A 284,873-nucleotide genomic window follows, 5' to 3' on the forward strand; every position below is an offset into this window, starting at 1 on the left:
TTGGGTGTAGGCCATTGCCGCAGCTCGCCAATGGGCCTTGATCCCATAGTTCCACTCAACCAGGACTTTATCACCCTCAATTTCAATTCAAATCACATCACCCTGCCTAGGCTACTCCAAAATCAAACTTGTTCGGAATTATTTTAACCCATTTTATATCTAAATAATTAAATTAATTTAAAATCAAACTGATTTTTAAAAATTAATTCTATTCTGAATTAGTTTATAATTAATTTTAAATTAATTGTAAGAATCGAATCAATTTTAAACTGATGTTTAAATTAATCTTTAAATTATTTTTTTCAAATAAAAAATATTTAAATAAAAATTAATTCGGTTAATCAAACTGTTTTTATAGAAACAAATAGAATTGGTTTTATAAAATAATATACTTATTTTTGTAAAACTAATTTGAAAAAAAAAATCAATCCAATTTAGATTTGATTACAATTCAATCAAAACTTAATTTTTTTTAACACTCCTGTGGAGATCCATTCTCGCTTACCACTCAAGAAAGAAAAATAAAATTAAAGTCCTTAATTAAGCTACTCATGTTTGAGGCCCCACGATAAGATCCCATTATGTCATTTAGTTTGTATCGCTTTTTCGTTGGCAACAATGGAAAAACAAAACAAGAGATTCTTTGGGTCTGTTTGGTTGGCAGTAAAATCAATGCCCCCCCTAGCTATGATGAGATATATGGCTTGCTTTATGAACATACCACCAGCACCCACATTGTTTCTTGACGTGGACAAATGTTTTGAATTGTGAGGTATACAAATAGTTGCAAAACAATTGGAAACCCCCGAGTAATAACACAGTAGGAGGATTTCTCATGAAAATGCATATAAGGAAATGATCACGAGTGTGTTAGTTTCACTAAAACTTTCTTTAAAGGTTTAAACTAGTTTTTTACCCTAAGTTTTTAATACGTGCTATATATTCATGGTATTTTTTTTGTTAAATTATAAATTTGTGATAGTAATAAACTAATATTGACATGTTCAAATCCAAAAATAATCTTAATTAAGCATGTGAGAAGCAATAAAAAATATCAATAATGAGGTGAATCCAAATGCGAACTAACTATTTTATTTCGTTTCTCAGCTTAAACTATACGTACAATCCAATATATATTAGATTATACAAGGTGTGAAATAACATGAAAGTGATGTTAATTTACAAATATATTAGTCGTGTTCGTTAATACTATCAAGTTTAATTACCTTTATCAATTAAATCATATGAGCCATGATCCATGAATTTTACAAGTTTGGGTTTTTAAATTATTATCTTCGAGCTTATATAACAACTTAAATATAACTAAAATTTTAATAAAAATATGTTGATAGCGTAAAGTTGTATTTTTTTTAATTGTTTTAAAAGTTACATATATTTAGAATAATTTTTAATTAGTTGATAAAAATATTTATATTAACAATATGTGAAAATTAAATTCTATCACTAAACCTTGTAAATCAAGCATATACAATTATTAGAGTGTCCATCGTTTAGTGTAAAATTTTATTAAAAAATAATCTCTATATTAAACTTCACCAAACCCAGCTTTGTTGAATTGTTGTTAGGACAACCTTCTTCGAGGCCTATATTTTATACTCTTTGATGATGCAAACTATTGCTCTATTTCTAATTTTCTTTTTTATAAGCAAAAATAAAATAATTAAAGTATTAGGAACATTTTAACTCCTAGAACAAATTACAATAACGCCATGAAGTTTTTTTCTAATTACACATAATATCTCTCAGTGTTAATTCTTACAACAACTTCTCTTTTTGTGCCATCAACCAATTAATTAAATGATAGCATGGTTTTTTTTTACCACCATAAATGGTTTCTAATTAAAAATTATTTTTTATATAATAAATAATTTAAAAATCATATTTAGGATATTTTTAATTAGTTAATATTATAAAAATATTTATATTAAAATTTTATTTAAATTAGAAGAAAACTTTAAGTACATAATCTTTATTTTTCAATTGAAACAGTATTATTAAAAACAATAAAACATATTTATTTATAAATTTAGTTTTGGTATATTGTCGATGTACACATTTTTATGTTATCAACTAATTAAAAACTACTATAAATATATTTTAAAAATAATTATTAAAAAAACTAATAATCTAATCATATATAACAATTCCTTATTAAGTAATAACGTATCCTTTCTTCTACTTTTCATATACTCCAATTAAATTCTTAATTTATTTTCATATACTAAAACCACTTAGATTCCTTTACATTAGTGAGAAGTTTAGTTAATTTATATTAGTTTATAGTTACAGACTATATTATATAGTTGTAGTGGTCTAAAACTATATTATGTTTTTTGTAAGTAAACAAAATATTATTACATATATTTGTAAATAAATGATCATAGTCAGTTAATTCAAGCGATAAAACAATTTTTTTAAGAAAAGTGTGAAATTAGAGTGGGCTCAAATAAATAAACATCATTTTAGAGTTGCACTAATTAATTTTTGTCATATTGCATGTATAGCTTTTATTAGATGTGTTGTTCTGATTTGTCACTCACATAATTATTACTGCACACTGTATTTTTTGCCCTTTGTTTCCCTCTGTTTCTCTTCTCCCTTTATTCTCTGCCTGCCATTTTTATTTTTTAATCATTTATTTATTTAATTAGTGCTTCCCTCTTCTCCCCTCCATTCTCATTCTCTTTCGCTCCCTCTCTGCATCACATCACATACATCATCTCTCTCCTTTTGACCTAAATCACCTTCTGCTCATTCCGCGCATTTTCTGTGACGAATTACACCCAAATTGTACTTACCTTTCTAAACTCAATGGTGCTTTGGAATTCGTTGATTTTCAGGCGGTGAATTGTCGATCAAGAGGTTTCGATTGACATTGCTCGTAATTTTGGTATTGCAATTAGGAGTGCGGTGTTGATTGCAAAGGTGCACTGCATGTTCGATTGTTGAGGAGAGGGGGTCCTCTGTTCCGAGGATTCCCGTCGTTGGTTGTTCAGATTCGTGGCTCTGTTGTTCGAAGTTTAAGAGTTGCTCTGAATTTTAGGTGTTGAATTTTGTTGGGGAAATGTTTGCTTCTGTTGTGGATGGGGCTTGTGAGGGGAGTGGAGTTTCAGGACCCATTTTGATTCCACGGCGCTTTGTTTGGCCTTATGGGGGAACAACGGTGTTTCTAACTGGTTCTTTCACGAGGTATCTATCTTATTACCTATTGTCACAACACTAGTTTCTGATATGATTTGTTATTTAACGTCATAGATGTAATTGTTTTCTGTGGTTTCTCATTTTTTTTTTTTTGAGATGTTAGGAATGGGAGTTAATTTACTAATGTTGACTTGTATTATGTACACAGATGGTCGAACCATATAGCTATGTCTCCGATGGAGGGATGCCCTGCTGTGTTTCAAGTTGTTTGCAACTTAATGCCGGGGTTTCATCAGGTTGTTTCGCCTCTCTGAATTTGGTTGGCAAACATGAGGATATTATCCATAGTATAATTGACACTTTTACATTGTTTACTTGTATGTATGTACATATGTATGTGCCGGATGGTTTATTAGGTTCGAGAGCGTGTGCTTCTCTTTGAAAGATCAGTGTAAGGGGATGAGCTTGTCATATTGGGTTTATCAGTGTTGCCAGAAAAAAATGAAAACCAAAAAAGAGGAGTGAACTTGTAAATTAATTATGAATTAATTACTTTAAACATCAACTTGTGTGGTTGTGATTTTTAATTTAGATTTTGCGGAAAAGGATAGGAACTTCATGATGATTTTCAACTTTCATTAGGAGTTGGTATCAGTAATTTATGGGTAAAAGTTGGCATGGCCTTCATGGAAGGCATGAGAGTTGGCATGGCCCCTGCTGGAGTTGTTGGAAAGAGTGGACAAGTAAAATTGATGGTTGGATTTGAAGTGACAAAACATTTGGGTAATTTCCATCATTTTGACTATGGAGGAAGTCATGCGAGCTTGCTTTCTCAGAAGCAGGATGGTCAACTAGGTGGTAGATTAGACTAATGATCTATTTGAGCGTACCATGTAATGCTTTAAGCTTATTATAACCTAGATTGCCAATCAGACTATCCTCTATCAAGAACTTTAACACATGAATTTGAAGCATGTTATATTTGCAGGAGCTGCCACCCTATCAATTTTAGAATATCTCATTTTGACTTGCAGCTTTTTCCTATTTGTAGAATTGAAATCCTGTATGGTTTTTCTTCCTGTTTTAATTTATACATCAGAACAACTGAGTACATGTATAATCAAGCCTTGTATATTTTGAAGAAGCAATTTCTGTCATTGATTTTTCTGAAACTCTGTTTCTCCTCCTCTAATTTATGTAATGACATGAGAAAAAAGATTATTAAGCGGCTGTTTGGTTTGAGAAATCATTTTTTGTTTTCACTTTTAAATACAAAAATGTCTCATTGTTTTCACTTTTTTTTCCTGTTTTCAAAAATTTATATTGGAAGCAGGGAAAACAGAAAACAATAAAAAGTTTTTATTGTTTCTTGTACAAGATTTTGAAAATAGGAAATAAAGTGAAAACAATGTGGCATTGTTGTAATTAAAAGTAAAAACAGACAATGTTTTCTCAAACCAAATGGTCCCTAATTTTCTTGTATTAGTTACCACTTGAATGGAGGTAGGGTGGGATTTGGGTACAGGTATAGAACATTCCTTATATAAAAAGAATGGAAAAAAGAGGGAGAGTGTTATTTTAATTTTTATCATGATTCAAACTCATGAATAAACATGCAATGTGATACTTTTAGTGATATAGAAATTATTTGTCATCTGTCTGGTTGTTTTCCATCTTTTCTTGGGAATTAATTTTCTTATTGTGGGAGATATAAAAATTTTGATAACTAGATTGAAGAAATTTGGGCGGTAGGTTGGGTTCATATTTTGTTTTTTGATGGAACAAGTATTTTTAAATGTTCCATTATGACATATGTTAATATGCAGATATTAATTTAATATTCCATTTATCTAAGTAGTATTTTACTTTCTTTCCTTTCACATTCACTTATAGTGCTAGTATGTTTAATATAATCCACCTTGTTGATATAATATCTGATCTGATTTAGGAAATATTAAAATACTGCTAAACACAATATGGTGAAGGTTACTGATTCATACTGACAGGGATAATATTGTTTCCAATCATGTGCAGTACAAATTTAATGTAGATGGTGAGTGGCGGCACGATGATCAGCAGCCATTTGTAAATGGGAGCTGTGGAGTAGTGAATACTATTTATATAGTGAGAGAACCAGATATCTTACCTTCCATTTTAAATACTGAAACACCTGGTCGATCACACATGGAGGTTGACAATATGGTAAGTTTCTTTTCCCTTCTCACTTTTTTCCCCTTTGGCTGCTACATTTTAGTGTTTGGATAGTATTCTAATGACACAGGAGCTTGACTCCTCCTGTGTGGATGAACTGCTCTTTCCAATACAACAGGAATAGCAGAGTTTACTGTAATGGATGGACAGCCATTATTGTTGTCTTCAATGTGGGGTTCATTTCATGCAAAAAAACATGCATGCATTTGTAGTCCTCTATACATGTGACTGTAAAATCCCAGTTTAATAAATTACTGAAGTCAGAGTTTACTGTAAGGTGAAAGTTATCAGCTATTTAGAAGAAATAATGATGGTCTGTTTATTTTAAAGTGACTTCATTGCCTTTTTTGTCATACAGTAGTTAGCAAAATAAAATCACCAGAAGAGGCAAATGTGATTCTTGCCGGATTATTTGACCTGCTTGCAAGACCAACTATGTTTGCCTTTTTCCCTGAAGGATTTGATCATATTGAATTTGAATCTTCTAGTCTTCTTTTTGCTTTGAAAAATTAGATATCTTAGTTTTTCTTGTATATAATCTCATTTCAAATGGTGTCAGATTGCATTCTATAATCCTGGATTCCCTGTAGTCTTAGACTATATGCAACATAAAAAAGCTACTTGACATGACCTGGAAATTTTACCAGGAAGCTAATCCCAGGATGCCTGTGTCTGATCTGGAGGTCTCTCGCCACCGTATATCTGTATTCCTGTCCACGCATACTGCATATAATTTGCTTCCCGAGTCAGGAAAGGTTTGAATATTTGTACCTTCTCAATTTCCATCCTCATTCAATAAGAATTTGAAAGTTGAAACTTATTTTGCTTTAGCTCATTTTTCTTGATTGGTTTATTATAATTGCAGGTCATTGCCTTGGATATAAATTTACCAGTTAAGCAAGCATTCCATGTTCTTTATGAACAGGTTTTCCCTGCCTCTTTACTCCATTTTTATCATGCCTTCCCCCCCCCCTTTTAATTTACATGAGGGCACACACACCCATGTCCATGGAAGGTATGTCCATCTGCACGTTAGAGTTTTACCTTGTATATGAATTGTAATGCAAGCTGCTTTCAGGGTGTATCTATGGCTCCTCTATGGGATTTTTTCAAGAGCCAGTTCGTTGGAGTTCTTAGTGCAATGGACTTCATTCTAATATTGAAAGAGGTTTGTGGCGAATAAACACTTGTACAATTCTTACACTAAATCATTTAAACTGTTACAAGATAATTTGGGATTATGAAAAATATTTGAAGAGACATTTTAGCATTGAAAGTATTTACATTCTAGAATCTCTTTCATACCTTTGTTTTTAGGAAGTTATCTTCTGGTCCTTCAAATGTTAGATTTGCATGGTTTAAGAGCCTTCATGCTGTCATCATGATTGTTCATTGTTACTTCTTCAGTATCTAATATATGATTCATAGCTTACTCTTATAATGGAATGCATGGTGTATTGGTGCATATTTCTGTGAATTCAATAATGATGTAACTAGCATGATTTCAGCTGGGGAATCATGGTTCAAATTTGACTCAAGAACAACTTGAGACTCATACTATAGCCGCCTGGAAAGAGGGAAAATTTCAACAATTCAGAACACTTGATAGTAATGGGGGATCATATCCTTGGCGATTTGTTCATGTAAGTGCTCATGAGCTGTTGTGATCATTTTTTTTCTGTTTTCTACATTATTCTTTCATATTGTGTAAGATTGTCAACTTTTTATATGTTCAGGGTTGTAAGCTGACATATTCAGGAATGCATTTGCAACATAATTGATGAGTATTAAGTCCTAGACAATATGAATATCTTGTAAGACATTTAGATATAGGTATATACCACTGGTTCAATTTTCATTTTTTAATGTATGAGTTTCATTTGGTTTGTTTTTGAGAAAAATTATACAATTTAGTTCTTGTTGTGGGCTTCTGAGCGAAACAATGTTTACTGAACCTAAAGTATAGAGTATATAAATGCATACATGATATGTGAACAAAAAGCAGCGAGACATTATCTTATTTTAGAAATCATAGTAGAGTTTGGATCTGAAAGTTTGTTTTTGTCACGTGTCTAAATTGTATGTAATAGTCATATATAGAGGGAGTAGGATTAGGCCACGCTTCTGCTCCATTGCTTGATTTGCTTCTCCCAATTATCTGTTATTCCTTTTGCTCTATACTCTTTATCATTTTGTTTAATGTAAATCTTTATGTATTCTTTTGCATTTATTAGAGTATAATATGATAAATGTTAGCAGTTAGTCAGTTAGAGCTGTTAGCAGTTAGTTTGTTAGAGCTGTTAGCTTCTGTTAACCACTTTTGTACAGCTGTACCAATAAAGTCAGCCTCTATATATTCTCCCATTGTAATCTGTTTTCAGTTGAGTTAAGAAATACAAAGCTCCTTTTTCTATTTGATATTCTTTCTCAGTTTGTCTAAGAGCATTCAGATGCTTGATGATGATTTAACATTGTATGTTGAAGAAAATGCATTTTTTAGTCCAACACTTCATTCTGATTATGCTTATGATTGGACTTTTTGCTCCCCCCTCATCTTCAGGCCGGACCCCATGAATGTCTAAAAGATGTGGCTTTGAAGGTTTTGCAAAACAAGGTGTCAACTGTCCCTATCATACATTCTTCTTCAGAGGATGGTTCATATCCTCAACTGCTACATCTTGCTTCCCTATCCGGAATACTAAAAGGTAAGCTACTGAATCAATTGGCTATAGATAAATTGGTTCGGAATTTGGAACTGATGTATGGATTTAATTTTCAGGTATATGCAGGCATTTTAAGCACTCCTTGAGTTCTTTGCCCATTCTTCAACTTCCAGTGGCTTCAATACCTTTGGGTACATGGATGCCTAGAGTTGGGGAACCAAATGGTCGGCCACTAGCAATGTTGATGCCAAGTGCTTCTCTCGGTGCTGCTTTGTCTATGTTTGTTCAAGGTGATCATTCTTTTGTATGAACTTAACAAGGTGTTTGTTCTGTTTAGTTGCTGAGTTATGGTTTCTCCCCCTACTATTTTTTCATGAAGGGTTCCAACTTCAAATTCACTCCAAGGCTATTCTTTCAATGGCCTTCTTTAATTAAAAAAATTATTATCAATTAAGAAAGGGAACACAAAATTGAAGGGGTGTTTCGTGCACACATGGTGCAACCTTTCATTTTTGCACTAACCAATAGGAACACTCAATTTGTTTGACAAATATTAAACGTTGAGACTCATCTGAAAATGTCAAAAAAAAAAATAAAATAGTTTCAACAGTCCAGTGTATGGAGTGGTACACCATGTTTCACTTAGAATACATTTATGATTGTTTTTGTTTTTTGTTTTTGGCAAGAGGGTAATATTTGGTGACTAGCTTTCACCGCTCCCATGGGAACTGAATTAATCAAAGTGCATTTCATGAATACATTTGTGATTGTTTTTTTTGGCAAGATGGTAATATTTGGTGAATAGCTTTCACCGCTCTCATGGGAACTGAATTTTCTTTTCGTAGTGTTGCAAAAGTTAGAATACTTGCAAGAGAGATGTGTATTGGAATCTGCGTCAACTATACAGAAAATATTTATACTGAAAGCAATGAATACAAAGGATTTATTTTTACACAGTATACCAAATAATTGCCTTATTTCCATTCTTTTTAGCAAAAATGCTTTCTCTTTGCAGCCAAAGTTAGCTCAATACCGATTGTGGATGCTAATGATTCGTTGCTTGACATTTATTCAAGAAGGTAGTATTTCTTTTCTCCCCCTTTTGTACCATGTGTATGATGATTTTTCTATGTATACTTTGAAAGGTTTCCTCTAGCATATATGAAACGTGCCTATTATTTTCTTTTCAGCGATATTACTGCATTGGCTAAAGATAAAGCTTATGCTAGGATATCTCTCGATGAAATTAGTATTCACCAGGTGATTACTATGTGATGAATAGCACATTGGTTTTGTTTGTTAGCAGAAACTGGATCTAAATATTTGCACTTGTGATTGTAGGCATTGCTTTTGGGACAAGATGCAACCTCTCCTTCTGGGATTTACAATGGTCAGAGATGTCACATGTGTTTGAGATCTGAATCGTTGTACAAAGTGATGGAGCGGTTGGCTAATCCTGGTATTGTTTTCTTTACTAAAACGCTCGTTCTACTTTCTTGGAAGAAAAGGAAAAGGTAAAAAATGACATCAGTTTCTTGTTTGCCGATTTCCTCCTTCACTTTACAGGGGTTAGGAGACTTGTGGTTGTGGAGGCTGGCAGCAAGCGTGTGGAAGGGATTATTTCTTTAAGCGATGTGTTCAGATTCTTGTTAGGCTAGTTGGGATATATTGGCCGGCTTATATGAAGGAAATAGCTGTGGTTGTAGCATTGGAAGGGACTCGTTTGTTCTATTTGCACTGCTTTTCTGAGCCCCGGCCTTCCTTGGTGCTGTTGCCATCGTATATTGTTTTAGGATAGAAATTGGAGAGAAAATTCTGTAAATTGAGGATCGTTTTTCTCTGTTAAACATCTTAACGAAATCATTTTCTCCTTGTGTGCCGGCACATCAGCAATACGTGTGTCCAGTGCTAATAGAAATCAAGGAGAAGCTGTGGGAAGAAAAAAAAATAAAGACTATAAAAAGACGAAATATATAGCCGTATGCAGCGCCATGCTGTTGGTTGTATCGATGTATTTTAAGGGTCTTCTTTTTCCGGATCATTATGACTTAATATTTCAGCTAAAAAGTTCATCAGAGCGTTTCCAATTGAGAAGAGTTCTTAATTTTTTTTGGTGGGTTTTATATGGTTACATAGAATTTTAAAACTTAAAGCATATGTTCCAGTGGTGTAATTCTTAAAGAGGTTAAAAAGTATTTCATAGACCTTACAAATAAGATAAAATGTCAACTACAGTTTACAAGAAAGTAATTACCTATCACTATTTCCTAAGATAGATTGAACCTATTCTGCTTGTTATAGTAAAAGAATCTTGACTACTGGGGAAGGGGAAGATTAATGTGATTTTATTTCCAACACTCTCCCTCGAGTTGAAGAACAAATTCTTTCCATTCCCAACTTGCTACAAGTCTAAACTGGGCTGATAAAAATATATGCAAGTTGACCTCGTGAAGGTAGTACATATGGGGTACAAATCAAAGCATAATCAAGCTTTTCCTTGATAAAATGTCTACCACCTCAATGTGTTTCATTCGATCATGCTAAACAGGATGTAGCTATACTGATTGCTGATTTAGTATTGCAGTAAAGCTTCATAGGTCCTTCTCTTTTGATCTGCAAGTCTTCTAAAACAATAGAGCCAAAGTTGTTCACAAATACCGTGTGTCATAGCTCAAAACTCAGTTTCAGCACTAGAATGAGCCACCACATTATGTTTTTTACTCCTTCAAGTTACTCCAAGTACAATATATCCAGTAGTGTTTTTGAATGTGCTCGAATGAATAGACACCCAACCGAGTGCTTTGATTTATATACGTGAAGTTTACAAATATAATAAATGTACAGTATAACTTGCAAGAAAGTAATTAAGCTATCACTATTTCCTAAGATGCATTGAACCAATTCTACTTGTTATGCAAAGAATCTAGACTACTTGGGAAGTAGAACATTAATGTGATTCTATTTCCAACAATTCATAATGATCCCAAAAGCAAAGGTGGCAAGGATCTGTGGGCCGTCCTTATCTGAAATGCAGCATCCACCATAGCATGTGCTGTAAGTTTGAAATCCCTTAATAATTTCAACAGCTGACCCAACTCTTGCACCAGAGAACCATCCATTGTATTGGGAAGGTTACCATGAATGCCAAAACTTGCTTTGGGATTCATCTGTGGTGGCAGAGTTTCTCATGTGCTCTGTATTATGTTTCCTCGAATGAAACAGAGCACAAGAAACCTGAAAATGAAATAATCAACCGTAAGTTGCTTCAATGTCAGGACAGACTGTTGCAATCATAGATTTCTGAGAGAAAATGTAACCATATATGTAACTGAAAAACTGAAACTGAATTCATAAATTTACACTTACATCAATGAGGGCTTAGCTATTTATAGCTGCCCCAGATTCATGTGATCAGAAAATACAAAAACAGAAAGACTTAACCAACTGTTGCTAGTTACAGAAGCTAATTTTTTTTCTTTTCTATATTGTTACATGACACACTATACTTTGTAGTAACAAAATAATAATCCATAGAAGCAACATGCTTGTCCCCTGGCTTCCTAAAGCTGCATAATGTATGGCGTAATGCTTCTTGAAAGCCTCCAATCATTAAAGCAGTCTGCATCATTTTGGTTTTCCACTATCTCACTATCTGCATTTTTAAGTTCCAATTACAATTTCCCCTGTGACAGTGCCTGGAGAAAAAAAAGAGTCAAGAATATCACCAATAACCAAGCTACTTCTGAATATATAGGCAGATGAATCCAACTAGACTAACAAAGCACCTAAATAAACAATGCAAATGAGAGGGTACAATAGTGTCCATAATAAATGCACAATATCAACTAATAATTTGTGCTTTTTATCTAGAGCATGCTAGCATGGAAAGGGCATGCATGCCTGCTTCCTTCATTTGGTCATTTATCACCGTACATGATTGAGCATACACTGCTTGTTGTGCAGAGTTGATCAATAATAGCAGACTTATGAAAAAAAAAGGAGAGGGAGACCAAGGACATTGGAGGAAATTGTTAGGAAGGATCTCATAGTAAATAATATCCCAGGCGATTTGCTCTTTAACTGAGTCTAATGTTGTTGTGTGATTCATGTAACTGATCTCATCACACCTAGTGGGATAAGGCTTTTGTTGCTTATTATAGCAGTCGAAACAATTGGATTATGTGGAGGTTTGTCCATTTATCAATCATTCTAAGTAAAGAATAATAATTGGTTTGCCACGACAATAATAATCTATTGTAATCCTATCCTGCCAAGCTAGGTAAGAGAAAATAACAGGAGATTAGGTAAAAATGGAACATAAAAAACCAAAGTATAAGCACCAAATACTAATATTTATTTGGGGGGAAGGGTGATGGATAGAGGAGCAAAAAGGAACAGTCATTACATCATGGACACGGTATTCAGAGACTAAATAATTGCACATCGATAGTTGTTGATAAGCAATCCAACCGTTTTGTGCTTAGCTAATGCTAAAGTACTTGAAGAGGTGGGTGCCTTTTCCACAGGTCCACTTGAAATATATGTCATGTTCCCCCCAAAACTTGAGTTTCCTTTCATGTGTGGTTTTTTACTCATACGAGGAACATTACTAGCACTAATCTGCTGCCTCAGAATTTCAGGCATATTATCCAATGGATTCAAAGGCATGCAATCAATGTCCTACACCCAAATTTCTACTAATTAAAAGCGCATAGTAAATATAAAAACCAATTTCTCATTTTACAAATATTATGCCAATTTTTTTTCAATTCAATAGGGAGAAAAAGAGTATTGAGTTTTGAAGGATCAGTTCTGGAATTTGCTAATATCCATTGCAATCGGAAGCTACAATATATATAGGCTTTGTTTGGGTGCTAAATCTAGTGCCCAAAAGACAGGATAGTATCTTACTATACTACACACATCACAGAAATTAAAAAGTGAAGCTAAATAAGGAAAGAATTACAATCCTAAACACTATCTATTGCAATAATTCCTATGCTCCCGTTTGAATAAGTTTTTCTATAAGCACTTTAGGAGAAGAAAATAAGAAAAAAAATTAAATATTTTTTTCCTTAAGTTAAAATTATAAGCATTCATCCAAATAGTGGATTTTAACATGTATAAGCTAATTTTAACTTATAGGAGAAACTTATTTCATTTTTTCTTATTATTTTCTTCTCCAATAAATGCGTATGGAGAGACTAATCCAAACTGGACCTAAATCAGAAATACATATAAATCCTAGTTGAATCTGACGACTTGAATTGGCAATATCTTCACACTCTCTCAATCTGGGAGCAGAAATTGATAATGTTTTGAAAACTGGACCAATGGGCACTAGTTCACGGTACTGTTGTTGAGCCATAGTCAAACAAATGATAATTAAATATATACTTTTATATTATATAATATACTAAGCAATAAGTTAAAAATCAGCAATAATCTTCAACCTTTTTCAGGAAAATATCAGGTGGCATAGAAAGATTTCTTTACATATAATGAGGAAGAAAATATTGGTCTTATTTGAAACTACCTCTTCAAGAAGGGACGCAATATTTTAAAAAATCAGTATGTGCTAATAAGAGACCGTATTACCATGACAAATTCAACACCCAATTCAGGACGGTCAAACTGAACTTTGTAATTGTCATGGTCAACTGTAAGCACACTACCATCATGAATCTCTCTTGTTTTTGAGTGAAGAGCAATTACTCGTTGTCCAACACATAACTGTTTAGCCAAATCTGTTGGAAGTCCATCCCTGATACCAGTCCGCAGTTCATTGTAATATTTCCGAACAGATTCACGATACTGTTCAAGTTTTTGTCTTTCTCCATGAAGAAAGCGTTCTGAAAACCTGCGAGGTTTGCCAAGGGAACTGCAAGAAACTATTAAATATAATGTCAAATATGAACTTTCCGATTTGTACTTAACTGTTCAGCAGTAGATCATGCTAATATGCACAACTGGATTTCATACCTTAAACCAATTGGCATTATCAGAAGTTGTCCAACAGGTATATAAGCATCACCCCAATAATTGAGGTAGACAATATAGGACTTTCTAGCAGCCCAACACAGATGGCTGTCATGTTGGACTGGTGATACATGAAAGAAACTATGGAAACAATACAGATCCCCTCCACAAACAACAGAAGCAACAGAAATGGGCTATAGGCTCAGATACCAACTTGAAGTGGGACTAAAATTGGTAGTGAATTGCTTGATATTAACTCTAAGTTTGTATATTTATGTTAACAAATCTGTACGATGGAATCCCTTGATTATAGGAATCGAATCTATCCTAATTACATCAAAAGTATATAGGAAATAGAATTTACACAGGAAGAAAACATCTCAATCATATCTCAACAGAAAAGAACAATAGAGCAAACATTTAAAGGAAACTGTTAGACAACCACAATCATAACAAAGCAGCAAATTTTTATCTTTGACCATACCACCATATTATAGTAATCTGTCATCATTGCAATTAGGCCAACAGCAGAAGCTGATTCCTTTGGCATAGATAGGTATGCCTGTAAATTACAACTTGTAGTTTAAATGACACTTAAAACAAAAGAACTACACAAAATTAGTTAGTTCATGATACAGAAGAAAGAAAGCTGCAGGTAAAATGGACTTAAATATTCAAACTAATTCAAGCTGATTGTCCAAATGAGGGGCTTTACGGGGGTGTATGATCATTAGTCATTACAAGTTGGTCAACAGAACCATTTTTGTTGCTCTTCAATATTCTATTGCTAACTGCTATGAGGACAGAAATCATCTTCAGTCTCAACAAAAGTTTGAGAACCCAAAGGAATAATCCAAACATCAATTAATCAGTTTCAATAAAAGAAAATCTAAATTTCAGACAAATCAGCCAAGGTTAAAAAAATGAATACATACAAAAATAGGACTGAAATTCTGAAATAAAGACAGTACATATTGATAAGTTTCATACCATATAGCTACAGACTATGCTACTGTAGTATTAATGTACCTGACTGATACTGTGAAGAGCCTTCACCATTTCAACAGATCTGCTAGATACATTTTCAGCCACCTGGAATTCAAAATAAATCAATAAGAATGCAGGATGATAACAAAACTTCTAATGACTAAGGTGAATAGGTGATGATAACAAATAGGAAGCCAAAACAAGTACAACTGGCCTCAAATTTCCAATAATAAAAAAAAATGCCAGGAGAAAATAACAGCAAAACAGAAGCACGCCTTCGTCTAGTCTTTCCAGTGCTTCCTGTACGCTTCATAAAACTGCTCTAGTTCTTCGCCTATCCATTTTGGTCCTAATTTATCAAACATATTTTTCTTCTGCACACAGGACACAGCAAATAGTAGTCGAAAAGTCAAAGTTTAACCAAGAGAAAAATAATGTTTGGAACAAGCAGGAAAATGGACCAGAATCAGCAAAAGTTACAAATATAAGACAAATTCTTGTCAAGTGAAATCTTTGAAAAACACCTATTAATAACACAAATACTACACATTGAACAAAGCCCAATAACTATCATTTTATCTAATTTAAAAGCTATTCTAGAATATAATCCTTTCCAATTTCAACTACCAAACCAAAACACTTACCCGTTGCTTATTTTTACTTGAGCCGACTTCATCTTTCTTGGGAGAGACCTCACTTAAACTTGAAAACCGCTTATTCGTCGTAGTTCTAGGTTTCTTCGTTGGTGCCATGAATCCTTTAGCTACCATCAGCACGAAAAATATAAAATAAACCATGCAATAACAAAAGCTCAGTTACAACTCAGCTCCTGAGCTGATCAATAATGCATAATAGAAACATGAACACGTAAATTTTTTCTCGAATTAAAGATCAAGAAGAAGCAAGATTGCTTTATCAAGAACAAAACAAAAAAAAACGAAGAAATAGTTTCTTGGAAAAAAAAAAACAACATTATCAGCCAGAACCCGCCAAGGGCCAAAATTCTGAAAATTAACGGAAGATCGATTAATCGAAATTGTTTCTTACACTGAAATTCAAGTCCTAAATCACAAATCGAACAGTGAAATTGGCTTACCACTGGTAGCCTTTATTGGATTCGCGCGAAAGAGGAGAGAGAAGTGGAAGAGTTTAGAGAGAGAAGGAAATAAAATTTGCCGCGAAATGGTTTATATTTTGTTTTCCCAGTTTGGCTAATGCACCATCATATCACGCCATTGTTTGTTTACACGTGTCTTGTATGTCACATCGACGGTCCTGGTTAGCGCCTAATTGAAGATCTCAACACGATTATATTTGAATTTATGGAACATCATTTCGGAAAAGTTTCTTTCCGAGATTTTTAGTTATTGCAATTTAAACTCTGATAAATTTGAAATATTTTACTTGCGTCATCCTGTTTTTTCCTTTTTAATTTTAAAATTTAGATGTCTGTAATATGGAGTTCGCAGTCACAGATATCAAACTACCACAAGAGATTTTGCTTGAGCCTCCCTCACGTTGCGTTAATATATATGTTCAAATTTAATACCCGAATCATTGTCATCAAATTTATAATTTTAAAATTCGAATCAAATTGATGATCCAAATTGAAAGGAGAGGTATAAAAGATAAAGTAATAAGAAAAACATGTGTTTAGATCCTTTCATTAACATTAAATATTAATTATTAATACTTGTCAAAAAAAAATTGATGATCCAAATGAATCTGAACTTTTCTCTTTGATCTAAGTTAGATTAATTGGTTGGATTGAACTAATCCAGTTTTCATCTTCTCACTAACATTAAATATTAATTATTAATACTCGTTGATAAAAAAATTGTTGATTCAAATCAATCTAAACTTTTATCTTTGATTTAAATTAGGTTAATTGGTTTGACTTATTCGGTTTCATGGTAGCATTTTCAAGTGATATGCAATTTAACTTTTATAATCATCATTAAAATAGCTCAAGTCTGATTAGCGTATATTCTTTAAAATCATTTATCATAGCATTTCAAGTGATGTGCAATTTAACTTTTATGATCATCGTTAACATAGCTCAAGCCTGGTCAACATATATTCTTTGAAACCATTTATCATACATTCAACATCGTCATCATCACATACAACAAGACTTGAATATGTGGATAGATATTTCAAATTTGATTTCTATATTTATTTTATTAATTTTAAGTTCCTATAAATTTTGCATTTTTTTACTTTTAGTCCCTTTTAAATTTCCATTTTAATTCTTGTAACTTCACACTGTAGGGATCAAGATTGAGAAAACAAACTTTAGAAAGATTAAAAATGGAAAAAAAAAAAAACTCATCTCCATCCAGACCAGATTCTTAGGTGTAAAAGATAACCTACATTTGATAAATATATTATTTTCTACATTATTTTTTTATTATATTGGTAAAAAGGCTTATGTTTTGCATCATGGTACAATTTTCTTTATTAACTGCGGAAGGTCCATTTGTAATAAACATGCACGAGTACGTACATCTCTTCCTGTTATGCTTAGGAAGAGTTCGAGAAGTGTATCAAAGGGATGCTGAATTTTTAAGGAAAAAAAATTACACACTATAAATTTTTTTACATAACAACTATTATATACGATGAATTTATTAATTTTTAAAATAATTATCTTAAAATAATTTAAATAATAATTTATAATTAAATGATAATATAAAATTATATTTTACTCTATCAGTATATTTAATAAATAATAAGTTTAAAAATATTCATTATTAATTTAATAGATAAAATTAGAAATATGATCTACCACTATTTTTTTTAAACAAATATCAACTTAAAAATCTATTTTCCTTATTCCCTGCTTGCCCCCCTTATTCTTTTGAGAAATTTATTCAAATTAATTCTTATTGTTACCATTTTTTTTCATTTTTCTATCAACTTGGTTTTCTAATCAATGCTTGTCTATGATGCATGGATATTCATAAAAAGTTTATTATATGATATCTTGTCCACATAAATGAGGTTGGAATTAAGATCCTCAATCCCAATCACAAACTACTTGACTACAGGATGCATTTTCATGTGCTAGATACGAGCAAATACATCTATCTCTTTTTTTCTTAAAAAAATATATTTTTCTGTAGAATACATTTTTATTTATGGAAAAAAATAATAGCAATAAATTGATGCGACTTAATTATTTTCACTTTTAACTTGCTATTTCACGAAACAAACTACTACCTCCACCCATTTAAAATTTATGTTCTCTTTTTAAGTTTCTTTTTTCATTTTCTTGCTTGATGTACCCTGGGTAATTTTGTTGAGAACTAGGATGTTATGAAAAATAAATTCATCACAGGGAAGAGTGAAAAATGAGAATATTAAGCTGCAATAACAAAAGTGCAACCTATTAAGCTCTTAAGTAATATTGCCTTCACAATTTTCATATTCAAAATCCCAGAGTGTGATTACTAAGTGCATTGCTTACTTTGCAACAGTATTGTTCCAGAGAAGTCACTAAGAAGACACTGGAATCGGCGGGTCAGATATGGCGGTTATTCACGAACCTTATATTGGATGATCACATTATGGCAGGGCACGGCCGCTCATATGGCAGGTTAACTTTGCTGAAAAATAACATCAAGGCATAACTTGATCGTCCAACCAGACATTCGTAACCAATTCACTGATCTGCTATTTATTGGAAGGGGAAAATTTTCCAAGGTTTAAGATTTCCAGATCAATTGATCTTATGAATACTGACTGACCTTTAGAGGCTTGTATTGTATCACATTTGAGTTTGGCAATCAGCAATATTTATGTGCAACACCAAACTGAGCAACAAAAATTTGTTCATGGAGCCATGGCGGTGGCGCTATCTTTCAATTACACGCCTACTGTTTTTAAATTCACCACCAGAATCTTTCTCATCCATTCTATATTTATTTAACCGTCCCGTTCCATTTTCCCTGTCTTTAAATCTCTGCCAATTTCGGTCATTTCCTCGAGATCCTCTACCATTCCCATAAGATTGCCGGGATGATCCTTTGCGCTTGTTTCCACGGGACCCTCTACCATCACTATATGATCGTTGAGACAGTCCATCAAAATCTTCAAATCTCGGACGATAACGGTCATTTCCTCGAGACCCCCTACCATTCCCGTAAGACTGCCGGGATGATCCATTACCGTTGTTTCCTCGGGACCCTCTACCATCACCATATGATTGCCGAGACGGTCCATCAAAATCTTCAAAACTCTTCCGATTATGGTCATTTTCCCGAGACCCCCTACTGTTCCTATAAGACTGCTGGGATGATCCATCAAAATCATCACTGAACATATTTGTTTGGCGACCGCCAATAGATCCTGACTTTCTGTCTTTGGTGAAGTTCCTTCTTCCAGAATCGTGTCTATTCCCCTTATTTTGTCTGGATAGATCACGTTTGTTCCCTTTATTTTTCCTGAATGAATATTCTTCATTTAAGTCATCATCCTCATCAGAGTATAAACCAGCACCAATCTCTTCCTCAGATTCAGAACCAAAGCTTAATTTCTTGGAAGGACCTCTGCCTTTTCTTTTTCTGTCAGCAGCAGAAACATGCCCAGATTTGAAATTGGAGACAACGGACAGTTGTTCATCTGTACCAAATTTAAGTTCATCATCATCGGATCCAGAGAAAGATGTATTCTTGCGAATTGATCGGGATTGTGCACTTCTTCCAGAAGCTGTTTTGCGTCGTGCATGCATCTTATCATCAGTGGCTTCAATATCTTCAGATTCAGAAAAGTTTTCACCTTCTGAGAAATTATATTTAGATTCTTCCATTCTACTACTATTTTGAGCAGTTTCTAGCTCATAACTATCTATATCATCCTCATCCTCAAAATCATCAAACCCTGTTCTAGGTCTATAAAGACCAGGATTAGCATATTCTCCATCAGGGGACCCTTGCACTTTGTTTTTTTCAAAATCATCTTCCCATCCCGTATGATTTGCATGTTGAGCATGATTATCTGAATTCTCATCTATAGCATGAGTATCTGCATACTCAAAAGCAGCTACATCTGCACCATCTGATTCATTGTCATCAAAGTCAAAATTCCAGGCATTGGAAACCTCTTGTCGGCTGCCCATCTTATCCAACTTAGGTTTGGAACTCTGTATTCTATCTTGCATTTTATTCTCAAGAAATTCATCAGGTGGGCGTTTACACTCACAATGGAAGCATACCATATTCCTCCTGTAATTCAAGAAGTTGCACCTGCCAGATAAGAAATAAACAATTCAAGCCAAAAACATTTTAGCAATAAAAGCTTCAGGGGCCACATAACCCTTGCGAACTTCGGTGAACATAATTCTGCATGCTATTAGTCTTAATTATATCAATACATGCTTCACACTGATGTCCTAAACTTCAGAGATGATTATTATAGTTGCCCTGTGTGTGTGTGTGTGTGTGTGATGTGTGTGTGAGAGAGAGAGAGAGGAAGAGGAGGGAGAAGTGCAGGAACAGTGCAAAGTAATCGAAAAAATGAAGGACTTTAACTTTAAACTTACTCGGGGCACTCCCATTCTCCTGGCAACAACTGTCTTTTAGGACGCTTGGCATCACACTGTAAACAAACAGTATTCTTTGCAAAATTCATGAATTCACACCTAAGAAGTGTGCAGCAGCATGTTCAGTCAAAAGCAGGAAAAATCAAATACTATATGCTGATGTCATCCAATAACAGCTTATTCATAAACAATTGATTTCCTAATCTAATCCATATATAATTTACCAAAAGAAGGGAAAAAAATCAATTAGTGACAGCTATCAGGGGTAAGCCCAAAAATCAAATTCACTAGGTTCAAAAGGAGCACTGAGCATAATAAGTTGGTTAAAATAATAAGGTTTTCAAATGGAAATTCACTTGAAACTGACAGTGGCCAGGTGATAAAACTGTGATTATTATAGCAAGTAAATCAGAGAGATTCAAGGACATACTTCGGACATAGCCAGTCCCCTTTTTTCATCTCGACATCATCCCGTCCAACACGTCTCTTTGGAGGAGGAGGAGGTTGTTTCACTTTTGGTGGTGGTTTTTTAATCACCGGAGGAGGAAGATTTGGATCAATGGGAACTGAACTCAGCTTGACAACCTCATGAAGTAATTTACGAACCACTGTTTTCACAGACTTCTGCTTTAGAAGTGACTTATTGATGACTGATCCATCAACAGGATCAAAACCAAAAGTCAGCAGGAGCCTCATGACATCAAGAGTCTGTGCCTCATCCTCTTTGTTTGTTAGCAGATACCCCCTTTCACAAGTGTTTCTCAAGCTGCAGGAACTACAGACCTGATATCAATGAATTTTTCATCAAAAATATACAAAATATGTATTCAAATATTGAGTAACACAAGCTATAGATTAAAGAATGGGATCAACTAAGAGAGATCAGAGATGTTAGGGGGATCTAAGAAAGAAAAGGTGACATCCGTGACTAAGAAAGGGATAAAAAGGATGCGAGCAGAGCAAAAGTGATCTGAGTTTCCTTTCCACCAACCACAAAAATAGACACACAGATACTAATTCACATTAGTAGTGTAGGTTGAATGGCCTCCCATCTCCAACATCACATCCCTTCACATACACATGTACCCATGAAAATGGATAATAAGATAAAAACTCAGACAAACTTTGAGCACTCACAAATCACAATTCACGCAACCATTAAAAACAACAAAGAAATTAACGGTTTATATTTGACACCGAACAAAACGGGCTACACTTACATCTCCTTCATCAAGGTGAACATGCTTCCTTAAAAGTTTTGCAGAGAAAACCACCTTTCTGTCCACAGTAGGGCATCCATAACCAACCAAAACTTGAATATCCTTCCTTGACAAGGACCTGAAATCAATCATCTTGGGCTTCATCAATTGTAACGCATAACATCCAGACCCATAGACATATTCCTCAACAAAACAAAGCCATAGCAGCTACAATATCATCATGCAAAAATAGTCTAATAGCGTAAAGAGTTTTATAACTAACATGATTTCTGATTGGTTGACTTGATCTTTTAAACTTCAGTTTAAAAATCTTTAAAACTTACGATTGGTTGACTTGGCGAATTCAATTAACATAGCTGCACAAACCTCAATATATCAAAACGGTCTCTCCCGAAATAGAGACACGCCATGTGAACGCTCTTGAAATCCTTGGTGAAATCGAATCCTTCGGCAACCTCGGGCGAATTGAACCCTAAGTCGTGGACCATTTTATCCTCGTCCCTCCTTTTGTGGTCGAAGTAATTCTGGTGCACCAGCATCTCCATCAATTGGATCCACTCCGGCCACGGATGCACCAACTCCACCGCCTTGTTCGGCGGCGGCTCCGGAGGGCTTTCGTCGTCTGCGGAGACGGATAGTGCCGGCTCCGGTGGGGCATCGTTCTGAGAGGGCGAAGGGGGAGCGTTCTTGGATTCACGCCAGGCTCGAATGCGCTGAAGCGTTTCGTGCTTCTGAGAGCGCTCTTTTTCGATGGCGTCGATTTGGTCGAAGACGAAGCTGAGACGGGCGGAGAGGGAAGAGGGTTTAGGGTTAGGGTCTGGAGGGGCGGTGGAGAAGGGTTTGGTGAGAAGGTGAAAGAGTGGGAAAGAGGGTTTAGGGTTTAGGGAAGAATAGAGATGGAGGCGTCTGGTTAGTAGAAGAGAGAAAGGACCGTAACCATAACCCATTTTACTTACTTAGAGCGCAATAGTGTGAACTGCGAAGTGAAGGATTCTGCAAATGCAAACTTTAGATTAGTTTAAACCTCCCACACTCTAGCAGAAGCAGAAAGCTTAAACCCTACTACATCAACAGGCATTGCGCCAACGCCAAGCCTCAACTCTCACGTCAGGGTAATGTGAGATTACTAACTCCACTGCAAATGCCAACTTTAAACCTCCCTCTGACACACTCTTGAAACTAAAGCTTAAACCCTACTACATACATTGCGCCAACGCCAAACCTCAACTCTCACGATAGATTATTTTTAAAACTAACATCATATTGTTTCTCACAGTTCGTTTTGTTTCTTAGGGTCTATTTAGTGTTGTGATATTCACTTATAATTTTTTAAAGAGTGTATCAAAATCAAGTGATATTTAATTAAGATTTTTAATAACTTCAAAAATACTTTTGATATTTAAAAATACAAATCTTTTTTTTCTCTCATTACTCATAATTTTTACTTATCAACATCCAGCATAAGAATCCCCGGGTATTGAGATACACATTAATCGATTTTAAAACTTGCAGGAACGAAAAAGTTTAACTAGCTTCCATGGTCAATAGAATCTTTTTATTGCTGGACCACAGTAAAACCCTATGCATATGTTTATTTGTTTCATTCCCTTGTTGGTAATCAGTCTGTAGCACATTCCTTAAGTATAATATATATTACTTTTGTCTTCTGTGTGTACATGTGTATTCCTCTTTTCAAGTAGTTTTTTCTTTTCTTTTCTGATGTGCGTGTGTTCAGTGGAAGTAGATGCAATTTGTTTTCTTGTTCTATAACTGCATGTCACTAACAAATGGATCATGGTGGTCTACCTAATCAGCATTTAATCAAAACAATGAAGAGTGAGAAGTCAATATATGAAAGGATATCTGCTATAAACTTTTCTTAAATGGTTGGACCTCCAGGCATAGAGCAATATAAAAGCTTCAGTTTCCTTTGTAAGAGTTGTATACCGTCATCCCATAGAATGCTAAGTTACATGTATTGATGGAATATCTTTGTAATTACTCTGCAAATATTTTCTAGGCTACGGTATCTTAAGATGAGTTGTCTCCTTGATATACTTTCCTATATTAGTTTATTTTGTTTCCTTGATTAGCCCTGCAATTTATGAAAATATTCTTGGTTTACAAGGATATCTTTGTATATATACACACACGGCTTTGTCCAAATTCAATAACAGATAATCATTCCAAAAAACTCTAACATGCCACAAAAAAATATTAGAAAAGGATGACTGACTGTTAATACATAACCTAGCATGAGAGAGGCTGTATGGTTTAACAAGGCATCCCATGAGACTGCATCACAGATTCACCAAAATTCCTTTGGGGAAACACCGACCCAAATCCAATTCAATGCATACAGCAAAAATAGAGACAAATGCAAATAAGGAAATAAAAACGAGGAAATTGGGTTAAAGAGGGTAAAGTTAAAACCTGGCATTTCATCAGAGCTATCCTCATTAGAGGTTGCTGGCAAGGTCAAGTACCTTCGAGATTCTTATCAGCCATGGGGTTCTTGCTTGTGGTTATTTCAGTTAATTTCATAGTCTCGTGCAACAAAGTTTCCCCCAGCTTTTGACTATCCACTTTTTCACTTAGCAATACTTGCACATCACTTGCAGCATTTTTCTCCACAGAATTCTCACAAAACGTCATCTGATCATGTTGCACAAAAGATCTGCTTCCATGAGAACTTTGATCCATGAAACTATATTTGCCAGACACTTTATCATCAATGAAGGAGCTCTGCACACTACTTGAAGCAGAAGTATCAGTTTGTGGAGTCCTCTCAGGAGCTGTTCTCATCCGAGGGTCTAAAAAGGGATTTTGGGTACAGGCATCAGAAGCTACAGGTTTTGTAAAAGTTGTGCGAACCTTAAGGTTTTCTCCCCTGCAAGCCACAGATTGGTCTATGGAATCCATTAAATATAATTTTTAAGGCTTGTGGAGGTATGGTCCCCTATGCATTAAAGCAAACTCTCCATTTGTACAGTTCCTCAACACTGTACTTGCTTCCAAACCTTCCATTTCATGTTGACCAAAACATTCATCTTTTGGCCGACTAGTAACTTGTAAAAGACTGTCACTGCCAGCTGGAAGGGGCAGTTTCCCATGCACTATATTAGCATGATTGCTAACTTCAGATTCATAATTCTTCTGGTGTTCCTTTTCTTCTTCATCAGCTAGCATTGTTTTTAAATCCAGCTTGTTCAACTCGATAGGATCGCTTTCGCCTCATCAAGTCCCGCAAAGAGCAGTTAACCATAAAAAGAGAATCAACTTCTAAAACATTGGAGTACTCGTACGGAGGAAGGGGATGCAAGAGGGAGAGGGAGGCGAAATTTTTTAAAAGAGGGACTAGGGGAAAGAGTGAGAGTTTTAGAAATTAAAAAAATGTGTGAAATTAGCAAAGCCCAACTTACGTATCTAAGGGCAATTGCTTCCTGCAATAGAACACTCAAATGAACAAAAATATCCTTTCTTTCTAAAAATTGACTACTTTCAGATTGTACATTCTAGAATTGTGCATACATAATTCCATAATGGACAATAAAAAAGCATTCTTTTTTTTTTGTGTGTGTCTATTATAGATTCTCCAATTTGAAATTATAACCAGATCTAGAAAAAAAAAAACCTTGGAATTTACTTCTTCGACGCATAGCAATGATTCATGGAGGGAAATTATGGTTTTGGAGGTTTTCAGACAGAGGAAAAGGGAGCAATTATGGTACGATGGAGCAAAAGGGAGGAAACGGTGGTAGCATAGAGGGGAACCTTGGGATATTTGAAAATAAGGAGGTGCAGGTAGCAAAACAATAGGGTGGAAGAAGCAACTGTTGTATCAATCTAGATGGTATTGATGTGGGTGGCCGAAATGATAAAATACCACTGAAAAATTAATTAATTAATTAATTAATCAATTAAATTATTAATTTTAATTCTTTTTTAGTTTTTTTCTTTTATAATAACCAATGTACAATTTTTTGTCCTTCATTTTTCACTCGAGTTTAGTCCAATTTCTCGTATTATTTGTAATCAAGTACTTCTGATTGTACCTAAAAAAAATAATTCTGATTGTTTTACATAAAATCTTCATAAATTCGAAAATTTGAGGGTTTGTGGCATATCTGAGATAGAAAATAATTTAAAAGGTTTCAAAGTTAGAAATTTTGATGATTCAATTAGGGTTTAAAAAAGGTAAACATTTGAAATTTTCAAATTTTAGAAGAAATATATCATTTTGAATTAGTAAGATTTGAGTAGAAGAGCCTAGAGATAAAAATGATACATTAGTCATAATAAATAGATCAAAGGTGTAATTAAAGATTAAATATTATATATATATATATATATATATATATATATATATATATAAGAAAATTTTAAAATTTAGGGGGGAAGGAGGGGAAATGCCCCCCTTCAAAATATATGTAGCTCCTGTTTCCTATCCCACCTAAGTTCCTCTAAAAATTCAGAAAGAACATCACTTTTACCATCAACTTGCATGATTCTCTTTAACGAATCAGTTGCCCTTTTTCAGCCCTTTTCTGACGACATTCTAGTTACTCAGCGTCTAGCATATTATATGGATACAGTGTTGCTACTTTCTTTTTGCGTTTAGTATAAGATATGGATCCAGCTCAATAAAGCTATTACATGAATTAATAACCTTTCCCTAAAGTTTATACTTTATACTATGATCACTCATTATATCGTTCAGATGATTTATGTCCATTACCTGTCAAAGCATCAAAAAACAAGATCAAACTCATAAATCATTATACGGGTGGAGATCAGATCCCTGCACTTTAAAAACAAACTGGAGAGGATCATGATCCAAGGGCCATTTCAGTTTTATTTCAATTATTTTCCATATTATTAACCAATACCAAAAGCATAAAAAAACACAAGAAAGATGGCATCACGCATTAAACATAGTACACTCAACGACCAATAGAGAATGCCCCCTTTTCAAAACCAATTGACAGTAGTTCAACTGGTACTAACTGATTCACACCAGTTCATACACTTAACCAGGATAAATAAGTTTCCCAGACCTAAGCTGGCCTGATTATCCAGTCAGGTTCAGTTTTAGAAACACTGGTTTTAACCAAGAAATTTCAATATCTCAATAAAGGAAAAGGAAAATCCTTTAAAAAGTATATGGAAGAGTTTATTAGACTGTAACCTTTAGTTTTTCTACAAGGAGAGTTTGAATTAATATAACAAATATAGCACAATCATCTATCTAAATTACTAAAATATCTCAAGTACATTGGTTAAAAATTCTTCTTACCAAACACTTTAAAAAAATAATTCCAAAATCCAAACACAAAAAGTAGCTCCAAACTAGAGCATACAAGAGCAATCAGCTCAAAAATGTCAAGGTTTTTTTTTTTCCCTTACAAGTATCTTCTCATGCATAGTTGCTCCTTAGTGTATCATCTCACACCCTTCAGCAATTTTGAAAATGTAAAACAGCAAAAATAAATAACATACAACATGTGGGCTTTAGCTGGCGAGAACTACATATGGTACGAGCTTCAGCTTCTTGACTAATACAATGTGTGAGCAATATGAAGTAGAGATACTATCTGCAAGCGTGAATGTTGGCCAGTAAAATCCAGTGATCACTTTCACCAACCATGATGTCCATGACCAAGTCCATATGCATCCATATAATTAGCTCCATGGATGTGTGCATCACCATAGTGATCATGTCCGTGACCATGATCATGACTGTGATGGTGATGGTGATCATGACCACTGCTTTTTGCTTCATCAAGCATCTTCTGTATGTGCTCTGGGATGGACTCTTGCTCAACTTTCCTAACAGACTTTGGTAATGACAAGACAAATTGAGAAATTTTTTCAGCTATCTCAACTGCTGCATCCTCCTGAGATCACAACAATTGGATTAGTTTCAACAACAAATGAATAACATTGACATCAGATGTTAAGTTACATGAATAAACAGTGAGTGAACAGAATATGAAAATAATCAGGAGGTGGAGGCAAGATTTCTCGGCTTTCATTTATTGCATCTTCAAGCAAAGCCAAAAACAAAGTTCATTAGCTCAACAATATATTTCTCCCCATCCCTCAGATATCCTACTCGAACATTCTCTTCCCAAAGGAACCAGAGCATCATTCCTCCTTGAAATGAGAATGAATTATGAATCTATTGAGGAGAAAGAATTGCTAGATCTGGCCATATTCAATTCCACAAGATAAGAAACAGTTATATTCAAGATAAAAATTTGAGGGAGAAAAGGTTATGTTGTCATTATGAATTTGATGTTACGATTAGTTATCTACCATAGGAGGAACTTGAAAAATGAAGGTCTTCCCAATAATTACTTCATTAGTAAAGAATGTCTGTTGGTATAAGAGGGTTTTTTTTTTTTTTTTGGTAGAGTATGTATAAGAGGTTTGCATTGGCAGACTAGTTTAAGTTGAAGCATATGGTTCACGCTTCACACAAGATTAGGAAAGACCCACAAAAACAAATAATTTATGCATAGGGTAACACAAAATACACTAAATTGTTTATTAACTAATCATGGTAGTTGACTCTCTATGTTCATCACTCTTTCTCTGCCTTCACTAACAAACCTTATCAAAGGGGGACTACTTTACAACTGAGTTTGACTGACTAGGGACCATAACCTCATGCTTTGCACCAGATCAGAAAAACCCACATAAACTGAAACCAAGGTGTATAGACACATTGAAAAGTTAGCATCTATATTCGATGGCAGCTTGGATACTTGAAAAAATTCAATCAAAGTACAGCAAGCAAGAGTTTTCAAGAAAGTTTAGATCAACATAACATACCATAGTCACAACTCACAACATCACAAAATCTAATACTACCAAAATTAGTTAGCCTCCGATAGCAGTAAGAAACCAGCTCATTCAGCAAGGCTAAATTATTAGTCTAATGTAAAGTGTAAAACACCCAATTTGAATTTCATTCCACCATCCATTTCAATCTGATCAAACAATCTCTCCATGACAACAAAAATACAAAAAAGCAAGCAATAACAAATCTTGATCTCACCTGAGCCCACCGGCCTCCAGTATGTGTAACAAAACTAGCCTGTGGAAGTGCATCCGCAACCCGGTGACCCTCCTGGCTCCATTCCTCGGACCACCCAGCAGACCACATCACCTGCATTGGCATCCCTTTCAACCCCTCACCCCACTCTTCCAAGCCAAAGCTAGAATTCACCCTCTTCCCAACATTCACAACCGCCCTCCTCCCATCTCTTCCCTTCAACAAGGCCCTCGACGCCTCTGAATCGGCGACACCAACCCTCTTGGAACAGCACAAAGCCACCACCTTAGCAAAAACAAAAGAAACCCCCAACACCACCTCCCTCACCACAGGCACCTCCAGAGCCCAAACGGGAAAAGCCCCCTTAGTAGACGACGCCGTATCGATAAGCGTCACGCTCCTCACCAACTCAGGCCTCTCAGAAACAAAATTAGCACTCAACCCCAATGCGGAATCGTGCAGAACCAAGTGAACAGGTGCAAGCCCCATGGAATCAATAACTTCCCCCAACACCTTCCCCATCTCTTGTGGACCCAAATCAATAGGCTTTCTTGTTTTTCTCTTCGACATACGAGCTTGAATTTCCTCGTACGGAATTTGACCCGTTTCCACCATCTGATCAAACGCCCAGAAAAGACCCCTCTCTTGAATCTCGCTGTAAACGTACCAAAACCTCCCAAAAACCCCGTTTACGCCCTCGACGGAAGCCTCGACGGACTTGTCGGAGAAGCCGTGTCCGGGGAGGTCGAGGGAGGTGACGTGGAGTCCGTTGGCGGCGAGGGATTGGGCAAGGTGGCGGTAGGAGTATGAGCTGAGACCCTGGCCGTGGAGAATGATTATGTTTTCGGACGATGTGGGACCCTCTTGGAGGGTGAAGACTTGGATGGGGGCTTCGTTGGAATGTGTTTGGACCTTGATGGTGCGGCCGTTGGAGTAGTGGTGGCGGAGGGGGGGAGGGAGGGTGAGGAACCAGGTCTTGGGGTCTTGGGGGGAGAGGCTGGAGGTCAAGACAAAGAAGAGAGTGAGGAGGGAGACGGAGAGGGTGAAGTAGAACCAGAAGGAGAAGGGGTTGTTGTTGCTGTTGGGGGGTGGAGAAGAAGGGGTTTTGAGTTTGGGTTTGCGGGGTTTTGGGATCTGTGAGTGTGAGTCTGCTTCTGCTTCTGGTTCTTCTGTGATGATAGCCATGCCAACTAGTCACTGCTCCCAGCTTCGCTGTGGCTCAAAGACTAAAAACCAGCTTTTTTACGCTGTGACAGCATCATTGCGTGAGTAATGGGGCGGTAGTGTTAGTCTGTGTTATGGTTCTTTTTTTTATTTATAATTTTTTCTATTCTTTTAAAAAGAAAAAAATGAAAATTAATATATTAACATAAGCAATACTCATTATATGAAAAAGTAGGAAGTAATAAAATGTTAAATATATTTTATATTTTCAATAAATTAAATATACTTATTTTGTTTGAGTATTATTCTTTACAAAATAATTAGAATATGTGTAAGATTATTTTTTTTATAAAAAAAACTTATGATTCTCTCTAGATTTTTTCTATAAGGAGGAATTTCATTTCTCTGATTTTTTTGTTTTTATCTTTGGTGTTTGTAAATTCAAGTGGCTAAAATGTTAGTATTAACAACTATTAACAAGCTAAAAAAAATATAAGAAAATTTATATACATGATCATTTTTTGAGGATTTAGTGTGTGTTTGTTCTATAGGTGAATTTGTTGTCACAATAAATGTAATGTGATTTCATTGTAAAAATATGTTTTTTTTTTGTTACTTATGAGAACATAAGTTGAATCACCGTAATAACAATTCAAACACGCTCTTAATCGTATATAAGTATATTACTTTTGAGAGAAAAAATACTGAAGATGTTAATTTAGATTTTTGCAACATGAAATCATATCAAATATTTTGATTCAAGTAGTAACAAGTTTCATTTTTCTTAAGTAATGAGTCAAATTCATGTTTTTTAAATAAAAGAAAACATGTACTAAAATTCCTAATTGATTCGCCAAACTTGTTCCTAGGTCAAAATTTCAAGTGTTTTTGAAAACCAAAAATCTTAAGAAAAACACAAGGTAAATCCTTAAATAAATCTACTAAAATTACATGCATATTAATTATTATTTTTAACTCTTTTTCACAAAATTAGTTTATTAAATATTTTTGTTACATTATTAATTTTTGAATGAAATTATAATCTCAAATGTTTAATTTATTACAAAAATATTTATAGGAAATTTAAAAAATTCTTCATACATATTTTTATAAAGGATTAAAACAATGACAACAAAAAATTTTAAATTTTTTTTAACAAATTCAATGATAAATTAATTTTTAAAAATAAAATTTTTGTTGATAAATAATAGATTAAATTAATTTTTTATTCCTTTAATTTATTTTTTAAAATTAAATTTAATTCTTTAATTTTTTAAATTAATTTAATTTGATTATTCAATCTAAATTGTAAGAATCACATTTTATGATAGTTCAAAATAGTCACAAAATATACATTTTTCAAAAAAAGAATCAATTTAAAAAAAATAAAGAATTGAATTAAAAAAATAAAAATCAAATTGAATTAATTTTAAAAGTTAAAAATTCAAATTAAAAAAAACTAAAAAATCAAATTAAACCCAAATAATAAATTAAAAGAAAAAAAAAACTAATTTAACCCAAATATTAGTAAAGATTGAAAGTTTGAGATGGGAGCAGATGGCATAGGCACGCACGGATGAGCACATATAAAAACGAAGGAGAAGGTTATCGCGTGAGTGAGATTCGAAAAGCAATTGCCAACTACAATGCAGCGTGGCCTCCTTGCTTCCTCTCTTCCACTCTCAACCCGCTCTCTCTTCCTTCCTCTCCCTCTATGCCTCTCAAGCCCAAACCCATTCTTCTACAAACTCAATTCCCATAGTAAGCCTTTCTTCACCATTCGCAATTGCAGCAGCTCCTTCAAAGTGAAACCCTCTTCCCAAATCAAAAAAATCCGCGCCGAAGCCGAGCTTGACCCCAAGCTCACCGCGCTCCGAAACCTCTTCTCCAAACCCGGAGTAAACATTGACGCTTACGTCATCCCTTCCCAAGACGCTCACCAGGTTTAGTTTTCTTCAACATCTCTATCAATCTAAGTGTTTATAGTTTATACATACTAATTTGAATTTGAATTTGGTGTTAGAGCGAGTTCATTGCCGAGTGTTACTCTAGGAGAGCCTACATATCGGGTTTTACTGGCAGTGCTGGAACTGCTGTGGTTACTAAGGACAAAGCTGCTCTCTGGACAGATGGCAGATATTTTCTCCAGGTTTGCTTTGATCTTCATCCAGCACGAATCGTATCGTATCTATTTCATGATTTATTTTCTACTATCGCTGGTTGTAGGCGGAGAAGCAGCTGAGCTCTAATTGGATTCTGATGCGGGCGGGAAATCCAGGAGTCCCTACCGCTAGCGAATGGCTCAACGATGTTTTGGCTCCAGGTGGCAGAGTTGGTATTGATCCCGTGAGTTTTCATCGCCCATTTATTATTGCGTGTTTAGAAACATATAGTAGAGTCACATACTAGGTGAAAACTCTAACTACCGTATTAGCTTCTAGTTAAACATGAAAAATCACGTCAGCTGCGTGCAACCAAACACGCCATTAATTTATGTTGCAAGCTGATTCCCTAACTTCCTATTTTTTGATTCCTTGGCCAGTCAGGGCACTAGTTAGGATGACCCAAAGATAAATGATTGCAATAGACTCTCCAATACACTCTTTTGAATCCACTCTTTTCAATTGATTGAAATTTATGGGAAATCACAAGATTTTGTGGGTCCCCCCATCTTAATTAATGAACCTACCTTATAATCTGGTAGTTTCCAATAAATTTTAACCAATAATAAAGAATTCCCTGAAATATTATTTTCTATTTTTATTACAAGAGAAGTGTTAGCAACTCATTCTTTTGAACACACTTTCTACTGTTAACTAAATTTATTGGAAATAACAATTTTGTTGGGTCTCACTTTTCATTTAATGTCTCTCTCTCTTGATTTTTTAGTTTTCAACAAATTACAAATTGTTCTTTTTTTGAGTCTGCCTACCTTTTTTGGTCTCTGTGCCTGATACAATGTTCTCTTCCATATTGTTAAGGAGGCAGTTTCTTTTTACTTCGGATGCTGCAGAGGAACTTAAGGGGGTTATCTCTAAGAACAACCATGAGCTCGTATATTTGTACAATTCAAATCTTGTGGATGAAATATGGAAAGAATCTAGGCCAAAACCTCCAAATAATCCAGTAAGAGTGCACAACTTAAAGTACGCTGGTTTGGACGTGGCATCAAAATTATCATCTTTGAGGTCAGAACTTGTCAATGCTGGCTCATCTGCAATTGTCATCTCCATGCTTGATGAAATTGCATGGTTGTTGAACTTGGTAATCTATCTTTAGTTCTTTACACCTTTTCTTTGATATACTGATGGTTTTGTATATACTATCACATGTCCGTGTAAGTTGTAAACCTTCTTTCAAAATCTTATTTAAGTTGCTTGGGTCTAACATAAGTAAATTATTGGTTCCTTTTTCCCACTGTTCTTTGCTAATGTTTCTTTCAGTGTGTGAGTAACTTTTGGCTTTTTCTTTTGAAGAGAGGCAGTGATATTCCACATTCACCGGTTGTGTATGCATACTTGATTGTGGAGGTTAGTGGAGCAAAATTATTTATAGATGATTCCAAAGTTACCGAAGAGGTGAGTGATCACTTGAAGAAAGCAGATACAGAGATCAGGCCGTACAATTCAGTTATATCTGAAATCGAAAGGTAATAATGGAAATCCATTTTTTTATGCCACTCCCATTTTTTGCCTAGTTTTACTAGAAATGTCTAATAATATTATAGTAGACAGGCCAAGGTGACTTTCTAAAGTAGTAGCTTACATTCTGCCATTGTTTATGCTTACTTTGTAAAAGCAGCATGGTTTTGGGAAACTGAGCTTGATTTTCTTTTTCAGGTTGGCAGCACGAGGTGCTTCCCTTTGGTTGGATACTTCATCAGTTAATGCTGCTATTGTGAATGCCTACAGAGCTGCCTGTGACAGATATTATCAGAACTGTGAAAATAAACACAAAACCAGGACAAATGGTTTTGATGGATCCTCAGACGTACCCTTTTCTGTTCACAAAGTCTCTCCTGTTTCTCAAGCGAAGGCCATAAAAAATGAATCAGAGTTAGAAGGAATGCGAAATTGTCATTTAAGGTTACCATATTTTACCTTTGTGATGATTATTGTTGATGGTTTTTGTATGTTTTGATTTTTGTATTTTAATGATCTTTTTCAAATTGGAGTTCTACAGTCTACATATATGGAGACAATAGAATGTCCTAGACAGGCTATGTACTGTTTCAGTTATTAAAAAAATGGTCTGTAGTTTTGAAAAAGAGTTTCAGTAGTTCTACATATATTTAACAGTAGAATGTTAAATATGTATAAGAGTCACACAGAAGCTTGCTTTCAGCACATTTATATATACATTGTGCTATCTTATTGTTTCCAGGGATGCAGCTGCACTTGCTCAGTTCTGGGATTGGCTAGAGACAGAAATTACTAAGGATAGGATATTAACAGAAGTAGAAGTTTCAGATAAACTTCTTGAGTTTCGCTCAAAACAAGCTGGTTTCCTAGATACTAGCTTTGACACAATAAGTGGTACTGTGGTAGACTGACAATTTATTTTAATATTTTCCATTGAATTATGGTTAAATAAACATGGAAAGATACTGCCATAATTTTTCCACAGAATTGTTTTAACTGCCAATTATTTTAGGGAAAATTACCAAAAACACTTCCTGATTCCTACTATAAATATGGAGTATGAAGGATCACCCTTTAGTATTCCTATGTAACAGAATATGGTAATTCTATGAAAATATGTTGCTATTATTCCTCCATCACTCCATGGTACTTATGTTTACCATTAGTTCCATTTAGTATTTTTATTTCTCTTCTTAGGCTTCAATTCAATTCCTCTTTGTTTTTGGCTATAATTTGTTCATTTCATTGGTTCAGGTTCTGGTCCAAATGGCGCTATCATACACTACAAACCAGAACCAGAGAGTTGTAGTTCTGTGGATGCCAATAAACTGTTCTTATTGGATAGTGGTGCTCAATATGTTGATGGCACAACTGACATAACACGCACAGTTCATTTTGGCAAGCCTACAGCAAGAGAGAAGGAATGCTTTACCCGAGTTTTGCAGGTACCTTGCTTTTATACTTTTTTCCTGGGTCGATTTCTGCATTTGATTCATGGGAGTGTCCTTCACAATTCTTCAATCTAGGTTAATATGTCAATTATACAAATTCATGTGTTTATTTTCAAGTATATGTATAATGGCTGTGTTATTAATGTTTAACATCCCAGTCCTGCTAATTTGACCTTCTTAAATAATTGTTTGTCTAAACCCATATATTTAATTGCAGGGCCATATAGCTCTTGATCAGTCAGTCTTTCCAGAAAATACCCCTGGTTTTGTGCTGGATGCGTTTGCCCGATCCTTTCTTTGGAAAGTTGGACTTGACTACAGGCATGGTATATTCCTACTTCAAATGGAGGGCTGTTATATATTTTCTTAAAACCAAATGGATTTATTGATTGATTGAACAATTGTGCTTAATTGCTATCTGTTCAGGGACTGGACACGGTGTAGGAGCTGCATTAAATGTTCATGAAGGCCCGCAAAGTATTAGTCATCGTTATGGAAATTTGACCCCTCTAGTGAAGGGCATGATTGTTAGCAACGAGCCTGGCTATTATGAAGACCATGCCTTCGGTATTCGGATTGAGGTGATATTCTCTTCAGCTATCTTATGCTCTGAAATGATAACTTTAGCTCCTAGTGTTGCTGTATGGATTGGATCATCATTCAATTAATTTTATTAGGTGTTGTTAATACTCGTATTAATTTTATCTCCTTTACAAAGCTCATCCTTTACACCTAATGTAAGTTGAAATATGTGAGAGTAATTCAAGAAGTATTCTGAATTTGTAATGAGAGAGGCTGCCTTTTGAGATCTTTTGAAGCTTGATTGCTATTTTCCAGATTTCCTTACTGGTTAATAAGTTGCAGTTTCAATTTCATGGATGGATTGCAAAACCTTCCATCAATCATGAGTGTCTTAAGAGGCTTGCTGTGGATTACTTGATTCATGATTTTTCTATATTTAAATATTCTTGCCATCTCTTATTAATGAACAGAAATGCCAGGGTACCATCCTACACTATGCCATTTCCCCTTTTTCTCTCTGCTTAACTGTTAAAATAACATTTTCTCAGTCTTATCTTCTGGCTTGCATGATGATGACACTCTTTTAGCTTGCAGAATCTCCTGTATGTAAGAAATGCTGAGACACCAAATCGTTTTGGGGGTATCGAATACCTAGGATTTGAAAAACTTACATATGTACCCATTCAGGTATGTTGTTGCCTGTTGGTCGTTCTTACCATTTGTTGCTGAAGTTGATAGTTTTCTTTTCTTTCTTTTTTTAGTTGATATTGATGAAAGATAAAACACCTGTTGTAGACTTGTAGTTCAACATCAGGAGATTGAGGATTTTTTAATTGCAAGAGACAGTTAAATAGCTTATTCTCCCATAAATTTGGATCTAATTATATTTCTCTACTGATGTAGTAGTGGCAAGTCCTTTCTTTTAAGAGTTGATATGCGACCGACAGAGGTCCTTGAGGCCTATTTGATAGTGGACAATCCAGTGTTTTTAGTCAATCAATTATGAAACTTTATAGAATATTAATCCTATTCCTATAAAACTCAAGCATTAAGCATAGGTAAAATACTAGTCAGATTTTTTCTTTTTTTCTTTCTGGATCAGCACTAATCAGAAATTATAAATAATCTATTTTCTCCATACCTGCATTGCTGAAAGTATCCTTGGGAAATTTATCATTAATTAGAATTGGTTGTTCATTCCGTTCTGAATGCTTGTTTATATTTTAAATCAGTGTTGTTAAATAGCAGCTATAGTGCTATTGCATTGCGGAATTTCTTGGATCCGCAATTGCGACTCCGTCTTCTATTGCAGTCATGGTTGCGACATACATTTGGCATCCTCTTGTCATCTCCAACAACTCTCCATCCAATTGAACCGAGTTAATATTATGTTTATTTTTATTTGCATACAACTTAATTTTTTACGTGCGTGCGGGCGCGCACACACACGTACATATATATATCAACTGCTATGCGACTTTCGCTATTTGCCCGCAATGCTATCTGCTTATGTTTTAGCAGATTATTGGCTATCTTCCATTTTCCATGATCTGCAATTGGTGACACTTTTAAATTTTAAATATATTTTTCGAGGACTTGAAATGATGCTTTCGTTTTTCATTAGGTCTATCTCATTTTCACCTGAACTTTAAAGCATTCTATTCTGAGCCAAGTACCCTTTTGAGCACTTGCTTACTAACCTGGGAATATCTTGCAGATTAAATTGGTTGATTTGTCTCTGCTATCGGCTGCAGAGATTGATTGGCTGAACAACTATCACTCACTAGTCTGGGAAAAGGTATTTTGCTTTGGCTCTTTTAGGTACATTGGATTTTCCTTCTGGTGTGTTCAATGGCTTTCTTTTTCTTCTTGTTTTGTTCTTCTTTGGATTCTCCTCAGTTCCTTTTTCCCTGTCTATTATGCAAATGCATGCTCTCTGCAAGGCCATATGTACCATGGCTTTGCTTTTGTAATTGCCGTTCTGATCCTTAGTCTTGGGTTTCTTTAAATATACATTTTGATGCCACTGCAACTCAGCAATTTAAGAATGCTAAAAAGTCATGGAGCATCCTTGTGTTTATGTCTATCTTATCAGATCACCCTCTCTCTTTGGCATGTCCACGGAATGGAACCACCCCTTCCCCCTTCTATAAGAATCTAAAGTCCTGCATTGTGCAATCTATTTTGTAGTCTTGTATAGTTGATTGTCTTGTAACTACTATGATACCTCACAGGTTTCACCGTTGATGGATGGCTCTGCTCGCCAATGGCTTTGGAACAACACTCGGCCTATCATCCATGAGAAAATTTAATATTTTTCATGTTAATGTGCTATGGTACTCGAGGTTCACATTTTGGCGTGCTGCCTCCTCGTCTATTTTGTCTATACTCTAGCTTATCTCCATAATTTATATAGGAGACGCTGTGAAATGTGAATAAAATAGTGAGTTGGGATTACATGAATTTGATCATAGGATCTTTGGCTGGGCAAATGAACATTTAGCCATTAGCACCCTTTTAAGTATGCTTACTTGTGATATTCAATATAATTTTTTTAACTGTTGTCAAAGTTTACACTCTCAACTGTGAATCATAGAAGTTATATAAAAAATAATGATAAAGCCTCCAATTTCTTGCTTTCCATGGTATCAATTATATATGATATATATAATAGAAATAAAATGAAGACTCTCCAGACACCAGCACACTCGCGCACACTGAATTGATGCTTATTTATTATGGACCCTAATGATGTCAAAGAAACTTTTGACGTTCAAACTCAATTACTGCTCTGCCAAAAACATGTGCGGGAATCTATACCAAAAATATTGTAATGTGGTTTCTCTTGGTGGCATGCACCGGCCCGGCATTTGGGCCTTTTCAATATAAAAATTTGTTACTATGATACTATCATTAGATTTGTAACTTAACTTTTGGTGTCACGTACCTTATGGTTATCAGATTATGATTCTTTTCGGACTAAAGTTAAACTTTATGTTTACGGACCCTATTACCAACGAAAAAATTATGACCCAACTTGTATCAAAATTGCTACTCTAAAAAATCATACATTTTAGACCTGAGTTTTTAAGAAATACTCTAACCATAAATTCCTATTTGTGTGAATGGGGATGATGACAACAATCAGTTTAAAAATAAAAAGAAAAATGATTTTATCATTTAATGGCTGCAATGTAGTATAGACTCTAGTGAAGGATATTTGTGTTCTTAAAAAAAAATCTTATCATACTTTGAAATTTTTGCTAATTGTTAATTAAAGAAAGTAAATTTAATTATGGCATGCATTTTCATGGGCCATAAAAAAGAACACACTAGTTACTGAACAATGTAATATTTCAAAATCAAAGAAATGAAGCAATGACTCTCCTAAAGAAAGTATTCCGTAATAATAACTTAAATATTTACTGACCTCAAGTATGGAATCATTGGACATTTCGGCAGAAGAAATAAATTATAGAAATTAAAAATTGAAATGATAGATTATCTGCATTTATCTTTGTGTACTACCGTTGTCCTTGCTTATTTCATTAATTGTACACATAACAATGATAGACCATTACAGTACTTTTCAAAGTTGTCCTTCTTTATTCCATTAATTGTAAACATAACAATGATAAAACATTATAATATATTTTAGGGATAAAAGTCTCTCAAAAAGAATCTGAGTTTCATATCATTGTGGCTAGATGTAGAGCCTTTCTTCCTAATCCTACAAATTCCATGGTGAGTTTTGAGAGGAGACAAACTAATAATATTGCTCATACACTAACAAAGACATCATTATTTAACGCTTGTAACAAGTCTTCTGACAATATTCATACTTGTATCAAAACTTTGATTTGGAATGAAAAGTCCTAATTATATTTCCTATAAAAAAAATGATCAAAATGTCTCTTACATTTTGGAAATCTATTACATGCGTTAGAAGAAAAAACTTAGAGGGAATTTTTTGTTCTAACGAAACTAAATATATACAAAGTTTAAAATAGAACAATAAGTTTATAAATTTCGTGATAACTATCTTTAAAGTGTTACCAATAATTATTTTGATTAGTTGACGGTGAACAAAAACTTTACTATAACCGTAGTTGAGAATTAAATTCAAATTAAAAGACTAAATTCTATTTTTTATTAAAAAAATACCCGTATACATTTTTTTAATTGATAAATTTTGGACCAACCACAACTTGTACCTTTGTTTTGTTTATATATAAAGATGACTAATTCTATATAAGTGAGATTAATTAATATTAAATATTATAATAAATTATCAAAATTAAATATAAAAGTAATAATTTTGAAATAAATTATATAATTTTAACAAATCTTTAATCTTAATAATTCATCGTGTGTGTTGTTATATAATTAATTTTTTGTGATTCTCTATCCTCTTTTCATTGTGCACACTATTTTTGATTATTTTCTGAAAATAAAACTGACATTTTGTTAGAGAATTGCTTCATAGTATTTCTCAATTATTATATGAATTCCAAAGAAGAAAAAACTCGAAGAATTAGAGAGAGGTCAAGTCAATAATAATAATGATGAGTTGAACAAAGGGTGAAAACTGAAAAGGAAATTGAAGTATAACACCAAATTAACCAACGAGTCCAAAAAACCAAACAATTAACAAAACGGCCCCAAAAATAACTTTTATTATATTCGCAAGTCACCCAAAATTTGAAAAGTGATGTTCGCGACCCCTTTTCCCTTTTCCCTCTATTCTCTCCCTTTTGTTGTATTTGTATAGTTCAGTTCTTTCTGTGGTTGCCGACGCAACGTCTCTCGCACTCGCATCGCTCTCACAGAATCACTACCAATGCAAGACATTTTCGGATCAGTTCGCCGATCACTGGTATTCCGCGGTTCGCCGGAGAACGAAGAATCCTCTCTTGGAGTCGGAGGAAGCCTCGTCGATAGGATCAGTTATTGTATCCGAAGTTCCAGAGTCTTCTCCAAACCCTCGACGCCGTCGCCGCCCTCCTTTCCTAAGGACGCTGCTCCTCCGATCCGATGGCGGAAAGGCGAGTTGATCGGTTGCGGCGCCTTTGGCCAAGTCTACGTTGGAATGAATCTCGATTCTGGAGAGCTTCTGGCGGTTAAACAGGTCAATTACTTTCTGAGTTCTTTCTTCGCTTCATCGTTAATTTCCACTTTCTAATTTTATCGTCATTTCGATTTTTTTTTTTAATTTCCTTTTGGAGTTCGGTTTTTAGCTTTTGTTTGTTTCTCCTTTTCGCTTGATTCTTCGGAATTGATTTCGCTGTAGCATGTTTTCTTTTATTTGAACTAATTGTGATTTTAGCTTTATTGCTTAAATTGATTTCGTTTTCTTGTCTGTGTTTTTAGGTCTTGATTGCGGCAAGTAATGCTACGAAGGAGAAGGCACAGGTTCGTTGTTTGATTAAGTTCTATTTGCAACTACTGCTGATTGCATCTACTAAAGCAATTCGATGCCAGTCAATTGTTGTGACTTATAGGTGTTTGATTGTGCCTTTTGCTGTTAGTTGTTTCAATTTATTTTTAACTAAAGGCATCGCACTTGCTTTGTTATATATAGTTTTTTCATCTGAAATATCAAGGTTACTGCAAAACTTGAAGGTGGGGGAAGTAAATCCGTAATTTATGCTTTAAACTAGGGATTGTCTTTGAGTGATGAGAAAACAGTTCCTTTTCACATAATTATGTAAATGCTTTGTTTATTTGTTCTTAAACATGGCATGATTCAGATTTTGGGCTGTTATTATGAGATTTTCATTGAATTAGCGTAGTTCTTATGTGGCTGTTTGATTAATGTTGTCATACCACCAACAGGCTCACATAAAAGAGCTTGAGGAAGAAGTTAAATTACTGAAAGACCTTTCACATCCGAACATTGTTGTGAGTATGATATTTTATTGGTCTAAGATACTCCAAGTCAATTAGTTCACCCGGACTATCTCTTGACTGAATAGTTTTTTATGCTGTAGAGATATTTGGGTACGGTCAGAGAAGAGGACACCCTAAATATTCTCCTGGAGTTTGTTCCTGGTGGATCCATATCATCACTATTGGGGAAGTTTGGGGCTTTCCCTGAGGCTGTAAGTTTTAGTTACCGAGCCACTATACTTTTGTAATTTTATATGCCAAATCAGTTTCACTAATTCATTCAACAGGTAATAAGAACTTACACAAAGCAGCTACTACTTGGACTTGAGTACTTGCACAAAAATGGAATCATGCACAGAGACATTAAGGTGAATTTTATTTCATTGATATGCATGCTATCTTGGTTCTTTACTGGCAGCTGATGTTCAAGTTTTTATTAATTTCAGGGGGCCAATATTCTTGTAGATAATAAAGGATGCATAAAACTTGCAGACTTTGGGGCATCCAAACAAGTTGTTGAGCTGGTAATCTCAGTCTTATCTATAGCTCTACTACTGTGTATGTTGCTTGACCTTTGTGAGGGCTTTTCTGTTTGCAAATTTGTTTAAGCAGTGTTTTTTTTTTTTTTTATAAATAATCCAGGCAACCATTTCTGGTGCCAAGTCCATGAAAGGTACTCCATATTGGATGGCTCCAGAAGTTATTCTCCAGACTGGGCATTGCTTGTAAGGACATTAACCATCTACTCTATAGACATATTTTACTTACAATGTGCTGCTCTATTTTTAATATTCTTTGACATGATTAAAAAACTGGATGTTTCTTCTGGTCAGATATCACTTGGTATTGTAGTTGTGATTGACTGTTTATGATTCTACGTGTTGACCATTCTGTGCAAAAGTTTTGTATATCTAGAGTTGTGTTAGAACTGCCTGCCTTAATTATACAATGATGGTTTCTGTTAGAAATTAGAAATATTTGCTTGGGATATCGAAAGTTAGTTGCAGGAATTTTCAGCAAGACACATGGGCTAACTATGCTTTTTAAAGTTTCTGGTCCCAAGCAATTTGAATCGGAGTATCATTGCTTGCATGTTAGTTTCATTCTCTAGCAGAGATAGTTATATGTTTTATATGAATGACATGTACAAATTCAAGGTCAAGGGTTCTACCTTTCAAATTTTATTAGGAGATTCTTATATACTGTTCTTGTGGCATTGCTTGAGTTTTATTTTGTTTATTTTTTTGTGCTTGTGTATAATATCTTTTGGTAATGATGTTTCATTTGAAGCCAAATAAAGATGTTTTCATATATTGACGCCTTTTCAGCTCTGCTGACATATGGAGTGTGGGTTGTACTGTGATTGAGATGGCCACTGGAAAGCCTCCCTGGAGTCAGCAATACCAACAAGAGGTATCTCTTATTCTGACTCCTTAAATTCTGTTAGAGGTTCTCTCTGGACATCTACTAAAAAAGTGAACTTTCAGGTTGCTGCTCTCTTCCATATAGGGACAACTAAGTCTCATCCGCCAATCCCTGATCATCTATCAGCTGCAGCAAAAGATTTTCTGCTAAAATGTTTGCAGAAGTATGTTACTTTTAATTTTCTCCTGCTTTGCTTGTATCACAATTCACAAATTCCTAATTTTAGTGTGTTTCATTGTGTCAATTATGTTTTGAAGTATATGATGGAAGATTGATCATGCTAAACATTATTGAGTTTTTCTTTTTGGTGGTTGGAGTGGGGGCAGGAAGGGGGTTGGGGGAGAAAGATTCCTCAGCACATTTCTATACTGTCAACTATTTGTCAAAAAAGAGGAGTTTAATGTTCAAGTTGTGTCACTTGTGTGTGTGTGTGTGCGTGTGCGAGTGTGTGTGTGTGTGTGTGAGAGAGAGAGAGAGATAATGTATGCCTTGTATGCTTTCTTTTCAAATGTTCATTATCAGATCACAAAAGTCACATATAAAAATATAATCCTTTTGTAGGGAACCAATTTTGAGGTCATCGGCATCCAAACTGCTGCAGGTGATTCTATGAGCTTTTTCTCTCTAGACTGCGCATATGAAATATATAACATTTTGAGTGGCCATTACTAGTAGTAGTATTTTTCATGAAATATTTCAGTTCTCCCTAAGATTTTAATTTTTTACTGCAGCATCCCTTTGTTACTGGTGAACATATGAATTCTCTTCCTCTGTCATCTAATGTCATGGTATGTAAAATTGAAGTGATATTTAAAATTCTGTTCTATGTATCTTTTATAAACCAATTTTTAAGAAAAAAAATCACTTTCACTTCTGACAGGAAAATTTGGAAGCTTCTTCACCATCATGTGCCCCAAATGCGGAATCCTTGTAAGTGTTAAACATTGGCAGTTATTTCGGTGGAACACTTAAAGAGCTATATTTTTTATGCTAGTGAATGGTAATATGATATTGTTTAACAAACTTTTGTGATTTATGTAGCCTTTGCTGTTCAACGGTAAATCCTCTGGACTTGGGAATTAAACAGTCATGGGGAATGAGCAACGATGATGATATGTGTGTGATTGATGACAAAGAAGAGTTCTCACAGAGTGATGCCAAATACAAATCATTTATGTCAACTAATATCGAGGTGATTGCATTCAAGCCCTTATTGTTTTATTTAATATTAAATTAATGAGTTCTCAGAAACATTTTTTTTAATGTAGAGTTTCAACCCAATGTCTGATCCCTCTGATGATTGGGGGGGGTGTAAATTTGATGCAAGTCCAGAACTGGAAAATAGAGGGGTTAATTTTGGCACTGATGAAAGTTACGTGCCACCTGATCAGTCAGGGGATGATGATAAGGGGCAGAAAGATTTTTCCTTTCCAGGTGTGCCATCTCTGTCAGAGGAAGATGATGAACTCACAGAGTCAAAAATTAAAGCATTTTTGGATGAGAAGGTATTGGCTTCTAGTTGAAATTGAGTTAGTCGTTTTGCTGTAACTTGACCAATATTTTTGTCTCCTAACTGCCGTGTTATAATGATGATTATGCATTTATGACAGGCTCTTGAACTGAAAAAATTGCAGACACCTTTATATGAAGAGTTTTACAATAGTTTAAATACATCTTGTTCTCCCAATGTGATTGAGAGCACCAGTGATGATACTGCTTGTCGAAAATATTTGAAATTACCTCCTAAAAGCAGGTCACCAAGTCGGGTACCAATTAGTACTCCGTCTAAAGCCGTTGATAATTCTGGAAGTCCTGGAAGTAATGGCCGGTCATCATCAACTGTTGGCCATGTAAATAACCATAGTCCACAGGATATTCCAGCATCTTCCCTTAATGAATGGAAAGGACTGATAGCTGACTCTCAGCAGCAGCCCAGTAGCCCAAGGTTGGTTTGTTTTTGCCTTGCTTTGCTTTTCTAAGCATCGATTATTTTCAGAAATATAAAGTAATTGAAGAACTATATGTTGTACTTGCAGTCTAAGCTTTTCTGAGAGACAGAGGAAGTGGAAAGAAGAGCTCGATCAGGAGCTTGAGAGAAAGCGAGGTTAGAAGTCTCTTCTAAGTAAAATGTCTAAGAAGTTCCTGTAATTCCTAATTTTGCAACTGTCATTAATTTTGGTCCTTAGCTTTGGCATGCATTAGTTAATTTGATCCTTGACCTGGTACGTGTCAGTCAATTTAATCGCTATTATCAGGTACTAAATCAATTGATGATCGTTAAATTTAAGTATCAAATTGACTGTTTAGTGTCAATTTCAAGAATTTCATAAACCAGGGATCAAATTGACCGATGATTCTCATTTTAAGGATCAAATCACTTTCTTTTAACTTGTTTTTTTGCTTATCTAGAGTAGCACTAAATTTGACTATTTAATGTAAGCGAGAGGCATGAGGAGAGACTCCAAAGTGGTCACTTTGGTGCATAATTGAAAAATACTTTAGATGATCGAAACATAATATGCTAGCTGAATTTGTATAATTAATTTATTTACTAGTTGCTTGGGCACAAACGTTGCAGAAATGATGCGGCAGGCTGGCATGGGCGGAAAGACATCTTCACCGAAGGATCGAGCTTTAAATCGGCAGAGGGAGAAAACAAGATTTGCTTCTCCCAGTAAATAAGAGAGACTCGTTAGAGCATTCATCCTGCGTTAACTACTGGGATTGCAAACACGTGTTACTGCAGTTTTGTTGGGGTCGTTAATGTTATATATTCATCCAATTTGGCCGTTTTGCCATATGAAAAATCTCATGCTTATCTTGTCCGTGTTGTTGTGCCATGTAAAGCTTTTTATACATGCATTGCTTGAAATTTTTTTTACTTTCCTTTGGGGTTTTGAGAGATGCATGGCGTCAACTTTATGCCCTTTCTGTATTATGAAAATACAAATAATCAGAACTATGTGGCGCAAGATTGCCTATGAATCTGTTGCCACTTGTTTCTCTTTTCCCCCTGCTAATTGTTTCTCAATGGTAATTTGTGGTCTGATTTGTTACTCCTACAGTATGGAATTAATCTCTTGAATATAGCAAACTTAAAATATGATAGCATTAGAACTATAATCTAGAATTGTTAATTTCAACTTTTTTTTTTTATATAGAAACAAAGTTGATTAAGTCATTTTTCTATGAGCGGCACAAAAGAAAATTAAAATTTTATTGGAGGACATTAGCTATGATGTGATTAGATATGACAGAGAACTATGGTGGTGAAAGACATCGGGACATTTGCAATGGGAGTTTCTTAACTATCAGTTTAATTCAAATAAGAATTTTGTACTACTGGAGAACAACTATGTGAGAGTGAGACTCATTTATGGGTTTGCCAACAGAAACAATTAGTTCTCTCTCAAATGTGGGGTTATCTTCTTTCATGCAATAGTTTCACGTTGCTTTCACATTATATTGCAATTTGACATTTTATACAAGAAAGTTTCAATTTGACATCTTTTTGAAGGAGTTTTTAACGTACATACAGTGAAAAACAATATAATTAACGATTAAAATTTTAATTTATAAAATAATTTACATTTCGATAACCCTTTCAATTTTTCTTGTTGTGTTTCGTTTATTTGTTTTCTTAATTTATAAACAAAAATAATTCATTATTAAACTGTCGCAAGGAGAGAATAAAATTATACACTCAACGTGAAGCAGTAAAAAAGATGTAGACCATAGAAAAGGATCTATTTTGGGAGAACAAGACTTGGATCCTCTCTAGCCCAACTCTCTTCAATCTCGATATCTTTATTTAGGTCAAATGTTTTAATTTCGATTAAACTTACTTTTAATATCCAAACTTCAACTTTGATCAATTTAATTTTAAACTTAACTTTAAAAACAGTGGTTATTGTCCCTTCTCAAGAAGAAAATCGTCTGTAAGAAAAGACAAAAATGACTATTTTCTAAAATCCTTAGACTAAATTAATCCAAATTAAAGTAGAAGAATTAACACAAATTTTTATCAAAAGTACAAAGACTAAAAATATGTTTAATTCTTTTTATTTTTTTCATCATCTGTCCTCATTTCTCCATTCACTCTCTCCTTGCTTTTGTTTTTTTAGCTGTAGAGACAAGACATGGGAGTCGGGAGAGGATCTATTTTGAGAAAACAAGACTTTGGATAATTTCTGATACAATTCTCTCTAGTCTCTCTATCTCCCTATTTTTTTCTCCATCATCTACCTTCATTTGTCCACTCTCTCTCTAATTTTTGGCTACATAAAGGATCTATTTTGAGAGAATAGGTTTTCGATCCTCCCCATAACACAACTCTCTCTATGGGTTAGGGGAGTTACACGATTGGAATAAGATGTGAAAGTTGCCTATTGATAGTTAACCAATCCATTACCTTTTTTTGGTAAACCAATCCATTAACTGCATAATTAAAAAAAAGTATTTTTTATCCATTGTAAAGTAAAAAAAAAAAAATCATTTTTACTGGCCTATATACCATTTGGGTAAAAAATCATATTTTCTACTAGTAAAAAAAAATGCAAGTTAAACCATGAGTTTAGGGGCGAAATTAAGCTTATTTAAACATGAGTTTATGTTTATTCAACATGTATGTTTATAAAATAAGTAAAAAAACCAACACGTATAAAAAAAAGGATATTCACACAAACACTCTCTAGGAGCTAGCATTATTTTTTAAGTTAGAAGCTTATTTACTACTCTAAAAAGATAATAAAAACCCTTCAAACTCTTGAGAATTAAGATATTATTGACCTCATCAAAGCTTAAAAAAAAAAAGAGAGTAGCATGTCACTTTGCTGGGCGTTGTTTCAATCCACTTACTAACCCATCGCTTTGCTGTGCCCTTTTCCTGCTCTTCAATGGTGAAACAAATCTTGTTGCCAGCCTTGAAGGAGAGAAAGATCGACATAGTTTTGATGCAACTGATCTCTTTGGAGAACACTTCCTCAAATTTACTACCCCATCACTTTTTTGCACAGTTTTCTTGCTCTTTATTGGTGAAGCTAATAATCTTGTTGCCACTCTAGGAGAGAAAGTTCGAACCCATCTCTTTGTTGGAGAACTCTTCTTGCTCAAACTCAAACTTGTATTTGTAGGTCTTGTGGGTGAAGAAGAAATAAACATAATTGATGGGTTTTTTACTTTGACTTGAACTTTGGAAGCTGCTGAAGGTGGGGACATGATCAAACACTTTTGTTGTGTTCCTATGTTTCTTGATATGACATGAGATTTTGTCTTGCAAAATAGTTGTTGCCTTGAAGAATGTGTAGACAAGAATAAAGGTTTGGGGACAAGCACTGTCTTGTTAGTACTACTGCTAGCACATGCCCTATTTGGCAAACACTTGTTATTATTCTCTTTGTCAAACTCTACTGTTCTTTTTGGAGGAGAAACCTTGAAGTTAATCCTTGAACGAGCCCATTGAGATGGTGGGGTATCAGAAAGTGGTTTAATTTGCTTCTCTTTCCTCCTTCTAGCATTGAGTTGTGTGTTTTCAGTGTCAACTTTCTGGTTTGACCGTTGGGACTGTGGAGTTTTTGGTTCCTTGGTGGCAGTTTTCCTACTAACTGCTGAGACTATTTCGCTGGCAAATTGACTTGCCTTTAAAATTTCTCCAACAGTTTCGCCAACAAGCATTGAAGGCAGTGACATTTGCCTCCATTCTTTACCTGAATAAAGATTACATTTGCAAGTGAAGGGGTAAAATAGATGAATTGCCCTTTTGTTTTTACAGATAAAATAATGAATCATTGTACATTATGGTCGATTCTAAAGTGAAGTAACTAATTTTGGGGTATACCGGTGCGACAATAAAAATAACCGTAGGATATATTAAAAAAATATTGAATGACTGAGATTTAAGAAAGGACACTGGATGAGCAAGCTATTTTGATACATTATTTTTTTTATAAAATATTATTTTTTTTCTTTTTCTTTTTCTATCTTCCAGCTTTACCCTAACCATTCTTCTGCTGCTAGCAATGGCACAAGACCCAACATCAAATTTCATTCAGATTTCCAAACCAAATTCTAAAACTTAATTCATTCTAAATTTTATATTTTAAACAAATTACACATTATCAATCTCACAACAAAAACATTACGCCCCTATGTTGTTGAAAGAACCCAACGTTAACGAAGACATGGCTGCCACCGATTGAAGCCCTTCAAGAGATCAAAGAAGATAGAAAAAAACAAAAAAAAATAATTATTTTTATTTTTTAATGATTTAATATAATTCTTTTTTTCTTACGGTTTTAAATCCACTACTGGTCGTTTCAGGGGTACACGGGTGAGGGAGGGAGAGAATTTTGGACTTCACCCTAGAAGCCACCGTACATTATATTAACTAATGTAGTCCATGAAAAGTAAACTGACTTTATTTTTGACAAAAAGACTACTTCATGGCTAAGAGTATAACTGTATAAAAAAGAGAGAGAGGTAACAAGACCTTCTGAATTTGTTGGCTTAGGAAACTTCCCCGGTGGAGATCTTCTTGGTGCATCATGCTTGATCCTTCAAAACATGTTTATGTTTATGAACAATAGTATAGTTACAAGTAGTAAGATATTTATACTCTTAATCAATAAAAAAACATTCATCATGTGATTTTTAAAATAATTATTATGAAAGTTTAATACCATACTTAATAATACTCAACGAAAAATTATTGGATAATTTGAGACCGTCGTAGTTTCAACTCATCTTTGTATCACACATGTTATTAATTTTTTTTATTGAAAAACTTAAATACATGTTACATAAAAATTGACAGAGACAATAATAATTTCTCATATCTAACACCATACTTAACAATGTTTAATTGGGTGACAATTTCATCTATTCTAATCAAATTTCATTTTTTATAAACTAATCTTAAAATTCAAATAGAATGTAACCAAAACCAAAATTTACCTGACTGATTCTTGCTTGCACCTTAGACTGGTTCGCAGATAACCTCTGGTGCTGCGAGGGCTGAGACTTACCCCTGAGACAACCTTATTTCCACCGGCCACCGTGTACTGAAGTTCTTGTAATCGAACCATGCACTGATCCACCTTCAAGGGCCCACAACAATTCACTGTCAGGGAAACTCGGATTAAAAATATAAGGTTTAATTACTTATTAGTTCTTTATATTTACACTATCTTTACATATAGTTATACTTAAAAACTACTCATTTTACTTCTACACATATTTTTTTTAATCTGTTTAAGTCCTTGCCATTTAAAATTGTCATATAAAATTATATAAATTAAAATGGATTAAAAAGTGTATATATAAGAAATAAAACAAGACAAAAAATACATGCATGTATAGAGATTAAAACGAGTGGTTTTTAAAGATAAGAAGTAAATCGTAAAAATTGAGTAATTAAACCTTAAAATAAACAAAAAGCAAACAAAGAAAGGAGTGGTGCAGGGTGGGGATCTAATTCTAATTTATGAAGTGTCATTAGAGAAAATTAGTAATGTATTTTAGTTACCTTGTTGAGTGTTTCTCTGATTAGAGAACGATTGAGAACAGCTAACATTTTGTTATGCTTTGGTGGGCTTCTAGCAACCATCTTTGGGAAGTGGGTCTCAAAATTTGAAACTCACTCGGATAACTCAGAATCTGAATTTCAGACCTCAAAACTTGTTCTTCCAGATTCCATAGTTTGGCTCCGAAGTGTGAGAATTCAAACTAAACGGTCCCCTCCTTTGCAACGTGTTAGACTATCCACAGGAAACGGTAACGATTATTATTGAACCGTTCTGTTTTCTTTTTAAAAATAACAAATCGCGTTACTGTTTTCAACTCAACGCTTTTATTTGGAAAAACAAAAAAAATCCAAAAACTTAAAAAAATCGTTATAATCTACTTATTCATTGAATACATTTCTTTTTAAAGTCGTTAAATTACAATAATTGATCATTCAAATTATAAAAATTACAACAGCAAAAAATAGTTTTAAAAACTGGCACCATGGATCATTTCAATTCTTAACGTTAGAGATTCTTAAGCTTTTACATGTTTTCAGAAATCAAATTAATTAATAATTATTATTATAAAAATAATTAATAATTATCAAATTTAGAAATTAATAATCATTATAAATTCCAGGAACAAAATCAATTGATTTGACAATGTTACAAATTAAATTTACCAATGAGACTAATTTCAAGAACCATTTTTTTTTTTATGATTGTCAAAGTTAAAGACTAACTTTTTCTTTTCTTTTAATATCACAGATCAAATTGATTGGTGATACTAATTAAAATGACTAAACCCACTAAAGTAATGTTTTACTCTTAAAATTTTGCGTGTATACAAGTAATCCATTGTTTTAATAATAAATGAAATATTGAGAGGTTTTATGATAAAATGGCTAATAGAAACCAAGTCCTGGATTCATATTTCCTTAAAAAATGTCTCATATTTAAACTTTTTCAATGGAAAAAAATATGATTAAAAAATTATTAAGTAATCAATCAAGCTTTTTCGACAAAAATTAATTATTAATAAAACTAATAGGCATGCACACCTATATCATGGTAAAATTGATCAATTAAATTTTGAAGTTGTCTCTTTGACGCTAGTCCGTGAACAGCCGACCGTCCTATTGTAAAAATTGGAGCCTCTTAAAAAATCTACTAAATTCATCAAATTGTTTTAAAGGATCAAAACGGCCCGTTTTGGCTCTCTGTAAAATATTCGTTTGGGCGGGGGCAAATAACCAACCAATTGGTGGAAACGTTGTTATGGAGGGTGCCAAAATGGAAAAATTGAATGGAGTACCTGTGCTAGTTTTATTTTACGGGTTCAAGAGATGCTTGGCATTTAAATCTGCACGAATGAAAAAAAAAAAGCTTGAACTTGTGACACAACAGAAATTTGATTGAACAAGTATTAGAAGTATAATGAACAATGGATATTAAACGAAAATAATTTCAATTTATAAAACCAACAGTAGTAAGACAGACTATCAAAATTGAACTTTTTTTTTCCACTTCTAAGGAATTAATTTATTAGTTCCTTGCATTTGGGTGGATGGCCGAGATGGCAAGAGTGATGAAATCTGCTATTTTTTCAGCCATTTTTCCTATGTTTTAGAAAACAAAGATCATAGCATTTCAGTAGAAAGGCCGAGATGGTATAACCAATGACTTTCTGCTGCTATTTTTCAAGCCCTTCAGCTTGAGAGGAGTCCACACTAAGGGTTTGCGTCTTTGATGCCTAGGGCTGCCGGCAAACTTACTGCTGCTCCTCATCAAAGTTGGTGATGCTGTCTCGACTGAGGTTATAGCTTCTGGCAATGGGGCAAACAACCTTGAATACTGAGTTTCCCTTTGGTTCCTTTTCGGTGATTGCTGAGTGGGGAAACCGAGTGGAGTTCTGACAGGACAAAGTGTAGCTACAGAAACACGCCTCCTTCTAGGCTGAAGGGCCTGTGATGCTGATGGTGGGGGTGGGGGTCTTACAGCTATGGATACCCTCCTTCTTGGTTTCATAAGGTCTTGTGTGTTAATTGAAGTTGTTCTGGCAATGTTTTCCTGTCCATCCATGGAAGAGCTGCATGAGGGCCTTCTCGGTGATTGCTGAGTGGGGGAACGGAGTGGAGTTCTGACAGGACATAGTGTAGCTACAGAAACACGCCTCCTTCTAGGCTGAAGGGTCCGTGATGTTGATGGTGTGGTTGGGGGTCTTACAGCTATGGATACCCCCCTTCTTGGTTTCACAAGGTCTTGTGTGTTAATTGAAGTTGTTCTAGCAATGTTTTCCTGTTCATCCATGGAAGAGCTGCATGAGGGCTTTCTCTCTGGTGGTGGAGGTAAAATGTTAGTAATTCTTCTAAGTGGCAGTCTTGGATCGAGCGGTGGCTTCTTCATGATTTTCCGAGCAGCTATTGACTCCGACATTGTTGAAGGTTGAGCTGAAACTGCTGCAAGTGATTTACTTTCTTGTTTCAGTCTCATTTTTCTCTCCTCTGTCACCTGGTTCTCAAGATCCCGAACCTTTGAAAATTCAACGATACCTTCGGTGAGTTATATTTCCAAAATGAATGCATTAATAATAGCATCTAAATAAAAAGAGACAAGTGTAAAGGTTTGTGCCTTCTCTTGAAGATTTCGGCACATGAGTTCTCTTGTAGTAAGTCTCATTTGCATTGCCTGCAAGTTATCTTGTAATTTTCTAGTTTCCTTCTCATCATGTTTGACCTTCTCTACCTATTTGTGATCAAATTCCCAGATTTAAGAATTAAAAATCAGATTTATTAAACAAAGCTTCTCTTGTTCTTAATAATAGCACAATTAGACTCTAGCATACCATTTGCTTGTACTTATTCAGTTCAGTAAGGTCCGTTTGCTTGCGGGCTGGGCCACTCTCAATTCCTCGTACACGTGTGGCAAAATTCAGAGAACAAAGTGTCTCTGTTAAGTCTGCTGCACCTGGACTTATCTGGACAAACATTAATGTTTTGCAATCACCTCCTGCATTTCAAATTTTCAATCCCAGATCAACATCATAAATAATGAAAAAAAAAGAAGAGAAAATGCACTCACCAACAGACCTTTTAAATAATAAAATAGCTACGAAGTTGCAATCTAATGAATGCTTTTTAATCCAAGACATAACAACATCACTTATAAAGAGCGCTTGAATTAAAATGTAAATAAAACAATTGAGGAGCATCAGGCTGTGAAATGAATCCTCACCTAAAGAGCTCTGGAGTATATGGGTGAGCTTTGAGTTCCTATTTGAAAAAGAAAAAGAAAAAGAAAAAGAAAACTAGTGAGAAAAAGAATGATTATGTAGAGGATATTATATGTTGAGAGATGAGAGAATTACCTGTAAGGTATGTGGGCTGATTTGGATGCAAGAGCTGAAATAACATCACCAAGTGCTGATAGAGACTTGTTTATGAATTGAGATTCCTTCAGTCTTTCTCCTTCAGCTTCAGTTTTCCCCACACGTTCACTGCCAGCTAAATCTACTAGCCAAAGGTGACTCCTTGTTTTCTGGCCATTGATTAAATTCTCCCCTAAAACAGTCACTCGCAACAAACTGCATGTTAAACAAAACCACATCTTTGTCATCATCAATGGTGAACGATTAATATCCATTTGCCAGCTTGTCCAATAATTTCACTCAAATTATTCAACACATTTACTGATGCATAGAATTATGCCTCATCCAACTTTAGAATAGTATACACACAAATATAGTTTATCTAAAATAAGCAAGACATACCAATGAGAACGACTGCTAAGCTCATTAGCACTAGTGGATCCAACAGATCGGGCTTGGTTTCCAGACTTCAGCTTTTCCCACACATCCACTGTTCCATAAACACGAGCTTCAATAAGTCCTGGGACTTCTTGGGTTCCATCTACAGCTTGCTTTATCTCCAACCTACATTTTATCAGATAAAGCTTACAATTTGTTCTTCACATCAGTAATAACACTTGAGAAACATTTAAAACGTCAAAGTTTCATGCTTAATTGGATTGAAAAGGAGGGGGAAGAAAGGTTTGAGATTATGACAAAATGTTAATGGGTTTTACTGTATATGCATTTTCAACTATGCTACCATAGAAGACAGGTGCAGAGATAATCAATTAAAGTCATAAGGTCTTTTAGTAAAGTTATTAGGTTCCACCAAAAGTCATGGTTAATTTTATCAGCATCTCTACCTTGCAAAGCAATATGCGTTTGGCACTCAGATTTTATTACATTAGCATCATGTGCAACAGTGTAAAAGTGAAAGCATTATTTCATTATAAAGCTTATCAAAGTATAGCTGAAGTTGAATGAAAACTCACTTCTTAGTAGGTTCAACTGAATTTTCCACCAAAAGATCTCTTATCTTCTCATTGTAAACCTCTAACATGCTAACAAACAATTCATATTTTATTACATCATTTCTCTCTTCAGATATTCGAAATAATTCCTCCAGGGTTCTATAGTTAACTCCCCTATGCTGAGGTGTTCCCTCCATAGTAAAGGTCTTGCCAGTTCCAGTTTGACCATATGCAAAAATGCAAACATTATACCCATCTAACACAGATGTGACGATAGGTATTGTTTGTTCGAAAACAGTCTCTGCACAATAAAATAATCGACACACTATTAATCATTAACCAACAAAAGAAAGAAAATTTCTCAACTGAAACTTAACCACCAAAAAGTTTTAATTTCTTATGTACCTTGGTTATCTTCAGGTCTGAATACATAATCAAATTTGAAGTGCTTTTTTGAAGAATCAGAGCAAATGACTTGGAGCTCATCAGAAGATGACTCAAAATTGACAACAGATACTGCTGATCCATTTGCAATTTCACTTTCATTTAGTGGTCTGCATCTACAGAAAACTCTGATATTTCCCTTTAGTTCAATCACTTCATTGTAAAGCCGCCTACGCTCAGAGGACTCCTCTACGTACTTTCTTTTCAACACTTCATATTCAGCACCTAGTGACAGATAAAAAAGATGAAAATCTAGTATAAAGTAATCACATGGAACCAGATATTATTATTCAATTTTAGGTTAGAGCCTTACCAAGAAGCTGAACAGACTTTAAAACATCTAGGCCTGGAAATGACTCAGTTGTGAGTTTCACTTGATTAGATAGGGCTACATGTTGTTTCTTCAAATTCTGATACATGAACCATATAAACCAACATCAACAAAAGCAATGATACAGAAGGAATTTGATTAGAAGTGATACTCCGAAGGATTTTGATTCTTTTGTTTGACCAAGCCATCAACCAACATTTAAAATTTACCTGAATTTTAGTACTCAAGTCAAGGATTTTCTTCAATATTGGGAGTGTATGATCCTCACGAGGAGAACATTCATGGATTCCATTGGGTATACTACTCTCATCCATATTGTCAGAGGTCTCATTGTTCAGTTGTGCTAATACATTATCTGCTGATATACCAAAATCCAAATAATCAGAGGGCAGAGGCAACATCGTAACCAGCTTTGTAAGATAAGAATCTTTTACTTCCTTAATTTTTTGGATAAATCAAATCTAAACCCCAAATCACATTCTCTATTTAAAGTATATTAGGTTTGAAATTTTGTTTGCACAAAATGAATGCCTATTTAAAACAGAAACTAATTTGGAAAATTAGAACAAGAAGATTCAATAATTCACATTTGCATTCCAGAATCGATTATAATAACAGTAATAATAATAAAATAGAAATTTATAAGGAGAAGATAGAGAACTGTTGCAGAGAAATAATCTCGTAGAATCAGTGTCTGTATACAAGATCTTACAAAAGCATTAAGTGGATATGAAGAAGGAGAAAAACCTGTTTCATCACAAGCTTCAGTTGATACGCTTGGCTGTGACTCTGAAATTAAACAAATAATCCAATAATTATGATTTTCCCAAACTTAAAAAAAAAAAAAAAAAACCTATATAACAAATAAAAGAATGGAAACCTGATGACGGCTTCAAATTGCAATTAATACCGAATCGATTGAACTTTTCTGTAAGCATCTTAATGATTTGATCTACAAGAATATTTACAGCAATTGTTAAATTTCCTCGAAGACAAAGCGAAATAAGAAGAAAGAAGGAAATGAAGGAAAGAGCGAGTACCGTCCATGACAACGTAGATTTTGAAGAAGAAGAAGAAGAGATGAGATTTCGCTGACGAATTCAGAGAGAGTGGGAGAGATTTTGCTTACGAAGGAACACCGTTTTAGCGAGAGGTATTTAGCTGTTGAATGGTTAAAGCAAAAATGAGAGTTTGAATTTTGGGATCGGACACTGAAAGCAGCTATCATGCAACGGCTACTCATACATACTAACAAATAATATGGGCCGGGCCGGGCCAGGCCTCTTATTGAATGCTAATGGACAACATCCCACACCCCCTACGGCAATTTAATGACTGTTGCTTTCTGCAGTCCTACTATTGGCTTCTTACACTTCTATTATGGAAAATTCATTCTGAAATATAATTTGTATTTCAGAATGGGTTTTTCCATAATGCAATGATAATTGCAAGAAGCAATAGTGGAAGTGTAAGAAGTTCTATCCCAATTTAATTTGCAATTTTTCTTTCCCCTCTTTGCATCTCTGTATTTTTCTTTATTTTTTTTATCAAAAATATTTTTGCCGAAAAATAACTTTTAGAACTTATATTTAACAATATATAAATGTCCAGAATTTATTTTTCATAATTTAGCTTTATAACCTTTCGAAAACAAAATTCTAAAATGCCTATAAAATTAATTCCATTCTAGAATTTAGTTTCCAAAATAATGTTGTAAAAATATAACAATTTTGGAAATTAAATTCCAGATTTGGTTTTATTTTAACTTTTGTTGCTGGATATTATACAAATAATTTTTTTTTTAGTTACTATAATTACTTGAGACATAAAAATTTATTGGAACACTATTTTCTATCTCCATTAAAGTGATTTTATAAAGATAAATTTATTGAGATATATAACATATCATTAGGTGTGGTCTATATATAATTTGTAGATATCATAAGTTTTATTTATTTCTATTCTTATGATGTCAAAATAGAAATAAGTAAGTCGTAACTTTTGTGAATGAGTATAATTGTGAATAGATATAAGGTTTAAAAGATATAACTCTTCATGAAAGAGTACTTGCTTGTTGTAAAAATAGTTATGGTCCTCAAATCATATGCATCAATTTTCTTTCCTAACTACCATCAATAAAGAAGATCAACACAATTATTTCTTCCTCAAACAATCATCCATGGATATGGATATGGATATGCTTCCACGTCAATCGCAATTTTATATTATTGATGATTTAACATAAAAGTTCAAGTGATGTTTATCATAATTCTAGTTTCTCATCTCACATGGTCTAACATTACATACTTATGAATTATGATAAACTTGAACGTCATTTTAATTATTTCTCTTGCCTTTTGCTTTTTTTGAGCTGGCTGAGACTTTATTTTGTATCCCATGTATCTCCCGGAGAGTCAGAGACTAATTCCAACTAGTCTAAAGGATATAGGAAAGACAGGTCGTGCCTCCTCTCTCATTCTCTTAACAGCAAAAAAGAAAATAAATATCAATTGACACTACATATGGTTTTGCCAGACATTTGTTTCCAAAGTCCAAATGCATGCATTTAAAAAGAGAACAAAAAAAGGAAGCAGTCAAGCAGAAATGATACGAAGACATCTAATTTGTCATCGGTTAGATTAACTTGTTTATACATGAAAAACAGGCATGTTGCATAGCAATTCTGCATGATATGTTGCATTACACAAACTTGCCACCTTGTCATGAAATGACACCCCTAGCAGCTCCCCTATCCTTACTAAAATCATAAAAGAAAGATACAATAAATGAGATATAAAATGAAAAATATATATATACATAGACATGGCAATGGGGCGGGACGGGTACGAGTATTGTCTCCCCAATCCCTTACTCCGACTTCCCAACATATCCCCATACCCGTATCCGATACCCGACGGGTATAAGTTTATTGTCCCATCCCGATACCCGTCGGGTACCCGTCGGGTATTGGATATCCCCGACCCCATCCCATACACCATTCAAATTAGAAAAATATTTTTTTTTGTAAAAAAAATATTAAAAATTTGATTTTAGAAAAAATAAATTGATTGTTAAACATTTATTTTTAACTACTTATATATCAATAAATTTATTATAGTGCGTATGTCTACAAAAATAGTTAAGAAAATAATATTAAATTATGTAAAAATTCTAAAATAAAATTAATTAGTAATAAAAATTCTATGCCTTTTGATTAAATTATGCAAAAATTCTAAAGATTTTAAGTGGCGGGGCGGGTTCGGGACGGGTCTAATAATCTCATACCTGTACCCGTACCCGACTTTTGTTTATCGGGGAAAACCCGAACCCATACCCGATTAACTCGGATATTACCCGTCAAAGTCGGGACGAATTCGGGCGGGTACCCATGAATACGGGTTTTCTTGCCATGTCTATATATGCATATCCGAAACTGTATGTAGCTTATATTCTTGGCGTATGTTTCAGAGAAATTAGGTATAAGGCTTCTATGAGCATCTGATATCTAGCAACTGGTAGTGTATTGTAAACCATGTCCCACCAATTTCAGTGCTATTGACTAGGGACAGTATATGGGCAGGGTTGCTATCCAAATGTTAAAAACAATCCACATGTTTGCTTGAAGATTTGGGTTGCTGCTTCTTTGTTTTTTGATATCGGTTATTCTCAAACTTAGCGTTAGTTATAAGTGAATAGAGGCATAGAGCAAGTCGGCCTCAGCTGATGTATCATAGGGTACTTCCAGTATACTGCAACATCAACCAAATGGAAACAAGAAATAAAAAGAATGTATATAATAAACTCCAGATTCTATATAGCATTTCAACGAAATTACCACAGGAATTGAGGCATTTTATATGCTATAGAAGATTAATGGGAAACCAGGCTAGCTTGTATCCTTTTAGTTTTATACGAGAAATAATACATCAACAGCCGGAATTGCTAATCTGATAAATTATCCTGCATCAGAAAATGATGTTGTATTAGCATCTCTGTTAAGGACCTGAATGAATGAAGTAATAATAACAATAATAGTTGATATCGGCGGCGGAGCAGTGAGGGTCCAGAGGACCATCTCTCAGACTGCAACTCGCTCTTGCCTTCTTCTTCTTAGCAAACACCGCAAAACTGCGACTTCCAAATTAATTAAGCTCATCATTGCTACTCTTTTCTGTGCTTCTTCGTATTGCACTTACTCTTTTTATTTTCTTACTGTTATAAATTAATTAAGTAATTAAACTTTGACTTGACCCCTTTATTCATTATATTTCTGCAGTTGCTCACATTTTATATTTAATTATAAGCTCCACGTTTTAGTCTAATACAAATGAAGTTAGTTTATTGTAATGATAATTTTTTAACACCTCTAAAAAATGAATATTTCTCTAAGACTAATTATTTCTGTACCCCTCTGATCCCTCGGTTGGTCGCTTTATCTTTTTATGTTGTTAATCTTCCATCCATGCCCGTATAATCAAACAGGCTGTTCGCAGACCGAGAGAAGAGAGCTCAAATCTGCATGGTTGAGGGCAGATTTTGAGGTTGCAGGAAATGGGTTTTGAGAAGTTGGTGGGTTCTTCATGATGGAAGGTATATTGAGAGAATCCATCCATGAAGGAAGATGAGCATTGAATTTCCATCTGGATTTCATCCATGAAAGGGAAAACAGGGAGGCTGATGGGGCGGGGAGGACCCTATTTCACAGACTAATTCTAAACCTAAGGATAAGTAAAAGGTTTATGCTCCGGTGCCTTTGCCTTTTGGTATTTTTTTAAATTATTATATTTGTTAAACAATAGATATTTATTTTCCAATAAAGAAGAGGAAGGATGTAAAAGAGTAATGAATATCATGGATTGTTAGGTCACAAAGGAGTGGTGGATCAACTTGACCTAATTCACCCTAACAATAGGTTAGGTTGGATTTGTTTGGGTTAAAAATCTCAATTCAACCCAACTTTGATGAGTTGTGAGTTGAGTTTGATTGGCCTCCTGAATAAAGAAATATTTAATTAAACAATCCATCAAATAAAATTAAAAACTTAACTTGATGAGTCTGTTCAATCGGATTATGCAGGTTGAAAAATTAAATCACACAATCCAAAGAAAGTTGTTTTGGCAAGTTAAATGAGTTCACTTGTCAAATTTAATTTGTTTTGACATCTATAACCAACATGAGACTATAACTTTATTGTGTGCCTTATAATCCACACAAAACACCCATCTTTCGTATATATTTTTTCTTAATAAAAATAATAGGACTTGAGTAAGGGCTGATACTAGGTTGTATGACGCTAACAGCTACCAAGTCATTAATTATTTATTCCATCTCACACCTTTTCGATAATAGGGATAGTTGTACTGTCACATAGGTATTTTAGCCACTTCCTTTAGTATAATAGCATGGTCATGTTTTTGAAGGGGAGGTAGACCTTCCACTCTTAAAACATATCTTGGAATTCCACTAAAATGTCTTTAATGGCTAGGAAAATACCTCCTACATTGTTTTGTTCTTTTGGATAAAATATGCACAAGTCATTGTTAGTGAACGTATAATACTAGTGGAGTAAGTCTGTGTAGCTGCAATACCCGTGCATCATTCTCTCTTATTTTGTATTGCACAGATTTACCATTAGATAAACAATTGCAAAGATTAATCTTCAAACATTGCAACGATATATTAGCCTTTTGAGGTATAGTAAACCAACAAATAAAATTGAAATCATTAAGGTCTCTCTTTGTGATGCATTTTTAATAACACACACAAGACTTTATCATTTCACAAGGTTTCAGGAGATTACTATACAACTTCGCAAATGATTTCACCTCCATCGTAATTCCAGCCATGCAGAATAACTCGAGGAGTGACACCCAGAGGAACCTCAAAAGATATATTTATAGGCATGGTCTCTCCTGGGACTAGTGAGAAATAGTTATCTGAGTAATGAACCGGAAGAATTCTTGTGTCTTTCCCTTCATTGTGGTCCATCTTTGAAGTATGAACAGAAAAATGAAGAAAGAAAGCAACGCCTACATCAGGCCCACTTATTTCAGTAACTTTCAAACCATCACTTTTCCCAGCAAAACATCTATGTATCCTCTTAAACCAACTAGATTTTTGTTCTATTCCAACCCCACAAGCCAGAGTTTCCAGTGAGTGTGTGCCATAAAAACCATCACTTAGCCTAGCTGTTGAACTTGTAGAGGCTGGTCTTTTAGATGTGTTTGCCACAAGCATTTGAATATTATAAGTGCATTCTTCAATTGAAACCTTCGATGTTATCTTGAGAGGTATTTTCTTCTCCCTATATGGCTCCAATAACTTGTAATCTCCACCAGAAAGATGCAACCAATAAAAGTTTCTGGATATAACTCTATTATCTGACATGTTATAGAGTTTGAGAAGAAGAAAGTAGACTGGCTTTGGATCTTTTGACTCTGGATACTTCATCTTAAAAATAGGTGCTACTTTTTTTGGCAGCAAAGAGAAATTTTCATGAACTCTGTAGTAAGGGCATGTCCCGTCAAGATCCCACACTGAAGCTTCAATGGCAACATTAGACATTTCTTCTGCTGTAGTATTAACAACCTGTTGTGGGAAGAAAGATAAAAAGATACAGAACCTTTAATGACCCACTCTTTCATAAGTGGACCATGCATAAATTGCAATGAAAATTGTGAATCATACAATTTTCACAATTTCTTACACTAATAATCTTTTTAACTTGCCACATTTGACTTCCTATCTCAATTTTAACTTAATGAATGGGGGAAAATATTTATCATATTGGTAAAATTGAGACACTCATAAAACTAGAAATTCATTTAGACACTTACCTCTATCAAATATGTAGCCAGATTAAGCTGTACATGAACTGGTTCTGCAGCACACCGACAACCATAGAAACCTGCTGTTTGATCAAGTAGATGATCATAAAATTGACCTCTCAGACCAGTCCAGGGATTCTGTGTCTTCCATATTAATACACCTGTATATTTACTCCACATGCGAGAAGTCCATCCCTCCAGAAGAGCTCTATATTGTATGTAGTTGACAAGTTGAGCCTGAAAAGATTATAGCATCTAAATTATACATCAACTTCAGCAAAAGATCATGAAAAATAGGACGATAAAAAATGCATTGCTAATGGCCAACAGGATGAAGGTTTCTACTTTCTCTTACCTTCAAACAAAAATCATCGAGATCTTTAGCATCACCATAAAGTTGAATCTGATCATGAACCTTGGTTGGTTTTGAATAAGGAATATATTTATGGTATTCCCATATGGGATTTGGAACTTCTTCAACATAACCATTGGGAAGTTTCTTAAACACTGGTATCTGCCATCCTTCTGAGGGCATTGTTGCTCTTATGGTAGCTGCAACTGGCATTCCCACAGAGCCAACCTCTGGATTGAATCCATAATTATAAAAGTGATTCTTGAAGAAATCTTCAGGATTTTGAATTTCATAAGGACCATCAGTGAAGTTCCCCTTCCCATCAGCAAACCCATCCCACATTGAACCTTGTATGTAAATGCGTGTGCCATCAAGATACTGACTAAAATCTGTCGACATTGGGGACCAGTCTCCTACAGGTTTGCTATTTTCCTCCACACTTTCAAAATAAGGATGAAGCCTCAGATCATTTTTAAGAGCAGCATTTATATCATCCGGTGGAACCTGTTCATTTCCCCCCACCCATAGTGCAAGGCTAGGATGATTTCTTAGAAGCTTAACTGTGTCTCTTGCAGAAAACAAGAAAAGGTCATGGTCCAGTGGACCATTTGGATTGGACACTGGGTCACCACGTCCATCAACATCCCCAGTAATCCAAAACTCTTGCCATACCTACAAAATTAAGCCAGCAACTAGATCAATTTTTAAAACCAATACTGCCACCAACGAATATAAACATAAAGAGCCTAAGATATAACAGGAAAAATACTGTGATAAAAACCTTGGGAGAACCACACAACAAGAGCTAGCTGTTGTACATGGAAAGCCCAAGGCTTTATAAATCCCACACTAAATTTCCATACTTTAAAGTGGGACTCAAGTCCCACCATACCTTGCAATTGGATCCTAACATGTTGACATTAAATTATAAGAAAAAGTAAGGGTCTGGTAGCAAGTGCAGCTTACCAGAAGGCCATAATAATCACAGTAATGATAAAACTCCGGTCTTTCAGCCAGCCCACCACCCCAGCATCGAATCATGTTGAAATTCATATCTGCATGAAATTTGATATCTGTATTATACCGCTTCTTTGAAAGCCGCAGTAGTCCATCTGACAATATCCAGTTACCCCCTCGAATAAAAATTGGTTTTCCATTGACTTTAAATAACCTACAAAATAAGAAGTATGCAACAAATCACATACAAAAACAGTTTAAAAATTGAATTATTTCTACTAAGTAAAAGGTAGAAATTATAACATTGAAGAAATCCGAGAAATCACCATACCTTCCACCAGTAGCATCATCAATATGACTCTCAATTTTGCGGAATCCAAAGTGATGGCTCCATGAATCAGATTCACCAAATCCTTTAACATCAATGACAATAACAACATTGTACAAAGATTGTTTTCCCATTCCATTTGGCCACCATAAATTGGGCTTGGAGAAGAAAAGCTGTTAATTCAGACCATTAGCACTTGAAAACAAGCATTGAAACTTAAACCCCCAATATATGCAAGATAACAGGATCAGTAGTAAAAGGATGATAGAAAATACTATCTAATCGGGATTGCATTGTGCAATGTAAAAAAAAGAAAAAGAAAAAGTGCTGTCCCTATTATCACTTGGGTTGCTTTAATTTTTTTTTATATGCTTCATTGCTTTATCAATCCAGAATTGCATATGTTCAATGCAAAAAAGAGGGCGAGGGTGTCCCTATGATAACTTGACTTCTTTAAATGCTTGGCTGTAAGATTTGTTTCTTTGGATCATACATATCAGCATAAACAGCAAAGAAAGATATTAAGTAATTAAGTAATAATTTACAAATTAAGGATGTCAACGTCTTGACAATTTCTAATATATATTCATCATCTCCAATCATATCCTAACATTTGCTCCTTTGATAAGTAAGGAAATATAAGAGATCCATTTTTATTTATTATTTAGGATATTTTGAACCTAAAACAATTGGCAGTATATTAAACATTGTCTAGCTACAGCACAAGCTCCAACACATGATGTAAGCCATATAGACAAACATGCACAAAAGCTGTCCAAGAACATTAACCAAGAGAATAGGGTGTGAAATCGAACAAATTTCTTAAAATTGCCAAATTTGTTGATCGAGATGTCTTGAATTAATAATTACGTTCTTAAAATGTGTTAACAGTCTAAGAACAATGGAACAAACTTTGTCATAAGCATAATGAATGCAGTAACTGACCTCAGGAAATGTATATTGCACCGCTGAGTTTGCAGGAATTGAGAGATCTTGAGTTTGAAGATGCTCTACTAAGCAAATGCTATCCTCAAGTTCTGTTGTCACTTGGACACTCAAAGAACACTCAGCAGTCAAGGAGCTCCTGTTTTCCAACTCAGTTGTTGTATGTAGATATGCCTTCTTATAATCATCAGAAAATGTTGAAACCAAGTGTGGATCAATTATTTTTACTGGCTGCACCAAACACAGACACTGAAGTCATCCCACCAAGGAACAGCTGGAAGCACAATCGTCTATAAAACAAAGAAAATTGACACTACGGGATGTTTGATCTGGTTTGTTGATTGTATGGACTGCATTAAAAGCCAAAATTAACATGGCAATTCTGATGTCTAGCTCATGCCTCAACAATATCCTGGTTTTGATTTCCAGACATCTCAATGACTACCCAAACTATATTTCATAAAGCCAGCATATGATTGGATTTGAAGTTCAACAATATTTACTATGAAATACAAATGGATTAGTTAGGACCAACAATGCAATAAACACAGAACGATTGCAAAGGGAAATGGAAGGCCTCCATAATTTGTCTCAGTGAAAAATCCAATGAGTGACTATAAAAAAAATAGTGAAGACTTTTGGACGAACTAAAACAATTAATGCAACTCACCCCAGTAACAGAAATAGAAACCTCATCCCATATTCCAGTATTCCTATCCCTGCAATCATATTTAAACTTGCATTAGTCATAGATACGTTTTACTTTAGTTGGCTTTTCCATTGTTCCTATTCTCTTTAAATTTCAAACAGTCAATAGGTAATGCCCAAAATGCTCTAGAAAAAGAATGGCAGGTTTTTAGATCAAAGAATAAGGAAAAAATAAATATATTATTTTTGGAACAATTACCACGCATCAATACAAGTATTAGCAATGTCACCTTATAGGAGCCATCCAATCCCAACCTTCAACATACTGTGTAGTCACATCCTTTCCTATCTACAAAATAACAAGAGAAAATGAATTACATATCCTGCACACAACTGCAAGTATTGTTCCTCTTCCTCTTTCACTGTAAGCCTAACTGATTCCATAAGTTATGAAACACTTGCAATTCATATTTAAAGCTTTCATGTAACATTAATGGATCATATGTATGAAGTTAATTCCCAACCTCATGATCACCGCCTTGTCCCCCCTCGGGAGGAATTCTCCCGGGATGATCCGGAGGATGAACAAGAACAGCAAGCAGGTTTGTGCCATCCGAATGAAGAATATCGGTGACATCAAGGGAGTGCCTTCGAAACATCCCTTTCGGTAGGATGATTTCGTGGCCGTTCAAATACACATCAGCAGAGTAATTGATTCCACGGAAGTTCAGATCACAATGCTCATTGCTTGACTGCAAATGCAAAAAGGCCAAGTAATTAGTGGTGTCCCTTCCATCAAAGTAACAAACCGCCACCGTATATTCATAAGCAGATTATTATTTAGATACCGGCAAGGTTTTAAAAAATGGTCCACAGTCGTGGTTGCAGCCACAATGTCAAAGTTTTTGGACTCTCTGCCACCACAATTTTTCGTAATATCAAAGATCAAGACAAAACTACAACTGCGACCACGATTTAAAACCTTGGATACTCGATAGCAGTCAGTCCCTATCTATGGAATACTAATTCACGGACTTGAAAGCACAAAATATCAGCAGAAGCAAAAAAGGGGAATATGAAATTAAAATCAAAGGGCACCACTTGAAAATCTAATCTAAACTTATATCATACAATGCGTGAAAGAACAATTCCAAAGACGTACAAGCTTGCAATTAAAGGTTGTAAAGAACCAAAAGGTGTAATAGTCTCTTCCAGAATCAGCAATGTCAATGATGTGCTCATTTTGCAGTCCATAGAAAGGATCGGGAACGGCTTTGTTCTTCACCAAGGTCGCTAGAACACTGTTAAGTGATTGTGCGGAATGAAGTCAATAAATTAAAGAGGAAGTAAAATAATAAAATTGTGAAATGGAAAATGTGATTGTGATTACGTTCCAGGAACGAGAGCTTGCATCCATGGGGAAGTGGGGCGTGTTGGAGGGTGAGTAGTGGTGAGCTGGATTCCGGTGAATTGGACCTCAGTGGACCTCGCTGCGACCCAGCCCGAATCCAGCGTGGTCTTGCGGTGTTGCTCCGCCATCGGAAACCTCAGATCGCCGGAGAGGCTTCTTCCTCACTGCTCTCGCCAAACGCACACAATAAAAAAATAAAAGGGGGACACTCACAGTTACTTTATCTTACGTAACGTAGCATTTTGTTCATGCCACGTGGAATTCGCTGCCAGAGGAATGCACAAGTGACAGAACGTATTACCTGAAATAATGCCCAAAGTCTAACGAAATTTTAAGTTTTGTAATTTCATATGAATAAACTAGCAATTTAATTCTACAAACACCCAATAATTCATAACCTTCTTTCTTTCACAAACTATCCTGAACTTGTTGCATCGTCACTCACTGGTATGGGTATCATGTTAAAGCAAAATTAAAACTGACTCTTGTCGATAATGATTGCCTAACTCAGCATGCATCATGTCCGCATCATTTGTGACTGCAAAACAAACCTTTTCCTAGGCGTCAGCATAGTGTATACAATCAGAAATAGACAGTTTTTTTTTTTTTATATCTTTTTTAAGAGGGATAAAATAACTTCTTAACTTCAGTGGTGTGATGTTTCATACATAATTACACAAATTTTCAGTGGTGTGGTGTTTAAATTTTCACAAGATTTTGACGAACCAAATTATTTAGAATAATTCTTAAATAAACACAAATTTAACACATTACATTGATATATTCGGACGCATTCAAAACATTACACAACAATAAAAATTTTAAAAAATTAAACATACATTTATTTATGAACATGGTGTTGACTATTGAGAGATCTTTGTTGATTGCAACGATATGTACTTGTGTGAGAGAGACGAAATCTGTTTAAATCTGATGGGTGATTACTATGTTATTTTTATTTTTTAAACATTGTGCTTTTTTTTATTAAATGTGCATCATCTAACTATATTATATTATCGGTGTGAAATATCAAATTTATCTAACTTATTTTCATGTTAAGAAAGTCTAATTCATTTGATTGAATATGATGAGTAGTTGTAAATTGTCTTACACTATATTTAATATAAAAAAATGACTTATTTCCATGGGATAATTGTGGTTTGGTGATGTCTGATCGATCCATAAGAGTAAGTCATGGCAACAGCTAATACGGGTAGCAATTATATTTGAATATTTAATCTGTAACACATTGAAGATTGCATCTTCTGATATATAGAGTATATATGTAGCAACGAGGAGACCCCAGGCTCATACGGCTAGCTAGCACCGTATTCTTCTAATCTGAATAATAATTCCCCCTTCTAGGATCCTGGACCTTAATCTTCCAATGGCCATCGGAAAAACTAGCATTTCTTGCTATCCTTCTCCACTTCACAATCCTTTCATTCATCTTCTCCGTGAGTCCACAATAAGCTTGCAACTCTTTCGGCATGGCATCATAAACCTGCCACCACCTCCTGTGAGCCGAGTCACTCGCGAAAACATGGCGATCCTGCATGTCCCAGTTACAATCATAATCCCTATAACACATCCACGGCTTCAGACCCAGGTAGTGTACGGCGTACACGTCATCAGGGAGCTCGTGCATCCCATGGCCACTACTAGGAAAAGTCTTGAGCTGATTCACCTTGGCCGGCAAACGGTGCCACCACGTGAAGATTTCGTTGAGAAAGCCTTGGTCGCCGCCGTTGTAAGAACGCACCTTGGAAGTCACGTTCATCATTTTCCGGAACATGCATTGCGACGGCTCGATTACCATCAAGCCCGAGTTGAACAGCGTTTTCTCGTTAGGTGCGGCTGATAACTGAGGGAGCACGAATAAATGGTGGATGCTTCTGAGGACTAAGAGGTCGGAGTCTATGAAGATGATTTTGTCGTAGGTTGTGAGTTGCCACATTCGTAGCTTGCTGTAGTTCCACTGGTTGTATGCACCCTTTTTGGCGAAGGGGCTTAGGATGCGTTGGATGCGTTTGATCTTCCACCCTGCGGCTTTTAGACCCGTCGTGGATTGGGGACCGATGGAGTTATCCGCTAGTAGGACTAGGTCAGTTTCTATAAACATGGTTTGGGTTCCAAGGATGCTTTGAGCAAGTGCTATTGCACCACAAACATAAGCTTCTGAAGAGTGAAGAACAGTTACGTAGGCCAGCTTTGGAACGCGCGTAAGTGCAACGTCTATCCTCCATGCCTCTTTACCTTCAAATTAACCATTATAAGACAACATGTCATCACCAAAATATAATAAAGTGACTTGGATGATTAAAAAATAAATAAGAAAATGAGAAAAAATGTAGATTTAATTTCTCTTTTAATAATATAACTAACATTCTAATAAATAATATAAAATTAATATTTTTTGATAAAAAAATTAATTAACTTGAATAAATATTGTAATTTTTCGATTGAACTATATAAAAATAATTAAGTTTAAACAAGATATTAATTTCTCTAAATATATACTCCATATAGAAGCATTTACTATTAGTCTTCCAAACAGGGTTTTTTTGGGTTCTAATCATGACTTTAAAACATTAAACATAGTCAATAATATCACTACTGTTATGAGATAACATGCATCTAGTCATGTTATATTAACGATCATTTTGATGCATGTCACGTTAATATATAAATAATCATAGAGATCATTGTTAATAAAAAAAATTATAAATTAAAGACAAAAAAAATGAAAGATGAAAATTAAATTTGACCATACTACTAATAATTTACAATAACTAAAATCATGTTTGTCTTAAAAATAATATTTACCATATACAGATAAATAATTTAATATAAATCTCTAATCTAATGTTTCCTATATTGTAGTTGCATATATCTTATTCTTACCTAATTCAAAACAATAAATAATGTTAGAATCAAGTAATCCTGAGACACATCTATTTGTGTTCTATCTCTTACGAAATCAATTAGAGATCTGAAAATATTCAATGTATACTTACTGCATTTCTTTTTGTCTCTTTAAGATCGAAGATATTCAAATTCAAAATAGTTATTATTACCTTAAATGTCTATTTTCTAAATATTTAGACACTCTAGTGTCTTTATTCTATGAATAATAAATATAGGATAGTGTTGAAAGCTAGACCAGCAGCACAATCTGAAGAAGAGATTGAGTCTCCGAAGGAATGTGTGTGAATTTGGAAATTAATTAAGATTAAGGAAGTTTATAATTTATAACATTCCTTAACTGCCAAGAAATTTCTTTTATTTTTTTTCTAGGGTAAGGAAAATGAGTGTTATTCAACTCATTGGACTAAATTTTTTTTGCACACATACAAATTCAAATATGAATCTTCTTATCAAATAAATCGCTTCTTAGGTATGAATGCAAGAGTACCTTTTGAGTTTGTCAAAAAATTTCTATTATAGTTAGCATTATTTTTATCACAAATTAATGAGTATACTTAATTTTTATGTACTCCATTAGAGTATTTACAAATAATTACTTAAAAGAGTTGTTTATCATTAATTTATGAGTCTTATAATGTCACATAAATTTAAAAACTCTATATAAACATATATTCCAATGTTAAAGTTGTTAGAGTGTTTAATTTGAATTACATTAAATTTTGTAATTGAAAAATAGTGTTTAGTTGTTAAGAATATTGCTTATATAAACAATTCATTTAAAAGACGCACTTTCAATGATAAAAATTTATTGAATAACTTATGAAACATTAGGATTGAGATACTCTTAATTTAATAATATCCATTAATTAATTAATTATTATTATAAAAGCTTTAGTAATTTGTAATTAGATGATAATGTAATATTAGTATATTTATTAAATATAAAGAATATATTAAATATGAATAATTAATTAATTAAGTGTACCTGTTTCAGCATAACCCGGAGCAATTTGGCATGAACCAAGCGGCATAAGCGTTTGGTGCTTGAGTCTCCTTAAATCGGGCCTGTACACCCAATATTCAGGTCGATGCATCAAAAGGTCGTCACATCTGAAAATCTCTACCATGGGACCACAAGACCCCACAAACACAACATGAACTTTCCTATGATCACTCTCCATCTTGGTCACCCACCCACTCTCCACAGCCAAATTAGCCACCACCAAGTTAACTTGCAACCTAAACACATCCCTAATCCCACATGGAACTTTTGCTACCACAACATTGAGATCCCCATAATTTTGCAACGCCGGCATTGGCAAATTTGGGCACTTGGGTTGACCCCATTTCCCGTTTTCATCGATCCATTCGGGAAAAATATCCTCCCATTTCAAATTCTTATCAACATGATCAAAATCTATAGATATAGTATCTACTTGAGAGTCAAGTGTATCTAATTGTTCAAATATGCTACCATCCACTCTAGCATCGATATTAACGAGGCCTACCTTAATTTTCTTTTTGTTATTGATTATACCTTTTGCTATGACATCAAACCAAGCGGGTCTTGGTCTTGGCTTCGGGTCCACCTCAAGCATTTTGGTGACTCTTTTCTGCTTCTCAGAAAGTACAAAGAACAATAAGGGTAGGGACATTAGTACGAGACAAATAAGAAAACGCTTTATTCTTGAATGAGATCGAGAAGGAGAGGACTTGTTAGAAGCCATTTTTCTTTTTCTTTCTTTTTGAATTTGGTGATTATGGTTTGGGTCGATGACTATTTGATAAGAAGGCTCGCTGAGGAAAGGCATAATTATAGGCAGCAAGTTTTAAATGATAGTGTTGCATTTAATGATTTTACTATAGAGTTTAATTTCTAAACACTTATTACACTCTCAATCAATTAAAAATTATAACATAAAAATTAATAAATTTATCTTAATGATAACTTATGATTAAAAATGATAATGTAAATGCAGAAAAAATGATAATGTAAAAATACTTTATATTAATAATATATAAATTATTTATTATTTTATATTATCATTCAATCACAAATCATCATTTATGATAAATTTGTCAAAATTTATAAACTTATCTTAAAAGTCATACAAATAATAATTTGTGATTGAAGGAAGTATATAACTATTTTATAATATTAATGTATCACCATTGAATTCTCATTCTAATTCATTTTGAATTTCTATGATATGTACTTTGTAGGGATATGAATGAGCATTGTTATCAAGAAATTTTTGAATAACACATTTTCTAATACACTCTTTTAAATACAACATTTTCATTGATTGAAATTTACTAGAAATAAAAAAAAAATAAGTGACTTCACATGTTATTTAATGAACATCTATCTTAATTTTATAGTTTTCAATAAATTTTAACCAATAAATAGTATATCAAAGAGAGAATGTTAAAAGGTGATTACTACTTATTATCACTTTTTTTATCAGGATTAATTAAGTAAATATGTTCTTTTGACTATTCTTAATCAATTAAAAGTAAACATTTTATATTTTCATATAATGTTTTTTTCAAATATTTGTTTTTTTTATAATAAATGTCATTAAATACTAAATAAAAGTTATCATGATTTTTATAATCAAATTTATTCAAAGTATTCAATGTTATTAAATTCTCTTGAATAAGAACGTTACTTGCCGATCGAAAAAAAAAAAAGGAACGTTACTAGCTTGCCCCCAACTAGATGAATATTCTCTCCTTCCTTTTTAATTGTCATATTTTTTAAAAAAATATTTCTATTTATCTATCATTTTAAAAAATTTAAGATAACATTATTTTTTGTCAGTTATATACTTCGTTTCCACCTAATCTTTACTTAATTTACATATATGTATTTATTGTGAAGTATAAATGAAAATGATATAGTGTTCGGAGAATTCTTGATGTCGTCAATGCAGGCCAAGTGCATCATTCAGAAAAGGTTGTTGAGGTTAGAAAACAGAAATGCGCAGATCGGTGTTCCCATGCATTCATTTGTACGATTGTAGATCTACAACATAATATGACTTATCATGGATGAAAAAAAATCCCTTGTTTTTAGAGGCTGGAGTACAGTTGTGCAGCTTAGGAGCTTACATCAAGGCAACGTTGTTGGTTTTGCTATATAATGGATACGATTACTTTTTCATGTTCTTAAGTTTAAAAGACCAAATAATGCATTCTTTCATGTATATAGGTTGATGAATGCTTAAAAACGGCTTTTGTTTCGGTGTTGGTGAATGGCATCTTAACTACGGATTGGATCGCGGTCTCAAAAAGTTGAGGCCTATTCTATAAATGGAGACGGAAGAAATTAAAGAGTGATCTACTGGAATATATACAATTAGATCAACTTGGTAAGACAGAAATTAATGAAGGAATATGTTGGGGGAAGGTGTGATCCCATTAAAAGTGACTATATGTTTGCATGGAAACTGATACAAGATTGAATGCGTGGTGTGTACGGTGTAAAGGAGATGTAGAATTTGCTAATCATATGCTTCATGAATGTTGGTGGTCTTCGTAGTTACGTTTAAAAAATATTTGATAAATAATTTATATTGGGATATAATGCTATTTTTAATTATCGATAAGTTTTCTAAAAAAATATTGAAATTCAAGTTAGAACTAAATATATTGAGAGAGATAAGAGATTAATTTTTTTTTTTATGAAGTGTCACAATCTAATAAAAATAACTAAAACCACTCTCATTAAAAAGTGGCAGCTAGCCAAAAATGTCCTGGTTATATAAAAAGAGTAATTAACTTGTTTTTTTATTCTCACCTTTTATTTTCTTTTAATTTAATGTCAAATGTGAAGTTGTTATTAGAATATATACTTATAATAAAAAGATATAAGGTGAGTAAGAAAAAAAAGGAAAATAACATTTTAAAAATTATATAAAAAAATACTTAGAATAAAAAAATATAACAGTTCAAAAATTAAATATAATAGGTGAATTATTATAAATTCTTAATTTCTATTTTTATTCATACAGATAAAAAAATCCTTTTAAAATTAGTTGTCTTGATTCGTTCCGTAGAAGTTGATACACAGTGCATTTTATACATGTTAGTTGTATCTACAAGTCCTTTTCATCATTCCCATTGCATGAAGCATTTTTCACCCAATACCTAGCAGAATTTAGGATGTTTATGCGAATGAACCACTTAACAATCAAATGAAACTTTCACATATTGATCATAGCGTGCGACATGTTAAAAGAAATTGAATTCCTAACAACCATTCTCCTATCAATTACCTCAATGTTTCAGTGTTTCCCTCCATTCCCGCAGTTCCTAATCTCTCCTGGGGTTGAGACTCGTGGTCGTGGCACCAGACATTATCGTCACAAGCATCTTAGTTGGTTTATTCTCCTCGGGAGGCACAATTCCCACTTGGAATTTATTGTGCTTGAAGAAAATGAAAGCTTTACTAATTAAGTATCGAACAACAGTGTTGTGCCCAAATTGGCCCAACCAGATGGAATTGCTTCCTTTTTTCATCAAAACATATATGCACAATATTCTTTTGGGTGTCCTATCTCCGACCCAAAGGAAGGAATACACTTTTTCCTTAATATTCTGCGAGAAAGAAACAAAAGCAAAACACCTCGAATGTTCTCTACCATTCTAGAACAAACCTCATCAATATACTAATTAAATTGCTAATACTATGATTAAAGCATGCACAATTATGGTGTAGCACTTAAATAGAGACGATCGACAACAACAACATCATCCAAAGGCATGGCTATCAAATCAGAGACCTATAAATCATTAGAATTGGGTGCACCATCTAAGAGTCATGCCTCAGGGACTCCACTAGTTCTGCTCAACTTGTCTTCCAATTGGGAGAGATCCATTTTGAAGAATGAGAAATTGTTGCTCACAACCAGAAAGAAGAATGATCCCGTTACCATCTTTCATGGGTCCAAAGCACCTAACTTGAGCGTTACACATTACATGGAGCGCATTCTAAAGTACTCTCACTGCAGCCCTTCATGTTTTGTGATTGCTCAAATATACATGGACAGGTTCTTTCAGAAAAAAGGTGGATATCTTACTTCCTTCAATGCACATCGCCTCCTCATCACAAGCGTTATGGTAGCTGTCAAATTTCTTGATGATAAGTAAGTACTTATTGGCAAAAATGACACTATTAACTAGCATTATGCTTGTGACATGAATTGAATATAATTATAAGAATCCACTATCTTCCAATCATTAGTTACTATATATTTAATTACAAAATATTAAATTTTGTAATAACTATTTTAAAATGTTTTTTAATTTATTGAATGTAGCAAAGTTAAATTCTTGCAAATTTTACAGGTACTATAGCAATGCCTACTATGCTAAAGTGGGAGGGGTTAGCACAGAGGAGATGAATAGGATGGAATTGGAGTTTTTGTTTAATTTGGAATTTAGACTCTTCGTGACAACAGAGCTGTTCCTCAAATATTGTGAGAAGCTTGGATAGGGCGGTTGAGTTTTCGGAGAATATTAGATTCGTTGCTCTCATTAGTCTTCAAGCAAAGTGAAAAATGACCAAGAGAGATGATAAATCAATGAACGAAGCGAGGTTGAGAGGTGTGAAATATGCTTAAAGATGGTGATAGAACTTGAAAGACTTTAGTTTTGATGTTGACTTCAGACTTGTTCGGATGGGTTGTGTTTTCTTGTTTTTGTGTTTATGACATGAAACATTTATGATGAAATTGAAGTCATGATTACTCATGCACATAATATTGAATTGAAGAGTATCGATTAATTAAAATAATGAATGCAAAAAGCTTAATGCTGGAAATTAGAAATCCAATTGCTTTAAGGGTATATTTGGAAAAGATAAAATAGATGAAAATAGAAAAGGTGACTGAAAAAATAAAATATAAATAAAAATAGTTTGATTACAGAGAAATAAAAAAAATATACAAATATAAATGAAAATATGTAAAAAAAATAAAGTAAAAAAAGTACCGATAAAATCCTCTCACTTATTAATTTCATTTTCCTATTTCTATTTCTATCATAACATACAAATATCCATCTAAACTATTTTCACTCTCTCTCGGAGTCTCGCTCAAGCAAACACACCCTAAAATAATTCAAGAATCTCAATAATAAAACTTAAGTTGGTTTGACCAAAAATTTATGAATTATTATAAATCTTTAATATTTGAATTCGATTAATAAAAAAAATAAGTCATTAAAACTCAGCACACAATTAACCACCATTCAATTACTTCAACAAAACTAATCAACGCACCATATTTTGTCTTTAAATTATCAATTCTACCCTTATTTTGGGCAATAAAATGTTTTCATTTCTGCTAGGGCACTGGTTACGTGGTTTTTTTTACAGGTATTTAAAAAATATTTAATGTAATATTGGAAAAAAAAATGTCCAAGGGATGTTTTTTGGCCACGCGGGAGGCACCAACTTTAAAACAAACTCTTGGTGATGTTTTTGTAACCTAGTGGGAGATGCCAACTTCATCAGTGCCTGACTTTGTCTGAGCCAAGTACTCATTTGACTAACAGGTATGCTCCTTAGGAGTTGCTAAACAACTTGATATGTGCCTCCAAAATTTCCTCAAACATATTATATATGTGAAATATCTAACAATCTCACCCATAATTAATATATGTCGAAGAAACTATTTCACAAATATCTTTTTCAAAATTTTCTTATATATATATATAATATAATTGATGCTATATATGATTTAGATTGTGGCAAAAATTTATTTTTCTTTAGAAGGATTTTTTTTTTTGTTTGTCAAAACTGAATATAAAGTATAAAGTATTTAAAGTTGTGTTTGAATTCAACATTTTATCCTTTGTCTTACTTTGAAAATATAATCTATATAACAGTTTCGTTGTCAATTTGATAAGAATCTTATACGTGAATATCTAATTTTATTTAAAAAAAATCGTTTTTATCATCAAAAAGAAAAAAGAAAATCTTTAAAAATGATAATTATTTTACATTTATTTAGTTTCGGCCCAACTCAATTCTTAAATTCGAGAGCACCCAAATATGAACTAGGATCCACCACACTACCCGATCCATAACACATCGACCCGTGCATGGTCTCAGTAATCAAACCCTTACCGCGTTCCCCACTCTGCCATCGCAAACCCTTCCCCTCACAGAGTTCGTCAATTCTTTCGGTGCCTTATTTGTTCTTTGTTGCTGTTATTGTGTTGTACAAGTACAAGTTCAATTTCAATGTATTCTCTATGTTCCTTGAATACTCTTTGCTAGCATTTGGAGGTCTCGTTTTTCCATGATAAACTGCAAACCCATTTATGTTGAATTTTAGGTTTATCATTAGTGTTTGCTTGGTTGTGAATGATTTATGTGAGTTCTCTTTTGGTTCTGCTTGTGAGGTCTTAATTTGAAATTTGAACCAAGTTATGGCATCTTCCCACTGTGTTGAGCGTGACTTGATATTTGAACTGAGCTATTTTTCTCTTAAAGTCATTGATGCAATGAAATTGATTTGAGTGGCTAGCTATTAGCTGGTTTGGGAATGACATTTTGTTTCCACTCTTTTAATGACTAATGTCACATTCCTTGCGTAGTACCTGTGCTGCACCCTTTATTTTTGGGTAGATGCTGAATGCTGCAGTTTGTTAATATTACCTGTTTTTACTCATGACATATTCAGGTTGAAGTTTATTAGTTGAATAATAGAACAGTCCATGGCTGAAGAAATGACAATGGTAGAACCTGGAAGAGGTAAGAGGAAATTTTTTAAAAAGCAAGGCCATAAAAAGTCAAGTAATAAAGCAAAAGTGATGCCACCACAACATGGACAGAAGAAAGTTAAAATAGACAAAAAAATGAAGAAACTTTTCCGCAAGCGTGCACGAGAGTATAATTCTGATGATGAAGATGAGGAGGCCACTGTACCTGCTACCTCAGAGCCTAAAGGTCTGGCATCTATCACCAATAAAAGAAATGACGAGGATGACACAGAAAGTGAGGATGGGTCTGAGGATGAAGGAGCTGCAGGACCACAAAAAACATGGAATAAGAATGCTACTGATATGAATAACCACAGCTCTGATGATGAAGGAGAAGATGATAATGAAATTCAGCCAGGAATTACAAAATTCACTGAAGGATGTAGAGCATTCAAGATGGCCTTTAAGAATATTATGCAGAAGAGTGTTCCTGATGACATGTTGGTAAGTTAGGTGATCATACAACAAGATTATGTTTATACGGAACATTGGGAAACTGGTTTTTTTAAGACTTGGATAATTTGTAGGGTCCAATACTGTCAGGGCAAAGGAAACTTGTTGTAGACAAACTTGCAGAAGAGGAAGCAGAAAGCAAGGTCAAGGGAGAGGCCAAAAAAGAAAAGAAGATGGTAATTTTAAATTTCTAGTTGGCTGATTTTAATTTTATCCAATGTAGTACTGTCAATTTATTTGTATTCTAAGTTATTGTCACCCTAAAGTCTTGTATAGTAATCTTATTGCTTGTTACAGTTGGCAGAAAAGGGGCATGTCAAACCTGCTACATACTTGGATTCACATGAAAAGTTTTTAATAAGTGTTGCTACAAAAGGAGGTAAATGAGTTGGATTTTCTTTTAAAGAAAAATCTATGGCCTTTTATTCTTTTTGATGACTCGCATTTTCCGTTTACTGATTTGGACTATTGTTGTGACCATGGATCAAATTGGACTACTTTCAGTGGTCAAGCTGTTCAATGCTGTAAGTTTTCACTTACATTTAACCAAATTTGGTTTTCTTCCTATATTTTCTACCCTTATTGTTTCTTTGTATCTCTATCATTATTGAACGAGAGATTTTGTTCACACCTGTTACAGGTAAATAAGGCACAAACTGCTCAGAAAGGACTGAACCCCTCAAGGACTAAGGATGCAAAAGGTTAGTTGTTTAATGCTGTATTTCCTAGAAAATATTCAGAATAGTTTTTTTTTATTATTGTTACTAGAGGGAAAAAATATATTTTTAAATAAAGAAGGAAAAAAAAGTTGGGAGGTTAAATTTAAAAAGTAAACATGATTGGAAAGAAAGAAACTAACAATATAAGAGTAGTGGTAGTTACTGTAGTTTAAAAGAGAATAGTGGAAGTTTAAGAAGAGGGGTGCAGGGATAAAATTGTCTAATGAAGCATGTACCCCAAAGTTAGTATTCCCTTTATTAGTATATAGATAGATAGATATAGATTATGAGGAGGAATCAAGTTATTCCAAGAGTAACTCTAGAAAACATACTTCACACTCTTTTGAAGTTACTCTTGGAGTAATTTGATTCCTCCTCTATCATTGTTATTGTTTGTAGTTTGTACTACAATACATATATTATTGACTCGCTGTTCACTTTATTGTTTTGTTCATTCCTATCTGTTCTATTTTCTTGATCGTAACATATTCAATCTTGGTAGTGTGTGCATAATTCTAATTATCAAATATGTGTATGCTGCCAGAGATACGAAAACGAACCAAACAGGCCTTCTTTTCAGAGTTAGGGAAACCATCATTGCCTGCAATTGGCACCACTACAAAGGTGATTTGCAACTGCTCATTCTCTTTTGGTGTCAGTATTTGGCTGGGTCGTAGCTAACAACTGAATAATTTCAAGCAGTTATTTAAAAATGGTCATACTAGTTTGATCTTCAGTTTGACCAGTTCACCCTTTCATATTTTATTATTGCTAGCTGCAAAATCCTGAATTTGGAAAAATTCTAGTCATACTGTTGTTGGAGTGGATTTAACCAGTAATGTTAAATATACTATTATTTGGCTTTCCATTTTGAACTTTTATATTTTATCTGGTCTCTTAAAATTGTCAAACTGGTTGAATTTGGTTTGATGTTTTTGAAACAGTGCCTTCACGTTTTTTATTAGAAGAACTTATATATATTTTAGATCCATAATACCTTGTTTCTCAATAAATTATAACAAATGTATCTTAATGAGGTAGCTTCCATTTGTGTTTAAATTATCAAAAGGTTTGGGTTTTATATAAGCAGGCCAAGGAAAGCACTGACAGGGTAGAAGATGAACAACCTGCTTGGGCTCCATTACGAGATAATTATATGCTGACAAGTTCAAGGCTAAAGGATTGGGACAAAATGCCTGTAAGTATCCTTTGAAGTTGTATTACTTTTATGCTACACATGTACCTTGCACTCATCATTTTTCATTCCTACAGGATAAAAATGTATCAGATGACATGGGAAAAACTTCTGAAGATAGTAGTTCAGATGAAGATTAGTATTTTAGAACTCGAGCAAGCAGAATTGAGATATTCATGGTGGGACAATCTGTCAGTTTTTGAATATTGGTACTGTTCTAGTTGTTACTGGCATAGGAATATCTTATCCATACATTTTGTTGCCATTGGTGTACCAATACGAGCAATGAATCACCTCCAGTAAAATTCCTCCTCATTCTGTTACTCTACACCATTCTCCTCATTGTTTCCAAATGATCCAATTGATTAATGAATATTATTAAATTTAACTAGTTTTTAACTTAGACTCAACATTGCAATTCACAACTCTTTTTTATTTTAGAAATGATACTTGTACAACAACGCATATAAAGAGAAAAAATTGAATTAAAAGTGTAATAAATGATAAGATTAAAAAGAAAGATATGCATAAAATATGTTGTATAAATTATTATGCAACTTATTATATATATATATATATATATATATATATATATATATATATATATATATATATATATATATATATATATCATATATATTTTATATATAATTGAAGTGATGGTTAAAAGCACCGACAATGTCTAAATTAATTAAAGTCAACATTTCATATATAGGTTTATTATTTTAGTTATAACTAAAATAATTAATTTAAACATTGTGGCCATTTTTAATGGCCAATGTGTTAAAATTAGTTAGTTTGGAATGCAAACGTTAACATGGTTAGTTTTTTAAAAAAATCACTTTTAAATATTCAATAAAAAAGATTATGACAGAAAAAATTATCACTTTATTTAAATTAATTTTTTAAAATTGAAAACACTAATAACGTGTTGGTGTTAATCTGAAGGAGGAAATATCTTGGCTAGCATAGGATAAAACAGAAATTTTAAATCATAAAAGAACAAAGGATTATTGAAAACACAATGGATGAAAGTGATATTTTAGTCATAAAATGAATTGAATTGCGATCGTTAAACATGGAAACCACTTTATAATTGGATGGAAATTATCCTTAGCAGATAATTTTTTAATTTTGAATTTGTAAAAAAAGAAAAAAAATGGAAAAGTATAAAAGGTGACAGACGCAGAAGAGAGATCTGGGAGAAGCAGAAGTGAAGATGATGTCCGGAAAATATACGTCGATTGACGCGCAGCAGCTTCAGGGATCTGTTCCTGTGAGTCTTCAGAATCCAAATCTATTATTGTTCCTTACTCTTCTTTTCTCTTCCACATTTCGCTCACTCTCCTTCCTTCTTTTCAGGCCGTTCCAGATTCACGACCCGCCACCGTCAATTTCGCAGGTTTTATTCCCCCTTTTTTCTCCTTCAACGACCCTCACTTTCATTTAGTAATGCCCGATCTAATAATAGATTTTGTTTTCTTTTTAGATTCAAATCTTCAGACATTTCCTCCATCTGGTCCTCTGGGCAAGATTACTGCTGCTTCCGGGCCTCCTCGTGACGCTGATGGTCTGTGAATGTCAATATCTTCTAAGATAGCATAATTTTAAGCTTTTACTGCAATGAATATTCTAGATGCCCAATTGTCTAATATATGCTGTGCCTGAGGACTTTAGATGAATGATTAAGATAACCTAACAAAGTGGTTTACTGATTGTTGTGATGCTTGAAAGGTTTTTAAATCTTGCTGTATTAATATTCCCCTGATCTAGCTTTGAATTTCATTAACTTGTTTATCCTTATAATTTTTATCGTATTTATCTGATTCTGATATGTGTCTTGGGGGGTGGGGGTGGGGGGTTTTGATTTCCCTTCCCCTATTCAGAACTTAAAAACCATACTTGGATTTGGATGTAGTCCCATGCCACAGTTGTCAAAATCACTATTCAGATTGTGAAATCGCACAATCCCACATGCTAAGCAGCCTCCTCCGTGCTGAATCGTTGCCTGGATTGTTCCAGAGTGTTATCGTGATCTTCCACTTGAAATCTTGGGAGCATCGATCCCCAATGAGTCAAGCCGGTTTTGTAAAAACACTTAATTCCAGTTGTGTTTCACATCCATTCCCTTTCACGATCTGCTCTTCTTGTTCGCAGGCTTCTTCTCCTTCATTTGCAACTGCTGGACCTCTGTCCTACACCACCACTGCTGCCCAGGGATGCCACCGATTGCGCCTCTGTTTGCAAACTCTGTTTTGCGAACTAAAGTAATGTGAAATGTGATTGAACCAATCACCCGGGCTTCTTCTCTGATTTGCAACCTAAACCTTTTCTGTTCATGTTAGGGTGTCTCTTTTCTGATTCAGCAAGATTTTTATTGAATGGGCCTAACGCTGCCTAAGTGTATTTTTTAGTGACCAATGGGGCCTTAGTGTATAATATATAATTATAACTATAACTATTTAGAGAATGAGACTATAACTTTTAAAATGATTATAATGTATAATGATTCTCTTTTGAATGGGCCTAAGTGTTTCTCTTTTCTCTTAATTATTAACAATCATAATAATATATTATAATTATTCTGTTAATTATAATATATTATTATGGTTACGAATTTTCAATATAAGTTTGTTTAATGTTGTAATTTAGAAGTCATTTTCTTTATCTATGTTAGTTTTTTATGTGTATATATTATATTATTTATATAGTATAATTTTGTGTTTTAGGTAAGAATATAGGATTTACGTTCCTAGTTACAATCCCAAGTTACAAGTTTTCATCCCCTCCCAATCCCAAGTAGAATCTCTAGTTTAGCAACCTTGCTCCATGCTTCTCTTTTCTGTGCGACCAACACCCTCCCACCTTCAGTCCAGTGGTATTTCTGGCAGACACCCGCCCCTGTTCTTTCTCTGTTCTGAACTCTGATGCACACGCTCAACCTCCTCTGTTCTTTTCTCCATGCAACAGCCATGATATTGGCTCAAGGATTGCCTCAGAGTGCTGCTTCCTCAACCTCCCATTGTGCTCTGCTGAAAAGCCTATGGGTGAAAACGTTGACATTGCATGGCAATAGAATAGCTTTAAAAATATCAATGATAATTTAGTGTGACGTATGGATTTTTAGATTTATTTTTTCTTTCTAGTTTGAATTCTGTTCCATCTTTATTGTCTCTTAACCGAATTCAATTTTGTTCTATTTTCTTGTTATTTGCTATTTGTATCTTTCATTTAAGGCCTATGATCTTTTTTCCCCTCATGTTTCTTTTGATTTGAATTTTGCACTTATTTCTTTTATTCTAGGGGATGATTGATGCTTATTTCTTATGACATTGCCTTCTGTTGTCCTTCTGGCAATTTTATGGCTAGAGTTATTATGTTTAACTATTTTTCTTGGATATCTGTTTTACATGTTTGTGTTGAATTGTCTCGTTCATTTTATGCAGATTCATTTTCAAAACCTGTATCTGGTTCTGATGAACCCCAGCAGGGTGGTTGGTTTCAGACTTTTACAATTGCTGCTTACAAACCATACTTTGATGTTGACACTTCAGATGTTCTGGAGAGGATTATCGACTCACTATTTCCATTTAGAGGATCTTTCAATGAAAAAACTGCTACCAACCCTGATTTGTGAGTAACTTTGTCTTTTGCTCATTTCATTGACTGAGGATACTACCAACATTTGGTTCTGATTTCTTACATTTTCAAATTATGAAATGCATGTTTATAATTTTTATGAAGAAAAGGTGTATTTAAATTGCTGTGACCAGTTTTAATATGTCAATATCTTCTAAACTAAAGTCATGTATTTAGTTATCTGTTTGTTTTGTTTCATTTCTTATGTAAGTTTATGGAAATATCTTCTGTTACTAGTTAAATACTAGTGTCTGGATAAGATGATGCTCACCATTATTTATTCTTGGAGAACAAATACTTTTATAATTTTTCCATAAAAAGGAGTGAATTTTATGCATGTAATTTTGAGTTCATATAAATATATGTAGGTATGGTCCATTCTGGATTTGCACTACCTTAATATTTGTTGCGGCATCTATTGGCACCTTTGTGACATATGTAGCACACAAGCTGAAGAGCAAGGAATGGGATTATGACATTAATCTGGTGACTTGGTCTGCTGGTTTGTTTTATGGATATGTTACCATTGTTCCCCTTTGCCTGTATGTAATCCTCAAATACTTCTCTGCACCGGCTGGCCTTGTGCAACTATTCTGTCTGTATGGGTATTCCCTGTTTGTCTTTATTCCGGCCCTGGTAAGTTAATGGTCTTCATCGTACTACCTTTTATTTTAAGGAAGTATGAAATTTGACATTTGCTTTGTATTGTATTCTCAAAAGTCAAACCCTTTATTTGATGCAGTGTATGTCCGTTGTGCCACTGGATATATTTAGATGGGTGGTTGCAGGTGTGGCAGGGTTCATGTCAGCAACATTTGTGGCACTGAACCTCCGGGCACATATCAAATCAGCAGGTGAAAGGTGGTTCTTGATTGTTGCTGGCATTTTTCTGTTGCAGCTGGCTCTAGCTGTTGTACTAAAGATTTACCTCTTCACAGTATCAGTTTAAGAGGAAACTGGACAGTATGAATGAAATATATACAGAACGAAAGTATAGCTTTTTGGCATTGTAGATTTTCATGGATACAATTTGTAGCTGAAGCATGATTCACAGATTTGACCATCGTATATTCATTCTTTTGTTGCAATATAGAGGTGAATAACTTGTGATCATCATAAAAGCACTTGTCTTCGATGTTGTTAATGCAAGTTATAATGCAGGCTTCCGTGATTCTTTTGTTACATTTGTAAATTAAAGCTTTTATGATTAATTATTGGGGCTGAGTTTTGAATGTGTTTTTACTACTCGAAGTTCGGACTCCCTGTATGGCCATTGCTAACGTTGAATTGCATGTTTGGGTACTGCAAATACATGTTCGTTTTAGATAAGGAATTACGTGAGAACTGTGTTGCTCACGCTAGAATGAATGAAGTTGGGTTTCAAGGAGCTAATGTACTACTTTTAGGACGGATTGGGTTAAGTTGGGCTGAGCTGAATACGAACATAACTGTGAAAAATAATAGGGGAACTGCTTGGGGCACCCAGCATTTTTGCTGGTACATCCAATAGGGGAACTGCTTGGGGCACCCAGCATTTTTGCTGGTACATCCAGTAGTTTTCCAAAATACCGAAAATGTTCTTATGGGTATTTTTGGTTACAAATAGCATGTTAGTTTTTTTTTGTAGCATCTTTTTTTTCCCGTAAAATCACACTCCCTCAGTGTAACTTGTTTCCGTTAGCGTCCTTTTATGAGTGTTTGTTGTCGTGACGTTCGTTGTTTATAGATATACGATGAAGTTCAATGGTTTTTCGTCGTCGAAGAAAAAATGTGTATTAAAAAAATTCAAAACATACGGATTGACAATCCGTATGTTTTGAATTTTTTTTTAATTATAATTTTTATACATTATTTTATTTACAAAATTTGATAAATAAAAAAATTTGATATTTAACTGGATGTTGTATTTAGATGTTTATTATAATAATTAATAATTAAATAAATTTGATATTTAATTGAATGATGTATTTGAATGTTTATTATTATGATTGAAAATTAAATAAATATGATATTTAATTGAATGATGTATTTAGATGTTTATTACAACAATTGATAATTAAATAAATTTAGTATTTTTTTACATATGTAAATTTGTATTAAATCTATGATTTTTATTTACAATTTATATATGTAAACAAATTAATTATTAGATAAAAATTTATTATCATAAAATTTATTATGTAAATTGGTCTATTAGCTCAGTTGATTAGAGCGTTGTGATAATAATGTGAAAGTCAAAGGTTTGATTTCTACTTGGACCAATTTGATTCCTGTTTGGACCATTAATTTCAAAATTATATTTTTGAAAAAAAAAATCCTATGAGCCCCTTACGGATTAACAATCCGTAAGCCCAATACAGGATGTTAAAGCCTCATCCGTATTGGACTTACAAAAGGGCAAAACCGACATTTTGCATGTTATGCTGGTATACCGATAAAAATGTTGGGTGCCCTTAGCATTTCTCAAATAATAGTTGTAGATTGTGACCTCAACCAAAATGTAATTGAACGAGGCTTCTCCCGTTTGATGTGGAAATGCATTTGTTGAAAAATATTAATTTGTTAGAAATAAGTTCTATAAATAGAGTCCTTACACATTACTATTGTATATTTTATTCAATCAATTACACTTGCATTTTTTTCTCAAAGTTCTGATAGTAATGCCTTCACTGCATATTTGCAAATAACCATTCAGTTTTTGGATTTTTGAATAATCCACCGACATTAGTGCAAAAAGTTTAAAATGAAAGTTGATTAAATTTGAACTATGTAATTATGCTTGACAAATTGTCAACTTTACAACTGCTTGGACAAGATGTGGCCCTGAAGAAAATCAAACCGGAATCTACCAACACACGAGTGTAAATGACTTAACATGAAAGTAGATTAAATTAACACTATAATTATGCTTGGCTCATTGTCAACTTTGGCACTGCTTGGCATGATTTCGCGCTGAAAATAGTCTAAATACAGGGAATAAGATATTAGGCAGAAAATAGACAACGGAAATGCTCCGCGTCAATACGAACCACGCGATGACTTTTTTTGTTTGCGTCAATAATTTTCTGAGGCAATAATCATAGTTAAAAATGCAAAATTTGACCTCAATAGCACACCATAACCTTGCCAACAGAATTTGACCCCAATACTATAGCACTAAGGCGACCATTAGGTTTTACCCCAATAGCAATTGGTAATAAAAGTCAACACGATATCATACAAGTCTTTGCTTAGTGTTTACACCAAACTTTTGGTAATTACTATGACCTAATTTTATTTTCGGCCGGTGCCAACTAAAGTTAGAGACGAGAAACAGTGCTTTTCCCTTGAGAACTTTGATGACTAATAGAAAACGACCAAAACACACAGGTTTTGAAGTGATAAATTAATTGGAATGAAGCTCGTGTGCACAACTTACAAGTCACTTGATCAACTTAAAAAATGACAAATTTTTGACACAACTACAAGTGCTAAGGTTGAAAAAGACGAATCCCAAAAGTTTAAAGAAAAGAGGTTACAGAATATAAAAGCTGCCACAAACGAGTCCAAAGAAAAAAAAAAAACATTATTCAATACATTACTCTAGAAACATTAAGCCAAAGAAGACACGATCTAAAGGATGCCTTTTACAGTTTACTGAAATCCCTTATACCTTAACTGGCAAATAACTCAGTTTTATGAGACATTTGTAGTGTGAAATATATGAAGACAACCATAGGAAAAAGAAACAAGAAGTCACTCTAATCCTAGAAAAAAGCATATTGACCGGCCATGAAGACATTGATGAAGCACATTTTGGACTTTAAAGGTGAATAAATGACAAAATAAAATAAACTAATCGAAGAGTCAAGTCCTGATCCTTAAATTGGGGTTGTATGATTGACAAAGGTTAGAGTGATTTTGGAAGTATAAGGGGTTCATTAATTGACTTGAAACGAATATCCTTGGCCATAAATGTTTGATAATTGATAAAGGAATGGTTGGTTGGTATCCATTCCAGTAGACAACAGTGTACATATTTCACCATCAATGCACAAACTCTCCAAGTTCTGATTTCTGAAACGTCCTTATATTATATGTCGGGTCAGGTTTAATTGCATGGACACTGCACTATGTAGTACAACACATCAAAAGATGGTCAAAAATTATTATTAATATGACTTGATCGATAGTGGAACTAATATTACTAATTAACTGAAACACGAGCTTGACCATTTGTTCCCTACAGTTCCCTGGTCCCTTTCTTTACTATTGAATAATGCTATGTTTTACACATGGGGGGTAATAACTATATCTCGATTTCAAACTCTGCATACTAAATGAGTCACAAGCCATAACGCATAAGCCATATCTCCTTTTCCCTTCTCTTTGATTATCTTTCTTTTAAATTCCTGTTTGGTTCAAATATAGAAACCAGAAGAGGATTAGTAATAATCATTGACAATTGTAGTGAAGTGATGTCAATTTCAAGGTCTCAAGTGGGGTGTCTATTGCTGATACTACTAAGTATTTCGGTTTTGAACCATCAAGTATTGGGTGCTCGGTATGTAAAAGAAGAAGTGGAACATTTGCTCAACAAGTCTGCAGTATGGAGGAAAAGCTTTACCAATGAAACAAAGGGAGACTTTTATGGTACGGTTAATAGAGTAGTGCCTTCCTCTCCTGACCCCTTGCACAACAGGTAGGTGGCTCTTCTAGCCCGTGTAACCTTCTGTCGTTACAAGGATAAATTATTGTATGGTGTGAGATTATATATGTTTTCTGCTAATCAAATTTTTCAATTTACAAAAAAAATAAAAAAAAAAGAGTTAACGACATGTTATATGGAGATTCACGGACACCACATGAGACCACTTACAAGATTAGCTGCTTCTTGTGGGGCGGGTAACAATTTTGTTTTTGACAAATAGGTATTATTGTCTTTTCATATTATTTCAAGTGTTAAAGCATACACATAATCTGTTTGTCATTAGTATTTTTTCAATAATCAATCACTACTAAAGGATTGTATTTGTATCCTTTTATTTATTTTTGTCGAGTGTTAAAGAGGTGTATCCTTTATGCAGCAAAGATATAGTCCTATAGAGAAGGTTGTTCAGGTTATCTGGTCCAGAGGTTGAAGCTTGGGTTATATTTATATTTTGCAGCGTTTAAAAGGTTAATTATGATGATGACTTGCGTGTTTTTCTCGACAAACTACATGGATTGGGTGTTAAGGACTGATCACTAATTAGGCCGTGTAATGCGCAAGAATAAAACTCGTTTGCAGATTGCAATAAAGATCTGGCTTCCCAGCTTTAATTTAAGGGTAATGGACTAAATTTTACTCATATTCAGCTTGGAGAAGGAAATAATGGACTAAATTTTCATCAGAAACACTTTCATGCAGTCAAAATTAAAGGATATACTTTAAATAATAAAAATATAAAAAGAACAAACAAATATATACACTCTTCAGCTCTATTAAAATAAGTATAAAGAAAATTTGTTACTAAAAGTGTGCGAGAATTTATTCCCTTAAATATCAACTAGTGCGACATAATTTTCATTCTTAACCATTCTTTCTAAAACATGCTTCTCACTTATGATGATCTAAGTCAAGTAAGTTTGTAGCTTACTATTTAGATAATTGGACAGCCGGAATGGACTACAGTACCTGTTCTTGTCACATAAGATCTAAGTCATCACGAATTTTTATCTCTTCCTTTTTTATAAAAAAATTCCTTTAACCTGACATTGGCCTAAAATAAGATGTACACTGATCATTTGAGAAATTAGAGAAGAGTGAGATAAATAACAAATTTAATAGCACACAGATTAACTCCTAATTAAGTTCACTTCGCACTACATTTATACAAGAGAAGGAATGAAACGAAAGTGTCCGCACTCCACACAATGAAGCTATTAGAAGAAAGACATAAGCACTCAATCAAGGTAGTTGATGAGCACAAGCAGCAAAACAAAGAGCAAGAACTCCACAGAAGCAGCATTAGCACGAACAGAAGTTGCAGCAGCAGAGAAACTTCCAGTGGTAGTGTTGGTGGTCAGAACAAGAACCATCCAATCATCCTCAGAACCAAGCCCTGCCCCTGTGTACTTGGAATTGTTGAGAAACTGTGCGTAGCTACCAGAATGAGTGTAATTGGAGAGCACAATGGTTGGTTCCAATTTGGAGACACAAACGGGAAGAATGACTCCATCTGTAGTGCTGTTGAAGTTAATGTCACATTTATCTATATGCTTCTGCAAGTTTGGGATTTTGAGGTTCCCACTTCCAGGAACAGATGAAGGGTAGTATTGATTCACGTTTTCACAGGGCATGTTATCTATTTCTTCTGCAACCTCATCAGCCAAACATGTTGCCTTTGAAACTTGGTTCAGGGGTGCCAGGTTCCGTGTCTGCCTGTAGCTGTTGATTCCCTTGAATACACTGTCCTCCTTATCTAATCAAAACAACCCGTGTATATATAAGATCCTTACATTATATAATAAGGGTTAATGATGTTTTTGTTCCATAAATTTGACAATTTTTGGTTTTTTGTTCCATGTCCATGGTTTTTGGTTAGAAAGTGCAGAACAAAAAGTGAAGAGTTTTAAAAGTTAAAAGGCAAAAACCAACAATTAACAATTTTAAAAGAACCAAAAACACCATTAATTTCCTCTATGCTCCTAATTCTCTTAATTATAAGATTATTTACAGAAATTTATTTATCCTTTTTATAAGATTATTTTTTAATTTTTAAATATATTTTTTCTCTGTCCTTACTTAATTATTCTTTCTCCAAATATTCATAATAAATAACTAAGTGGATAGAGAAATAAGAAAAAAAATGTAATTTTGAAATAAGCCCATTTTTATGTGATTAACTAAATTAACTGTTTTTCTTTAAAAAAAAGTGAATTAATTTAAGGAGTCTTATAATTAGTAAGGTGAAAAAGTGAATTAGTTTAAAGAGTGTTATAATTAGTAAGGTGGAAAGAATAATTTAGGAAAACTAGTACGGACCCCAAAGCAAATTAATTGCATTTGTTATACAATGAACCGACAATGTCAATGGACTATATATGTAATATGAGATCCACGGAAGAGTTTCATCAAGCGCAAATCACAAGTTTATAAGTATGAAGGGATTACAACAAAGAAAACATACTATATATATAATGGAAATAGATTGAATGGTCATTGTTCATGCGTGCGTAAATTTGTAGAGTGCATGGGGTCTAGATTGGGTGTAAATTTAAGACCAACATGAACCTAGCCTAGTTGAAATAGATGATATTGCACGAAATATGCATGGAAATCAAATCCCTTAAGCTATGTATTCATGCAGTTTGATTAAATTTTTCACTAATATACTTCAAAAGAGATACAGAATATGGAAAGAAATCAAAGAATTAAACAGATGAGATGAGAGTACATATGTGAGGGAAGGAGATGTGCAGATAGAGAAAGTACCACTACACAGCACTGGATTAGAAAAGACTAGGAAAGCACAGAAGAGTGCAAGAAGGAAGATGCAAAGTTTGAAAACGTCCACCATGGTGAGATTGAATCTCAAAGGAAAACACCCATTGATGAATTAAACTCTGAATTAAGAGATGGAAGAGTAGCAAGAATTGGTGCCTAAAGTAGTAACAGGTTTCAAGTGCTTGATCTTCCACGTGGCGGACATGCAAGGTCACAACTTAATCCGTGATCTGGTTCGCTCTCATTAAACTAATCAACTGCTTATCAGTTAATTAGTTCTGATAATATTAATCAAATGCATACAGCTGTACCGAGCAAAATCCAGAGTCCAAACCACCTATTTCTTTGTTCTTGTTCTTCATACTTAGATCAAACACAAGTTAATGAATTTAATTATAATGTATTATAGTGTAACGATATTTTACTTTTTCATCCAATTATAAGTTGATATATGATAAGATGATTTTTTAAAAATAATTATTTTAAAAGTGATATCCATTAGATAGATTTAAATTAGTTATATGATTATAAAAATTTTATTATTATTATGCAAAATTTAGGTGGATTTAATTTTAAAACTTTTTTATTATTATTATGTAAATACTTATAAATATATTTATATATTATCTATCAATAATTTTTTTTTATATTGATAATGAAAATCAAACACATTTATATATTCTCATCAACTAAATCAATGTTTGTCCACGTAATATTAACTCTAAATTGATTAATTAATTCATATACAATAATATACCAAACTTAATTAATTCCCTTATTTTCAATTTCATCTCTGTGATGGATGGAGCCTTCTACTTTTCTGTATGAATCTTACGGTTTGTGACACGATGACACGTCAATTATAACGAGTTCGATTCAGTTTGTGACTTTGATCCAAAGGAGATTTCTAAAATTCTCTCCGGTGCAAGAAATCGACACAACACGTCAAGACATCCTTCTGCCAATTCTCGCCGGCTGCGTCACCCGCGCTATAATCAATTATTGGAACAACATTATTATCCGTCCGTTTTCCATCTCCATCAACACCACATGTACTCTTATCATGCTATGTTTGTTTGAAGAACAAAAAGTATATATATATATATATATATATATATATATATATATATATATATATATATATATATATATATATATATATATATATATATATATATATACATATATGAAATTTGTTAACATACATACCATTATTTTTTTATGAGTGTGTTAAACATTCATACTAAAAAATAATGATGTGTAGGTTAGTAAATATTAATAAAATTTTTTGTTAATGTATATATATTTTTTTTTATTATGAGTGTATTAATAAATTATAACTAGAAAATATTTTAAAAATTAAAATATATAAATAATGTAATTTGTGAATGGACTCATATTAAAAACATCAGTATATACGCTAATAAATCTATAGTGAAAGAGAAAGTAAAAAAAAAATCATTTATAACGTAAATATGTTATATAAAAAAATTGATATAGTTGATCCTATTAATCCAAGTCTAGTTTGGTCTTTTAGGTTGCGCCTGGACCCATCTGGACTCCGTTAATAGTAGCAACAATGTACGAGGAAACAATTGTTCGATTTGGTTCAGATGTGCCAACGAAGAGAGCTGGCCAAACTATTGAAGTTGCTCCCTCTTACGTGTTTCTTGCTAGCAACATATGCTCCTCTTACATAACGGGCCAAGTCCTCCACCCCAACGGCAATTTACATACATATACTATATTACACCACAATCACACGTTTGTTCCTTGTTGGGGTTTTCTTTTCATTTTTTTTTTCTTTTCTTTCAGGTGGAATCATTGTAAACACTTGATGAATGATAAATGATACTCGAGATTGGTGTGAATAAATATATATATATATATATATATATATATATATATATATATATATATATATATGTGTGTGTGTGTGTGTGTGTAATGAAACAATTGAAACCATCACATAAGTTTCAATTGCCACAAATTACAGTGGCTAGAAATTACTTAAGAACCATAATCATTATCTGACTACTATTTGTTCTTGACTATCGTTTCATTAAGCACCTAATACTTGAATTTCTTTATGTTTTGTTTTGGAATTAAAAGTCAGATTCCTTACAATGTGTAAGGCCACTTTATATTCTCCAATTTCTTTCAGGATTGAATAAGAAAATGCTTAAATTGATTCAAAAATAGAAAAGGAAAACTAACAGATTGATACACAAGATGTAAAAAGGGAAGCATATGTTTTTATGCTGATTATTTGAGGATCTGATGCTGCGATTATTGATGTTAGTCCTTGGAAAAATAATAGTAAAAGAAAATCAAGATGACACCCCAAAGTTAATTTCAACACCTCCCCCGCCAATTCCGGCAATGAAACATTGGAACCCGCATGACTCCAGTTCAGCAACTACTTTGTCAACAACGGTGCCTGATAGCACTGATTAAAGCTAGTCAAGGAAGGGATACAAGAAACTGAGATTAAACAGTGTATTAAAGATACTTAAAAGCTATAAAATCATGATGGGAGGAGTAGGGAAAAAGTTTTGGTTTCTATTATTATAAAGACAATAAGTTATCCATCACCAGAAAATTGTCTTTTAATTACATAGAGTATCTAGAGAAAGAAAATTTGTGATATTTGAAGTAGATTGACATTGCGGGGAGCAAAAGTGAGTCAGATTGATAAAACAGAAGAATGCGTAGAGTGTCCTCCAAAAAATAAGTGTCCAAAAAATAGATGAATGCGTAGTGTTCCTATATCTTAACAAACACTTACAAGATATAAAAATAAAACAAATCAAGAAGTTTCCTCGTTTAACTTTCAACTAGCACTTATGCACCTCATGCACTTATTGATAGATTTCTGAATAAATAGTTACGATCCTTAACTTTTTTAGAAGCCTCCCCATTTAACCTCTCCATAAGTTCTCTCATCACCTAATTCAAATTTATGAGCTCCCTCTTTCAATTGAAAAACTCCTATTATAAGCTAAAAGTTAATCCAAATTAGGCCTATTTAGGGTTTTATTTTGCCTTGTGTATAGATACACAAACTGCATGCATATTTAACCAGGTAGCACATAAATATCATAACATCCAGGAAAACCCTTTTAGCAGAAAGTATCATGGTGTTTTTTTTTTTTGGAGGGGAATGAAATTGAGGGCAGGGGAAATAAGGAGGTAAAAACCCCTACCCTAATATTTTTATCTCACCTCAATATTTAGAGGATTTGAAGGAGAGGGAAAATGCTTGAAGTTTGTAAAATGTACTGATTAAGTTATCATTAGTCTGAATACTTAAACTTAATGGTTTTTATTTGTAGATGGTAAGACTATGATAGTATAGAACTTTATTTTCCCTCACCTCCCATGCAAACCAAACAAAAAAGAAGAAAACCAGAGATGTAATGGAACATTAGAAGCACAAGGAAGAGAACAATAAGTGAAGAGGATACATGTTGGAAGCAGTGTCAGAACACAACCCCCACCACCAGCTCCTGTCAATTTGGAGGCTAACTTATACTTCAATGTTGTTTGAAGAACAGTTTGTATTGTAGCATGACTGACCCCCATAGACTGGAGCAGACCTTCATTCATCTCCATTAGTTCTTCTATCTTCTGTTCTTTCTCAGTTACAGAGAGCTCATCTGGTGTAGGTGACTTGAGAATGGAAGTCAATTCATTGCTAAGAGAATCAACAGCACTAAACACAAAAGCCATTATATCTGGATGCCTTAGCATCCTCTCTCCAACACCAGCCACCAATGCTTTTGTGTTCCTCCCTACTTTGGTGTTAGTAATGAGCATTTTAAGTGGCACACTTGACTTCATATGCGTCAAGCTACCCAACTTGAAGCTGATAATGTTACCTGATAACGGTGGTAACTATAGAGTGAGTTGCAGATTCAATGACAGTAACTTACATATGTAAACAAAGTACACGATGATTAAACATTCAAAACAAATCACAATTTTAACATGATATATCTCCCACCAAACACTATTGTATATTTCTCAATTAACTTGCACAAACCAGTAGGTCATGACATTAAATTATTCCTCCAAGGGCCACATTGATTATAATTAATACTGGGTGAGACTATTAACAGACCAAGTAAAAGAGAAATACAGCTTGTTTCGATAGCTTTCCTTAACAACCAATAAAAAAAAAAAATATATCCATCCTCTCCAAACCCTCCTATTACACAAAGAGACAAGAACCCACCAATTATATTCCATTTGAATCTAGCCATATAAAAAGATTAAAATTGTAATCATCAGTAACAAGAAAAAAGCAGAAAGACATGTTCCATATAATATAAAACGGCAGTGGCGTACCGTATGCGCTTACTGTGTTGTCAATCCCAGAGGGCTTTCCATGAATGATCTTCTCTCCTTCAAAAGCCCATTGATTTACCAACTCAAGATCTTTCTCCCCAAATGAGAGCCATCCTTGATGGTTGACATGGAAAGAGACAGAGTCAGTATAAGCCAACAAGGCTGCCGCCAGCGCCACGCAAAACGACGCCGACGAACCCAATCCTGAACCCAGAGGAAGTTCAGAAGTGACAAGCACAGTAGCAGGCTTAAAGCTACACAAAGAGCCAAACAGAATACATGAATAAAACACAGAGAGAGAAAAGGATTTGAATTCTGAAATAGAAGAAAAAATGGATAGAGATTTGGGACCCTTGAATGGAAGAGTACAGCCAGAGAAAGGCGGAAACACCAGAGGCGAGTCCAAAATTGGCCTCTGGAATATTAAGGTCTTGAACGAGTGCGGCAATTGCCTTGGCATTCTCGACAGAGCATGAGGTTGGCGTGGAAGATAGCTGAGGAAAGGATGCTCTTATTCTGGTGATTGGCCACGAGAACTCCAAAGCCGTCTCCTTCAGCTGCAGTTTCAACGAATCTTGGTCGTCTATTACACAAATGAATCCTAATCGAATCAGAATATGAACCTCACGCAATTCATGAAAATGCATTTGGCATACCTGAAGGAGTGGAGAAGCGGAGAGAAACGTAGGTGTATAAGTCAATGGAAGAGGCAACAGCGGTGGATCCATGAACCACAGCATGTTCGCCGCTCAAGATAATTTTCCCCGGAGCTCTGGATTTAACCTCCATTCTATTATCTCAATTCATTGCTTCTTTCTTCTTTCTCCGCACACTTTTCAGCATTCAACCAATTCTTGCCCTCATGGTTGGAGAACTCCAGGGAATGAGGCAATGGGCTCAGTAATCATTTTACAAAACGGCTATATTAGTCATTTTATATTTGAAATTTATTTTCAATTAAAAAAATTAACTACGGTACCCACTTTTTATTTGCACATGGAAAAATAAATGTACAAAACAAATCTAACATCATTATAATTTATATAAATAATAAAGATCAATTTATAAACTTTTTTCACAAAAACATTGAGTTTTTCTACGCGAAGGGATGCGAGGATAAGACTTCGTATATCTATCCTACTCAAATGCCACTGTGAACATCAAAATAGTACAACAAATTAATGTTGATGTTATCCCTTTAATTTTTGGAGTGTGTTTTTTAGATGAGTGCATACCATAAAAACATAAAAATTAAGACAAAAAATAGTTATATATAATGTCCTATGCACTGTCAATCTATTTGTGTTTAAATAATGAAACTGATATTAGTAACATCGTCCTCGTGGATATAATAGAGAGATGATAGCAAGCAATAAAATATAAGGCCTAGGTAAATGAGATTGTCATTAACCAAATAATTGAGGATGATACATCAAAACACCATTCTCTCTCTGTTAGCAAGATGCAAAAGTATGAGGGAATTGAAAAAAATTGCGTGGGCTAATAGTCACAACCCCAACTATTAAAAGCATATTAGTATGAGGGAATTGAAAAAAAATGCATGGGCTACCCTTGAGCAAGCTTATTGACTTCTGTGTAGATTCATAATTTGGGGACATCAATAATGCAGACTTAGTATTTCGCCAAATTGATGCCCCTAGCGTTTACATTTGGAACTCCATGATACGAGGTTTTGTTAACAATCACAATCCAAGAATGTCTATGCTTCTGTATAGACAATTGATAGAAAATGGGTATTCCCCAGATCATTTTACTTTCCCATTTGTACTCAAAGCATGTTTGTGCAATTGCTGATCAAGATTGTGGAAAATGCATTCATTGCTGCATAGTGAAATCTGGGTTTGAAGCTGATGCCTATACTGCTACTGGGTTACTGCATATGTATGTGTCATGTGCAGATATGAAGTCAGGACTCAAAGTGTTTGATAATATTCCCATTTGGAATGTGGTTGCTTGGACTTGCTTGATTGCTGGGTATGTGAACAATAATCAACCATATGAAGCTTTGAAGGTGTTTAAAGACATGAGCCATTGTGGTGTAGAACCCAATGAAATCACCATGGTGAATGCTTTAATACCTGCGCTCGTAGTAGAGACTTTGATACTGGACAATGGGTGCACCAGCACATTCGTAAGGCTGGTTATGATCCCTTCATGTCCACATCTAATAGTAACATCATTCTTGCAACTGCAATTCTTGAAATGTATGCCAAATGTGGCAGCTTCAAGATAGCAAGAGACCTGTTCAACAAAATGCCTCAGAGAAACATTGTTTCTTGGAACAGTATGATTAATGCATACAATCAATATGAGAGACATAAGGAGGCACTAGATCTCTTTTTTGATATGTGGACTAGTGGCATTTATCCTGATAAGGCTACCTTTCTGAGTGTGTTGAGTGTTTGTGCCCATTTGTGTGCTCTGGCATTGGGACAAACTGTTCATGCTTATCTGTAGAAAACCGGCATTGGGACAGACATTTCCCTTGCAACTGCTCTTCTTGACATGTATGCCAAGACAGGTGGGTTAGGAAGTGCACAGAAGATTTTTAGCAGTTTGCAAAAAAGGGATGTGGTGATGTGGACTAGCATGATCAATGGTTTAGCCATGCATGGTGATGGAAATGAAGCATTGGGTATGTTTCAAACCATGCACGAGGATAGTTCTCTAGTCCCTGATCATATTACCTACATTGGAGTTTTATTCGCATGTAGTCATGTTGGACTGGTTGAAGAGGCTAAAAAACATTTTAGGCTAATGACAGAGATGTACAGTATAGTGCCAGGAAGAGAGCATTATGGTTGCATGGTTGATCTTTTGAGTCGATCTGGTCATTTCGGAGAAGCAGAAAGATTAATGGAGACAATGGCCATACAACCAAATATTTCCATCTAAGGTATATATCAGTCAATTAGTATAAATGTCATACCATAATGCGTGTCTTTATTTATGTTATGTATCTATATAGATATATATTAATTTGTCTTCTATTTATCACATGTTTATATGATAAATAGAAGATAAATTTAGATTAATGTATTTTCACTCACCAATACATCTGTATTCTTACTATACTCAAATAGTTTCCATTATGAGTATTAAACCAATATCAATTTATACAAGCTAAATCTTTTAATCGATATTTTGGTCCAAGAAAATTTTTGAAATTCATTAGTTTTTTTATCTTTCTCAAAATATTTTCATCTTTTAGTCAAAAGTGGAAAACAATTTTGAACTTTATTTTGATTATAAAATATTGTGCTCTTTTATATGGCTGCCAGATTCATGAAAACTTGTGTTGCTAATCAAGTGAAAGAACGACTAACAGAACTGGAATCTTGTCAAAGTGGAGCCCACGTTCTTCTATCTAATATATATGCAAAGGCTGGCAGGTGGGAAGATGTAAATGGGACTAGAAAAGTTATGAAGCATAAGAGGATTACAAAGATAATCGGTCATAGTTCAGTTGAAATGATGCTGTTAAGCTAATGGTCACAACAACATTGGTTTGTTGTCTCAAATGATGTAAGTATTGATTCTTGGATTAACTGCAATTGGAAAGGAGTCCGAAAGGCAAACAAAGAACTTATGCTTTGTCCACGGGGGCATTTCTCCAAATCCTTTCAGCTGCCTTCTCAGTTGGTACCCCGTCTATTTTCTGGTGATTTTGGCACTGATAAAGAATAGTCATGAAAGGGAGACATACACGATGGCAAAGTTTTTTCTGATTAGGATCCTTCCTTTTCTTCCACCAGTGAAGTTTATATAAATTGATCCAAATTTATGCAATGTCAAATAGATGAGATTCAGAATTAAGAGCGGTAAAATTTTGTTTAGTGTCTATTTCTTTTTTCACTCAATGATATACTACTAACATACACGCTCTGTACCATGGTGTGATTATTGACCAAGATTAACCTGGCTTGAGCTAACTGAACCAGCTACTACAACTTTTTCCATTTTTGGTGGTGACCTAACCTTGGTTGTCTATTTCCAGCTAACCATGCGTGGTTCACCATCATGTTGGGAGCACCACATACTTGCAATTATCATTATTTCCTCGATTGAGTGGCCCCTTTCCGCTTTTTCAGTGCCGTTATCTTTACGTGATTTTCCATTTTCATGATCACCCGTGATTTTCCAATGGCAAATTATTAGCTTCTTTAAAAATATTTTGGGTAACCTTGACTTGTGAAGCAAAAAAGACCATGAAGCAAAACATGCTTTAACTGTTAATTGAAAAAGTGTTGATTTAACTCAGAAAAATACTAACAACACATTCTTCCTATATCACTCTTAAAACCATTCTTTATTATCTATTAAAACTTATTAAAAATCACAATTTTGTAAGTGCTACACTAAAAAGTGTGTTTGGTAATATACATTTGTAGTGAAAATGCTCAACCTCCATACACACTTCTTTCTCCCCTTTTATTCTAATGGGTGATGGTGTAGAAAACGATGTAGTTTGTCGGCGGAATTATTAATATGGTGCATATCATAAAAAAACTGTGCAAATGTGTTCTTGCACAACTTGTACGCAAATCATGTGACAACTCAATTTTCCATCAAAGCGAACCACAGATAGGTATGGGTAGGTATAACAAGGAACTGAAGGAAGCCCATAATGTGAATGAAAAAGATGGGATATATTTTGGGCGCATGACAAGTTTAAACTCAAGTAAAAATCCTGCTATGCACCAGTAAATAAATATTATCATCTGATGACCTGTAAATTTAAACATGAAAAATACCATTTTATCCAGCTAAATCAAAGATAAGGTTAAGTTTTCCCTAGCACATTATCTACATATGTTTATAGTCTGCATTGCATGTAAACTATCAGCTACAGCTTCTGCTCGCAATGTAGTATGGATCTTCCCAACCATTCAGTTTGACATTCACAACTGATTCCGGTGCCTGGTTATCTGCAAGCCAGGAAATGTAGGCAATATCAGACTGAAAGAACTGTGATCCATAACAGTACAGGTAAAAATATAAAGATCACTTAAGCTGATCAAGTAAATAAAAAAGGGTAGTACAAAAGGCTAGAGATATGATACATGTACAACAATTATTACAATAATTTATAAACATCATTTTATGTCTATCTCTTCCTATCATCATTTATTACATTTAAAAATTTTCTCTCTCCTCTCACTTTTCTCCCTTTCTCTTTGTTGTAAGATTTGTTGTACAAGTATCATTTCTCAAGGCTATATGTATGTTTTTTTAACTATGAATAGTCTACAACAGAATAACATTTAGAATCCATTAAGAAAAAAGAAGAAAAGTGGAATTGAAGGCCTCCAGAATCAAATTTTACTGCAATGTACTGAAATATGCATTTCAACATAAAATTTAATTCAAACCTTAGACAGATAATTAAAAGGAGTAAGAGAGCCTAAAGTTCACCTTAATTTCCACGACACATCAGCTAATGTTCTGGGGACGACTGTCGTTGGTCTGGTGGCTGTGGCCACATTTGTGGTGCCATGTAGGGGTGAGACTGCTGAGCATACATGTTTGGGTCCATCACAGGCTTACCCATTATAACACCAGCAGCTCCAACTTGGGACGCATGCTGAGGCGGCATGTAGCAATATGGAAGGGCATCAGCAGGCCCTGCAACAGGCATTGTTCCTCTTGGGATTGATGCAAGCACTTCATCTTTCAAGTCCTCACGAGGCACAATGTCAACCAAGAAATCAAAGATGTCAGTCCTTGTGATTGCAGCAGCAATATCATTTTTTTGAAGTGTTCGCCTTTTGTTCTCTTCAGTGTGATTCCAAGAACGCAGGGTTAACTCTAATATGAACATTTCACATGCCCTTGCAAAGATGACTGGTGCTTCGGCTGATATCATCCTAACATCCTCGTCAGCCTTCATAATCTTCTTGATCCTTGCCAGGGGAAGACTGTGGTTCTTGAAATCAGTAACCTTCTCAATTTCTTGGTACTGGTTTGACCAAAATTGTTGGAGCTGTTGCTGAAGCTGGTGTTGTTGTTGCTGATGAATATGCTGATAAGCAAGTTGATGCTGTCCTAGCTGAGCTCCAGCAGGTGTGGATTGAATGGTACCAACTGATGTCACAACAGACCCCGGTGGCCCAGTTATTTGGCCTGGCTGATATGGGTTAGAACCATATGCTAATTGAGCTCCACTACCAACCACCCCCATAGATGGGTTCTGGCTATGCCCTTGATGATCCATTCTGTTTCAGATAAAATCAAACATGCAATGACATGAGTGCCTACACTTTACACAACCAAAATAACAAACCATGCAATCATCAAAGTAAATTTTCAATATATTAGTGAGTATACCATGATAAAATATTCAATGTAAACGTGGAAGGAATGAAAATATGTGCCTCTAATGCGGTGCTCTCAATCATGTGATGGAAGATGACATGAGCTCCATGCAAGAAAGAAACAGGCATATCTTTTTCTTGATTTGCACAAAGCATTAAAGCATGAGACTATTTGCACAAAGCACTAAAGCAGGCAGCTATTTGCACAAAGCATTAAAGCAGGCAACTTTGGTGCCTAGAAACACCCATGTGAAAGCAACACAGGTGGCAAAACCAACAGTTTAGAAAGCATACTAAATAAAATTTTATCAACAAATCTCTCCCCCACCCAAAGACCAAAATGCTTTCCATTTAAGAAGAGCATCATATGCCTCCAAAAATACAGGACAACCACCCAATTCAACTAAAGAATCTCATGGTTCACATAAGAAAATATATCTGTTAAGAAATTTATGGCACAACAAAACATCCATCATCAAGATTTCCGGGGATTTTAACAACATGCTTGATTTTAACAAGGATTCACAAAAAAAAAAGGAGCAGCTTTTAATTTCTCTGTTTTCTAACAATTAAGATCAAAGAGAATTCTTCAGCTCCAAGACATGTCAGTTTCACATATGCGAAATTTCGCCCAATAAAATCAGTCAAAGGAACCACAAAAAGATAGAAAGAAAAAAAAAAGCAACAGCAAATGGAATTATGGGTGGCAATAAAAATTATCCCCCCAAAAAATAAAATATAATAACGGATGAACAAAAGCATGGAGACCACGTTACAGTAAACCTAAACAAATGCAGATGCATGAACAAAATCACAAATACATATACACGGGTAGAGCAAGAGTTGTTACTTGTTACCTTCCCCAAAGGATGATGCAGCGCTTCGCAAACACTGAGAATCCAGAACCTGAGAAGGGATCAAAAGGGGAAAAAAGAGAAACAAAAAAATTATCAGAAATTATATTTGATTCAAAGATCTATAGCATGAGAATTGTGCTGGGTCGGGCACAAGAAGCAGTTTTTTCAAGTGTGAAAGATTCCAAAGTTTAGAGCAGACAAAAATTTAGGGTTTCAGAAGAAAAGTAAGAAAACAAAAGAAGCAGAGCAGAGCAGAGCTGAGGATTGACGATGTTTTTCTTTGGAACGAACCTCAGACAGCGAAGTGCGAGAACAAAAGCTGTGTGATCGATTCTGACTAACATTGTCGGACCTAACTCTTATATTGGCAAGTTTTTTCAATTTTTTCTCAATGACGAATTTACCCTACTCATATTCCTCAAACCCAGTGTGACATTCCTTTCTCTTGAGATTATATAAATTTAGATCTTCCAAGTTACTTATTAAAGTCATATGCGTCATCACAAAAATCTTTCTTATATTATGTTAGTTTTTAATTCTAAAAATTTTATATTATTTTTTCAAGATTTAAACCATTATTATAGTTTTATTCAAAATTGAATTGAATGATTGATAAAAAAAAATAATTTATGAACAACTTATATAACTATCAAATCTTTATAATATTAATTTTAATTACAATATAGAGATAGTATAAAATTTGTTCCATTGTCATCTTTTTGTGTGTGAATTTTGTAATTCTTAATCAAAAGTGAAACAGTGTATTTTGCAAATCATTTTAAGAGCAGTAGGTTATAAGTTATTTTGACTAGTTTAAAAATTAGTTAAATTAAAACTAGAGCATCTTGTGTTTTACAAGATAAAATAGAAAACAAAAAAGAGAAAAAGAAAGTAAAAGGGAGTAAGCAAAAAAAAAATGTGAAAAAAAAGGCTAACAATACACTGGATAGCAACAAGTGACTGTGTGTGGACACATTTTATATTACTGCACACAAGCTTGTTTGATATACAATTTTATGTTATTATAAGACGTGGAAGAACAATTTAAATTTCAAAATAAATGAAACTGATGAAGATTCAAAGAGTTTTTTTAGAAATTTATTATGTTTTAAATCTTTAGAATTTTATTTAGATTTAAATATATTATTAATTTGTTTTAACTTATTTCAGGAATTTATTTTGTTTTAAAGATTATGATATGATAATATTTGGATTTTTTATTGCTATTTAATTCTTTATATATAGAGCCAAAAAAATAAAAAATTATATATTATGTTTCATTTAAGATTTCTTGGAACTGTGAGTAATTATGTTGTGTATAGGAGTTTTTCCAACAATAATATTAAAGTTATGACAAGGAACAAACAAAAGTTTGAAATCTCATTGTTTAATGGAAAAACAATTTTTATGATTTGACAATCTATCATTCAAGACCTTTTAGTACAAAAAGGTCTTGATCTGGCTTTAAAAGATGAAAAGTCAGTTGTTATAGGTGAAAGGGAATGGACTTAAATACAAAGGAAGGTTATGACTGAAAGTCTTGTGGGAGAAGCTTGAGAGCATTTATGCATCCAACTTGTTGAGTAATTGTTTATGTTTTAAGATAGAGTTGTATCAACTCAAAATAGAGATGAGAGGAAATCTTCATGATCACATTAACAATTTTAATAAACTAATATGTCAATCGTTGAATGTAGATGAAAACATATTTGATGAGTAGCAAACAATGTTACTATTGGCTTCACTACCAAGATCCTACAAACCTTTGGTTCATACAATGCTTGTAGGGAGGACAACATTGAAGTTGGATGGTGTGACCGCGACTTTAAGAGAAAATGAGAGAATGATGAAAGATGAAAGTATTGACAATAAAAGTCATGTACTAGTCATGTAACGGTTTTAGTAAGGGAGAAATCATTATGAAGACAACAAGATGGGAAAAAAGGAATATCAAAGTCACAATGTCATCCAGAACAAGATAAGAGTAACGTGGAGTGTTATTACTGTAGAGAGAAAGGTCATATGCAAACAATGTGCCCTTAAACCCAAGAGGACTTGAAGAATGGAGAGCTATGAAGACAGATGATGACTAGTCTGAGGCTAATGTGATCCAAAATTTTGAAGATGAAGACCTATATTTGACAACTACTAAGGAGGTTGTTAAATCAAAATGGATAATAAATTATGCTATTTTACAACACATTTTAGAGATGGAATGATGTTCAATACTTTAAATGAAAAGTTGGATTATTTCAACTTAGAAAATGGTGAGAAAAAACATAATTCTCAATTTAAATAAACAACTTAGGTATGTTGATTTAAATTGGGAATGCAAGATGTACAAGGGGATATACTTGAAATTGTGAGGATAGAAAATTTAGAGAAACCTTTGCTACTTGGAAGGACAAACTTTGAAAAGATGAAATTTTCTAATGAGGTGGTTATTTAGAAATTTTAATTGAGGAAGGAATTGTTAGACAACAATTGAAATTTCAAAATAAATGTAACAAACTCTAAAATTGATTAGAATCTCAATAAGTTAATCTTCTAATTAATAATTTAGATTTTGTTAAAATGTGCATGCGTGTATATGTTAAAGATGTCATCCTTTAAAAAAAAGATATTATCAAACTAATTAAATTGTTTGTTTTATTATTTTATCTTCATAATTGAAACTAACTTTATGTATTTCTTTTATCAAATGTGAGAATTCTAAATTTCAAAGGGAGACTCGGGCATCTCGTGACCGCTTGGAGAAAATAAGACATTTTACAGCATAACATATGGAAGAGAGCGTCTTTTAGTGAGATCTGATGCCCTATTTTTTTTCTATTCTCTGGAATCGTTTCTCTTTCAATTTCACTTCATTGTCTCTTCTTCTATCATGAATGTGAAGTGTCTCACGTTTAGAATGCGTTTGAATTTGCATTACGTTTAGTAGGCACACGTTTCGATGCATGTATTGTGAGAAGCTACAGTTTGAAGCTTTTGCTTGAACATCCGTTTGGGAATTCTCAAAGAAACAAAAAACAAACACACTAAGTAAATGTTTAAATATATAGATTAAAAAAATTGAGAATTTTAGATGAAAAGTTAAAAAAAATATATTGAGTCCTTTTATTTTAGATGAAAAGTAATGAATGAGTTAAAAGTAAAACTATAAATCCTTTTTATTTTGAGTGAGTCCTTTTATTTTGGATGGAAGATAGTGTTAGGCAATCCAACGAACAATTGATAGCTCCCACATTCTTTAATTTATTTAAAGATTAACTAAATTATTTTCTAAAAATTACTAGTTGATTTTTTTTTAAAAAAAAGAAAGAATACCAATAAAATAAGTATTATTTAATCTTGTACATTTTTTCCCCTTTTACGAAAACCCGTTTAATTTTTTTATTGTTTGTCAACTTCAATAGATGGATGGTAATCTTTTTAATGTGAAATTTGTGCGAGTGGCATCATTCTAAGGGCAATATATTGCCCTTTCGCTGAAACAGAACCGTTGAACAAGTCAGTGAAGATATGATTATAGGCAGTGTTTTTCAACTCCCAAAGGTCAAGAGACCAAAAACAGATGAAGCCCTTTCCAAGATAGAAAACAAGATACGAAGCTAGTGGCATAGGTCTCTCCCCTCCCACCCCAAAAACCCTTTTCCCCTACTTTTTACCCCATTCAGTGCGGACTTTTTTATACCTATCATGAACTTTTATTGGCAAACAATTATTCGAACCTCACTTGCAATGGCTAGGGTGCCACGTTTCCAACATTCATCTAGCAGCCACTTTGGTGGAAAGATTTGGAGTTCTTTTCCAATAAATAAATATATAATGAGTATGAAGAAATACTTTCCATTTAGACGTTAGAATAAATTACGAAGAAATTACAAGAAAGGTTATGAGTCTTCTCTTATAAGGAAAGATTAAACTCTATTGAATAAAAAAATATGTTTTACAAGAGAGGTCAAGATTAAACCTGATTTCAAAGTAGTTTTTAAAGAAACTTTACGCGAATTGAACCACATGTATAGGTTAAAACGGCCTTTTAAGTAGTGGCTTAATAGAAGTCTTGACTAGCATTTAATTGAGGGCTCTAAGGTTATTCTAAAGAATTAGTTTTCTTTCTATATATAAAAAAAAGTATTTTCTCGCTTAACTTACTTTTCTTTAGAATAGAAGCTGGAGAAGAATAGAGAAGATAGAAAACAAACATTTTAATATTTTATATATCCTCAAATTTTTCTCTCCAGGATGAGAAACAATGTGAAAATTGATGTAAGGTTTGCAAATTTATAATCACACCTCTCAATTTATTTTTAATTTTCTTAAGTTGAGGCGAGGTCAAAGAGTACCAACAGATTTTGATTTAATTATCAATCATGTCTAATTGGAAAAATAGGCTGAAGAACTGAGCCTAACATCGGTGTAGGTGTGCGTGTACATGTGACTGATGCGAGAGTTGTGAAAGTAAATCGCACGAGAATCTTTATTCCTAAATTGTTGGTCATATTCTTTTTTTAGATCTTGAAGAAGCTATATTTTATCTCAAAACTAATGTCCGGTTTGATTTGGTAGAGGAGAGACAAATGAGGAACTATTATTTCAGTTTGCAGGGGATTTTTACTTGTCATGGAGAGAGACAAATAAGGAACTAGTATTTAAAAAAAAGTATTTTCTAAATTTTAAACAAACATTTTTATTCTTATTTTCTGTTTTCTTTTAAAATGAAAATAAAAAACACTTCCATCAAGGGCCACCCAAAAGTACAATTAAGCTAATCATACTTTAGCCCATTTAGAACTACTCATCCTAGCTTCTTATTTATGAAATGGAAAAAATCTAACCCATATATGACATGCCAAAACATTTTTTTATAACTGATTAAAAGTACGTTCAATATAACTAACAGTCAATCTCAGCTTAGGTACCAAACCAAAAAACCAATGAAGTTACAGTAGTAGGAGTAAAAGAATTGTGAACAAAATATGTAAGCACTGCATTGGGACATTCTGGACTGCTTTGGATTGTAAAACAATATAATAAATTCCTGTGATCAGGACCCAACTAAAAATTTGTGTCTAGCCAAACCCAATGGAGATACCGAAAAACTCTTCATGATCATACGCTATGTCGTCAATTTTTTACTACACGTGTTGAATTCTTCCTTCAATAATGCCATCTATGTGGATTTTTAGTGTTAGGTTTGATTATTAATATCTACCCTGAAAACATGGCTATTACTAAACTCACTGCCGTAAAAGCAACATAGATGCCTACCAGACAGAAGCCCCAAAACCTAGGCACTCTGAATCTGCACCAAGTGATCACCAAGAGAGACCCCATAAGGCTTAAAAGGAGGAATACAAATGCCATCACTCTAGGATATATATAGCAGTTCCAAGGCCAACAAGCATGTTAAACATTGGTCCCGGCCATTGCCACATCAGCATCAAGATCTCCCACTGAATTTCCCCATGCCAGCACCGTGAGACCCTATAGGATGATTAAATGGCATGAATGAGTTGCAGGCATACAAGAGGGCTAGCGGACAAAGTGCAATATTGGCCCATGCATAAAATCTGCTCCATTGTGATGGTGCTGGTTGAGGGATTGTCAATCTCATGAGAGTTTTGACAGGAAGCTCCCACGTTTTAGAAATCTCTGTATGCAGAGCAAGAGATAAAAAAAGTCAGGACAATCTCAAAGTACAGAAATTCAACTATATTGTAAAGAACTAGAAACCTACCCAAGCAATGCATAAAATTGCCCATATTGTTTTTTACACAAGAATGATTAGCTACATTGTGCTGAATCATTTTTTAAAGAGTTATGTGAAATATTATGTGTCAAAATTAAGTAGTTATCATCAAATCAAATTAAAGGAATGATCATATCTTTCACAACAATTGTTAATCTAAGTAATTCAACATGTCTTTCAAAAGTAAAATAAAAAAAATCAGAAATAATTTTGATTTTATATCAAAATCTTGAAATGTTACCTGCTAGACTTGACTCAACGTTTACCAACATAGGGGATCAATTGCCTCCCCCCAACCCCCTCCCCTCAACGTCAATGTTTAATGACAAAAGGTTCAATCTGGTTAACTCCACCATATTAGATCACTTTCATTCTTTTCTGTGATGTACACTCTCAAGAAACCATTTCATCATCCCCAGTGCATTTTGAAAGCAGTTAGTCACCGTCTGAAGGTGTCTGGTGTCCTTTTATTAAATTTTGACCATCTTGCTTAATGTCGTATCAACTACTTAGTTATCAAGACAAAATCATATCACTCAGTAAAAAATATCACCCTGAATGGACAAAATCTTTTGTCTATACATAGCTATAGGTTTCCCTATCTTGTATTTAAATAATCTGGCACACAAGCTTCCAATTGTATCTCGTTCCCTTCCAAATTCAAACACACTTTCCTATCTAAAACTTCTGAAACATGTCATATTACCAAAAACTGAATACAACAAAGATTACATGTAGAAAAATAATAACAAGCAAAAGGATTTAACGTGATTCAACACCTCTTGCTTACGTCAACGGAACCGTCTCAAAAAGTATTTCACTATCACAATAATGATTACAAAATTGTAACTCACTTCAAATAGTGTATCACTCTACAAACTCGAGTACCTCACTCAATGGTTACAAGAAATTATAACACTCTCATACAAAAAAAATTTCTCTCGACAAAGTGACTTTGTTTCACAATCTATTTTCTCACACACTCTCTCTTTATATGTTGTTGTTTTTCCAGTAAATCTTTTTTTTTTATTTATAGTGAAAATTGTCGCCATCTATAATAAATAAGTTCTCTTAAAAGTTGAAATATGCATCCATCAACTAAGATTCATCTAGTAAAATGCAATCTTACACTTTGTATTTAAGTCACATAAACCTTTGTGACAAAAATCAATTCCTAATATACATACATCTTATTTTTTGGTTTGGAAGTCTACAATTCAAACAATGAATTCTGAGGATGAAAAAACATTAAGTTAGAGCATCTGTGATATGAATAGTGTAAAAAAACAACAAATTATGGTGTCGAGAATTTTTTTAGTAGTCACTCACTCCTAGTTAAACCCATTATCCCTAAGAACTACGTGAATTCATCTTTTTTTATAATCAGGACTGCATGGTTTTTAGGATCCTTGAATAGGTTTGAGTTTACTGCTACTTAATATGAACTATGGCGATTGACTTGATTTCATTTTGCGAAAAATTCGTGTCAATTACTATTAATTTCAAATTACTTGTGATTCTTCTTAAACATGATCATTTTCTTTTTTCGAATATAATTAATTATCTAACTCAAACAATAGATTATGGTGTCGAGAATTTTTTTAGTAGTCACTCACTCCTAGTTAAACCCATTATCCCTAAGAACTACGTGAATTCATTTTTTTTTTATACATTCACGCAATCTGCAAATCGAAATCATTTAATAAAATTCCGACAAAACCAGATTTTATCTCAACTTAAAATATACATTTAAATTTGAATTACTCAATTTTAATCTAACAATTCTAAGGTTAATATGTGAATTTGGTAACTGCTCCAAATCCATTTCCGTGCCTGATACTGGTGTTTGGTAGAAAAACATGTGGACTTTGTTCTAAGTTTAAAGTTTAATAATATATTAAGGAAAAATAAAATATCGGCACATAACATTAAAGAGCATTACATTTCAATACTAAAAAAACGAAAGCAAAGTACAAAATTGCAAAATGCGGGAGAAAGCTGTTATTTACTTTTTCCAGGTGCAGAGAGGCATCTTTTATTCTTTGTTTTCGGTACTAGAGATGTCGCTTTTAATTACTAGAAAACTGAGAAATTATTTCAAACTTTTCCAGGCAAACACTACCCAAGTATTTTTAACAGCTAAAGGAGGGTTCATTATAGCATAAATATATTTTCTCCGGAGGAATTAAAAAAGTTCAGACCAACGCTTGAAAACCACTAGCAAATTTTGAATGTTCAAGTATTCATTCATGCGATATTGATTTCACTTTCCAAAACACAAATTCCCTTCCTCTTTCTAGTTCTTTGAACCAACCTTCTATATTCGTTATAGGAAAGGTTAAAGTTACAGCAAAAAGCTTAACATGAAGGGCATCATCTATATTCCTGAGGCAATCGATAACCTGGCATGACTATTTTATCAGCAAACATTTTGCCAGTCTTCGGCATAACATGCCAATGCATAGTCAGGTTATATTCTTTGCCACGCAAATTGCTCCCCTGAACATGAAAAAATAGAAAATTTGAGCCCTAAAGAAATCTGAAGCAAATCATATTGGTCACAAAGTCCTCCGAGAGTTGTATACCTGGTCGATGAAGCGGTATTTATTTGATGTATGAATCCAAAACTTTGCATGCTCTTTAGAGGGAATGATACCATCCCATAGGGATATCTGTAAAATGGCATTTCAAGCACCTAAGCAACATACATGCATACACAACATATACCAAAGATGGAATAGATGCATCATTATATGCAATGGCACAGCTATCTGAGTGATATGAATAGTATAAAAAAACTCAGAACTCGGGAGCCACTGCCTCACCCATGAAAATTCAAGTTCCACTAGCACACTATTACTATGGCTTCCTTTTATTCTTTCCTTTATAAAAACAAGCTGGCAAGCTTACAATTTAAATGTTCATATTTCAAAAGTAAATGCAAACAAACTAATCAATTCATACCTGATTCAAGGAATTCTTAGGAGTTTCATACTCAGCAGCTAGAAAAACAAAAACCTGCAACCATACAAAATGACACAAAACTAAGTCCAAGGACAGCACTGAAATTTCTAGCTACCAAACAGTTTAGAATAATTGACTAGAAATAAGGAGTTCATGGGTATGCTATATTAAGCAGCCCCAACATTTCCATAGTAATAAAAATATATATTTCATGAAATGAAACAAGATATAACAATAGGTAAGGAAATTTAAACATTAAGGAACGTATTATGATAGGAGACATAGAGCAAACAAGCACACATTTGCTTTGGATTATTTTCAAGAAATAATATTTTTTTTCTCCAAAAGCTCTCTCCAAGAGTTTGGGGGGAAAAAAAAGCAATTATTTCATTCTTCCCTGTCCTACAAAGAGCATCCATACTTTTCAGAGGCAAAGGGAGAGAAGACAAAAAAGATTATAATGAAAAATCCAAATTAAAGTCAAGAACCTGTTTTGTGTTCCATGTGAAAAGGGACTGCAAGTCTGCGGAAATATTCATCGTCATGCTGACCTGCAAGAAAAGAAAGACTTCCACTTCAGACTTAATAATGAATAAAGATGACATTACGATAGGAGAGAAAAGGATTACAACAAGCTGGTTTTTGACAAAATATGATATTCACAACATAATATCTTATGCAGTTTTCAGAGCACGAAACATGAATACAGTACATAATTTGGTAAAACTAGGTGTTCTTCTAAGCAAATAGCACAATACAATTATAAATTTTACCATGCAATAATAATTATATTGAAAAATCTATAAAATAATAATTATATTGAAAAATTGCTAACTAGAACCATCACGATGCTTCCGATTATTTCTCTCTAAGTTCTTGACTAGTTTCAACCACGTGAATATCACTTGTATATGAAATAATAATTATATTGAAAAATCTATAAAATCGGCATAGATTTGGAAACTTCATAATTAGGTCTTCACCAAATACACATTTATTAGTCAGAAACATAGGTTAAACAGAAGAAGAATTTGTCAGCTAAACCATCAATCTCAATTTTGGTTTGGACAAGGCATTGATAATATTTATATTGAAGATGTGCCACAGATCTGTTCTGCTCCTTAAATTCCTTAAATAATCCTGGAAGAATCTGTAAAATTATTGTTTGCATATACAGTTGATAGTCTTGTAAGTTGGAACACGAGAATGGTATCCTAAAGAACGTAAATGGGTTGAGCTATTCCTCAACTATTCAAGCTCAACCCGTTAAATATAATCAAACTTGTTTGTTTTACTAAAACCAAGCTCAAGCTTAGCTTTAAATTCAATCATATAAAGGATCTAAACACAAGCTACGTGACTCAGGCTATTACTCAGTAAATTGTAATTCTGTCTAGAGAACAAAGAACTACAATTAGTTCATATATTCTTTCACTCTCTTTCACTTAAAATATTTGCTGTATCTTCTAACATGAAAATGTCTACTAAAAACTAAATTACTAAATTTTAAAATACTTTGAGAAGAGATTTGATAAAGGGAAAGAAGCTATTCAAGCTATAGGCAAACTACAAAATTTCAAACAAGTCAAGCTTTTGCCTCGATTACAAAATTGAGATAAGCTTGAGCATTTATCTTCTTTTTTTTTTTTTATGCAAGTAAAGACAGAGCTTCAAGTGGTCAACTCTACTCATTTTCAAATACTAAGCAGCTTTGATTCGTGCAATTCATTTACAAGTACTCCTCCATGTCATTTGTGTTTGCTTGTTCAAACTCTAGCCTATGTGACATAACAATATATTTGATAGGAAGTATCCTGTATGTCATGTTTTAAATGTATTTACTTGCAAGCAGCAACTAAGGATCATTCAATGATAACTTTGTCATGTTTAAGCATTGAAGGCAGAGTTAATACGATGTTTCCTACATCAAAAACCTATACCAACTGCAATGCAAAAACTTCAGTTGTTTGTTACATGAGATGATAACCATAAACCTAAAATTGCAGAATAAACTGCCCAAGCATCAACATCGATACTAGGTTAGTAACCACTCAAAGATAAAACAGAAACAAATACCATCTGTGATATAATTGAGTTTAATTTTGATACAATGTCAACTGTTAAGATTTTTAGGGTTTTACTAGCCAGCCAATTAAGAATCACCCAAAGTATTAACAGAAGTCAACAAAATTCAATTTGACGGCAGTCCATGATATAACGAAAACCAACAAAAATTCCAAGGTTTAGGTTTAAACACGATCCTAAATCTGAAGGAGATTGCAGACTGAAATAAGAAAAAGTCCTGCAAGACCCATCAACGAACCAGGATGTTGTGTTTGACTAGGAAAACAAACAAACAGGAATTACCTCGTCGTTGCCATTGGGTTGTTTCTGAAACCAGTTGATGTTCAGAACCTGCGTCCGGAGACACAAAGAACAGCGAGTAAAAAAAGGGGGCAGGGGAATGAAAGATTGATCAAATTGCAGATCCGTAAAAGTGAACTTAAAAAGAGAAAAGAGGGACCTGGACTTGTGCAGAGGGAGTGGGGGTGTTGAAGTTGTCGGATACAGAAGCCATAGCGCACATAAGCGCCAGAATGGTTACGGCAAAGGTTAGCAACGCGTTGGCTCTGTAGCCGAATGAATGCATTTTGAGGGTTGGACTGCGCTCTCTGTGTTTGATCAAAAGAAAGAGAAAGAGAGCGACACTGCTACTAAACTAAGCAGACAAGGAAAGGAAACGCTCTCTCATTCGATGGAACCACGTATGAAATCTTCTGTCCTCACCAATTATATAGTGCCACGTCAATTAAAAAATCCACGTCACCGTTTTATCGAAGGAGTAACGCCGTTTACAGCGCACGGTGCTGCCTCGCCTGATTTCAATCAAACCGTACGACGTTGGAGCCATACTGGACTGTGTCGTGTTGGGGAGGTTGCAAGCCGTTACTTCTCTGTTTGGTAAAATAAAAAAGCTGCCGTGGAATGCCACTCTCTAATTTTGGGAACAAAAGATTTTGCCGTACAATAAAAATGTTTCTTATAAAAAGAGCAGCTTCTCTTTTGACATTCTCATTTTCTTAAGCTATCCCACACCTATATATAAGCCAATTAAAGTTTTGTATCTTTTTTAAAAAAAATCAAAATAAGGGTGCCAAAGTAGCATAATACGATCGTTGCTGTCGTTGTTGAAGTGTATATATTTCGTTTCACATTGTATAAATCAGAAGCTTAATTATATTATCAATTTCCGGACCTAAAAATCAATGTACTATGATTGAAAAGTGTTACATCCCATTTTTTAAAATAAATTTTAAAAAATTATTTAAAAGTAAATAGAATTTTAAAAAAATTATAAAATTTTTATAATTAAATAAATAAGGAGAAATAATTTTATTAATTAAAATAATGATTTGAAGGGAAATAAAATAAATATTTTATTTATTCATTTGATAAGAAATAAAATAGAATTTATTTTTATAAAATAAATAAAAATAGAGTAAATAAAAGTTCTAGAGTACCCTAGCTATGTAATAGGTCATTCTTTATCTGTGCCTCCCTTCCTCTCAACTCCATTTTTTTCTTGTTCCTTTTCAAAATCTTCTCTTTTTCTCGCATACACTCAAACTTATCTCATTAAAACAATAATCTCGGACTCGTTGTTAACCATTGGATCGTCTTTAGATTTGAACATGTGGTTTAGAACTTATTTTCACACATCCACCATTGATATTTTCGAGATAATGTTTGTGGTGTAAGAAATGTTCCCCTTATTGAATTTTCTCTTTTCTCGCATACATCCAAAATTTGTTCCAATAAAACTATGATCTCATACTCGTCAATCGTTGGATCATCGTGAAATTTGGAGACCCCCTTTGAAATCCATTTTTGCACATTCTCACTGTTGGGATTTGTGAAATCATGTTTTTCTCGAGAGAAATTAGTATCGCACATTGACAGTAAAATGGAAACTACAATCTCTTTTTCTTCTCTCTAACCCTTAGAAACCCTAACAACGCAAATAGAGGGAAAGTTTGAGAAATCTTATGAAATTGCTAGAGATGTCGTTATCACTGTTGTACTACACACGTGAATTCGCTTAGAGGTAAGTGATGAGCATATCACAATTGGGGTTAGAATGAACATGTGTAGGGATTCTTAGGGGATTAAATTGAGATTTATCTTGGGATGTTTATTGAATTATAATTTTTCCTTTATGATTATAAATATGATATTATTGTGTTTGACGGACTAATTGATGTCCTAATGCAAATTGGTTGATAAAATTGAGTGCTCTTAGTATTTTCGTGTTTTTAACCTAGGATCTTGATTCATTGATTTTGATATGACTGTGTAAAATTGTTTGAAGGGTTTTACTCCCCATGTTGTGAGAAATATTTTTGTATAAATTGTTTGTACTTTGGACAAGATTTTCTAGATTGGCATGATCAATTGTTATATTGAGATTATGGAATTGTGATTAAAATTGTGCCAAAGCGATAAATTGAATATGTGATCAATTGTGAGATAACATGCTGCTTTGAGATCATAACATTGTTATTGGGATTGAGTATAAGTGCAAAGTTGAACGTGCATTATTTTGTGAGATACACATAAACATGTGATTGAAAATTGTGACGTTGTGATATGTTAAAATTGTGGACATGAAATTTGGTTGTGAATAAGTGTGTGATTAACACTTGATGTGACAATACTTGTGTTGTGAATTTTGAATTATACAATAACCCGAATGGTGTTTACCTTGAGAAAAATATTTATGCGCAGTGTCAAAGTGAAAACTTAAGATTCCTAGTTAGGAACCAAAAATGTCAAATTGTAGCATAATGTGTTAAACGTGTTTAAAATACGAGTGTGAGGTCGTGTGTACACCCATCGGATCGGACAGAAGCAAAATATGGCTCTGATATCATATTAAATTTTATAGTGCAGCAAAGGCATCCGAAAGGTCCCTTTAAAAATCGGTTCATAAGGGGGTGGTCTACCCAGCTATATAAGCACTTATCATGTTCATGAATTACCCGATATGGGACTATTCTTAATCGTGTTTGCGTGCAAAAATTATTTTAGGGGTTGGACCTGAATCAGGAAGGTGAGACCCTAATGAATTTTTCGGAGTCTAGGCCTTGGGGACAAAGATGCTCGCTTTGAGTGCTTATTTAAGTCTTTGTTGATCTCATATAGTTAAAACATTCTCGCAAAACAATTCTCATGATTTTACTTAGTGAGAGTGACCTGACATACCCATTGTGTGGTGTGTCTTGTTATGTACTCCTAAGCGCTCCAGTGTGATTTTTCATTGACATGATACCATATTGCATATAAGCTTGAATTTTAGTATAATTGTTGCATAACGTTTGTTAATTGTTTATTATAAAATTGATTAGTGTTATTACGTCTTGACCCGAGTGTATGATTCATGTGTAATATGATTGATGATTGAAAAATAAATTTTAAATGATAAAATGATAAAGTGACGTGAATTGTATTAAGTTAAGGTGTGTTATAAAACTTTCATAATTTATTTTGATTACATTTTTGTTTATTGTATTTTTTTATAAATGTGATAACTCATTCCTTGTATGCTATTTGTGTTTGGATCATGTGATGATCTCGAACTTTGTGTTCATGGCAGCAGATAACTAGGTGTATGACTTTAAAAATCTCGTGTTAGAGGACGTTGGGAAGCAATCCTCTGATAGGATGTGACATTGGAGATGAGTTTTTATTTTAATTGAATGATATTGATTATTTTATTTTATTTTACTTCACTGATTTAACAATTTTTTTTTTGTAAATTTTGAGAGTCTTATTTTGAGTCGGATATACTTTTAATAAATTTTATTTTATAATATTAGAGTGAATGTAACTCTTTTATTTACATGAGTTTCTTTTTTTTATTGAATAAAATCATTTTAGTTAATTATTTTTATATATTTTTTTATTTATATGTATTTCATAATAGAAAGTAACACATGCAAAAAGGATCGTTGAAAGCGAAAATAGAATAAAAAGTCGATGTTCAATAAGCATATATACAGGGCAGGGGACTAACAGCAACATTAATTTCTCATTGAACAACGCCAGAGAAGCCTTCATATTATTATATTGTTCAAAGTCTTTATTCTTACATTACTTTACCATAACAAGTAGTAGATGCTTGCTTAATTATAAATAAGCAAATATATAAAAACTCTCTCGATCATGGCTCATGCATTGGCAAAGTTGAAGAGGTCACCACATTTGACTCCATGCGAGTGCAGTGATGACGTGCTAAACCCGACCCTTGACCTTGCAAGATCGAATACCATCAGCTTCTCTTCCAACTGGCGTGTCCCTAAGGTAACTTCAGCTCTAGGTTGCATTCCTCCATTCATAACACCCAAACACGTGACCCCAGGTTGTGCCTGCACCATCAAGTCCTCACCAGAGATTCTCCAAACAGGACCATTAGGCTTGTCCATCACAAGGTCCACGCTAGGATATGCATTGATCTTGTTGGAGTTGAAGCATAGCCCAAACGGTGCCACAGATTTCACCTGTGCTTGCTTTTCCAGCTGCTGAGCAAACACCTGAGTGAAAGCCTGATACAAAGATTGCTGGAGAACCATGTGAGGAGTTGAGGTGCTAATCATTGTTCCTCCAGAAGACCCTACGATGGTTGATGATATCTTGTTCGGTGGGAACACACTGTGCTGGTTGATTCTTATGGAGCTGACTCTCACGTTGTATTCTCCTTGTGGTGTGACGGTTAATGGGGTGAAAGCCAAATCGTGGAAAATATCTTGGTTGTGAAATTGTTGCATGTTGTTTGGTGCATCCCCGAAGATTAGAGCACCCTTTGAGGTAGGGTAGCGAGAGAGGCAAGTGGTGAATTGGTGTTGTAGGCCAAAGTGGGAGGCAAGTTGGTTTGGAAGAGAAATTGGTGCATGGCCTAACCCAGCCACTCCTTGAATGTTTCTAGGGAGACCCTTTTGAAGAAGGAAGGAAGGTGCACAAGAAAAGAGGAACTGAGGGACTGTGACCAATGGACCAAGTTGTTGGGTGGAGCCTTGAGTGGCGTGGATTGCAAGCACATCTTGGCCTAGTTCACCCAAACCGGTTTGTTGGGTGATGGGGTTGGTGGACATGAGGCCACACGTGTTTTTGTGGCACCCTGGCCTTGATGCCGCTGGGCAACTGAGGCATTGGTGAGTGTTGGCTCTGGAGCATTGGGTGGAGTGGCAGAAGGGTGCTTGGTATGTTTTGGATGAGTAGTGTTGCTCACAGTTAACCCACAAGTGGTTTCCATTGAGGTCCACCAGGACTGGTACTTGCATTAGAGGGGTCCTTTTTTGGAGGTTGGCCCAATGGAGCCCTGTGGAAGCATCATTTTGAACGGGTAGAACCAGAAGGTTTATAGGTTTTGTAGGGTTAGTGTGGTGTTGGGGAATGGGGACGGAGTCGGATAAGAAGAAAAGGAAAGAGAAAGAAAGAGAGAGGGCTAAAAAGTAGTGGAGGATAGAAGCCATTATTCTTAGTGTGTGTGTGTGTGTGTATAGAGAAAGGTTTGAATGAATAATGGTAGTGTTAGTGAGCTACTATATATAGAGAAGATCACCGTTCGGCTAGCTTTGATTAGGGGCTAAGGGTGGTAACACTGTGGCAGGGAGATTCTCTTTTTTTTTGGCCGTACGTGTTGGTAAAAGAGCCAATTCCAGAAGCAAAGGCAGGATAAACTTGAGTTAACATGCACCGGGGAGAAAAACAAGGGGTTGGTGAGTGTTAGGGGTACTTGGCAGCTGAGAACAATGCTTTAGTTGCATGGCATGCAGACTTCATCCCTTTGTAATTCTGTAAAGGAGCCGTGTGGAGTTCGTGAGTAGCTGTTGGTGACTAGCTAGCTTGGCTTGGATTTTTTGTCTTGATATCCCTGTACTACATTAATTTCCCTACATGCTACGGTTTGGTGAGATTTTGATGTATTAACTAAGGAAAATTCAAATCATGGGCTTTCATATTTTATTTTATTTGTCCCCTCAACATTACCCAACGTGCGATTGCTCTCAAACCACAAAGTGGCGTTCTAAACACTATATTAGTCTATTTTGTTATATAATAACACAATTTTTCAACAAACTATTCACTAAAAATTAGAAATTCATGAATATGAATGAAGTACTATGGTATCAGAAAAGTGAAATCTACAAACTTTTGTAATTTTTAATAAGTTTCAACTAAGTATAGTGTGTGTTTAGAATCCTTTCACGTACGCATGTTGAATATCAAAACCACCTCTAACAAAAGAAGCAAAAGCAAGACCAAAGAAGTGACTGGAGTGATGCACATGAAATATAGCATATGTTGACGGTCATCTATATATAATAAATAATCAAAATTATTAATTTACAATAATAAAAAATAATAATACTTAATTATATATCAGTCAATCAAGTGTATTGCTAAGATTTTGCTTTTATGGATGAAAATCTCCTGTGTCTCCTCCCTTGTGCCACGAATAAAATAGCGCCACATCATTTAAAATTAACATGTCAGCTCAATTCACGTTTTATCCAATTAACGCCCTCTCCATGGCAGACTCGCATTGAGCAGGCAATAACGGTACGGTGGTGTGATTTGGATGATGACGATCGACAATTTTGGAGCTTGGTTGTAATCTGAAGAAAGAAAGGCAAACCACGTTAGACGAACAAAAAAGAGAGACGGAAAATGGTAATGATCTTGTCAATAGCTGGTCGGCTTCCGGTCATTGTTAGCCATTAAACTAATTAAGTATTTAAGCCTAGGGCGATCTTATGTACGAGTAGAAAACATAATCAGTGATAACTTGTATCTATATATTGATGTAATTTAACCAGCTGCTCTAAACACCTACTTGACCCAAATTTGAGAAGGATGATAATTAATTAATTTCTCCAACTTTTGCAAGCTCAAGCCTCTCATTCATTTACTGAAACGTCTCTGTCCTCCCCAGTAGTATAGTGCCAAACGGTTCGATCGGTTCTGCACTTCTGGCGCGACATTCCTCACGGACCACCTTATGTTGATTAGGGTCATGCAGAACCAACCGACACCGTTAAACAATTCATTGCATTATTGCATAAACTCCAATATAGATCAATATATCAATATCTTTCAATTCTCTTCAAGAAAAAGAAACCTACTCACTACTCAGACATATATCCTTACTATTGCAATCAATAAGTTAAGTGTCCAAATGATAATAGGCTTCAATTCGTCTCCTTAAATAAATTAATTTTGTAAATAAAAATAATATGATTCAAAGCAAAAATCTCACTAATCAATCAAATTTTCAATAAAAAAATAATTATTGACAAAAACAATGGATACTTCATACTAAATTGGTAAAAATATGTTTAAATGTTAAAGAACATTTGAAATTTCAATAATAACATTCACCCGTTTGGAATAAATTTTTAGTTCAAATTATTATTTTTCTTTATTTATTCAATTAAAGAAGGTTTTTATATTTTAAATTAACTTATTTGATTATGTTCAAATTTCCTGAATTAAAAATATATAAAATTTGAATATAAAAATATATTAAAAATAAAATAAAATTTATGAGAATACATTTTTATGAAGTACGAAATTTTATAAAAAAAAACACAAACTTCATGCATGTATATGAAAATATAATATACATCATAAAAAATTTTGGTGTGTTTTTATAACGTTTAATATTTTATTGTATATTGATATTGTTAACTATATACTAATATATATTTTTATTAATATATTTTATATATTAAAATAAAATAGATAAATACATTAAAAAAATTTAATATATAATTTTTTATAAAATTAATCAATTAAGCTAGTTTTTAATTATTTTTTGGTGTAATGTGAAACAAATAAAAATTGTTCCAACCTCAAATCTTCTTACATCATTAAGGTTATCTCATAATCTCATTCGAAATTTTGTCTATTTTGATACTGAGTGATCCGACACAATTTTATCTTTAAAAAGTATTTTGGTGGATTAAGGGGTGAGATTGTTTATAAACTCTCCTTAGTCTTGACTTTTAAGTAATATGTGATTTTTTGACATACCAAAATAAACATCCAATCGAGGTTAAGAGAGAAGAGTAATGACCTTACATCCTACCGTAGGTATCAATGTTTTAATCTCAAATAATTAAACATTGCTAGGATCACCTCATTCGAATGTACCACTACGAAACACACCTACCGGAGCTATAATCCAAGTCTGAAAATTTAATGAGACTAATTAAGTATTAAAAAGTGAGCTACTAGTTTAATTAATTCGTCAAGGACACGTAAATATATAGCCGAACCCGAACCACATTAGTTTTTTATTTGTTTGTCTGCTTGGCTCTGATTACCCAACTTTAGGTTTTTTTTTTTATTTCAAAAAATCTAAAGTATCCTTGGATAGAATGAAATTGATATGAAAAATTTGAATTAAAGTACGTATAATATAAAAGAGTGGAACTTATACCAAATTTTGAAATTTTCCACTCATTTTTGTGTTACTTTCCGCACAATCACACTAGCTAAGTTGTATTCTGGATATAACTTTCTGGAATAATGATTACCCAGTGGTCTAGAAATAAAAAAGATAAGAGTGTGGAAGAGAGATTGGTGAGCCACTGTATGGACTCTGTGGTACAACAGGAATAAAACTATTTTCCAGCAACAGCGCTTTGATGTAGACTCTGTCATGGAAGCTATAAAGTTTAAAACCTGGACATGGCTTGAAGCTAAAGTACCTGAGTTTCAATTTTCTTTTTTCGAATGCTACTCTAATCCTCTAATGTGCTTGCAATGCTTACAGACTTGACTAGTAGTAAGTGTTTTATTTGATGTGGGACTTAAATTTGGGAGGGTTGATATACATGATGATGCCACGGGGTGGGAGATTGAGGAATCTTTCTCAATGTCTTAACTGTGGTCATAAGTAGAATATCTATGTGTAAGGGGTTGAAAATCAATATAATGAAACGATATTAAGGTAAAATCTTAATACCTTTGATTGGCAAAAGATGGAAGGAGAGAAAAACAGATGCAAAGAGTTTAGAGAACAATGGAGATCTGTAAAATATTATACTTACACTAAATCCTAACCATTAATTTCTATTAAGCTCACTGTTTAGATTATTTCAATTACTTTAGTTAGTCACGTGTTTTTCACTTCTTCCTACAAGTTCTAATATTGGAAATTCTTACACGATTAATTCCATTTAACACTGTATACATTGCACAGTATATCCCAACTTAAAACAGTATTACTATTTATACCCCATATCATAAAAGATGCCCTCTGTGCTTATCGAATCCTTTAAAAGAGAACTTTTCAATATCCGGAACTTTGAAAATAAGCTCATTCTTTATATGCCCTCTATGCAGTACTGTTCCATGGAGACTGAGAAGGCCGCAGCTGAGTGCGGAGGGCGGTGAGAGGTAATCATCTTTTAGGAAGTAGAGCACGTGATTAACTTAAGTTCATTTTACATTTTATAATTAAAATGATCTAAACTATCATATTAAATGAAATTAAAGGTTAGGATTTGGTGTAAGTATAATGTTTTACATCTTCTAAACAGATCCTAATTCTTTTTATAATATATGTGTATAATGTATATAAGGGTACTTTGGGTATTGGGAGTATTTATGATAATGAAAAAAATTAAGAAAAAAAAACAAAAGAGGGGTGTTCTTAGGTATAAATAAATAAATAAGAGAGGGGGAGAGAGAATAGTTATAGCAAAAGCCATTTGTATATAATTGAGCAGAAATCCTTGCCCACTGAGTGGCAGGATGTAAAAGGCCCAAACTGTTCTAACATATACGTGATACAAGTTTCTTGGTTGTTTATATAAAGGAGACGAATCTTTGAATCAGTTGTATTGATTATGTCCGTGCAAAGTAGTAGCTTTTCGTGATCAATTAAACAATTATTTAAGATTGACTAAAGTTTAAGATATATATTAAAAAACTTAATGGCGGTGTTGTTGAATGAATGAACGTGTGTATCCCTTTTGCTCTGATTTTATAATTTTGTTGTTTCTTCCCTTTGCTTTTCCATCTTCTTTTTTTCATTTCATTTTCGTGCTTTAACCAGAAGGCAATACTTTATGCCTGCGCTCCATTGCTATCCCCCATTAGGATATGCTTTGTGATCAATCATGTCCAAAATCATTAGTATATCTAAGATCAAATTTCAATTAAATTTTTAGGCGGTGTTCACTTTTTTTTTTCATTTCCAGTAAATTTATATACTTCTAATTGTATTTATTAAAATAACACATCTGTATAAAAAAAATGGTCAAAACAGTAAATGTTATTTCACATATAGTTATTTTTACAACACATTAGAAAATAAAATAATGATGTACCAATTTTCAAAAATTAGTTGGTAAACTATTTTAAAATTAAATTTGAAATTAATTTAAGGAAAAATAAATGTATCTATACATTATGTTTCAAATAAAATTTTATTTTATGGTCAATGTTAATAATTAACTTATATTTGCATATTAATTTACCCAGAAAAAATTCTAACAAAAAATAAAAAAAATAATCTAATTCAAATCAACACGTACAATTCGATTCTATTATAAAGATATTTATTTTTAAATTCATTAAATCTTTTCCCTTCAAAACCATCCGATCTCAACACAGCCTCGACATTACCCACATATATCATCTGAAACTTTTATATTCATTCCAGGACAAGCTTTTCGACGAAGTCAAATGTAACTCAAATAATAATATATAATAGTTGTATTGTTATACTAATTATCAGTGGGTTTGTACTTTTTAATTTTTTTTTTTTAGTATAATCAAGTGTATTTGGATTGACGAAAAAAACTAAAAAAACATGATTTTCCACCAGAGACTAGCTTTAAGGTTACTATGATTTTCCACTGCGGTTACAAACACGCTGTAAGTCTGACTAATTCCTTTCCCACCACGGAATTCATTAGAGTAAAAATATTTTCAAATACTGTAACCTCATATTTGAGAAAAATATTCAATGCTACGACCTTAATTAAAGGATAAAAATAGAAAGTGCCGAACCACTCACTCGATACTAAACATTTGCTCAGTAGGGTGTACTTCGTAGTTAGGTATTCAATGCTATGTTTTGATATTGCTCCACTTTTTGGTAATATTAGCACAAACTTAGAGCATTGGATTTTTCCTCCAGTAAAGAAAATACAACTCCAGTATTCAATACTGTGGCATACTGTCACTCCATGTACGTACCATTAATAGTGACAACTGTCTAGTTTTTGCCATTTAAAAATCATCGCATTAAATTATTATTTTAGTAATCTAAAATCTATAAAATTAAATATTTTATTAATTAATATTATTAGAACATTAATTTAAAAAAATTTAAAAAAATTATTGTATAAATAATAGAAGTAATTTTCTGTCTTACAATAAAAATAATTCTCTTGTAAGTTTCTTTAATGAATATTCTTATAACACTGGTTAAAATATGCTAAAATTAAATGTGTAACTAAATAAAATGAACAAACATTGTATTATTATAATATATTATATAATATAACCCTAAACATCACACATTTTCCGTCCTACACAAAATTTAATGATTTTCCTAAAAAGACCAAAACATATAGCAGAAAAGCAAGTTGTCACTAGTAATTAATTACATGATACTGCAGCTCTCAACATTCTCATCACTGAAGGTATGAGTAATAGGATCGGCCATTGGGTGAGATGGCATAGGAGGTGGTGGCATGTAGTTCATAGATGGATGTGACCTACCATACATCATGGATGTTGGGTACATGTTGTTATTCAGATTTGCTTGCTGATGTTGATGCTGCTGCTGGTTCATCATCATACCCATGTAGTGCTGCTGCTGAAGGTTATTATATGGAGCATGCTGCATTTGCACCCCTTGATAATACCCACCATCATCGTTCATCGCAGGAAGTCCTTGCACTGATGGAATATTCTTCATCTGATGACCCATTATTGGGCCTGGGCCCATCTGGCCTTCTTTGACGTTGTTTTTGGGATGAGTAAGGGTGTGACCATAATCATGAAAGTCAAAGTCATTGTTAGCATGGTCCTCCAATTTACCTTCACCTTTTTTCCCTTCCTTTCCTTTCTTATTTTCGCCTCCATTCTTGCTATTATTGGTATTAGTTGCTTCTTCTAACTCTCCCTTCTTGCTCTTTTTTTTCCCAAAGCCTAGAAACCGACCTAGTAATCCATTCTTTTTCTTATGATCATCTCCCTTCTTCTTTTCAACTTTTTGGTTACTACTACCTTTCTTTCCTCCATAGGCCTCGTTGAAATTTCCACCTTTGCCCTTGAACATCATTGCCTGATCAATGACGTCAGCTTTCTTGACACTACTCCCACCAGAATTGCCTTTATGGTTGTGATTTATGGCAGGCCCATTCATCATAGCAGGAGGCCCATGAGGCCCACGGCCATCCCCCATCATTGGCATCATCTTCTTCTGATTCAATGGATGCCCATGGCTTAATCCTTCCTCATCATATTCATCAAAATTGTCGTCATATTCATCAAAACCATCATCAGAGGCATCAAATTCATCCTCTGGCAAGTTGAACTTGACAGATTTTTGTTCCTTGGCAGGTACCTTGAGATCCTGAATCCCTTTAATGTTTGGGAAGTGTGCTAGTTGACCAACACCTCCAGCACCTTTCTCTTTCTGACCCTTTTGATTTTGAGACTTATTATTGTCCTTTCCCCCAAGTTGCATCATGTTCTGGTTGATGGGATACTTGTGATTGTACATCATTTCTCCTTTCTGGTTCTGCCATATCTCAGCATGCTTCCCTCCCCTCTTTAGCTTTTTTACCAGTTTCGCTGGATCCACATCTCCTGCCACTACCACTTTCCCTTCATCTGCATCTATTCTCACAGAATAAACCCCTTCACAACAACAACAAAATAAGCAACTAAATCTAATCCGGCTAGCGCACCAAAATTGCAACCATATATACAACAAAGTAAGGTTAAAGACTCGAAATAATACACTATACATCATATGTTTATTAAGTCATATAGAACATATCTAATTCAGGAGAGTTACCAGAACAGAAAAGGGCATGTCAAAGTTAAAAGATGAAGCATATATATAATAACATCAAAAGAAATTCTGAAAAAAATAAAATAAGGGAGGTTTGATGATGACTAATAAGAATGTACCATCGATTTTCTGCAGCAGTTTCTTGACTTTTTGCTCACAACCATCGCAGTGGATATTAACCTTGAGAACACAGCTCTGCAATTAAGGAGAGCAGGACCAACAAAAATCAGTTAACTTACTCAGAATTGACATTCATTGCATGACAGAAAGAAAGAAAACACACACACACACAAGAGGGAAACATGCATAACTGTAACTATATATATATATTTACTTAATAATTCAATTAACTAACACCCATGCCATGAGATATGGTAACTAGTATGAAGTGTGTAGTATACCTGAACTTTCAAGAAGTCTTGTTTACTCATCCTTTAGTAATTGTTTCCAGAAGAGAAAGAAAGGAGAAAGTAGGTTTGAGTGAGAGAGATATGAGAAGAGTGTTTAAGATAAGATATTGTAAAGGGCGGTTGTAACAATTTACTTATTATCTGTGTTGAGTAGTATATAGCACAAGTTTATTTATATAGAAAAAGCACCAAGGCGGTTGCGGAGGCTGGAACCTGGAACTGAAATAAACAACTAAGAATAGCTTCTTATGAATTGGCTTTAACATACTAATACAAGGCGGTCATCGAAGCTGCATTAAACAATCAAATACTTAATGCCCCTCACTACTACTATGCTTTATTATTAAATAAAGCCTTTCAATGTCATTTTATTCTTTTGGTTTTGCTTATCCCTTCAGTACTTACTACTAAGATAACTAAAAGTGATAGAAGGTTAGAGGCATTATTGATTTCACACGGTTCCATGTTTGGGAAACTTTGGCTCTGAAACCAACACTTTGTTATTATTAATGAATAGTCTTAAATATAAAAAAAAACCACACTAATTAGAAAATTAATTAATTATATTTAATTGTATCAATTTTAATTTTTCATTAGAATTTGATATTAAAAATAATGAATAATCAATCAAACTAACATTTCAATTAAATAAAACATATTTGAGATATTAATATTAAATAAAATAAAGTTAGTTGAATTTTTTTTTATATTTGAAATTGATAATAAAGTGTTTTTTCTTATTTATTTGAGACCGGATGAACAATGTGAAAAAAATGAGTATTACTACTATTTAATATTTTTTTAAAATAAAATTAATGAATACATATAAATTCTCTTGTCTTATTAGTGATATTTTGTTGCTTACTAGTAAGAATTGCATTAAATACTTTTGTGTTTATTTAATATTTTTATATAATATTAAGAAAAATAATAAACATTATAAGAAAAGATAGCATTTTTAATTCTTATTTCATATACTTGATTATTAAAAGAATGATAATTTTAAAATTATATGCTACAAGTGATTTGATAATAAAAATAAATCTCATAAGAGCACATTCGTATAATATATAATTTTTAACTTTTATATCATATAATTAAAGAAGTATAAAATTAAAATAAAGTTATATATATATATATATATATATATATATATATATATATATATATCACTAAAAGAGAATTGAATAATGTGTTAGTCAAAGATAATAAATTTTTTAAAATAGTTATTTTTATCACCAATTTAAAGGAATAGAAACAAAGTTATCCATTGAGTTGAAAAGAAGTTAGGATGAAAAGCATAATTTAATCGTTCACCAATAAGAAAATAGGATTTTCACTAAATATTTTTTAGATAAACATTTGGTGAGCAAATGTGTCAATACAAGCTTAAAAGAATACTTAATCAAGCGGTTTAAGAGAGAAATAGAAATATTTTACTTATATTGGTTCGCTCAAACAGAGTTATGTCTCGTTCTGTCTTACACAATTATAAATAATCTCACTAATTAAAACTTTGATTACAATCAAGTATTTTATCTTGTCTCTCCTGACTATACAAGTATTCTTTATATCACTTCTGGTACACTCATAGATTTCCTATAAATTTAAAAACACTCAAGTATTGTTTAACACTAAGTCACTCACTCTTAACTCTTTCATAAATAAAAGTTTGAATAAATACAATGATTCAATAACACTCAAAGAGTGGACAAATAGTTCAGCTCAAATACAAGTAACTTTGTTTGGCAAATGATAAAAAGATTAAGTGCTAAGTATGTCGTCCACTAATTTAGCAAAGTTACGCTTCAAATTGTGCTCGTATTTCACTTGATATTTTTTCTTCTTCATTTCTTGAGCAAGAATTGCCTTTTATATATTTAAGTGAAAAATTTGTTACAAGATCAGTGTTAAGTCTTGATATGATCGTTGTCTCATAGCTAAAGGTGAAACCACATGCTTTGAATGACAAGAATATGAATAAATGTACAAAGAATTGTATGTGTTCCTCTTTTGTAATGAAAACACTCTTGAAGAATATTCTACAAATTCCTTTTATTTCCTTTTATTTTGTCATTTTCTTAAATTCAAATGTCATCAATTCAAATATAGAGAGACAAAGCTGAAATTCGAGAAGTGAGAACATGCACTTTCCTTTCTAATTAACATTGTCCTTTAAGACCTTGTTGGACGTGAATTATAAGGATGTAGAATAAGTGTATGAGTGGTTTAAGTCCAATAGACGCATATAAAAAAAACTCAATGTGAAAATACTAATTTTCTCAATAAGTGGACGTGGCTAATTTAATAGCTCGTTGGATGCTAAGTATATTTTGACAAAATTGTTTTCCATTTAAGAGTGAATGCATGCTTACTAGAGTTGTAGATGTTGGTTTAATTATAAGTGAACTCTCTTATGAAATAGATCTTATTCACTTGACAATAACTCATTAGTCCATTTATAATTTATATTCTTATAATCATCAAAATCTAAGATATGATAGGTCATCTAGTGATCAATAGACAATCTAAAACCTAATATATATTTGAATGGTTAAAGTAAAAAAATATATATATAATTTTTTAAGTAGTCATCTGACTACTAATTGACTTATTAATTATCTTGGCTGTCCGTTAAGATTGTATGACCAAGTTTATAATTTTCATATGTCTCACAATAAAAAAAAATGATAGATTTATCTATGTTCCTGCTGTTAAAAATGATAATTTTAAATATAGACTATTAAATTATTTTACAAACAAGTGTGTATTTTTCTTTTATCAGTTAGAAATTATCAACAACAAAAACTACTCTCTAGCTAACATGAAGAACACCCCATATGAATCCAAGCCAACATACGACGGGCACTCTTCAATTAAGAATGACTAAAGGATCACTCGAAAAAGAGTCAGTTTTAGTAACCAAATCAGCACCCATGTTACCTTCTCTGAGGACATGAATCATGATGTATACAGATGTTCCACTTAAGCAAGTGAAAACAACTACTTTTTTTTAAAGGCGCAAGTGAAACAACTGCGTGTATGAGAGTGAGAGAAAATGAGATGAAAGCATGAGATAAGCAAATTATAATCATATAATTTAAATGGATGACTTAAATTAAAATTTAATTAAAACAGTCTTAATCATGCATCTATCTTCTATATACGGCCATGATCAAGTTCTCCTTTAATTTGATATGGCCAATATTAAGTCATAACTGATTCACTAAAAAAAAAGAAGTCATAACTGATTCTTATCAGTTCAACGTCGAGTTGACTATTCTTATCAGTTTGACTACAAAAACGATTTAGTTTTGATAACAGTGATACCTGTTTTTTTTTTTTTTTATAAACACTTGTATTTCTTCTGAACACATGATTTCTAGTTTATACTGACATGTCATATATATGCAACGAAGTTTAGGTTCCGGTTCTTTTATTAGTGAGCAACTTTAATTTAAAGGCGGATAAATAAATAATTTTAATTAATGACAAGAAATTCAAATTTAATATTATATATATGCATAAGAATCAAGAAATTATAAATATATTAAATTTTTTTTTCAATTATTATTAATTCTCTTATTGACAAGTAAAATTACTTTTTTTTTTACTTATTTTAAAAAACTAATTTTCATATTGGGTTAATAAAATAAAATAGGTCAAACAATGCATGCATGGAGCCACCACTTGGGAAGAATTATAATATAAATATAATAATATTTATTAATTAAAAAATAATTATTGAAATTATAATTAATTTTATTTTTTACTATATTTATATTTAATTTTATGCTCACAATTATCACTCATTAATTCTATAATTGATAATATAATTTTTTTATTATATATCCTCTAAAGTACATTCTTTTTATTATTTTTTAAAAATTGAGGTATTCGTTCGTAAACCGTCAAAGTCTAATATCTCGAAGTATGAAATCAATTAAATAACTGTCCTTTTCCATCAGATATTTTTTCAAATACACAAATTATATTTAAAATAAAATTTTAGGTCACATATTAAAAGTATAAAGTTATTTATACGCATATTGCATCACCATGTTGCAACATGTTAATAGAAGAGGGAATGAAAAATGGGAAATATGTAATTCTTCTCTGGTTTGGTGAGGGCCTACAGGCTACAGTTGAAAGAAAGTGGTATACTTCCTGTGGCAGCTGTGCCTTATCTTTGTAAATCTTTTGCCTTCATCCTAATATATTATCATTGTCTTTTGCCAAGTTAAAAAAAAAAGAAAAAAGAAAAGGAGTGATATGCAATTGAGTCCCACATGATTTTTACAACTTGTTCATATATGTACGAAAAATAAGAGAAGGAATACTATTTACATAACGCCAAAAGTAGCCATTTTTTATATTATATTATTATTTACGTAAGATATTGATGTTATTTGGCATACATGTTTTTTTTTCTCTGCTTTCACTTGCTCTGATATTTTTCTTTTTGAAGGCCACTTTCTCTTCTATTTTACACACTTAAAAATCATTTTACTTTTTGGTTTCTACTCTCTATTTCTTCATTCTCTTATATTTTTTTCCAGTTTATTTTCAAAACCAAATATACCATAAAGTAACTAAATTCAACTTTTAAATTAGTACAAGAGCAAGGAAAAAGACCTTTCAATATCCATCGCGATGGTTCTGAGTTCTGACGTACCTTCATTCATGTGCTGAACAGTGACCTTTGTTAGGAGTTTGAGCCAGCTTTCGCAACCGCGTGATACAATTGCAATTGCTGCCCCATATCATTCTTTTTTATGGACCAAAAGTTTATATAATTATTTTCAAAATTAAAGATAGTTGTAAAAGAAGGTGACCAAAAAAAGAACACCAACGGAAAAATACTAAAATTCTTTTTCTCTGTAGGATGCACGTTGTCCTCAATCATATTCTTTTTGTGCTTAAAAAAATGTAGAGTATTCAAATAGTGTTGCGAATGAATATGCACTTGCAATGGGTACATATGTCCATATGATTATTTGTACTTTCGTGGCAGTACAGCTAATTAATGTAGGCATCTTTACTTTAGTTCTCAGTCGTTGAACTTGAACATGTCGCGGAAACTACTAATGCATGGGAATTTATGGTTCATAGATGGTCATGGACTCACCCATCCATTCCATAGCTCTGCTTCTACATAAATATTCACTCCGTTACAAAATAACGAGGTTTAAGATTTCTTTACCCAGAACAACAAAGTAGGAATATTTTAAGAGAATTAACATTTATTAGGGGACAATTTTACTAAAATATTTTTTTTTCTCTTAATTTCAATAAATGTATTATTAAGTCTTCTAAGATAAGACTATTTGTTACATGATAAAATTAAAATAAATGTTTAAATATCTCATTAAAAAGTGAGAAGACAGTGAATTTGAAATTTTTTCAAAGGCTAAAACTGTAATTATATTGATACGAAGGGAGTATTTGTGTGTTTTTGTATAGTGATCACTTTTTAGTTGTCACTCAAGCCAACTCTTACGTAATTTACTAGTATTTTATATGTCATGATAAAGAGGAATAGTTGAGCTTCGGAGAGAAGGTAAAAGCAGAATGGGCCAAGCCCATCATGACATGGACCCAAAAAAAGGAGGGAAGAGACAGCTGGTGCGGGCCAAGCTCCGCAATGTGCCCAAGAACCATGGCCCGAACCGAGTGAAGATACGTGTGGAAGATCAATCATTAACTGTAATAACTGGGCCGCAAACAAAAAGAAAACTGGGGTATGCAAGAAACACTATTAAGACTATTGCATCTTGCATCTTTCATTGTATTTGTATTTTAGAAAGTCTATCTCAAAATGTAAAATTTATTTTAGAATGCAATGAAAAATATAAGATGCAATAGTGGGAGTGCAGGAAACAAATGCCACACTATTATTGTCTCCATGCGCAACACTAAAGATCAAACACACACACAGAAAGACAAATAACATAAAAGTGAAACAACTAAAAGGAAAATGTTTAATGTTCATCCAAATTTTTTGATGAAATGGTGTAGAAAAGAGGAGGATGAAAACAATAGAGAAAAAGTGAAAATATGATAAATATTATAATGAAAAAAATAGAGATGAAAGAAAAATGTGAAAATTAAGTATCCTACCTAACAACAAATACTAGAGAAAGAGAGAGAATTCTCCTTTCAAATGCTATAATCACTTGTGATAAAAATGAGAGTTGCATCAAGAGTGGAGTTGAGTATATGAGGCACGATTCATGGGTTGGCCCGTTTAACTAGTAACATGCAGGGCCTTAACCTAGTGATTCTTAGCCCATTTGAATGTAATTTTATGTGAGCTAACCCATTTAATCCACAACTTCGGTATATGAGTTTATGGATCAAACTATTTGAAAATTTTGAAATTTTAACTTTTGGATTTTTTTTTTTCAATTTTTACTCTTTCTCTCATTCGTTATTTTTCATCACCTAACCTCGCTATTATTGATACTTTTTTTTTTTATCACAAGTTCACAACATTCACTGATCTTCATTTTGTCGGTGACACTCATTGCAACCACAAGACCAAACCAACCCATTGACCTATCATCCTCTCTTATGTTGTGTTTGGTTTAGAGGATAAAATTAGAAAGAATAAAAAATAGAATAGAAATGTTTAAATTAGAGTCTAGGAGATGTGAAACACAAATAAAACCCACACAATTTTTTATTTTTTTTATTTCTCTCCCCTTCCCTTAACCAAACTTAGCCTTAGTTAACAACAAGGAAAAGTAAAGAAATAAAGAAAGAAAGCCCATAGCATCATTCATACATGAACCACAAGTTTGAGATGTTGCTACAACTTCCACGAATAACATATATATTGTGATCCTAAGCAATGTCTGATTCGTTTTTTTTTTTTTTTTTTTGGTAGGAATCAATGCTGCCCGATTCTATCAAGAACCCAATACTTAGCCCCCAATTTAAATTGGTCTCTTTATATGTGTGATTAAAATAAGAAAAAGGAAATTCATGATTCCAGAATTTAGTTTCGCAAGTGTTGAAAGTTTAATGAGGTCATGTGCTATTTCAATTATACGATTTAAACATTTTTTAATCTTTCTATGATAAATAATTATAACCATAAAATTTATATAATTATTTAATATGATTCAATAATAATTAATATATTGGAAAGTATTTTAATATTAAAACTGTACATGTCAACTATTAGTTCTCTTTTTTTTTATGCACCTCAAGCTAGAACTACGAATGTTGAGATAAAAGGTAGTTTAATTAGAGGGGGGGAGTAATCAAAGGCAACATCATTTATGTTGGCGGCTGAATTAAAAAATTGGAATGCATTTCCAAATTAATTAAACCTAAAATGAATTGAAACTAACCTTTGGTGTGAAGTTTGAACTGGTCCAAAGGGGAAGTGTTGCGTAACATTATTGGTCCAAAAGGAAGCTTCTCATCGCCAACTATGACTGATAATATATTTAGGGAGCATTACAAAGCAAATAATTTAAGAATTTTATATTCAGCTGAAATTACAAAACTAACGACCGTCAACTAAAGCCATCAGGTTTTTAATTTTAATTCTATTTTTTTGCGTTTTGTGCAAGCGATAAGGTGATAAAAAGCGAAAAGTTAGTTTACAGAATGGGAAAAAAAAAGTTGAATTGACACTAAAGTCAAACGAATATACTACCTATATTGCGTGTGCACTAGCTTTAATTGAAAAACCAATAACCATATAGCATATTTAAAGGAAGTTAATTTTCTTTTCCCTTTTTTTTCAAATGACCAGGCAATAGGGAAGGAAAGTGGCCTGGCAAATGCCATAGTTCAATTTAGATCACAAAACAGAAGGAATTTGATTCTTGTAGGCAAATAATGCTTTCACTAAAAAATGGCACCGATCCATAAACTTGTAATTCAATTTTCAGTACGTCTCTTGTTTGTCTTTCTCGCAAAACGCGTTAATCAAAGCGCCACTGGTTCTCTTACGTACAAACGCACCAAACATGCGGGGAAACATAAAAAAGACTGATCAAGACAAACAGAATATTTATTGTTCTCCCTGAACCAGTTAAGAGAGAGAAATAAGGGCTTTTTCTTATCAAAATAGATTAAAAATTAAAACTAAGTATTATAATAGGTTGTTGAATAAAATATTTATTAAAATGAGTGATTTTTATCATGTAAAAATATAAGAGACACAGCTCATTTTATGCTTTCATTTAGTGTCAGTCAAGCACTAAATACATGTTTAATAACTATTTTGATAAATATTTTGTTAACCAACCCATTATAATAATTTATTTTGATTTTTAATAAAGAAAGCCGAGAAATAAGCCTGGAAAAGAGAAAAAGAAAATTTACGATTTTGTTCAATTATAGATCTTTCGAAAATTCCAATGATTTCACGGATTCTAGGGTGAAGCGGGGCAAGTATATGGTTCACCCTGGAGAAGCATATAAAAGATGTTTTGAAGTTTGTAGAATGTGGTTCATGAGTAGAATATTTACTAAACAACCGTTAGGTATATATTATTTTAAAACGAATGGTGATAGTTTTATTTTAAATAAAATAATAAAATAAACAGAATGACATTATTGACCTTTGGGAATACACGTATTTATCCCTAGAGTTCCCCACGCCGTGGACGATTTTATATATATATATAAGGGTAAATAGTTATTTTTGTCAATGTCTTGACAAATTATCCTTGAAAAATAAAAATTTAAATTTGTCTCTGAAAGTGAAAAAAGTGAGATAAATTTATTTATCTATTATCATCAATGAAAACCTACGTGACGCATTCAGTGATGAATTTGTCGGCATTTTGTATATTTAAGGACAAAAAAAATTATTTATCCAAAATATAATTTAATTTTTATCTTCTCCCCCTTTTTAATCGTTAAAGGCATAATATTACAATAAACACTTAAAAAAATAGAAAAATAAACATAAGTTAAACAAACATAATAATAAACAAAATATTGGTTAATAAGCACAATCTATCTCATGCTCTAGAATTTTTATTCAAAATATGAGACTCAAATAAAGATGAGCCGTAATTAAGTAATCTTTACAAAAAAAATGAAACCCAACTTAATATTGTCACCACCTAATGTTATTACAATAAAAATTCCAAAGCAATAGATATAATATACTTATTAATAAATATTATGTTTATTATTATGTTTGTTATAAGTTATGTTTGCTTTCTTATTTTTTAAATTCTTATTGTTACGCTTGAAACAATTAAAAAATGAAAGAGAGGAACGAAGATTAAATTATATTTTGGATAAATAGTCCTTCTTGTCATTAAGATGTGTAGAGTGTTGACAAATTCATATTTAAATGTATCAGATAGATTCTTTAATTAATGTTAATGGACGAAAATTAATAGAAAAATAAAATTATCGCATTTTTTTTCTTTTGAAAATTAAAATTAAAATTTTTATATTTCAAAAATAAATTTATTATTTCTTTACCATTCAAAAATAAAAATAATTATTTATCCGATATATAATCTAGAAAAGGAAAGGCCATTTCCTTTGAAGATCAGTTCAACGTATATATGTTTCACAACACAATACACTTTACATTGTGTACACAAGATCAATAAAGACTGACAAACAGCTACTCCTAGAACATAAAAGAAGCACAAAACAAGCTAGTTCATGTTCATCGATTACAAAAGCAACCACAGCTTTCCCTTTCGCTAACTCCAGCCACTGCTTCTAACTATGCAACCACTGTTAGATATTGTTGGTTTCAAACTCATTGGTTCAATTATTTTTTTTCTTTTTTCTTATTCTCTTCTCAGTATCTTTCCCAAGTTATCCCTTTGACATCGTCCTTTCTCTCTCAAGTGATCTTCCTCCACGGTATGAACACTGAACAGGAACGATCAGCTTCTGTACCAGATTTACGACTTCGCCACCGTCGCCGCCTGTTTTCCCCGCTGCGCTGAGGGAAACCGACGGTTAATGGCTGCAACGTCCTCCGATTTGTACGTCTTGGGTTTCTTCACCATAGACCATTTGCGAACAAGTTCACTATAGAAGTGATCTTATTATGTATTCTATTGATAAACAAATTAAATTTTCTTGATGTGAGTGAGGCAGAATCGAGAAATTCTATATGTTGTCTTGAATGCCAAGACACAAAATGGAAAAAGTCTAACTGATATAATTTTTTTTAGGTAAATTAAGTTTTTAGTTTCTCAAATTGTTTACCTTTTACTTTTTAATTCCTTAATTTTTTTAGTCTTTCATTAATTTTTTGTTATTATTTTTACTCTTTTTATATTTTTTTGTCATTCTTAATTTCTTATTTATTTTTATAGTTGAAAATTAGTCTCAAATATAAAATAAATGAGAGATTAACAATAAATAAAACATGAACTATTTTTTAGTAATAAAAATAGCAAAAAATTAATAAAAAAACTAAAAAATTTCAAAAAAAATTAAAGGACTAAAAATTAGAAACTAAAAATTTTGAGACACTAAAAACTTAATCAATATTATTTTTTATTTTGGGGGAAGAGTAAGTTGTGCAAAATTCAGTTTAACATGAAATGCATGTTTATTTTTTGTTTAAAAATTCAAAATATATTTAAACAAAAATTGCAGGAAATAAATTTATTTAAAACACGATTTGAAGTTTTTAAAATTAAATTAAACAGCCTAAATTAAGTTAATATTCTAACATGTAATTTTTTTAATAATTGGAGGCTTATGAACGCAACCCAAAAAGAGATAAAAATAAAAGACGTCGATGTGAAAATATACTACATATATAATATAAGGACTCCATGTTATCATCCCCGATCAAGAGAGCAAAAGCATCAAGAAGTTGAGGGAGCATTTCTAAGTTATGGCCTTTGGCAGAAACTTTGGTTTAATTTTATAAGCTAGTGAGCAGTACTATAAGCTCTCAGCTTTTCGATCACTGATATTTTATGGTATGCCTGATGCTGAAATGGGTTAATATCCTTTCTTCTTGAAAATTTTCCTACCTATATATTTTATTATTTATTAATTGCATTAAAAACTTAAAGGCTAGTGATTAATTGATTCTGTTTGCTTTAAGAATTTGATGTTTTCTGTGGAGTGGTATGCAATAATGCAACGAATAAGGATCCGATCGAGGTGGTCCGGCAGCAATTAATAATGGAGATAATTCAACTCATCAAAAAGTTGTGATTTAGTCAAATGATTTTTTAAAATTATCAGCTATTTAAAAAATATAAAAAAAACAAGCAGACATTTTTCTTTTTTATCTCGCGCTCTCCTTGTTTCTATGATTTTTGTGCAGTAAACATATATTGACCCCAATGCCTACCCTATTTACTTATAACATTCTTAGAAGAATAACCTTTTTGGAGAACTTAATACTGTAAACATTTCTTAAAGCAAAATGTGATTAATTTCTAATACTTTCTTTTATATTTATTTTCTTGCGCGGGTTGAAATTCATATAAATCTTACTAATTTGGAAATAAAATCTACTAAATAAGAAACGCTGTAAGATCTACACATTTAATGAGACTTGTATAGATTTCATATAATAAAAGAAAAAGTGTTGTCAAAATATGCTGCTAGCATTTTTCAACACACAATTAACACTCATTGCTATTCTCCTATTCTTGTCACATTATTATATTACTCGTTACATCTAGGTTTATATTTATCTCTTTAGATTTATACACCTAATGATATCCCTACAGTGGTACATTTTCCTTTGCTGAATTGCTGTTGTATCTTTTTCATTTTCTTTTTTGCTGGTATTTCAGAATCTATAAACAAGATAATTTTGCATTTTTTTTCGCTTGCTGTTTTGTTAAAATCTGAAGTTAACTAACTAACCAGCTTAACAACCTCAAGAGTATGAAATTTAGTACATGACCCAGTTCTTCTAAAACATATAAACATGCTACCTTATTAATTATACACATTTTACAAATTTTGCACCAAAAACAAAATCGTGCCTTGTAAGAAAAGAAAAAACAAAAAATAAAAACAACGACACGTGGAGGTTGGAGAAACTCAGGTTAGACCAGAGGCCTCGCCGAGTCAACGGCCGTCGGCGGCAAGATAGGCGCGGTGGAAGACGACGACGACGACGCCGTTCCTTCAACATCATTGTTTCGAACCCTAGGCGATCTAATAGACAACGCCCTTGCAAAAAAGGGCGCAGCCATCGAGAAAATCCACCGGTCCGATTTCAAACTCCGGTCCAACCGCCTCGAAATCTTCCCCCTACTACTCCCTTCTCCTCCGGTTCGGTAACCCTGCCGCAAACTACCTTCCCTGGGTAACACGATCAAGCTACTCGCACGTTGCAATTGGCGGTTTATTAATTGCTTCCTCACCTCCAAAGGCAACCTCAAAGTGAACCGGTCAGTGTTTTCTCCCGGTTGGACCAGCGAGTGCCCGGTCGAGTGCGACCTTGGAAACCTCCGAGGCCGGTTCGACCGAGACCCTCGCGTGCGGTTCCGGTTCAGTGTTTTGTCCAGGGAAACTACTTCCGGTTCAGGTAAGACTGGGTCAGCCTCCGCGTTCTGCTGCTCTGGCGCCGCTTCCACGGCGTCGTTTTGGGCTTCAATGTCTCGCGTAAACGTCTCCGGAACTGGAACAACGCCGTTAGCGTTACCGTTAGCAATAGCATCCTCGGAGTCGGTGGGAACGAGGTTGGCGCGGCACACGGGACACGTGGTGTGGGAGCCCAACCACTCGTCGATGCACTCGGGGTGGAAAACGTGATCGCACTTGGGGATCAAACGCAGCGTTTCGGTGTCCTCGAACTCGCACAAACACACCGCGCATTCCAACGCTTCTTTTCCGATTTTGTGGATCTTAACCTCGGAGTATTCGAGGATTGGGAATGTTTGGATCACAGCTGGGTCAAGCCCACGCGCGGCCCTCCGGGAGCGTGCGGTAGTGAGAGGGCTAACGGTGGTGGAAGGGGAATCGGCGCAGTGGCGTACGTAGATGGAGAAAAAAGCCATGAGGAAAAGCGCGGCGACAAGTATGACTATGATTATGGCTATGGAGGGGCTGAACTGGTTGAGGTTTGCGTCGGAGAAGTCATTGGGCTGGGATTGGGCCTGCGCGACGGCGATGGGGATTAACGGTGACACCAGAAGGAGGAATAGGGCTATGTGAATGTGCTTCTTCATTGTGAAAAGTGAGGAGAAGACGAAAAGAGAGACAAGAGGGGTTTTATTTTAAACGAGAGTGATGTGAGAGAATGGTCATAGACGGTGTGCATTATTCAAACGTGCCCCAACTTACAGCTAGCATGGGAAGCTTCCGCGGAAACTCATCATTATATGACTTTCACAATTCACACTTCACTCACCGCCTGTGTTTCCATCTTATAAATTTCTGTTTAAGGTCAAATAAGTATTTTGTTATGAAATTAAATTTAGTTTATTTTAATCTAAAATCAATTTTAAACTCATAATTAATTCTAATTTTTTAAACATAAAAATATATACAAAATTAATTCTTAACATCAAATCAAACATTCATACCAATTGCATCAATTTAACTACTTGGCTTGTTTTTTTACGCAATTCTAAATTATAATCATCTAAGTTTAATATATCAAATAATTTAAATTAATAAAATAAAACAGATTATACCTCCAGAATATTTTATATATAAGTTGATGATTTGTCTCATATTTAATCAACTACCAAAACATAATAAGTGAAAATGGGTAAATTGAGTTGTTATGTATTATGTTATTTTAAATAAATCAATATTAGCCTTATCGAGATCCCTACATTAAAAAAAAAAACATTTTAACAAATTAACTGACGATTTCAAACATTAGAGTTGTGAATTTACATTATCTGGGCAATTACTTTCTGGCACGAAATTATTACATAAATTTACATTCCATCTACAGTTGTACACCCTGTGATGTGAGTAAAAGGAAATCCCTCTCCGCTGGTTAGAAAGTAAATTCCTTCTAGAAGTCACGTGTTTTATTTGAGTGATGTTAATATGTTATAACCATCTTATCATATCTATATTTTTGCTAATTTTTAATATTTTATAAAATAAATGTTAAATAAAAATATAAATACATATAACATCATAAAAACATAATATGATAATAATACTATTTTGTGCTAGATTCAAGACATGGCAATAAAAAAGATAAGATTGTCATCCACCTAGTCTATTTATTAATAAAATTAGTTTTAATAAATTACGATCAACCAAATGTTGTTGATAAATTACTTTTACGGTTATTAAAATTAGTTCTGATATATGCATAAAGAATAGTTTTGATATGAGTTAGATTTAATACATAGTTCTAAAAATTATTGAAAAGTAATACTGAAAATTGTTTTTAAAACAAGCTTAGAGTTAGGAGAACTAATAAATGCAGTCAAAAAAGGAAAACTAATGAAAATTGATTCAAGTACACAGTTGATTTTCATTGAGGAAGATATTAGATTCGATCGCTAGTATTATGGATAGAATAATTAATATATCTACTATATGTAGTCTAAAATACTATACTTTAATTCTGAAGGCATGTTAGTTAAAAATCAAAAGTTATTTTCTTTAATAATATTGTTACACAACACAATACACTTTTTTTTTGTAACATATAATGTTTATATACTTCAATTACAAGCAAAGATATTGTTAAAAAATAGTTTAGTAATTATTATCAATTATCGTGCAACAAAATTTCACGTATGACAAACCTCCTATAAGAAAGAGTTTTTAAATCACATACTATCACAATTAAAAGTTTGTGACAATGCTACATAACGCTCATAAAAAAACAATACTAGATAGTAGATAAAGCTTAACATTAATTACATAAAATTGATATAAGTATAGTGCGACGTTTAATCTGGCTTGATTCGATTTTAACTAGAACTAAAATCAAACCAAACCATATAAAGAGTGTACAATTTTTGCAATTTTTATTGAATCACCTTTTTAAAGTCTTTCTGGACCTTATGGTAATTTAAACTAATATGGTTTAGTTTTAAACGCCCTTAATAATCCCCTTAAGATACTTGTTAATAAGACCCATATATATATATATATATATATATATATATATATATATATATATATATATATATATATATATATAATATGTAAATATTTTAAAATTTAAAATTAATTTCATGCACAACTTCATCTAAATAGAAGTATTATATTGGCATAATCATAAATCTTAAATGAACAAGATATATAAGTTCTTATTGTTGAAAGAATAATACTATGAGTCCATTTGTTTAAACTTTAAAAAAGATAATTGTGAAAAAACATCTTTATAAAAAAAAATTCTTCTAAGAAACCACTTATTAAAAAAGGTAAAGAATTAGTTTTAAAGCAAAAATAGTTTAAATAAACACAACAAAAAATATAAAAAAAAACACTTTATTTTATTTTAGAAGAACATTTTTTAAAATAAATAAAATTACATTATATGTAAATTTTTTTAAAAAAGGTAATTATTATTGTTAAAAAATGTGTGAAAAATACTCTAAAGCCTAAACAAGAATTTATAAGAAGGTTTAAAATCATTTTTAATTAAAAGGACTTCGGGTAGCACTTAAGAGTCCTGCTATCATGAAGAAGAATAAAAAAACTCCAATAAACCCAAAGAAGTAAAAAAAAAAAAAAAAAAACTTACCGCAAAGTTTGACCAAATCTCGTACAAGTTTTGTAACCATGGAATCGAGTATCAATTTGCATTCATTAGTAGTAGTATGGTGAAGGTTGGATGCTTTCTTTATTTTTTCGTTGAGAGAAATGAAGGTTGATTATTTCCTCCTTTCCGTATTACATTAAAAAATTAAAATAAGAATTATTTTGAGACTTATTTTTACACTATAGTTATTATGAATCAGAGATACTTATTAGTGATTATAATTTTTTTATTGCAGTTATATGATATCAGAATCATCAGTAGACATTTAACTTAATTAATTGATTTATTGACTTAATCAAAATGTACCGGTCCATTAACTATTGAGCTTGGACAATCACACAAGTTTTGTTTGCATTGCTGATGTTTTGTTTTGTTTTTTTCTTGTAAAGTATATATTGGCCAGTAATTAATAATAGATAGTTTTTTTATTATTAAAAAGCAAGTAAAACATGCTTAAAATTTGTAATGGAACATACTAATAAGACCTTTAATATTTTTTAATTTTAACTCGCTAACCAATATTTTAAAGATAATGACAAAAACATTTGTTGTTGTTGTTTTTTTTTCATTTTTTAATCAATGAGATGGTTTAAAGCCCAAACAAACTAAACTTTGACTGGTTCTTGCAGTTGACAGTCGATCATACCCGAATAGAACAGAAACAAAGCAGAATGAAAGTCAACGTTCTTGAGGCTCATAGTCAAGAGATGAAACATCTTTAGTCAACTTGTTCATGAATAATTTTTTTCTAAATGACAGGTGTGCTGCCACAACTTTTGTTACATCTCCAGTATCGTTGACTAATATTGGTTATACTCAATGTAATTTTTTTTTTGCTCTTTCGGGATGTTATACTAAATTTATCTTTAATTCTTTATACAAAAATATTGGTCCCTCATAGTTAAAAGTTTTAAGTGTATAAGAAGTTCACAAACTTTGTCCGTAGTAGAGGTTTTTATCTAGCTTTCAGTATTGGAGAGGGAAGAGTCTGAGTCAGTGATGTTTACATTACATTTTGCTAAGGACGTCATGGGGGAGACAAACTCTGATGGCTTAGACTTTGGAGTTTGAATAAAAAGATTTAAATGGTAAAAAACATCAAAAGTTTGAAGAAACAGATGTAGGTGATGGCAATCGGCGGAAGACTAAAGGGAAGGATATGTTTGAATAAGCTTTTCTCAAAATAAGAAGAAACAAAGTTTTTTTCTAAGATAAAATTAATTATTTATTAATTAATTATTAGTTAATTTATAGATGAATTTTATATTTTAGAGAAGTTATATAAGATAAATTTTATAAATTAATTAATAGAAAGTTTATTTTAACTTATAATTTTTTTTTCCTAGAAGTAGTTTTAAAAAGACTTGGCCAAATAGGCTCAAAATAACTACACTTAGTTACATGACTTCTAGAATCACGAATTAATACAAATTAAAATTTAGATTGGATTTTAAAAGTCTTTGGCTCTTTGCTAAATATATGTTCGGTACAGCTTCATCTGACCTAAAAAAATAATTAGCATGGAATAAACAATCTACTTTTTTTTTAAAAGAGACATGTATTTTCTATTGAAAACATTATTACTTGAGTGAGTGGTTTCAACTTGGGTTTATAGTCAATATTTTTTTATAAAGTTTTAAATTATTAAAATTAAAATGCTGGTAAAATATTTTGATATATTAATTTTTTATATTTATTATTATTAAATAAAATACACATAAAACCTATTGATAAAGTAGTATTTTGATATATTATTCAATTACTGTATATTAATTTTACCAAATAAAAAAATAAAAAAATATGTAGTTTTGAACAAATATCAACTAATAGGAGATTGTGTATCAGAAATAATGTGTTATGAAACGAGATGCTAGCACTTTTCTTGGTAAAAAGATAAAATGAAGAACCACTGAACAATAGAAAAGAAGAAAACAATCCATTTTTCTTCAATTTGAAAATGAGTACTATAGGAAGGAAAGAAAAAATCAGTCTGTTATTTTTTAAAATCCGAAAAATAGTCTGATAATTTGACCCATCTCTAAAAATTAACTACTCAATGTGGATCAGCTGTTTGGCCCAACTGAATATGCTTTAGGGCTAACTTGTGACTCAGCCCAAACTATTCAGGTTTGCCCAACTTTATGTCTAAAACATACACTTTACGCTGGAAGCTTAAATATTTTATCGAATAAATTCTATGCCTAAGCCCCGTATTTCACGGGAGAGAGGTTAAATCATACTTTCTTCCCAATTTAATGAATATAAAATACTTAAAAATTTAGGTATATATGTTTTCTCTACTTCTATTGTTACCCTGTTAGAACAAACCTTGATTTAAATATCGAAATTTATTTTCGGATAACTACACTTTAATTTCTACCGATTAAGTGCGAACGTACTTGCTCTACAATGATTGAAGGTTGGTATTACAATTTGAATGTGTTGTATGGATTAATATGCACTTTTAGATAAGTTTTTTCTTAATTAGTTCACATATATACTCCATCCCGAAATTATTTTTCTATTGTACAACAATGATACAAAAGAATTGAAGGTCTTAATATGCATGTCTAACACCCTGACCACCGTGTCATCATATGCGCAAGCCACGACCAAATTAACTGTAGATAATTTACTATGTGCCAAATTAATGTCTTATAGTATCGATAAAGATTCATTTATTTTGAGTTTGAATCTTAAATTAAATAACCTAGCTTCGGTTACGTTGCTGCGTGAGGACTGGTTATATATATATATATATATATATGTGAAGTATGAACCAATTAAAGCATGCATAATGGTTTAACTATATGCAGTCACATCTGCCTTTTCACTTACACGAACAATCTGCAATTGCAGCTAGATATACAGAACCATTCAGAAATATGCAACATATAGGAGTTGGTTCCCTAACTTCCCTTAATTAGTTGATCTTCTTGTCATGACAATCACCAGAGTTTGGTTGGAAATTAATAATATTGTTAATATACCTAGGCCAATATATAATCTAACTGTATATATATTTTATTTAAATTGAAGTTAATGTTTTCAACGTCAACTTTATTATGGGACCCTAAAAAACAAACATGCAAGATAAACGAATGGACATGAATGTCGAAAAAGTGTCCTCTAGGCCACTTTTATTTAGCTCCTATGCAATTTGGAATTTTGTTTAGGCACAAAGCAATAATTATCATCATAATCATGATAAGAAATTAAGAAATAGAAATTACTGAACCCTATCCGTTTTACTCCTTTTATTTGAGATCATCCATAAGATTCCCAAACAAAACTTCTTGCTCTTAGGACCGATAGCGTGATAGAGAGTAAGACAGCCTTTAAAAGTTCGTAATTAGCACAAAGTACGTGTAATGTATACCACCACGCAAATCTAAGTTTAAGGTTCATGAACTCTTCCGTATTGATAGTATTATTTTGGTTAATTAAAAGGGCAAATGATTTCTTAGGTTTCGTTAGTGCTTTTCTTTTTGCTAAAAATTCGTATTCTACCTATTGTTAATAGAGTTTTGAATATGAAATGGACAAGTACAATAAAACATCACTCTTTGAAAAACACTCCATTATATTTAAAAAGGTTTAAATATATTTTTGGTTCACATAAAATAGTATTTTTTATTTTGGAGGTATTGTAAGTTAATTATTTTAAATTTAGTCCTTATAAGTTTATATCTTTTAAATTTTGGTCTTCATAAGATAGTTTGCTCATTTTTAGTCCATGTAAATTTATATTTTTTTAATCTTGATCTTTATAAACATGAATTTATGAGGATTATAAATGAAAAAAATTAAAATCTTAAAAAAATTAAAATTTAAGAAGAAAAAAAACTTACAAGAATTAAGAATGAATAAAAAAATTTACAAAAACCAAAATTAAAAAAGTGTTAACTTAGAAGAACTAAAATTGAAAAAGTGAACTTAGAGGACTAAAAACAGAAAAGGACTAACTTACATGGATAAAGACATATTTAAACAATTTGCAAACGTAATTTTGTTGCTTGTGAGCATTTTGAGGGAGGAGACGGTTGTCTTATACTTTTTTTGAAAAAAATCCAAGCAAGAGTCTCATGCATGTTAAGCTAGAATCATTTTTTTAAAATTATTTTATTGGTGTGAAATATAAACCGATTTTATTAACGACTAATTTCTCTAAAAAAAAATTCAGTTGATCAATTATAATAGAATCTCATTTCCAACCACATTTGTTTTATCTCATATTGAACTATTGATCAATTATAGTAGAATCTCATTTTCAACCACATTTGTTTTATATGAGATTGAACTATTTTCATTAAGACCAATGATTTGTTGACAAATAAAAATTATATTTCTTTTTAGTTTATATCTTAGTTTCCATGGCCAAGTTAAACATTGATTTGATTACACTAAAATACGAGTTAAAAAATTAAGTTATCCATTTATATATTTAATATAACTACATATATATATATATATATATATATATATATATATATATATATATATATATATATATATATATATATATATATATAAGTGAACTCGATACATTTAGTTAAGTTGAAACTATTTAATGTTAATTGATTCACATGCTAGATAATAATATATTTATATTAAAAGAGTGTAACCTTATTTTTAGATATTATTTAAAATGTTTTAATTTTTAACTTCCAACTTGTAATAATTTGTTCTTTTTTCACCCTAAAAATATTTATCAAATTTTCTTTTGACTCTTTTTACTTTCACCTTTTTTGGTTTACTTAAGTGTAGGAAATTTTATTTTATTTTAAACTTGATTGAAAATATTTAAGATATTACATAAGTTTAATATTGTACACACACATTTTAAGATGTTATATAAGATTAATAATAGCATGCACACACACAACAACAGTCACACTCAAACTCACACTATGAGAAACATATTATATAAGAACCACCTTCATAAATAAGAATAACACGTAACTAATCATAAAATGGTACGTTTAATTAGAATAAAATACTTAAGAATTGAAATTCAAATCTCGTGCAACCATTAAATCTCTAAAAGATTTACCCAAAAAAAAACAAATGTTTAAAAGCTCAATTATCACATCCTAATAAATCTTAATTATCTTATCAATCTTTTCAATATTTTCATTAACTTATTACTATCACCAATATGATCGTTGTCACCACCATTGTCATAATTGTCGTCACCATCACTACTATCATTACCATCGCGACTATTGCTACATCCATATTGTCATGATTGACCTCGCAACCATCATTATGGTTGTCATGACCATCGCTGACATTGTTGTTTACGCTATTGTCAATGGTCATGGTGGTGATTACAACGGGTGTCATGGCGCTTGTGGTGATATGTTAGCATTATGACATTGTTGTCATCGTTATCATTATCATTGGTTATGGTGATGTTAGCAGGGATAATTGACATGGTGGTGAAAGTGATAACGATCATCATAATCATGGTGAGGAGGATCATGGCATTGGTAGTGATTGGTAACAATAATCTTAAAGAAGAATGACATGATAAATGAGATCTTTTAGAGATTTGATTTTTATTGGGTAAATCTTTTGAATAATTGATAGTTGTAAAATTTAAATTTAAATTCTTAAGTATTTTAATATATACTTTTTATTTTAATGTAACAATCAAAATTAATCATTTTCATTTTCACGTAAAAAGATTATTTCATGTGATATGTCCCATATATGTGTATTGTTTTTTTGTCTCAACTTCACTTCGATCTGAACCAAATAAAGTCTACATGAGAATTAATAAATTCTAATTTTTAAATTTTATACATATATAAGTCATGTGGATTTTTTAAATTATATGACGACTCTTTCAATCTATGTTATGATTTCAAAAAACTTATAATTAATTTTTATGATCTATATATCGTTGTTTAACCTAAATACACGCACTAAAAATGGTATCTACTAAGTGAACTCTTAATTTAATAAATGAATTAATGAAATTGAATATCTACTATAATTTATTAAGTGAAATTAAGTCTATATATATAATATTGTTTTATATTAAATAGCTAAATATCTATTATTTGTAATTAATATTTCATTAGTTAGAGTTGAACTGAATTTAAATATTTTAAACAAATTTTTGGTTTGAATTTTATGAATAAAGAAAACCTAATTAATTAAGAAAGGAAACTTAATTAAATTAAAAATGATTAACTATATTTTTCTCTTTAAGTTATCATAATATTAATGCATAATATTTATCAAATTTAATGATAATTTTTTTAAGAACACATCTGGTTATCTTTAAAAGAATCTTTCTTTTTAATTATCTATTTTTTATCTATAAAACTCAATTCTAATATTATTGTTCATAACATCGAGTTGATGGTAACTATATGTTCTACTCTAAAGATCGGTAATCGTGGACAGTGGTTTTTTCACTAAAAAAAAAATGTATAAGTTCCGCATGGTATGGTTCTCATATTATTATTATTTTCTGAAACGTGCATGTCAATGGTCAATCTCATTGTCAAGTTCAGGGAAAGTGTGAACGTGTTTGTTTGTCTTGTTTGTTAGAAATCGGACGTGGAAACCACTTTCAACTTTGGGAAAGTGGTTTCTTCATTGGGAGCCGTTGTTTTGATTGCTACTATACCCTCGCTGGGAGGGTACTGTGCAATACTGTAGTGTGATGTATGGGCGCAGTTGCGTCACAGGGGAGACACGTGTATGACCCAGATGAATCCACATTTGGGTGCCATTCCAAATGCATCATGACAAACGTCCTTTATGTCCAATCCAACAGCCTAGAGGAATTGCAAATCAGCTAAAGATATCTTTTTCCTCAATAAAAAGCTCAAACACTATACCACTACCACCCCGTGTATATATACACACACGCGTATGCATGTAAGTTGTAACCTTTGTTTAAATCATGCTTGCATATTCTAGGGTTTTGGGTCTTGCATTTCGCATGGATGTTTATCAATATTGTATTATCATATATATATATATGGGAAAGTTTTACTTCTAAAAAAACACGACGGCACGTATATAATATGGCACACACGGCTATAAAGATATATTCATTCGCAGAAATATAATTAAGATGGACAAGAGAAACAGTCGCCCTTGCTCACGTGGGTGAGTTCAATAAAAAATTATCTTAGTTTTTATTTTTTTCATTTGTGGTTTAAATTTGTTGTCTTCCCTCTGTCAAATTTGGTCGACTTGTCGAACACACACATTTATATAGTTCCGTATGTTTAGGTGAGGTAAGTGAAAACCAACAAAAACCTACCTACCAACAAGCTGTTTTTCTGTTTATGTGGCAACGTGTGCTCACAGAGTGATCGGTATGGATCTTCATATAATGAAAGAACTTAATTATAGTCTGAACACGAATTGACGATTTCATTTACGAATAATTACGCTTTAGAAAACTGGAGAAAGGTTCCTTTCACCTGGAGATCACCAAAACGGGCCTTGAGAAGAATTTGATTGGAGGCGAATGAATGAACTTTCACTGTGAGAATCATAATAATTATGCAAAGGTATTTTGGATGGTGACGTAAAGAAGGGTAGGTGAAGATTGTGGGCAGTCCAAGAAATTGAAATGGAATTTGCCTCTACATTAGGTTATACATTTGTGGAAGAAGATTTTCACTTTTGCTATTGATTTCCTCTCTGAATTGGCTTTTAAAATAGACTCTTGTGCCTCTGGTTAATTGGCAGCTGAACTCATGATTTATTTATTTATTATTATTTGTTTGTGAAACTGTGGGTTGAATACAAACACAAACACACTCACATATATACGAGGGAATAAAGCATTGATTAAAAAGACCCACAGCACGCAAGGTGTGTTTTCACATGTTGAAAGGATCAAAAGTGACAATAATTAAGTTTTTGTTGCTGAAAACTGTGTCAAATGTTTTTTTGCTTCCACAGTTCGGGGGAGCCAGCAAGTGATGAAAGAACAAGGCGATGATTTCCTTGGTAAACTAATATTATTATGAGGCTTTGTGCTTTATATTATATTTTATTCTATGCATAATGCATTAATATTGACAGCCAGCTATAAGACAAATGGAAGTTCGCTTTAATACTCCACTGATTAACTAATTTAGGAAACGACAAAGATATTCAATTATGATAACAATACAATGCATGCCCGTGCTTCATTTGCATGTGTGTTGATTATTTGTTTTTTTAATTCGTTATACCAGAGGCTATCGACGTTTATACAGGGGAGAATCACACCACAAAAAATGACAGTTTATTTTAGCAACTAAGTATTAAATTTGTTTATATTAGAAACTAATTAGGTTCAGAGTAAGTGTTAAGAAATAGAAAAATCATACGATCAGGGCTGAAAAAATTGGAGAAGAGGAAGGTCATAGCCACTTAACTTTTCAAAACTTAGAAATTCTTTAATTATTTAATTTTTAGTAAAATATAATTTTAATAATCATGAAGTAGTTCCGCCCCTAGATAGAATAATACTATATACTAGTTACACGATTCATGTACATTAATATTGCTTATGGTCTTCGTAATTGATTAGAAAAAAGAACTTGGACAATACAATTCAATTTGTCAATGACTAACTTTCTGAAAATTTTAAGGTAAAGACTGAACTTATTATTATTTAGTTATAAAGACCTTTTGATATTATATATGCGAAAGATTGATTAATAACTTAAACGGTTATTACTTACCCAATATAATATGTCTGTTTAGTCATACGGGTTTAATCCTACAAGCAAAGTTTTCCGTTATGATAAATATTAGCTAATATAATTAATCTCACATGAAACATGCATGGAGATTCATATGAGAGTGAGCTGCAATACACTCGGGTAAACTTATATATAGACCATTCATGATTCATGAACATGCATGTTAATCATTGGGATAAATATAATTTTTCTTGTTTTGTTATCAAAAGACAAATCTTATCACTACCACAATCAAATGTCATTACTAGATATTTATCTTTACCAATGACATAATTATCGCTGAAAAAAGTCCTTGTAAATTTGATTATTTCTTATAGAATAAATTGTGAGATTGATTACATTTTATTGCTTAGTGTTGCTAATTGGCAGATTGGTTCGACTTCCAAACACATCAATCGTATCATGAATCTTTCAAATGGATCATCCTTCAAGTTGGTGATGAGTGGCAGTGCACGGAAAGTTGCCCTTTTCACGTTACATTATATTTCTCCCAGTCCCAGGGTTTAGCTCTTTTGTTACACTCACGCTAGTTGTTTTCCACCATATATACGTTGGAGAGTACTTGCAGCTGCAGGGTGCAAAGAATTGGGTTATATTGTTGGAAGATACTTGGTTTGCATTGCAGGGAATTTGGTTTTATATATATTTTTGCCCATTTGGTATAAATTGTATTTTTGTGTTTCAATTTATGTGATTTTATCATCAAACTTATTGTGTATGTTAGTTTGTAATTAAATTACAGTGTAATTTTTTATAAATATATATATATATATATATATATATATATATTATATTGTTGATCTTATTTTTTAACCAAAAATAATGGTTAGATAATGTTATAATTTGTTAGAAATGATAATATCATGACCAACAATTTGTTGGTTAGATTGATTTGAGATAATTTTTTTAAGTATAATCTTAAATTCAAGTAAATAAAAAAATATAATTAAAATTTAAAAGAAGAAAAATTTAATAAAAATGATCCATCATAATTTTTTTTAAATGTGTAAATCTTCGCTTCATTATTGCAGGTTGACTTGTGTAATTTAGTGTTTTGCCTCTGACATGAACCAGCCGGCCTAATGCCTAAGCAATGTCGTAGCCCTAACCACGTCCACTCCTAATTAATTATAATTGTAATTTGTGTGGCTTCACCAACTCAATATCTCTCAGGTCTTTGAACGTCGCTGTGGATTAGGCTTCACAGATCACAGCATTTGGACACTGTCCCTTCGGCGTCAAAATTCAAAGATAAGCTTTTATTCTTATGTCCTATTTCGTAGAGCTGGAGAGAAAAATAAGGTGGTTGATTTATTTTTTTTTTAAAAAAGTGAAAAGGGTAAAATAAACATATAAAACTATAACATCATATCTAACAGTGACAACTCACAAATTAGGAATTGAGGCGAAAGATTATCAAGGAAAACATTTGCAAAGGGTGGAATTTTGAAGAATTTAAACCCGTTACTTCATAATTTATACATAAATAGACTGTCCGACTAAGTGGTAAATTATAGTAAGTGCTTGCATCCTTTTAGACCATATAAGTTACTAAACTATATATACAAACGTAATTTTGTATGGCGAATCTACTAATGTTACCATGTATGATCAATCTATCCATGAATCAACGTATCACCATTTTGTTCTTCACGTTATTGCGTACTATCTCCCAAGTGCTAGAGCACATAGAATCACACCATAAACATACTCAAAGTTTGATTTTTTATTCTGCCCCTTGGAATTTTAAGGTGTGTTTTTCAGAGGCTATGACGAAGAGCAAGTTGGTGTCTTTGAATGAGAAGCTAATGTGTCAAAGCGTAGGTTGGAATTGCTTCAACTTCAAGCGGGCAACGCTTCGACCAACCCTAGCCTTCTCTATTCGCAACTTTGGAATAATAAAATCCTATGACTCTTAAGCTCAAGTTGTTGCAATTCTCTGAGTTTTACAATGTTTGACATATGTACATGTCGTCGACCCTGCTGCCCCTTTGATCATCTCTCTAAAATTCTGGAAGCTGATGTAGAATCTCTCTAAAACGGATATGGAAACTACAACCTGGGATCTAGATATTGAAAGCTAGTATCCTGCATCGGTTCTAACTAAAACTGATGTTAGACCTATTCCAAATAGAACTGATGTAGAAAAAAAACTTTTGCAGTCACTTGAATAAGTAATATCAATTATAGTTTTTAACTGATGCAATAAATGTGTTACATATAGTAGTACTGTATGTAAGTATTAAAGTTAGCATGGAATAGGGTAATGTTAAGTGCACCGATATTAAATTAATTAATTACCTGCTAACATCAAATGTCACCGAACACAAGTTTTCTTATTAATATATTTTTCTTGCCGATTAAAACGACCAGTTATCTTATGTATTGTTATCGTCTAAACCTTTAAATTAGCATAAAACCTAATTAACATTAACCTAAAATTAACATTGGTATGCACTTAACTTATGCAAAACACTGCTCTAAAACCTTTTAGCTAGCGTTCACATTTCGGTGTTGAACTGTTGACTTGATCGACTTAAAAAAATTATCTGAAGTATGACAATAATTTAACCGATTCATTATGTTAACACAAATAGTGACGACGACATACTGATGTTAAATTTTACAATATATTAATACTACTTTTTTGTGATATATATTACTCCCTTCATCTCATTTTGTTTGACATTTAAAGTTTTGACACTGAAATTTAAAAATAAAATCAATGTTTTAGATTAATTTTATAAAAAATATTAAGCTAGCAAATTCGAAATATATTTCTTATCTTTCATATTAATCAGCTAGGTTAATTATCTCTCATTTATGTTTTCTTTTTATTTTCTTACTCCACAATAAATGGTTAGTAATATAATCACTAAGAAAAAACATGTTTCATTGATATTTTAACTTGACAATCAAATAAAACTTTTTTTTAAAATGACAAAAAAAGGAAATATAGCAACTAATTGCTTAGATAGTATATTCTTCTCACATAAGCACCAGCTCTGACATGTAAATATACACAAATACATGTATTTGCTATTTATGTATTTTTTAAGATTATAAATATTTTTCATTGGTCAATTTTATTTGTGTTAAGTAGAATTATTATGAGTAATAAAAATTTTCCTCTGAATAACATAACTCTAACTATTTCTAGGGTTAGAACTCTTGTACGCGTGTATATATATATATATGAAGTCCACATGGGTCGCGTAATTTCTTGTTCGCTAAAGCACCAATTGTTAATTAGAAGCATCTCGACTACATTATCAATATATAATTATGATGATCGACATCTGACAAGATGCTTAAACATATAATGTTAAATTATTGATGCAATAGTAACTACAATCGTCACTGTATGGGACAATTCCTTTAGTTTATCCAATGAAATTGGTTGATAAACAGAAAGGCTTCTGTACAATGTATCTATTATATGTAACAGTAATTGTGAATCATTCAAATGGTTACCTGCCAGTTGGGTCTAACAATTTTCTTATTGGTTCTATATGATGACTAATTATTAGGCTAATTAATTAACTCTCTCTATTCCATTTTGAAAGACGTGTTTTAGTAAAAAAAAAAAAAAAGCATTGTTATTATTTTGATTGTTACTGTATTTTATAATGTGAAATATTAGATTTTTTTTATTTCCTTAATCATTTACTGTAAAGTAAGAAATTAATTAAAAAAAGAGTATTGATAAGAAAATAACCAAATAAATCAAAAAGAGTAATATTGTTGTGCTGAGAAAATAGAGCAAGGTGTCATTTTTGTTAATAAAAACTTTTTTTCCTGAAAATATATAAATGTATGAGTCTATTTCGATAAGCTTCTATAAAAATATTTCTAGAAGAAAGAAATAATAAGAAAAATATCAAATGAGTTTTTTTATAAACTAAAATAAATTATTCATTAGTTAATTTATAAATATCACTTGATTTTTTAAGGAAAATATGAGAAATTTTTTATAAATTAGTTGATAAAAAATCATTTTAACTCATAAAAGATTTTATCTTATTTTTTTAATTAAAAGTATTTTTAAAGAAACTTATCAAAACAACCACTATAAAACAGTCTTAAGACATAAACTATGAACAACAAAGGTTATAGAGTCTAGTGAGTTGGAGAATTGAAGATGCATATGCAGATGGAAGTGTGCTCCAATCGCTCTTTTCTCAGCTTTGCAAGAATCTCTCTCTGACTGCGTCAGCCTTTGTGCTGGTCGTACTTCCGACCGTCTTATTACCAAATGACGAACCCCTTTCTCTTTTTGTCTTTCAAATTCCCTCTCATTCTTCTCAAAACGCTCTTTTACCAACACATTTTCTATTGTTATTATAGTCAAGGATACCCGATAAAATTAAAACCTATATTTTTCCTTCCAAGGGAGGCATTAGAACCTAGTTAGCTACTACTTGGTGATTCACGAGCCATTGCCATTTTCTTTCATTTATTTTAATTATTAGTTTAATCAATGTATCAATTGTTAACTATTAAAGAATTCGAACGTTTTCATAAAAAAAAAAAATAAACCAAAAGATAAAATAGTAAATAAAAGCAAAATTTTAATTACTTGAAAGACAAAATATTAAAATCATAACGAAGTATTGCAGAAATTTTATTTTTAACGACTACTTTCAATGTATTTCTTCCAATCCAAAATAATAGTTTTCTTAAGTTATTCTATACATATAATATAATAATAAATAAATAAAAATTAATTTTATAAAATTAATCTTATATAATCATTAATCTATTTATATATTTTATTATCTACTGTTAGTATTATGAAATATATAAGTAGAAAATATAATTAATGTTACATTTTGAAAAGTTAAAATAATAATTATTTTATGAGAATTTTTTTACACGATAATTATATTTGGACGAAAGAAATAATTCATACTAAAACACTAAAAAGAATTATAAATGTGTCCCTTTTGACATATTTATAAATATCATATAAAGTGTTATATACTGATAATATAGCACAGTATTATACATAGAACATGCTGATAATTCCATTTCTTTCTCAACAAAAAAAGAATAAAGTGTATAACAGTAGGGACAAACCAAATGACTAATCACTACTATATAAATTTTTAAGTAAATTTTATATTTATATGCATAATTATTTTTGGATTTAATTAATATGCATAATAGGGTAAAATAATTCCACACTAATAGTCATTAATAATTTAAGAAAATATTTATTTATTTATTATAACATATTGATCATATTTATAACAAATTTGAAAACTCTTTCAGAAGAATAATAAGTTTTTATATAAAACAAAAAAAACAACAAAATAATTTTACTCAAACAAATGATAAGTTCATTCATTTTTTTAAATAGGCACACACGTATAAACACGTGCTAATCCGATAAATGTAACTCAATTAATAATATACATTGAGTTTATAAAAATTGATATATTTTAATTCCCACATAATATACTCTTTAAGTGTGATTAAACTCTAAGGAGTTTTGAGTGGGTGAAAAGTCTTAAATATAATTAGATTTTAAATAATTTTAACTTTTACTAAATTCTGAACAAACTGAATGATTGTTGTTATTAATAAAAAATATAAACACTTGTCGAATTCATGAATTTCTTTTTCTTTTTTTCTGTATAATATAATGATACTTCACTCCTATCAATCAATTTCTAAATGGACTTAATAAGGCCACTTATTATTATTTAACTAGATTCCCTCTTTAATTTGTTTTTTGTTTAGTGAAATTATAATCTTTGCATAAAATAACTATCTGTCTGTCTCTGTACTGTTGGAGAGTCAGCGCCCTGAATAGTAATTAGTAAGTATGCGGCGTTCTTGTGAACATTTTTCTATATTGGATTCTTGGATTCTAAATGCTAATTAAGACACGTGAGTGTGTTCTAAATTCTAATTTAGCTGTTTATTTGAACATAAAAAAATCGGCATCTACATAATTATCTCTATTTTTTTTTTTTTACTTACAGATAGAGAATTAGTTTTATATTATTTGTCTGTCTCATTTATTTTGATGTTTTGACATTTTGTTTTCCATTCCATTTTGATTGTCATTTTATAATCTTAATTAAATGTTTAATATTTTTTCCTATTATATCTTTATTCATTTATTATTGAGTGAGAAAAAAAAGAGATATATATGTTAAATCCAATTAATATAAATAATAAAAAAGAAAAGAAAAAAAGACTCAAGACGTAAAAAAGACTTAATTATACATTTTGTCTTTTATTTTTCATAATTTCACAAATTTGTCACCCAACTATTTAGCATATTTTGTGACCTAATTTTAAAAAAATTGCACATTTTTCCATGTCATTAGTTGATCGGGTGGTGTTATTGGGTTACTGCTAATGTAGATTGGTGATGTGATAATATACATGACTGTTAATGTGGCATTGGCATGATAATTAATGTGGTGCTGAGGTGACAAGAGAGTTAAACTATTCATTTTGTCTCTCCCCATATGTAATTTTTTTTTCATATTTTATCACCTAATTATGTTTGTTCATTTTTTCACTGGCTTTCAAAATTCAACAAATGGTGTTACGTGTGTGCCTGTGTAAATGGTTAGAGAATCCACAAGTGCTAATTTGAGTCTTTTGATGTGTTTTTTTCATTCATAAAAATTAAAAATAATATAAAAATTTATATTAATGTATACATCTTATTTAATGAAATGAGTTAAAATTACATGATAGTCTTTTGTCATGAAGGCTAAATTAGCATTGATAGGGCATTGCCCTTCCGGTCCCTCTCCAAGGTACCATGCAATACTTTCATGATTTAAATTATTTTACTATTGAGTCTAACACCCTAAAGGAGGCCAGAAGCAATTGTTTTATGATACCGTGCGACTTGCCAGGACCATAATTTTCGTCCCTGTAATTTGGTCCATCCTTTTGGATGGAGAATTTAATTCATCAACTTTTTGTCTTCCTGGAAGAAAACTTATAACTTAACTAATTGTCTTGCCAAAATGTGTTCTAATTGCATTGAGAAAATAAACAAAGGATAAATAATTTAGTATGTATTTATAAATAATAGGTGCTTTGACCGTTTTTTTTTTATATTTTTAAATACGATTAAAAAGAATTGAATCTAAAATCTTATAAAAATTATTCATGACTCTCTCACGGCTTTGACAACCCATTAATTAGTGTGTGGTTTGTTGCATGCCAAAAGTTTTTTCAACATATAGTGTGTGATCCGTTGTCTGACCAATAACCGGTATACATTTTAATGTCGAAAGAATCTTTTATGTATATATCTTAATCTTATAATCGCAGAGCAAAGTTTCTGATATAATATCAGAATTTTTGTACTCAAGTTATCTAAACTTTAATCCTTATTGTTCTTATTCATCTTCAAATTTGTTTGTTCCTACTTCCTAGATATATATAAGGTAGATGAACATCGATCTTTATTGTTTATACTTCAAAGCTAAAGGTCAACAAGGCTGATTCATTTCGTAAAAATATGACTGTGAGTCCAAATCCTGTTATCAACGTGAGAATTTCGTTTACAGTTTTTGAGCTGTGAAGTTATCGTAACCTTGGTAAATTCTGAAAAACTTCAAAGAAAAACTTCAAATTACCTAAATTTTTTTATAAAACAAAAAGAAAAACTTCAAAGCCAAAGAATTATTTATGCGTTCTCTTATTTTGTTTTTTGCCTGCAATAAAATAAAATCCTAATACATACGTTCCACTCTATTTCACGTGCAAAGCATTGTCCATCTTGTATCTTCCTTCTCCTCAAACTAGAAGGGCCTTTAAAAGCTCAAAAGCACTCATCAATAGCACGCAACTTGGCATTTTTCATCTTCACCTTCTTTTTTTCAGGGTAGCCACATAAAAGTATTGTGCATGTGTTTGCCAGAGGGAGAAAGAGGCATGGCACTAGAAGCAGTAGTATATCCCCAACCTCAAGACCCGTTTGGCTACGGAATCAAAGACCCTTCTTACAACTACAACAACTTGTTAGAAGGTGGTGGAGGCAACTGGGGCTTTGAAAAAGAAGAGCAAGGTTTTGTCACTTTTCTGGAGAACCAAACAGAGAATTATCCTTATGGAGAATGGAACTGTTCTCCTTCTCCACCATCCATGTTGCCTCACTTGAATGCATCAAATCCTCAGTCTTCAGAAACCAGCAACATACATAACAACTTAGATAGTTCAATTTCCACCCCTGCTCGTCCCAAAAGGCGCAGAACCAAAAGCAGGAAGAATAAGGAAGAGATTGAGAACCAGAGAATGACTCACATTGCTGTAGAGCGCAACAGAAGGAAGCAAATGAACGAGTATCTCTCTGTTCTTCGCTCTCTAATGCCTGAATCTTACGTCCAAAGGGTACTTCAATTTAACATTTCCTCCACCAAAACATGCTTCTACTTTTCACTTTCTTCAAAGGGAAACCTGCAATTTATTCTAGTTGTGTAAAAATGCATATTTCACTCTCTAATGTTTCTTAAAACAAATAAAATAACCTTCCCATGATTAATTTGCAGCTAATTAGTTAAGAATTAGCCAAAAAAAATTAGGATCCGGATACACCCTTTTAAACATCATTGCTAAATTACATATGGCACAAACTTGAAGCTACTAATTTGCATTTTTCTTTTACATCTTGAAACGGGTATAATTGATTATGTTCTAATTTAATTCTTTGAGGAATGCAGGGTGATCAAGCATCTATAATTGGGGGTGCTATCAACTTTGTTAAGGAGCTGGAGCAGAGGCTGCAATTTCTTGGTGGTCAGAAAGAGAAAGAGGAGAAATCTGATGTGCCCTTTTCTGAGTTCTTCTCCTTTCCACAGTACTCAACAAGTGCCGGTGGGGGCTGCGACAATTCTACAGCCATGAGTGAGCAAAAGTGTGAGGCTCAGTCTGGCATTGCTGACATAGAAGTGACAATGGTAGAGAGCCATGCAAATCTCAAAATAAGATCCAAGAAACGGCCAAAGCAGCTCTTGAAAATAGTCTCTAGTTTGCATGGCATGCGTCTCACAATCTTGCACCTAAATGTTACCACCACAGGGGAAATTGTCCTCTATTCTCTTAGTGTTAAGGTTTGTGTTACCTTTCTCTTTGGTGTTCTTTTCTTCTCCGAGGTTTTAAATTGTGGCCGTAATCACAGTTACAATTTTAACATGATTCTTGATATTGTGAGAAATTACAAACAAGAGGGCAACAATCCTAAAAACGTTGATGTCACAATCAAAATCACAGTCATGGACTGTTTTTTAAACCTTATGATACATGTCTTTGTGAGCATTGAAAAGTGTATATAAATAATTGAAAATTTTCTTGTAGGTGGAAGAAGATTGCAAGCTGGGATCAGTGGATGAGATAGCTGCAGCAGTGTACCAAATGCTGGATAGGATTCAACAAGAGTCAATCTTGAATTAAGATTCTGAAGTTGAGCTAATTTGGCCCAATTTTTTTAACCTGATCAAGAAGACCTTATTATATTTGTTTCTCTTTTTTCAAGTTGTACGTAATTATTGCAACGGCTGTGGATCCTGTTGTTAATCTACTGAAGCACCTTGATCGATGTGGGGTCCTTGGAGGAAGTTTTTGGTTGATTCCTTCTTATTGTCTATCTAGCTACCTCTATTTTTTATCCTTCTCTCTCTTTCTCTCTTTCTGTACTTTGGGTGGAGAAGGTTGTAGTGTATTGTATTGTGCTTGAGACACATTCAAGTGCTCTCAGTCAATTCTGCTTACCTTGCTTTAATAGCGGTAGGCCATCTCAATCTCAAACAAAAGCCAATTTGTCAAGCCCAAATGCAGAATATCTCAAAGTCACTTTGAATGAAAAAAGATAGCCAAAGATTTTAGGAGATTCACATCCACTGTTAACTGTTTAGTCCATTTTTTTTCCCCTTTCATTTGGTTGTTACATTTTTTACTTCTTTCTAACCACTACCAGTTAAAACGAAAAATATATTGCATAAGAAAAAACCCGAATATTATATTGATTCTTGTCTCATTATGGACAATAGCTGGAACAAGATAAACATCAAAAGTTATGTTCATTAATACAAAATTCCTAATGTTATCTAATTGTAATATGCTCTGCGAACTATTATCATTTATCAGAGCTTCTATTCTGAGGATTTGACTCAAGCATTATATTGCTCTAGTAGATTGTGTAAAATTGATTAAATGAAAAATAATTAGTATAAAACAATTGTGCATCGGAGATGAAAAGCTATTGTGGACTTGCAGCCAAAGGTCAAATCAAAAGAAAGAAGACCCGTGTGCTCTACATATGGAACTGTGTATTAGATGGGAACGTTGCGGAACACAGGAAGGAAGAGCTAAATTTTCTCTGCATGCGTCGATTTTTTCATTTTTCACACTGAACGAAGAACGGTCCATCCTTATCATCATTAGGAAGCTGACTAAACTGAATCCAGGAATCTACAGATAAATTCATGCATCTACTATGTATTCATTATTAAGCGTAGATCGATGTATTCCATTGTTTGAATATTAAATAATTGACATCAGTTACCTTGCTTTTATTATATTTTTTTACATGTCTTTTAAAACATTATCCAAATTAAATAAAATAACTTTTTGTTATAAGCAAAATGTTTTCCTTTATTAAAAGAATGTTAACCAGTGTTTTAGGATATTATTAAAAAATTTAAAATGTTTTTTATTATAAAAAAGATACCGATATAATTTTACCTCAATTGACATGAGATTTTTCGGCTTAACTGATAGTTTCGAATTTAAGCTTTAAAGTATATAACTTAGTTAAATACTTGTAAGTAATCATACTTGACTGCTTGCGCAAAATCACCACTATCTACATACTTATGGTCTCGTATGAAAAAAATAATTTTACCTTAATTTTCAATACACCCTGTTATAAATTTAATAAAATAATATATTTATTGATTCTTTAATTAATGTTTTTTTAATAACATCAAGATTAGAACCTAGAACCTTTTGTAAACCATCCAAATTACCTTATCACTAGGCCTACCTAGTGATTCAAATTTCAATTAAACTATTTATAAGACTCTATTGTTAAGTTTATAATGACAATAATAAAGATTGGACTTAAGATCTCATAATCTACTCCAACCTCGCTATTAGGCCAACCCTAATGTGATAATGTTTGCTTCTTTAAACAACTATGTTAACTAGCTCGCAATTTCAAAAAAGGTGCTGTTTTCTTATAAAAGTTATACAAGGTAATGTTATTCATAAAACAAATTTTTGTAAATATTACTCTCACTTTTTTCTTTGTTTCCTTTTATGACATTTTTTTATGGAATTTTATGAGATTACATATCATACATTTCTCTTTTTTCACTTTCTATTTCTCTCTTATAAAAAATATTATATAAATAAGATTCTCTCTGATGTTTTTTTTTTCTTATAAAAAACAAATGATATCGATAGTGATTTCAAGAGACTGTAACTCAAGATTTGCAATAGAAACGTTCTTATTGTTATATTATCTAAAGAAATTATTTTTCAAAAAAGGCCACTTTCACATAATTTTTAGAAGCAAAACATGATCATGACAGCTGTTGACGGGAGGACAAGAGAGACTGAGAAAAGAAAAAGAAATAGGAGGGCAGTGATTAATGGTGGCTGTTACGGACAAGTAGGTGAGTTATAGGGATCATCCTTCATTCTTTTTCACTTTCTGAGTCTACAATATTTTTAATAACTAGCTATTGAAAAATGCAAATGATTAGGGCATTGAAGGTAAAAATAATGGCCCCATCAAGTAGTACGATATTCGTAGTCGAATTCCTATGCGAAAAAATAAAAGAAAGTAGTGTTGTGGTGGGGCCATCGAATATCTTCAAGAGCAGAATGAAAAGAATAAAGTTACAATTTGCAAATATATTTTAAACTTAAACTATTTTTAAAAAGCGAGTGAAGACCTTTTTTGTGGTTAGTATTTTCATTTTGAGTTATTTGAGTTAGCACAAAGCAAATGTGATTTGAGTCAACCAAAACAGTAACTTGTCCAGGTAAAAGAGTTTTCCCTTCGTTGATTTATTCAATTCTGTACTCAAAACCTATTGCATGTATATATTGGAGGTTTGAGTTACCATGATGATTGCTTCTTGAATACTGGACATGATAATTGGCTTCTTATTTAGAAATGGCCCTTCAACTATGGTCTCCTTCTATGCAGTTTTTTCAATTTTAAGACCTTGTTCTATTCCTTCATTTGGTTAAGCGAGAATTCCTTCTTCATTCAAATCCAAAATAATAGTGACATACTACATTAATATTTCCAATTTTATTAAGGATCTTCTAGTTCAACTACCTGTTTTTCCAATTTTATAAGAGCATTTTCTGGATCAAGTATGTGTCAGTGAGTCATCATGGTATAAGCTCCATTGCATAAACACATCATCGTGATAGCTCCATCCGACAGACTCAATTAGAATGATAACATCAGTACAAAAACGTAAAAACTCAACACCATTGGCAAGTTACATGCTTATATATTCACTTCAAAGGATAAAATATTTTTACCATAAGAAAAAAATCAGTAGAATTTTTTTCCGAAAAGACTTAATTGGCACGCGAGGAAAATTAATAGAATTTGTTTTTTGAAAAGACTTAATTGGCACGCTTATAACTCATTTGTGTACCCTTTTTAATCCAAAACTTGAAAAACGTCTATCACTTGTTCTTTATGTTTCTCAATAGTATTAAGATGCGATTGGGTTGAAAGAAGAGAATGGATTATTTCCCATTACTGATTGTAAAAGTACAGGGGGCTATTTATAGTTTTACAAATCATCTTACTCATCAGACATTAATCTTCAAACAAGTTTCTTTACCTCCCAGAATCTTCAGAGCCTTCAAAGTTCAAAATACAAAATAAACATAAATAAAGTATTTTTTTTATAGAATCAAGATATAGTCGTCAATTTTCCGTCACATGAAGTCTAATTCATTCACATTTGAACTTTGTGCATAAAGTAGTGTCAGATGAAAATGAGTATTATTATCTTCATAGGAAAATTAAATATAAAAAAAACAGTGATAAGAATAGCACGGTAAAAAGATAAGATGATGATAGTGCGATTTATGTCCTTTGCAGATTTTACTGTCCTTTACAGTATATGTTAGGTCCCGTCCCCTATTTTTAATTGTCAGATTCTAAATGTAAGGTACAAGGGCCTTAGCGTCTGTTTGTGAACTCCAGCAAAATATATAATAATAATAATTCATTGGTTGTTGATGAAGCTCCAGGGTTGTCTTTTAGAAGATTCCAACTATAACACCGATTTGTCTTCATCTTCCTGTTCTCTTGCGTGGAACATTGCGTACATAGATTCCAACCCAAATTTCTCTCTTTCTCTCGTGCCATGAAGAGAAAATTTTAATTAACAATTAAAAAATATGTAAAAAAAGTGTGATGGAAATGAAATTACATTACTACCAACATTTCTCTTATTTAAAAGTTTGCTCATGGAAAATAAAGTGGATGAAGCAAAAGGGTTGTTAACTTTTTTGGTTTTGTTTTTATTTTATGATCGAAAAAGTATTGTTAACTTAAGTACCCTTTATACCAAGACATAAAGAATAGGGTTGGGTTGCAGCTTTGAGGAAAATAGAAAACATACAAAAAGAAGAGTTGCAAGGATATATAGGTGCCTCGTAGCATATAGAACATAACATACTGTTGAATTGAAGGCAAGCTATAAAGAAATAGCACGGAGACAGAAGATAGTGACTTTCTTTCTTTCTTTGATAGAAAAATAGAATAAAGTAAAAAGACATAAAGCTATTTATTAGAACGATGACAATCACCCCATAACGGGAAATGACATAAAAGTAGAGAAAGAAACTAATAATTGAAGGGGGTCGAAGTGAATGCGATTCTACACTGAATTGGTCCACATGAAAGTTAAGTTAAACAGTTGAATGGCTTTTGAGATTAATGTCGCAATTGAATTCATGATGAAGTTGTTAACTATAGCAAAATAAAAGTGACCCCTTTTTCTTTGGAATTGAAACAATATGTAGAATGATCCATACCAATAATATAAAATACTAAAATGGACAAAGAGCAAGGGAGCAGAAGATTGGGTCAAAGAGGTGTTGATTACTTAGTTCTGGCTAAATGCTGTGCAGGCATGACATACATCATCTCATTCATTCCCATGACAATCAACGCCAAAAGAGAATCAAATTAACTGTGGCTGGCCCAAACAAACCCTTTCTTGCTGTGTCATAATGAGGCTTTTCAGAAAAGTTCAATAATTTTAGCCCAATCTCAGTTGGGCCCAAAAGTCGAATTCGCTGACGGGACAGCATTATTAAATAGATGAAAAATACTCCAATGGTGGACTCCAAGAAAAAGAAAAAACAGATGATATAAGATATTGATGAATAAATTACAATTTTTAGTTGCATGTAATAAATAAAATGACACTCTTTATCAATCTTAGCTTAATTTATTTCAATTATTTAACTTAAATCAAAATTTAAACCTATTTGTGATTCTAGAAAACTAACTTGATTAAACATTTAACAAATTAAATTGAAAATAATTTATGAATAACTTATTTCATTTGAACTCATACTCCTCACTCTATAAAGCTGCGAATGCTATAGGAATTTGTTCCTTTCATTTTGATCCTTTTACTGCAGCCTGCAGGCAATGCAGATAGAGCAATGCCTTTTCCACTTTTTATAGATCCTTTCACTCACTCTTGCATTCAATATTAAATCATTAAATTATAGCAAGTTAATGAATATCGTTAAAATACTTATCAATGATTTAAAATAAAAATGATCAAATAAAACATTCTTCGGAGCAAACATCATACCTAATTCATGTTATATTATATGATTTTGACAATTCTTTAATAATTATTCTTTAGACATTTGTTAGTAGAAGTGAAAATAGCCTCAAATCTAAAGTGCACCCCTCATCTTAGAGGAATCAATTGATTCAAATCCGTCAAACAAGATTTGCATAAATAAGTTTGATTTGTTTAAAAATTGAAGTTTTATGTCTAACTTGCTACTTGTTATCCGCTCTTTTTTTTGGATTAATTTGTCGTTTTTAAAAATCTAATTTAGCATGATAGTTTACATAAAAAAAATATTTCATATTAGAAAAATTATATAGAGTTGACTATAAAATCTATTTCATAAAAAAATTAAATAGATTAATCCACCCATGGGTCAATAAGAAAAAACTCTATATATGAGAAAACTAAAAATAATAAAATTTAAATTTACTGATACATAAATCATCATAGGTAAAAATATACAAACTGAACTTTACAAAAGTCTAACTTGTTTATAAGATATATGACGGATTTTAAGGTCAAAAGTGACGTTCATAATAAATACATTATGCAATAAGATTATTGAATAGGACTTAAATTTATCCTTTAATATATTTATTTATTGACTTAATTCTCCACTATATTAACATTCTTAATATTTAAAAGGCATGTGTATACGCGCACACACACTTTTAATACATTATAATAAATTTAATATAATAATCATATTAACTAAAAAAGTATTGTTTCATGTTTACTCAAATATAGGTCAATTTGTTAAGTTTAAAAGATTTTTTTAATGACTTAATGCATAATCTTTTTAATCAAATGGTGTTTTATAAAACTCTTAAACTCAGTTTATTTCTTAAAAAAAGTAAAATCTGACCTAAGCTTAATATAAGTTAGGTCATAAATGTAGGGCCGTCAGCATATATCAAGTAATATAAGAAAAATATTAAAATTTTCATACAACTTTCTTCATTATCAGAAAAAGAAAGTGTTAAATTTGTATAAATTTGATGTTAGAAATTTTCCAGAGTTTTTAAACATTCGAAGGGTAAATTAATTTTTTTTAATATTCGTGGATAATTTTTTCTTTAAAAAAGAACTAAAAGCTTACAAGTTAAAACATCAATTTTTTTTAGTTTTTCTTTTTCTTTAAAAAATAGTAATTTAATTTTTGATAAAGGAAATGGAAAAAACAGATGTTTTGAGTAAGATGGTTAATTTTTTAGTGAAAAAAAAGTTAACTTCTCTTCTCTGTGCCTTGTTCTCCCCTTCCTTTTTATTCTTTAATCTCTCTCGAATCATTTCTTTTAAATTAAAAGAAATAGAGAACGTAAAATAATTTCTATTTTATTTTAAAGTAACATTTAAGCAAAACAGAAAAAAAAACATAAATGAAATTGCATATAAAAATTAATAAAATAAATTTTGCTACCAAACAATTCTATTAATAGTACCGACATTTTGATGATTTGAATAAAATTGGGTTTGAATCCCTCAAAGGGTGGAAAAATATTTTTGTACTACCCACTAATGGTACAGTTTTAGTAATTGAACAGAATTCTCTATCACAATTCACCACACATCCCCATTATCTACCTTTTGCTTGCATCTCTGAAATACAGCACATGAGAATTGATATTTATTGTCGGAAAGTTGCAAAACGTGAGACGATGATAAAAGTTGTACTAAATTACTTTTTTTTACTGCAACTAAATTACATTTTTAAACTTGCAAATTGTACTATATTTATTTATATACCCCCTTCCCCAAAAAAAACTGAGAGAAAAAGGTCGTCTTCACTTTATTAATTAATACGAGAAATCCATTTTTTTTCCGAGGGAAAAATGCTTCCATATATGTAGTTTTTAGTAATGGACAGCAGTAATTTCCTCTCACTTCCAACTGCAGTCTGGAAGAGATGAAAAGAAAATAGGGATTATGAAAAACATTAAGACCAAAAAAGTGTGGTGTGGCAAAGTCTAAAATTGTTTGCATTAGCTTAAAAGCAGAAGAGAAAATTGTTTGCACTATCTTTCAAGTCTTAAGATAGGTTGGTATAGGTACACCAGACTGTTCTGTCAACTTTTTATAAGCAGCTTGCAACCTTCTAGTGACTGGTCCTACTTCTCCATTGCCAATTATGCGACCATCAACCTTCACTACCTAAAGAAGATATCCAATAAAGTTTAATTTAATCTCATACCATCTAACTCCTATCATCCATAAGGCACAATGCAGAGTTAGTCAGTTTAACCAATGTTCTTATTGCTTGTCCTATCTTTGCTAATTAATTTGCTCTTACCAGTAACAAAAAAAATCATAATCCAAGAGTTTATTGGACACAAAGTTGATCATCATCATCATCATCATCATCGTAATAATATATAACAATCAACATTCTTTTCAGGATTGACAATCATTTGTGCAATTGATTATGAAAGGAATCAGCCAAACAGGTAATATTCTAGATGCATACCCAGCAGCACATTCACACAATATATAATAAGATTCAATTGATAAGGTATAATAAGGCACTTACCGGGCTTAGTTCTCCCATTGTTCCAGTCGTCCATACCTTCAAGACAAGTCTTCTAGTTATAACAACATAAATTGGACCAAATATATACGGAGAGATAAACTAACACTGCCATAAATTACACCAACCCGACTATGGACTATAACTATATAATACCTTGTTTATTTGTGTTAAGTTTTATCAAAATTGAACAACCACAAGTATAAAATCAAATGGTTCTTATTTTATATATTTTAAAAGTATATTACATTATTTTAAATGTACATCAATGGAGTATTAAATAATTTTAGATTAATATAAATTTTTTACATATGATCTATATGATGAAAACTTTCAATTTAACGGTAGAGAAGATTTTAAGATAAAATTATATAATAAAAAGTTATTGAATAGTATAAGAGTATGTGTAACTTCAATAAAAAAAAAGAGTTAGTGTAACTTGTAACAATGAATTAATATATATATAGTGAGAGAGAGAGAGAGAAGATTTTTGAAATTGCATATTTGAACCTCATCTGCAGTATGCACTTCTGACAAGCTGATTCTGCGCTCCTCTAAGGTTAACTGTTCTTTCACCACAAGATCTATTACCTAAAATTGTGAAGCAGAAGAGTTCCATCAATCCTGGAGTACACTTCATTGATATACATAATTTAGAATATCAAGGAGGGAAAACTAATTTTCCATTTTTTTGACTGAAATTATAAACATGACCTTTTCTATTCATCTACTTCATTTCCAACAAAAAAAAAAAAACTATTCTTTGCCAACGCAATGACACTCTAGTAAAGAAAATAATAGTGTTACGTTCCACATCCCAGACGTGAAAATAGGAAGCTAATAATTATAATTACCACTTCCCAAATGTGATTTTTTACTTCTCAGCGGGTTTCCAAACAGACACACAATAGGATACTTAATAACAGTACTACTTACAGTTACAGATGAAATTGGTATTCAGGTGTCATCTTATAATTGCATTGCGTCCGAACATAAATGCTAACATATCTACAAAAATTGGTTTAAAAACAATTGGGTGAATGCACACAACTTACAGTTGCACGAGTAATGCCAGGAAGACAGTAATCAGCATGAGGGGTCAAAACACGGCCTTTTTTAACAACAAACTGCAGAAAGAAGAGCAATAAATGAGTTAAAGTAATTCAAATCATTATATTCTGTACCATACTAAGTGAACCTTGTTGCAAAAAGAATAGCCTGAGATCCTTCTCAAATAGGGAGACTTGACACGAGATGATTTCACATTTTTTTAGCCATGCATTGAGTTGATTGTTTTGTCATCAGCTCAAAGTTATTCATAATGAGTTGTTGTTTTTTATTTATATTATTTTTTTAAAAAAATATAGTGCGTATACAGTATTCCAGAGCTTGGACTCCAAGAAACATCTCCTGCTACCTAGAAAGCCCTAGCAGATAATTAGCAAAACAATAAAGACCCTCCTTACAGTTAGGGCTAATTTGAGGGCAAATTTGAGGGCAAATTTGAGGACATACAATGTTAGTTGCATTGGTTTCTGATAAATAACCATCTTGGTCGAGCATGATTGCATCATCTGCTTTTGCATTATTGCCTTCAATCTGCACTAGGCCAATAATGATATTTTAAAAATGTAGTAAAATATGTCATTGAGACAGGATATTAGCAAGACAGAGAAGTGTTAGCAACACACTCTTTTTAACACATTCTCTACTATTAGTTAAAATTTATTAAAAACTACAAACTAAGGAGAAAGACTCATTAAATAAGGAGGACTAAAAAATTTGCAATTTTCAATAAATTTTAACCAATAGTAGAAAAAATGTTCAAAAGAGTTAGTGCATTGCTAGCATTTCTCTAGTAAGACAAGGTGCAACAAAATTATGATTTCTATCATGCTTGTAACAGTCAATTGAATTATAATATGCTGCGGTTGTAGCTGTGGCAATTAATTGTCCACTGTCTCTTTGCATACAATAAATCATAATAGCAGGGGTAAATAAACATAAACTGCATTTTCTTTTCCCGATACAATATTATCCACAATACTCTATTGAAATTACTCCAACGATTGGTCTGTCAAATTAACTCAACAGCCATCATTGTTACATAGAAATCATCCACTTCCAATCACAGTATTTAACACATTTTAGTTTATTAGTACATGTAAATATGTTGAGGAGAATAGGAAAATACCTTTGCAAGTATGTTATTGAGAAGGTTATTGTGATGAATCTTCGAATCCAAATTCTGGTAAAGAAAACAACAAAAGGGGATGGGACAAAGTCTATTATATTGATCAAACTAAAGGTGTATGCCAATCAAATAGATACTTTTTTGGTTTGAACAAATCTCATTCTTTTACAATTGCATGACAAGCTATCACTAGCCACTTTTAATTATTATTATAATGGCAATAAGTTCTTCAACTAAATAGCATTAAATAATTTATAAATCTTTCTTTCATCAACTCAAACCAGGACAGGACAATGAATTTGGAGATAGCACCATTACACCACTACACATCTTTATATTTTCTATTCGGTTTGTATTTCTTTCAGCCTCTTTCTGTACTCCTCCCATTTTCCATATGACTGACTAACTTTTTAGGCACCTCTCTTTTTTCCTCTCAATCTCCATTATCCATATGTTTATAATTTATGGGGGAAAGAACAAAAGCAAATCCATGCATATGATTATAAACCATGTCAATCAAATGCTTTCCAAAAAACCATGATAACTGGAGACTAATAAGATGTTGGATTTGATATAGTCAAGAGACGCTGACTTTCATCAAGTTTGACCATTGTATTCTGGAGATTTCAACTTCGCACCATTGCCAACTCAAATAATACCTTTCTTACTTCTATATATCGATACCCAAACTCTGATTCTAAATCAGTGGCGTCACTTGGGTTATAATAATAGAAAATCTTGGATGTTTACTATTAGTTAGTACTTAATATAGGACTAAAAATTTAGTAGTAACTCAAACTTATACATATTTTTTTTTTAAAAAAAAGTATAAAAAAAAAACTTACATTAGGTGAATTACGGCGCGTTGTGGCTGTTACAAGAACTATACCACGTCTATTATCATATACTGGGGGCTTCCATTCAGCAAGCACTGCATATTTAAAGAATCAATATAGTATAAATTGTCTATCCATTTGAATATCAGTGAAAACACATGAAAATGCCATCTTGTATTTCTCCACAAATGACACTCTTCCAGAACCAAAATGTTTTCACATTATATCGGGTTAAGCAACCAAATTTTAGCTCATATGAATTATCATGTCAAGTCCATTTAACAGATCAACATGTTAGCCCAAGGAATCCAACATGGCATTTCATTAACTGATGATTCCAAACATTTTAATCTTCATAGCACTGCATGCTTTTGCTTGATCTTAGTTTAAAGACAAGTGTGAAAGTTTACCAAAGCTTAAAAGAACATATCAATTTTTGAAGATTAAAAAATGAATACTTTTTAACAACAGAAATGCTAATTGTTATGAATGAAATTTCGTAAAATTCACATGAAATGTGATTTTGAAAAATCTCACCTTATATATTTTTTAAACGTTTTTAATCAATAGTGGTTCAAAAGAATTCTATCCGTCCATGTCCAAGTCATACAATTCGTGTGGAAATTTTTCGTAACAAATAGCCCTACTTATTTAATAATATTAGTGTCTATCTATCAATATGGAAGTGTCGGCTTAAATGATCTGTCAAAAAATGATTTTTTAATTAAACACCTAATAAGAAATGTCAAACACATGTCAGACAAGTGTTAATGTCGGAAACTTGCCTGACACTGACACTTCAAACAGGATAGGTGGTCGTGCTTCATAGGTGTCAGTGCATTGACCATTCTCCTATTCTTCTATCAGGGGTGGATGAAGCAGAGAGAAGCAGCCCTTGTCTCGAAGGGGCCTAAAGCAGAATAGAAGGCTAAGGAAAAATGAAAAGAAAGAAGAAATGTAGAGATTCCTTTGTGATTTTGTTGGATTTTCATCTTGTAACTCTATAGTGAGCTTATATCTGTATATCCATCTCTATATTTGAGAGACACTCTGTTTTTATCGTAAAACCTCTATGGGGATGAATTGTTGCTAGCTCTGGTGAAGATAAAGTTGAGAAAAATACTTGTTGCTAGCTTAGAGACGATAAGGTTGAGAAAAAAACTAGTTGGATCAAGCTTGAAGAGACTAGTTTTGAAGAAAACTACTTGCTTCTAGCTTGGATAGGCTATGGTAAAAGGAAAAAAACTTACAAATAGCTTGGATAGGCCAGGTGGATCAAAGAACTCTTCAGTTTGATAGTGGACAATCTCACATTTGGTGGGGAATGGACGTAGACTGCATGTTGGAGATACAACCAGTATGAAAATCACCTTTGCAAGCTCTTTTATCCATTTTTGAGTTTGATCTGCTATTAGTCACCTAATATTTTTGTCAATCATTCATTCTTTTTGTCAGCTATGTATTCTCTATCATGTTTTGCTTTCTTCAGTACTTTTGCATAGAGCTCCTTTTGGGGAAAGACTTGATTTGATCCCCTTCTCAAATATTCTTTTATCAACTCAACTAACCACCACGTATACTCAGATAAATTTCACCCAATAAAAGCATATGATTTCTAAATTGAATCCCATCGTAAGTATTTAAACTGTATAATCCATTCAAGTCATAACAACATATTATTGAAAAGATAATTGTGTCTAAACAAAAAGTAATTTCCTAGTTATGTCCCCAAAATCACTGTCATCAAAGATTTAATGCAACAGTAGGGTGGTAGTGTTTCTTCTTTTGATATCAATTGCCCAATAATGCCAAGATTGGTATACAAAAATTCTTTCAGGAATATAACAACTTTGATACTAGCGTCAATGTTACTTATTTGGCAAAGGGATAGGAAGTTACCAATTAATGTACACCCATAAAGATTGAATGCTGGACTCATCCCAGAAGAAACCTAGTGAAACAGAATAATCCTTTACATTAGTTAATCAAACCAGCAGACCCTTTGCATCTTGCTATTATGATAGAGATTTCTGGTCAATATAATAATCAGGACACTGCATAATACCAAGAAGCAGGTTGAGATTCCCTTTTGTGCATATAGTCTATAATATATTATTAAAACTATGAAGCTTCCACCATATAATGCTGAGCATTGTCATGTGACTGATAGATTGAACAGAATTTGATGAATTATTAGCTTTGAAGAAATTACTTAGCTGAAATGATAAATAAGAGAGAGAAAAACCTTTTTCCCTCGTGTTAGAGAAAGCCGGATGTGTGAATTGTCAAACATGCCATTCCTAATTAGAGTTCTGAAAATTGCTTCCTTAATCTGTAATTTTTTGAACAACATTCATTATGATGATAACCTAAACAAGACTGAAGACAGTAGCATTTAGTACTTTGCTTTTTACAGAAAAACAGTACCATATGACTAACATGCTAGATGAACTGAATGCATCTTAGACTCACCTCATCTCAAGTAGGAACATTTTCAAAAGCTAAAGCTTTTGCTGAATCAAACAACCTAATAAGAAGAAAGAAATGTAAGAGGACATTAGGTCAACAACATTGATGATGAGAAGATGTTTTAGAAATAAAACATATTATGAGTATAAAATATATGGCCTTTAGCTTTAGTTTTAATCCAACAAAAAATGTAAAACCATAACACGTAACTGAAGAACATTTCCACTCTTAAAATCAAGAATTGATGAGAATACACTAAGAATTTCCCAATGAAAAAAGTTGTTTTATTAATTTTATATTTGTAATAATTTAACATTTTAGTTACATTGAACAGTGTGCAGTATAAAAGCTTTGAAAAATTAGGAATACGTTCGGTCAGATAATTCTTATGTAATTCTTATAGTTATCAGTTTCTTTCTTCTTTTTTTTTTGACAAAATGTTATCTAAATTGAATATGAAAAACACGACTCTGGCCAGCCATTAATATCACCAAAGCTCACCATACTGGTATGGCACTCTGTCTGGAAAAGATTGAGTGCTGCAGTTCTGACAATCATGGAGAAGCAACTGTGGTTTTCAACCCAAATTGATTTGGTGCTATTAGAATCTAAGAGAATTTAGAAACTGAAAGAGTGAAAATGTATATTATTCAACCCAATGATTACAACAGTCACAACTGACTTATTTATACTAACTGACTAACTGAAGCTAACTGTCAACTAACTATAGTTAGTTGAACTGACAGCTGGAACAACTGTGATAAGACAGATACAGGCAGATTACAGCTGGCATAAGCCACGTTAGCTAACAAGAGGAGTAAAACTCCTAATTCGAGTAAGACTACTCTAATAGGTGCAGTATGCTACTTCAGAGGAAATAGAACTACCCATTGAAAAATGCAACCAAGCATATTTTTTGTACCTTGTGCTATGATTTATTGGAGATTACGCAAGATGTGTATGTGCCTTGTGAGAAGATATGAAAGACTCACAGGAGTAAAAAGAAAAATAATATAATCATGATTTTAAAAGGTAAGGATGCTCTATAGGAAAAGAGAAGTAAATCCTGCAGGCATATCACATATTGCATGTCTAAAATGAATGTAGAAAAGACTATAAAACTACATATGCAAATGAAGAAGAAATAAGAGGAAATATGTCTATACTTCAAATTGCAAAAGCTGGCAAATAACAGTGATACTTATAGCTTTATTGTAGTTCATGATTTACTTATGCTCATTTAATTTAATTTATTAGATTACTAATTCAATTTATGCATTTCAATTAATCACCTAGATCATTATTGGAATAAAGTGACAGTATTATGCATAAACAATTTAACTTCTTAGTTTTTGAGAAATCACCTGTCTAGATGCTCCTCAAGCTTAAATATCTTTCCATTATACACTCGAAGTCCTTCCCAAACTGAGTCACCTCCTTGGACAACTGAATCAAACACAGAAACCTGATAGATCACAGGGTAATAATTTCAAACCATGAGAATCTGTATAACTCTGAAGCTTTGCTCTATCAACAGCATACAGCAGACTTTTAAGTGTCATACAATTAATCACCTTTGCACTATCACGTGGCAGAATCTCATCACCAACCCAAGCAAGCAATTTCCCGTTTGCAGGAACAGGAAGATCAGGATTAGGTAAAGGAGGGCTCAGAAGAGATGACTTTTTCTTCACATGGCGTCGAAGCATATTATACAGGGGTAGACTTTGCTCCAACAAATCATAGAGAGAAAAAGGAAATGGCTGAAAAGAAGACAAATTTACAGTTTAACTTTAGTCAGGTTTTTTGTCACCCATGCCAGTCAAGGTACCCAAAAAAAAATAGTCTTCTTCATTTTCGTATCCTCCAAATTTTTATGTGACTAGCAAACATGGGTTTATAATGAATACCCAATTTTGCATCCAATTGCTATTAGATCAAACAATAATAGTAATACTGTAATAGGAAATGGAGCAAACAATGTCAAAATACAGCCTGATTCTCTCCATAACAGAAACTAAATTGGAAGCATACCATGATGAAAACAACCACATACCTGGGGATACTTTCTTGGTTTCTCAAAACCAGTAGATTTATGTACAGACTTATACCACCAAGGGGCCCACAAGCCGTCTATTGACTTTGGACCTGCTTCCCACCTGAAAAGTTATGAATTGCCAACTCATTATGTATGTTTGCAAAATAATTGTTGCAACAGAAGAATAACAGGATTATTCTTGTATTGTATGTACGCCAATTATTAACTTGATGAATGCCTTAAAAAAAAATTCCAATTACCAAATGACTAAAAAATAATCAAAACTCAGATGATTCTAAATTGAAAAAAAAATTCATAAAAAATAGCACAAGGTCTGTGTTTGCAAGATCAAAAAAATTGAATATAAATATGCATATAGAAAATATAGAAAATTAAGTCACTATTATTAACAACATATTGGAGCATGAAAGAAAGGAAGACAAATTTTTACCATACATAGATCATCCATCTACAAACATTGTGTTTTTCACTTGTCCAGTGCATTAATTTAGCTTTAATGATAACTCATTTTTGTTCCTCCCTCCCCTCTTTGTTTTTAATTAGGGTGGGGGAATTTCAACTTTGTAAAAGGACAAAAAAAAAACTGCATACTTGAGCATTCCAGGTTGAAAAGGAATCTCCAAATCATTACAGAGACCACGTAGAGTAGCCTGCAAATCAACAAGATCATAGTATTGATGCAAGATAATTTAAAAAAATTATTTAAAGTGTTATTTTAAAATAGTTTCTCAATATTATTAATAGGCCGGTGATAAACCCGAATTTGACTGTATTCTAATGTAAGTTTTCATGTTATATTCATGCATTTTGATATATTTTATTTGAAAAAACTCTCTATATAAGTTTGTGAAAGACAAGTGCTTAAGAGATTTCATGTGAAAAAAAAAGCTAAATATCATGAATTTTCGAAACTAATAAGAAGATCAAGGTCACAGTCCGCGATAATTTTGTACGCATGCGGTAATTTTGTACCTATAGATTTAAATCCTAATTGATAATATAAGGAATAAGAGTTGAAGAGCATCATTCTTACCTATTGGTATGTCTATGTTTACTTTTTATAGAATTGTTGGTTTTGCTCTGATCACGTGTGGCTAATTCCCTAGTCCGGGTTTACATGTAACTGTCCAAATGTATTCTTTTCCTTGGTCTTGATGGAATTTCTCATTGTTTTATGTTAATTAATTTTTTTCTTTATTTTAATGTTTATTTGGAACCAGTCATTCTAATATTCAATTGATCGCATAGTAGTGATATCTACACGTAGTTATAAAATGTTTTGCACCAAATTGCATAATCAAACTCTTTTTGGGTAATCTTTGATAGATGAGTTAATCTTTAATTAATCATCCCTAGAATTGATTTTATCATTTAACTTAAATTGATATATCCATGATCATTTAGGTATTGATTTAAGGCAAAGAACATCTTCTGACCTTGATCACAGACTTTAGTTGATTTTGAGAATTAATAATTAACTAGGGAAGGAATTTCATTAGGATTAAGATTGAGGAAAATTTAGTACTAGTGAGTCATAACCCCATGTCACTCCTATTATAACTCAAAACTTCTTTTTTACTCATTTATTTGTTTTCTTATAAAAACCAAAATCATAAAATATTTAAATTTTCTTTTTAATCATCTCTACTGTTAGTATAGTTTAATAAACTTGATTAATTAGGAATATAACTGGTCCTTTGGATTCGATATCTGGACTTTCGAGTTCACTACTACCATTACGTAGAGTACACTTGCCCTTGTGTGAGTCTATCATATTTTACACATAGGCTCAATATTTATATAAGGACAATAATATCCATGATGATGATAATGGCGGCAACTATGGGGTGGCAGTAACTATGGGGGTTGGGATGAAAGTGGGTTGGTGTTGGCTATGAAGTTGTGGCAGCAATGGAAGCAATGTGGTGGTGATAAGAGTGGAACTGTGGAAGTGTGGATGGAACAGCAAGTAGTGGTGATGATAATGATGGTGCAAAGGTGGTGGTGTGAATGAGGTGATAGAGGTTTTTTTTTTTAATTTCAATTAAATACAAGAGAAAATTGTAATGCAGATAACTATGGACGTAATGGAATTATGATTCCCTCCATTTTGAAGGGAATGGTCATTCCCTTTTCATAGTGACTGCGAAACAAACTTTTAGCTCATTCTATCTCGTCTTATTCCAACTAAACCAAAGTGATTTTATATTTATGGTTTGTTCTCTGATAATAATAAAACATGTTCAAAAAGCTCAAGATAATACCTCAGGATCTTGTTGAAGTTCTGCAGCATCAATAACAGGTGGTGCCTTTCCAATTTCATGAAGCTCATTGAATATACAAACCAGCTCAGCCAAACCCAACTCATAGAAAGATGGAGGGACAACCTTGTCAAAGGATGGCTGGACATACACAATTAGGTGGAGTAGACAAGAATAGTCAGGCAGTAACCAGAGAAATAGATAACCACCCAATATCACAAAAATTAATGAAATATTTGCAGCACCTTATATACATTACTTAAACATGATGCTCATAGGCTTTTCACAAGCCAACGTTTTTTGATGTAGATAGATGATAGATCTGTATGTTTTTGGAGCAATACTACATGTGCAGATGAGAAACAACATGCCAAACTGGCTTGTTGATTTAGTGACAAATAAATAATAAATGAAAGACATTTTACCAATATATCAAGAGGATTTCTTATCAGAATGAAGTGCTTTCCTTTCTTCATCAGATCATCTGTCAAACCTTGTAACCGTTGCTTTGATATATGCTGTCAACAGAAAAGTAATGATAAATAATGAAGTTAGAAGAAAACAAACTTGGTTTTGATAACACATTGCAAAAGCTCAAGATAAACTAATTAGTAGTAGTTTGTTTGTTTTTTTGGAACAGTTCATCGGTTTCCTTTCCCCTCCTCTTGGGGACCCCTGTGACAATTACTTTGGGACCATGCCAGTGGTGGGCTACTGGGCCCTTCCCTAGACCTAAAACAACTCCTAGCCAGCTAAACTAGCATAATGCTGAACATAATAGCATAAGATGTTATTTTTGTGCCAATTGAAGGTTCTTGCTTCTGTTTATTTGGCTTACAGCAGAGCTACTGCATCACAAAATTAGCATGAGATAAAATGAATATAAACTTTTTTCACCTCTATAAAAAATCAATGGTATAATATCTCTTGTCATTGAAGTAAATGCTCATATTTTTTTATTATCAAAAATGGTCATATTGTTCCTCTCTATATATATTTTGTGAGAAAATGCATGTCAATAGAGATGTTCTTTACCTTACAGAATCTATATTTCTTCTTTCCTGGACCAAAAATTATGTCATTAGTGACCTTATTTCCATCGGCTTCCTGTCGCATTTGAAACACCAAAATTTTTCAATATGAAGCATAGGAAGAGGATACTACAAGAGACAAGGACACAGGAATGATTATAATAAATGATAACTAAGGAAGCATTGCAATAAAGGTCAATGTCTAGAGCTTGCAAAAGACAGAATCTTCATATTTCTCCAGTAAAAAAGAACGGACCAGCCAGTTATTAAATCAACTGAAGAATTTTAAGAAAATAACTAAATACTGAATTGTGCAGGCTTAATTAATCCCATTTAACATTACGAAGCAGAACAAACTGCACCTAGGCATTGGGGGAAAACCCAAATCGCACATTGATTAGAGATAACATCTGAATAGTGTATATAAGTGGAGAGACAATCCTTATCCTATGAGTTAGTTTTTAAGATGATATTAGAGCCTATTGGGTCACTGTCATATTATCCATTCACCAATCCATGCGGACATGATTCTTAGTCCTTTATATGCTTATATGCTTTGAGGCTTATCTTTTTCAGAATTCTCTCATTCTATACCCCCAAAGTTTAAGAAAGATTTATTTTCCCAGCCAAACAAACAAACAAAAAAAGAAATGTTCATCAGCACTATAGCTAATTAGTTTAAATAATCATAGCACAATCAAATCAGCCTAGTTCTTAGCATCAAGTACAAGAAGATTAGAGGAGAGGTAATGAATTTTGTGACAGAAATACCATTTTGGAGAGTAGCTCCTCCCTGTAGGGTCTATCAAGACCAGTTACTCTAAGGAAATTTGCATAGAGGGGCTCATCAAGCACTTCTATGTCATCCCTCTGCGTGGCACACGGATATAAGCATGGAAATGGAAACACCATGATCAGAAACAGGATTTTCAGGTAATCGTCAATAACAAAGCTCAGTTTCAATTAATTAATGGAATCATTACTCTATCAACTGAAGACTAGGTAATCATTTGTTGACCTAACTTACTAGCAATCATTACTCAAAGAATGCAATATGTTAGTTCCTTGTGTTACATGCATTATCAACGCAAGAGAATAGCAATACATTGGCATGAAAAGGTTGAGTGTGAGAGGTACAATACCTGAGCAAAAGAATACATGAGACTAGTACTGAGGGATCTTGGAGCAGACCAAGAATGAATCACCTCCACTGCACTCTCCGCCATTTCTCACTGACTCAGTTCACCACGCTAAGCTGATTCAATTTTTTTTATTACTAGAGTATGGAATCGATTGGGATTGCCACTTTTCTTTGTGAGAATCCCAATAAAACAGAATATAAAAAGACGGGTCAAAATCTCGAAACAGGAACCAATCCCGAGGAATCTCAAAGGATTAAACAAGTTTTTTTTTTTTTTTCAAATGCTAACTCCTGTCTCAAGCATTTGATGAAGGAATTAAAAAAATATATATTAGATATAAAAAATTATGTTTTCCATAAATTTTTTTCATATTCTCTTCTTCTTTTAGTTTCTTGAACTAATTTATTAAGGGTAACAGAAACATAATAAAGCAAAGAAAGAAAGTAACTACTGAAGTGTACGGTCTAGTTAGATGGTGATGATGATGATGACCAGAATGACCCGTGATGCATTTGGTTTGGCTTTTTGTCTTGTAGTTGCTACCACTTATTAACAGTTGCAATTGCATAAATGTTAGGTCTGGCCAGCAGAGAGCAGATCAAAGGGGTTAAGTGGTTAACTAAGATAGAATGGATGAGAAAGGCCTTCGTCCTCGTCCACGTGCTGGAACCATGTCTTCTTGACAACTGTGACATAAAATCCGATGTATTATCCAATTATTCTTGTATTACATTTACAGCTATCTGGCAATTCGCATTGAACAATTCTAATCTTATCACAATGTCTTAAAGTAGGATAAGTCTTAGGTTTTTATGTTTTCCAATTAATCTTCTTGTTTGCTTTTCTAATGGCAAGTATCCAATGTCTTTCTTCAACGTTTTTAAGAGGATTTTGTGAGTTTAAAATAAGTTACACATATATCTATTGTGTATTATTCAATCATATGATTTATTTTTTCACATCTAATTAAGTTTAATTTTTTATTTTTTCAATTAAAGTCTAAGAACTTTTTAATAAATTTGATATATTTTTTTTATTTCTATTTTAATGTATTTTAAAAAGACACTTACATCCTTAATTAATTCCTAATTTTTCTAATTCTGAACATAGTCTTCTCTGTGTTCTATTAATATTTCCCACCATCGTCAACTATCTGAAGGTAATATTGGTGAAGGTAATAATTGGTTTGGTGTTTGTCGTGATGGGTTTCACAGCAACTTCTTGGGGATATGGCCTTGTCCTCCAGTTTTTGGTTTTGAAGTTATATATATAAATAAGATCTTATTAATTAATGTCTTTAAATATTAATTAATGAACTAAAAAAAAATATTTATCATAAGAAATTATCTTTTAGAATTTTCATTCTCTAGTTGTTTAAACTTTACACAATGACATAGTCAAGTCATGTAAGTAGGTTTTTACCTCATATCAAACCTTCAAAAAAGTTTTTTCTAATTGATATAACTATAACTTAACATTCTGATTTTGTAAAATGTGTCCTAATTTTTGTTCATGTAAAATCTTTTAGAATTGATCATACCTTCAGATAGGACATAACAAACCTTCAAATTTAACTTGTAACAAGAGAAAAACGACTAACATGTTTTCATCTCAAAATGCTTAATTCATATTAAAATTTAAATATTTTATATTTAGTTTATATTAATATTTAAGATTTTTTTTTGATATAGACTATTGTAGTGTTTGGGATTTTATGAATAGGAATCATCCTCCAAAAAGTTGACAAGAAAACTTTATTGTTTGGTGCCTTGGTAGTTTATATTCAGTTTTATAAAACTAATATCCATTTAAAGCAAGCACTACTATCTTTGTTAATGGTGCAAGCTTGTCACAACTTTTGGAGGAGGATTCCTTTTCACAAATCACTTCCTGTAAAGAAACACATCATTCAGTTCGTTGCGTACACGTGTTATCCACTGTCTGTGGCCAATTCTCGTCCCCCAAACTTGTCCTTACCTTCTTTTAATCCAAACATGTTAAAATGGAGCAAAACATAAAAAAAGACATGAATTCTATTTTGTGTTCAGTGTGTTTTTAAAACATCAAACAGATAATATTATTCTTTTTTTTTTATATAGCAAGCGGAACGAAAAAAGAAGCTACAGAACGCCAAAGCAAACCTCACTAGCATCAAAAGCTATGAGAGAAAGAAGAGAAGGATCAAGTTCATGATGTAGAGAAATCTGATGCACCCCCTTGAAGATCCAACTTAGCCATGAAGTCAGCAGGGGCATGATGGACATATATCATCCCATCATTCTTCTTCAAGAAAACTTTGATTTCCCTAACGAGAGATTGGCAGAAACTAGGAGCTAGATTCCTAGCCTGAATCATATGCAAAGCAGCCAAGCAATCCATCTCCAGAACAACATGATGTACTTTTAATTGCCTAGCCACTTTCATTCCAGACAGATAATATCATTCTAAAAAACCAATACAAATCCTGTATAGGCACTAATTACTATTGTCAAATGTTCTTACACTAATTGATTATGAGGAGTACCAGAATATGCCTATCTCATAATTACTAGTCTTTATTATCAATCGAAAAAGAAACGCAAAAAAACATGGAAGGACAGGCTTCACGATATACGCAATAAACTAAATAATGTCAATTTTTATATAATTAAAAATGCTTAATTTTTATATATTGTCAGTGTGATAAAAAATTATATTATCAACTAATTAAAAATCATCATAAATATGATTTTTATAATAGTTATAACAAGTCTATGAATATACACAATAATCTATTATTAGATAATAGTGTGAGAAAGCTTTATGTTGTCAATATATTTAAATTAAATTCTGATTAAATTTATAATAAATAAATATTTATGAATATATGAATTATATTTTAGATTTATAATTCATTGAAGAGCTATTTTTAACTAATGAGTTTTTTTATAAAAAAATATTAAAATTTAGTTTAGAGGTAATGATAAACAGTTAAAAAAATAAAGTATATACATAAAGATAAAATATGATAGTTTGAATTTGTTAAGAGAGAATTTTTTTAGCTAATATGTGACATGCATACTCAAAAGAAAGAAGAAAAGTATTAAAAGTGTGTAATCGAGAGAATTCTAATTTATAATATTGGAGTAGATAGGCTTAAGAGCAGAACCAAAGTATAATTTAAAATCTTTAGTTTCTATCTTTAGCAAGTCTCTGACTAAATATTTATATCTAGGCATATATTTCTCTATCACTTCACCATGTCTTAGGACCTTGCAAGTTAAAAAGGAAAAGATAACATGTGAAAGTCAAATGATCGTTATTGTATATTACGTATATTACTGCAAGTGATACGCAATAGTCTTACAGTGGCTTGATTGTATGATTTCATGTAGCAGAGGAGATTTACCGGCTTCAATGAATCAGTAAGGTCCACAATATCAAGGTTAGCCTGTTTCCCTAGGGAGAGAAAATAGTTGAAAGTTTCAATATTCCGGATAACATATGCAATATAAGCCACCGGTGCTTCCTTTGACAGGCTACTACTACCATCATTATAAATTGCTTTGCATCCACCATCAGATTTGTCAATAGCATATTCATGATTATGTTCACCATTCTCATGTTCAATGTTTGGAGAGTGGCCCTTGCAGCTTGCATGCTGTCTGCAAGAGCCCAAATTCGTCTGATTCAAAAGCATGGCAAGTACTCTAACAAGATGTGGCAGGCAAACTGGATCATATATCACATCAGCACCCAAACTGAAATAAAAAATATAATAAGAATGGCATCTGAATTCCAAACAAATTTAAAGGAACAGTACAAAAAAATTAAGTCTCAGAGGTTGAATAAAAACTTAAGTTGAACTCTCACACAACATCTGGCATGATATCTTGAAGTTGACTTTCTGACGCAGATTCCCATGGCAGATGCAAGCATTTTACCTGAGATACATGGATCAATGCATAATACAGAACCTTGGTACATACAGTTCACTAGAAACTACTGAAAACATGAACAAGGGGATGGGGAAATATGTTGGAGTAAGCACATCAACGCTCTGCAAGAAGATACGTAGAAACTCAAGATTTAAAATACTGGAAATTATTATTTATACAGTTTAGCAAAAATCTCAGTATCATATTCAAAACCTGAGAGAAGAATGCTGAGGGATTACATTTTCTATATGTGACAGAAAAACCCAATGCACAGTCTAAGCAAATTCAGACTCACCATGTTTGGATCTTTGTTTCTTTGCAGCATGTCATCTTCAACATTCAGGTGATTCAATTCCAAATTAAACTTCATGTTAGCTAAAGTTGATAGGTCACCATCACTTAATATCACCTGTTGATAGACGATAACCAAGTCCAAAACTTCCAATTGAGTAAATTCAACTACAATAATATCACCTAATATTACCCATATAATAATTTAAAAAATAGCACTTTTTTCTTGTTTAAATTTCACTCTGTTTTAACTAAAACATCATACTTTAATAGCAGAAATGTCATCAATCAGAATGTTAATGCATGAGTCATCAAGTATAGATGGCTATACCTTGGAAGCTTTCACATGGGCAAGACATAATCCAACTAGGCCAACCCCTGAACCAATCTATTTCAAATTTCAAGAAAGTGCACCAAGGTATAATAAGAACAGCTGAAAGATAATCTTAATGCAACAAATGAAATGACAAAAATTAATAAACAGAACACAAAATTTTCAAACACTGTAAGGGCACAAATATATCTCAGAGCGTCTCTGATAAGTGAAGATGATCACATAATTGTCACATGCAAGGCCACTCATGATTGGATAACATTAAAATTGCTACTTGATTCCAAAAACTGTTAAACATATAACTGACCTCGAAGCATGATTTATTAGAAAATAATTCAGGATGAGAAAGTATCAACTCGGATAGAAACAGACTCGATGGCCATATTGAGCACCTGCACAACCAAACCAATACCAACATTAACAATTTAATGCAGGTTCCACATACACATGGCATATGCATATTGAGGAAAGAAATATTGGACGCTGTAGAAAATTGATAGATCCAACAAAAGCCCAAATCAGTAGCATTGCTGAATTCAATACAAGTTGTATTCTCAAGGAGCAAGAGTACCGATTATAATGGAGAAGCAACTGTTGTATGCAAGTTTAACTCACAACACCATATTGACAAGAACAATTCTAAATCACCCTACTATATTCTCCTACTAATCCTCCTACTTGCTTTGTATGGTAAGTATGAATTTGTTTTCAAGACATTAAATGCAATAACTTTTTCATTTAATACTTTCTTTATAAGGTAGTCGGGGGAGGATTTGTAGGAGGATATAACATTACACTATTGACAAATAACTAACAAGACCACACACAGTTAGCAACAAGACATAACAACCTTGAAATGTTACGTTCTATATGCAACTTTTTGGGATATCAAACATGAGCATACCCAGTATCACCTTCAAGCATGTTCAGAGAACACTGCAACGAAAAGACCAGCACCCTCGAGTGCGGAAAACTTAGGAGTTCAGAACAACCTAGCGACACCAGTTTACCAACCAAAGGTAAGCTGAATGAAATAACATCATAAGAATGAATGGAGAAACATCACCAGAATCACGATTTACCATCCGGAAAGAGAAACGAAATCCTTTTGCAGATTCTGCCATCTCTCTTCCCTAAACTATCATCCTAGCAAAAAAGAAAAAAAGAAAACCATGAAAAAACTTCTGAAGCAACTAGAAAAAGGAAGCTTGGAGAAAGTTGTTGATAGAAGAAAACCTTGAACGAAGAGATGTAGTGAGCATAGAGTTCGTACAAGTGGTCCAACACACAGCCACGGTCGAACTCAACTTGAGTGATGAGTTTCTTGAGAAAAGTCTTCAAGTAAGGAGCATGAAAATCACCCTGCATTTCGCATTCTATAAAATCAATGCAATTAAAGAGAAAAAAGAAACAGAGAGAAAGAGAGAGGAGAATATAAGATTACAGGAGTGGAAAGGCAATGATCCGAGATGAATTGTTGAACTTGGTCGGTGATAGAGCCTCCGCCACACGCCCTGCGTATCTAACTCTGTCATACTTCTACTAATGCCGGAAATACAAAGACGAAGGAAGCAAAGAGAAACCTGGCGTGGGAGATTAAGCACTCGGAAGGTTCCATCGCTAAGATTGCAGAAAGCAGATGCTGACAACAAGGAACAGAGGGATCTAACTCTTGCTCCATCGTCACTTCCACTGCCCGCACTGCGCTGCCACTCGATGCATCAACCTCCTTCACCACTCAACATGGGCTTTTTCACGTTACTCTACCTTTGGGCTCATGTCCCTATAAAAACATGGGCCTCACACTCCTTTACTGGGCCGTTGCTTCCTGCAACACACAAATTACTTTCTGCATCCCCTAATTTTTTATGTTTCCACCTTGCCCTTCCCTTTTTTATAACTTCCTCTCTTACCTCCTTTCCACTGTCGAGGCACTCCTTCACCAATGCATATCTCCAATTTGATGCATGGCCAGCAACTTTGTAGAGACAAGAGTCTTACAAAGTTCCCCTGTTGCAGGTTTTGTTTGTGCCTTTTTGGTTTTCTTTCCTCTTGTAACAAAAAAATAAGACATGATGCTACAAAAATGCATTCTTGGAAATTAATATTTTAAAAATTCCAATTTTAACCATCATTGAAAATAGCAGCTCCCTTTAACTTCACTTTGACAACTTGATGCTTATGTGAAAAACTGATTAGACCTATCTGCCCACTATTGGTAAGGGATACCTGTATGTATCTTACAAGAAAAAAGTTTAATGAACATTCCAAACTCCTATGCAAAACTGATGTGAATTTAGACAATTATTTCATTTTTTTTCTTATTTAGGGCTTTGTGTGTGTGTTTTTTTATGTTAATTTGTGAATTTGTAATTTTTCTCTTTAATTTATCATTTTGCTTGGTTGCATGTGCTTGTGGATGAATTACTTGTAGGAATTTGAAGTGACTTGGGGCAAAGTTTGTGAAAGATTGAAGTGAAAAATTGAAGCAAAGTATACTCAAGCTAGAATTGAAATTTCTTTTTGGAGAAGATGAAAAGGAGAAATCAGCTTAAGCAAAACAACTTTTGGCTTAAGTTGAAACAAGATAGAAGTGCAGAATTACAAAGTTGTAGAATATGCTTAAGCCTAATTTTTTTTGCTTAAGCATATCTTCACTTCACTAAAGTTCAAGATTTTTAGGGATTGTATATATAAATTTTGTGTCTATTTGGGGGTAATACTTTTTTAGCTTGTAAAACACATTCCTTGGGGGGGGAGGGGGAATGGCTCTCCTTGCTCCTTTTTTGCATCTTCTTCCTTCCATCTTGCATTTTGGTGCTACCCATGGAATTGGTAACTAGATTTTGTTATTGCTTGGGGTTTGATTGAATTAAACTTTATACTCATGTATTTTGCTTGAAAAATGTTTATATGCATCTTGTTCTTCAATATTAGCATTTTACCTCTATTCTTAATGCTTGTTATGGTTTGTTATTGAGAAATACTTTCATAGCTTGATTTTAGGATGGGATTGTGATTTAACAATACTCTCTTTATCTTGATTTGTGGTATAACATCCGTTAACCCTTGGAGTTAGTAATAGGATGAGGGTTATTGGTTATCTTTGGGCCATTAAGCTTAAAACAAGTTTCTTTGTCAAATTTACAAGGAATTGACATTTAATGGAAGAACTTAGGTCTTTTCAGCTAAGAAATTAGGGATTAAAATATTGTTTTTGAACCATGATCGATATTAACATTGAATCTCAAGTTGGGTATTATGTTTTAGTGTAAAGAGAGTTAGGTTTGGTGAAAGTCTAGCTCGGCAAACTTTGTCATTTGTCTTTTGTTTGCTTTTGACGTGTTCTTATCTAAAAATCTCAAAAATATTTTAAAAATCCTAAGGAATTGTTTTGTTTGTTAGTTTGGATAGTAAAAATTTGTGAATTTGCCAAGTATTTCGCAAGTCCTCATGGGAACAATATTTTTTACTTATCGAATATTACTTAATGACTTGATATACTTGTCAATGAGTCAACAAACACCTAGAAAGAGAATAAAAAATATAGGTATGATAGAATTTTTTATGTGATAGGAAGCGAGATAAAGAGAAATGAAAAACATTGATAGAATGTTTAAAATAAGAAGATCTTTGTATATCATTACTCATCTTATAAACTCGACAGCAAACATCTAACTTAGAAATCCTTATTCTTCTAGAGATACAATCTTAAAAAGTTCCCAAATGAGAAACCTAAATTCGTAATTTACTCCCCCCCCATCTACATCTGGTTCTCATTTGAATGCATACACATGATTGAGACTCTGCATGTTTGTAAGAGTATTTTCAATAAAAAAAAAAAAAAGAATTTGTAATCAGTAGTTTAAGTCAATGAAAGCGAGTCTCTCAGGAGCCAGTCCTATCTTTTAAGGGGCATGAAACTACCAATTTCCTGATTAAAGTATCTGGTTTGTGCACGCAGTGTTGGCAACCGATGAGAAGTATAATGAAGCCATTTTTAGCACAGCCAATAGGCTAGTTGCTGCCATTGATGGACTTCCTGATCCTGGTTGGCCCAAATTTAAAGACAATAAACGCGAGTCTAACTTTAAATCTAGGGAAGAGACAGATGAGAAGTGTGGGCAATTCACTCTTGTAGTTGGAGGTTTGTTGGTCATTGCCTTTGTTGTTCCTATGGCACAATACTATGCTTATGTATCCAAAAAGTAAGAAAGTAATTATATAACAAAAAATGCTAACAACACACTCTAACAGAGTCTTTTGAACAACTCTTATTAGAAAATGCAAATTTGATGAATCTCACTTCTTATTTAATGATTATCTCTCTTTTTATTTTGTAAATTTCAAAAAGTGTATTAAGAAGATTGTGTTGCTAACATTCCTCTTATATAATAATTGGACTAGTCTTCGAAATCATTATTCTTTAAATTCTGATGTATGATGTGCAGTTATAACCAATGTCATGTTACACTTGGGCTCGAGAAAGTTGTAGAATAAGATCAGTGTTTTGGCCTGCAATTACAAATTTAATGCATTGGACTACCATATAAATTTCTGTGTATACTTGCTGCTTACTGTCATTTCAGAGTGATGTGTTATCATCGTACTGCAATATTATTGACATTAACCGTGTATACAACTGAAATTTTAAAAAAGACAATGTAGAGCATATACCAAATGTGTGTATCCCAAAAGGCCCTCTTAGATAGTATATGCATACAAATGAACCATGAAGTCTGAATGTGTTCAATTACCAATCCTTGAACATTATCACACAGACCATGTTACCATGCCAATGGGACCAATCATTAAAACATATTCATTAGTAAGAGCTTGACTGTCATTCAAAGTTACAATCAGCTATTGCTTTCACGATACCGTAAAGAATCAAATAATAATAACAATAAATATAATGGGGTATTTAAAACTTGAGCTTAAGTAGGAATGGCATTTTGTCTGAGAAAGGAGGGTCCGAGTACTTTCCAGTGAGAATTTGTGATGCTACATATTGATTTGCAGTCTCAGTGTAATGAATCCCATCCCAGCTTATGTACTCACTGCTATCATTACAAGCTTTTGCTGTAATTGTGGTTCCGTTGAAGGTCTTTGTTTCCCCACAGGAAACTCGACTGTCATAGTTTAGTGGTGGACCTCCGTATCCACAACAAGCCATAATAGGTTGTTCAAATCCTGCAAACATGTAATTACACAAATTAGCTGTTTTTCCTCCCCACAAATACTGTTATGATAGATCATATAATAGAGGTAAATTGGTTATTATGGCTGATAGCCTGATACAGAGTTCTTAATTAGCCAATAGATTGGACACGCTTCTAGCATTGCTAATTACTGTAATGTATATTTGCTACAATCACTGGTTTGATCAACGGGGAAAAAGTAGGAGGCTCCTAAGAAAACAAAGCGGCAGAGATCAACAAAGATAAATTTCCAGGAATAGTTATACAATATGCAAGGAAATCAATCTTAGATATTGTTGCTTTGCCAGATCAAGTGAAGAAGATGGGGTGTGGAAAGTTGTATCTATAAAACAGGTGTTGCATGACCCTCAGGCCTCAGCACAAGTGACAATTGACGACAAAGCTATCTGAGAAAATTTTAATTTACGGATTTTAACATCTAAAGCTCTTTTTAAACGGTAATTATCCAAAGGCAAGGCAAAAGCAATGAAATAGGTAGAATTGAAAGATGGCAAATAAATAAAAATTACTCAGAGATACTAACCGTATCTAGAATAGTTTGCAATGAGGCTTGATTTTATAGTGAAGATATCAACGTATGTGACATTTGAATCTGGATATTGGCCCTGCAATTTAGTACAGAGAGCACGTAGCTGTAGGTTAAAGGTTTTAGCAGCTTGGTTGTGTGAACTAACACACCCTAGTCCGTCAAGCTTTGATGAATCAGTTCCAAATTTGGCTATATTCTGAGGCAAGCATCCGAGAGGACCTGTATTGTGTATCCAGAAATATCTAGCCCCCTGGTCATAGAGATTCTAGTAAACAAATAACAAAGAGTTAGAACTCCCTTTTGTTAATCTAGGTAAAACTGTGTATGTAATTGTAACCAATGGAATTCATTAATTCAAGAAAGTTTTGGAATAAAATTTCCCAAGCATAATATAAAAATAGAAGCAGATAATTTGACACCAACCTTTATTCCCTTTTCAAGTTCTAAAAGAATTGTGGGAATTGACGCAAGTATTTGGTCCAATGTTTTTGAATAAAATGCTCCAGCGAGATCATTCTGGCCAATGTCAAACATGTACAATCCCTTCTCAAAAATATTTTCATCTGGGACGTACTTATCAAATTTCCTGCCTGAAACATTGTGATAATTTTTTTTTGAACATGAATGAATGAGTTATGAGACATACAGCAAACTACTCCTCTGAAGTAGTAATGCGAGTTTGAAAACATTAATTAGATAAATGTAGGAGAGGATAAAACTTAGATGCAGTTTCATACGCTACTTTTAGTGTTGTTCTCCAATCAGAATTAGAGTTCCATCTGAGTAATCCGTATAATAAAGGTTTTCATTAAAGATCAACATAGATTGCCGAGGTGAAATTTCAATTCTAATGGAAGAATAACACTATGAAACTGTATGTAAATTTTGTCCTTCAGTAGAGACCTTTAGCGATCAATTCAAGGGCCCGAGCTTTGAATCGGAGGAACTGAGACACCTGAACCCCAAAGGAGAAGGGGCAGAGGGATGATGCAGTGGCTGGAAGTATAGTTGCAGCTGCTGCGGCAAAGTTGCTTCCCTTCCTAAAATTTGGCAAACCCAACGAATCCAGATAGGCATTTAGGAATGGCAAGTCCATAGCATCCACTGCAATAAAAAACCAAGAACAGATGGAGCAATAAGTGCAAAAGTTGTTTATATGGGAGAGGGAGATATAATAATCTACTTGGAAACAGGAATGTGAAGGAGGATAAAGATCATGTGGGCAGTGACAAAAAGAGGTTATGGAGATTTATTACTAAGGAAATCGATGATGAGACGGCCATCAGAGTATCTCCCCGATGGTTTTTGGAAGTAAGTTTGTCCATTTGGTGGGTAAAGGCTCTCAAAAGAAGCGGCAATAAGAGCACCAGTATCAGAATTTGAATCACCAAAGTTAAAAACTGCTGGAAAATCCAAGTGGAAGGATTTGGCACAAGGCATGCAGATGGCAATGACGGTAAGAATTCGAAGGATACATATGTTGGAGGCCATGGCTATTGACTATTACTGTACGGAGAGGTTTTAAGCCTTCCGGCTTTGCTTGTGTTTCAAACATCTGCAAATAGTTAGTTTTCCACCTGTCGTTTGGTGCGTATAACTTGTAGTGGAAGTAAGTCATTCTTTTATTCAATCACAATAATAATCTAATAATAAATCAAAATTACTAAATATCAGGTGGAAGGTAAAAATATAACATTAAATTAAAGAATTTAATTTTTATACACTGTCACATCTACCAATTAAATTATGTTAAATATAAATTTTAGAGTAACTACTAAAAAAACCAAATTTTAGAAGTTAATTTATACATTTTTTACTTTAAGAGAATCAAATTTAACTTTTTTACACTATTATTCAATTTTGTATTGATACATTATCTAAACAATTTATTTCTCATATAAATACGAGTATTATCAAATTACTCAATGATGTAATAATATGTTAATGGACAATAACGTTAAAATATACTAAACCAAAATTAAATTTTGTAAAGCCGAAAGTCAAACCATTTTCTTAAAGGGTAACTAACTAAATATTGACAATGTGGCAAAAAGTTGAAGGGGAAGCAAATGTTAAAATGAATAATCAACCGTTCAATCCCCTAAAAAATTGATGCATGTTAGGAGGCTAGTTTGTTCGCGACGAAAATAAAGATGCCGGAAACTATTTATCCTCTAGTACTTTAGCTTATTTCTTCTTAGCGTGTGATATAATAAGTATTTTGCCTATTTATTTATATTTATATTCGTGCTTAAAAGCTTGCTGAGTAATGATTGTGGCAATAACTATAAATAGTATAATTTCAGGGGATAATTAAAAATTACTTAGGAAGTCCACTATGAGACGGCCATCGCAGAATCTCCCGGATGGAATTTTGAAGTAGTCCTGTCCATTAGGTGGGGCAACCTGAAAGCCCAACCCTGCAGCAAGTTCTCCTGTGTCCGAATTTGAATCACCGAAGTTGAAAACTGCTGGATATTTGAACTCGACCGAATTTGCCATAGCCAAACACATGGAAAATAAGACAAATTGAAGAATTACATTCTTGGAAGCCATGGCACGTAGTTTTCACTTGTGTCCAATGGAACCAACTACCAACTAGATAGGCTGCACCAATTATAGCTCTGTATACACTGTCACAATGGAAAATGATTCCATGCCTTTTATATGTGCACGCTCAGTTGGTTGCTTCGAATAGCTAACGTGAAGTCTTACCTAAAAAACAATTAATAAAACCCTTGCTTTAGATGGTGGAAAAGCAACTGAAAGCCAAAAGGAAAACGTTCCTTGAGTTACCATGATATCCTTATATTATTACTGTCAACTGCTATTATATTAACCCATATGCGAATTATCATTTATTTTAATCACTCTACCAATACTTTTCATTTTTCTCAATCTTTTCCTTTCTACCACATCATAAATCCTATTATTCTTTCTTCTTCTTTCCTTTCTCTAGGTGTTGAATAAGTTATTAGGTGTTCATCAAAGATTTTCCTTAACTGATTAAATTAACGCAAGCCAGTGAGTGCGAGTCCTAAGTACTTCCCTTTTTTGAGAGCTAAACTCATACTACTAATCACTTGCCCCGGAGAGTTTGTACTGAAAAAATAAAATAAAAATCTGTCCAGGAGAGGGAAAAAGAACGCTGGGAAAACGATAGAAAAGGTCACGGAAACTTGAGAAAGCATTAATACAAAAGCAAGGAGATGGTTTATTCTTGACGGATTGCACGCTTGTGGCTTGACTTGCATCTCCACGGAATTGTGTTGCTTCACCTCGTAATCTTCTGGTACCCACCGTGAACATTTACTCTTCGCAATAAGGGCCAATGGCAAGTTGTTTCCCTTCTGTTCAAACATTCCTGCATAGTTTATACGCAGATTACAGCGCCCGGATCCATCGCAGTCCAAATAACTGCAACAAATGACGTGAGCAACATAGAACCTTAGATCTACCTTCATATATCGAAGGCTCATGTTGCACGTTATTGATTGAATGTTGTGTCTTATAAGGAATCCAGTTCCAGATTACATTGCATATAGTGCACAAATCACAGCCAGGAAATCCAATGCCTCTCTCTTACCCTACGATTAAGCTGTAAAGCTATTGCGCACCACAGTAAAAACCAAGACGTATTAGAGTAGTCCAAATGGTTCGTGTCATGCTAAGCTATCGATACCTATTTTTAGGCTAGTCGTGAATGCAAGGATCTAGTGCAAAAACGATGACATTGTAATCATGGTGGAATTAAATCATGATCTGGTTGAATCCATTGGAGACGTTTCAGAAGACAGACATCTATGCCAAATTATTATTCATATAAAACAATTGTTGGGTAATTGTGATCAATGGCCTGAATGCGTGAAGTTTAGAAATCAGCCTTGTCAACATATGTTATGCTATTAGTCATCCCCCGAACTGTCCAGCAATAAGTCAATTACCCAGCCTTTTGATGGTATTTAAATGCCGGCAAGGCATGATATATTTTTTTAATCCTTAAGACAAGGCATGATATATGAATGAACAGTTACTGCAGTTGTCTTGGAGAAGTGTAACCCAAAAAGTTAAAGAAAGTCAGGATACCTGAAACCATATTTTGAAAAATCGATCTATTCTCTGCTCCCTTGTAGAACAGAGATTCCATGGAGGCATCAACTTTGGCCTTGAGAATGCTATTCTCCCCTTTAAGCTGTAAAATTACATGTGCAACAAAATAAACATGGTATATTATTCATATAAAGTATGGTTGGTAGTAAAGTTTCAAAGAAAAAGGGAAAATATAATTTTTATTTTTTAGAGTAAAAGAGTTATATGTATTATGTTTGTAAAATTAAACAAAGAATTAAGGAATTTAGTTTATTATTCTATTAATTCTTTCTTGCTTATTCACTCTTTAACCAAACTTAGCGATATTCTCGTAAACAAAAAGGGCCCGAAAGGTTCAAAGTGACTAAGACAGTATTATCTACAGTGAGATAAAGATGCACATTTTTATCGTACCTCATCAACAGTAGCTGTAAGCTTTTCCATGGCGGCTTGTAGTGAGGATATCGCCTGTAAGGTGAGGTCTTCTATGTCTGACTCCTCTTCTACTGATGAAGGATCAAAGAGAATGCCTTCTTGTATCAGCAATTCCTCTTGTAACATCACATCTTCAACATTCAATTTCTCCCTCAACTGTATCAAAATACTAGTACGTTTTATTACTAATTCTAATTACAATACAAGGGGATTCTACAACAATATTCTCACCTTTTTCAAAACTCTAGCTCTTGACTCGTCGCCAGATGGAGAGGAAGTACTGAAACTTGTGTCGCATTTTTTCTCCACTGTAGTTTACACGAGGCAACGCCTTTGTATGTTTCGCCCTGCAAACAACATTCAACACAATATCCCACAACAGAACAAGGATCGTCACTAGAAACACATTAAAAAATAGAGTATTTTTTATTTTCGTTCGATATTGTAAGGATTAAAACAAAATTATTTTTTATAAGGAGGCAAATAAAAAAAAAAGTGGAATTATGGGAAAAAAATATTTAAGAAAAAAATAAATCTCACTTGCAATTAGCAAATAAACACCTCGCTTGGTCTATCAAAATTATGGAAAACTCAATGTTGTTACTATTTTAAGCCTATTTAATCCCAGCAAGATCGACAACGTCAACTCGTAGCTGTGCAAGTGATTAGTTTTATTCCAAGCTAACATTTTTTCCCTCAAGTCAGAAATTCAGATTTCAATTATTTATCATACAATAAAAAGGTTCATTTGAAACTTGAAAGAAGTCATTTACAATTTTTTAAGCTTATTTTATAAAATATTTATATAAGCTTTTAGAAAAAAAGTTACGAAAATAACTTATATGTGTATAATTTAAGTTATTTCAATAAGCTTTGTAGAACAACTTTTGAAAACATCTTACAATTTGTATTACGAAAACAATTTAATTTTATTTCATTAAATTACTATGAAGATTCTTTGGATCACAAAAAATAGATTATGGTTTAGAATTTTAATTTTGTCATAATCAGAATTAATTTAAAACTATAGATTTCATGCTAGGGTCTGTGTCATGTAAAGAATTAAGATGTAAGCTTAATTTTATTTTTTCAATTTTATTGTTTGCATATAAGATTTAAAATTTTAAAACTGAATTAATTACAAATTTCTTATTAACATTTTAATTAATTTAGCAATAATTAAATATTTTAAATATAATATTATTAAAATAATTTTAAAATTTTAAAATAATAATTTCATTGAACTAGTTATTATTTTAACACTTTATTTTATATTATGGATGGTTATCATTGTGTGCGGAGTTTGCTAAAAACAAGTTCATGACAATTAAATAAGATTAGATTGATTTGAGTCTTTTTTTGATAAAAAAAAAAAATGATCTTCAACCTTAACCAAATTAATAATATTTCGTTAATTTTACCTCAAATAATCAAATGCTTTCATGGATGGGGACACCGAAACGAAGAGTGGACAGACTCTCGGATGCATTAAAAGCGCAGGGTGAGCAACAACAGAGTAATGCAGTTCTAGCATTTCCTCCTGCGAATAAGAAATAGTACCACGTTTGGGATACAGATTTGGTGAACAATGGGTATTATTTGATAGACTATAAAAGGGGGAGGGTGGACTAACAAGTTCATCCTGAAGAATTCGAGTGAGCTTGGAATCACGATAAGGGATATGGCTTGCTTTTCCTTGCAAACCACACGTAATAGAATTTATTACATTTCCCAGAGCAGACAAGGATTTGTTAATGGTCTTAGCTTCCTCCAGAACTCTTCCTTCAGCACCTGTTTCCTCCACTTTCTCTGACCCAGCCAAGTCCACTAGAATTAGTTTTCCGGACCTCATTCTGTTCAAAGTCTCAGTGTTTAAGAATGATGCAAAAGTAGTACCACAGATTTAGGAAGAATCATGACCTTTTATCTCTGGAAAATTCTTGCAGAATTGTGAATATATAAATGCAGTGACTTCTGCTGCTGGCCACGTTCATTTCTACATGTTTTGTTTAGGATGGTTGCAGAAAGCAAGTGACGTTCCTAGTTCCTATCACTACTTTTCCTCCCTCAAGAAAACAGGGAATTTACCCTAGTCTATTATAAGTTTAACTATATAATGAAAATACTGAACGGTAGGCTAAGGGAGTCAAAGCAGGTACGGGTCTCACCAACTGCCCGGATAGCTATCCCCCTCTACATATTTGAGATCAGAATTAGAAGCCAATATACATTTTAAAATCAAACCAAAAAATGCTATTCAACTAGTTTATTCTTACAGATAGGTTTTGCAATGCTTCAGCAGGGTCCAGTACAGTGATCTGAAGGAAAAACTCAAAAGGTCCTGTTAGTACTATATGTCAATAATTGAATAAGATAAGAATCACCATTTTTTTTTTTTTGGTGAAACAAATATAAGGTTCCCATAAAAACAGCTCACCTCTGTAACACCAGGCAACATTATTCCTCGCAACTTAATCTCCTTAATTTGTATATTATCTTTTGATAAATCAAAATAGGTCCCTAAATAAGAGGATAGAGTTATTCTGAAGACTCTTCAAAAATCCAAATTCAAATCAAAACTAGCTTTTCCAACAAAGTTAAGAAATTTTCCAATCATAAACCGATAGAGTATGCTCTAAGTGCATATATAAGGGGGGGGGGGGGGGGGGGGAGATACATTCTTTTTCCATGTAGATTTCAAGCTGGACAAATCATAAACAAAATCAGAAAATAATTACTATAACCAGATGATTTTGTCAGTCTGATGTGGTTTCAATTAGTAAGTGTCTCAGTACCATTGACAATTTAATTTGAATATGTTTTCTCTTCATCCAAAGAATTTAAGGATTCAAAAATTCCTTCTACAACTCTTGGAAGCAGCCCCTTCTTCTGTTCATCAAATTCAAGTATACCAGGTGCCACTTCAGAGAAGTAGTTATTTACATTGCTGTATTTTAAGTTTTACAAGATCATTTTAGGATACTTTTAAGGTGATAATTTTCCACCTCCATACTATATGTCTTCCCAGCTCCAGTCTGCAATTAATTGTAGAAAAACGAAACATTTAATCAATTACAGTCCAAAGGAAAATGAATTCATGAATAGGGGCATTTCTTAGCTAATGCCAAGGATCATATTCAGCGAAGCTCCTACGATGCAGTATCTCTTGTAATTTTTCACAACTCCCGACACACACGTAGCTGCCTTGTATGAGGAGAAAAACCACATATGTCCTCGCATGCATGATTTGAAACTTTAACATAAAGAAGCAAAAAGCTTATGGCAAACTGGGGACACCTTGTGATATTTTACCTGGCCATAAGTGATTATTGTCCCATTGATTGCATCAACAACATCTGTTTCAATTATGGTAATACATACAAAATGTATAACGTGCTATCAGTAAAAAATAAATCTATAGTTAAGGCAAGTGCTATTTCCCCCATTTTCATTGTTAAGAAACATTCCAGATTTTTTTAATTTTGATTGTAGGACCGTGCAGACATGTATTAACATTAAACAATCTATAAGGATTACAAAATTCATATAACTGAAGTTGATGCACTATTTGGCGGTAATGAAGCTGTCATTTCATAAGGAAGCAAAAGCCATTCAAATTAAGGAAGATTTCCATCTTTGCATTGCATTATTAACTGATTGACATATAAATTTGTAGTGAGAATTCCGTAGTTTTTACCTCTAATCACGGGAAGAGCTAGGAACTGATACACATCAGCTTGCTCAGATTGTTCGTAGAACACTATATCAAAGCTAAACACGAATTCTTCATCCTTTTCATCCTGACCAAAATTAATTCAAGAGGCTATTCATCGTAATGTGTGATGCACTCTTAGTTTTATAGTGATGAATTTCACAGCTCCAGGGTAAATAATGAACTAAAGGAAAAACTAATAGATGCTTAATCAGACATATGAAAACCTTGAAAAAGAAAGTTTCGGTGTCTATGCACCGAATGCAGAAAGAGTCATGGCCATTTTGCTTCTCTTTTGAGTTCAAAAGCCTAGAGCGTGCCCACACTGTAATATTTGACCTGATATTTCACCGCAAACAGTACTTCGCCGCAATTGTTGATTTAAACCTGTCGATGGAAGAGCTATTTATACGTAAAATAAAAAATCGGAGGATGATTTAGAAGCTCGCTGAAAATTTAAAACAGATATAAGTTGTTTTTCACATAACTTCGATCTGATGTTAGGTTTCTCGATTAGCTGAAGAAAAATGAAAATCAAGACGAGAAATTTTGAAGCTATCAAGTTTTCCAATAAAAATGAGCATCTACTCCAAGAATCGGTTATTTCATCAGGCATTTTTCCACATTTTCAATTCAAATTCATTGCATTAGAAGAGAGCACATGACCGTAGTGGACTTTCTCGAAGCTTCCTTGTTCCTAAACAGCGTTTTCGGATGCAATCAGAAATAAATTCGAAAACACGTTAACAGACAAAGTTGTTCGGAAGTTGAATAATCGTGGTTAAGCATGAGCATGAGGCAATCTTCTATCAAACGCAACGTCAATGATAATCTCACATTGTTAGGCCGCTTAGAAGCCTTTTTCTTCTTGCACTTTCTAGGCAACAAAACAGCATACAGTAAGAAAATCAATTCGAAAGGAACAATGAACATCATTCGTTGAAGGGAAAGGGAGAGAGAACCACCTTACCGATGGCGATGACGGAGAGCTTGCTCGTAGTGAAATGAAGTTTGCTTGATTTTGATGGCGGGAACCAAAATAAGGCAATATATATCTCTTCCTATGGTGGTTTGAGACTTGAAAGTGTAGAATGAAATTGATGGCAGTTAAATGGGCTTATATTTGGGTTGAGTTTATTTGGGAATTTTCTTCCTATGCCATACATAATTCTTCTACATTCAACCACTTTTTGAAAATTCCAAAGTTATCCATGTTAACTTCTTCTTCTAAGTTTGTTGATTATTTTTTTTCTTCATGCACCATTTAATCTTGTATCCTTTCGGCTGAGCTCCTCCTTTCGTCTTGTGGCTGGTTTGGTCGAGGTAGATTGTCACGGTGGTCGTTCACAACACATGGTTGTTTTCTTCATCTGCAACTTCAAATTCATTTTTTGTCGTAATAAACAAACGGATTGATAGACCAATACAAATTAACAATCCATATAATCTAGTGTAGAAGATTTTAAAATAAATTTCAATATGAAAGTTTTTTAAAATGAATAGATTTATTTATAAATAATTAGAATTATGTATGGTGTCGTTAGTTTGTCATTAAATTTTTTTAATGTTTTGTTAAGATGGACAAAGATTATTGAATATATGACAACATAATAAGTTTATATGGACGAAGACAATACATAAGAATCTGGTATGTTTGAAAATATTGATGGTTTTGATCCTTTCAATACTTCTTAGGTATTAATATGATTTTGTATTTTGTTAAAGTAAATGAATGTCTCTCGAAGACTAAACATGTGTTTTTCCTTTTGTAGGTGTCTACTATCCTTGATGATGTTCTGCATTAGATTCATTCTGTTATGTTTAATATTGATTTTGTGGCGATGATAATGAGGTTAGACACAAATAATGAAAAGAGAGGAAGGACTTTCATATTTCAAAACATTTTTTTCATTCTATTACTAAAAACTAACTAACAAATTAACTAATAAATCCTCCAAAACTTATTAAATGTAGCATATTTTAACAAATGTAATAAAAAAAATTAACATTAAATGATTAATCTAACAAACAAAAATACATCGATGGTGCCGTGGAGGAGGAGGGAATGAGGCATCAGTGACTAGTGTGGGGGAGAGATGGTGTATTTGACTTTTAAGTGAAGGATAATTTCATCTTTTCATTACACTTGTTGGGTGTAGAAAAAACTTGTATGGGTGTAGGAAGAATATCCTGTAGTTGATTAGAAGCCCAATTATAGGTTAAGATCAAGGGCTACCCAATTATGGCAGTTGCTTTCTGCACCTCACTAATTTCTTTCTGCACCAACTGATTTTTTTTTTGCCTTTTGATTGGGCAATCTTAAAAGTAGAAAAGGTGAAGGAAATCACCAATTTTTTTTAAAAAATTTAGTTGGAATAAGTTGAAAAAATAACCAATAACTATCTTTTTATTCCTATTTATTAGTTAATTGCAAAGGTAACATTTCCCCAAAAAAAAAATTACATTTATAACATTTAAATATTATTTGAACTTTTAACTATATAAATTATTTTTATGTCAAACTTTGGTGTTGTAGATTCTAAATTTGATTCCTATCATAAAAATTTACTAGATTGAATTTTATGCGTGCAAATTTGGTTTGATCCTATTGTTATAACACCATTTCTAAAGATCCTATATCTTAATTGATAATCATTTATGTATTTTTTTATTTGGCCCGTTGTACATTCTTAATTTAGTTCCTAAAAATATTAAGAATGTATAAGTATATTTACCATACTAAGAATAAGTACTAATAAAGATTGATCTAGTTTGTAAAGATCAGATTCATATTCCACAAAGATGTAAGATTTAAATTTTATTATCAATGTGACGATCTTATCATTAAATACTTATGTGGGTGTTAAATGAGCCTTAACCCATGTTCTGCCTGAAGAATTCTCAAGACCAAACTCACTTAAATTTCTACTACTAAAACAATTATACGAAAGATAAGTAAGGATTAACTGCCAAGGTAAGATTGTTAAAGACAACATTAGGATGACAAGGAACAAATCAACACATGTATAGGAGCTGGTTTATTAAGATCTTTACGTAACCCGAAGAATACGAGATTAAATTACGTACGTTTATCCTTAATTATGTAAATGGATCACCCTTGGAAAGGTGTTTTCTTATTTGAAACGCTAGCTTGCTCTTGCCACGCAATAGCATGGGGGAGATGAAGACAATCTTACCAAGTAACGCCTAGCATTCTTGCATTTAAGTTTCGGATTAAATCGCGCAACTTTATAAAAAGATTTCAAAATTTTGGGGCCACCATCCATCCCTTGAAAGAAAAGCAAAGCAAAGAATCTTTTCCGAAGGTTTCAGTACGAGTTTTCAGTTACTTGCAAGTTAAAACTTGTACATATTCTTGGCACACGGAGACATTAATTAATCTATCTATCCCTTCTACTCATTGATACGACGCATTAGAAGATGGACCAAAGAGAACTTAATCTGGGCATCTGCTATAGGCTCTATCATTTCATCATGGAAACTTTGGCTTCACAAGCTATGAAGACGGTAACTTTAGGAAGATCTTCACATTACGATTCAAGCTCAACTAAGGTGAAGATTACAACAAGAGGTTTTGGCGCTAATGCAGACAAAGTAGTGCAGCCAGAGATACCATGTGTAGAGAAGAATATTCCATGCAGGAACAGCATTGATGAGAAAGTGGTGGTGGTGGGAGATTTACCTCATGCTCCAAAGAAAATGAAGCCTCTGCGATCAATCTTGAAAGTTGGTGCTAATCTCAATGACAAATCAAACTGAATATGTTAGTTAATTTCGTTTGTAATATTGATGTTATCAAACTAGTTTTTCTTTTATTGTTTGTATACGTGTATACCTCGTTCTATTTTTTTAAGTATACTTAAATGAGTGTACTCATTCCTGGGTAAGCTAGTAGTTTTGTTCTACCAAACAAACACGCTTTAATGAATGAATTCCTTAAAACGGTTAAAACATTTTCATATAAGTAGTGCCCGATGTATCATGATCATGTTGAAATATCAGATTATATGTTGCTTAATTTAATGATTTTTTTTAGTATGTATTAACAGTAGTTTTTGACAAAATGCATAAATGATAGATATTATATGCTACCATTTGTCCAATAATATTTACCATATCTGATATAATGCATACCATGTTAGAATGACAAATTGAATTCGGTTCTATATGCCAAATTTTCATTACTACTCTTGCCCGCAAAATATGCAACTTAAAATATATTGTGGGTATTATAAGTTTAGCTTTGTCAATGTTTTTATTGTCTATGTAAATTAAGTTGAAAGAGTTTGAACTCTGTAGGCAGATCTATGGTCAAGTTTTACTTGTCAGCTTCTCATCCAATGTGATTATATCCTGCTTAGTTATTGATGCTTATGCTAAGTGTAAAAAAGGTAGAAGATGCGGGGAGGAAGAAGAGAGGGAAAGAGAAGGAAGGGAGAAGAGAAGCATAAGAAAAGAAAGAAGGAACAAGGGGGAAGGGCTCCAATGCCAGAAATCACCTCCCGTAACGGCACATGATGGAGGCATTACCTATTATGTTTCTTTTTACATTTTAAATTACTTTACAAATTTTGGCAATTTTACAATTGTTAAAAAAATTCTGATAGTTTACACCGATATTTTGATTTTATGATAGTTTTAGAGAGCCTAAAGTACGTTAATAGAGTTACTTGACAACTTAGGCTAGAGAATAAAACAAAAAAATAATTGTTCATATAAGTAAAAAATAAAGTTTCTAAGTATATATAGACTAAAACTCAAAGTTTGGATAAGTGTAGAAACTAAGATCTAGTTACCTCATCAAACCAACATAACACACAATTGGACCCCACATGGCCACTTTGCTAAAAATAAAAAAAAAGTTACATTTTCCAAAAAATTTATTGTAGAGTTTCTAAATATAAAAATGTAACGTGAGTAAGTGTAGGGAATAAGTGACAAACTATTTTTTTATGGCATTACTTTTCTATTTTTTTACATTTTAAATTTTACACCAACCTAGTCTTTCTTTATCTCCTTTTTCCTTGGTTATTAATACATTTAGCTAATCGAAACCATTTGAAAATGATCGCATCAAATTAGATTCAAAATATGAACTTAAAATCTAAATCGTGAATGTATTTTTTATCAAACAATTGTAATGTAAGTAGCATGCTGCATGATACAACCATTTTTTTCACTGAATCTAAATTTTATGGCATCACATCATATTATATCAGTTTTTTTTTCTTTTTCTCTGTGAAATAATTTTCATTTTATATTTATTATTTTCTGTCAATTCTCTCTCCTTATCTTCGATTTTTCTGAAAACTCATAATTGGAAGTCAATCAATCTTTTTCCTCATTTTTAACTACTTTTAAGATGTTTGTTCACATGATCGAGCTACAGTATCAATCTAAATATTAATAAGTTCTTTTGTTATATTATATTTTTTCTTACAAATAAACTATGACAAATTTTTAAAACCATGTTCCGTGCATTATTTAAATATGTAAAAAAAAATATTAACAAAAATTGGTTCAGTGAATAAAAAATAAATTTATATCCTATAAAAACATAGGAGTACGTTTGGATATAAAATTTTAACTAACAAAAAATAATTTATCAAAAAAATTAAATTTCTTTAATCTAAAATTCATTTTTTGGTTGTTTTTATGAAGAATTTAAATTTTTGAAATTTTAAATAACTAAAAATGTAGAATTTTAATTTCATGTGAGAAATTAAAAATTAAAATTCTCTTCTTGATAGAAGAATCTTTTGAAACATTAAGTATTTCTTTTGTAACTTTTATTCTGTCTTTCACATGAAAGTTCCCAAAATTCCGTTATCAAACTCGCGATTCTTCCCTCACCAATGATCCTCTTCGAAATATCGTCTAAGCTCGTAGAGCATCGATCGGGTGTGTACATAGGAGAATACGCAAAACTATACCTGCCAGTCAGGGGAGCAGCGGTCATTACCCATCACGCGACACAGGTGCTCACCGGCGCAGAGGGCCTGACCATGCCTTGCGTTGTTGATTGAATGCTGTGATCGAATGTGATAGTGTACGCTCTAGTGTCTCGGTTCCCCTGCGACTCTCTATGCCGCATCAGTATTTTTGTCTTTGGAAGCCCACCAATCATATTTTTTTTCTTTTTTTAGCATTCATTTTCTTTCACTCTCACAATTTTAATTTTTTTATCTGAATACAAAATTTTAAAAATAAAAAAATTTCAATTAAAATATTTAAAAATTTTCTCGTCCAAACACAGTTTAATTTTGATTATTTACGTGAGAATCTTATCAATAAGTTTGTAAATTCTTTTAAGTCTTAAAAATATCCGGACCTTGGTGACATAGTAAAGATGTAGGTTGGGAAATAATAAGTGGTGGTGATTTAATCCATGTTAAAGCTGTAGTGCTGATTGCAATATATAGTAATATATATAATGAGAGTGAAAAAGGAACGAAAATGGGTGGTAGATCTGGCGGCTTGGTTTGTTCTACTTCCTCTTACACTGGGATTAGAACAAGGCGTTTGTGCACTTCTAACAACACCACCTTTCCCTTCCCCCAACAACCTCAATCACTCTCTTTCGCTAAACCTCTCAAACTCATGTCTCAACCTTTGACCACCAACTCTGTTCTTGTTGAAGAGGCTGCTGCTGATGGTGATTCCTCCGCCGCCGCACCTCCCCTCTTCGATTATCATCGTATCGACCAAAAACTGCTCCAAAACATAGTTTACGATGCTCTTGTCTGGAGCACCCTCAACTGCCTCCTTGTTGGTGACAAATCTGTTCAGGTCTACCTCTCCTACTGCTGTTTACTGTTTATTATCTCTATATATACTTGGATTCCTTTCGCTTTATTAAACTTTCTCACTTGTCGCATCACACCCTAAATACACACTTTCCTTAGCTTAACCTTTTTACTGTTTTAGTAGAATACAATACAACTCATATATAATAATATAATCTTAAATAATAAAGAGCAACTTATAATTATAATAACACTCTGACACTAACCCATTTTAACGATGTTGGGTACATGCATGTTGTAACGTGTATAATTTGTAGAGAGCAAAACATTTAAGGGGCTAGTGGATGTAAAAAAAGGAGGAATATCAGAGGGAATCTCACGAGACTTCTTTTTGAAGTGTGAGTGTAAGTTACTCAAGAATAAAAGATAGTAGCTGAAAAATAATTGTAATTATTTAGAAAATATGATAATGATTAGTTCCATGTTTCATTTAACATACTTTGTTCTTAATTTTACTTTTTGAAGGGGAAAAATTACTCCTTGAAGCTAAATTTACTTGTAAACATATTTTATTTTGGAGTAATACGAGGAATTAGTCCTTGGAATTATATATACGGAGTAATTTAATCCTTATAATTATAAAATGTCTTTTTAATCTTGAAATTATTAAAATTCAATCACTTAAATCTTTATGTTTATGAATAAAAAATAATAATCTTTATGTGTATGATTTTAAGAACTAAAATGATAATTTGATGTTGATGATCAATGTTTGCAATCATAGAGATCAGGAAGAGTTCCTGGTGTGGGCCTGGTACATCTCCCACTTTCCTTATTACCTGGGCCATTTCCTGAAAGTCATTGGAAGCAAGGGTGCGAATTAGCTCCTATATTTAATGAACTTGTTGATCGGGTGAGTTTGGATGGGAAATTTCTCCAGGAATCTCTCTCCAGGTAATGTTTTCGTGCTGTTATATTATTATGCATCGACTGGGTCTGTTAAACATTGACTCTGTTATTTGTAGGACCAAATTTTATTGCCCACACAAGCCCATTTCATTAAAAAAATCTCAATAAGCTGTAATTTTTAACTTACATAACTTAGGCTCTTCACATGAGCAATGTGGGACTTGCTCCTTTTGAAATACTTCAGTATAGTTTACTGTAACCATTGGTTCTTGAATCCATTTTTCAACTTCACCTTTCAACAATTGCTTGCATTTGATGCCATGAGTGCGTACTCTTGGTTGGAATCTTTTGTTCTGTCATATACATTTTGTAATTACCTATAATCTCCTAGATTTTTTTCTTATTCAACTCAGTTTAGTTTATGCCTTTAATTAGATATAATATTTCTCTCTTCATCTCAATGCAGAACTAAGAATGCGGATGAATTTACCTCAAGACTTTTAGATATTCATTCTAAGATGCTACAGATTAACAAAAAAGAGGTAAGTGTATACTAGTAGGACATTTGTACAGCCGAGAGTATTAAGAGAGGATCAGTGTTAGTTCCTACTCTAGTTGGTATTCATTTTAAATATCATTTCATAAGAACTCTTCATGCTTGTATTTTAGTTGCGAAGGACAGAGTGGAAGTATTTTAGAACATGAATTCATGTTTGTTTTTAACGAAAAATTACATAGAAAACAGAAATCCTACATATAATTATCTTTATTCCAGAAAAAGATAGAGCGTAAAGATTTAAAGTTTTCTGCATCTTCATATTCTTTTTTTCTGATAAAGTGAGTCAAAGGAACTTTTACTGGTGTTGATTTTTCTCTGGCCTTAATTTTAATAGGACATACGCATGGGAATAGTTCGTTCAGATTATATGATTGATGAGAAGACTAAATCACTTTTACAAATAGAGATGAACACTATTTCCACTTCATTTGCTTTGATTGGTTGTCTTATGACTGGACTTCATAAGTAAGTGCTGCAGTAAATTTCACATATTGTGCTGTCATCTCTAATTTATCTATGTTGAAATTTTTTACATGAACCCTGATGGTATATTTTTATTTTAAGGAAAATTTATTATGTAGATGTGTATCATGATATTCTTTGGTCCTTTTCCAGGAGCTTACTTTCTCAATATGGAAAATTCCTTGGACTAAATTCCAATAGGGTTCCTGCCAATAATGCCGTTGATCAGTCTGCAGAGGCCTTGGCTAAAGCTTGGAGTGAGTATAACAATCCCAGGTTAGTTTAGGAGAAAAAGTTACCTTTTCACTTTATTTTGCGGCTCTGCAACTACTTTTGGATCCATGCCATATTTCTGAATGGATCTGTACAGGGCTGCAATTCTGGTCGTGGTTCAGGTTGAAGAAAGAAACATGTACGAGCAGCATTATATTTCTGCACTTCTAAGAGAAAAATATCCTTTTCTTATTAGTTATAATTATGATACAGAAGGAACAATCTAGCAGAGCAGACTCTGATTTGTATTATGAGGACTACCCAACGTGATATCAAAGGATATAAAGGAATGTTTTTATGTAACGAATGTAGTTTTTATATTCAGCACATATTTGCGTTGAAAGAGTTATTATCCTCAGCTTTATGATACGCATCATATTAGAAGCATACGCAAAACGTTGACCGAAATTGATCAGGAAGGAAAAATTCTGCCAGATGGAACACTTTCTGTGTATGTACCTCTATCTTGAAAATCTGACGTTCTACTATAGGTTTGTAGCTTAATTACATTTTGTTTCTGACAAGTAGAGAAAAATAATTTCTTGGCACTTGCAGGGATGGACAAGCAATTTCAGTTGTTTACTTCCGGGCTGGCTACACGCCAAAGGACTATCCTTCAGAATCAGTGAGCTACTCCAATTCAGTTTTTTTGCTGCTCATAAAAACTGACATTCCAACATAGAAACATCTCTTTTTCTTTCTTTCTTTTTTTTTTTACTTAAATTCCTTTTTGAATCATTAGTAAAGGCTAACCCACTGAACCCAGTATCACCTCTACTTAAAAGAACATCTCACTACTGTTAGAAAATGGCATTGCATTGGCAACTAATATTTGATTCCCCTATCTGGTAACTAAACTTCTTTTAATATTATGAAGAGAAGTGATAATGAATATGTGGGTCCTAAAATTGTGTTTCGAATGCAAAACTCATTGAAAATTTGTCAGTATAACATGGCTTGTTGTGTTCTTCATTGCACCACTATGTATAGACTCTCTCTATCATTTGACTGTGTACATATAGCTCAATTATTTCTAAACCTTCAAGATCTGATTTACTTTTCTTCTTACCTACTCCGTTCTTTCTATTTCATGGATTATCATCTACCATGCATTGTCTTCAACCATAATATGTTTCCTGCTTAGGTTTCATTATTTTTTAATATTAATGAGCCTTTTATCTTGTTAACAAGTTCTCATGGTTTGGGTATATCTTGCTTGATGTATAGGAATGGAGAGCTAGGCTACTGATGGAACAATCTTCTGCTATCAAATGCCCTACAATATCTTATCATTTGGTTGGCACCAAAAAGATTCAACAGGAACTTGCAAAGCCTGGTGTTCTTGAGAGGTATCTTCTAATTAATATTCTTATATATTCCAAGTTTATTTCATTATTTATGCTTCTAAAGCAGTTGATCAATTCACAGATTCTGTGCCTAGAGGAAAAGTGTAAAATGGGCAATTGTGAGTGAGTTATTGTGTTAATATTTTATCCTTCAGGGTGCTCTCCACAGTCCATGCCTTAGGTGATTAATCCTGATCTGATTTTACCCTCTAGGGCCAATAGGTTTCTGTTATACATGGACAATGGGACTCCGATCGTGAGTTACTTGAAAAGGTTTTAACTCATACAGTGGGATCTTATAGAATGTGGCCAGAAACTGCAACATCATTCTTGTATGTCTTTGCTTGGTCAATATTGACAACTGACTCAAATGCTTGGTTGATGGTTAGGAATATGGGATGCTAGTATGTTTGTGAAAAAACTGAAGTTTGTTTTGGGGAAAGTTGGAAGGCTTGGGGATTATGGAGTTTTTGATGAAAATGTAGATGGATTGGAAGAAGAGTTTTTATTATCAGAAGCTTGTGTTATCTGAAAGGCATAAATCTTCAAGAATAAATTCCAGGCGGTATTGATGAAAGAGGAAAGCTTTATTTAGTGGCTACGAGAAAGGTTATATTTTGATCTCGGAGATTAAGTTAACACAGGAAATTAGCATAAGGATGTTTTACTTTATGTGCTTCCATTGTTTGTTCCTTGTTTACTTTTATGTACGATTTTTTAAATGCCTGAGAGGAGGAAATATAATCTTATCATCTGCTCTTGTACTTCTTTCATTTTTTCTTCATCTGTCCCTCAAAAAAGGAGGGAAAAAAGAATATAGGTCGATGTCTTAGAAGCAAAAACTTCTGGATGATGGATAAAAATGCAATGTGTCCTCAGAATTACACTCATACTTCCTATTTTGGTTAAGGAACTACAAGTTTATCATATGTACTAAACCCGTCTGGAAGCAAAAGTATAACAAACCCCCCTTGCATTTTTATCTTAGGAAATAAGTTGTTCTATGACTAATTTGTTCATTTTGTCTAATCATGGTTTGTTTCTATGGCTGATATCTCTTCCTAAATCCTTGATTCAAAACTACAAACAGGTTCGTTGAAAACAAAGACCACATTGCCAAATTGCGTGCATGCTTTGCAGGGTTGTGGAGTTTGGAAGACTCAGATATTGTTAAAAAAGCAATTGAAAATCCAGAGCTATTTGTGATGAAGCCTCAAAGAGAAGGAGGAGGTCTTGTACCACTTAAACTTTGACTCAACACTGTTGGAAAAAAATGTCCGGGAGAGAAACTTACACAATGAGCTGTAATTACTTTTCAGGAAACAATATTTATGGTGATGAGTTGAGGGAAACCCTCCTTAAATTACAGGAAGCAGGTTCTCAAGAAGATGCAGCATACATCCTTATGCAGAGGATATTTCCCGCCACTTCTCCAGCAATTTTGGTGCGTGATGGTAATTGGGATACGGGTCATGTCATTTCAGAAGCTGGAATATTTGGTACTTATTTAAGGTACATTGCTTGACTACACATCTATCAGAGGTCCATGTTTAAATTTTCAATATCCTTGACATCCATGAACTGGAATTTGCAGGAATAAGGACAAGATTATCATTAATAACGAAAGTGGCTATATGGTGCGTACAAAAATATCATCATCTTATGAAGGAGGAGTTTTGCCTGGTTTTGGAGTGGTAGATACTGTATACCTAACTTGATGGAGCTAACCCCCCAAGTTATCAAAGCAATTCAAAACATTATGTATGGTTTATATATCACCACTCAAGTCTCCTCACTCCTGATTTTCTTTGTATGGAGGCATTGCTGTTTCTTTTAATTGTTCCTATGGGATGGTGTCTAATTATTAACTGTACTCAACGACCTGTTTGATTCTAACCAATAAAGATTGATGAACTGTTCTAACATGCTCTCTTCAATGATCTCTGTCTGTGCCCCTCCCCCTTGCTTCTTCCATCCCCACGTTGCACTTTTCTGCCTCTTTTCGGTAATATGAAAAGGAATTATTGTTTGAGATACTTATTTGGTTACATGTGTCACTCACATGTTTCAATGTAAAATGTGGTTGAGATTAATTTAGGCATATATTCACATTCAATAGATGTATTTATAAACAAACCGTACACTAAGTCATTGAATCAGTAATCTCATGGTACAGATGATTCGAGTTTGTTGTGTGATGTTACATGAATTTTGTGAAAAGGATGGGTGAAGCAAAAAGAGCAATAAATAAGCCCAGGTCTACAACAAAATCAAACATGACTTTCCTTATGGAAATTCCGAAGTTTCTTAACTCTTAGCCATTAAATCCTTTTTGACTATCATTGGTATAGGTACAATTCGGTTTAGTCTAAGATTTCGGTTTAAATCTCGTGATAGTAAAAATGTGGTTAGAAGGAGAGACTTGATCAATCAGGTTTTTTAGTAAAAAATACTCATTAGTAAAGTTAATAGATATTTCACACTAATAAATAAATAAATAAAATCTTTTTGTTTCTACATGCAGAGGAATGTTTGCTTTCAAGTTTTTGATGAGTTCATATGTCAAAATATGAGCGTCAGCAAAAAAAAAAAAAAATTAAATTGGCTGATACGTTTCAACAATCAGAGATGTAAGAGAAATAAACTTATCAGCACTATATATCTCTGGGTACAAAAAAGAAGTTTTAATTTTGGAGTGATAATGATTCCTTTAATTTTCTATTTTTTTTGGAAATTTTAAGCTGCTTGTTATAAATTTTAACTCATTTGAATTTTGATCTTCAAATAACTGAATTTTAGAATATTAGAACAGATGTTATATGTTTCATTTTTTAAATTTTGGTTAACATTCTTTTCTTCTTTTTACTACCAAATCAATCTTATAATAAATCACTTGTTAGTTTATCCGTTGTCATTACAAAACACTTTTTTTTTTTATATCTTTTTTGCATAAAAGATATATCATCCATGAATATATGATTTGTGAGGAAGAGTGAGTACATGATCTCGATGTGCAGCTTTGCCATGTGAGTCTGACTTCATCAAAATATCATTATGAATGTAGAAAAACACACACACACACACACTTTATTTTAATTAAATTCTTTACACAATAAGCCAAGTGCCAACCACTTTGATTAATTTTTAACGTAAAAAATTTATATTATCAATAAATTAAAAATTTCCATGAATATGATTTTTGAAGCAATCATTATAGAAATTAAATGATTTGTAGTTATTTAATAATAATGTAAAAAAAATACATTATATATGTATTTTCATTAAATTCTTTTAAAAAAAATTAATTTTGATACATTGTGAATGTAAAACTTTTTAGTTGTTAAATGATTCCCTAAATGACTTTTAAACTTTAAAGTGTCATAAAAGTTAACATTTTTTTTAATTACATAGCAATTCATTGAATGATAGTATAAAAAAAACTTAAAATTAATTGTCAGTATACATATTCTAATTAAATTCTTTACATAAAATTTTGCTTTTAATACACTTCAAGATTCTTATATTCTTCTTACCCTAAACAAAACTTACATTTTTAACCAATTAAAAACTTTATACTTTTAGTGTAATAATCTTAAGCTGTATTCAACAATAAAAAATTATTAACATGAATCATTTTTTATTAGAAATGAAGAAAAGAAATGGAATTCGGCATCGATCCACAACAAATTAACAAAATGGTTTCTAGTGAAGTTGTGATGTGGCACTAAATAAAATAACTTTGCTTTTAATTTTGAAGAAATCCTTTAGAATATGAGGCTGGCTCCACCCCTTGGGGCAACACAGGAACCAGCGTGAACGTGAAGACTGAAGAGAGTGAGAGATGCTAGCCACTAACCTCTGCATCTGCATAAAAGCCATTATTTCCTTAAAAACGAAAAAGAAAAGCAAGTCATGTTAAACGCCGCTTATGTTTTTTTTATTTATTAAAATCCAAGTTATAAAAAATTGTAGCTCGTGCCTAGTTTATTTATTTTTATTGATAAATGTTAATTGTTAGTATGATTATTATTATTTTTTATTAGATCATGCCTTGTATATGAAATATGACTTGTCATCTTTTCCGTATTCCTCGTCTACAACTTGGATTATGAGGATGCTTAGATAATTTTTTTTCAGAAGTACTTCTAGAAAAAAAAAATTCTCCGTAATCGAAATTTTACTTAAACATAAGTTAAAAATAAGTTTTTTAGAAACTAATATGAATTTTTTTTACAAATTAATTTATATGTAAGTTAATTTTAGTTTTTTTTCCTTCTTTTTTTTTCTCTCGTTCTTATAAGTGTCTCTGAGAAGTATATCCAAAGATATCCTAAATTGATAACATTTTTATTCTAGGCCAATTCAGGAATTTCCGAAACAAAATAGAGCTTAAAGGGCCAAATACGAGGTTTACGTAAAACCATTTACGTGTGGACTATAATTTGTAAAGTTTGTATTGTTGGTAGGCCGTGGCCCGCCACAAGGACTTGAACAAATATAAAAAAGGAAGGGAGCATTTGTTACCTAGTCGTTATTGTGCAGATTCTTCATGTCCAGAAGGTGTTTTTTTTTTTTTTTTAATAGCATGGGAAAACCCCAGAAAACAACTAAAACCTGCGCAAAAACACTGCAGAAATTATATTAGCCATAACAACGTTTGAAATGAACGAAGGAACAACGTCAAAAAATTTCATCTGTCTATCAAGAGATAAACCATAATTAACAAGAATATCTGTCACTTTATTTCCTTCCCTCAATACATGAGACAAGAATGGATTTTTTTCGTGAATACTGATTTTTTTTTCAATATACATCACTTTGCAATTTATTTTTAATTTATGCTATTTTGAACTTTGCGCTTTGATTCACGATTTTTTTTTTTCAATGAATACACTCTCTCTTATTTTATTCGGTATACATCATTTTGCAATTTAATTCTTAATCTACACTACTCTATACATGAGCTCCAAATAGGGGTGGGAATAGGCCAAACCAGGTTTTAAAAGGTCTGAGCCTAGCCTACGATTAATTTTTGAGGCCTGAGCCTGACCTATAGCCTATGAAAGACTTTTATTTTGACTCGGCCTGACCTTTTTAAAAGCCTAACCTGGCCTGGTAGTCTATTTAAAAATCTTCTTCACATTAAATCTTTAATATTCCTAGTTGTTTTTACCAACAAAAAAAAATAACACACCTTCTATAATAGGATATGATTTTTGTTTAGTTAGGAACATAATAGAAAGTTAAAAAAAAAAGAAACCTAATAGAAAAAGGATATGATTTTTGTATATGAACTTAATAGGATATGATAAGATATAATTTTTGTATAGGAGTGTAATAGGATATGATAGGATATGATTTTTGTTTGGTTAGAAACGTAATAAGAAAGTTAAAAAGAAAAGAAAAGAAAACCTGATAGAAAAATAATATGATTTTTGTATAGGAATGTAATAGGATATGATTTTTATTTGTTCTAGAATACATGAACATAATAAAAGAAAAAAAGGAAACCTAATAGGAATAGAAAAAGTAACTGTTAACAAAAATAGGAAAACTAATAAAAAAAATGAGAAATATAAAGGAACACCTGACTCACAGTTTGTAATTAAAATTTTACTTAATTATAGGGATGGAATCTGCTAGTTCTTTAAAAAATAATATTAATTGTATCCAAAAAATAATATAACTATATATATAAATATATATATAGGCCGGCTTATCAGGCTTATAAGGCTTTTTAATAAGCCTAAACTTGGTCTATTTAATTTAATAGACTTTTAAAAAAGTCTGACCCTAGCCTTTTAATTAAATAGGCCAGGCCAGACCAGACTTTATGTAGGCCAGGTCGTAGGCCCCTATAGGTCGGCTTAGCCTATTCCCACCCTTAGCTGCAAACTCAAATGAACGAAGATACATTCTCTCTCTTCTTTTTATTTTTTTTTAATTTAAAATATTATAAAATATAAATATTATATTATATAATTTTTTAATTGGTTTTAAAATTATTCATTTGTTAAATTAAATTTTATAATTTTATTTTTTATTTTTTTTAAAGAAAATGATATTATTAAATATAATTATTTTTGTTTTATTATTTAATTTACTTAACATACTTTTTAGGTGAATATTTTTATTTAAAATCTAAATTTTCTAATATAATTATATTACTAAATATAATTAGTTTGTTTATGTCATTAGATTTAATTAAAAATGATAAGACTTTTTATTTGATCTTTTTGCCCAAGTTCATTTATAAAGTTGTGTGAATCAAAATATAAAGTCTAAAGTAGTGTAGTGTAGATTGATAGAATTAAATTACAAGGTGGTATATAAAGGTGATATATAATGGGAAAGAATATGAGAGAGAGTCTATTTAAGGAAAAAAAAACCTATTTATTTATAAACATAAAAAGTGTGAGTTATTTGGTATAATTAAAATAAATGAGAAATTTGTATCTTTTTACAAAATATTTTATACTAATGATCCTTCACAAAGTTATTGTAATAATTATTATAAAAATTAAAAATCACTATATATAATATTTATAATTAAAAAGAACTAATTTATAATTAAATGATAATATAAATTTTTTTACACTTAGTAACTATTTATTTATTGTTTCCATAAAATGAAAATGAACATTAATACAGTAGTCATATATATAGTATATCACATCTTGTGCCAGCTAGAAATGGTCAAAATTGACATTTGGTGACATTTTCCCCAATTCAAAATAGTGTGAAATATATATCCTAAAACAACCAATTTGTTAAGAATCAATTATTTATAATTTTTCTATTTGTATTCTTATTTATTTTCCTTTAAAACTAAACAGTAAAAAATCTATTTAATTTCCAGCTTATTTTTTTTTTTTTTCATGTATCCAATAGAATTATTTTCTGTTAGCAAACACACAGTGAAAGAGGCCAAAATGGGCGCTGTGATTCACTGCATTGCATGTTGGGAGCCTTACAAATCCCCCTTCACCTTCTTCCCTTCTTTCTCTACTCATCGCTCTCATTCTTCTCCTCTTCCCCCCAAACTCGCCATGGCTCCAAGCGAACCTCTCTCCCTCACCCCCGTCCAAGACTCTCCCTTATTCGATTACCCTCGTCTCGATCAACAACTCATCCACACCATCGCTTACGACGCCCTCGTTTGGAGCTCTCTCCACGGTCTCCTTGTCGGTGACAAATCCGTTCAGGTCACTCACTCTCCCACCTTTCTTCTCTCATTTATTCACTGCATTGCGTTCCGTTTCTTTCTTCTCTTTTTTTCTCACTTATCAGTTATCACCAAGGTTTTAAATATCGGTCACGACGGCTTGCGTTTTGTGGTGTTTGTTGATATCGCGGGCAAATATGGCCAATGTGGTCCCAATTGTGGTCGGACGGACAGTTAAAAAGAACCTTGATATTGCGGCTAGAATCACGGTCGCGTGGACGGTTTTTTAAAACCTTGGTTACCACACCCTAAATTGGTGGCGAATGGTGATTGATTTGCAATGGTGATGAGAATTTGATGCTGATGATGGATGAATATTTATGTATGTGTTTCGGATTGCAGAGATCAGGAAGCGTTCCTGGAGTTGGATTGGTGCATGCGCCGCTTGCCTTGTTACCCACGCCATTTCCGGAAAAGCAGTGGAGAGAAGCGAATGAGTTGGCCCCTATATTCAATGAACTCGTTGATCGGGTCAGTTTGGATGCAACGTTTCTTCAGGAATCACTTTCAAGGTTAATTACCTACTTGCGAATTCTTCCCTATTGTTTCTTGTTATAATGTGCATGCATGCAGGTGGTCCTACTTGAGTTTTGGTACCACAGTTTAAGTAGGTTAGGTGCATTAAGATTTTGCCTCTATTTGTTTCTCAATGCAGAACTAAGAAAGCGGATGAGTTCACCTCTAGACTTTTGGACATTCATTCCAAGATGCTACAGATTAACAAAAAAGAGGTGAGTGAAGTGTGTATTATTAGTAGAACATTTGTAAGGTAGCACCAAGAGGATTAGTGTTTTTTTTTTTTTTTTTTAAATATTATTTCAAAAGAACTCATTCTATGCTCGTATTCTCATTGCGATAGATAGAGTGAGATTCTTTTGGAAATTAGAACATGACTGACTGCATGTTTGTTTGTAGCAAAATGTTATATAACTTATGTGTGATATCAAGTTTATTTATGTGATTACTTATGACTTATTGGTATAATCAACTTATTGATATATCTTTTAACTTCTCCAAAAACTGAAATGCATAAGCAGATTTTAACTAGTGGAATTTTTTTGATTCATTTTGCTTTTTATTTCTTCTATGAGTAGTTAGGAAAAAGTTTATCCAAACTTTGTTCATAATTATCTTAGCTCTAGCAAAAGATTGAGGGTTGTAGGATGCAGATATGAAGTTTTCTTCTTTACTTTTCTTGATGATGTGAATCAAAGAGATTTACTGATATTATTTTTGTTCCACCAAAATTTCAATAGGAAATACGATTGGGGTTACATCGTTCAGATTATATGCTTGATGAAAAGACTAAATCACTTTTGCAAATAGAACTGAACACTATTTCCTCTTCTTTTGCCGGTCTTAGTAATCTTGTGACTGAACTTCATAGGTAAGTGTTGCTGTAAATTACACGTACTATACTATCATCTAATGTTTTGAGAGGTCTTTGTTTCATTGCAGCAATGGGTTTGTTTAAGTTAAATACCTGAACTCTCATTTTTGATACAGATGTTTATATCTTTTGTGGTACATTTGATGTTTTTAAGTGGTTTGAAATCATAATTTATTTGGGGTTCTTAAAATATATGCTTAGATATTATTTTATATTTGTCCACGTTGAAAATTCAGAATAGTCAATCTTGAACAGCTCGATAGCAAAGCTATAGCTCCATATAGTGCCATGGCATCGTGGCAGGTGGCCGCTACTGGAGTTCAGTCATGTCACGTTTTTGGGTCTTGACATGGTCACTACGGTGAACAGGGGTACAAACCCATATTTTCCCTTCAATAACGACTTTCTTTGTGCGTTTTCTTTTTTCAGAAAGCATGAAGGGTTTGAATCCCTTCTTTCTCAATCATTAATGCAAAATCCCCAACCTTTGTTTTGAGCTCTTAACGTCAGACCCACTGTTCATTGACGTCGTATGCTAACCTGTTCATCCATGCAACTCGTTATTGACTCTGTTTACTGTACACCCACATGTCTTTGTTCCTTTTGTTTTTAACTTAATTCTAACTTTGTTCTCCTTAGTTTAAATTAAAAGTAATTTTACTAACATCTCATTAGTTATTGATTTGATTAGAACGGTTTCAATCAATCTCTTTAAACAAGGACTTAAATTTAATATCGTGGATGGAAAAACATTGGAAGAAGAGATTTCTCTATTGTGATCAACCAAGTTTTCTGGTGAAGATTAATCGTAAATTCTGATGGATGTTTTGTAATGATAAAAAAAAAATTACAAGCAAATTTAGTCAAGTTTTTTCACATTTCATTTTCTTGATTTTTAGAAATTAAGCAAATTGAGCCCTTTAATGATTTTCTTCCACATTAAATCCTCAAATTCTTACTTTTTACTCAAATGTTTTGGGTTAATATAAATTTAAGATATAAATAATTTTAAAGGATGAAGGATTTTGTACCATGTGAAATCAGGGTTTGAATAAGAAAAAAATAAGAATTTTTATTTTGGGATAAATTTGATATTTTGGTTGGTGAGTTTTGAGCAAAAGAAAGTTTAAAACAGTTTAAGTTATTCAATTTGCAAAATGATTTAAGTAGGATGTGATATTTGAACATTTTAAGTAGAAGAAAATCAATGGAATATCAAAATTGCTTAATTTTTAAATTAGAGAGACTTGATTGTGTAAAAAAAAACTAAAATTGCACATATCCAAACTAAAGGGACTTAAAAGTGTAATCAAGCCTTTATCTTTTGTGTGTTGTAGCTAGTGTGTTCTTCACACTTCAAGGCTCCTCACATTCCACTAATTTTTCGGTGGCGAACTCTTTTTTTTTTTTCTTTCCATTTATTCCGTCGCCTCTTTCTATTTTCTCTTTTGGTCTTCATACCCACGTTTTCATTGCTCTCATTGTTAATAACTCCATGGGCCTGATATTGATGGCGATTGTGTCTTAGGATGAGACTTTTAATTATTAATTATTAATGCCTTTAATTTTGGCTAATTTTTTCATTTTTAACTACTTATTATGATGAATAGTATAAGCTAATTTATCTTGTACCTATGAACTTTTATATAACAGCTAACTTCTCTGCAATAGCAGTTTTGGGGTTGTTCACTTTGTGTTGCTATATTGAATTATAACTATGGTTGAAATTATTTATATGAACTATGGTGGAAATATATTTTCGTTTTAAGGATTTTTTTAAGAAATATCTTTATATTAGTTGGTCATTTTCTAGATACATACTTTCTCGCCATGGAAAATTGCTTGGACTAGATTCCAAAAGGATTCCTGCCAACAATGCTGTCAATCAGTATGCAGAGGCCTTGGCTAAAGCTTGGAGTGAGTATAATAACCCCAGGTCAGTTCAGACAAAAAAAATTCTTGGACTTTTACTGCTGCTTTTGGTTCCCTGATATATTTTCTAATGTATCCATTCAGGGCCGTGATTATGATTGTAGTTCAGGCTGAAGAACGAAACATGTACGACCAGCATTTTGTTTCTGATGTTCTAAGAGAGAAATATCCTTTTCTCAATAGTTATATAATTTTCAATACAAATAGAAAAACGTTTATTTTATTCCCATATAGCAGAGCAGACACTTTTATTTGTATAATTTCATTAATTTGTGCTATTAAATGTGATATCAAAGGATATCAAGGGATGCTTTTATCAGTTTTATGTAAAGAAAACTGCTAGAAATTTTTATACTCGCCAGTCGCTACATATTTTTTGGTTTTTGTTGTCCTTAGCTTTATAACACGTATAATATTACAACTATACGAAAGACGTTGGCAGAAGTTGATCATGAAGGAGAAATTCTACCAGATGGAACACTTTTTGTGTACGTAACCTTTAGCCATAAAAACAAGTGACTTTCAGCTATTGTTTGTGGCTTAGTTATCTTATGGTTCTGATTGTAGAGAAATATAATTTCTTGGCACTTACAGGGATGGACAAGCAATTTCAGTCATTTATTTCCGGGCTGGCTATACACCAATTGACTATCCTTCAGAATCAGTGAGTGACATCAGTCTTTTTGCTGCTCATAAGCATGTTTTTCCATTGTAGAAACATCTGTTTTGTTTTCTATGTACGTAAACTTCTTTTCTTAAGAAGTAGGAAGGTGTTAGGCCACTGAATCTGGTATGACCTTTTGGCAACAAGAGTGTCTCTAACTCACCAGTGTTAAGTAATTGTACTTTATTGTCAATTAATATTCAATTACTCTATCTTCTAACAAATTTTTTTAAGATTTTCATGATACAAAGAGTTTAAACCACCTATCAAGTGAAGTAAAGCTGACCAGAAAAGCTAACACTCTTTCTAACTTTAGCACCTATTTATATATTTCTCTATGCTATAGAGCTTAGTTAGTTAACAAAGTCGTATGAGAAATACCTTCTCAAAGGTTGCCAGTTTCTTGTGGATCGTCTAACTTTGGGACATCTAAACAATTTGGGAAGTTTTGCTTGAGAAAGCATGCTTCTGACTTTTTTAGTCTTTTAGCAATCATTTTGTTCATCCTTTCATCAACTCCAGTCATTTGAGGGGTCTTAGGAGGCCACCTTCTCATGTCTTATCCCATGAGTTTTGTAGTATACATCAAATTGGCCTATGTCATGATTCTTGCTCCTTCCTCTATTTTCAACAGAGTTGGCTTTGAACTGGTTGTAAAAGCCTTTTTGTCTTCTTTTTAACTCTTAATTCTAAAAACTAAGAATCCATGCTGAGCTTTCCTTTTGGAGCAAAATTCTTGAGTGACAACTAGAACTCTCAAGCAAAGAATTGAGGAAAAATTCCACTACAACAATAATGGGAATACAAAAATACAATAATAATGTATCTTGAATTTTTGAATAAAACTCTCACAAATTGGTTCACCATTTTTTTAGAAACTATATCTAAGTCTTTATATTTTTCTCACTATTTTTCTCTCTTGATGTGAGGATGTGCCTCTCACTTCTTGCAAACTCCATTGTGATTTTCTTCCTCTATTTATGAAGGGATTTGCACTTGGTACAATTTGCTACAAATAATGCACCGAATGGTACAGTTGGGGGTTGAACAATTTCAACCTTTTACTGCATTATTTCCCTTTTCAAATTGGCTGAATCCCAAAAAAATTACGTAATCTAATTTTCTTTTCTTCTTCTCTACCTCCTTTCTATTCCATGGATTATCTTCTACCATAATATTGTTTCCTGCTACGACTGCATTATCCTGCAATATTAGTGACCCTTCCAGTTTGTCTACGAGTTCTTATGGTTTAGGTATATGTTGCTCAATATGCAGGAATGGAGTGCTAGGATACTGATGGAACAATCTTCTGCTGTCAAATGTCCTTCAATATCCTATCATTTGGTTGGCACCAAAAAGATTCAACAGGAACTTGCAAAGCCTGGTGTTCTTGAGAGGTATCTTTTAATTAATATTCTTTATATCTTCCAAGCATATTTCATCCTTTTATGCATCGAAAGCAGTTGATCAATTCACAGATACTATGTTTTAAAAGAAAACCGGATAATGAACAATTGTGAGTGAGTTATCATGTAAAGTGAGATTATCCTTCATGATCTGCTTTCCAATCCATGACTTGCTCAGTTGGTTGGTCATGATATGATTGTATCTAGGAATGTTAGGTTTTTGTTTTAAATGGTCAGTAGGTCTCTCTTCGTAAATTGAAGAAGTTTATCTGATCCAGTGGTGTCGTTCAGAATGTGGCTGCAGCCATTGTTGGCCAATGGTGGCAAGAATGCATGGTTAATAATTGGGATCTTTGGATGTTTGTAAGTTTGCAATCATAATGAATCTGTTGAGGGAAAAGTTGAAGGTGGATTGCAATGAGGGAGCTTGCTACCAAAAGCTCATGTTGTCTACAGAGCAGATCCTAATTCGAGAAGGTTTTGACGAAATAATAGACTACTTGGAAGAAATCGTCATGGATTCAGTGCACAAATTTTTTTTCATAGAGGGGCTGCAGGAAGGATTAGATGTTGATCTGAGAGATTGATGGTAACAGAGGAAATGAGGAAATTAGAATGGGGAGGTTTGAATTGATGGGCTTTCCTTGCTTATTCTTATTTTTGCTTTCATGTTTCATTGCTTTTATGGAGGATTTCTTATCCACTATTCTTGGACTTCTGTTTTTTCTTGTAATGATATTTCTTCAGTTCTTCTTTTGTCCCAAAAAGAAGGAAATAAATGATGGATTTCCACAGACCTACACTGCTACCCAAAAAGTTTATTTTATGCCCTAAACACTATCTGATTGTTGCAGCTTGGCTTCGAAAACAAGCAGTTCTAAGTTCAAACTAAATCCTTGTGTCAAAACTGTAAGCAGGTTCATTGAAAACAAAGAAGAAATTGCCAAACTGCGTAAATGCTTTACTGGGTTGTGGAGTTTGGATGACTCAAATATTGTTAGAAAAGCAATTGAAAGGCCCGAGTTATTTGTGATGAAGCCCCAAAGAGAAGGAGGAGGTCTTGTACACCCAAACTTTGATTCACTGCCTTACCTTTTTTAACAAACAAAAGAGAGAGGGGAAGAAACTTATCTAACGAACTATAATTACTTTTCAGGAAACAATATTTATGGTGACGATGTGAGAAAAGCCCTCCTAAAATTGCAGAAAGAAGGTTCTCTAGAAGATGCAGCTTATATCCTTATGCAGAGGATATTTCCATCTAACTCTGCAGCAATTTTGATGCGTAATGGCTGTTGGCATAAGGATCGTGCCATTTCAGAACTGGGGGTATTCAGTACTTATTTAAGGTACAGATTCATTGCTTAGCGATGTCTGTAACTGTTATGAGTTTAAATTTGCCTAATACTTGATATCCTCGGACTGGAATTTGCAGGAATAAGGATAAGGTTATCATGAATAAACAAAGTGGGTATTTGATGCGTACAAAAATATCATCATCTGATGAAGGTGGGGTTGCAGCTGGTTTTGCAGTGTTAGATAGTGTATACCTGACTTGACAGAGCCAACAAAACTGTGGGTTATCAGGGTAGTCCAAAACAAAAACATTACGTCGGTAATGGTTTACATAATGATATCATAATGTTTTGTTTTCTCATCACTACTACAAAAATTCTATTTTACAACCATGACGGGTGTCAAGAACAGTCTTAAAATAGAACATAATTGCAATTTTGTATCTTGCTTTTACTTATCTGCCTCCGCAAAAAATGAAAAAAGAGGAGAGACTGTAAAGTTCCTTTTTTCTTTTTCCATGGGACCATGGGATGTATAATAATTATAGAACCTGTGGATGCTTCGTTAACTATACCCGACGAGTTGTTATATTCTTTCTATCCAATAAAAATTTGGCAAGCTGTTCAAACCTGTTCGTTCTTATTGCAAAACTGTTTGTAAGATGGTATAGCTTCGGTTTGAGTTGGTGGTTTAATTTTGAGAAGAGATGTAAGGAAATAGTTTGAGTAGGGAATTTTCCATGATGGAAGGTCGTAAATCTTACACAACCGGTTCCTAGGAACATTAAACATGACCAAATGCATTTTTATCTAAGAAATGCTAATAAGTATATATGTAAAAAAAAAAAAAATGATAATCAACAAGTCAAGTAGCTACATTTTTTTTTTTTACTTTCTTTAACATACTTTTTTTTCTTCTGTTGTGCGGGAAATCTTGTGTTGATCTTATTTGATAATTGACCTGAGTCCGCTCTCTAATTATAAGTGGGACCAGTATGAAATTCATTTGATGACAAAGAAAATGTGAGTGCGGCTAATCTTGATTTTATAATTGGTTTAATATATTAGTAAGTCCTTAAATATTTTTGAGAATTTTTAATTATCTCTTTAAACTAAAATAAAAATTCTGATGGAGTCTTTAATCTTGTTAAATTTTTGTTATCAATTCCTGAAGCTAGTTTACGTCGGAAAAAATAAAACATGTTTTACTATAGCTCTAAAGACTTAATTGCAGTATAAAAAAAACTCTAAAGACTTAATTATAATAGTCGATCGATAATAATTAAGGACTCGATTATAATTTTTTTTCAGTTTAAAAACTTAATTAAACTTTCGAATAGTTTAGAATCCTACTGATAATGTATTAAACCTATATAATTTATTTATGAAATAATTTAATTTACTATATAATTTTAAATGTGTTGAGTATAAAATTAAAAGACTGCACATAATTTAATTTACTATATAGAAAATGACTTATTCATGAGTTATTTTAAAATTTAAATTATTTTAATATTATATTTATTATATATAATATTATTTATTTAATAATGTTTTCAAAAACAAATAAAAGTAAGAGGAAAAGTAATTACCAATCTAATCTAAATTGTTTTATATTGAATTGGATTGAATTAAATTAAAATTTTGAACTAAATTAATTAGATGATATATTAAAAATAAAGGAAGGGAGCATCTTTTTATTTTTTAAAAAATAATAGTCATACTAATATTAAAAGTTGACAAAAAAAAGAATTTATCTACTATATTATATAAAAGAAGATTTTATATAAATGGAAGATGTCATGTGTCACCCCAAATTTATTCTCCATGTAATTAATTCAATTCTAATTACTTAATTCAAAAAAATTCAAATTAATAAATAGTAAATGCAGATTTACTAATTGGTTTAATAATTCGATTAATTCAGATTAAATTGATTTAATATTTCCATTAAATCTTAAATATCAATTTTTTTACTATAATAATAAATAAAAATTAATTAAAAGATAATTTATAATTGACTGACACTTAAAAAATAGAAAATGATTAATAGAAAATTACAATAAATATAATGATATTGTCCATTTACGATTTACATCGTCTCAGCCTACTCCCTCAGTGTTGCGCTCTCCATTTTTCTTGGTTTATCAGTACAAATACTTTGCCCAATTTTTTTATTTTTTTTCATGTCATTTTTCCTTTTTTGTGATTAAGTAAATAATGAAATACAAGAGAATAATGATGCCGATATTTAGTTAGGTATGATAGTTAATAAGTATATTACTTCTTAAAATTTATATTTATTGTAATTTTTTATTAATCAATAATAGACAAAACTTATACCCATGTCCTATCTACTACATCTATTATCTATTATATATAAAAGAAGATTTTGTCACATTGATTGACCGATGTCACATGAAAATCTCATTTATTTTCTTAAAAAAAATCTATTCACGTGAGTTTACGGGTTTTTGAAAAAATGGTATTTTTAATTAATTTTGAAATAATTTAATAAGTTTTGATTTAGAAGATTTACATTTCATTTGGAATCATTGAAAAAATAAATTGAATTAATATTAATGTATTTAATTTTAAAAAATAAACAAATTCAAAGTTGAACTAAAACTTGAAAATAAAATCAGTTTGTCATTTTTAATGAAAAATATTTCATTTGCAAAAAAAACTTCAATATAATATTGCAATTGTTTTATGATATATATACCAAACTTTAAACTTCAACTTAGGTTATTTTTTTGTTCATTTGTTTGTTTAAGATTTAATGTAAGAGTTACTATTAATTTATTGTGTTATTATTTCAATATATGACATTTTATTGTGTTAGATATTATTCTTTTAAATCTTAAAATAAGTGTTGAAAAGTTGTTCATGATTTTTATTTTTCAATAACTCATTTTTAATGTATATTGTCAATATAACCTTATTACTATAAAATGTATTCAACTTTAAAGGCAAATACTTACATAACACTGTTTCTAATAAAGTGATCTTATTACTTATAATATATATATATATATATATATATATATATATATATATATATATATATATATATATATATATATATATATATATATGATAAATTTAACATATTTAATTAACTAATTTAATTTAAAAATATATTATAAAATAAGATTTTGTCAAATGTATAGATGTCATTTAAAAGAAATATATTATAAATTAAATTAACTTTAAAAGAAATTCAAAAGGAAACATACAAGATTATCAAAGTATAATAACAATTTTCAGGAATACATATATATATATATATATATATATATATATATATATATTAAAATTTAAATTAAATAATTAAAATATATTAAAAAATCAAAATGATATAAAAAATTATTTCTATAAATTATAAAATGAGAATTTAATTATCGTGCAAGGTAAGGAACACTAAGTAGTGATATTAAAAGAAAGCTATGACCTTATGAATAGTATTCAAATCGCACTACTAAGTTAACCCTAATGAAAAGGGAGAAATTGTTAGTCTTGGTGTGGAGGTGTTAAATTTTAAGCAAGGACAAAAAAAAACAAAGGCGGGCTTTCGTTGTTGGAGCCTCAGCCGTCAGTCTCCTATTCCCGATGTCTCAACATATTTATGGCATCTTCGACTACCATCGTCTTCATCAGCAATTCCTTCACACTATCGCCTACGATGCTCTCGTTTGGACCTCTCTCCACGGCCTCCTTGTTGGTGACAAATCCGTTCAGGTCCCTCACTCTCCCACCTTTTTTATTTCCGTTCCTTGTTTACAATGTATATATATTATGCCCTACATTGGCGGCTACAATGTAACAATGTGTTCGTGATTGCATGCATGCAGAGATCGGGAAGCGTTCCTGGCGTGGGATTGGTGCATGCCCCAGTTGCCTTGTTTCCCACGCCATTTCCGGAAAACCACTGGAGAGAAGCCTGTGAGTTAGCCCCTATATTCAATGAACTCGTTGATCGGGTCAGTTTGGATGCAACGTTTCTCCACGACTCTCTCTCCAGGTTACCACCTACTTGCAATTTCTGCACTGCTGTCTCTTTCTTATATATGTTTGTGCATGGGCTCCTACTCTATTTTATATGCCACAAAGCAGTTTAGCTTTATTCTATAAAGAACGGACACTCTATAGATTTGTTTTTAATACTTTTTTTAACCACCATAATTAGGATTTTTGTCTCCCCAGTGAGACTTCATGTATCCTCACAAGCTTTGTCCTTTGGGTGGACCACTTATGAGATTAATTAACTCTCATTCTGAGGTTTAATTATACTTAAAGATCTTCACTCATTCTCAAAAATATATTACAAACTGAGTTACACTCATTACTCATTGAGTTGTATTATATATGTTTTAAATGGATAAAGATGCATGAAAATCTCATGCTATTTGACACCTTGAGAGAGAAAGAAAAAAGTGAGAAAAATATATAAATAATTAGTAATATGATTTGATAGGATGAGAGAGATAAAAATAGATGGGTGTCAAATTGATAAATTGATATTTGTAATATATGGATGTTCATATATTACTACTCTTTTCAAATACAACACTTTATACATGTCAATTATCCTTCACTTTGTTCATGATTAAAAAATGAGTTTTTATTTCCTACTTTGAAACTTCTCCAACATGGCTCGGATAAGAGTCTACACTTATGAATCGTGATATTTGGACTTTCAAAATGTACAAACATTTCACTAGCTAACCCCTCTTATTTTTCTCTATCTCTTTTTGCATGTCACATCATACATAAATAAACCACTCTTTCTCTTTTTACTCAGTTAATTGATTGTGTATATATAATGCGTCTTATGTCTCTGTTTCTAAATGCAGAACCAAGAAAGCGGATGAATTCACCTCTAGACTTTTGGATATTCATTCCATGATGATACAGATTAACAAAAAAGAGGTAAGTGTTTATTAGTATTTGTAATGTACAGTAGCAACAAAAGTATTACGTTTGTTTTTAATATTATTTCAACTGAACTCATTTTGTGCTCATAATATTCTCATTGAGAGATAGAGTGAGATGGTTTTAGAAATTAGAACATTACTACACGTTTGTTTGTTGGAAAACGTTTAACGGTAAACAAAAATGTTACATATAATTAATTTGCCTTTACTCTAGTCAAAAATTGAGGGTACATACAGATCTAAAGTTTTCCTCTTGATGAAGTGAATCAAAGGGATTTCTGATATTATTTTTGCTCTGCCGAAATTTTAATAGGAAATACGATTGGGGTTACATCGTTCAGATTATATGCTTGATGAAAAGACTAAATCACTTTTGCAAGTAGAACTGAACACTATTGCCTCTTCATTTGCGAGTCTTAGTAATCTTGTAACTGAACTTCATAGGTAAGTGTTGCTGTATATAAATTACACATACTATGCTATCATCACTAATTTATATTAATGTTTTGAGAGGTCTTTGTTTCATTGCAGCCAGCTATGGATTTGTTTAAGTTAAATACTTGAACTCATTGTTGATAGTGACGTTTATATCTTTAGCGGTGGACGTACATTGCAAGTTTTTAAGTGGTTTGAACTGAGAGTTTAATTGGAGATCATAAAATATGTGCTTAGATATTAATGTATATCTGTTGGTCCACGTTGAAAATTCAGGCATTGAAGCCCTTCTTTCTTTCTCTTTTTAAACTACTTGTGTGTGTATAGTATATATTATAAATTATTTATCTTTTATCTATGATCTTTTATATAACAGCTAATGCAGTATTGTGGTTGTTGAATTTGTGTCGTTATACCGGATTTATAACTAAGATTGAAATTATTTATATGAACTCTGGTGGAAATATATTTTCGTTTCAAGGAACTTTTTATTTATTTATTTTTGGAAGAAATATCTTTATTTTAGTTGGTAATTTTCTAGATACATACTTTCTTGCCATGGAAAATTGCTTGAACTAGATTCCAAAAGGATTCCTGCCAACGATGCTGTCAATCAGTATGCAGATGCCTTGGCTAAAGCTTGGAGTGAGTATAATAACCCCAGGTCAGTTCAGAGGAAAAAAAATTCCCTTCAACTTTTTCTTGCTTTTGGTTAATTTCCTGCTATAGTTTCTTTTGTATCCGTGCAGGGCTGTGATTATGATTGTGGTTCAGGCTGAAGAACGAAACATGTACGACCAGCATTTTGTTTCTGCAGTTCTAAGAGAAAGATATCCTTTTCTTTGCAGTTATAATTAATTATTAGTTATAATACAAAAGGAAAAACTTTTATGTGCATAATTTGTGCTATTAAATTTGATATGAAAGGGTATGAAGGGATGTTTTTATGTAAAGAAAGCTACAGTAGTTTTTATACTCAGTACATACTTTTTTGGTTGTTAATTGTTATTGTCCTTAGCTTTATAACACGCATAATATTACAACTATACGGAAAACATTGACAGAAGTTGATCAAGAAGGAGAAATTCTACCAGATGGAACACTTTCTGTGTATGTAGCCTTTAGCCAAAAACAACTAACTTTCAGCTCAGGTTGTAGCTTAATTATGTTATTGACTATGGTTTTGATTATAGAGAAATATAATTTCTTGGCACTTGCAGGGATGGAGAAGCAATTTCAGTCATTTATTTCCGAGCAGGCTATACACCAGACGACTATCCTTCAGAATCAGTGAGTAACTTGAATTCATTTTTTTGCTGCTAATAAGAACCGTGCTATTCCAATGTAGAACCATGTTTTGTTTTCTATTTACTTAAACTTCTTTTCTTAAGCATTAGGAAGGTTATGCCACTGAATCTGGTATGACCTCTGTGGAAAAAAGAGTGTCTCTAACTCACTAGTGTTAGGAAATTGTACTGTATTGTTAATATTTAATTACTCTATCTGCTAACCAAATTCTTTTAAGATTTACATGATAAAAGGACTTGTGAGGTATAAAGCTAAAGACTGAAGACAATAATTTCCGTATTTTTTAGTTCTTTACAAATAAAAACAGTTGGGTTCTTCAAAATGCTGGAGTCTTTTCAGGAACAGGGTGCCTGGTGAGGGCTATTTTTGTCCGTTGGAATCTTTTTTAGATGCAGAGGCAAAAAGGGGTGCAGGGAGTAAAAGACCAAAATTTATGGGAGATTGCTCACTATACGGCCCATGATTTTCTCAACTCCCTTCCCTCCCCCCCACTTTATAATCTTCTCACCCCCCCCCCCCCCCATTAAAATAGAAATTAATTTCCGTCAAAGGTATTTTTGTCAAAAAAAAGTGGGAGGTGGGAAGATCAAAAGGGGGTGAGATAATCACGGGCTCAGTGTAATACAGATTCTCCATGAAATCACTATGTAAAGACTCTATCGTTTTACATTTTTTATGTATTAGTTTATCTTTTTTTTCTTCTAAAAATAACATAATCCAATTTACTTATTCCCTTTTCTACCTCCTTATTTCTATTCTATTGATTATTTTCTACCGTAATATTGTTTCCTGCCACGCCTATATTATCATGTAATATGATTGAGCCTTCTAGCTTGACTATAAGTTCTTATGGTTTTGGTATATATGTTGCTCAATACGTAGGAATGGAGAGCTAGGCTACTGATGGAACAATCTTCTGCTGTCAAATGCCCTTCAATATCCTATCATTTGGTTGGCACCAAAAAGATTCAACAGGAACTTGCAAAGCCTGGTGTTCTTGAAAGGTATCTTTTAATTCACAGATACTTTATATCTTCCAAGCTTATTTCATCCTTTATGCATTGAAAGTGGTTTTGATCAATTCACAGATACTTTATTTAAAAGAAAAGCGTATGAAGAACAATTTTGAGTTATCATGTAAAGTGAGATTATCCTTCAGGATCTGCTTTCCCATCCATGCCTTGCACAGTTGGTTGGTCATGACTCATGATATGATTGTACCTTTTAGGAATGATAGGCTTTTGTTTTAAATGGCCGGTAAGACTCCCTTAGTGAATTGAAAAAGTTATCTGATCCAGTGGCATCGTTCAGAATGTGTCCACAACCATTGGTTGCCAATGATGGCAAAAAAATAAGAATGCATGGTTAACGATTGGGATTTTTGGATGCTTGAAACTTTACAATCATATTGAAGTTGAGGGAAAAGTTCAAGGTTAGCAACTGTGAGGTTTTTTTTATTAAGATGTAAGTAGATTGGATGAAGGGAGTATGCTATCAAAAGCTCATATTGTCTACGTAGCAGGTCCTAATTCGAGGTTTTGATGAAAGAGTAGACTTGTTGGAATAAGTTATGGATTCAGTTCGCTAATGATAGAGATGCAAATTCAAAAATTTTCCTAGAGTTGCTGCAGGAAACATTAGATGTTGATCTGGGAGATTGATGGTAACAGAGGAAATAAAAAAATTAGGATGGGGAAAGTTTGAATTGATGTGCTGTTTCTTTTTTTCTTTTTTTCTTTCATATTTCATTCTTAAGTAAGATATCTTATACTCCACACTAACAACTTTTGTTTTTTCATCTAAGGATATTTATTCAATTTTTCTTTTGTCCCCCCAAAAAAGAAGGAAACATATGATGGATGAAAATGCATGTTTCCTAATAGGCTCGTAGCTACACCCATACTTCCTATTTTGGTTTAGGGAATTACAAATATTGTATGTACTAACACGTTCAGATTTTAACAATCCCCCTTGAACCAATACTGTAAGCAGGTTCCTTGATAACAAAGATGACATTGCCAAACTGCGTAAATGCTTTGCTGGGTTGTGGAGTTTGGATGACTCAAATATTGTTAGAAAAGCAATTGAAAGGCCCGAGTTATTTGTGATGAAGCCCCAAAGAGAAGGAGGAGGTCTTGTACACCCAAACTTTGATTTGCCTACTGCCCTACTTTTATTTAAAAACAAAGAGAGAGGGGAAGAAACTTATCTAACAAACCCTCCTAATTACTTTTCAGGAAACAATATTTATGGTGATGATGTGAGGGAAACCCTCCTAAAGTTGCAGAAAGCAGATTCTCAAGAAGATGCAGCTTATATCCTTATGCAGAGGATATTTCCATCTATTTCTGCAACAGTTCTGTTGCGTAACGGTTGTTGGCATAAGGATCATGCCATTTCAGAACTTGGGATATTTGGTACTTATTTAAGGTACATTGATTGGCCAAATGTCTATAACAGTTGAGTTTAAATTCACATAAACTTGATATCCATGGACTGGAATTTGCAGGAATAAGAATAAGGTTATCATGAACGAACAAAGTGGTTATTTGATGCGTACAAAAGTATCATCATCTGACGAAGGTGGGGTTGCAGCTGGTTTTGCAGTGCTAGATAGTGTATACTTGACTTGACGAAGCCAACACCTTAGGTTATCAGGGTAAATTCAAAACACTGCATAAGTGATGATTTACATATTATTGATACTTCATTTAAGTTTTTTCAGCAAGGAAATGGTTTGAGTATGGAATTTTCCATGACCGAAGGTCCATCTTCAATCCAGTTGAGCTCATATTATTAGGCAAGCGGCAGCAAGGAACATTAGCATGATCAAATGCACTTGTAGCTAAAATGCTAGCAACATGCTTTTTTAACATACTTTTTCTGTTGTTGGGGGAAACTTCTCATGTTGATTTTAATAACCTGGGTCAATTCTTTATTAGTGGGACCAGTATTAAATTCATCCATCAATAAAAAAAAAGGCAGTATTGATCATTTTCGTGACTTTAAGGTGGCCAGTGAAGCATTCATCAACCACCAATGAAATGCAATGCACCGTTTTTTACCAGTGAAGCATTGGCAATGTTGGTATTTAATTGTGCTTGTGTCATTAGTGATCAATTTATTTAAAAAGGTGAGGTGGTGTCACTAGTTTGGTAATAAAATGCGGCAAATGTATTAGGAAAACAAGGATCAATTCATTATGTGTAAAGTAGTGAAGCACAAAACTTGTTTCAATGGAATAGCTGACCTGGTTGAAATCATCACAAGAGATCTGTGTATTGGCTATAAAAGCTTAAACGCTATGTTACAATTAAGGGTTAACATAACATAATGTAGCAATGGTTAACTAAACTCCTTTAGTGTGTTCTTCTGTCATTCCACCCACCCATATTCACGAGCACGATTTTCCCATAATGCTGTCAGCTTGTGTTCTTCAATGAGCTCTGCCTCTGCCCTCTCCCTTGCTTCTTCACAAGTTTCCACCCCAATGTTGCACTTTTCTGCTTCCTTCTGGTAATGCGAAAAGGTTTTCCTGGCATCCATTATTAACTGTTTGGTGTGTTCCAAGGTCTCGTTGGCCACAATTTTCTGCAAATTTAGCTCCTCAGATAGCATTTTCAGTATACCCTTGTTCATTTCCTCATTCAAAACTGGATCGTGTTTGCCACAATCTGCACCTACAATACAAAGAAAAAGTTTTTCCTGTCATGATTGCAAACAATTGGAAAACATGCTGAAGAACTATTATCAGCAATTTCATCGTACTGATGAGCTAAGTCTGATACTAAAAATTAAACCCTTGATGCATCAAAATATAAGTGTAGCTTAAAGCAGTTTATTTTGTGAAACATATTAACAACTATAAATGCAAAGGAGATTAGCTTACCGTAAATTGAGCCATTGACAAGTCCTGCAAGAAATAAACCAATGTGTCAAAACATTATACACACCTATATAATATATAGGACGGACAAGGTTTTGCAATTCGCAAATATGATAAGCTAAATAAACAAAACCATCATGGCAATCCTTATATCACGGCACAAAGGATTTAATAGAAAAAAAAATCCTCAATTTTATGTCAAAGATAGCTAAAACTGGAAACTAATCCTTATACTTTAACCTTATTCTCACCATGTCTAAACAAATGGCAGCAAAAAATACAGCCATTTTTTTTTTTTTTTGAAGTTAAAAACAGCCATCTTAGTTGGCTTAATATCAGGTAAAATGAATGCCCCAATTTCCTTCTTCCCTTTTAAGACCAAAGGTAGATCCAAGATTTCAAGGTCAGCAATAGAAACTCTGAACCTAATATGTATGAATTGAATAGCCAAAATAAGAAAATTTTGGCTTTGTACATTGGGAAAAAAAAAAAAGCATTTGTTCTAATTCTTCATACGAAGCCAGTGAATTTTTCTGATTATTTTGTTTTTCAAAAAAAGAAGTCAGTTCCTCTGCAACTTGCTGCGGATGTGGCAAGTAGCGCAGCACAGGCAACAAATGCTAACTAATTGCGAGAACTACCATTTTTCATTTTCAAGCACACAAAAGGGTTACTTTTGTCTTTATCTTATCATCACATCAAATCAAACTTTGTTTCTTTTTTTTCACTTCGAGACCAAATTTTTTACATTGCACAGTAACTAAAAAAAGAAACTCACCCAGAGGATCGAGGAGATATTCCGCTGACGAGCAGAAACAATCACATGGAGGACAAGAAGAAAATTGAGAAGATGCACTCTTCTTCACCATCGAGCGAGAGGGTGGACCAACCGTGAACACAAGAAAACACACACTCATCCAAACCAAAACCCACCTCAAAACACCATTAGGACAAAGCTTTTGCTCTGGTGGGTGAACCCTCCACACCCTCATTTACAAAACAAACTAAAAATAGTTACTTGAACAGTGTTTGATGGGTGACTCATGCAACGATGCAACAACACTCACACTCACATTTGAAGATCTGGGTAAGTAAGGAACACTTTGTTGGATGCTGAAGTAAATAAAGGGTGTGACTTGTGAGAGAGCACCATCTTTAAAAAAACCGATTTTTTTTTTTTAAATGAGATCATAGACGCTGAATTTGACTGTAAAACACAATGATTGAGGAAGAACACTTCAGTTTTACAGAACACATAAGAGTTTCTCTCTCTCTCTCTCTCTCTCTCTCTCTCTCTCTCTCTTTTGAAGTGAGTGGAAGGCAATGTCTACTTTGTCTTGGGGAAAAATAAAAGGAGACCCAGATCCCGGTAAAGTGTAAAGATGATGTCTTTATGGGGTTTGCAAATGAGAATTTGTTGCTCAAGAGTGGGGAAGAAGTTACATTATTATGAGAAAGAAAAAGAGTGCTTGCGCTGCGGCTTTAGGATAATCAAGAAGGTTGCTTTAATGATTGGGTTGGTTTGTTTATTGGTTTAAGTGAGTGAGAACGGTAATCTTTGACATTTTGTAACATTGGGTTTAGCCAATAAGGTCGTTACCAGTCGGCGTAGGTTATGTGTACCCGTTTACTACTCATGACTTCAAATTGTGTTACTATCATCTTCCGTGATTAAACGACAACAACCGTTTGTATGTGCCCTGTAATTTAGGAACGGCTCAACAGAGAGAGAGAGATTCTTTGTTGCTTCACAGATACCTTCCACATGGCCAAGGGTGCACGTGCAGATGCTGCTAAATCTTCAAGGTGCTACGATAAAGACAAAGGCAAATGGAACGTTATTCACAATACCATGTCTAGTGAATTATAACTTTGAAGGGATCATTAACATAGAATATAGAAAGGAGAAATAATGAAATTTGTATCTCATGCATTACAATTTTTTAAAAAACAAAATAAAATAGTAAATGAAGTATGTAAAATTAATTGAAACAAAATTGAAAATATACAAATTTGGAAGAAATAAAAAATTGTGTAAAATATGTATAATCAACTTAAATGAATTTATTAATATCAAAATAGTTTTCTCCAACATGTAATTAAATATTGATTAAAAAGAAGAATCTCACTTATTAGGAGAAAATATTTATTGTGAAAATATAAAAAAAAATTATAATAATATTGCATATTTTAATAAAAATATTTTTCTTTTTAATTTATTAACCAATGTGTTAAGGGTACAAAATAATATTTGCCTAAAATGAATTTACTTACTACTACTGTAGTACCGGTAGTATTGAAGATATCCACATTGAAACAACCAATCTGTTCAATGTTCTTTATTGTTCTATCAAATAATCGACACTCATTACTTCAAGATACCAACAATGGAACAACTGATTAATTTGTGTCAACAACGCCCTTAAATTTAATAATGACTTGCTTTAAGAATCGAATTTAATGGTAGATCGGAACACCCACATCAAGGAAACCATTTATGGAACACCGCTCATCATATTTTTTTTTCAACCCCAATACATGTGAAGAAGAGGCAATTAATTTTTACTTGCGCTGTTTGGAATCCCAACCGGTCAAATTTGTTTATTTAAGTGTTATACTTTCTGTCTTTTGCATTATTTTACTTTTAAAAGTGAATTCTATTTTCATGTATACTGAGTTCAATGAATGTGCAAACTGGATAGCAAAATATATATGGAGCTAATCATGATCATTGGTTACTCGCTTGGGAACTTTGGCCCTCATCAGATTCGTTCTGTGAGGTTCTTGGTGGTGTTAGGCTGAGACCCTGAGGTCTTAATAGTGTTTGATAACACGTTTTACCGTAGATGTGGATGTGGATCAAGCAGAAGATAGAAAGAGTATCTTTCTCATCATTTCTCATTTTGGACGCGAAAATTACTACTTAAGTGCATATCAAAATCGAAACAAACACACACTTACTGCACGTTCGGTCAGGCATCCCTGACGCAGTTTTCCACGTCCAACCTGAAGCTATCAGAGATAGCTTTTACATCAATGTGATTTTTGCCTTAAAATTGCATTTCCAAATATGGTTGTGTATCTTTCTTACTGATTAAAAAAATGTAAAAATTACATTAATTATTATTTGTAAACATGTTTTATATTTATTTTATTCTTAAATACTTTAGATAGTTGTTATGAATAAAATAATAATGAATATCAAATTAAAAAGTTAAAAATCACCAATCACATTCATCATCTCTGACATGAAATTATTCTAATTTAATAAAAGATTTTGAGTTCAAATTTTTTTATATACAATTAGGTTAAATACTAAAAATAGTGATTATAGTTTATATCAGAAAAATATTAAAAAGTTAAAAATAATTTTATATAAATAAAAACATTGATTATATTCTTCAATGTGTATATTATCCTTCTACGTAAAAAAGTAATAAACCCCATGTGCAAATCATGGCTCTCTAAATGAAATTTTACGTTGGACAAGTGTTGTAGAAATTCACTCACTTATATAGCTTTCTATCTCTCTATCTGAGAGTAACATTGTATCACCTATTATACTTGCAATCCTTCATCTTTTTCGTCAAATAACTTATTGGTTTTTTTTTTTTTAAGGTAACCATTAGGTTTTAGATTTTGTAAATGTAAAAAAATTTAAATCCAGAGTTTCTCCCTCCTCCTCTCTTCTCCCCTTGACTAAGTCAACCTTATTATTACCAAATAACTTTTTAGTGTTTACCAAACATTTTCTATTTTTTATACACCCCTTCTTCTCTACATCATTTTTAGAGTATATTCAACATTAAAAAAATAACAAATTACACCAACCCCTCTTGAACTTTTATCAAATTACACATAATTTTACCCTTTTTTATTTTCTCACACTAACCTCCATTTAAGTTTAAAAACATTACACTAACATTCTCTTAAATGTTCAAAAATATTATACTAACATCTCATCAATCCTTAAACTAACATCTTCTACGTGAGAGATAAAAGTAATGATTAAAAAAACATAGAGTATTTGTATAATTACACAAAACCTTTGAGGAAATATTGTTGTAATTTGCTAAGAAAAAGTTATAAATTCAGAAGAAATTTTCACATCAAGCGATCTAGAATGAACTCCAATATTCACAAACATCAAGCATCACAAATTGAGTACAAACTCGAGAAACACTGTATATTCAGGCTCTTCTAAATTCTGTCATGATGTATAGTACAAGATGCATGCATTATGCATCACACAAAGCACCAACTAGCGAGGAACAACCTTTTACATCGTTTTCCATCTTAACCTTCCTCTGTTTTGGAAATGAATTTTTCTTTTAACAAAAAAAAAAAGAAGGAACAAAAAAGAAAGAACAGTCTACTGTCTAGAAAATGTTAACTATGAATTCCAAACCCAGAAGCTAGCTAAGCACACTATGAACATTCACTCAAAGAATCTGTCTCGTCATGTTTGTCCACATTGTCATCGTCAGAGTCAGGAAGATGATCAAAAAAAGCATCAAGGTACCAGGAACATGGATCATTCCAGTCACCCTTGCTGGCACTGGCTCGCCGTTTCTGATCAGCTACCATATCAGGAGAGAGCCCCCACTCAAGTAGTTCTTCGTCCGTGTGATGAACGGCTAAGCTGTACTCTCCACCACTCCCCAACTGGATCACGCGGAACTCACCATTTTCAAAATTATTCAGAAGCTCAAACTGTTCGACTGTCCACTTGAACCACTTCATAAGGAAAACACGAGATGCCAGCCCATGTGACACAATTATCAAATTCAGATCATCAGAAGGATCATGGTTAAGCCTGTTCATGTCAACATCCCTCCACAGAGATTCAAGGAAACCTGCAAAACAAAACAAGGGGTCTTAAATTAACACCACAGACAAAAATGAAATTTTAACTTTAATTAGTCCAAATTTGTCAACAGTAATTGTTAAATAAGCTAAAGCTGTGCAGAGCGAATCATTAGCAACACCAACTCAATCCGTTGACAATTCTAGCTAAAAACCTCTGGTTGTTTAATTTATTCGCTAGTTTAAACTCTAGTCTTTTTGGTCTAGGACAGAAAGTAGCTTCAAAAAGAGACAATCCTCTCCAAGTCAGAAATATTACAGCATAATGAAGCTAAATCTTCTTGAGCTTTTCCTTTAAATACAGTGTTTGAACTTTGAACCAAAATTATACATAAGAAAAATTAGTCACAATCTGAACTAACAACACAATGTTAGTTTAAAATTTAATCTACAATCAATAAACATATAGCAGTCCTTTAAAATATGCATTTTATTAGTAAAATTATTCAGTGAGTGCGGCACCACAACTCTGGACCAACTCATTTGTTACATTATTTGGATTGATAGAATGGAGACGAAATATGGTAGTGAGTATTTTATCGGATTCCATTGTTTACCTTCAATTTAATTTTCCTCTAATTTGAGTGCGTCAAGAATTTTGTTCCATTTCATCTTAACAAAGGAACTGGATTTGGTTATGTTCTGAGTAAATAGTCTATGTACTCACCCTGTGATGCCTACCTACCAAGATTTGGTTTCTACACTATTAATGCATAGAAATTAAACTCATGTTCGCTCAATTCGGATCCATTTCAGCTCTTTTGATCAATCCAAACACAGCCTTTGAAATGCTTTGGGTATTCTTTAAATACTAAGACAATCAGCCCTAACCATTGCAATAATTGAAGAAAAAGTGCGTACTGGAAACGCGATCGAAGACGTCGGCGGCGGATTCTCCCTCTGGAAAGCGATAGAAGAACCTTCCGAAGCGTTGGCGAGTTTCCTTGATGACGTTCATGCGCTCCTGGACCTGAAAATTGCCGAAATCCTGCTCCCGAATGCGGCACTCTTCCCTGACCCCAATCACGCGCTTTCTGGAGAAGGAGCGACCAATCTCCCGGAGCGTGGATCGGGTGCGGGCGTAGGGGGAGACGTAGAAGTACACCCGCCAATTGGTGGAACCCTCGCCGGCGATGACGTGGCGGATGCGGTGACCGGCGTGGCGTGCCTGGGCAATGCCCTCCGGCGTGAGCTGGATCTTGGGGTCGGGGATGGTGTCGTATGCGGTGGGCTGCAGGTTCCCTTGCGACTCCCCGTGACGCACCAGAATTATTCTCTTGGGTAACACTCTCTGGCTGTGGCTACACATTACGAACCAACGATTATCACTTTCACACTCCTACAACGCCAACTTTATCATTTCTGATTGTAAAATACTTGTTAAATTTAAATAAAAGTTTTTATCGAATAATTATACATTCAATCATATTATATGGTGATAAATATTAAACTTTAAAGGAATACCATGAGAATAACATAAATGAGAATATTCAGATGAATGAATGATCATAAAAGAAAGAATACATAATGATTTATACTAGAAAATATTTGTATAAGACTCATTGAACAAAAGATAATTAATAAAAAAAAAACCAATTAAGCAAGAGACACTGGTTAGATGAATAAATTGCATGATTTTTATTTTGATGAAAAGAAAAAAAAAGGAAAACCAAAATGAACATTAAAGAAATTCATTTAGGAAAATCTTATGTTAAATAATATTTGTGAAACTTTGATTTGTAACCATACAAATGGTGTTGTGTGATTCTTATAACTAACCTTACATAGTTTCGGTAATGACTAAGCTAAGTACGTCCCTTGAGAGTATAAAAATTGAGTTTTATGATTTTAACGTGGATTATTATCGGATATATTATTTTTTGGGAAAATGTTATTTTAGTTGTTATACTTTACATCAAACTTGCTTTTAGGTCCTATGATTTTAAATTGATGAATTAGAATATGTTTAGAAATCGAGTGAAAAATAACTTTTTAGGTAAAAATGTTTTAACAAAATGATCAAAATTCTTATTTTTACTTTTATGTGTTGAATTTGTATTGGAACACTTAACACATCAATTACAATTGCAAATCAAATTACACTTAATCCTCCAACTTAAAAAAAATATAGATTTAGTCCTCCTGGTGACAATAGAAAACAGTTACCAAATACTAAAATTAAACATTAAAAAATAATTAAATTCACGTACATTCAAAAGTTAGAGAATTAAATTCAAAAGTATACATACCAAAATCAAATTTAAGTAAAAATATAAAAATTAAAAACACGTTTTACCTTGATTATTTCTATTACGTGAAGAAATTCATTAACAACTATAAGTCTATAACTTATACAGCAGGTGCCATACCACTAGGATTAATTTAGTGATAAGAGTTTTTTATAATTCACGTGAAGTTTTAATTTTAAGTTAAATTCCACTATTGTAGGGGGGAAAACACATCACGTCATATATTACTTCCTGTCCGATTTATAAAAAATAAAGACTATAAAAGGTGATTAAATTAGTTATTTTTAATAATATTAACAAAAAATCAAATTTTATTCAAAAAAATAACCTTAAGATTAAATGCTTTGAGTGATAGTCATATTCAATGTTAGTATTCATAATCTGAGTACAGTAAATGGAATTAATAATAAATAAAGGGTATAAAAGAAAATTAACTTAAGTAAGTTTAAAAATAGTAAATGTCTTTTTAATTAGAAAAAAAAATATTTCTTATAAATAGGAAAATTTTCTTATAAATAGGATCGAAGGTAGTATATTATTATTATTTATTTATTGACTTAAATAAATATAATTAATTTTATTGTTTATATCATTATATTTTTACTTTCCCACTCATTTATGATAAGTATATAAAATGTTAAATAACTAATTAAAATAAAAATATGCTAAAAAATAACATTTTACATTTACATTAAATAAATAAATAAAATTAAAATCATGTTTTAGAAATGAACGAATAAAAAAGAAAAGACTGATATGTTAAATTTTGGAAGTTTTTGCTTGTACATTTCATTATTCATTTATTCCATTTATAACACGATTGCTTGTAAGAATCGTTTCAAAATAAGATGAGTTAGTTAACGGAAATGTTTGTTGGAACATTTAAGGTAGTGTTTCTTATATAAATATTGTTGCTTATATAAATAATGTTGGTTAAATATATTTTTATCAATAAAAAAGTATTTTACAAGTCAATAATTATAAAAAATTAAGCATTCACTTTAGTAATTTTAAAATTTCAATACTCCCATCTCTCTATTTATAAGATAGTCTAACTTATTATAAGATTTCATTTCATCTCTTATACATTAATTATTTTTATTAAATTATTTTTTAAAAAAATTTCTCTTATAAAGATTGAAGAAAATGAATAGGTCACCAATAAAGTCAAGAATAAATTTGAAAAAAATATTATAATTCTAGATAAATTTGATGTTAATAATTAAATTAATTAAATTTTTTAATAAATATAAATTAGTTAATTATGTCTTATAATTTGGGACGAAAATAGTATAATTTTGTGTTTACCTTATGTAGTATTGTAGGAATATTTTTAAGCAATCCTAGTTGCTCTGACTTGTAAGTTCTAATTAATTATATCATACCATTGTGCGCGGGTTAACATATCAATAATTTATTTGTTATAAACATTTTTTTCGTTTAATTCTTTATTTTAATTTTCAAAAGATACTTACTAATGTTTTATTTACTTTCATAAAGGAATATATTTTCGCTGTACCAAAAAAAAAAGAGGACTATATTTTCTTCGGCTTAGTTTAATGGATTATTGCTAAGAAGAGTGTGAATAATAATTTCATGAAGTAACAAAAATACTTAAAAAGGTCAATCTTTAATATATTTTCTTTTGAAGAATAGACAAAGCCAATATGACCACTCCAAAAAAGCCTGGGAATCGAACATGTGCCTCTTGCTCTATTAGGCATGACAATTCTTCCCGCAATTCAGAAATTTCCGCGGGGACTGTCCCATTTGAGGCTATGTGGTGGGGGAAGAATTTCTCGCAGGGATAGGGATGAAACCCCCTGTACGAGGACTATGCTCCCCGCCCCGCAAGGTCTCCATATCTCTGTGTATATATAATTTTACTTATATATTCTCGGAACTTATAATATGTATAATATAAATACAAAGATTAATAGTATTTTACTGATAAAAAAATATAAAATAAAATTATCATATATATAAGTAATATCTCATAAGTCACAAAGACACAAACATTATCCAAACCATAAATATAAGGGTTAATAGTATTTTGCTTATATAAATAATATTCTTTTTATAATTTTTGACATTTTTTAATGTAAAACGGAGTCCCACAGATTCTCACGGGAAGTCGGGAAATGAAAACGGGGCAAAAAAGCTTGGGAATCGAACATGTGCCTCTCGCTCTACTAGGCATGACAATTCTTCCTGAAACTCAGAAATTCCCGTGGGTACTGTCCCATTTGAGGTTCTGCGGTCGGGGAAGAATTCCTCGCGGAAATAGGGATGAAACCCTGCTACAGCTAATTTGGGGACGAGGATTATGCTCCCCGCCCCGCCCCGCCCCGCAGGGTCCCCATATATCTATATATATAAAATTTTACTTATATACTCTTATAACTTATAATATGTATAACATAAATACAAAGGTTAATAATATTTTACTGGTGTAAAAAATATAAAATAAAATTATCATATATATAAGTAATATCTCATAAGTCACAAAGACACAAACATTATTTAAATCATAAATATAAAAGTTAATAGTATTTTTCTTATATAAATAATATTTTTTTATAATTTTTGACATTTTTTAATCGTAAAATAGAATCCCACTTATCCCCATACGGGAAGTCGGAGAATAGAAACTGGCAAAAATTACTCTCAACATGAAGATCAGGAAGTAGAATAAGATTCCAAGACTGAAAATGGAGAATATTTGTGGCCCCCGCCCCGCGTGCCATGCCTAAGCTCTACCATATTGACATTTTCAAAGATTTAGTATTAATAGTTCGCGGAAAGTCAAGATCTATCTTAATCAAACCCACGTACAGATGTACTGAGAGTATTAATTTAACTGTCTAAACTTAAAACCTTTTTTAAAATCAAATTCGGAAAATATGGTTGAAACTAATTAATTATACATAAATATTACATTTTAAAAGTTTACAATTGCTACAAAGAAAGGTAAGTTCTAAGAAGAATTTATAGGAAACTCTACACTCTACACCAAAGAAATTTAAATAATTAAATAAATAAAAAAGTAAATGTTCCTTTGATAGTTAACACATATTTTATCCACGCTTAAAAGTAATTTTGAGTTTTAAATATGTATTTGCGTTAAAGAAAGAGTTTTATTGTTATAATAATAATAATTTTACTTTACTCAAACATAATTATCTTAAATAAAAATAAAAATATATATGATCTCTAAAATAGGATTCTAAAAGTAATTTTTTTACAAGATATCTTTAATTACACTTTCTATGGATCCTTTGTAAAATCTGTGGCTTTAAAATTTATGCTCTCGATAAAAGCTTGTGAAAATTGTTTTGAAGCTATAATAATCGATCGTTTCATCTCATAATCAATTGTTTTGTGCCAATTTGATTTCTAGCATTCTCTATTTTTGTTGTTTCAATAAATTTACTCGTTTCACAAAGTTTCATATCAATTATTCAAACTCTCTAATTTTTTTTATTAGGGGGAAATACAAACCAACAAAGGAAGAAAAACAATTAAGGTTTTTTCAAAAAACGAGGTGCCAATGACATCAACCATAACAAAAGAGACAACTCTGTCCGACAATTAGGGAGAACCAAAAACACCATATTAGAAACTAATTGATTATAAACACGTTGTTGATCCAAAACTAATTTCTTGTTTTATTTTTTCAAAATTTTACAATATTGAAAGGGAAAAAAAATTAAAAGAAAAGGTATTTTCATATCCTCATTTATCTTTCTATTCAAACTTATGAATTAAACAAGGAAAAAATATAATTTATTTTCTTTCTTTTCATTCCCTTCCAACCAAACAACGTGTAGCTAAGACTATTAAAGTTGTTATTCCTAAACTAGTAGACATAAAAACGTAATCATATATACTGTTGGATTATATTTTAAAATATCATAAATATTTCTAACGATGCTATGCATACAAATGACACGATCTTTATTGAAGTTATAAGGCTTATTTATGGGGAGTATAAATAAAAAAAATTAAAAAGGGATTAAAATTTTAAAAATAGAAACTTACAAATACTAAAAATAAATAAATTTTTATTACAAAAATAAAAAATAAAAAAATCACGACTTACAAAAATTAAAATTAAAAAAAAATTTGCAGGAAACAAAAATAAAAAAATATTAATTTAAAGAAAAAAAAACATATTTAAGTTAAATTATAATTACATATCTAATTTTATAGGCATCTATGTATCCAGAACACGTTCCTCATGCATGTAATAAGAAGCACTATGTATGTAACGTCAAATCCCCATCATTCACTCTGAAAATGTTTGGGGGTGATTATTGTAATTTTCGTTTGCTCATGTCCCTTTTTGCCTGTGCTTCTACCTGTTTGGCAAAGCGAGAAAAAGCGGAGCACCGATATTACCCTTGTATGATTTTGAGTAAGCGAATTCAGTTGCCTCCATTTCAGGAGCGAAGAAAAACTTGAACGCATTGAGTTTTGGCCCAGCAACGAATCAAACAAATCGTAAGCGTAGAACACGCTTCGTCGCGTCTCAATCTCAACGCCATTCTCTCTCTTCCGAATCTTCATTCCTCATTCTGAATCCCCACATCATTCTTCTTCACTCTTCTGTTTCCGTTTTGGTCCACAGCAACACGATGCGGCGTCGTTTTTTTATTCGATTACCGCATTAACTTTCTGGGTTCCACACGTGGATTGATCAGTTCTATCGCTCTGTGATGTAGCCACTGACAACATACAGTTAATTTTTCAATCTTAAACAGTGGTAATGACGAGGTTTATCCCTGGATTCGCATTGCCTATGCTCCTTTTAATAGGTTTGCTTCACCGTTCCAATTTCTTAGCGCTTCATTTTGTTGATCCTACCATCCTCCACTTTTCTTCACGTTATCATGTGAAATGCGTCCAATATTTTTAACCTATACTACGTGTTTTCTTTTTACTTGACGACAGGTACTTCACATTCCAGTTCTTTAGATTGTATATTAAATGATACTAGTCACTAACTTTATATGAATTTGACCTTCAATTTGAGCAAGCGATAGATAATTTTCATATACAAAGTGTAAAAAATTATACATGTCAATCAATCAGAAACAATCAGAAAGGCATTGGTATATGATTAAGATAATTGTTGTAATAGTCAACAAGCTTAACATACATGTTAGTTTGTGAGGTACATCTGTTAGCTTATATATCTGTTTGCCAATTTTAAGCTGAAATCTAACCGTTACAACTGTCTGAGACTGTAGTTTTAAAAGTTATTCGATCTTATGTTTGAGTGGGATAGCTTGATGAAGTCCCTTGTATGACCGAAGTTGTTTTCATTGTCAACGTTGCAATTGATGCCTTTTCTATGTTTCATGCAGCATCTATGCTTAACTGGAGTTTGATATCTTTGCTTGATTTGATGGCATTTCTTTTCATTCAGTACACTGCTTCTAGAAAGGGTGAGAAGCTTGCTCTTATCCTTGCTATGTATTCTTAAATACATGATTTTTCATGCCTTTTACTTACACCTAAAGAAACCAGAGGAACAATAAAGGAATTTGGTGATGCAATCTCAAAATTTATTATTCTTTTCTATCATTTCATCACTCGGCACTTCTTTTTTCTAGTATTTTAGATGCTAATATAACTAGTTATATCTTTTATTTATGTAGTGAATATTTTTTCTTGTTTTGCAAACAGGATTTCGTGCCCATCAACAATCTTTGATATCATGGTCTGTGCTAATGTTATCCTCTCTGACCCTACTCTCACATGCCGTATTTCATATTGTTTTGGTCATTGAGGGGGATCAGTGGAGTACTGTTGACGCTCAGTGGGCTCAGCTGATTGGATTTATAAGGTCCTTGGAATTTCTGTCTTTTGGTTTTACCTTTTTTTTATATAGAGTTTTTCACTGATAAAAAAAGATTAGAGGTTTTCTCATCAGTGTATTTCCATTGAGAGTACACTACAAATACTGTATGAAATGGTTTTGCAGAGTGCAGTCATGGAAGACTTTGCTGAGAGAGTACTTTTTGGTCACACAAGTATTAGCAACCTTTCTTTCTATAATTGAAATCCATGGAAATGGATCTAGACAAGATGCATGGAGAGATTTTCATTCTGGACACCTATGTTCTTCTGTTCTGCTGATAGGTTTGCCATAAAAACTTCTCTTTTTGCCCTAACTTTTGCTTTGGGTTAGGGTTGTGTTGCTTTTCTCCCGTGCTCTGCTCATGTTTGTTTAAAACGAGTTACTATTACTGATATACAGAGGTACATTTTGCATTATTGATTATTTGGAGTTTGTTTCTGTCTTCTTTTCCTGTATTTATTTTTCAAGGATGGTTTTGGACTTGACTTGTTCTCTCTAATAAAGTTTATTTTTCTATATTACAAAAAGTTTGTCACAAAACAAGTGGCAGCGACAATAATAAAGACCTTTCTCGGGCTCTTTGGATGACTGTTTCGTGACATGATGATCGGCCAAGAAAAGTTTATGTGAGAAGGACTAAAAGAAGACTTAGATCTACTTGCCTTGAATTAATACTATTTGTGTAGTAATTGTGTCTTTGGGCAGTTCTTTGGGTAGTTTTGGCCTTTTGGGTCTTGGACTAAATTATTATTTTTGTCTTTGTGCAGTTATTTAGGCTGTTATAGAATGATATGACAGTTAGGGGATGATGCTTTGTGTATGGGGTTTGGGGGTGGTTATTCATTGACTAGTTTTACTTATTCATAATTTCTGAATGGAGAAGGAGACTCCTTGTGTTGTCTATATCTTGTACTGTCATTGTGGCCTAATAACCAAATCACTGTACATAATATTAATAGTTAAGTGGTTAGGATTTTAATTTATGTTTTTAAAAATAAAATTGTGAATGACTGAATAACAATAACAAATTGATTTGCTTGGCTCTATGTAATTATAAATGGATGTTGATTTTTGGGTTGTAGGATCTCATCTCAAGGGCGTATGCTGGTTATTGTTGCCTGCTGTACAATTAATTGCTGGGATTAGTCATGTATCTTGGGTTTCTTTGCCTTTTTTCATTTGTAGCAGTATAGGACTTGTGGATTGGTCATGGACAAGCAATTATTTAGGTATCTTTCGGTAAGCTCCCCCTTCCTCAAGCAAAAGAGTTATGATAATATATACTATTTTATTGTTCAGGGCGAGCCTGACTTTAAGTGAGACCTAAAAATTTGAGATTTTTTTTTACTTTAAATAAGAGAGTTATATGTTGGGTTTTTTTTTTTTATTAACATGTGATATTTTTTGTTTTAAAAAAATTAATAACAAATAATTTTTGGTTTGTGGTTCTAAAGCTTGAGCTTTGGTTGCCTTATCCTTCTGTTGCCTCAATTGTTATAACAGAATTTAGAGTTTGAATTTAATAAGTTCACTAACTCTGGATTTTATGAACTTGTAGGTGGTGGAGATATCTTCTATTTTATGCTGGCTTTAATATCATTTTGCTGTACATATGTCAACTTCCTATTGAATTCCCTGAGACCTTTAAGTGGACTTTTTATCACTTTGGGCTGTTCAAACTTTCTACAAAGTTAGAATGGTCAGAAGTTTTTTCTGGTCTTTCCCTTCTACTTTTCTACATTATGGTAAGAATATTAAATGTGTCCGTAACACTGTTATATTGTTGAAATTAAGAAGAGTCAATATGTAATGTATAATAAGGTAGTTAATTATTTAACCTTATGTGATTGTGGATGGTGGAGGGAATTAAGTATATAAATGTGCATGCTGACTCTTGTGCTTTTGAGGATTAAAATATGCTTGGTTTTCAAAGTTTTACCTATCAATGGAATTTCTAAATCTAACCTAGACTAAGTGGTTGCAAGATCAGCTTTATTCAAAAGTAAAACTGCAGTACATGGTAGGAGGAGATCTCACATTGATTATTGATATGATCAAAATAATGTATATAATTGAAGGTAATCTTCTTTTTATGAATTAGTTTTATGGGCTGAGTTAGATTCAAAATCAAAATTTCTAAACCCAAAATTTAAAATGATATCAAACCTTCACCTACAAATGTCCAGTCTTGCAAACTTTACGCTTGAGTTAGACTCAAACCCAAAATTTAAGATGGTATTAGAGTTATTATAGTAATTTTTGTTGGGTTTATTTGGCAGCTCGTTGTCTAGTTATTAGACTGTCCATAAATGTTTAGTCCTACAAATTTCACGTTTGAGATTCTAGTCCCTAGTGTGAGGGGGTGTGTGTAGGAGATCTCACATTGACTGTAATATGACTAACATAATGTATATAATTGGGGACAATCCTTACCTTATAAATTAGACTTTGAAATTCAGTTAAACCCAAACCCTAAATTTAAGAGTGGAAACCTTATGGTGATATATGACACGATGATACACTCATACAAGTAGTTGGCCTAGACTTTTTGCTATCCCTTTTTAAGGTTTCCTTTAGTTTCGATCACTAATCTTCATTGTCCCTTGTTCCAGCTATCTTGGATTAGAAGTGAGCTAGCCGAAATGGAAATCATCACATCTACAAGAGAAAGTGACTTGACTGGACAGCTTCTTCCCAAAAAACATTCTCATTTTCTTCAAGAATCCAAGTAAAACTGGCAGCCTCCTCATTTGATCCTTCTTTCTTTCTTGCTTTCTTTTCTTTTTTTTTTTTTTTTTTGCTTGCCTTTACAAATGAAGTTTTGAATTGCAAATTTGCAATGTTGATGGTCTGGTTTAACTCCTCAATATGATTGTTCTTTTCCCTTCGTCTTGTAATAGTTCTTTTCCCTTCGTCTTGTAATAGTTCACTTGAGTTTGTATGTGAAGATGATATTGACAATATTAATAAGATGATTTAAGATTGATAAATGGGGGGGGGGGGGGGGGGGAGGGGGATGTGAATGTACTCATGCATGATTTGTAATTTTGTAGATAGTCCTTCATTTATTTGCCTCTTCTTTCGCCCTCTTTTTCTTTTTGTATGTATGAAGTAGAATAGTTTAAATATATTTTAGATTAAATAATTAAATTACTCCTCTCATTTGACTAAGAAGTTTTTCATGTTACAAGATGCATGGATCAGGTATCTTTGCCAAAACAGTTGCCTATTTAATTTTCTTTTGCTGTTGCTTTGTTATCTAGTCAAAACCATTGCCTTCTCATCTTGGTTTCAAATTCATGATTCCAACTTATGACTAGTTTTATGTTTGAGGATAGTTATAAATACAATATCCATTAAACATGTGCATGAGGTCTGCTGCTTCTTCAACCTTTTGATTTTCATTTTTTGGGAACTCTGACAATGTTTTATTTCTTCTATCTCTTTGTTTTATAATTTTCTGGCAGGTCTAATGCCAGGCATATTAATTTCTTATTGCGAGGAGCTGTTTCTCGGTCATTTAGTATTAACTTTCTAACATATGGTTTTCCGGTACCCCTGCCATCCATTTTGTTGATTTTTATTTATTGTTAGTTGTTAAAATCATGTGTCTAATGTTTGCTTTGACGTGTGTTGGATTCCGTTAGAGAAAAATTCTAAAATCAAGGGATTGTATTAATCCCAAAAATTATGGAGTGATTAGCTGTATATTTATGATTAGACAAATCTTAATTCAGTGCCGTACGAGTATTGATTCAAGAACTTAAAGTAAAAATATTTTTGTTGGAAGACAAAAAATTAAGTTGCTAATGATATTTTTTACACCTTTCCTATGATTAGTAAATATTTTTTTCTTTTAATTTTTTAATCAATGTCCTAAGAATACTAGTTTATCCTTGTAATTATTGGGAGAATATAGTTTCCTATTGTTATAGGATCTTATTAGTAGCTAATGTTTAGTGATTTATTTCTTTTTTTTATCACCTAATTTTTAGCTTGAGAGCAAGCCCCAAACCCAGCCCCTAGTATCTTTGTCTATCCCAGCCATTCCTGCCAAATAATAGCCTAGAATATGCTTACTGGGTCTTAGTTTCAAGAATGGTATTGATAGGCACCTTTCATAGGAACCAAAATTAAAGGAAAAAGTATCTGAAAACAAAAAATGCAAGAATCTCAACAAATAATATTATCAACAAAATGTTGGAACAATCGTTATTGACTGATAGTGGAACCTAAAGAATGTTGGTGCAAATTGGTGGTAATGACTCGGCAACAATGAAAACATACCAACAAGAAATCATTAGCGTGGACTAACTCCAGCAAAAGCTACATAGGCATACTTAAACTTCCTTTGCTAATCTAAATAGCGTATTTATGGTATCCCACATACAAGACCTAAATAACAATCGCACCCACAACTAAAAAACTGCCTTTTACTAATGCCGAACATGCACACGTTTCACTTCCTTCTTTTCAGCCGAGTGTTATCAATGAGGGATGGCGGAACATGGTGGAAGGCCGAAATTCGACCATGTAAACACGCCATTGTGACTTATGACGTTGCCATGGTGGGATACCCTTCACAAAATGCCTATGGCGATTGGCAAAAAATCAGCCATGTCATTCCACCATGGCAGTGCCATGGACGCTATTTAAAAACACTGTTTCAGCCTGCACTACAATAGTGGGGAGGTTACTGTTAACTTGGTCAAAACCTTCCAACTCTGCCTTCTTTTCACGTTTCTTTTTCCTGAAATATGTTTGTAAGGGAAGTGTTGTGCCATCACTCCCTCTTGGGAAAGACACCTTGTCCTCTATTAAACTTAAGAAAAAGAGAGAGAGAGAGAGAGAGAGTAGTAAAGAGTAATTTCATTGATGTGAATCTGAACCTATGTACAATGAGCCTAAGCAATGGAGAGGCTCTGTGATCGACTCATAACAGAAAATGTTACAGCTAACTGAATACATGCAACAGTTATATCAGAAAGGTTTAGAACATCTAGGTGATCCAATATCTGTACATGCTCTAATACCCCCCTCCCCGAAGATCACGCACTGAGTTTGGATCAATGTGCCTCAAAATTGGTTGGAGAGAGATCCTTGGTTAACAGATCAGCACACCGTGCAGAGGCTGGGACATGATGTATTTGGAGTTGTTTGCTGGGAACTTTCTCCCTAACAAAAAAGAGGTCCAGTTCCATGTGCTTGCTCCCCACGTGCAAAACAAGATTGTGGGCCAAGGAAATTGTACTCAAGTTGTCACAAAAAACTTGAGGAATAATATGTTGCTCATGTGCACATTGAGTTTAGAGAGAAGGGTTTGCAGCCAAATGAGTTCAGGAGCAACATGAGCTAGGCTGTGGTATTCATCCTCAATTCCACAACTTGTTGCTTCTGTTACCACCAAGATATGAGGTTAGGACCGAGAAATAAACTCATCAAACACCTGAAGTGGAGTGCCTATCATCCAAATCCAAGGTTCAATCTGGGTCACAAAAAGCTTGAGAGTATGGAGAAGTAGAGGTAGATGGTCGTAGAACAATAACCCAGGAGATAGTGCTGTCTAATGAGAGTCCAAAAGGTCTGGACATGAATTAACAGACCTTATTGACTGAGAAGCTTAATTTGGGAGGCATCATAGGGGAAGATACTGGTTTAGCTTAAGCTAAAATGGTCTAGTTCAAGAGGTCCCAAATGTATTTACCTTGAGAAAGCAAAAGAGAGTCATTGCCATTTTGACTTCAATGTCGAGGAAGTAATCAAGATCACCCAACTCTTAGAGAGAAACCAGAGTTCAGTCGTTGAATGTGAGAGCTGTGACTTCCAGTGACGATATCATCCACGTAGACAAGTACATAAATAACAATAGAGTCTTTGGAATAAACAAAGAGAGAAGGATCACACTTTCTTGTACAAAAGCCAAATTGAAGTAACATGACCTTAAGCCTATCAAACCAGGCTCCGGGAGTTTGTTTCAGCTTCAAGATAGCTTTGTTAAGCCTTCAAACAAGAGACCTATCATGTGCTTTGAATCCTGGGGGTTGTTGCATGTAAACCTCTTCCTTGAGTATTGGGGAGAGAATTATTCACTTCAAGCTGCTTCAAGGACAAGCTATTGTTGTAAGGGAAACTTGTTTTCGTTGTGCTAATTATTTTTGTAAAAAGTTTAACACACGGATATATATATATATCCACATTGTGTTAATTTTTTTATGAAAACAATTAATATAATGATATTTCCATTCTGTTAAAAGAAATTCTGACAAACTAACACAATGGAAATCCATTTCTGTTGTGGAGGGTGAAGAAAGGGATAAAATAGGAAATTAAAAAAAACTGGGGAACGGAAGAGTAAAAAAGGATGGTGAGAATAACAAAACTCAATTAGCCACCCTCTAACCCCAAATAGTCATACACTTGGGGGATTGCTGTTTATTTATTATATATTTTTTTATTAATCATATACTACATATCTATATTTTATACAGTCAACTTCACTTGAATTAATATCAGCCATGGATCAAAGCTTCAATTTTATAATAGCCATTGATCATGTATTTTTTTTTTCTTCTCCTCTTTTTTGCAACATTTGTATTTAATGAAGAATTAAATTACTCACCTTAGTACTATTTAATATTTAATTTTGATAATTAAAAACTAATTTTGATTTTTTATATATTAAGTAATAACATGTTATTTATTATACAATTTCAATAAATAAATTTTATTTTTGATAATTTTGATATTAAGTAGTAATATTAAATATTATATTAGTACTCGTGTATATTTTTTAAAATTAGTTACTTTAAAATATCTTTTACAAAAAATAATAATTTAAAGCAATAATTTTATAAAGACATAACTAAATTTAGAATGATTCATAATACAAAATTATTGACTTAATTAGAAAAAAATAAAATATTTATAATAGATAAGAGATAAAAAAATATTGAATATTATATTAGTACTTTAAATAATAACATTGAATATTACATTAGCATTTATTCTTAACTTTATTTTTGAAATTATTTAGTTTAAAATATATTTCAGAAAAATTATAATGAAAAATAATAATTTTATAATGTGTGATTTTTTTAATTAATAATATATAGATTAAGAAAATATATGATTTTGCATATATAATAGTATGCTTTAGTTTTTTGACGTAGTAATTAAAATATATTTTTATTAAATATAAGAAATCTATAAATATTAACTTAATTTTAAAGTAATAATTAAAAACAAATTATTATATACATAAAATTCAAAAATATCAAATAATTAAAAATAATATCTCCAAGACGATTAAAATATCATTTTAAAATAAATTATAATTTTATAATATATTTAAAAATGATTAATTATAAAAACAAAATTTCAAGTACATGTAAACATTGTTTTCACAATAACAAAAAATGAATACTTAAATTTAAATAATTATAAATATATTTTATTATACTTTATTTTAAATTTATATATTTCATTTATATATTTCATCATGATAAGATAAATTTCAGCAGACGTGATATTTTTTAAGTAGATATTGGCTAAATTACAAATATAATTAATTTTTTCCTCAATTTAAATGTAATTATATTTAATGTTACTAAAAATGTTAAAAAAATAATAATTTTATGTATTTACATGTATATGTTTTAAATATAAATAAATACAAATATAAAAAATTATAATTTAATTGAACCCATGCATTGCATGGATCTAAAATCTAATAATGTATACAAGTAAATGTCACCTGAGAATAAGCATTAATAACAACATTAATTATAATTTAAGAAACAAACATAAATATGATGGTATTTTATTAAAAAAAAAGTAAAAATTAAATATAAAACTTCTTATATGTACATTATATTGAATATTAAAAGTTTCTAATAACAATGTTATTTATCTTTATAATATTAATTATCGAGCATAGAATTTTTATGTATTGTATTTATAAATTTAAAAATCCAACTTCAAAATTACTTAGCAATAATGATAGTTTTTATTCACTGTTTTTTGTGATTTTTTAAAATAAGTAAATAATATTATAGAATATTAAATATTATATAAGTATCTGATATAAAACTGAGATATCTCTAGCTGGTGTGGATCTCAACATACTCTTTGAATTATTAGAAAATAATATCCACTTTCCCTCATTCTGTGTCCTTTTTATTTCTGCACTGTGGCTTCTGAATTCTGAGGTCATGGTAACAGTTGAAAATTATTTTTAATCATTGAAGAAATATGTATAATGGACGTACTGATATAAACACTTGAAACTTGCAAAACTCTTTTTGATATCTAAGATCAACTTGAGCCTGTTATCCAATGTTCTCTTGTGATCCCCCCCTCTCCCTTGTTGTGACCCATGACTCATGAACTTTACGAGTTGATTAATTTCATTAATTGGTACACCTTGCAGATTTCCTTGCTGGCTCTATCATTATGGAGTTTTCACTTCGCTAGTCTGTGCTCATTTGGATTGCTTGCTTATGTGGGATACATCTTGTATGCCTTCCCTTCCATGTTGCGGTTGCAGCATTTAAATGGCATGCTTCTTGTTTTTATTCTGTTTTGGGTATCTAGCACGTATATCTTCAATGTAGCATTCGCTTTCTCCAATAACAAATCATGGAAGGTACACATTGCTAATGGCTTTGGGAGATCTTACTATTATATTGAAGAATTTTTTGTTAACATCCTCTGTTACTCAATTGCAGGATATGGAGATATGGGAAACTATAGGCTTGTGGCATTACCCTATCCCAGGATACTATTTGCTTGCCCAATTTGGTCTTGGTTTTCTTGTTGCTATGTGTAATCTTGTGAACAGTTCAGTGTTATTGTGCATTACTGATCAAGAACAATTAACAGCTGATGAATCTGTTGTGGAAGGTGACAAACTAGACGGTCTGAATAGACAAAGCTTAACCATATACTCTTTGTTAGTGAATTGTGATGAAATGATGAATATGAGTTCCATAGTTAAATTCACTTATTTTCTACAAGATTATGAAATATTTGCTAATGTAGGTACATAAAATTTGGTTGTTTTGTTTGACAAAAATTTAATCAAATCTTATTGGTTTTGGGTGGAAGAGATTCATTTCTGAAACACATTTAAATTTGATGTATTCTGTCACTTTCAGAATATTGATTTAACAAATGAATCAGTCAGAAAGCATTGTTGGCACATTTTTGAAATCATTCAAATCTTTTATTTTTCTCAATACACATTTCTTTGAAATAATGCATCTTGTTTGATTTATATGTTTCACGCCTTCGGAGTTATTTTTTTTTCCCCAGATAAGTCTCTTCTTTATCATGGCACCTTGTCCATGTAAAGCATAGCAAAATGTGCTGCTAATTTTGGCCTTTTTACAACATCACTAACAGGACAATGTGTTAAATAAGTATCCATTTTTCTGGAAATGTGAAATAGCTTATGTTATCAATCCTTCATTTATCTTCTTGATAATATAATTATTATAGATTATAGTTTAAGAAATAAAAGAATGCTTCTTAAATGTGTTTTTGCATTCTTCCATTTTAACTTTGTATTGGCTTGCTCAAGTATCCTTGCATATTCTGGCATATGCTTATAGTAAGTTCATTGCTTATAAAATACCTTTTGCTGTTCTTTGGATAAAATGTCTTATTGTTTATTTGTTTTTGTTGTGAAATTTCTAGAGGAAGAAGAGACATTATTAGTTGTGGCTACCATAGCATGGGGACTACGCAAGTGCTCACACACTGTAGTGCTGATATTGATATTTATAATTGCAATAAGATCTGGTATCGTTCATGCTGTTTATAGTAAGTTCAATGGCCATCCGTTTCCTCCTTTGTTCTTTATATATTTGGTTAGTAATATACTGTTAATAAGGAATTATTCTTAATTGTATTTTCTGTATGCATAAGATGTTGGCCCTCCTGTTACCAATTTTCGTAGTTTTGATCCACCATTAATATGAAGAGTTTCACAATACCAGTGAACCACAAGATTCCACCTGGTCAAATCACTCAAGTTTTCAAATCAAGTGGAAAAACATGAGTTACAATAATGATGTGGCAATTTCTTCTATATCTATAGAGTGGAGAGGTTTACGTGGACTATTCATCAAATTGAAACTTTCTTTGAAACATTGTATTGTCTTTAGAGTTGTTTGAGATGTAGAAGTGTTTCCTCTTAGAGTTTGGGTTTGGACCTAACTTAACCCCACAAAATCGGCTTGTAAATGAGGGTTACCCCACACTCATATACTTTATCTTGGTAGTTTCTCTAGTTGATGTGGGACTTGAATTTTTCTCCAATTCACCCCTCATGCCCAACACTTTTTTGGACTTGGTGCTTGAATAATATGGTAGGTGTTCCATTAATGGATTAGGATAGACTTTGATGCTATCTTAGAGTCTAGGTTTGAACCTAACTCAACATCACAAAACTGACTTGTGAGATGAGGGTTACCCCCACTACTTATATACTTTATCTTGACATTCCTAATTTACTAACTGCACACTCTTTCTGCATGCAGTGATTTTCTTTTTAATTTATCTTTTAAGCAATGCAATCAATTATAAATTACGCCAAGCTATTATCCTTCTATGTGAAGCACAGTTTTCCCTTCAGTTCATTCTTCAACTTGATTTGATCTCCAAAACTTTGGACCAGAAGGGTTCATATGCTTTTCAGATTCTCTCACAATTAGGTAATTTTTTTTATGCAAGAATAAGCTTGACATATGTTTTCACTTTTGGTGAAAATGTAAAATTTCTATAAACTCAACAAAATCATTCCATTTAATTATGATATCATTCTTGTGATTTGTGAATGTTGCAGGCCTGCTTAATCATATCCATTCAGTGGATTTCTTCCAAATATCAGTTCTCGCTTGCTTCTGTGCAATTCACAATCATGGGCTGCAAACACTCCTTTCATTTTCAGCTATTGTACGGCAAACATCTTGCCCTCCAGTTGGCTTTAGCATCTTGAGAGCTTTCTTGATCAAACCAGTTCGTTTATCAGGTTATAGTCCAAGATCTAGTGAGAGCCAGGGAACTCATGGTACGACTCCAGTAAATATTGACTATGCTCGAGGATTTCCATTTCATTTTATTTTTCTAAATAAATTCCTTATCGTCTTAAGATTAACTCTTATTCTTCTGTTACTTGATTGGTTTAAGAAAATTAAGCCACATATTTAGCCAAAAGTGTTTACTGGATGTTAATTTTCTAACCATTCTATTTAATTATTCAGAGAGGAAGACTATATCATATCTGGAGGTCATAAGACAGAATTTCCTTTCCATTTATCGGTTATGTGGCAAATACATTGCCTTCCTAACAATTCTCTTCAATGTATACCTTTGCACGCCCAACTATGCTTCATTTGGTTACTTATTCTTTCTTCTACTGTGGATTATTGGAAGACAACTTGTAGGGAAAACAAGAAAGCATCTTTGGTATCCTATGAAAGTGTATGCTATAGTGGTGTTTGTCTCCATTTACAGCATTGGCGCCTTTTCCAGCTCTGAGATTTGGTTTCCCAGGATCATTGATCTTCAAACTGCGCTTGGTTATAACCCAGCATCTTCAATGTTGCAAAACATTTGGGGATCTTTGGCTGTATTGGTAGTGATGCAGCTATATAGCTATGAAAGGAGGCAAAGCAAAAGATCTGGATCAAGTGACTATGATGCACCAGAAATAAGACCTCTTGCTTTTGCCAGATGTCTTTTGGTCCGGCATGCCGAGAAAATACTATATCTTGCCCTATTTTATGCATCCTTATCACCTATAAGTGCATTTGGTTTCCTGTATCTTCTCGGTTTAATTAATTGTTCAAGATTACCAAAGTTGTCTCAGATTCTTGCAAAAGTATTCCTAGTTTATTCAGGACTTCTTATAATGGCTGAATATCTTTTCCAGATGTGGGGAGATCAGGCTGAGATGTTCCCTGGTCAAAAGCACTTCCAGTTATCTTTATTTATGGGTTTACAGTTGTATAAACCTGGTTTTAAAGGTTTGGAGTCAGGTTTAAGGGGAAAGGTTGTAGTTATTGTGGCATGTATACTTCAATACAATGTTTTTCATTGGATGGAGAAAAGGCATGTTTATGGAAATGGAGGAAAATGGAATGAGCCTTGTCCTCTATTCAATCCAATAGAAGTTCCTAATGAAACTACTGCCTGTACCCCACAAAGCAAACAATTAGAAAATGCAACTTCAGCAACATTTAAAAGAGGTGGAAGAAATCATTCAATGCCAACTGTTAATTCTGCATTATCACAAGGGCCAGGTTCAGGGCCCGAAAGAGAGAGTGCCAAAGAAATTAGACATTTTCATTTCTGGGAGAGTTCCAAGGATAGCTTGAAGTGGAATAGAAAGCGGATTCTTTTCTTGAGAAAAGAGAGGATGGAGATGCAGAAGACTGTTTTAAAAGTATCTTTGAAGTTCTGGATGGAAAATATGTTCAATTTATTTGGTCTTGAAATCAACATGCTTGCTTTGCTTCTTGCTAGTTTTGCAGTATTGAATGCCATCTCTTTGCTCTATATAGCGTCACTTGCTGCTTGTGTTCTTCTTCATCGGCTAATTATTAAAAAACTATGGCCTATTTTTGTTATGCTATTTGCTTCCATCATTGTTATTGAATACTTGGCTATTTGGATGCGCCTCACTTTTACGAACCAACAAATTGAAGAACAAGTACCATGCCATGACTGCTGGAGAGTATCAAATATATATTTTAGCGACTGCAAAAAATGTTGGCTAGGTATCTCTCCATTAATTCATGTCTCTCTGTGCGTTCAGATAGTTAGTATCAGGTATATATCTTGTGGGTAATGTGCATCACATGTAACAAACCTGAAGCCTGTTTTGACACTAGAGGGTGCTTATTATTATTAGTGATAGTTTAGAACTGCATTAATTGTGATATTCTTGTCTCTTGTGTGATAACTTCTCCCAAATGATTTATGTTGAATGCCTTTACTGCAGGAATTATTGTCGATGACCCTCGTATGCTTATTTGGTATTATGGGGTTTTCATGTTTTCATGTTTCAAATTCCGTGCTGACCAGTCTTCTTGTCTCACTGGACTAGAGGTGTATAAAAAAATACTCTCTCAATGGAACTCTGCTTCTGTACTAAATGATCTTTCATTTGAAACAAAAGGATACTGGACATTCATCGACCACCTGAGGCTTTATAGTTACTGTCACTTGCTAGATTTTGTTCTTTCATTGATTTTGATTACAGGAACTCTTGAATATGATATTCTGCATCTTGGCTATCTTGGTTTTGCTCTGGTTTTCTTCCGAATGAGGCTAAAAATACTAAAGCAGGGAAATAAAATATTTAGATTCTTAAGGATGTACAATTTTGTCCTTATTGTCATGTCTCTTGCATATCAATCTCCTTTTGTTGGAGACTTCAGTGATATCAAACATGGTTCAATAGAATCCATGAAAGAATTGGTTGGATTCCACAAGTATGATTATGGATTTCGAATTACATCTAGATCAGCATTTGTGGAAATCATAATATTTGTGTTAGTAGCACTACAGTCATACATGTTTTCATTTTCAGAGTTTGATTATGTTTCAAAATATCTCGAGAAAGAGCAGATTGGGGCGATACTTAGACAGCAGGAGAAGAAATCTGCTTGGAAGATAGCTCAGTTGCGGCATATACGTAAAGCTGAAGAGTTGAAGCATCTCCGAAGCTTGCAGGTAGAAAAGATGAAATCAGAGATGCTAAATCTTCAAAATCAGCTTCATAATATGAGCACTGAAGCAAATTGTAGTAATGCACACCTAGATTTGCATGAGGAAAATGGATCCAGGAAGCAAGATCGTGATATAACTACTGAGTCAATAGGCCCATTTGATGGGAACCAATTTCTACTGAGTGAAAAATCAAAAAGTCCATTGGTACCACAATACCGGAAGTATCCAAAGGATTCTTTGCATGAAATTGTGGAGTTAAAGGAAAGAACTAAAAATAATGATGTTTTGGATTTAGAAATAAGAAATCGTTATAAACTTCCAGCCAGGAAAAATGCTTTAGTTTCAGCTATACATTTCATAGGGAATGGAGTATATCAGGTGCAGTCGCTTGGAAATATGGCAGTTAATAATCTAATGAACTATCTGAAGATAGAACATGGAGAACTAGAGTCAACTGAAGATTCTTCAGAGGATGAGGAGTACTATGAGATTGAAATTGAGAATCAGAATATGGGTGCCGAACCTCTGGAACCTACAATTTCCACACACTCTATTCATGAGCATACTGTGCCTGATACTGCTTTCCTCCAAATTGGAATTATTTTACGTTACATGTGGTCCCGAATGAGGTCAAATAATGATGTTGTTTGCTATTGCTGCTTTATTCTAATATATCTATGGTACTTCAGTTTGCTTTCTGTGGTCTATCTAGCAGCACTCTTCTTATATGCTCTCTGTCAAAATACTGGTCCCAGTTACATATTTTGGGTTATTATGCTAATCTATACGGAGGTGTGCATTTTGCTTCAGTATTTGTATCAAATCATCATTCAACACACTGAGTTTGCATTCCATGACAGCTTACTTCAAAAATTAGGATTTCCTGCAAAGAAAATAACATCGTCTTTTGTGACAAGCAACTTACCATTCTTCCTGGTATATATATTCACTCTCTTGCAAATCTCCATAACTGTGAAGGATGGGGGTTGGATAGTTACTGCAGATCTCAGCCTTTATAAGAGAAGAAATCAGAGCTACACAGAGGATTTAAAGTGCTCCACCTACCAAGAGAGATTACAGAGATTATTTATACCACTGAAAAATATACTGAAACTGTTGATCAGAAGCCTCTGTAGGTACTGGAAATCATTGACATGGGAAGCAGAAACTCCCCCTTACTTTGTTCAGCTGTCTATGGAAGTTAACTCATGGCCAAAAGAGGGAATTCAGCCAAAGAAAATTGAATCAAGAATAAATAAGTTGCTGAAGATCTTGCATAAGAGAAGATGCAAAGAGGAGAACCATTTTAAGTTGCACTCAGCAAGTAGGGTTCGTGTACAGAGCATTGAAAAAGGTGAAGAAAAGGAAAACTTGTGTCTTGTTGTTTTTGAGGTGTTATATGCCTCCCCTCCAATTGAATTTGCTGCTGAAGAATGGTACAGTTCATTAACTCCAGCGGGAGATGTATCCAATGAGATTCAGAAAGCTCAACATGCTGGTATTTTTAAACAAATTGGGTTTCCATATCGCATACTTTCCGTCATTGGTGGTGGAAAAAAGGAAATTGATCTGTATGCCTACATCTTTGGAGCTGATTTGGCTGTTTTCTTCTTAATTTCCATTTTTTATGAATCGGTCATGAAAGCTAACAGTGAGTTTCTTGAAGTCTATCAGCTTGAAGATCAATTCCCAGAAGATTTTGTATTAGTTCTCATGGTAAGTTTCTTTTTTTCCGTATGCATCATATAGATGGCTTCTTTTTATTTCTACTATAAAACCAATACTGAGATGTTGGTGGCTGGCCATTTTGCTTGATGTGACTTACCATTTATGTTCGAATGGCATTGATAAAACTCAAAATTTGTTGTAAATAGACACTAATTTAGGATAAAATATTGAGATTAAACGGGACAGATTTTGTTCCAGTATTTCCCGTTTTCCTTTTATTAGATTTAGCCTATATGGCTATATGTATCAATTAGTGATTTTATTAGAATGCAGTTTCCTTTCTTCGAAGTTGGTACCATAGTTCCTGATCTCAAGTGTTCTGCTTCTACCACCGTCTAACTACTTGCTATTGTTCACCCTCGCTGTCATTGTCAATCAGGCTGGCGATCACACAGGGAGGACCACCTTCTCTAAAGCCCCGACATCACAATCATTTTGTGTTCTCAGCCCGCGGATGTCATGCACCACCTTCTTGTGCCGCATTCATGCCATCGTCACCACAGACCTAGACGCCAGCAAGCCCTCTTCCAGGCCCAAGAATCAATTCACTCTAATCTTGTTTCCTTTAGGGGATGTTTGAAAATAAGATTTCTTCTTTTTGAATAGGACGCTTCCGCTGCCATATTTTATGTGATGGATGAAAATAAGATTTCCTCCTAGTTCTTGGGTCCTAATGACCTCCCAAACTTGCAGGGTTTGTATCAACTTGATGGTTGAAACAATCTCAAAGGACATAAGAAGCTGAATCATATTGAAGGGAAAATGATCCAGCCAAAACATGACCCAAGGTTTAAAGCTTGAGACAATGAAGACTCTCTTACTATGACCAGGTTGTGGCATTTATGACCCCAATTATCCACCAGAACAGCATGTTCTTCTCCACTACCAATGATTTGAAGAACCTTGCACAGTCATACTCCATGAAGAAAGATAGTTTAAAAAAAAGGAAACTGTATATGTGTAAATAATAAAATCTCTAATCTCCCTTTTATAGGGTAAACAACCAAGCCTTAAAATAGGAAATAAGGAAACCCTATCTAGAAACATAAATATGAAGATACACTGAGATATTTTGTGTATCCTAAATATCAAGGTTATTTATCACACTCTCCCTTGTGAGATTGAAAATTAGGCTATGAGGGAGAGGCTAGCAACTCAGTTTGAAATGAAGGACTTAGGAAAGCTTAAGGTATTTTTTTGAGATAGAGCTTGCCTATTCCAGACAGAGTATCTTCATCTCCTCGAGGAAGCATGTGCTTGACCTCCTCAGAGACAGGTAAATTAGGTCGTAAAACATACACTGTACCCATTGAGTAGAACCACAAGATTGGAAGTGATGAGGAGAGCCCAGAAATAGAGAAGGCCTAATACTGGAGATTTGTAGGAAATTTTGTCTATTTATCCCACACTAAGTCAAACATTGTTTATGTTGTGAGTGTGGTTAGTCAATTCATGCATGATCCCTAAGAGAGACACTGGTAGCTAGTAAAAAGAATCCTTCAGCATCCAGGAAGAGGATTGTTATTCAGAAGAGAAGGTAAACTCTCCAAGGAGATGGAGGTGTATACAAAAGTAGACTATGCAAGATTTGTTGTTGATAGAAGGTCCACCTCAAGTTATTGCATGTTTTTGGGAGGAAATCTGGTAACATGTAGAAGTAAAAACAAAATGTAATTGCAAGTTCAAGTGCAAAAGTGGAGTTCCAAGTTATTGCTCATGATATCTCTGACGTGTTTTAAATGAAAATCATACTTGATGACTTCAAGATCAAGTACAAGGACCCTAACTTTGCTATTAGTATTGCACACAACCTAGTGCAGCATGATAGAACCAAGCACATAGAAATACACAAACATTTTATCAAGAAGTTAGACAGTGGTCTTATAGCTACAGCCTTTAGGACTTATTATTTGCACATGTATTCACCAAGGTGGTTGGATAGAGAGGTTCCATGATCTTGCTTGCAAGCTGGGAATGATTGACATTCATTCACCAACTCGAGGAGGAGTGTTGTAAATAGGAACTAATTTAAGATCAAATATTTCCTGTAAATCTTGAGTTTGTATCTGTAATTAAAGGGACAAATTTTGTTTTTGTATTTCTCGTTTTTCTTTTATTAGATTTAGCCTATATATCTGTTTGCCCTTGTATTGGAATCAAGCCAATAATATATAGTTTCCCTTCTTCCCTAGTATTGGGAAACATGACCATTTAGTATATTAAGCCTCAATTATTCAATGACAGGAGACATTCAAATTTCAAAGAAATCAATTAAAAGAAATCCTTTGCCATTCTATGGTGTTGTCTAGAGAAGCTGATATATACCACAAATTCTTATCAGGTGAGCTGAAGGGTTGTTGGGTCTATTGTACAAGTACAGGCCAGCCACTAATTTTTTTCTTCCAAGGGTTCATGTGACTTGCATTCATATTTTTTCAGAACCTTGTTAGCTGCTTTCTGTGCCAAAATGATTCATCTTATTTTGTTAAAGATGACATGGTTTAATATGTTCCACTGTTTGATCCATTTGACTAATGCAAATTTACTTTTTAAATCTGTTATGTTGATAATAAATTTGTATGTCTGGCTAGTTACTCAGCATAAGAACTTTATCTTGCAGGTTGTCTTTTTCTTGATCGTGCTTGATCGAATTATATACCTCTGCTCATTTGCACCAGGAAAAGTTATTTTCTATTTATTCAACCTTATTCTGTTCACATATTCAGTCACAAAATATGCCTGGGACATAGATCCTTTGCACAGATATTCTGGAAGACTAGCACTGCGTGCCATTTATCTCACAAAAGCAATTTCTCTGGTTTTGCAAGCCATACAACTTCATTTTGGGATTCCACACAAGAGCACTTTGTACAGGCAGTTTTTGACAAGTAGTGTTTCTCGAATTAATGTTTTGGGTTTTCGACTATATCGTGCTATACCTTTTCTTTATGAATTGAGATGCGTGCTAGATTGGTCTTGCACAACAACATCTTTGACTATGTATGACTGGCTGAAGGTATGTTGTCAACAGTCTCCATATGTGTCCTCTTGATAAATTTTTTTGCTGCTACTGCTTATAAGTTACATTATTAGGCGTTAGCGTGTTAATAATATAGGACTTCTTGTTTGGCTATTCTTGAACACATGGAGTACAATTGTCATGAACCACACGAAGGGTGTGACCTGAACACAAGCTTCGATCATGACTTAGCTTGACAAGACTAATAATAAAGATTGTACTGAAAAACATAATATCAATTTAACTATGGGGCAACCAAAAATCTGGCAGAATTTCTCCTAAAATTTGAGCAAAATCAACTTTCAAATTTAACCTCTTCAATAGCATATATCCTGATAATCAAAACCATCATCCAAATTTCACCTCTTCATTACACAGATCAATTATAAACAACAACCAAAAAAAAAGCTATTAAAGAGTATATCAAGGTTTTAAGACAATGTGCATTTCATTCCCCATTTATCTGATTTTAACAATTTAAATTTCTTTCTAGTTGGAAGATATTCATGCAAGTCTGTTTCTTGTCAAATGTGATGTGGATTTGAATAGAGCCAGGCACCAACAAGGACAAAAGCAAACAAAAACGACAAAGTTCTGCAATGGGATATGTTTATTTTTTGTGTTACTGTGTGTCATGTGGGCTCCAATGCTGGTAAGAACAAAAAAAATCCAAATATTTGCTTTTTGGCTAAAAGTAAAAACTACAACTTTGAATCTCATCTATTTCTGAAATCCTTTTACACAATTCATGAAATAATAAATAAAATTTTATGGGAATGACTTGGTTTGAAAAACTTGATAAAGTAAATATCTTTCTCGTGTCTGTATACTTGAGAAAGATAAGAAAATATTTTCAATTTAAAGAATTTTCATAACTTCCAAAGAACTAAAAGAAATAATTTGTTCTTTCATAGCTTTTAGATGAATATGATCAGTTGATGAATAGAAATATATAAACTCAGTGGCACAGCTCTTCCCTGAACCACTGTAATAGCCTAAATGCCTGCTACGTACGCTTGGCTTAAGTAATTGAAATATATCAAGTTGGCTTGTTTGTTCCACTTCTATCACTTTTTGATAGGGAGCAGAGTTATACTTTTTTCTAGATTTGACAGACGTGTTCAAGTCCTGTATTAGAATGCCAGCCTGAAAGATCCTTTGTAGAGTACTTGGACATATATTTGTTTTACTGTAGCTAGACTAATATCAGGCCTTGAAAATGGCATATTTGGAGTATAAAAAATAATCATGGGAAGCATTATATGGCCATTGACTGCTGTTTTCTGATAGCTCATATCATAGGACTATTACCATACTTTTTTTCCTTTTGGGGAGCGATGTAGCACGCAACGGTTCAATCTAGATAATACTTTTAAACTCTCTTGACTGTCACAATGCAATTGTATTACAGAGAAAGCAGTTGGATGTTATTTTTACATTTTTTATGTCAATTATGAAGTCTAGATTAAAATAGTATTTGATGTGATTTTTTTATCTTAAATTATTTAATGAACTATCACTTGCACCATTTCCTTAAAATTACATTTTCTGGACAGATGTATAGCAGTGGTAACCCAACAAATATTGCGAACCCAATCAAAGATGCAAGTGCTCGGGTTGATATAAAGACATCAAGTGGAAGGTTGACATTGTTTGAGACTACTTTGTGCGAAAAGATATCTTGGGAAAAGCTTGAAGCACGCAAAAGTTTGGATCCCCTGGGTTATCTTAGAGCATACAATGAGAAAGACATTCAATTAATTTGTTGCCAATCAGAGGCAAGTACATTGTGGCTTGTTCCGCCAATTGTGCAGGCCAGATTTATAAAGTCCCTTAGGTGGAACATGGACATTACTTTCTCCTGGGAATTTATCAGAGATAGGCCTAAAGGAAAGGAAGCAGTAAAGTATGAACTAACCATACTGGAGCAGGATCTTCCCAAATCTTCAGAAGTGACTAAAGTTTTCAATGGTAGTTCAAATAGTTTCACTGTATTCAATATTTACCCGAGATATTTTCGGGTCACGGGCTCTGGAGATGTGCGGTCCCTTGAACAGTCGGTATGTTTAACATATAATATACCTAATCTAAGACTAAAAATATGTATTAAGACCAAAAAAATGTACCTAGTTTTATTCAGTTGGACTGCTACATTCATTTACTAGCTATGGCTCAGATCACAAAGGGTAAAAGGTCTTTGCAGGTGGAGCTTGTCAGTGGGGATCTTGTTCTTAACCGTGGAGATCCAGAGTGGTGGTCCTTTTATGATTTGGGCATCTTAGGTTCACATGGATGTGGGAAGTTCCCAGGACCTATGGCTATAATTGTATCTGAAGAAACCCCACGTAAGTTGAACTAAGACTTTTACAAAGTTGCCTATTTAGTGTGACTTTGGATTTAGATGTTGAAGTATCAGCCAAGGTATATGTTTGGATTTGTTGGATAAATTGATTTTGAATCTAAAATTGATTAAGTTAAACTAACTATAAGTAAATTTTGTGTTCGATAAATTTTTGCAGTCAGTTTTACTGGTAAGTTACTTTTCAGAATAAAAACATTTAAACATAAATTACTTCAACTCAAAATCAATTTTGCAAACTTTTGTCCAACACACACTTATTGCTGCTTTTTAGAGGCAGAAGTCGATCAGAAGATTATTTCCCCAGAGATTTTATCAATACCTTCACTAATACCAATCTCCTTGCTGCTTTTTAGAGGCAGAAGTCGATCAGAAGATTATTTCCCCAGAGATTTTATCAATACCTTCACTAATACCAATCTCCTTGCTGCTTTTTAGAGGGCATTATTGGTGACACTCTGAGCAAGTTCAGCATCTGGGGTTTATACATTACCTTCGTGCTAGCAGTTGGACGTTTTATCAGATTACAATGTTCTGACTTGCGAATGAGAATTCCTTTTGAGAATCTTCCTTCTTGTGACAGGTGCTCGAGCTATAGTGTTCTTATGGGGCACCCTTTTGTTTTAGCGAGGAATAAAACAAAATGGTTTCTATAAGTGTCCAAATAATGTGTTCATTGATGCAGATTGATGGCAATATGTGAAGACATATATGCTGCAAGAGCTGCTGGAGAGCTTGAAGTGGAAGAGGTTTTGTATTGGACTCTGGTTAAAATCTACCGTTCTCCACACATGCTGTTAGAGTATACTCAGACTGAATAAATACTTCAAAGGGTTGGAAGATTTGCAGTCTCCTACTGCGTGCGTGAGTCATTGCAGACAATTGAGCATGGCCCAATTCTTCGATGGAAACGCAAAGCAGGAAGAGGAAGACCAACCACGTGTAAAGGCTGCTCAATTATATGAATCTCGAGTGTATGAAGCCACTCAAACAATCAAGATTTTACTCGAGGATTCTATTGGTGTGGTTTACTGGTTTTGATTCTGGGCTGTTCAAGAATAGGTCGACCTAGTATACACACAGCTGGTAAAGATTACTCAAAATTTTAGTGATTCCTAGTCTACCTTGTCCTTACATTAATAAATGCTGAGAACACATATTTTTAATATATTTTTTTTATTGATTGAAATTTATTAAAAATCATAAATTTATTAAAATAGATTTACATTAAATATACTTTCATGATTCATTTTAAATTTTAATCATTATTTTCAAAAGTTATACTAGATATTAGACCAGTTGATTCAATCAATCGATTGGAGAATTGGTTTGATGATTAGACTATTAACTTTAAAAATCTGAGGTATCTTAAACTAATAAAAACGGTTAAACAAAGCCAAAACCGATAAAGAAAAAGACATTATTTTAAAGAAAATACTTGTATTTCAATTTAATCTAGAAAAACTTAAATCAATAAATATACATATACTATGGAGGATTAAAAAAAATTGAAAGTGTAATAAAAAATTGTTAGCATGTAATGTTACAACGTGAATGATTTTATAAATCTTAGTAATTATATGTCTTTTTATACGGATAAACATGATTTTTTATTTATAAATTTTTTAAGAGTGAAAATATATCAAATGAACAAAAAAAAATTATATTAAAAACGAAATTAAATAATGTAATTGAGCACACAGAGATCAACTCAGTTTCAAAATAATGAAACATCTATTTCATATTATGTACCAAGAAAAAATAATTGTACTTTTATAAACATTTTTCCAAACTAAAGTTAATGATGTTATTAATATTCTTTATTACTGCAAACCAATTAATGGGATTGTTTTATCATTATATAAAATAATATATATGAATAATTAAATCAAAATTTATAAGTTGAAATATCTATTTTTTATAATTAAAAAAAAGTCACATAGATTGTAAAAACTCATTGACCCAAAGAGTATTCATAAAGTTTTTACTAACTAAAGATATATCCTACTCTAAAAGACTAAACTCATAGAGTTAGCGTCTTCAATTTTCTCTAAGTGTAAAATCCAAAACCTAAAAATTGTTTAGTGAATCAACTTATTGCAAAACATCATGATTGATTATTAAACTTATGATATAAATAATATGTATACTTCTATATTATGTTACTTATATTGATTCATGGGATTCAACTACTAACTCAATAGTTCATCTAATAACTGATCAATTTAGTACCTCCATTGAGTTGACAAGTGTCTAATTTTTAAAACATTGCTTTTCACCATTAAAAACATGAAAAAAAAAATGAGGAAGATGAACTTAAATCTATATCAAGTTATTACTAAGATTCAACAACAACTTTTGTTGCTAGGTATTACAGAAACACATGCCAACAAAATAAACATCAAAATGTATCCACATATATATTTAAGACATTTGTATCTTGCACCTCCCAATATGAATCATACACTTCCTCAAAAAATCTCAATGGTCAAAAGTATCCTTAGCCCTAACACCTCTTCTCCATCTTCTATGTGTCATCCAAGCACCTTCTCTTATGCAATACAAATGCGGCACCACCCATGGTGCAAGTATCCAATTCTTGTGTCATTGTCCTCTTTTACCATCCAATACGAGCGTGATGTCGTTGTCGTCTTCTTGGCAATAATGTTGTGGTTATTGATGGTGGTGGTTGGGCTTGTTGAGAACAAAGTTAGGAGAGGGACGATAATGAAGGAAAAGAGGGGTCCTGGAAACTATGTTACAACAATGATTGTGGTGGCTGGGCTTGGTGAGAAGGTGGTGCGCAAAGGTGCAGACATGACACACATTGGCACGACGGCTTAGCTGCACAAGTTCGAGTTTGAAGAAGAAAAAGAGGGTCTTACCTATTCCAAAACAACTATTTTTGAAAAATGAAAACCTACATTCTAAGATAGTTGTTCTGGAATAGGAAAAACTATATTCGTGAATAGTTATTATGAAAATGTATCCTATTTTGGAATGAATATTCTGAAATAGGATACTCTTTCGGAATAGCTATTTTGGAATATAGCTCTTCATATTTCGAAATAGAACAAGCTCTTCGGAAACTTACTTCGGAATAGGTACTCTAGAATACGAAAAAACTATTTTCTAGGAATAGCTATTGCAGAAAAGTATCTTATTCCAGGACAGTCGTTCTAGAATATGGGTGCCTAGTAAAAAGGTATTTTTGTCCATTGGAGTTTTTTGGGAGGTGTAGGATGCTAAATGAGAGGCGCACAATATAAATGCCATATATCCAACCTAAAATGGCTCATCCTTTATTTCTATTAATATGGCCCATACCTATTTCAACCCAAACAATTAAGGGAGTTGTTATTGCCACTACCGAAATTGCTAATGGCTTTACACACGTGGGTGTCTTTTCATGTTATTCCAAAATTACCATTCTTGACTGAAACATGATTTCTTTGCACACTTGTACAATGAAATCATATTTCTCTTGCACAAATAGAGGGTGAAAAAAAATGAAAATACGATTTTGTTGTAGATTGTACAACAAAATCATGTTTTTGTTGCATCACCATGTGTGCAACGAAAATACGATTCCATTTGTAATTTTATCAATGAAATCGTATTTCCATTCGTCCCTCTCCCTCTTTGAATCCTTCCTCTCCTCGTTCCTCCTCCCATTACCCTATATGCTCATTCTCCCTCGTCTCATATTATCACACACACACACACACACACAAAGGCCAATGCAGGACAACATACATCAACCTTGGTGGCAATTCAAATAAACAAACACAAACATTGGCCATGAGGGCCACGAGGCATAGATCTAATCAACAGAATCACAAAGGGAGCCAGATCTACAACCTTTAAGTCGATGTAATGGAGAATAGGGTCGTGCGCGATGGTGGAAGAGGGTGGGGTTGAACAACAAGATAGTGCGATTGGGGGACTAAGGAGTCTAAAAGGAAGGGGAGAGGGTGTAAGGATTTGGTGAGCGGACAAAAAAAAAAATCACAAAAGTTGGTAGTGTCAATGACACTATTGGTAGTAGTAATAATAATTTCCAATAACAATCAAGTTTAGCAAATGTAGCAATTGCGCATAATGTGGCCCATCATCTATTTAAAAGACTCAAATAAAATAAAGCATCCAATATATTATATTTAGATAATAAATATTTTTTGGTGTATATAATAATAAATGTTAAATAACAAACAACAAAATAATAATTAATACAATGAAGTAAAAAAGTAAAAAATAGCCGTTGAAGAGTACATATTTTTTAATTGAAAGTAAATTATGTTTTTCATCCTTAAATTTTTGTGAATTATGGTTTTAGTCTCTAAATTTTTCAACAATGATCAACGTCCTTTAACTTCAACGTCCCTTAAGTAATAACTTGATATTGATTTTATATTATTATATTTTTTTTAGATTAAAAATCATAAAAAAAAATACATGAATAAAGTATTTTTGAAAGGATTAATATTTGTGGCGGCTTATTGACGCCACAGACTGTGATTATTATTAATTACGGGTTTGATGATTGTTGTGATGGGTTATGAAGGCAGAGAAGATGCGAGCTGTGCTGGTGGTTTATTGGCGCGTGAAGAAGATAATGGATTGATATTAACCGTCGAATTTTTGTTGGTGGAATATCCCTCAAAGATTGTATCCTAACGTGTTCAACATTAACTGTTATAACGCCACTTTTCATCCTAAAGCTAATGTAAATGACCAAATGCCATTAGTCATTACACCTTGCAAAGATGGCATAAGTGGATCCGCCCGGACGCTAATTTGCCTTCCTCTATCTTGTAAATTGTAATTCTAATAGCGCTTGCTTTTTATTTTTTTTTATGAATTATACAGTTTAAACATATTTTGTCAAAATTAAGATTTTTAGTTCTGCAGCTATCACTTTCGAAATTATACAAATAGTACTTCGTGGCAATTTTCAAGTTCTGGGTAAAACAGTAATATTTGAAGATAATTTTTGCAATATTTTCCCAGTGGAAATTGAGGTTAATATCATAAATAACAAGGTTTCTGCTAATTTCGGTAATGGTACATTTAAAATGAGGTTTTCCCTTAGTGTAACACCAATTAGAATTCCAGACGTTCAACCATGGAGACAATTATTAAGAGGCACTTCAAGGACTCAAATGGTGAATAAAAGAATGCTATGGGAAAGTAAAATTTTCCATGAACTACTGCCAATATGGTAATTGTAGCTCACCTTAAATGGAGGAATTGCGTGGGTCATATTTTATTTTTTGGTTGCGATTTTTAAATGTTTATAAATTTCAACATTTTCTATAAAAATATTTTTAAAAGTAAATCCTTTCAATAGTTCTTGTTGAGGATCGAACATTTTAATTGTTAACTTTGCAATTGAAAATTTTGCAAAATATCATTTTAACTTGATATTATTCATAGTGAAATAATTTTAACAAAAGTAAGAAGATTAAAAAAAAAAATCTTTTTGACAGTTTTGTACGATTAGGGACTATACATAGACCGTTTACAATTTGAACAGGTAAAATAAAGATTTACTTATCTATTTACTATTAAATTTCCATACCACAACTTCAATTGCAAGCACATCAAATCAAATGGATATAATTACTTCATATTTAAATGTGTAAATTACACTATTTGAAATTTTGTGAAATTACACGAACTTCATATACTTTTTTTAACATTTCTTATAGAAAAACACAGTATAATGGTTATCAAATAATTAAGGGGGATAATATATAAGAAATGCCATATATATTTTCAGAAATTAAAGAGAGTTAGTATAAGAATACATAAAATAAGGAAAATTTATGTAATTTCACAAAACTGTTAAGATAATTAGTATAATTTATTTTATTTAATATCTGTCGGCAACTATGTAAGAACGCAGTGTATGTAGCCAGAAAGAAAATCCAAGTCTAAATTTGAGATTTCTTTTTTTATATACAATCAAAATAATTTTTATTATTTTCTTTTTTGCATTTACATATATTAGCTAACCTTAATAAAACCTCGTTGGGGAAACTAATAATACAAGAGGGGTTTGAATTGAGTTTTTTTATTTAAAGAAAAACATTTTTGCACTGCTAAGCTTAATAGTGAAAAGTAATTTCTATAAAAAAAAAAAAGAGAAATCCAAATTTTAATGTCTTGTTTGATTTAGAGGATGAAAATAAAAATGATAAAAATAAAAGAAAAAAGTTTAAATTAAAATAAAATGTAAAGATTATTATAAGGTGCGTGAATATTATAAATTCCTTAATATTATCTTTTACATGTTATAAATTCCTTAATATTATCTTTACATGTTATAAATTTCTTACTATTATCTTTCTTTGATTCACACTCCTACTCAATAAGTATAGAAATATATCTATTCTTCAAATCGCATTCAAAATTCTCCATTTTATCAAAATATCTATAGAACAACAAGTCTTTTACATTATAGAAAATTCACCTTGGTAACCAAACTTCAAGACGAAGTCTGTAAACACTGTTAACTATTTAATTCCTAAAATCACACACCCTAGTGTATTTGAAAATACAATTACAAACATTTTATGCTCAAGAAAACTCACTTTTGACAATCATACCCAGATACCTCTACCTATATCTCTCATATCAAACTTTCAAGAGATAATCACCCTTAAATACAAAGAAAAATTCATAAGCAATGCTTGCACAAGCTAATACTACTAAAAAAAATCATTAATAAAAAATTAATAATTAAAATTATGATTATATATATATCAATTATTAATTTTGTAAAGTATATTTATGTTTAAATATCAACTATTACTTTTCTGGTAATATCTCAATTATTAATTATAATTATTTATTTTTACTTTCTAAAATGAACTCTTACTATAAAAAAAAGGAAAAGCATACTTAATTATAGAACCGTGAACAAGAAAGAGATCATATAAAACAATTACTTACTTGACGTAAAAAAACAAAAGCAATTACTTACTTTTTGTAAATTTATGCCACTAACTATATGAAGACAATGAACAGCTGTCAATAGCAGGATTCAGATTTTCAATGGCAAGGCTGAAGGCATACATTGGACTAAACTAATTTTTAACTTTGATTAATGACAGAATGCAAATTAAATGACAAAGTCGATATGTCCGAGTGGTTAAGGAGACAGACTTGAAATCTGTTGGGCTTCGCCCGCGCAGGTTCGAACCCTGCTGTCGACGGTTTTGCTTAAAAACCACAAAGGTTCTTTTTTTAATTTTTGCACTTCATGCATTGTGACGTAAGCCCAGTTTGAGTAATAGATCAGTAATTCTTTTTTGCTTTTTTGTCAAAATGACTACACAAAGATCCTTTATACTCATTTGATTTTTTTTTATGAGCTTTTCATGCAAAGATGAAACAATATCCAACATTTCTTTTTGAACATCTTTAGGGACAAGCCGCAAGCTCCGACATCTTTGGTTGTTCCGGCCAAATTTTGCTTCAAACAATATAATAAACCCTTTTCTTGTGAACATCCTCTCACAGTATTTGCATTTAATTTTTCTTGTATACCCGACAACTGAAACACGGTGTTTCCATGCCACATGAATCATTTTTGTGAATTTTAGGCAGCGGTCCATTTGCTCCACTCATTGCACCTTCAGTTCCACTTCCTCCAATTGAATCCATTTTTCTTCAACTCGTAAAATAGAGAACAGTCCAACATACAATTGTGAGTGAACAATGCAAATTAGTGAAAATCAAAGAACAATCTAAATCGGAGATGAAAAAATAAATAATCAATTCAAATTGTAGAGACTGAGAGTAAGATTATGAGAAAATGTAGATTAGACTTAGAGGATCGAGAGGTAAAGATTGTGAGTTTGCAAATTAGAGAAGAGGACACCCTTAAGTTCACATGCGTCGTCATCCCAAGATAGCAGTTGCAAATGAAGGAGAAATGATTTGTGAAAAGGAAGAAAGATTTGCAAATGGAGAGAGTGTTTTTGAACATGAAGAAAATAGGTCAAAAGGGGAAAACCACGATTTTAATAACACAAGTATCAAGAGAACTTTAGCTTGTTTCAATAATCTTAAAAATTTAATAAATTAAAATGCACGTAGTATATATATGTTCTTGATCTATAACATAAAATAAAACTTCAAAATTTGGTAAATACAAATGTCTCGATTCTTCACATCCGGACATCCTCCCTCTCTCTCTCTCTCTATTCACACATACTGCTTAAGAAAACAAAAACGCAGTTAAATAATTACATGAGTTTATTGTCGTTTTCCCGCAAGGAAACAACACCGCATGCACGGTGGGTGCAGTTCAGCATCCAACCTTTGTTTATGTTATGCCAAAATTAGCATTTGGCAGCGCAACAGTTCACATTAGTTTCACACGTAGTACGACACAGACAAACACCAACGTCAGAGAAGGAACAATTTTCCAACGTTGAAATCATTCATGCATGTCCCTTTCCGTTCAAAACCTGCCCGCCACGTGTCCCTCCCTCACACAATGCTGATTCCACACATTCGCAGGTTTCCATGAACATTATGATGGTGATGTTGCTTCACCATTTCGTGACACCTCCTTAACCCTTCACTCCCTCCCACACCACGCAGCCTCCACTCCTCAACCCTCTCTTCTTCTTCTTCTTCTTCTTCTTCCTCTTCTAGATCTGGCACCAGGCGCAATGTCAAGCGTCCGTTATGCCTCGAAGCATGCAGAATCTCCGATCGCTGTATTCTCACTTCTGTCAACTCTAACCTCCCGTCTTTCCTCACAGGCCGGAGATAAAAACTCGGTTTACCGTTTCGGTTCAAGGACGACAGCGGCGGCGGAAACGACCGCACCTTCCCTCTCCCCTCCGCCTTCATGGTCCTCCTCCGCCAAATCTCATCGTCGCAATTCTCTTTCTCGTCGCAGCAATTATCGTTGTTGTTGTGAATTTCGTCGGAGCTTTCAAACCCTAGACTCTCGGTGCAAGACGCCAGCCCCGTAACGACGTCGTCCACGGATCCAATAATTACTCTCTTCTCGCTCGGTGGAGGAGCCGTGGGCCTCAACATAGCGGATTCCAGAACATTAGGAGGCCTGTGGGCCTCCCTTGTGGCCAGGCCCAGGCCCAAAACGGGGTGGCGGTAACGGTGGTGATGACACGTGTCAGTGTTTGTGTTCCTCTTGAACAATTTGATCATGGCGGGGAGGACTAAGGAGAAGATGGTTGTTGGGTTTGTCATGACATAATAATAATAATAATAATATTCTATGTTGTGTGAATGGAAAGAAGAGAAGAAGAAGAGGAAGGTATTAATAAAAGGGAAGGTATGGGTATTGGGGTGCAAGTGTGAGAGTGCCAACGAAACAAAAACGAAGGCTTTGAGACTATGAGCTGGACTCCCTCATGGAGCAAACGGTGCCGGGTCCCACGCTGGACCCCGCTCAAATAGCCTTTTATCTGTTTCTCTTTCTTATCTACGGTGGCATGACTCAATACACTACAATTTCAGGATCATCATATTAATTATGCGTTGACCACTTGTTATGAAATAGATAAACGTTGGTTTTAGTGGGGATTTTTTCCCTATTTTGATTATCTACACGTTTTAGGCGAAGATGCAAGAGATCTAGCTGTCTCAGAAATTTGACCAGGCGTTAAAACAAAAATGAAAATGGAATTTTTTTTATTTTGGATATTCTCGTGTCACTCTTTGACCATCCTTAACAAAAATAGGGGGGAACTGATTTCCAAAGTTGACCACAGTTTAATTTTAGAAATTAGTGGATGAGGTACACTTCGGTTAAGCTTTCCTCTTCCAAGACACAGTCACACAGAGAGGCCTTGGGAGTTTGCACACGTTTTTCTTTCTCCCACTTCAGCGGAATCGATAAACTAGGAGGTAATTCTAATTGATTAGTTTTACTTTTGCACGGGGAACGGAAAAGTTATATTATTGCTACCCAAAAATATGCTACGAGAATAGTGTTTTATATATTTATTAAATTAAATTTTGATTAAATTTATAGTCTTTATGCATTACAATCATTTCCATTTTCCAGCCCAGTTCTTTTTTAAAAAACAAAATAGTTTATGAGGCAATGTTTATAAAGTTGTTCACTAATCACAATTAGCCGAGTCCTTCATAAATGATATAACATGATATGTTCATCCGATGTATATAACAGAAAATGACATGACAATGACTTAAATGATTAAATTATAATTTTGCCTTTATAATTATTCTGCAATGCCTTTTATTGGGATTGTGCTGGAATTAAGATCTGCATGTCGTGAATACTATAAAGAATGGTTTTGAGAGGAATCATGGAAAGCTTTAAAAAAGGATGTACTTCTTCACGTGACTACTGTCTTGTAACTTGTAAAGGAAGTGCCAACTAGCGCATTGAACACATGTATTCCTCTCGTGACAAAATTCATCCCTCTCAAGCAATTTTTTTATTTTTGGCAATTTAGTTTTTAATCAATATGAATTGTTCAAACTTCCCCTTCCAATTTAATTTATTTGTAGTAGCAAGTTTTAAGTACATCATGGAACTGATATTGAAATGCTCTTGAATGAGGGAGAGGGACCATAATGATCAAATCTAGGAGCACAGGTTCAACCAAACACAAATTCTTTGCATCATAAACGTGATCAAGCTTGTTTCATAAAATCTTTAATTTAATTCATAATCTATAATCTGGCACTTAGGAAATTGTTTCTGGATTAATTATGCATGCAATTTTGCTACTGGGTCATGCCAAATTCATGTCTTTGTTGAATATGGATTCAGAGATATATGCTTGAACTTCTTCTAGAGTTCTCCCTTGTCTCTGGTACTAGTTTTGCCACGAATAGAATGGTGAAGCCACATATGATGGAGAATATGAAGAAAGTTCCTGGCCAAACATAATATGAATTTTTTGTTTTGTTCAATTTTTTTAAACCTTTTTGCTTTCTTTTTTGAGGGAGGAGTAAGTATTCTCACAAGGAATTGAGAGTAAATGTGAACCTACCCGCTGAACTCCAACTCATGAGGAAGTTAAAAGCGTATGATACAATCCAAGAACACAACCAGCTAGCCAAATTCACAAGACTTCCAGCCGAGCCCTTCACATTAATGGGAAAAATCTGGGGGCAAAAAAAAAAAGGATAATTCAGTCAAACCGAGGACTTCTTATTATCCAATTTTTATTTCATACATATGTTCAGAAACTACCTCAGACATTATAACCAAGGGGATTCCCCCCATGCCAAGCAAGAATGATCCTGTATATGCCTGATCATTACAAAAATTAACTGGTGAAATTAGTTCTCAAATCAAACCGTGATATGTGCATAATTCAATATTATAAATATTCTTCATTAGAAATATAATGATAATTAAAAAATAAATGCCATTATTTGATTCGAGTATTTGACAGCAAATAACTAAAGAACTAGATATAAATTTTATCCTTATCTTAAGTGCTATGTAAATTGGTTTGAATGCAATAAAATATTATCATAAACCTTTTAACTTTACAGGAACATGCAAATCCGAAAACCAAATCTATCTCATAAAAGTAAATGTTCTAGCAAGAATTTAAGAAGTTCCTTGTCTATTCTAGAATTACTTGATCTTCTGTGATCTTATTATTAACTAGGCAATTGGTGCAGAAAAGAGGTAATAATTTATCATCCCTCTTTCAAAGTCATACGACCAAGTAATGAATTTGAATTTATGTTTTGTTTTAATCCAATTAAAGGCATGAGATTGCACACTTCAGTCCAGGATTCAAATAATGGTGCATTATTGGATAAGCATTGCCATTGCAAAATCGTTACCAATACACCAACAAGCGTGAGAATGGAACTTCCTTCCTTCCATTTATGTAGGTCCTACATAAGGCAAGCTCAATGAATTGGTTATTTAGAAATAACTAATGTGAAAAAAACAACAAAGTAGAGCAGATTTTGTTATGCAAAGAACCTGTAAGGTGAATGATAGGGCTGCAAGGAAGCATCCATTTTCCCGACGCAGAGAACTGCATAAAGTGAACATTTCGGATTCAAATTTTACTGACCAGCACAAGACAGAAGAAACAAAAGCTTAACCTTTTTACCAGCAGAAGTGGTCGTCTCCCAGATTTATCCATCAAAAGTACTCCCAAAGCTGTCATTGGGATCTATAAAGACAGAAATGACTGAATAGAAGTGAAGACAAGACTCACCAAGAAAGTGGCATCTATCTCATTTTGTACAACATCAAGAAGACAGAAACAAATAAATTAGTATGAAGAGAATGTAAAACCTGAACAGCAACCATTGCTATCATTCCAATACTTCCCGAAAACCCTGTGATGGATAAGAATTTTTTGCCTCTAAGACAATCGTTTTATAAATTTAACATTCTTGTAGTCATCTTCCTTATGCGTCATATGTTAGAACTTAGAAGCATTAAAAAAATCTGCATGTACCAGCAGAGATGAATATAGAACTTGCACAAAAAGCAATGTCATTAACCCCTCCAAACTGTTGTAGTATCATCAGACCAACTCCTACCTAACAAAGTAATTAAATACCATAAGAATCTGCCAAAGGATATGATAGGCAGCATGAAAGGGGATATCTTAGAAAGCTCACAGTAAGTGACTTCAAATACTGCAATTGAAATAAGCCAATAATGCTAGCTTCTGTTTCCTTCTGAAGGGCTTCTGTAAAATCCTAAAAAAAGTATAACACAATAATATATCAGCTTCCTCCCTCTCCCCCCTTCCTTTGCTTCCTACCTAAGATGTAACCCACAAGTTAACCTTCTAATGAACAAACACTATATATATACTCCAATTTCAGTGGCCTCTTGAGAAATATCGGCATTCTTTCCTCTAAGGCACTGTAATACAGATTCATTCCTTTCCCAGTGACCATAATTCCAATTATTTGACAAAAGTGATGAAAAATCTCAGTTGTTTGTGTGAATTTTATCCAACAGACCAACACAAATATCCCAAACAATAAACCTACAGCAGCCATGGACAACTCACCAGCCACCTAGGAGACTCAGGAATGAAGAATAGACCCAAAAGTTGCACAAGACATGGAATAATTCCTGAGATAAAAAAAAAAAAAAGTGCTTACGTCCAACTTTCTTTTAATTTCATTTTGTTAGGAGAATAACTGAAAGAAGAACATTGACTATTAGAGCCAAAATCCGCCAATTCAAGAATGCTCCAATAAGATAAGTTAATGATACGCCGCAACAAATCATTAACTTTCAAATTAAACTCCAAATAGGGATTTAAAATAAACCTATTCGTGAAATATGTAAATCAACATAAGTGGTACATGCAATGAGAATAAAACGATACTCAGAGAACACATCATTGCTTTACCTGATGAACTGTGGTGAATCCCCCTCGAAGATTCTTGGGTGTTATTTCAGCTATATAAACGGGTACCTATTATGGAATTAAAGAGAAGACAACTACCCATTTGTATTTGTTTCGAGTGACTGAATATCTTTGGAACTGCAATCATAAGAAGCTAAGAATCACAACAATTACCACATAGGATAGAAGGCCCATCCCATATCCCACCAACAATCTTCCAATATAAAGCCACCAACCAACCTTCAATTCAAACAAGCACCAAGTGTCAAATATCAACTACTAAACTTCATTCAGTTGATATTCATCAAGTTAATTGATTAATTTAAAAAAAAATTGCTTGGAATCATAAGTCAATAGGATTATATGCAACTAGCATGTAAGCAACTTAGAGAAACATGGGACAAAGTCAAAGAAGTTGTAAACCTTTGAGAATGCTATGACAAGCCATCCCAATATGCAGAATACTTCAGAGAAGCCCATAGCCTGCATTCCAGAATGCAACATAACCAAAGATTGAAATAATAAGACAGGAAACTTTCATTTCAAAACGCACAAAATTGGATAAACGTACAGTTCGTCGACCTGCATAATCCGCTATTCTACCACTTATAATGGCTCCAATCATTGCTCCAATTGTCAGTATTGATCCAAAAAGTGAATACTGCATAAAATAAGGCCAATAGAAAAGCCTCAAATGCTTCTCTCATTAGTTCAATGTTAAATACATGACAAAGGTAGTGATTCAAAGTTCAAACCTTGGCCACACCAAGATTTAGATCATCCATGATTCCAGTCTGAGCAGGAGATGAATATCCCACCTGCAAAAATCAGTCAGTGACAATAGTAATTCAGAATCCTGATTAACAGAAATGCTAGGAACACACTCTTTATTATTAGTTGAAATTTACTGCAAATCACAAAATTTTGTGGATCTCTCACTTCTTATTAAAAGAGTCCTTAATTAATAATAGAAAGTGTGTTAGGTGTTGCTAGTACTTCTATGATAAAATAGCCAAAGCAAAACATGTGAATAGGAACGTACAGCAGACCCGAAAACGTAAGAACCAGAGACAGCAACAAGGGTGGTAAGAATAAGAATAGCTGGTACCGACCAAGTTTCTTTCACAGTCAACACCATTGTTGCAACGATACCCTTGTGCTTCTGCGGGAAGCAGAGGACTTGAAAATTCACTTGATTCTGTGCTTTTGGTACCGTCCATGATTACCCACAAGTAGAACCAGGAGCTACACAGATTTTTATGGTTGTGTGTGACAGAGTTAATGGATCTACAAAGAGTAGTGCCTTGTGTTGTCCAAAAATGACAAGTGAGGACGACAGTGTTGGAGACAAGTCATGTGTCTTATTGACTTGAGATACTGCGCTTGCTGTTTTGAAGTTGGATTCATTGTAGGTACCGTGAGATGGTTTTTGTGTAATCTGAAACGATTGGCATAAATTTTGTTTAGGATTTGTCATCACAACTAAGCTTGCACAAAAGGCCAAGAGCTCCAACCTGTGGCAGTGGCATCATGAAAGGTGGACAACGACATCGCGGTCTAACCAGGCACTTGGCAGTTTCTTACGTTTTCTTGCATGTGATGAATGATCAAGTGCTAACTTAGGATGTTTTCGTGTGCGGCTATGTATTTTCAACCCAACATGTAACATTGCATTTTTTTGGAACATTTTTCATAATGGTATTAAAACATATTACTTTAATTCTATTTCTACTATTGTATAATTTTTCTGTGACCTCAGGTATCCGAAAGGGAGAACCAAGGACTAATATCTCCTAACACATTTTTTCATACACTTAAATCTGGAATGGAACTCCTAGCCACATACTTAAAACAAGGTTATTTATCATTTATCATTTACACCATGCATGGTGTTATACTGTTATAAATAGTTAATACAATACATTTCATATACATTAAAAAAATCTAAAAATAATTAAAACGTTTATAGTTATAATTTCAATGAAATGAATAGTGATTGAGTAATCATATTCAATAAGATTTGTACAATCTTTGTTACAATAATCGAAATAGGATGAGAAGTAAAACAGAAATGTAAAGATAAGCTGAGAGACAAATAAAAATAATGTTGTAAAAAAAAAAAACATACAATACAATAAATACTGTTACTTGCTGATTGTTATTTCCCTTCAGACCTGCGTATTCGAAGCACGCCCATATTCTGAATAATTATTTTTATGCATGGAATTCTGTATGCAAAATAATTTAAAAAATAATTATTTTTTTGTAAGAATCAAAAGAGATAATCTTCAACTTAGTGTGTGATTTGATTAAATTTTATAAAGTAACCATTGGTGGATGCCTCATTGACACTAAGGTAGCCGTGGCGTTGTTTGTGTCATATCAATGACTATTTTAATATGATAAGTCTAAATACATTTCACATTATTAATATTTAAAAATAACATTGTTTCACAATATAAATAAATTGTTTTTTCGAAAATTCAAATATATTATATTTGTTTAAAAATATCTTTTTACTAAAAACTTTAGAGATCAAGTCCGTGCCTAGTGACTAGTGAGCCCAAGCCCAACTCTAATACTATAACTTGAAGATGAGAAGAAGGAGAAAAAAAAAACATAAAAAAAAAGTACTAAAAAAAAGAAGTCGCGAGGGGTCGTTGAACATATATATTTCAGTAAATAAAAAAGGCTTAGGGGTAATTTTGCAAATTTCAGTTCACCACTCTGCAAAACCCTAATCCCACCTAGATATAAAAACTAAACAAAACGGTGCCGCCATTCCTCACTCTGCAGCAGCACCTTTAAACGCCGAAGGTTCATCCAATCTCCGAAGGCCTTCACCGGATTGCAACCATGGTACGTAGATCGTAAAATCAATCTCATAGACTTTTCCCTTTTCACTCGAGCCCTATAATTTTCTGATTCAGTGGTGCGTGTTTGAGAACGCAAGAGGGTAATTCTGATAGGGAGTTTGTTTTGTTGTTGTGCAGTCGAGGAGAAAGGTTAGAGAGCCAAAGGAGGAAAACGTGACTCTGGGCCCAGCTGTTAGAGATGGTGAACATGTTTTTGGAGTCGCTCGCATCTTTGCCTCCTTCAATGACACCTTCATTGTAATTATTTTTATCTCTTTAATTTCTCAGTTTCAATTATCAATTACTGAAGTTTCGTGTTTGATTTTTATGATTTCAGCATGTCACTGATCTGTCTGGGAGGGAAACACTTGTCCGCATCACTGGTATGATTGCTTCTCTTCACATTACTGTAGTTATTTGCTAGTATTCCAAAAGAAAATGCTGATTATTTTTTAGCTGCTACTATGGCTTTCTTCTTCCAGTTTTTAGTAAATTCTCACGTTATAAGATATTTGATATTGATATTGAAATTGCCAATATCTAACTTCCATGTATTTTATTGTATTGGCTTCTTTTTAATTTATATCTTCCTTGTAGGTATCCCATGGAGGGAGCTTACTGATTGGGCCTACATTTTTTAAAATTTTGTTTTGCTTTATATATACACACAACATGGGATCCATTTTGTGTATCACCAAGCTAACATTCTTCATTAAATAAATTTTGGTCGAGTCTTTTCCTTTTTAGTGTATATAGGAAAACTGCTGTGATTTACTTATTCCTTTTGTTTTCTAATTTCAGGCGGGATGAAGGTTAAAGCTG

The 284,873-nt window shown here is 32.8% G+C and overlaps 31 protein-coding genes, 1 long non-coding RNA gene, 1 other non-coding gene and 2 pseudogenes across 48 annotated transcripts in view; 15 read left to right on the forward strand and 20 right to left on the reverse strand.

Annotated features, from left to right (window-relative positions):
- Window positions 1-2,594: 2,594 nt before the first annotated feature.
- On the forward strand, window positions 2,595-10,123 carry LOC100778117 (sucrose nonfermenting 4-like protein). The gene is made up of 13 exons (XM_003554608.5): window positions 2,595-3,210; window positions 3,371-3,458; window positions 5,197-5,364; window positions 6,021-6,128; window positions 6,239-6,298; window positions 6,452-6,541; window positions 6,882-7,016; window positions 7,934-8,078; window positions 8,153-8,326; window positions 9,052-9,115; window positions 9,227-9,296; window positions 9,378-9,495; window positions 9,603-10,123. The coding sequence occupies exons 1-13, from the start codon at window positions 3,086-3,088 to the stop codon at window positions 9,692-9,694; spliced, it is 1,437 nt and encodes a 478-aa protein (XP_003554656.1). The 5' UTR covers window positions 2,595-3,085; the 3' UTR covers window positions 9,695-10,123.
- A 94-nt stretch (window positions 10,124-10,217) lies between these two features.
- Window positions 10,218-16,173, reverse strand: LOC102660085 (uncharacterized). The gene is made up of 5 exons (XM_026127127.2): window positions 16,099-16,173; window positions 15,647-15,765; window positions 15,045-15,107; window positions 13,635-13,927; window positions 10,218-11,731 (listed from the first exon to the last, which is right to left on the reverse strand). Exons 2-4 carry the CDS (start codon window positions 15,752-15,754, stop codon window positions 13,748-13,750), a joined length of 351 nt encoding a protein of 116 aa, XP_025982912.1. The 5' UTR covers window positions 15,755-15,765; window positions 16,099-16,173; the 3' UTR covers window positions 10,218-11,731; window positions 13,635-13,747.
- A 2,220-nt stretch (window positions 16,174-18,393) lies between these two features.
- On the reverse strand, window positions 18,394-23,042 carry LOC100807006 (uncharacterized). Its single transcript, XM_003553675.5, has 5 exons — window positions 22,131-23,042; window positions 21,765-21,882; window positions 20,975-21,327; window positions 20,545-20,643; window positions 18,394-20,248 (listed from the first exon to the last, which is right to left on the reverse strand). Exons 1-5 carry the CDS (start codon window positions 22,709-22,711, stop codon window positions 18,859-18,861), a joined length of 2,541 nt encoding a protein of 846 aa, XP_003553723.1. The 5' UTR covers window positions 22,712-23,042; the 3' UTR covers window positions 18,394-18,858.
- Window positions 23,043-27,039: 3,997 nt separating this feature from the next.
- On the reverse strand, window positions 27,040-30,108 carry LOC100779023 (protein AUXIN RESPONSE 4). The gene is made up of 2 exons (XM_003554610.4): window positions 28,828-30,108; window positions 27,040-27,661 (listed from the first exon to the last, which is right to left on the reverse strand). The coding sequence occupies exons 1-2, from the start codon at window positions 30,007-30,009 to the stop codon at window positions 27,401-27,403; spliced, it is 1,443 nt and encodes a 480-aa protein (XP_003554658.1). The 5' UTR covers window positions 30,010-30,108; the 3' UTR covers window positions 27,040-27,400.
- Window positions 30,109-31,537: 1,429 nt separating this feature from the next.
- On the forward strand, window positions 31,538-38,171 carry LOC100779551 (aminopeptidase P2). Of its 2 annotated transcripts, XM_003554611.4 has the most exons (13): window positions 31,538-31,931; window positions 32,012-32,137; window positions 32,215-32,334; window positions 32,977-33,252; window positions 33,465-33,637; window positions 33,828-34,073; window positions 34,372-34,523; window positions 34,884-35,074; window positions 35,298-35,406; window positions 35,507-35,661; window positions 36,197-36,289; window positions 37,320-37,400; window positions 37,837-38,171. In XM_003554611.4, exons 1-13 carry the CDS (start codon window positions 31,635-31,637, stop codon window positions 37,912-37,914), a joined length of 2,097 nt encoding a protein of 698 aa, XP_003554659.1. In that variant the 5' UTR covers window positions 31,538-31,634; the 3' UTR covers window positions 37,915-38,171. The 2 variants fall into 2 exon arrangements, 1 of the variants encoding a protein (XP_003554659.1); XR_420057.4 differs by lacking the exon at window positions 37,837-38,171 and having other exon boundaries at window positions 36,190-36,289.
- Window positions 38,172-40,314: 2,143 nt separating this feature from the next.
- On the forward strand, window positions 40,315-45,936 carry LOC100807537 (mitogen-activated protein kinase kinase kinase NPK1). The gene is made up of 17 exons (XM_003553676.5): window positions 40,315-40,730; window positions 40,973-41,014; window positions 41,438-41,503; window positions 41,593-41,703; window positions 41,779-41,859; window positions 41,938-42,015; window positions 42,134-42,216; window positions 42,820-42,904; window positions 42,979-43,079; window positions 43,478-43,517; window positions 43,648-43,704; window positions 43,797-43,846; window positions 43,958-44,108; window positions 44,185-44,421; window positions 44,527-44,861; window positions 44,953-45,020; window positions 45,495-45,936. The coding sequence occupies exons 1-17, from the start codon at window positions 40,443-40,445 to the stop codon at window positions 45,596-45,598; spliced, it is 1,977 nt and encodes a 658-aa protein (XP_003553724.1). The 5' UTR covers window positions 40,315-40,442; the 3' UTR covers window positions 45,599-45,936.
- A 1,654-nt stretch (window positions 45,937-47,590) lies between these two features.
- On the reverse strand, window positions 47,591-50,663 carry LOC100808071 (microtubule-binding protein TANGLED). The gene is made up of 4 exons (XM_014771470.3): window positions 50,439-50,663; window positions 49,868-50,010; window positions 49,404-49,468; window positions 47,591-48,621 (listed from the first exon to the last, which is right to left on the reverse strand). The coding sequence occupies exons 1-4, from the start codon at window positions 50,517-50,519 to the stop codon at window positions 47,741-47,743; spliced, it is 1,170 nt and encodes a 389-aa protein (XP_014626956.1). The 5' UTR covers window positions 50,520-50,663; the 3' UTR covers window positions 47,591-47,740.
- Window positions 50,664-51,813: 1,150 nt separating this feature from the next.
- On the reverse strand, window positions 51,814-56,739 carry LOC100808603 (kinesin-like protein KIN-14S). 2 transcript variants are annotated; one of them, XM_006604757.3, is made up of 13 exons: window positions 56,554-56,739; window positions 56,394-56,465; window positions 56,261-56,302; window positions 55,723-55,868; window positions 55,496-55,592; window positions 55,144-55,407; window positions 54,760-55,039; window positions 54,188-54,349; window positions 53,786-54,001; window positions 53,653-53,690; window positions 53,264-53,427; window positions 53,050-53,163; window positions 51,814-52,950 (listed from the first exon to the last, which is right to left on the reverse strand). In XM_006604757.3, exons 1-13 carry the CDS (start codon window positions 56,558-56,560, stop codon window positions 52,069-52,071), a joined length of 2,484 nt encoding a protein of 827 aa, XP_006604820.1. In that variant the 5' UTR covers window positions 56,561-56,739; the 3' UTR covers window positions 51,814-52,068. The 2 variants fall into 2 exon arrangements, with proteins under 2 accessions (XP_006604820.1, XP_006604819.1); XM_006604756.3 differs by having other exon boundaries at window positions 55,723-55,871.
- A 4,426-nt stretch (window positions 56,740-61,165) lies between these two features.
- On the reverse strand, window positions 61,166-67,281 carry LOC100809140 (mannosylglycoprotein endo-beta-mannosidase). Of its 2 annotated transcripts, none has more exons than XM_006604759.4 (11): window positions 66,961-67,281; window positions 66,733-66,871; window positions 66,095-66,322; window positions 65,861-65,919; window positions 65,593-65,641; window positions 64,923-65,153; window positions 63,981-64,150; window positions 63,659-63,863; window positions 62,696-63,364; window positions 62,350-62,577; window positions 61,166-62,101 (listed from the first exon to the last, which is right to left on the reverse strand). In XM_006604759.4, the coding sequence occupies exons 1-11, from the start codon at window positions 67,107-67,109 to the stop codon at window positions 61,313-61,315; spliced, it is 2,916 nt and encodes a 971-aa protein (XP_006604822.1). In that variant the 5' UTR covers window positions 67,110-67,281; the 3' UTR covers window positions 61,166-61,312. The 2 variants fall into 2 exon arrangements, with proteins under 2 accessions (XP_006604822.1, XP_006604823.1); XM_006604760.4 differs by having other exon boundaries at window positions 66,965-67,273.
- An 867-nt stretch (window positions 67,282-68,148) lies between these two features.
- Window positions 68,149-74,293, reverse strand: LOC100809680 (putative UDP-glucuronate:xylan alpha-glucuronosyltransferase 4). Its single transcript, XM_006604761.4, has 3 exons — window positions 74,190-74,293; window positions 70,895-71,522; window positions 68,149-69,237 (listed from the first exon to the last, which is right to left on the reverse strand). The coding sequence occupies exons 2-3, from the start codon at window positions 71,505-71,507 to the stop codon at window positions 68,318-68,320; spliced, it is 1,533 nt and encodes a 510-aa protein (XP_006604824.2). The 5' UTR covers window positions 71,508-71,522; window positions 74,190-74,293; the 3' UTR covers window positions 68,149-68,317.
- Window positions 74,294-74,634: 341 nt separating this feature from the next.
- Window positions 74,635-76,192, forward strand: LOC100810215 (cyclin-P3-1). Its single transcript, XM_003553681.5, has 2 exons — window positions 74,635-75,059; window positions 75,262-76,192. Exons 1-2 carry the CDS (start codon window positions 74,677-74,679, stop codon window positions 75,407-75,409), a joined length of 531 nt encoding a protein of 176 aa, XP_003553729.1. The 5' UTR covers window positions 74,635-74,676; the 3' UTR covers window positions 75,410-76,192.
- Window positions 76,193-76,845: 653 nt separating this feature from the next.
- Window positions 76,846-80,503, forward strand: LOC100780091 (RRP15-like protein-like). 5 transcript variants are annotated; one of them, NM_001255180.3, is made up of 9 exons: window positions 76,846-77,163; window positions 77,604-78,126; window positions 78,210-78,311; window positions 78,433-78,514; window positions 78,640-78,659; window positions 78,776-78,836; window positions 79,399-79,478; window positions 79,945-80,052; window positions 80,127-80,503. In NM_001255180.3, the coding sequence occupies exons 2-9, from the start codon at window positions 77,638-77,640 to the stop codon at window positions 80,187-80,189; spliced, it is 1,005 nt and encodes a 334-aa protein (NP_001242109.2). In that variant the 5' UTR covers window positions 76,846-77,163; window positions 77,604-77,637; the 3' UTR covers window positions 80,190-80,503. The 5 variants fall into 5 exon arrangements, with proteins under 5 accessions (NP_001242109.2, NP_001401439.1, XP_006603696.1 ...); NM_001414510.1 differs by having other exon boundaries at window positions 76,846-77,086; XM_006603633.4 differs by having other exon boundaries at window positions 76,982-77,206; window positions 80,127-80,364.
- Window positions 80,504-81,099: 596 nt separating this feature from the next.
- LOC100780622 (protein YIPF1 homolog) lies at window positions 81,100-84,870 on the forward strand. 2 transcript variants are annotated; one of them, XM_003554613.5, is made up of 6 exons: window positions 81,116-81,325; window positions 81,412-81,451; window positions 81,539-81,619; window positions 83,496-83,682; window positions 84,057-84,324; window positions 84,431-84,870. In XM_003554613.5, exons 1-6 carry the CDS (start codon window positions 81,269-81,271, stop codon window positions 84,635-84,637), a joined length of 840 nt encoding a protein of 279 aa, XP_003554661.1. In that variant the 5' UTR covers window positions 81,116-81,268; the 3' UTR covers window positions 84,638-84,870. The 2 variants fall into 2 exon arrangements, with proteins under 2 accessions (XP_040868677.1, XP_003554661.1); XM_041012743.1 differs by having other exon boundaries at window positions 81,100-81,325; window positions 81,412-81,619.
- A 4,646-nt stretch (window positions 84,871-89,516) lies between these two features.
- LOC100499941 (uncharacterized) lies at window positions 89,517-91,287 on the reverse strand. The gene is made up of 2 exons (NM_001251404.2): window positions 91,145-91,287; window positions 89,517-90,131 (listed from the first exon to the last, which is right to left on the reverse strand). The coding sequence occupies exons 1-2, from the start codon at window positions 91,227-91,229 to the stop codon at window positions 89,614-89,616; spliced, it is 603 nt and encodes a 200-aa protein (NP_001238333.1). The 5' UTR covers window positions 91,230-91,287; the 3' UTR covers window positions 89,517-89,613.
- A 2,070-nt stretch (window positions 91,288-93,357) lies between these two features.
- Window positions 93,358-96,427, reverse strand: LOC100810739 (mevalonate kinase). 2 transcript variants are annotated; one of them, XM_006604762.4, is made up of 5 exons: window positions 96,163-96,427; window positions 95,858-96,089; window positions 95,507-95,760; window positions 94,624-95,037; window positions 93,358-93,605 (listed from the first exon to the last, which is right to left on the reverse strand). In XM_006604762.4, the coding sequence occupies exons 1-5, from the start codon at window positions 96,293-96,295 to the stop codon at window positions 93,487-93,489; spliced, it is 1,152 nt and encodes a 383-aa protein (XP_006604825.1). In that variant the 5' UTR covers window positions 96,296-96,427; the 3' UTR covers window positions 93,358-93,486. The 2 variants fall into 2 exon arrangements, with proteins under 2 accessions (XP_006604825.1, XP_006604826.1); XM_006604763.4 differs by having other exon boundaries at window positions 95,858-96,063; window positions 96,163-96,398.
- A 197-nt stretch (window positions 96,428-96,624) lies between these two features.
- Window positions 96,625-100,320, forward strand: LOC100811285 (uncharacterized). The gene is made up of 2 exons (XR_001386612.3): window positions 96,625-98,423; window positions 98,809-100,320. It is a non-coding gene; the product is annotated as an uncharacterized lncRNA (long non-coding RNA).
- NF-YC14 (nuclear factor Y transcription factor) lies at window positions 100,157-103,119 on the reverse strand. 2 transcript variants are annotated; one of them, NM_001362784.1, is made up of 4 exons: window positions 102,990-103,033; window positions 102,699-102,747; window positions 100,943-101,742; window positions 100,157-100,455 (listed from the first exon to the last, which is right to left on the reverse strand). In NM_001362784.1, exon 3 carries the CDS (start codon window positions 101,739-101,741, stop codon window positions 100,965-100,967), a length of 777 nt encoding a protein of 258 aa, NP_001349713.1. In that variant the 5' UTR covers window position 101,742; window positions 102,699-102,747; window positions 102,990-103,033; the 3' UTR covers window positions 100,157-100,455; window positions 100,943-100,964. The 2 variants fall into 2 exon arrangements, with proteins under 2 accessions (NP_001349713.1, XP_014627411.1); XM_014771925.3 differs by having other exon boundaries at window positions 100,158-100,455; window positions 102,692-102,747; window positions 102,990-103,119.
- Window positions 103,120-110,685: 7,566 nt separating this feature from the next.
- LOC100499788 (uncharacterized) lies at window positions 110,686-114,101 on the reverse strand. Its single transcript, NM_001249129.2, is given in 6 exon segments — window positions 110,686-110,952; window positions 111,039-111,125; window positions 111,418-111,471; window positions 111,906-111,968; window positions 113,785-113,832; window positions 113,942-114,101. Coding segments are annotated over 6 exon segments (504 nt in total). The 5' UTR covers window positions 114,068-114,101; the 3' UTR covers window positions 110,686-110,826.
- A 3,406-nt stretch (window positions 114,102-117,507) lies between these two features.
- On the reverse strand, window positions 117,508-118,992 carry BG7S-2 (basic 7S globulin 2). The gene has a single exon (NM_001250238.1). It carries the CDS (start codon window positions 118,944-118,946, stop codon window positions 117,645-117,647), a length of 1,302 nt encoding a protein of 433 aa, NP_001237167.1. The 5' UTR covers window positions 118,947-118,992; the 3' UTR covers window positions 117,508-117,644.
- Window positions 118,993-124,953: 5,961 nt separating this feature from the next.
- LOC100811813 (heavy metal-associated isoprenylated plant protein 32) lies at window positions 124,954-127,241 on the reverse strand. Its single transcript, XM_003553684.5, has 3 exons — window positions 126,922-127,241; window positions 126,640-126,715; window positions 124,954-126,363 (listed from the first exon to the last, which is right to left on the reverse strand). The coding sequence occupies exons 1-3, from the start codon at window positions 126,949-126,951 to the stop codon at window positions 125,099-125,101; spliced, it is 1,371 nt and encodes a 456-aa protein (XP_003553732.1). The 5' UTR covers window positions 126,952-127,241; the 3' UTR covers window positions 124,954-125,098.
- Window positions 127,242-138,758: 11,517 nt separating this feature from the next.
- LOC100781706 (E3 ubiquitin-protein ligase ATL6) lies at window positions 138,759-140,203 on the reverse strand. The gene has a single exon (XM_003554615.5). The coding sequence runs from the start codon at window positions 140,082-140,084 to the stop codon at window positions 138,957-138,959; it is 1,128 nt and encodes a 375-aa protein (XP_003554663.1). The 5' UTR covers window positions 140,085-140,203; the 3' UTR covers window positions 138,759-138,956.
- An 18,868-nt stretch (window positions 140,204-159,071) lies between these two features.
- On the forward strand, window positions 159,072-161,189 carry LOC100782243 (transcription factor bHLH94). The gene is made up of 3 exons (XM_003554616.5): window positions 159,072-159,699; window positions 160,029-160,418; window positions 160,663-161,189. The coding sequence occupies exons 1-3, from the start codon at window positions 159,217-159,219 to the stop codon at window positions 160,756-160,758; spliced, it is 969 nt and encodes a 322-aa protein (XP_003554664.1). The 5' UTR covers window positions 159,072-159,216; the 3' UTR covers window positions 160,759-161,189.
- A 6,935-nt stretch (window positions 161,190-168,124) lies between these two features.
- Window positions 168,125-186,966, reverse strand: LOC100812350 (branched-chain-amino-acid aminotransferase-like protein 1; annotated as a pseudogene). The gene is made up of 30 exons (XR_001386497.2): window positions 186,808-186,966; window positions 186,669-186,738; window positions 186,461-186,586; window positions 186,307-186,370; window positions 186,129-186,216; window positions 185,532-185,616; window positions 185,222-185,278; window positions 184,895-185,008; window positions 184,535-184,605; window positions 183,984-184,422; window positions 182,896-183,028; window positions 180,683-180,768; window positions 180,312-180,410; window positions 179,545-179,616; window positions 178,935-179,027; window positions 178,513-178,650; window positions 176,840-176,898; window positions 176,246-176,348; window positions 175,764-175,952; window positions 175,554-175,654; window positions 174,193-174,247; window positions 173,966-174,052; window positions 173,620-173,671; window positions 171,730-171,815; window positions 170,885-170,938; window positions 170,206-170,289; window positions 169,746-169,817; window positions 169,201-169,281; window positions 168,694-168,729; window positions 168,125-168,317 (listed from the first exon to the last, which is right to left on the reverse strand). The product of XR_001386497.2 is annotated as a branched-chain-amino-acid aminotransferase-like protein 1 (transcript).
- A 2,945-nt stretch (window positions 186,967-189,911) lies between these two features.
- Window positions 189,912-193,624, reverse strand: LOC100783310 (GDSL esterase/lipase At1g54790). 2 transcript variants are annotated; one of them, XM_003554618.5, is made up of 5 exons: window positions 193,300-193,624; window positions 191,879-192,079; window positions 191,399-191,565; window positions 190,970-191,240; window positions 189,912-190,417 (listed from the first exon to the last, which is right to left on the reverse strand). In XM_003554618.5, exons 1-5 carry the CDS (start codon window positions 193,529-193,531, stop codon window positions 190,149-190,151), a joined length of 1,140 nt encoding a protein of 379 aa, XP_003554666.1. In that variant the 5' UTR covers window positions 193,532-193,624; the 3' UTR covers window positions 189,912-190,148. The 2 variants fall into 2 exon arrangements, with proteins under 2 accessions (XP_003554666.1, XP_003554667.1); XM_003554619.5 differs by lacking the exon at window positions 193,300-193,624 and adding an exon at window positions 192,232-192,596.
- LOC100812891 (kinesin-like protein KIN-1) lies at window positions 193,546-200,144 on the reverse strand. The gene is given in 18 exon segments (XM_041012914.1): window positions 193,546-193,690; window positions 195,062-195,167; window positions 195,479-195,655; window positions 195,731-195,814; window positions 195,816-195,849; window positions 196,952-197,036; window positions 197,129-197,352; window positions 197,420-197,495; window positions 197,659-197,692; window positions 197,776-197,817; window positions 197,937-198,019; window positions 198,177-198,201; window positions 198,295-198,309; window positions 198,311-198,420; window positions 198,483-198,534; window positions 198,812-198,855; window positions 199,197-199,299; window positions 200,049-200,144. Coding segments are annotated over 18 exon segments (1,407 nt in total). The 3' UTR covers window positions 193,546-193,673.
- A 2,341-nt stretch (window positions 200,145-202,485) lies between these two features.
- LOC100784208 (uncharacterized) lies at window positions 202,486-204,291 on the forward strand. 2 transcript variants are annotated; one of them, XM_041012388.1, is made up of 2 exons: window positions 202,486-202,958; window positions 203,532-204,291. In XM_041012388.1, exons 1-2 carry the CDS (start codon window positions 202,653-202,655, stop codon window positions 203,598-203,600), a joined length of 375 nt encoding a protein of 124 aa, XP_040868322.1. In that variant the 5' UTR covers window positions 202,486-202,652; the 3' UTR covers window positions 203,601-204,291. The 2 variants fall into 2 exon arrangements, with proteins under 2 accessions (XP_040868322.1, NP_001240068.1); NM_001253139.2 differs by lacking the exon at window positions 203,532-204,291 and having other exon boundaries at window positions 202,597-203,247.
- A 1,412-nt stretch (window positions 204,292-205,703) lies between these two features.
- HGS (homoglutathione synthetase) lies at window positions 205,704-211,452 on the forward strand. The gene is made up of 12 exons (NM_001250121.1): window positions 205,704-206,021; window positions 206,763-206,932; window positions 207,354-207,429; window positions 207,781-207,911; window positions 208,062-208,184; window positions 208,279-208,359; window positions 208,552-208,632; window positions 208,737-208,806; window positions 209,409-209,530; window positions 210,618-210,757; window positions 210,847-211,039; window positions 211,122-211,452. Exons 1-12 carry the CDS (start codon window positions 205,833-205,835, stop codon window positions 211,243-211,245), a joined length of 1,500 nt encoding a protein of 499 aa, NP_001237050.1. The 5' UTR covers window positions 205,704-205,832; the 3' UTR covers window positions 211,246-211,452.
- A 4,973-nt stretch (window positions 211,453-216,425) lies between these two features.
- LOC100784737 (glutathione synthetase, chloroplastic) lies at window positions 216,426-224,074 on the forward strand. 2 transcript variants are annotated; one of them, XM_003554621.5, is made up of 12 exons: window positions 216,426-216,732; window positions 217,095-217,264; window positions 217,408-217,483; window positions 218,009-218,139; window positions 219,956-220,078; window positions 220,159-220,239; window positions 220,482-220,562; window positions 220,669-220,738; window positions 222,014-222,135; window positions 223,062-223,201; window positions 223,301-223,493; window positions 223,580-224,074. In XM_003554621.5, the coding sequence occupies exons 1-12, from the start codon at window positions 216,460-216,462 to the stop codon at window positions 223,701-223,703; spliced, it is 1,584 nt and encodes a 527-aa protein (XP_003554669.4). In that variant the 5' UTR covers window positions 216,426-216,459; the 3' UTR covers window positions 223,704-224,074. The 2 variants fall into 2 exon arrangements, with proteins under 2 accessions (XP_003554669.4, XP_040868653.1); XM_041012719.1 differs by lacking the exon at window positions 216,426-216,732 and adding an exon at window positions 216,772-217,018.
- Window positions 224,075-226,976: 2,902 nt separating this feature from the next.
- LOC100813419 (glutathione synthetase, chloroplastic-like) lies at window positions 226,977-232,834 on the forward strand. Its single transcript, NM_001370648.1, has 12 exons — window positions 226,977-227,180; window positions 227,294-227,463; window positions 228,296-228,371; window positions 228,690-228,820; window positions 229,353-229,475; window positions 229,561-229,641; window positions 229,841-229,921; window positions 230,032-230,101; window positions 231,002-231,123; window positions 232,112-232,251; window positions 232,357-232,549; window positions 232,629-232,834. The coding sequence occupies exons 1-12, from the start codon at window positions 227,052-227,054 to the stop codon at window positions 232,750-232,752; spliced, it is 1,440 nt and encodes a 479-aa protein (NP_001357577.1). The 5' UTR covers window positions 226,977-227,051; the 3' UTR covers window positions 232,753-232,834.
- A 460-nt stretch (window positions 232,835-233,294) lies between these two features.
- On the reverse strand, window positions 233,295-235,692 carry LOC100306127 (uncharacterized). 2 transcript variants are annotated; one of them, XM_014771314.3, is made up of 3 exons: window positions 234,784-235,692; window positions 234,009-234,032; window positions 233,295-233,793 (listed from the first exon to the last, which is right to left on the reverse strand). In XM_014771314.3, the coding sequence occupies exons 1-3, from the start codon at window positions 234,995-234,997 to the stop codon at window positions 233,495-233,497; spliced, it is 537 nt and encodes a 178-aa protein (XP_014626800.1). In that variant the 5' UTR covers window positions 234,998-235,692; the 3' UTR covers window positions 233,295-233,494. The 2 variants fall into 2 exon arrangements, with proteins under 2 accessions (XP_014626800.1, NP_001237979.1); NM_001251050.2 differs by having other exon boundaries at window positions 233,491-233,799; window positions 234,784-235,136.
- A 2,449-nt stretch (window positions 235,693-238,141) lies between these two features.
- Window positions 238,142-240,232, reverse strand: LOC100785272 (phosphoglycerate mutase-like protein AT74). The gene is made up of 2 exons (XM_003554622.5): window positions 239,733-240,232; window positions 238,142-238,861 (listed from the first exon to the last, which is right to left on the reverse strand). The coding sequence occupies exons 1-2, from the start codon at window positions 240,178-240,180 to the stop codon at window positions 238,434-238,436; spliced, it is 876 nt and encodes a 291-aa protein (XP_003554670.1). The 5' UTR covers window positions 240,181-240,232; the 3' UTR covers window positions 238,142-238,433.
- A 5,656-nt stretch (window positions 240,233-245,888) lies between these two features.
- Window positions 245,889-269,021, forward strand: LOC100813960 (piezo-type mechanosensitive ion channel homolog). Its single transcript, XM_026127153.2, has 20 exons — window positions 245,889-245,937; window positions 246,490-246,598; window positions 246,812-246,888; window positions 248,069-248,225; window positions 248,545-248,731; window positions 249,599-249,714; window positions 250,454-250,538; window positions 255,415-255,630; window positions 255,713-255,887; window positions 256,683-256,808; window positions 257,528-257,701; window positions 257,833-258,057; window positions 258,251-259,768; window positions 259,993-262,439; window positions 265,072-265,467; window positions 265,964-266,122; window positions 267,027-267,530; window positions 267,674-267,815; window positions 268,268-268,412; window positions 268,515-269,021. The coding sequence occupies exons 1-20, from the start codon at window positions 245,889-245,891 to the stop codon at window positions 268,648-268,650; spliced, it is 7,143 nt and encodes a 2,380-aa protein (XP_025982938.2). The 3' UTR covers window positions 268,651-269,021.
- A 5,946-nt stretch (window positions 269,022-274,967) lies between these two features.
- On the forward strand, window positions 274,968-275,049 carry TRNAS-UGA (transfer RNA serine (anticodon UGA)). Its single transcript has one exon. It is a non-coding gene; the product is annotated as a tRNA-Ser (tRNA).
- A 3,266-nt stretch (window positions 275,050-278,315) lies between these two features.
- LOC100815556 (sugar transporter ERD6-like 5) lies at window positions 278,316-282,803 on the reverse strand (annotated as a pseudogene).
- Window positions 282,804-283,815: 1,012 nt separating this feature from the next.
- LOC100786325 (40S ribosomal protein S14) overlaps window positions 283,816-284,873 on the forward strand; it is a 2,088-nt gene continuing 1,030 nt past the window's right edge. Inside the window, exons 1-4 of the mRNA XM_003554624.5 lie at window positions 283,816-284,055; window positions 284,190-284,309; window positions 284,389-284,434; window positions 284,853-284,873. The exon at window positions 284,853-284,873 is cut by the window's right edge and continues 65 nt beyond it. Of these exons, the coding sequence (XP_003554672.1) occupies window positions 284,053-284,055; window positions 284,190-284,309; window positions 284,389-284,434; window positions 284,853-284,873 (190 nt within the window). The 5' untranslated portion in view covers window positions 283,816-284,052. The remainder of the gene's footprint in view (window positions 284,056-284,189; window positions 284,310-284,388; window positions 284,435-284,852) is intronic.

Source organism: Glycine max, chromosome 19, assembly GCF_000004515.6.
Source record: "Glycine max cultivar Williams 82 chromosome 19, Glycine_max_v4.0, whole genome shotgun sequence".
Lineage (NCBI taxonomy): Eukaryota > Viridiplantae > Streptophyta > Magnoliopsida > Fabales > Fabaceae > Glycine > Glycine max.

Coding starts and splice junctions, on each gene's coding strand:
- LOC100306127 (NM_001251050.2), bottom strand. CDS start 234,997: ATGAGGGTGTGGAGGGTTCACCCACCAGAGCAAAAGCTTTGTCCTAAT. Junction 234,033..234,783: donor ATATCTCCTCGATCCTCTGG/GTGAGTTTCTTT, acceptor TATTTCTTGCAG/GACTTGTCAATGGCTCAATT. Junction 233,800..234,008: donor TGTCAATGGCTCAATTTACG/GTAAGCTAATCT, acceptor TTTGTATTGTAG/GTGCAGATTGTGGCAAACAC.
- LOC100809140 (XM_006604759.4), bottom strand. CDS start 67,109: ATGGCGGAGCAACACCGCAAGACCACGCTGGATTCGGGCTGGGTCGCA. Junction 65,154..65,592: donor TTTCTATTTCTGTTACTGGG/GTGAGTTGCATT, acceptor TGTTTGGTGCAG/CCAGTAAAAATAATTGATCC. Junction 63,365..63,658: donor GTGATTATTATGGCCTTCTG/GTAAGCTGCACT, acceptor TTAATTTTGTAG/GTATGGCAAGAGTTTTGGAT.
- HGS (NM_001250121.1), top strand. CDS start 205,833: ATGTCTCAACCTTTGACCACCAACTCTGTTCTTGTTGAAGAGGCTGCT. Junction 206,933..207,353: donor CTCCAGGAATCTCTCTCCAG/GTAATGTTTTCG, acceptor ATCTCAATGCAG/AACTAAGAATGCGGATGAAT. Junction 209,531..210,617: donor AAGCCTGGTGTTCTTGAGAG/GTATCTTCTAAT, acceptor AACTACAAACAG/GTTCGTTGAAAACAAAGACC.
- LOC100810215 (XM_003553681.5), top strand. CDS start 74,677: ATGGCTATCAAATCAGAGACCTATAAATCATTAGAATTGGGTGCACCA. Junction 75,060..75,261: donor GTCAAATTTCTTGATGATAA/GTAAGTACTTAT, acceptor CAAATTTTACAG/GTACTATAGCAATGCCTACT.
- LOC100807537 (XM_003553676.5), top strand. CDS start 40,443: ATGCAAGACATTTTCGGATCAGTTCGCCGATCACTGGTATTCCGCGGT. Junction 41,860..41,937: donor TCATGCACAGAGACATTAAG/GTGAATTTTATT, acceptor TATTAATTTCAG/GGGGCCAATATTCTTGTAGA. Junction 42,905..42,978: donor GTCAGCAATACCAACAAGAG/GTATCTCTTATT, acceptor GTGAACTTTCAG/GTTGCTGCTCTCTTCCATAT.
- LOC100779551 (XM_003554611.4), top strand. CDS start 31,635: ATGCAGCGTGGCCTCCTTGCTTCCTCTCTTCCACTCTCAACCCGCTCT. Junction 33,638..33,827: donor GTTATATCTGAAATCGAAAG/GTAATAATGGAA, acceptor TTTCTTTTTCAG/GTTGGCAGCACGAGGTGCTT. Junction 37,401..37,836: donor ACTCACTAGTCTGGGAAAAG/GTATTTTGCTTT, acceptor GATACCTCACAG/GTTTCACCGTTGATGGATGG.
- LOC100780622 (XM_041012743.1), top strand. CDS start 81,269: ATGATGTCCGGAAAATATACGTCGATTGACGCGCAGCAGCTTCAGGGA. Junction 81,326..81,411: donor AGCTTCAGGGATCTGTTCCT/GTGAGTCTTCAG, acceptor CCTTCTTTTCAG/GCCGTTCCAGATTCACGACC. Junction 83,683..84,056: donor ACTGCTACCAACCCTGATTT/GTGAGTAACTTT, acceptor AAATATATGTAG/GTATGGTCCATTCTGGATTT.
- LOC100807006 (XM_003553675.5), bottom strand. CDS start 22,711: ATGGGTTATGGTTACGGTCCTTTCTCTCTTCTACTAACCAGACGCCTC. Junction 21,883..22,130: donor GACCGTTTTGATATATTGAG/GTTTGTGCAGCT, acceptor GATTGATTTCAG/GTCCTTGTCAAGGAAGGATA. Junction 20,644..20,974: donor GGGGACTGGCTATGTCCGAA/GTATGTCCTTGA, acceptor CACACTTCTTAG/GTGTGAATTCATGAATTTTG.
- LOC100811813 (XM_003553684.5), bottom strand. CDS start 126,951: ATGAGTAAACAAGACTTCTTGAAAGTTCAG. Junction 126,716..126,921: donor AAGACTTCTTGAAAGTTCAG/GTATACTACACA, acceptor CCTTAATTGCAG/AGCTGTGTTCTCAAGGTTAA. Junction 126,364..126,639: donor ACTGCTGCAGAAAATCGATG/GTACATTCTTAT, acceptor GTTGTTGTGAAG/GGGTTTATTCTGTGAGAATA.
- LOC100499941 (NM_001251404.2), bottom strand. CDS start 91,229: ATGGTGGACGTTTTCAAACTTTGCATCTTCCTTCTTGCACTCTTCTGT. Junction 90,132..91,144: donor TAATCCAGTGCTGTGTAGTG/GTACTTTCTCTA, acceptor TGTTTTGATTAG/ATAAGGAGGACAGTGTATTC.
- LOC100785272 (XM_003554622.5), bottom strand. CDS start 240,180: ATGTGTAGCCACAGCCAGAGAGTGTTACCCAAGAGAATAATTCTGGTG. Junction 238,862..239,732: donor CGTCTTCGATCGCGTTTCCA/GTACGCACTTTT, acceptor TTTGTTTTGCAG/GTTTCCTTGAATCTCTGTGG.
- LOC100779023 (XM_003554610.4), bottom strand. CDS start 30,009: ATGGCTATCATCACAGAAGAACCAGAAGCAGAAGCAGACTCACACTCA. Junction 27,662..28,827: donor CTGGAGGCCGGTGGGCTCAG/GTGAGATCAAGA, acceptor TTGTGATCTCAG/GAGGATGCAGCAGTTGAGAT.
- LOC100782243 (XM_003554616.5), top strand. CDS start 159,217: ATGTGTTTGCCAGAGGGAGAAAGAGGCATGGCACTAGAAGCAGTAGTA. Junction 159,700..160,028: donor CTGAATCTTACGTCCAAAGG/GTACTTCAATTT, acceptor TGAGGAATGCAG/GGTGATCAAGCATCTATAAT. Junction 160,419..160,662: donor TCTATTCTCTTAGTGTTAAG/GTTTGTGTTACC, acceptor ATTTTCTTGTAG/GTGGAAGAAGATTGCAAGCT.
- LOC100813419 (NM_001370648.1), top strand. CDS start 227,052: ATGTCTCAACATATTTATGGCATCTTCGACTACCATCGTCTTCATCAG. Junction 228,821..229,352: donor CTTGTAACTGAACTTCATAG/GTAAGTGTTGCT, acceptor GTAATTTTCTAG/ATACATACTTTCTTGCCATG. Junction 230,102..231,001: donor ACGACTATCCTTCAGAATCA/GTGAGTAACTTG, acceptor CTCAATACGTAG/GAATGGAGAGCTAGGCTACT.
- LOC100810739 (XM_006604762.4), bottom strand. CDS start 96,295: ATGGAGGTTAAATCCAGAGCTCCGGGGAAAATTATCTTGAGCGGCGAA. Junction 96,090..96,162: donor CCGCTTCTCCACTCCTTCAG/GTATGCCAAATG, acceptor TTTGTGTAATAG/ACGACCAAGATTCGTTGAAA. Junction 95,761..95,857: donor CTGTACTCTTCCATTCAAGG/GTCCCAAATCTC, acceptor CTCTTTGTGTAG/CTTTAAGCCTGCTACTGTGC.
- BG7S-2 (NM_001250238.1), bottom strand. CDS start 118,946: ATGGCTTCTATCCTCCACTACTTTTTAGCCCTCTCTCTTTCTTTCTCT.
- NF-YC14 (NM_001362784.1), bottom strand. CDS start 101,741: ATGGATCATCAAGGGCATAGCCAGAACCCATCTATGGGGGTGGTTGGT.
- LOC102660085 (XM_026127127.2), bottom strand. CDS start 15,754: ATGGCACCAACGAAGAAACCTAGAACTACGACGAATAAGCGGTTTTCA. Junction 15,108..15,646: donor CAAGTAAAAATAAGCAACGG/GTAAGTGTTTTG, acceptor TTTGAATTCCAG/GTGGCTGAAAATGTATCTAG. Junction 13,928..15,044: donor CTCTTCACAGTATCAGTCAG/GTACATTAATAC, acceptor TATATTTAATAG/TTTCTTGCAGTTCCCTTGGC.
- LOC100784208 (XM_041012388.1), top strand. CDS start 202,653: ATGGACCAAAGAGAACTTAATCTGGGCATCTGCTATAGGCTCTATCAT. Junction 202,959..203,531: donor CTCTGCGATCAATCTTGAAA/GTTGGTGCTAAT, acceptor TGAACTCTGTAG/GCAGATCTATGGTCAAGTTT.
- LOC100780091 (NM_001255180.3), top strand. CDS start 77,638: ATGGCTGAAGAAATGACAATGGTAGAACCTGGAAGAGGTAAGAGGAAA. Junction 78,660..78,775: donor TGGTCAAGCTGTTCAATGCT/GTAAGTTTTCAC, acceptor CACCTGTTACAG/GTAAATAAGGCACAAACTGC. Junction 78,837..79,398: donor AAGGACTAAGGATGCAAAAG/GTTAGTTGTTTA, acceptor GTATGCTGCCAG/AGATACGAAAACGAACCAAA.
- LOC100784737 (XM_003554621.5), top strand. CDS start 216,460: ATGGGCGCTGTGATTCACTGCATTGCATGTTGGGAGCCTTACAAATCC. Junction 220,240..220,481: donor TCTGATGTTCTAAGAGAGAA/ATATCCTTTTCT, acceptor GCTTTATAACAC/GTATAATATTACAACTATAC. Junction 220,739..222,013: donor TTGACTATCCTTCAGAATCA/GTGAGTGACATC, acceptor CTCAATATGCAG/GAATGGAGTGCTAGGATACT.
- LOC100781706 (XM_003554615.5), bottom strand. CDS start 140,084: ATGAAGAAGCACATTCACATAGCCCTATTCCTCCTTCTGGTGTCACCG.
- LOC100778117 (XM_003554608.5), top strand. CDS start 3,086: ATGTTTGCTTCTGTTGTGGATGGGGCTTGTGAGGGGAGTGGAGTTTCA. Junction 3,211..3,370: donor CTAACTGGTTCTTTCACGAG/GTATCTATCTTA, acceptor TTATGTACACAG/ATGGTCGAACCATATAGCTA. Junction 9,297..9,377: donor ATGAAATTAGTATTCACCAG/GTGATTACTATG, acceptor TTGTGATTGTAG/GCATTGCTTTTGGGACAAGA.
- LOC100813960 (XM_026127153.2), top strand. CDS start 245,889: ATGACGAGGTTTATCCCTGGATTCGCATTGCCTATGCTCCTTTTAATA. Junction 246,889..248,068: donor TGACCCTACTCTCACATGCC/GTATTTCATATT, acceptor TTTGGGTTGTAG/GATCTCATCTCAAGGGCGTA. Junction 265,468..265,963: donor CTATGTATGACTGGCTGAAG/GTATGTTGTCAA, acceptor ATTTCTTTCTAG/TTGGAAGATATTCATGCAAG.
- LOC100808071 (XM_014771470.3), bottom strand. CDS start 50,519: ATGGTTGCTAGAAGCCCACCAAAGCATAACAAAATGTTAGCTGTTCTC. Junction 50,011..50,438: donor TCAGAGAAACACTCAACAAG/GTAACTAAAATA, acceptor GGGCCCTTGAAG/GTGGATCAGTGCATGGTTCG. Junction 49,469..49,867: donor TGCAAGCAAGAATCAGTCAG/GTAAATTTTGGT, acceptor CATGTTTTGAAG/GATCAAGCATGATGCACCAA.
- LOC100808603 (XM_006604756.3), bottom strand. Junction 55,872..56,260: donor TGAAGCTTGTGATGAAACAG/GTTTTTCTCCTT, acceptor TTGGTATATCAG/CAGATAATGTATTAGCACAA. Junction 52,951..53,049: donor GCCGAAATCTTCAAGAGAAG/GCACAAACCTTT, acceptor GAATTTTCAAAG/GTTCGGGATCTTGAGAACCA.
- LOC100809680 (XM_006604761.4), bottom strand. CDS start 71,507: ATGCTTGAGGTGGACCCGAAGCCAAGACCAAGACCCGCTTGGTTTGAT. Junction 69,238..70,894: donor TCCGGGTTATGCTGAAACAG/GTACACTTAATT, acceptor GTTAATTTGAAG/GTAAAGAGGCATGGAGGATA.
- LOC100783310 (XM_003554619.5), bottom strand. CDS start 192,466: ATGGCCTCCAACATATGTATCCTTCGAATTCTTACCGTCATTGCCATC. Junction 191,566..191,878: donor CCTTGAATTGATCGCTAAAG/GTCTCTACTGAA, acceptor ACAATGTTTCAG/GCAGGAAATTTGATAAGTAC. Junction 191,241..191,398: donor AACTTGAAAAGGGAATAAAG/GTTGGTGTCAAA, acceptor TTTGTTTACTAG/AATCTCTATGACCAGGGGGC.